The sequence below is a fragment of the Carassius gibelio genome, chromosome A23 (assembly GCF_023724105.1).
Source record: "Carassius gibelio isolate Cgi1373 ecotype wild population from Czech Republic chromosome A23, carGib1.2-hapl.c, whole genome shotgun sequence".
NCBI lineage: Eukaryota > Metazoa > Chordata > Actinopteri > Cypriniformes > Cyprinidae > Carassius > Carassius gibelio.
Genome location: NC_068393.1, coordinates 21,553,564 through 21,841,921, shown reverse-complemented (window position 1 = coordinate 21,841,921; position 288,358 = coordinate 21,553,564). Strand labels below are relative to the sequence as shown.

Genomic DNA, 288,358 nt, shown 5'->3' with positions numbered 1-288,358 from the left:
CACATGACGTGGATATTAAGAATTTGTTCCCTCATTTTATTCATTTGTTCCATTGTTTTATTAAATTGTGGCATTGTTGCTCTGATTCATTACCTTGATTTGAATTAATTCAAACTAGGGAACAAATTAGTTCAAGGTGATTTACTAACAGGGTTTAAGTCTTAATTCATTCTTCCACACATTAAGATCAAAAAAGGTCTTAAAGCTGCAGTAGGGAACTTTTGACGCTCTAGCGGTTAATAAACAGAACTGCTTGCGTCTTGCGGAAGAACATCGTAGCCGGAACTACTTCTCTCTGTTTATGTCTTTGAAGAATCACAAAGGTACTGGGTTACTCCGCAGCGGAACACAAACAAAGTTACGGAACGCAGCTCTGATTGGTTGTTTCTTAATGGGAGCGATGCATTTCTGCAAATGGCAATAGGACCACTGGGAGGAGCCAGAGGAGCTTGATTTTTTAACAGATTATCTGTCTCATATTCTACAGTCATAATGACATAAGGACATAATGACAGGTTTAACAAATATGTAAAAAATATATATTTACAAAAGTTCCCTACTGTACCTTTAAATCAGAGCAGAAATCAATAAATTCAAAGTCATTTCATGTTGTGTACTCTACAAAAATATTAATGTTTTGCTTAGTATTTTTTTGTTTTCCAAAACAAATATTTAAACATCCTAAACGTCTTGTTTTCTGAAAACAATTAAGACAAAATTAAGTGACTTTATGCTGAAAACAATAATAAACATCTGTCAATATGGAAAGTTGATTTAATTCATTTTTTTCTAAGCCTGTTGGCAGATATTTGTTCTTGTTTTAATCATAAACATTTTACTTCTCAAGTAAATCTGTTGATTTAAGAATCCTTATTCATTTGTACTAGAAAACAAACAAAATTACTGATGAAGAACATCACTTTTTTGTGATCAAGTTTGATCAAAGGGTACAGTGAAACAGATCTATTCAAGTCTTATGTATTTATTTTTTTGGTTTGTTTATAAGGTCAATTAAGAAATGTAATGTTTGTCAAATGAATTAAATGTAATGGAGATGTGTTGGAAGTTGATTTTTCAAACTTTGAAGCATTTCTAATTTAAGACATGTTGATTTCAAAAACATATTGATGTAATGTGTTCCATGTAATTTATCCCTTAAATTTTTAAAAACGTAAAACGTTTTGAATTTACCATTATAAAATCTGCAAACTCAAACTAAAATGAAGGAACAGATTCTACAATATTGACGATTTTTTTGCCTGTTGAAATTAGCTGAAATATCTTCAATATGAACACACAGTACTGTTCGATAACATTATTCTCAGGTATTTTGTGAAGAATGAAACAAACTTTGGCGTACAAAGGTGTAAATCTGTGCTCATCTCTGTCTCTTTCTCTCTTTCTGCACCATGTCGTCCTTTCCCGATGTATCCTGGACTTCCTCCATCCTCTGCTCAGTTTGTGAGTACATCATTTATCCATCGCTCTTCTTTAAAAGCCGCAGTGAATATGTCTCTGTTGTGCTGCAATGGTAGTCGTCCCAAAGGTGCTATTTGGTTAGTGAGAGCTGAGGGTTCCCCGCCAGGCCAAAACAGGAACCAGAGGAACAAGGGTAAGAGACGTCACATCCTGTTGGCCGTCATCCATCACGCCGAGCCTCCATGAGACCTGTCGTGCTGTCAGTCAAGCATGTGTGCCAGCCAATCCATCTCAAGGGTGCGACAGCCCAAACAATAGAGCGGCTGATAGGGAAACCAGACTTCATCGATCACAATATGTCCCGTGGGCAGGACTGGAAACACCTACAGGAGACAGGACCCTCCCGTAGTACAGAACACATGCTTAAGAGGACACTGTAGTGTTTACAGATGAAATAGTATGCAGTATGCATGTGTAGATTTCAGACTGGAGAATATTGTTGGCATGTGACTTTAGTTATCGAGTTGGGTCTAGTTATTAAAAAGTGTAATTTGACATTTTTATGACATTTGTCAGAATTAAGGTAGAGTTACTAAAATTATAGCATTCTGTAATTATATATTATTCTAAGAAATTAATGTTTCTTGAGCAGCAAATCATCATATTAGGATGATTTCTGAAGAATCATGTGACACTGAAGACTGGAGTAGTGATGCTGAAAATACAGCTCTGATCACACAGGAATACAGGAAAATATATATTCAAATAAATAGCTATCATATTTCTAATATTTCACAATAAAACTGCATTTTTACAAATAAATGCAGCCTTGGTGAGCAGAAGAGACTTCTTTCAAAAACATTCTAAATCAAGTTATTAATTTTGAGCCCGTTGCATTGGGGGATGCAATATTTGGAAATTCTATTCCAAACATAGCCATGTTATGCCACTAAAAGCATTCTAGTATGCCATATTGTTGTCACATGACCTCATTTTGTTTGTTTTAAGGAGTGGCATCCTATTCTTGCAATCATCTCAGGATTTTTTTTTGTGTGTGTTTTTAGTGTAGTTTTGTGTAGAAATGTCTTAACTCTAATCAGTCTGAATTAGTAATTGACAAATTGATGCAAAACATTATTTATTAATTGAAATCCTATCAGCTGATAAACTTTCACAATGCATTCAAATGAGTGAAATAAATTAAATAATGTAGATCAGAACTGTATTTTATTCTTTGATGCATATGAATTTCTCTACAAAACAAAAAAAAAATCAATTTAATTTATGCATTCATTCATTACGTTTTTTTTTTTTTCATTTACTACTTTCAGTCGTTTTTAAGAGTATTGAAAGGTTTGGTTTAACATTCCAGGAACAGAAAAATTCTGTGTTAAATAATGTTGTTCAGAAAGGCATTTTATTCATCGTGAAAATTGAGATGTGATTTAGTATTTAGTTTTTTCCCCCTCACTCGCATGACCCTTCTTGAAACAGTTCAAATGAGGATAAGTCTTATTTGGTCTTTCTTTTCTCTTTAGAATAACATGCACTAAAAAGTTTGCAGAGTACATCCACATAAAGTGGCTTGATCCAGTGCCGTCTTGAAGAGTCCTGTCGCTCAGGCTGGGGTCAATAGCTTTCCCTTCTTCTCTGTTTTTCGTGTTTGAGCGCAGGGCATTGAGAAGCTCCAGCATCCATGTGCATATCTGAGCTAGTGTGTGGTGCATGGCCACTTTTCCTCTTGACAGGCCTTGTCAACAGGCTGATTCCTGGGTGGGTCCTTCATCAGAGGGTCATACCAACATCATCAATCTTGCACCTCGTGACAGGCCTGCGCTCCCCCGGTAGTGCGTGCACTGGTTTGTTGTTTTGTAATTAGAGCGCTATTAGATGGCAGGAAACCGTCCCCTCCACACCCTCTGTGCACAGCTGGCAGCCTATGGGACCCACGGGCCGCTCCACAGCGTGGCGTTAGGGGGGTGGGGATCTCGCTAGTGGGAGAGAATGAGCACGCAGTGTGTAAATGATGTATTACAAGATGAATCAGATGGCTTGACGATTGTGTACTAGCTCAGACAAGCTGCTCAAACAAGCAATATGAGGATTCAGATCAACTGTGCTGCCCAAAAGTCTGAGACCACACTCTTTGGATTTAGACAGGAAATTATAAGTTTAAGATTCAAGTTTTGCAATTGTGAAAAAATGTATAACAGTTTGATGAATTATTTTTAAAAATGCTTAAATACATTTTCAAAAAAATTTTCAAAATGAAATTAAAACTATGAAATAACATGAATGCAAGTGTGATAATTACGTTGTGACCAACAAAAATGTTCAACCAAACATCTCAAACAATTTTGTTGTATAAAAAAAGTATGAATAAAGTCTAATAAAAATATTAAAATAAAATAATAAATAAATACATATTATAATAAAGATAATAAATGTTATAATGAATATAATATTTGAAGGAGTACTTAAGATTCTGCACAATTGTTTGATTAAATATAATAAATGATAAAAAACATTTGTGAGTTAATGAATGTAATAAGATAAATAAATATAATAAAATAAAGTAAATAATACATATAATGGAAATGCAAGTACAAATATTAAGTATTCTGCACAGTTTCTAGGTTAAATGTATTAAAAACATTTAATAATAATTAAATGAAAGAATGGATAAATTAATAAAGTAAAAATAAATAAATATGCAAATAAAATTATATTGTAATTAAAAATGTTATCTGAAGAATTAATGTTAAGTGTTCTGCACAATTTCTAGGTCAAATGAATTAAAAGCATTTAAACAAATTAATAAAAGAATGAATGTATAAATAAAGTTAAGACTATTCAAATACATTTAAGAATAAGTATGAAAATAAAATAAAAAATACAATTTGAAGAATAAATATTAATGTATAAATGTAATAAAAATAAAGAACTTTTTTTAAAAAATAGTTCATGGCTCATACTTTGTACAGGAGGATGCTATTTCAATGATGTTATTTTAATGTAAATGTGTCTATATATTGTGTATATTTACTTTTATATATATTTTAGTATTGGAATGTTTCAATCTCTTCCAGACAGCGCTGCACTGGGCTGCCAAACACGGTAAAGAAGACATGACCACAATGTTGGCAGAAGCAGGGGCTGACGTCAATACAAAAGCAGTACGCACTTCATAAATCAATTATTTCTTTTGTCAAATCCATATATGCCTAAACTCAAATGCATTTACTAATCATATTTTGGTGTCTCTTTTTCTCTCACAGCATGTAAGTACTCCTCACCTTCCATTCACTCTGGATGTGACAGCATGCCTGGGTTAATGTTTCTCACCCGAAAGTGTCCGCTTCTGACATAACTCCTGTGAAAGGGTATGCGGGTGCCCAGCTGTGCAAATGAAGCCGGGCACTGTTTGAGAATGTCTGTTCATAAATCAAACTCTGTCATGTTAACAGCGTCCCTTAAACAATGTCTTCATGTATTCCAACAGCAGGCTCAGAGCAAAGCAATTTCACTCAATTACCAGCCAATTATGATTCTGTCATTAGATTTTGTTGCTGTAACCTCAGTTCATTTGTGTCCCGTCTTTCTCTCCCCCTCTTCTCTTCTTTCTGTCACTCTCTGTTTCGTTGTGTTATGTTTTTATGATTGGGACACTAGGGGGTGAGTGTCAAACTTTCCTTCCCCCAGTCAGTATTTTTTTTTTTTTAAATGTTTATTTTTTTTAGTGGTGAAATTGAAGATATTTAAAATAGAGAAGCTATTTTGTTTGGGTGAATCTCACAAATAACATTTTCACCCCAAAACCAAACGAAAATAAATAAAAATGTATTTAGCAGTGGAGAAACTTTCAAATTTTCAGTATTGTAGTTTGTGCATTACTTTCGTACTTATTTATTAATTTCATAATTTTTTCACTTTCTATATATATATATATATATGTGTGTGTGTGTGTGTGTGTGTGTGTGTGTGTGTGTGCGCGTGCTCTTGTTTTTGTGACATATCAGGACTCAACTCTGTATAATGACATGGGTATGACTCAGGTATTAAAAGGAAAGGGTGTCTCATGAGGACATAACCCATGTCCCTATTTTTCAAAACGCTTATAAATCATACAGAATGAGTTTTTTTGAGAAAGTAAAAATGCACAAAGTTTCCTGTGAGGGTTAGGGTTAGGTGTAGGGCCATAGAATATACAGTTCGTACAGTATAACAACCATTACGCCTATGAGATTTCCCCACTTTTCACAAAAACAAACGTGTGTGTGTGAGAATAATGTCATGCAAAAAAATTAAAATATATTTTCAGATATGTAAAATTTGTGAATGTATAATATATATTTGTATTTAAGTTAAATATTTAATTAATTTATATTTAATTAAATAGTTTTGTTTAATGCGATGTATTTATATATTTGTGTGTATATATGTACATATTACGGAAATGATCATTTTTAAATAGGTTTAATTGTCATGACAATAGTGTCACAAAAAAATCTAAAATACATTTTAGCATGACTAATTTTATGTAAAATATTTGTTAATGTAAAATGTATTTTGTATTTAATTTTATACAACATATGCATGTATTTATATATGCGTGTGTAGTGTGTGTATATGTATGTGTAACAGTAACGACAATTATTAAATGGGCTTAATAGTCATAAATAATGTCACAGTGCAAAATATGTAAAATATATTTTAACATACATAACAATTTTACTACATGTAAAATATTTGTAAATGTAAAATATTATGTATTAAATTAAATATTTTTGTAGAATTAAATTTAATAAAATTTTAAATATTTTTTATTTGATTCTTTTGATTATTGGATGAATTATTATCTGCTTTTGACACTTTTTGTGATATTCTGTATTTTATTCTCACAGGGGTACACACCTTTACACATAGCAGCGCTGCACAGGCATCGACATATATTTGACCTGCTGGTCAGGACATATGGTTAGCATTCATTGTTTTATTTTATTTTATTTTAAACTATTAAGTTGGTTAATTTAATATTGCTGAAATTTGAACATGTTCACAGGAGCAAATGAGCATTTGCGGGACTACAGCGGCCACATAGCATATCATTACCTCAGTGTACGGGAAACACAATTAGAAGACCATGAGCTATGTGAGTAAAACTCAATTCTTGTTTTTTGTGCATAAATGCAATATAGCATGCGTGTGTTTAGTCCATTCAGACATGTGGCACATGTGGAAAGAGCAGCACTGAAGATTAGGGCTGCATGATTAATCGAATGTGATCATCATGCACATTTTGCTAGTAAAGCCGGTTCTGTAATCAGCAGTAAATCATCATCACATGCTTTCAGATGGAGCAGCATTTAGTACAAAGAGCCATAGTTCACTGACAAGCTACGGAAAGAAATTGTAGATGATTTTATTGCATGATTATGAAATCAATCGCGATAATGACAGCTGTTAGCGTAGCTTCTCAGTGAAGTACGGCTCTGTGTAGTAAAAGCTGCTCCATCTGAAAGCACATGAAAATACTACATTTTATAACGTTTTTACTCTAATGACGTTTTTAAATCTGAAGTATCCCTGTACATTCTTACAATGCAAACACCCTTAGGCATGTAAACGGTTATTTTTTTTTTATGTCAGGAATTTCCCCTACTCCCCGCTACTTCTCCTGCTTTGAATACCTTTATTTACCTTGTACAGTTTTTCGTTGTTTATATAATTTTGCTATAGTGTTTTTATTCGTAATTCGGCGCTAAGTCCAAATGTTTCAGCAATGATTTCATTAACAGCATTCATTGTAAAACAGATAATGATTTAAAAGGTGGTTAAATTGATTATTATTTTAGCATACAATATTTTACATGGAAATGGTAATGCTAATAAATGTATTTTCGGGATCTTGGAGAGTCTGAAATAGATGTTCTCAATCAGGACATTAAAAATATACACATCATAATTTATTCAGAGTAATAACTTACTGTATACAGAACGGATTTAAAGACATTTAAAGGCTTTATTTCCAAGATAGTAAGTTAAGCTTATCATTTCAGTATATAGAAATATTAACAGATGCTATTGTATTATTCACTGTAATATATTCAAATCCCTTTCTGATAATAATACGTTCATGTTTAATAATTCCTTAATAATTATGTTAATAAAGAAATAAGGTATATGTTTGTGTTGGATCAGTTACCTGTATCGTCAGTGCGCAGCAGACACACCCACCTAAATAGTTTAAATATATCTCTTATCCTGCCCACCTGAAGTAAAAATTAATTTATATACAACATAAAAAACTAGTCCCGTTTAACTGATTTGCTTCAAATCGGGTGATTATAGGTCAGCGGTGTGCATGTGACTCAATGGTGCTCTCTGCTGGTGGGTATAAGTAAGATCGAACTCTTCCGTTGGCTTTAATTCCTGTTGGCAGTTTAGAATGAGTTGAGTGATCCAGTCATATATAGATCAGTGCACGCAACATATTTCATAGTATTCTTAGTGGTGATAACGGCACTGTATTATAAATATAATTTATTTTATTATAAAATCATAATAAGAAGAACTCCAATAAACATATATTGTCATAGTCATCTATTTATTAGTCACGTTGAATCAATGAAAGCAGTTAAATTGTATTTTTATCATAGACAGTAAAAGAAATGGACACAGCGACCCTATTGGAACTCAACTGAGACAAGTGAAGCCTATTTTTAGCACTTCCGTTTCTGACGCGCAGACTAAAACGAAGCTTGACGACGTCAGCAACCTGTCTGACAGATGTAAATCTTCTAGTAGCTGTGCGTGAAAACTGCCATTGTTAATCTTGCAGAGACGGCGAGCTTGAGTGGGGAGTTCTTTGGCGTGAGTGAGCAGGAGTAAGTATAATAAGTATATAAGTATTCTTATTAATTATTTTGTATAGTATTTTAAAATGTAACGCCAGTACGCCATATTAAATTAATTGCCCGTGAGCTTCTCCTCCTGTCTGTACGGTAATGCGACAGAGAGTCGAGTGGTTATGACGCAATCATTAGCCTATTTTTACAAAAACTGTTTCTACAGGGCCATAATGTAACATAGAAGGTAATGGAGCCCTTTATACATTGTCGTGTATCCTTAGAAATAAATAATGGACAAATTGAGTCTTTAAACGCCTCAGATGTAAAGTTATACACTGTCAAAGTGACGCCAAAATGAATGCAAAGTCAATGGGATGCTAACGCAAGTGAAGTTCTGCTACAAGCCGACTTCAACTTCCGGTCGACTTCCTTGCCGCCTGATTTTTATTCATCTGCAGCGGCAGGCATTTCCTGGGTTTCTTCTTCTGGGCATATTTGTATGTTCAGCGTGAGAGCGCCCTCTTGTCTTCGGATTGAGATTTACTGCTGATCACAGAACCGTGCTTCACTGAAAGATATGCATGAAAATCACAGGTTCTGTCGAACCATGATTACGATTTCATTTAAGTTAATCGTGCAGCCCTACTGAAGATGATTTCCATATTAGCCAAGCATGTTATTTCTCTGAATCTACACGGGGTGCTTCATGGATAAATTTGGGACGGTTTGCCTTCACCCTATTCGTCCTTCCAGCGTGTTATTTCATGCACAGTGTGGTCTTCTTCTAAACACTGATTTGATGTTTGTTCTCCAAGCTGAAGTCAGTGAGTGCCACAGTCTAACCCAGGCTGGCGAGCGCAGGAACAGGAAGATCACCTCAATATTTCACTCCATGAAGAAGTGGGGTTCAGCAGAGGAGCTGGCGGCCGTACCGGAGGAGAGGACTGTTGCTCATCAGCTCATGCTGCCTGCGTTTAGGCCCAGAAAGTTCTCACGGTAGACTATGTGAAGTCCAAAGATCTTCAGTATCGCTTTAGTGCCACGTGAATAGTTTACAGATGAAAATGCACTTTGCTGCTTTTTTCACACAAATAGTATGATGTAGTTGTATTCACATTTAAGTAGCTTCTTAGCTCAATAATTAGCATTTGTAATGTTATGCCACAGCAGTGTGTGTGATGTCTTTTTTCTCTGCTAAAGGTTTACAGTTTTTTATTAAGCAATGAAAAGGCATTTTAAAATACCTGTACATCATATGATCCCAAGATTTTACAAGAACTCAGTTTCACTAAATATGTCAATGCTAAAAGTATATCTTGAATAGAGACCAACTTCAGCTTTTATTTGCCTTATATTCACCCTACATAAGATGCCTACATATATATATATATATATATATATATATATATATATATATATATATATATATATATATATATAATTTTTTTTTGTTGTTGTTGTTTTTTGTTTTTTGTCCACACACGAACACATATGTAACAGCCAACAATATCGAAAATGTATGATAAAATTCCTTTGAAACAATCTGCCCTATTCTCCATTATTTCACTTTGAAATATTCAAATATAATTTTATGGAATTTAAATGCTCTGCACAAGCCTTTACTTTTATTCTTTTCTTTTCCATTAATGTCTTTGTATGTTTTTAGCAAATGTCTGTTGCATTCCAAAGGATGGCGTTGAGTAAATCTTCTAGTTTGTGCCTTACACCAAAATTCTTTCCTGTTACCTGAGTGTTTATTTTCAAAATGTAATTTATGTTAAATATATAATAAACTGTACTGTGTGTAAAGAGTGTAAAGATCCTTTTTTTACCTATATTTTACCTTTCCTCCAGGCGCTCACTCTTTCATCACTCTTCTGGATCACCCTAACAAGATCACACTCTATCAGATCTTCCACCTCCACCTCACTGTCCCCTGGCTTACACCTTCACAGCGAAGCTCCTTGGTTCTTTCTCCTCTCCTTTGATGCCGCTTGTCAATGAGTTCCCCAGATGGAGCAAATATGGGCCCTAGCGACCCTCCGTAATGTCCTGAGCCCTTAATTCCAGTTTAGTTGCAAAAGGCCAGTGCTTGCTTTCAGGTTTTGGGTATCACAGGAGAAGACAGGCAAGTGGTTTTGTGCCTCATTTCTGAAGGGCATGGGAGTGTTTGAAGGATAAGAGGGCCTTGCTGTAATAGATACTTATCTGACTGCCCTGCAGTCCTCAAACACGCTGCTTCTCTGAAGAGATTAGAACCCAGGGAGGGCACATTAGCTCTAATCCCATGCTTTGAGGGCTCTGCCCCACCCCACGCTCCACTTATTCTTGCCCCTTCTGTTGCAGGGGGATACCTTGTATCTGGTCCATGTGTAAGGAGAGCCTGTGGCTAAACAGGAGGGGGGTTTGAGGGTGTGTGCGTGTCTGCGTTTGTGGGGGGGAGGCCGCTGAAAAGCACGGAGAGACCTCTACTGCTGTGTAACTGATTCCTGGCTCTCTGAAGAGATTAGGCACTACATTGTTGGTTTGGTTGCTCATTTCCATCTGAGGGCCGCTCCCCCTGCGGTTACGGGCCGCCATTGTGCCTGGGAGGGGGAACTGAAACCAGCCACTCGAGGCCTCCAGCTTCCTTGTAGCCTTTGTTTTACAAATGACCCAAAATGTAGATGTCTTGTCACAGATGTCTTACAAGCACACCAGGTATTGATTGTGAGGAGAAAACAGTCGCATGAGGAGTGCATTTAAGCGCTTCATGCAAGTCTGACTTAAAGTTTCCACCCATTTCTGATCACATAGATCTATCTATCTATCTATCTATCTATCTATCTATCTATCTATCTATCTATCTATCTATCTATCTATCTCTCTCTCTCTCTCTCTCTCTCTCTCTATCTATCTATCTCTCTCTCTCTGTCTAATGCATCTTCTGTCTGTTTCTGTTGAATGCATTGTCTGTCTGTCTTTCTCTTTAATGCATAAATATCTGCCAGTCTGTTTCAATCTAATCCATATCTGTCTGTCTTTCTGTCTGTCTGTCTGTTAAATGCATATTTGTCTGTCTAATGCATATCTACCTATTTATCTGTCTGTCTGTTTTTGTCTAATGCATTGTCTATCTGTCTGTCTAATGCATGTCTATCTGTTTCTGTCTAATGCATTATCTATTTATCTGTCTGACTGTCTGTGTGTTTGCATCTGTCTGTTTCTGCCCAATGCATATCTATCTATCTATCTATCTATCTATCTATCTATCTATCTATCTATCTATCTATCTATCTATCTATCTATCTATCTATCTATCTATCTATCTATCTATCTATCTCTCCATCTTTCAAAATAACTGAGGTGTTCTCTCGTTGCACTCTTGTTCTCTAGGTTTATTTTTTCAGCATCCCAGTCTGTCATTCAAGCAGCAGAACACGTAGTAGAAATCTGGATTCTGTATGGATGCTCTGCACTTTATTGTCAACCATACATAAGCATCCTCAGGTGGATGGGCCCCAATCTACAGCACAAACTCCAACCACCATGCTGCCTGTCACAGACTAACAAACACCACCTGTCACTCGCCCCATGCGGGGGCTGTCAATCAAATCACACCCCAAAAGAGAAAGAGGAGTGGGCAGGACCAGTCTAGACCCCTAACAAAGGCATCCTCCCATTGGTGAGTACTTGCAATGTCACTTCTCTGTAAAGAGGAGTGATAGAGCAGGCCTGATAACACAAATGACAAAAGATAGATGGATAGTGGAGGGGGCGATTGATAAAGGGGAGGTGGGAAAGACTGATAACATTCATGTTCAGCTAACTTCCCTCTGTTTGGGCCTGTGGACCTGGCATAGCTCATTAGCTCTCAAAATGAGGGTTTTGAACACAAAAAACAAACAGCATTGTTTTAGGCCAACACTTTTATTAGGTCACGCCATTTAAAATAAACCTGTCATGTGATGAAATGGCCCATATAAAAATAAACTTCTTTTTAAAAGGTGATTTTGAAAGAATTAAGAGCCTAAATATATGTGCCTGTAGTGTTAACATTAAAATAACTCGTAACCTTATTTTATTCAAGTTAATATTAGAATGTCTGTTATAACCATGTATAAAACAGGTTATAACACAAAAGCCAATGAAAGTCTTTTTTAAAGGTCAGATTAGGTGGGAAAAACCCTCAAAGTAGCAGATTGATAGAATTATTTTTAAGAATTTATGTATTTATTTTCCTGACTACATTTCTTTATATTATGCTAGTTTATAGTAAAAAAAAAAAAATAATTACAACAATTGATTTGTCACTAACAAATTTGATAGACAGTGTTTAATTTTATTTTACTAGGTCAGATTTTTAACATGTATCTCTTCTCACCTCGGAATGGCTTAAAAAAGGAACTACTTCCAGAAAGAAAAACTAACATGTAGAAGGTGTGAAACACACTCTGTGGATTCCCTTCATGCTTTTGTTAACAGATCTTATTGACACCTGACTTGGCCATTCTAATGACATGTTGAAGCCTTTTGTCTGCTCAGTGGAATGTGATGAGCGCTAAATGAAGTCACACCTCTGCCCATCGGCATTATCAACTCATTAGGACACACATACTGCGCTCAATGGTTGATCCTCCCATTTGCAAAGAATTCCATTTGGGTAAAATCCAGATATTTAATTTTCAGTGTCGGAGTAGACAGACCGGTCTTGTTTTGCCTTGACATGTTTAACAGTTATATTTCATCACCAGTAGAAACTATAGGTTTTTTTAATTCAAGCTTAATTTGTATCTAGATTAATTACAAATTTCTTATTTTACATAATTACATAATACTATATGTGATTATTTTTATTTACCATTTGTATGGTCTATTTTTGTATGTATGGTTTAATTTTAGCAGCCAATTTATAGTTTAAAACCAGGTTTTGTGCATATACATTATTGATTTATGATTAATTCGTTTTATTCAGTATATTAAATTTTCCATGCATGTGTATGGTTATTTTTATTTATATATTTTTTATTTAAACTGCTATTCTTAGGGTATGTCTTAAAGCCAAATTTATTTTATTTATCTATGACCTTTTTATTTACCATATATTTGTATTTTAACAGCCATTTTTGAGTATATCATAGTAAAAAAAATCAAGTTTTGTGCTTATGTATTTCTGAGTTTATTACTATTATTTACCATGCATATATAATGTATGATTTTTTTTTTTTTTTTTTAGTTTTTTTTTGTGGTGCATTTCTCTGTCTCTATTTAAATGTCTGTTCTGTATCCATTTCGGTTATATAGAAAAAGTATATAATATTAATATAACAGTGAATTTATTATTCTACTTATTTATTGTCTGTATGATTAATTATGACCTACGAAAACATCTTTTCAGTACACCTACAGATTTTCTGTGATGTTACTGAGGATTTCAGTTGACCTTGATGTGCAGAAGCAGCACTAAGCTGGTAAGAACTGGCACCTTTTTCTCTGATCCTGCAGTTGTTGATTTGTATCGATTAATCTGGTTGTGATCTGTTTGGTTAACCACAACACAAACAATTAGGATTCTGACACGAGTAGTTCCAGTAGAGTGAAACAAAATTGAATTCAGCTCTCAGGAGAAATCTCCGCTCATGCAGATCTTGATTTCTTTGCTTTCTCTGTGGTGAAGTACTGGAAAAGCTCATCTTTTATCTGAAATATATCAGTCTACTATCTCACACTGTTCTCCTCTCTGCAAATGACTGACATCCCATGAGCAAACAGTCTTAACTGGACCTGTCAGGACATGAGTACACCTGTATTGTGTGTGAGAAGAGAGGAAAGAGAGGAGAAAGCTGAGTGTGTGAGAAACACAATAATCACAGCCCTGAGCTGCTTATCTCCAAAGATGCAGCATAAGCTTTGCTCTTTGCTCTCCGTTTTGACCATTGTGCTAGCTGGGTAAATTTGCTCTTGGCCCGAAGGGATCTTAACCTCGCCCGCTTCCAAACTTATCTGTCTAGCTCTCAGTCCTTCAAATGTCTCTCTCACCTTCACAACTTCAACATACAAAAATTTAATAAACATTTCCAAAGAAAAGGGGATGAACCTTTGGAAAAGATCAAGGTTTACACACTTCTTTTCATCAGATACCATACTGAAATAATACATGAAATGCCACTAAACTTATTTCTGTGAGACTCTATCAGAGTTTTAGGAAACAATGCATGCCAGCATTGTTTACTAGATAACAGATTCAAGAGCGAGTTTCAACAAAAAAACTTGTATTTCCAATGTCAGAGGGCCTGCACCCCCTGCTATCGGGTTGTTTGCTGTGCTTTTCTTTCCAGGGCATTGGTATGTATGTTTAGGAATTCTAATCTTATCTGAGTATCTCTCTACATTAACATCTGTTATGCTGCAATTACCATATACATTAGTCGACACCTGTTTCGCTTAACCCTATTTAATTACGCCAATTGTGCTGGTTTGTTGTGGGCGAAAACAAAGTCATCCCCATTTAAGAGAGGTTTGATGTTCGTTCACAATAAAGCCAAATAATTCATAGTCCAGGGTCGTTTGGAACCGAAAGAAAACCACAATTTGCAACCGTGCGGAATTGCTTTACACAAATGAAATAATAATAATAAATCAATACGATTTTTGACTAGTTAATTTGATTAGAAAAACGGCGTGTATAACGAGATCGTTTTTTTATATCTGTAAAAATTATTAAAAGACGACATCAAGTTTTCAAATTTTCTAAATTCAAATTATTTAATAACTTTAACGAAAATTCCTTAAGAAATTAAAATACATAATATATTAAACTTGCTAAATGTTAATACTATTAATGAAAGCTAATCTACTTCTATACCAACGAATCGAACGTGCAACACAAGTTAAATAGCCCTACATCTGCAATAGCCTGGTTATTTTACACTTCATGTAATGTGAAATCAAAGCAACTTAACTTTCCACTTTTTTTCAAGCTCCTCAGACACATATTGCACCGTGTTTCTAATCCAGTTCGGATAATTGCTTGTCATGTCGTGTCTTGTAGGCTATCGGTTTGCTCAGACAAAAAGAATAGATGGTCCCAGCAAAATGGAAAAAAAAAGTTTATTCTGAGACGTTAATGTGCGACATTTGAAGGTGTTCCGATGGCTTTCAATCGATCCTCTCAGCTGAGCTTCATTCAATTTAAAGTGTTGCATTTCATGCTATCAAGATTAAATAAAACATATAAAACGAAACTAAAATAAATAAAATGTGAAATGTCATTTTAATAATATTTTTTAAATGTAAATAAGAAAATGTATAGGCTATTATATATATATATATATATATATATATATATATATATATATATATATATATTAAATTAAGAACTTTAAAAAGATTATGTAACCTACCATTTATCATATAAAGCAAAACGGATTCTACAACACTTTTTTTTTCATTGTTATAATAATTAGGTTATATATTTCAGATCGATGTACAAATCAAACACCAAATTCCATTTAGGAATCTTCAAAAAAAAAAAAAAAAAAAAAAAAAAAAAAACAATCAAATGGAGCCCTACTTTTTCTACTCTTCAGTAAGGATGAGTTTAAAGACTTTTAGAGGCCATTGAAAGGAACAACCGAAATTCTCGTTTGATGGGATTTATCCCCTTTGGATGCCAGCTGTCAATCAACCACCATGGCACCGCCCACTGGTACGGCTCCGCTTATAAAGAGCGCCAGTGACCTCGAGAGACTGTCATTCAAACAACCAGAGCTCAGGGAGTAAGGATGCCTGCTTTACCAACGGGGTTTGGAAACTTCTTCATGGACAGAAACATCAGCATGCCCGCTGGATATCATTTATTGGGCTGCCCGCCAGGAATGCAGCAGCCACCGCCTCATCTTGTGGGAATGGCTGGGGTTCCCTTACCCTTCTCAGGAATACCGGGATACTGTTTCATCCCTTATCCTCATGCGGGACACCTTGCACACATTGTAAGTATTCTGAAACATTTTTAGATAGCATAATATTACAGTTCAATGCAAATCTATCGTAAATTAAATGTTTAGATTTTATTTTGCATTACAAAAGGTGTAATTAATCTAGAAATAAACATCACAAACTTTAAAAAAAACGTTATTATTGTATTGTAACATGCATATTGTTCATTTTCTAAAACCGACTATTTTGCTTACTTTCAGTCAAATTCCTATGACCTCAAGGCTGCATCTCCGTATCACCCAGCTCTTCTCGGACGTGGAGGACCCTATTACACCCCATATCGTCCCATGCCAGCTGATGACCCGAGTAGAGTCACCAAAGTGGCCACTAGAGAGAGCACCAGCGCTTTGAAGGTGTGGCTCAGCGAACACCTGAAAAACCCATATCCCACCAAAGGTGAGAAGATCATGCTCGCCATCGTCACCAAGATGAGCCTCACGCAGGTGTCCACGTGGTTCGCCAACGCCCGGCGCCGCCTGAAGAAGGAGAACCGGGTCAGCTGGGCCTCCAAAGGAAAATCCGACGATGAGGATGATGATGGTGAGAGCGAAGAGGAGGGGTCTTTGAGAAAAGGCAGTGATGATGAAGATGAAATCGATCCTCAAACGGTTGAGGAGGAGGAGGATGTTGCGGGGTCAAAGTCGGTCGAGGACCGTTTAGCGGAAGGACTGGATGAGCAAAAGGGAAGTGACAAGTCTGACACGTCGTTTGAGAGCAAAAAAGAGGTGTGTAAACAAAACGTGGAGGTCCAGAAACCTAAAATCTGGTCTCTCGCCGAAACCGCGACTTCAGATATCGTCAAGAAACCCAGCGATCTGAAACATCTCCACATTCCAGGCAAGTGGTGGGCTGGGTGGCCTTCACGGGACACCTCACCCGTGAACCTCTCCACACATGACCTTCTCAAACAAAGGCAATGAAACCGTTCATTCAAGACATCATAGACTGAATTTTGCACTTTGTAATCCATTGGGAACGTTTTGTTGTGGAAGTTTGCATTCAAGATTGAATCCAATGCCTGGTTTAAAAACCAAAGGACTGTGTAAATAATGTACAGTTATTTTGTTTAAATTATAAATGCATTTACCTGCTGACTTATTTTTGCTAAAATAAAACATTTAAATATTGAAAGGTTCTGGTCATGGTCAATGGTAGGAATTCTGTTGAAATTATTTAAATGCGTGTTGCACTGAAATAATTGTAAAAAAAAAAAAAAAAAAGTTACGCTGCTTTGCATTTAGTTTTAGTTCTTTGGTACTTTCGATATCCAGTTGTAATGCTGTAGTTTATTAAAGTCCTAAAGAACCATTAATGAATGGCAAGAAATGTCACAAAAACTTCAGTGAATTAACTCTCGTAAGTGTTCATAGCCGCACAACAGCTAAAGCAATAGGAACCTTATTAAATGTCATAATCGAAAATAAAAAAATAAGAAGAAGATACTTATGTTTTTTACACAAGCAAAGCATCAACATAATGGAACCTGTATAGGCCTACTGCTTCAGATACGTCTCATCCCATTAAAACTGGCACAAAAGTTATAAAATGCACAAAGTATAATAGTTAATCATATTCGACAATAATTGGAATGGATTCAACATAACAGCATAGCCTATATAGCTTAACTGTTCGCTGGCTGACAAATTCTTATTAGCCATGTTCGAACGTGTCTCATCCAATCAGATAATTATCTGTTTTAGTTTATTTTTAATTATCTGAACATCTTTATGATCACACTCTCAGAGATGATGATGCACGGGGAAACTTTCTGAGCAGTGTTGCTGGACAAAGTTGGCGTTAACCCATGTAAGACATTTGTTGCCTAACATTGTTAAAAAAAGTTGCCCTGGGTATCATCACCTTAAACCCTTTTAAAGTAGGTGCTCACAATAGAACTTTATATATGATAATTGACGGCGTTCAAGAGGAGTTCTCAGATTTTGGAGATTGCAGATCAAGACGCGTTCAAAGCGTTTCACTTCAAGGCTAGATTTAGGCTTCATGTTATCAGCGAGGACACTACAATTAAGGGATTTGCATATCTGCCTCTGATCTGTTAAAACAATTCAAAGCAGCGCGGATTAAGGACATTAATTGTTCTGTTTTAAAGGGTGATAATTAGGATTATTCAGTTTAGTCATGACTTGACAGAAAAAAAGTGCCAGAGGCTTCTACCTTTACCCATTAATGCTTAAATGTGCTATCAAACATGAACAAAGTGTCTTGTTACAAAATAAATGGTACAGGCCTACTGACACTAAAAGTCAAGTGCAAAAAGTTAAAACTTAAAGTAAAGCCAGCTTGAAGTAGAATGATTTTATAATATTCAAATAATATTAGGCTATAATATGTTATAAAACAACAACAACAACAACAAAAGGTCCAAATGGTTCAATAAATAAATAGGCTATAATTAATTAATAAAGAAAAGAAGTAGTAGTAGTAATAATAAATTATTGAAGATGGTGCTCACAGTTAAATATAGAATAAAAAACCTAAGCAAATAAAATAAAAATAAATACAAATTCCAAAATAATATGAATAAATAAATGTAGCAATTTATTATGACACAAGAAACATGGTACTGGCAATTAAAATATCCTGTGCATATTTCACCATCCATATAACTTTTAACTGCTACTGGTTAAGAAATGGCAAAAAAAAAAAAAAAAATTTTGTAAAATAACCTGATCTTTCAGGTGATGGGACATCAAAAATCGTGCATCCTTTGGTTTCTTTTATAAAGCTCTCTGACACAAACACACCAATGGGATTAGGCCTTGGGACGATATTCTGTTTTTGTGGCCTCCCCTCTGCAGAGGGAATGATAAAAGGAAGCTCTTCCTTGCCAATCACTTTGGCCTCCATGTAAATTCAAAGGCCTGTGGCCTGCTAATCCAAGGATAATGAGAAAACCCCTGGGTACAAAAAAGGAGCACCCCCCACCCGCCCCCCAAGCACATATTCACAGCTAACACACACTGGGCACAACAATCTCCTCCATGCCCCCCACTTTCCGTGGCCCAAATGATGTGTAATCCCAGTCTAAACATGACAGGCAAAAGGCTGTGATATTGAGATAAGGATTGAGGCGTTGAACAATGGCGTGAGAAACAATGCCTAAATCGGCCATCAATGGGCTCCTCCATCCGAGCATATGGTCAAATGCTTTGGATACTACAGCCTAATTTATAGTTCAACAAGCTACTTTTGGATTTGTTTGTTTAGATATATAAATAAATATGAGTTCTGTGAGTCAAAAATCTAAACATCACTAAAACAACACTTTACATTTTTTTAAAAAAAATGAAGGGAGTTGGTTTAAGAAAAATCATGTTTTGATTTTAATGTGAGGCAAAAGTGAAATTGGATGTTGGAACTGTTTTTTTGCCAAAATACCTTAAATATGGAAATGGCAACCTCTTGTGGACATTTAGAGTATCCCACAATGCACGAGCAAGTCATCAAAACTTAAGCTACTATCAATAGTAGCAGATGAATATATTACAGTGGCCAATGGGTTAGTATTCAGGGAGAATCAAGAAATATTTAATATATACAGAGAATTACAAATCATTTCACAGTACAACACAACATTCACAACAATGCTTATGTACAAAAGAAATATTTACACAAAATACAAAGCAACCGAGCTTCCACAACATTTAACAGTTGAAATGTCATTGTTATCTTGATCTCAGACAAAACATTTAAAACATAATATACATGAATACATGATCTCACACTTCTGCAGCACATTATTTTCAATCCTTACGGACACGTCATTTTTAAGTTATACAAGCATTTAGGAAAACATTAACTGAATAACCTTCAAAGTGTGCCATCCTGAATATAAAGTGCCAAGCATCGAGATGCATGTGTGTATCACATTGGTGTTGCTGTGAGACTTTTTCTTATCATACTGAGGGAATGTTCACTTCTTTTCTTTCTTGCTCTTCTATTCAGCACTAGTGTTGAATGCATGGAGGGTATGCAGCATTTCGTAGCAATCGCAGGATGCAAGTAACGATACAACGGCAAAGGTTTTCAGCAGCAATAATTATTTTCTATTTATATGTTTAAAAAAAAACAAAGCTCAAGATGTATAGCTACTGTTTCAGTCATAACTGTGTAAGAGAAATGCTGCTTTTGGGAAACTTAAGGCTGGTTCACACGGCAGGATAATTAGACCGATTTTAGCCCCGATTCACCCCTTCCGACAATTTTAGGATGCTCCGATTATCGTAAAATAATCTGATCAAATATTCCTGCCGTGTGTGGTGTGTTAAGACTGCTCTCCTCTGCTCGGAAGAATGTCGGGACCGCTCCGATCTCAAATCGGGGATATCCAACATGTTGGATTTATTTGGCCCGATTTCTTCTCGTTTGTGGTGTCCCCCGAGGACAAACAATCACGCAGCCTGTGGACTGTGGGTGTAGCCAATCAGAAAGCGAGGTGACGAGGCAGTGATAGTACCGGGAAACAAAATCAAAACAGCCGGCGTATATAATATAACAAATACAAATAAAGTCGATGGGCATAACTACATCCACAACTGCAGTCCACCAGAGTACATGGAAACGAATATATGAACGTTTATTTCAACGGTTATTAATCTGTGTAGTACGTAACAACATTTCTATGAGATAAAACAACAACTTATCTCCATATTATGATATAGCAAGTATAGTCCATGCTCGCGTTGTCTCCACCTCTTTGACCATCGCCTTTTCTTGTTTTTCTTATGTTTTTTCCCGTTAAAAACAAAGCACAAACTATGACCACTGCATCCTCTTCGTCCGCCATGATTGTTTACTCTAAAGTCACGTTTGATCTCGAGGGATTTTGCGAGATTTCCAGTCTGACCTGGGAATGCTCGGGAGTCAAATCGGTTCGTGTGTGATGTGTTGATTTTGCCGTGTGGCTGCACACCACACACGGAACGACCAAAACTGTTAGATCCGTGATTTTTTATCGCTGTGTGTGGGGTCTCTCATATTTGGAAAATCGGCCGACAATTTTAAAATCGTCCCGTGTGAACCAGGCCTTAGAGTAAAGCAGTGCTTCCCAATGTAATGCTCTATATGTTGATGGTTGTAACATGATGGGAGGACAGCTATCTGTACTTTGTAGAAGACTTTGCTCTATGAATATGAATATGAATATGAATTTGATTCAGCACTTGGATAGACAGGTTCTTTGCCCCTCTCTTGTTCTACAACATTTCCATTTTCAGTCACGTTACTTGGTGAGGGGCTCACGGGTTCATCGACCTCCACAGGCTGTTGATAGATTGGTTTCTCAACATCTAGATGTTCATGCGATCTTCCTTTATTGAAGTGTTTGTGGAGCTAAAAACAAATCAATCATTATTATTAATCGAAACACATGAGAATGACTATTCCATGCGATTAATCTCAGAAAGACAGTGCATGTCTTTGCATTACAGTATGTTGCATTCGTATGAATAGTTAATAGACTTTTACCTCTTTCCAGCATTTATTTCCTAGAGGAAATTAAGAGAGCAATTATTGGTAAACTCTTTTGATTTATCAAAGCTATAAAATGATATGAGCACTTGATTAAGGATAGTTCACTCCGAAATAAAAATTCTGTCATTTTTTACACATCCTGAACTTGTTTGAATCATGTATGAGTTTCTTTCTTCTATGGAACCATTCAGTTGTTGGTCCCCATTTACTTGAATAGTATGGAAAATATATTATGGGGACAAGAAAGTGTTTGGTTAACCACATTCTTCAAAATATCCACTTTTGTGTTCAGAAAATGTAAGAAATCCATAGAGTATGGGTTGAGTAAATGATAACAGAATTTTCATTTTCGGGTGAAGTATTCCTTTAGATAAATGCAGTAAATAATTACTAGGACGCAGTACATACCTTTTGTGAAGTATAATGTTGCAGCAATTCCAATTAAGATGAGCAGAAGTGCTACAACTCCAACCACAACTGCACCTCTGTGAGCGCGTCTATCATCCACTGAAATGTGACAAACACAACACAACTCGGATGACAATCTTTTAATAGTACTGGGGATCAAAACATTACTACTGACAGCATTGTAAAACGTTTTAGGGTAGGCTTTATTGCAACCATGCAAACACGTCACAGTCTTTTTTTCAAATAAGCATGATTTTTTTATTCTGGTGGAGTGATCAGGAACTGGACTCCACCCACACAGCTCTATAGTTTCACTACTGTACTCTCAACACCCACATGAACTCTTTTAGGAACTAACATATGAACAACAGTATCAGCTTTACTGACAATTACACTGTCATATTGAGTCACTAAACACATTTTACAGAGTACTCACCACAGATTCGGTCTGAGGTTGAACTGCCAGGAGCGTTTTTATCAAATCCATGTTCACATCTACACAGAGGAGAAAAAAACAACAACTCATTTAACCAGACAGTAAATAAATGAACTATTTATTAACTACCTATTTTGCATGCTGGTCAAACTCCCAGACAAAGAAAACAATTCTGACATAAACCATAAACTGAATCACCAAATTAAAACCAAAAACATACACTACTGTTCAAAAATTGGGTGAAAGAAGACTTTTTTGCTCACTAAGGCTGCATTTGTTGATCAAAAATACAATAATGACAGTTATATTGGAATTGAAAATTATTTAAAACTATTTTCATTTAAATATATTTTCAAATGTCCTTTGTCCTGCGACGCAGGAATTTTCTGCATCATAACTGCAGTCTTCAGTGTCTCATGATCCTTCAGAAATATGCTTAATTGTATTATCAATTATTATTGGTGCTTAATTATTAATAAGGGCTCATATGAATGTTGAAATCAGTTTTTGCCGCTTAATATTTGGAAATTAGTTTTTTCAAGATTCTTTAATAAATAGAAAGTTCAAAACAGCATTTATTTAAAATTGGAATCTTTTGTAAGAAAATGTATTTTCTGTCACATCTGATCAATTTAATGCATCCTTACTGAAAAAAAAAGAAAAAAAAGAATTCCCTTAAAAAAATCATACTCTAAACTTTTTAAATTGTATTGCATGTTTTTTTGGTACCGTTCTATCAAATTATTTAAGTAATTTCTTTTAAAATTACTCAGTTAACCAGACTTCATTAGGTTACACAAACATAAGTCATTTTAAAGGGCTAGATCAAGTAGAAATACAAATTTTATGAAACACTTGCATGCTACTGTGTAGATTAAACTCAAAATGACACTAGAAACAAAAGGGCCTATTTCCTTCTTTTAGTACAGTATCTAACAACAGACACCAAAAAAAAAGAGAAAAAAGTTTTCATACATTGTCCATTCCTTGCAAGTGACAGCTGACTCATGGGTGGAGAATGTTCCATTTTTACATGGCTCACACACAGTATCGCCAAACTGTGAACCTGTGAAAAAGAAGCTATATTTAACCACATTGATTATAAAATCTCTGAATTACACCCAAAAATATGGTCTAAGTGATGTGACAAATTATTGTTCAGGAGTAGAGTCAACATAAACCAGTGACTCTGTATATGAATATTATCTTAAAACTGAGTCTTTCTTCAGACCGCACAAACCTTCTATGAGGATTTTCTCTCCTGCCTTGCAAACTGTGCGTTTCCTACAAGTGTCACAGTCGTCTTCTTGCGTACAGTAGTATCCAGCTTCACACTGACATTTGCTTAAACTGGTCTTACTGGGATTCATTTGTGGCTGAAAATGTAAATCTGAATTAAACAGAAAAACAAAAATGTTATTAGTATGCTATAGTATCACCCGAGAATGCTTAAAACGTGTAACTGTCCAAAATCGTAGACTCTTTTATCTAAACAAATATACATTTTAGAGATTAAACGTGACCTCCATTAGACTTTCTCTCTCTCTAATATTTGAGCAGTATTACTTTAACCAGTGGACACTCACTGGGGTCACAGCTGGGCTGGCGTTCACATTTGGTGTCGCTGGTGAAGCCGCTCTGATACTCTCCGTCCAGGCAGTCCTGACAGCGTGGGTCGTCACAGTTGTCATCCTTCAGCATCCTCTTACCTGTGACACATCCTCTGATTAGACCCGTATATTAAAAGAAGACTAAGATTAAACAAAACGTAAGAGTACCGATGGGTTTATTTCAAGGCAACATGTGAAACAATATCACTTAGTTACAGTAAGTCAAAACAAGCCGGTACTGTGTAACAGGGTAGACTGCTCTTGCGTAATGGAAACAGACTGCATGCTGACACTTCCTCTACGTTATGCCAGTTTAATATCGCGCCACATTGAATTACAGTTAGTCCACATACCTGGTCCACACTTCTTGCAGCATTTATCTTGCTTCCAGTAATGTGTGTCCTCATCACAACACGACACAAGGTACAGCAATGTGACCTGTCAAAGGTAAATGCAGGGAACATTCAATCATTCATTCTTGTGCTGAAAATCCTTTACCTAATTGTGTCCCACATATTGCTTGTAAATCTTGGACTCAGTTTTTAGTAAACTTGATTTCTGTCAGTTAGGACAGAACTGATTGGTCCTAGGCCTTATTGATCTTAGTTAATGCACCTCTGTTCTTGAGTGAAAGCGAGCAATATTTGTGGAGCATTTAGGCAATATTTAAAAACTGAGGAGCTCAGATCAGTGAGACCCAACAAGATGACAAAACAATTGAATCCAATATTTGGTTATAATGTCAAGACAGACTGTCAACCAGGTTTTTATTTTGTTTTATTTTTTGGTAGGCTAGTCATTTTTGGCTCGGATCAATTGTACCAAAAAAGTATAAATGTTATCCATTTTATATGTTATACACCGTTTGTCAGTAGGTTTGAGACCAATGCTACAAGATTAACTAGCATATTGGTAAAAAAAAAAAAAAAAAAAACCCTCTATGGGTCGAAATGACCAGAACACAACATGGGCGTTGGCAAATTGATCACAGGATATGTGACGCCAACATATCAATAAATACTATATTTCAATGTTAAGCATGTTTTTGAGCTATTTAACGCATATGAGGTTCGTTAGACCCCAAAACAGATCATGGTGGAGTTGGAACCGAAACGACCTTCGTGGCAACACGGAAAGTCCCCGAGAACCCCATTCACCACCAGCTTTTCAATACAGAAGAATGCAACCTTACACTAACACGTTAAATAACTGCTTAACAACAGATAATGCAGATATTCCGTATGTCAGTTAGATACATATGTTTTAAATGCTTCTCCAATATCATTGCGCAGTCATATCGAAAGTGAAAGTAATAAGTCATTCGATAACGGCGACTTTCTAAACGTTCTAAATGCGGCACATGAAAAATATAAATGGATTCATTGTTACAATTCAAATAATAACCACCATGAATGTATATTGCCAAGTTCTCATGCACGCGCAAAGCGTTAAGCACATCACTTACCAGAAAACAGATAAAGACAACTGTTTGCATGATGAAAATATCCACAGAAACGGATCCTTGTAACCAGATGTTAACGCCTCACAGTCACATAAGACACTGCCCTGTCAGCTGCAGACCTTAAACTAACGCTTGGCACTCGCGAGAGGGGATTTCTTCCTAAACACACGCCCACATGTGACATGTGACCATTTCCCTTTTCCCTGTGCTGTTCCCAGAAGTGCGAGTGGACAAAGTAGGCTGTTGATAGTCTAATGCGTGATAAAACTGGTCAAGTTATGACACTTCTTATATTATTGTAATAATTATTTTGCCTTTTAGAGATCCGGAAAGCTGTAAAAGAAGCATTAAGATATTTTAAATGAATAGCCTATAATATAAACAATTATTTTATTAATAAAAAAAAAAGCCCAGGATATAACATGAAGCTGGTTTATCTGTCAGGCTAACTCCACGACAGTGTTGCTTAACCAGGCAGAACTTCCCAGCTTGACTTTCACTTCCTCCAGACCAAAAATACGATATTATTGAGTCCCGTCAGCAGTGTCAAAACGTATCGTTTACGTGGAAGTGACCTTTTTTAAAAAGAAATATTTACTTAGTTACCTGATTTAATGTCACATGGTATCTTCTTAAGCAAAACAGAAGATCATAGTTAATTTACTACACTCTGTGACTAAAACAGAAAAATACTGAGCACTGCTGCCAACCATTGCATTTAGTTTTTTACTAAAAATTACTAAAACAACAGAAACTGGAGAAGTTATTTTTGGAGGATGTAAACATTTATTGTTCTGTCAGTGCAGTGACCTTACATGACTTTAACAAACTTCAACATGTAACCTAATTTTGCTATTGACTAGCTTAATGTGCTTTAATAAAAATAAAAATAAATAAAAATTATATATATATATATATATATATATATATATATATATATATATATATATATATATTAAATTAAAAAAATTAAAAATATACTCAAATTTAAAAATATAAAGCAACAATTATATGTGTTGTCTTGGCAAATAACTGAAAAAATAGTTTACATTTATAAATATAATTATTAAATTGCTAAAAAAATAAAAATAAAAATAAATAACAGAAATCAGTAGATACAAGTACAGTAGTAGATACAAGAAATGTTGATACAATGGCAGCAGGATTTGACACAACTGACACATTTTGCTACTGTGAGAAAAGAAGAGTCAAACAGTATGTAGCGTGAGAGTTTTACAGGCCCGGGTAAATCCTTCCCCTGCTGCAGGGCTCTCTTAAAAGAAAAAAACCCAAGTCTGGATTCAGCAGACACCAGGAGGAAGTCCCCATCTTACAAGGAAGTTGTTTTGGAATATACATGCATGAGTTGTTTAAGGGACATACCATGGAAGACGAGAAATACTCTGAGATCAGTGATCTAATCAGTCAGATCCCAGCACAATGATGTCTGAACCCAGGAAGTTCACACAAACAAGTTTTTCATAACATAAGGCTGATTGTCTCACTTCCTCACCAGGTATACAATCTGAGAATGATCTGATGCATGGCATACTGTAACTAAAGTTCTAGTGAAAAACCCTCAAGTCCCATGAGAAACAATTCAGGGAATGTGGACGTCACATTTTCTACGTCAGTTTTCAAAAAAAAAAATTTATCTTTCAAGACACTGCACAGTCAGGGGGCTTGTTGTATAAAACTTGTCTACAAATTACAATGTGTATGTGTGTGTGTTCAGAGTGCAGCGATTGACAAGTATGCAAAAGATACAGATATACAGTATGACAGTATGACAGATCTACTGTACATGTGCGTAGAGTGACCTTCTATAGTTAAACTACACTAATTACTAGACAGCAAATGAAATAGGATGTAAACACTTCCTTTTCTCAGTCAGTCACCTTGATGCACAGGCTATTTTAAGTATGTGTGAATTGACAGCTATGAATATGTTTGGGAGTTTTTACAGTTTGCTTGCTACATAAGAACACAACCTTTAAACTTTGTTTAACTCTTAATGTGAAAGTTTATTACACATATAATTTATTTGTGAAATTAAAATACCAATTCGTTTATAGTTCAATATATCTAGTTTGCACCAGTGATTTAAGTGGCCCAAAAGAGGTGCCGGTACTCTATTATAGCCAAAAAAAAAACATTTCTTTCCTGTTTTTTATTTTTATTTTTTTGATGACTCCCCTCATCCCCTGAGGTAACAACAACTATATTGAAGGGCTTTTATATACAGCAGTCAACAGGCGACCTTAATAATAAATCCTTTTATTAGTTTGTGGATTTGCTTGAGCTAAAAAGAACTACTGAACATAAATAAAATGTGCAAAAGGATTTTGAAAAAATACCCTTAGAAAGAGCTACTGCATTCAAACTTCCAAACTGACTCAAATGATTCGCGAACCAGCTCCGAACTCCCGAACTGACTCAAATGAATCACACTCCGAACTCCCAAACTGACTCAAATGATCCGCGAACCTGCTATGAACTCCCGAACTGATTCAAATGATTCGCGATCCCCAAACTGACTCAAATGATTCGCGAACCCGGTTTGAACTCCCGAACTGACTCAAATGATTCGCGAACCCGCTACGAACTCCCGAAATGATTCAAATGATTCGTGATCACCAAACTGACTCAAATGATTCGCGAACCCGCTTTGGACTCCCGAACTGACTCAAATGATTCGCAAACCTGCTACGAACTCCCGAACTGATTCAAAAGATTCGCGATCCCGCTCCGAACTTCCGAATTGACTCAAATGATTCGCGAACCCGGACTCTTGAATTGATTCAAATGATCCGCGAAGCCGCTCCGAACTCCCGAACTGATTCAAATGATTTGCGATGCCCAAACTGACTCAAATGATTCGCGAACCCGCTTTGAACTCCCGAACTGATTCAAATGATTTGCGATCCCCAAATTGACTCAGTGGTTCGTGAACCCGCTCCGAACTCCCGAACTAACTCAAATGATTCGCGATCCTGCTCCGAACTCCTAAACTGACTCAAACGATTCGCGAACCCGCTCCGAACTCTCGAATTGATTCAAATGATCCGCGAAGCCGCTCCGATCTCCCAAAATGATTCAAATGATTCGCGATCTCCAAACTGACTCAAATGATTCGGGAACCCGCTACGAACTCCCGAACTGACTCAAATGATTCGCGAACCCGCTCCGGACTCCCGAACTGGTTCAAATGATTCACGCTCCATACTTCGAACTAGGAAGAATTAGGAAGCGTGCATTGTGATGGGTGCTCTGAAAAGCGGCAGCGCAGGCAAAGGATTAAAACCTCTATTAAAACAGATGTCCAAATGAACATATCTGTATGCTAAAAGCATGTTCTGGGCACATGGAGAGGTGGCAGTACGCTCAAGAGCTATATTTGGAAGTGGTGGTATTGAGTACCAGTGCATACCGGCCCACTTAAAGCACTGGTTTGCACTTTATTTAAAGTCCAGTTGGTCTTTACAGCGTCATAGTGATTTGTTTGCATCGACTGTGCGCCATCTAGCGGTCGAACCACTGTAGTACATCTTTTAGACATATTTATGTAATTGCATATTTGGATAGGCTATCAGTGTTTTATTCTACTCGTCGTATTTGAGAGTGCAAGTTACAACCATCTATATATCAAATCAACAGCACTGAAAGACAAAGTAGATATGTCATATGTGTTTAATAACTTTAAAACCGAGAGAAATATTAGAAGTCATATTCATATTAAGGAAATTGCCTTGTAATAAATACACATACCACATAAGGTTTCTGTCACACAACACAGCTCTTTTCCTCTTTTCAGATGTCTGCAAAGCTCGAGTCTAAATCAGTTTACTATTTTGCAGCATTTGATGGGTGATGTGACATATGTTTTGATCTCCTGAAGTCCGATGAAGAAACGTGGATCACATAAAGACAGTGGGCTACATAATATCATTAGAGGTAATACGATTATTTATTTATTTAATTATGTTTTTTAATTGTGAGTAAGATGTTTTACTTTTGGTCGAGTCCAGTATTACAGAAGTAATGTAATATTCTTTAGATCATGTATGCACATATTTATTCCTGCACCAATAAACATTAAATATGTCAATCTTTGACCAGAAATGACTGTTAGCACACATCTAGGCACCAAAATAATTATATTACTGTTTTTGGAACAATTTCTTGCTTGAATATTGAAATTATGAACCAGAAATGACTATTTCTGCACACTGCAGCACCAAAAGTAACCGCTGATTGTTGACTGATGAAAAGATTACCTGCAGAAAGTGAGGGGGATGTTACTGTCATGAAAGAAACCTGACAAGAAATGTCCAGGTTTAAAATCTAAAGGAAAATAAGAAATACTTTTTTGCTTTTTTGAGAATTATTTATTAGGACCATTTATTTATTTAGGATATGATTAATTTAGGATTAAGTATCTTTATACAATATATTATACCAAGAAAAAATAAAATAAAATCATCGTATTTTTTTCCTTTACATTTTTGGCCAAAACATAACTTGTATATGTTTAAATGAGATTTGCTCATTTTTCCATGTTGTAAAAATCTCATTTAAAAGGCTTTTTAACAGGGTCATTGTTTCCCAGACAGAGCATTTAATGGAGATGATTGCAATGCTGTATCATTTGCACAGATTTAAGTGAAAGGTAAAGAGGAGTATAGTTCCTTCAACTGCTGCAGAGTCGAGGTGAGGTGAACTTTGACCTCTCGCTGAGTGTTACATGTGACCTCGCTGATCTTCAGTGGACTCATATTGAAAGCATTTCATTGTACTAAACTTTGTTATTGATTTTAGTCTATCGTTTTCTATGAGTCACAGTGTTTTAAATCACTTTATAATGTGCTTCAGGCCGACTGTATTTGTATGATGGGTTTTATACCTGTGTTTCTGGTGTCACACATTTGTAAGGGCATCTCCATCTTCTGGAACTCCTGAAGCCATGTCCCTATTTGTTCTGCATTTCTGTCACTCACTGATTCCAGGTCAGTACTGGCCACTGACGCATCCCAGATCTCTGCCTGAGGATCATGGTCAAAAACATCCCTCAAAATGTGTTTCTCTATTTCAGAAAGCTGCAGACAGTATTAAATTATAATATTCTAGTTAGTTTTGTCAGGCTTATTGAAAGACCTCAACATTTGTTTTGTCTTGCACACCTTTTTCTATCAACTGCAGCAAATCTTGATAGTGCACCTGCAAAGCAGCATGACAAACTTTCATGAAAATAATTCATATATACAAAAACATATATGCGTAAAAGCACTTTAACTATAATTTGAAATAGTATAAATTGATCTTAAAATTTATATTTACATTTAATTGTGTAAATGTGTGTAAATTACTCATTTAATAAAAGTAACATTAAATGTATCAAATATTATTAATTAAATATTATTTATAATAACTTTCTCAGAAATTAAACTAAACCATACAAAAAAAAATTCACTCGTCTATTTTATAGATTTTGAGATTTAAGGATCTCATAAAAATCCCATACAAGTCATATTTCATACCAAAACAAAGGAATAATATATATATATATATATATAATATTGCAAAAAGAAAATAAACATATTTTTATTACCTATATGTTTAATTGTCATAAAACATTTTTTGTACAAAATTGAAACCAGGTCAATCTAATAAAAACACATAATTCATGTTTCATCTCAAAATCAAAAGAAAAACAAAATGATATTTTGCAACAAGAAAATCAAACAGATTTTTTACTTCACATGAAAATAATTTCACAATGATAGATAAATAAATAAATAAATAAAGATTTTTTTACAAAATGGAAATGAATACATTTCATCTCAAAATCTAATCTATTCTAATCTATTTTCATTACCAGTATGCTTAATTGTCTTTAAAAATAATGTCACATAATAAAGTAAAAACATAAACAGGTTAATAATGAAAACAGTTATTAATATGTAGTGTAATATGTAACTTTGTCATGGTCTTGTCATGATCCTGTTTCTATCTCTCTCTTTTTCTCTCTCTGTCTCCCCCTGCTGGTTTCTCCCCTCCTGTCTCCCTCGCTCTTCGCTTCTGTGTCACAGCTGTCTTCACTTCTCATTAAGATAATTTCCCCTCCACCTGGTTCTCATCCTGCCTCGTTACTTGGGCTACTTCTACCCTCTCGTTCTCGTGTCTCTTTGTCAGATTGTTACTTCCGTATGAAGCTGTTGTCTTTGGCGTCTTCACTAGAAGTTGGTCCTGTCCTGTCCTGTCCTGTCCTGTCCTGTCCTGTCCTGTCCTGTCCTGTCCTGTATAGTCGGGGTTGGGTTAGTTTACTGCTATCACTGCCCGTACCTCTTTGTGCTCACCATTTGCACCCCACAGAACCTTACCTGCTGTCCAACGCCGCGGCCTCCCCGCTCTGCGAGCTCTGATCTCCGGTTCACCCCTGAGCCCCGTCAAGCCTCCGCCTCGCCAGCCTGCTGGTCGTTCCAGCCACAGAGGTTACCTGTGTTATTTATACCCAGCCTTCGGGTCTTCCTCGGTTTTCATCTTTTGTACTCCTTGGTTGGATTTACCTGTGGCTTTCCCTTGTTTAATTAAAGACTGTCATTTTGCCCTCGCATTTGAGTCCTCTCTCTTCAATAACCATCACAAACTTGTCTTTGAAATGAGAACCATTAATTAATTCAACAAGTTTATTTCTTATTTAATCAGCAAGTTGATTTCTGTTTCATTTTAGCTGAGCCTGAGTGCTTATGCCACCAAAATTGTATAATGACATTTAATAATATTTCTATACAAATAATAATATTTGTTGTAATTCCCAAAGGTTCTGCTTGTGCCAGTACTTGCTCCTAAAGGATCTGAACATGCAGGCCAGTGTGGTGAGCTTCAGAGGGAGTTTCAGTCAGCGTTCTGACTGATGGAGGATTCCTGATCAGGACATTGAGTGATGTCACTTCCTCCTCGATGATCTGGAATGTTTGTGGTTCCAAATCGTGCAGTTCCTCCGAGACAGATGAAAGGAGGCAGAACTTTGGACTGGATTTAACTGGCCACATGGCGCTGTCACACAACGTCTGTCTGGGACCTGAATCATTAGCAAACTATAAGCATCCAGTCATCTTCTGCACGGGCTTCAGATATAGCACATTTATTCCTTCTAGTAAATCATGGGAAGTGGATTTCAGCCCAATTGGTTAACACCAGGCTTCAGCACCACGGACAGTGCAATCATTTGACCTCTAAAGTCATCTGAAAACTGGCCAGTGACTATCACACAATAGTAATCAATACTAAATTACTGAGTTTGCGAGACATTAGGTTTAACATTCAGTGTAGTTTATGCTGTAGATGATTTTTTAGTACCTGTCTGAGGGCATCTATCTGTATGCTCAACTGGTCTCAGATGCTCCAGGTCAAGAGAAGGTGATTTTCTGCTTAAATCTCCATCCGTCACTCTGATAGTGGACTGTGTCTGTCCTCTGAGCAGTTTGTTACCTCAAGATGATCTGTAGCACTATAAATGTTTTTGCATATTTGTATTATTGTTCATATTAAATATATAATATTAAATGTAATGACAGGTGTAAATGGCATTTTATTTTTTGTCCTGCACCATTTGCATATTGCCTAAGCAGTACATTTCAATTTAATAAATGTTTCAAGTTTATTGATTGGTTAGTATTATTATTATTAATTAATTAATTAATTAATCTGCCAACAATTAACTCTAATTTAACAATACTAAATACAAAAATACAGATATATTTAAAAATATCAAATATATAATTTTTTTTAAAATAAATTAAATTTTATAATTTTAGATTTTTTTTTTTTTTACAATAAATTATAACATTATATTTTTCTTAAATTAAGAATAAAGCTACTTCTTTTTTTCTTTTTTCTTTTTTTTTTAACCTTTTTGTCCCATCAGTGAAATACTTAATTTGTTCCCGCCCAACAATCTTCACCACCAGCTGTGGCATGATGGTCTTTCCTGTGGTTTTCCATCCATCCATGATGTGGAAAGCTCCTACAGAAAAATGAGACACAAATGAGTGATTATTCACACACATGCTTATGTTCAGTGGTGTCAAAAGTACTGACATTCATTACTCAAGTAGAAGTATAGATACTAGGGTTTAAAAAGACTTTTGTAGAAGTTGAAGTATCAACTCAAGCTTTTTACTCAAGTAAAAGTGTAAAAGTACTGGTTTAAAAAACTACTTAAAGTATACAAGTAAAAGTAATGTAAGGGGGAAAAAATGCCATTAAGAACAAAAGCTTAGGCCGCACCACAGGGGCCTATTGTACACTACCCCACCTCCTCAAAAAAACATTTTTCTAAAGGCCATAGGCCATAATGACTATAATGTTATATTAAAATGTTCATGTTGAAAAATTTGGGATGCACTAGGCTTCCTGTTTCAGCCGCATATATGAAAATACAAAAATGGTGTGCACATCCCAAACATCCAATTAGGACGCAGGTGCAAGACAACTGAATGATATAGACAAATAAAGAAATGAAGTCTGAACACTGAAAACTATTGCTCCAGAGGAATTTAATCAAGCAACGTTTCGACCTTCAGGTCTTCATCAGCCGCATATATGCCCATTTAAAATGAACGCACTTTAGTACAATGCAAATACATTAAAGGACTAGAGATATGATGACTAGTTGCCAATAAGTATTGTTATGGTGCAAAAAGTCAAACTTTAGAGGTATGTCATCAATAACCCTTAATGGAATGTAAATGTACATCCAAACTTAGCTGCAGGAATCTGCGAGGGCAATGGACAAGAACATTGGTGCAGGCTTAGTAACAATTACACTTGTATGGCTGTCTATTTACAATAAACATTATAGTGCTGTCAAAATGAATGATTATTCCAAGTGATTAATCAAAAACTAAAACTGAAAAATAAGTCATAATCCTGATACCTTCTTGATTGATAGCTTCTTGTATTCGTTACATACGTCTGCTATGTCCAGTGTTCGGGGGGGGGGACGAGTTACAAAGTTGGTAAAGCCTATCACAACATTGTCAATCACATCGTCAATCGAAAATGCTAATTTATTCAAACGTCTCGCTACCAAACTACCTACAGTAGCTTAATTTGTGGAGGACGAAGAAAAAGCACTCATTTGGTAAATGAGCCAGTGAGAAATAATAACTTTTAAGTAGGGTCCAGTGCCTTTTCGATACTTTTAAAACGGTACTCCTAAACAGTGCCTGAACCGATACTTTAAAGGGGGGGTGAAATGCTCGTTTTCACTCAATATCCTGTTAATCTTGAGTACCTATAGAGTAGTACTGCATCCTTCATAACTCCAAAAAGTCTGTAGTTTTATTATATTCATAAGAGAAAGATAGTCTATACCGATTTTTCCCGGAAAAACACAAGCGGCTGGAGGCGTGATGTGTGGGCGGAGCTAAAGAATCACGAGCGCCAGTAGGCTTTTGTGTTGAGAGCATGTGGAAGCTGTGACATTACCTTGAGGAAAAAAACATCATCCAAAACAATCTATGGCTTACAGTCAGATTCAGCCGTTTATTTATGATCCAGAATCAGATCCCGAGGCTGAAACTGAACGAGAGCAGCAGCAGCAACGACTCGCTCCGAGCGGGGCTCGAACCCGGTCTCCGGCATGGGAGGGGACGCACTAACAAGGAGGCAGAGATATTTGAAGCAGTTTTACTCACCGCCTGCGGTTCCAACACACGATCGTGACCCTTTTTCGTTGGGATTGCATCATCCTTAAGAAATAAACGATACGCAAATCCGGCGTCAAACTGGGCCTTGTTTGTAAAACAAGCATCTTCGAAATGCAGGGAACAAACAAAAACACTTGCACAATTCCGTTGATGGTCTGTAAAAATAAACTCCATCCACTGGTCCCTTAATGCCGTTTTTTCTTTGGTAATCTGTGCAGGGTTGTCTTGCCCTGGCAACCAAAAACACACTTCTTTTGTGACTTTTCGCGACGCTCTCGCTCTGATCAGTGATCAGTGTCTGTTCTCAGCCTCTCAGTGCTCTGCTATACGGGAGCGCGCGCTCTTCCGGCAGAGGTGCCCTTAGGACCCATATAAGGAAATTCCGCTCCATCTAACGTCACACAGAGCCATACTCGAAAAAAAACTTTCCGAAACTTGTGACAAACCGTAAGGAGTATTTTGGGAACAAAAATACTCCTTCAAACGTACAACTTAATTTTTGAAACTTTGTCCATGTTTAGCATGGGAATCCAACTCTTTAACAGTGTAAAAAACTCAGTACGCATGAAATAGCATTTCACCCCCCCTTTAAAAAAAAGAACCACAAAAAAAAACTATGGATAACTTTAAAGAACATTACAAATATTTAAAATAAATCCATAGCTTTCACCTTGAATTCTCTCATTTCCCAAGTTGTGCTTCCCTTAATCTAAGGCTAATAAACGTATTTCACAATCTGGGTCATTATTTAATACAAAACCACACATAATATTTCTGCTGTATCTCTGTCAATCACTCTGATATTTAGTTAAGATGAGTGCTGTCTGTCACTGTCTTTTATCAGTTCTGTGAATTACTGTATGCTCATTCTTTATAAAGTAGCAAAAATTTCGTTTTTAAAATACAGTACTGTGCAAAAGTCTTATGGAAAAATTTGTATTTTCACCCCAAAAAGGGTTTTAAGCCAGTTATTTATATCTTTTGCTGCAGTGTGTCAGTAGGAAATATCAGTTTGCCATTAATTTTAATAATAATCTAGTGCGATTTTGAATGCACAAGCAGCTTGACAACAGCAAAATGAATGTTTGGAAATGTAAACTGATATTTTATACTGACACACTACAGCAATATATATAAATTACTGTCCGAACACCATTCTTTTAAGTGAAAATACTAACGTGTCTAAGACTTTTGCACAGTAGTGTATGTATAAAGTACGTATGATTAAATTAAGTATATTTAAATAAGTGTAATTAAAGTATGTGTTCGTTCATATGTGTTAAGGGCTAGATTTTCGCTGGAGGAAACAGCTGTGGTGTGATGAGCGAAAACTTTACAGATGAGAAACCGAGTGATTGTTTATTAAACACATACCTTGTGTCCTCTGTTTATTTAAGTGCGCATACGCTGCTCCATTCGCGGTCTTCGCCTCTGTGGATTGAAGAGCGCGCTGAAAGACGGGAGGAGACCGGTCTGACGCTGGTTTCATGTGAAATTTAAGGGGACTGACTCTGAGGCGATCGGATACCGGTTCCAAACCCAACCCTACTTTTAAGAAATATATATTTTTTGATAAACGAGCCCAAAACTGGCTATGTCCTTGCTGGAGTGTGATGTGATTTGTGTCATGTGCAGGTGCGATGGATCACGTACAAACCAATAGGGTGTCAGAATGGTATATGTTTATACTTCTCATCCAACCACAATCAAATTCACTGCTTCCGGATGGCGCGATTTATCTGGATACTATAGTTTTTTTTTTTTTTTTTTTTTTTTTTTTGAATGATGACACCCGGAATGAAAACAAGCCAAAATGAAATAGCAGTAACGAAGCTATTTTTAAAATGTAAGGAGTAGAAAGTACAGATACTTGCCTGAAAATGTAAGGAGTAGAAGTAAAAAGTCGGCTGAAAAATAATTACTCAAGTAAAGTATAGATACCCCAAATTTCTACTTAAGTACAGTAACGAAGTATTTGTACTTCGTTACTTGACACCTCTGCTTATGTTATGCAAAAGGATTTGAAAAAGAAGTGCCACTGCATTAGATAACAAGATATCAAACCTCAGAACTGACCTCACTTTCCTGAGGCATTTTCTCAGTGACTTTAAATATATTAAATCTATCAGATACTTTAATGTTGTAACTCTCGTTGATATTTTAATGCTGAAAGTAAGCAAAAGAAAACATTTACTTACCCACTTACACTGAAGCCCTGCTTTTTTGTGTGTGTCTTTCAGGTCTATATGTGTGTCTGAGATACAAGCATGGGTCAGGTTAGGAGCAGCAATATCCACAAATAAGAGCACAGCCTGTTCTCTCTAGGGTTCTCTGGACTCCAGGGGTATAATCTCAACTGTGCCATGGTTACCCGAACAGCCCAACTACTCTGCCACAGCCACTTCCAGTACATACACAGATAATAGTGATTTTTTCAGTCTGCTTCTGCCTGACTATGACAATGATAAGGTAAGTAAATGGGTTTTAAAAGCCTAAAATGGTCGTCTACCCCAATGAATAGCTACAGTAAATGACAATTTATATCATTATTATTGTTTTTTTTATTATTTTATTTATTTTTATTTTTATTATATTTTATTATATTCTGCAAAAATACAAATAAAATGAGAATTATAATAATAAATTAATATTATTGTATGATGAAATGTATTTTATATTTTGAATAAGCTTATTTTAAATTATATTTTATTTTATTTTCTGGTATTTTTTTTTTTTTTTTTTGTCTGACCATACAATTATAAGGTAAGTGAATGTAAAATCAAATCAAAACAAAAACAACAACAACAACAACAATAATAATAATTATAATATAGTAATAATTTTTATTTTATTTTATGTTATTTGTTTTGCCTGACTACACAATGATAAGGTAAGTAAATGTTTTTAAAGCCTAAAGATAGTTCTAGGCTTTAAGATAGTCAAATGGCTTTTATTTTATTACATTTATATTTTACATTTTATTTTTTACCCTGCACCATTTGTGGTGTGGACAATAATAATAAATAAAACAATACAAATATTTGTTATATCTAAATTTGAATATGATACATGTTTACAAGTCCCTTCATTAAGTAGTCTGACAATATGCTAACTCTAACTCAATAAATAAATATGTAATATACTTGTAAAATGTCAATTCATTTAGGCCTTTATGATTCAGTTGTTTAGTTGTCAAGGCCAGTGATATGAACCCCCACCTCTAGGGGGCGACTTAACACAGGAAATAGACATTTCAGTCCCAATCTTGTGAGCACTGACATACTTTCAGGACAGGTCAAGATGAGATTAGTAATTAACAGCACATTCCTCATACTTGAAGATTTATTAATTGTTTTATAATTACATGGCAGATAAGGTCTTCCAGCCAGTGTTCCCCTGATCCTTTCAGATCCATTCAGTCATGGTTTGATTATTTTATCTATCAGGATAATTACTAGTCTGTAGTTTATTTGATGGAAGTAAAGTTGCTAATAGAATCAGCACAACTCTTGATTAGTTACAGGGACATATAGACGGGTAGAATTGGGTTAATTACGCATGGAAGTCCTCAAACCGATTGATCTGCTGTCTCGGATTGACAATTAAGGGCAGAATATTTTTCTGATTGGACTTTCAGTGGTCAAATAAAAGGCCAGCACATGGTGGATGAAGAACTCAAGTCTAATAAGCACCTCATGTTGTTTGACTTGTGCAAATTAAGGTGTGAAAGTGGCTCTTAATGGATGCGGAAATAACCGGTTTTAGGGAGCATCAGTAGTCATGGCACATCCCAGTGTTTCTGCTTCTCTAAACGGCTTAACACGGCTGAAGTGTGAAAGTCAGACGTCTAATTCTGATCCCAATGATCAAAATGTGATCCAGCCAGCGGAGGCTCGGATTCCCTCCACGAGGCAGATTGTACAGCCCCGAAACCTCAAAGGAGCGTAAAATCACAGCGCTAACACACTGAGTTCACTCCAACTTCAGAGGCAGGCACAGACAGCGAAAAAAAGCCAACAGAAAGATGAAAGAGAGTGAGAGTTGGTTAGAGATCTGGGGTGGCAACTGAAAGACTGCAGGTTCAAACCTCACAAGGGGTGATTTAGGAACTCTGCTGAGGCTCTATGGTTAAGATCCTAAATGAATGTGTAAAGATTCTGATTAGAATTCTGTCCAAATTTTGAATAAGTCCTGATGGGATCAGATAATAAATTCTCTTAGATTTAAATAAGGTGGAACTGGATTAATAGAGGATTTTTCCAGTAAATAGTTTTTATCAGAGCCTTGCTTGTTGTATTTGAATAATGTACTTTTGTTATATTGGAATGCTCTTAGAAAATTCACTTTCCTTCTGGATTGCTTCCAAATTATAAAAAAAAGTAAAATCTGACTAAAAATAGTAGAAGTGGTGTCAGGATTGCTATTGCTCATCGTGCACAACACCCTACCACCGATGTGGTGAGATTTGCACAGGTCAGAAATATGTAATTTTTATAAATTGTCTGCTCAATGCATTTAAGTCGGTAAAAAAATAAAAATAAATTGACTTTGGACTCAGGAGCACAAGATGAATATATATAAGTTTATTTGTTTATTTATTTTTTGCTCATGAATTCCAATATATTAATAAAATAAGTGTATTATTTTGTTTAAAATTGATACTATATTAAAAACAATGGGTTTGCTCAAGTTTTATACTACTGCAGCAAAAATAAAAAATAAAATAAATAAATAAATAAATAAACAAAAATAAATCTACTAGGAGAAATTTTATTCTAGGAGAAATCTACTGTTTATTTGTCTGAAGCAGGAATTATAAAAGCGGAACTATAAATAAATATTAATAAAATAAACATATTATTTTATATATCTTAAAAAACATACATTTTATTTATCATTTTTATTCATAATTTATTTGTCCTACAACAGTGTTTCTATATTTCCATTGATACTTGTAGGCCTTACAAATGCAATGTCATCTTGGTTTTGTTTGTGTGGAATGATGAATCTTTGGAGATTCTGTTTAATGTGTTTCTATCAGGCTGAAATCTTAATGATGTGTCTAATTGTGTCCTGATAAGGTTGGTTGAGCATTAGTGAGATGGGATTTCTCTGTGGTTTGACACATTCCTGTGCTGTATTCTCATATCAAGATTTCAAGTCTTCTCATTTCAAAAGCAGACACAGGCTGCTCTGTCTTACATAAAACTTTAGTGTTTATTTAGCTGTGAGGACAGCCAGTGTTCATTATTCAAAGCATTTATGATTACAGCCTCTTTTGTGACATTAATTTTTGTGAGAGATCTTGTCATGAGTAAGTTCTACATTTCCGATGGTCAAACAAACTCATAACCTTTAACCAAATACAGAGTTACGGCACTCCAGATGGCGCCATCCCATATAGTTCTAACTCAATCTGACCTAATGACATCATCACACGGCACAGCTGATTGGTTCTCTCCTGTATCGGTAGCCAATGAGCTCACTGCTCAACATTAAAATATATGACTAGTGCTTTCTGTAGCAGTTGTGGCTTACCTCAGAAACCTCCACCTTCCCCAGCTCCACCTGTATAGAGGTGATTCATGTACGCTATATGGGGGTTATTTCATATATGTTATATTTGCAGCAGCAATAATTTTTTTTACATGCTCACAGCAGCATGTTGTGGATGTACTGGCTGTAGCAATTCTCTGTACTTGCTCTGCCGCAGCAGTAGAGTAGCAGATCTATTCCGCCAAGAGCAAATACAGTAACATTGTCATGTGCATTACCATGGCAGAACTAAAATTTGTGTTTATATCTTGCACTTTATAACACGCAATTCCGACTTTATATCCTGTAATTCTGATTTTATAACTAGCAATTTTGTGATTTATATTTCACAATTCTGGAAAAAAAAATCTGAATTAGGAGTTTATATCACACAATGCATAGATGTTAAAAAGAAAAAGTGTTAATCAAATTTTACTACATTACAAAAAGTTACAGTAAAAATCTAGTTCCATTTTGATGCACAGTATGCAGTGCACCGATGCATGTTATGTTATTGTGTATTTTAGCATAACTGTAATTCTTCATTAAATCAGTTAGCATCCGAACTCAGATCTGTTTTGTACTCGCTCATTAATACACGTGGATAATGAATGATTCTGGGCATATGTGTTTCCCAATGTCTCTATCAGTGTAATGTATTCAGCGCAGCAGACTTTTTCCCACCATAATCTCCTTGTGTTTGTCACTCTTATTAAAGAGTTTTGTTGCTGCGATCTGCGAGACAGTCTCCAGTTGATCAGCTTTACAATTAAACACAGAACAAGCCCTGTCTCTCTGTCTCTCTGTCTCTCTCTCTCTCTCTCTCTCTCACTGTCTGTCTGTCTGTCTTTGTATGTCTGGCAGAGTCAGGTTATCCTCTGACAGATAATGGATGTAGCCTGTATCTAAGCGTGCTCCCCAAAGCCATCTCAGTTCCTCCAACAAGATAAAGCAGACAAATTGTGACCCAAAAAATAAAATAAAAAATAAACTGTCAGGAGAAGAGCCAGAGAAAGAGGTGAGGATGTAAAGAGAGAGGAAACAGGTGAAAGAACAAATGTGCTCAGAGATTAAATAATCATTTGGTGTGCGATTCTCTCATCATTAACCTTTAGAGCAGCTCAAATGACGCGTCACTCCATTTAAACAATGAGGTTGTCCTGCGCGGCCGGTTGTGTATCTGCTGTCAGGAGGAGCATTGATCAAGAGCTCCACATCAGACTAAATGTGCTCCATTCATTCATCACCTGACCCTCCTCCTGCTCGCGTCCATCCTTATTAATGTCCTCTATAATTGTCAGCACCTCCCTCATAAGTACGGCCAGGGGAGAGTGTCGCACATCCTTCATACTTCCTCAAGGTCTTCAGGAGTTTTAGGGAAACTGCCAATCTGAAACTGAAAGTTTTCCAAGGGGTCTTTAAAGGGACAGTTCACCCATAAATTAAACTGGTCATTATTTCATGCCCGTTCAGACCAAAGATGATCACCATAAAGCTTTAATAGTCATTCTAATTCTATCAGAATAGGGAAGTCTATACACAATAACGACTCTGAGGTGAGAAATGATATAATTGGAATCACTCTCTTTTTTTTTTCTGCTGATGAACAATAAAGGCACTGGTATCAGCTGAAAATCTCAAATAACATTCTTTACCTCATTTTATAATCATTCTCCATTTTCAACACACTGAACGAGAATCTGAACATGGATGAGAACTTGGAGCTTCAAAGCAGAATGATTATCAGTAACTGGGTTTCTGTTCACATATTTGAACGTGAATGCTGGGTAACGCTTTAAAACACAGTGCATGGAAACACCAAAAATTTGCATTAAAATGTATTGCTTGAGGAGTTTTGTTCATTTAGAGGACATGCACCACACTATACACAACAACTATAATGATAAAAACATTTTAAAATATAAATGTTGGTGTGAATGTTAAAATGGTTATAGTTATAGTTATCTTTACCATTCTTTATGTGAACGGGCCTTTACTCCAATCCTGTTGTTTAAATATTTTGTTATTTTTAAGAATTATGAAGCCATTCTTCCCCAAACAACAACATGGCCATGAATAACAAAAATGACCCAAAATAGTGTTTTTATTCAAATAAGATCTCAACTGAAGCTCTCAAATCTCATTCTTTTCCAAATTTTTTTTTTTTCATTGTCCTTATTCAAACAGTGGACTGCATTTCTTTTCCACACAAGTGAGATACACTAAATGTGTGTCTGAACATAAATTAGACTTCGGAACTTCAGTGGGTTTCTATCTACATATTTCTATGCAAAGGTTGGATATCACATTAAAGATGGTGCATGGAAAATTGCACAAAATTAACAAAATTGCTTATGTTGGATACATCTTTTTATTCATTTGGAAAGTATGAGCATAAACCAAAAAAAAAAAAAAAAAAGATGAAGAAGAAAATACAGTAATGTTTTAGTGGATTACTTTAATGATTGTTAATGGCATTGTTAGATTTGTCAGCTATGATCACTGTACATCATCTTTGTATGAAAAACAGTTGTGTGAACATTCTTCTAATTTTCTCCTCATATGGGTTGGAATGACATGAGGTTTAGTGAATGATGAAAAAAGTTTCAATTTGGAGTAAATTGCCCTTTTAATGTCACCTTGGAAGATTTTCTCTACTTTTAGTTTAAGATTTCAGCCCCCTGGTATGTCTTTACAAAAAAACCAAAGACATGCTGGCCTGATTTAAAAGTTACCTGAAATTGTCTGGACATCAGTTGTTTTTTGTCATGCAATAGAGGATTGTTGCTGGAAATATCTGGAGCAGGTCCGCTGTGACATAATTATTCAAGGAGCATTTTGTCTAACCTTCACAAACGGCTCCGTTCATCCATCCAGAGTCTTGCGTTTGGGTGGGAAATGTAGCAGGACCAGGGTTCAGTGTGGGACCTCAGGAGGCAATGAAGCAATATGTTTCCATTTTTCTGAAGGTCACTTGACCTACATATGCTGCAGGAAGTTGGAATCATTTTTTTACTGCCTGTTTGTACAGATTTATCAGTGTCACTCCTTAAAATGTGAGTAAATGCACATAATTAGTTCCATTTATAACATTTGTCATGGCTGTTTTGTAAGGCGTGAAATCAAAACGGACCCTATTTGCGTACTAATACATGTACCAGGAGTTTTTGTACATCTTTTATTAGTACATGCTATTTTAAACGAAAACATGACTTACTCTAGCTCTGAATGGTGAATGGTGACAATGATTTTGGTTGGAATCATTGTACATCGAATCATTGTACAATCCGTGCTAGTGAGGTTTTGTGTTCTGAGATATTTTGCTGAGATATTTGAGTTGTTGTAGATATGGTGATAAATAATATAGGAGAGCACTCACGCATCAGTCCTGGAGATGCGGCTGACCTAGAAAGACAGAAAAAACACAAGAGGGAAATAGACAAAGGGTCACTCAGTCAGTTCAGCTGCTTTATCTTCAGCCCTGAACCCTGTGGAGTTCAAAGCCACCTAAGACCATTTGGAAACATCTCCCTTAGTTGAACAAGTTCATAAATATTCAATGCATTAGAATAATAATATACAAGCTGAGGAACGTTCATCCACTTAGACACACTGATTAACAGGTGAAGTGACTAATGCTGCATTCTAGTCCTCTTGAAATCATAATTACAACACAATGGTTTTCTAACTCTATGGCAGTTGTTAATAAAAGGTATGGTAAATGTGTACAAAAAAACTGTTATCTCAAGATTCAGAAAAAGGATTCTGCCTCTGAAGAACATTCCCAAATGACTTGAATGCAGCTACAGATTGATTTGTTACATGACATCTTAAAGTGTTGGAAATGTTTGCAGATATAACTTATATTGTAGATTTAGTTTATTAATCTTATATTCTCTACCGTTCAAATGTCTGGGGTCATTAAGGTCTATTTTTTGAAAGAAATCAATCGTTTTATTTAGCAAGAATGCCTTAAATTGATCAAAAGTGACAAAAAAATTATTTATTATATTTCAAAATATTTCTATTTTAAATAATTGCTGTTCTTTGAATAATTTTTGATCATAGAATAATTCTGAGAAAAAGTATTTTTTCCGAAAAGTATCTAACACAACAGTATTTTCATAAAAACAGATTTCATCATTGATAATAATAAGAAACGTTTCTAGAGCAGCAAATCAGCATATTAGAATAATTGCTGAAGGGTCATGTGACACTGAAGACTGGAGTTGCTAAAAATTCAGCTTCGCATCAGAGGAATAAAATTACATTTTAAAACGTATTCAAAACAGCTGTTTAAGATTGCAATACTATTTTCACAATATTACTGATTTTTTTTTTTTTTACAGATCAATCTTGTGACTGTATTTGATTAAATTCTTTACACAAAGTTTTTCTAAAAAAAGAAAGAAATTCTATATATCTGACATTGTTAATTTTCATACAAAAGTATGTTTTAATTAAAATAGTTATGAATTTAAATGAACTGTCTGTAGCTCTGCTGTCTGAGCTGACACTATATCTGAAATAATTCAAAGGTAGAAATTAAGTTTGATTTGAAACTGAATGAGACCTGAATGAAACCTCTTTTTTCCATGTATTTTCCATGAGTAAATGCTGCGGCTCCCGTATGATTGCCTCCCCACCTCTTTGTCATTTCACGACAGTGTGTGAATCCGCCGCTGATAAGGAAGCTTTACTGACAGAGAGACTGATGGTCTGTCATGGGCTCACTGCACATTGTCTCTTGATCGGGTTTAATTCACTACTAAAAGGAGTCAGCGCTAAATTTTCCCCAGGTGCTCATGCGTTTATTTATTTGCTAACCAATGCAAATAGCCTCACTGTTATCTCTCAATTATGCCATATTATTTTAATCCAGCAATACTTTAGATCCGTAATGTGTGCTGGGAATGATGGATGCCAGTTTTTTTTAACTCAGACAATGCCTGTTTGAGCTGAAGCATTGGTGGCTTCTCTTTGCAATAGTGCTCCAGCTCACACAGGGGACAAGATGGATAATGGAAGTTCAGAGCCGAAAAGCTTGAAGGTTTGCTGGGTACACCACGTGCCTTTCCCCTCTGGATTCACCTGAAGAGAACCTGAGGGATTCATGCGAACGGCAAAGAAAGGCATAAAATGAAACGGGAAAGGCAGCTTTGCAGTTTTGACATGATTGAAATATGTTGCATGGTTTAGTGTTTCTGTATTCAGCCAGTTTAACCAACTTGCACCAGTAGTAGACCACTAATGCCCCTTTAAAACCAGTTTTGGATTTTAAAAATCATATTTCTCAAATAAAACTCATATGACTTCAGAAGATATGGAAACAGTACACTACATGTGACCGTGGACCACAAAACCAGTCATAAGGGTCAGTTTTTCAAAACTGATGAATAGATAAGCTTTCCATTGGTGTATGGTTTATTAGGATCGGACAATATTTGTTAGATACAACTATTTGAAAATCTGGAATCTGAGGGTGAAAAAAAAAATCTAAATATTGAGAAAATCGCCTTTAAAGTTGTCAAAATTAAATTCTTAGCAATGCATATTCCTAATCAAAAATTAAGTTTTGATATATTTACAGTATAGGAAATTTACTAAATATCTTCAAGGAGCATGATCTTGACGTAATGTCCTAATGATTTTTGGCATAAAAGAAAAATCAACAAACCATCAGCCTGTTAAAGCTTTATAGTTATTGTTCTTAGTGTGAATGAGCCTTTACTATTTCTCATACTTAAAGTCAGTGATTTGATCAAATCTCTACCCCCTTAATAAACTCTGGAGCTTAATTTGAATGAAATATTCAGGATAGGTATGCTTTTACTTTAGTAAGCGATGACAGAACCAAAACAGGTGCAAAAAATCCCATAGGATTACAATGGAGAAGGGACCAAAGCTACATTTAGCTGAGCCTAATTGTCCAGCAAAACAAACAAAAATGTACTTAGTGCACCTTTAACGACATAATAAAATGACAAATGTGTACATATACATATTTATTTTATGGAAAACAAGGGGAACATGCAAATAAAAAGCCATCCAAATCATTCATTAGGTTAATATGTAGGTCGACTATCTAGACACGAAGCGTCTGCTCTCATTGTGCTTGAAAAGAAACTTGCTGGAAATTTATGACAAAACTCAGACACACTGTATGATTTTAAAGGGACATATTTATACTGTTAACTTTTCATAACTCATGAATTTGCCTAGGGGAAGTAATGCATGAATAATTAAACATTATGTGTACATATAGCTCACTCATGATGAGTGACTGATTTGGAACGTTCCACCGGAAGCAACTCTGAATGTCTGTCAGTACGCTCACTTGACAAAACAAATGGAAAATGCTATTAAGTTAACAGATGATGCCATAAATGCTATCTTTGTTGGGTTTTGAATACAGTTATACAGCACTACCTTCTCAGCGGTGCTGGTTTCGGAAGTATTATATTACCATTCAAAAAATATGCAGCTGTGAGTCTGAAGGATCTGGAGAGATTCTGAATGAAGGAATGTTCTCCGATCTCTTGTCAGGTGATCTCCAAACTCATCAGGAATTATAGGTGAAAACGCAGAGCTGTTATCTTGGGAAATATGACGTTGCAATAATTGAGTGTCAGTAATTGTGGCCAACGTTAACTACAGAAAAACGATTATTTCATAATGAGATTTTCCCTCTACTTTCCATTGTTTTATTTCAGTGATAGGTTAGAATTTTGTTAATTGTTGAATGAAAGATCAAAATGTTCAACGATGCAGATTTATTTTCACAGCCAACTTTGCTCATATTTACTAAGGGTTCCAATAGTAGTAGAAGGCATTGTGTGTATGTACGTATATGTGTGTATAAATAAATAAATATATATATATATATATATATATATATATATACACAGTACAGACCAAAAGTTTGGAAGCATTACTATTTTTAATGTTTTTGAAAGAGGTTTCTTCTGCTCATCAAGCCTGCATTTATTTGACCAAAAATACAGAAAAAAATCTAATACTGTGATATACTATTACAATTTAAAATAATTGTTTTTAAATTTATTATACTTTAAATTATCATTTATTTCTGTGATGCAAAGCTGAATTTTTAGGATCATTATCACATGATCCTTTAGAAATCATTCTAATATGATGATTTATTATCAAAGTTGGAAACAGTTCTGCTGCTTAATATTTTTTCAGAACATGTGATACTTTTTTAGGATACTTTGATGAATAAAAAGTAAAAAAAAAAAAGTAAAAAAAGAAGCTATGTTTTTAAAATATAAATATTTTGTAATAACAATATACACTACTGGTCAGTAATTTGGGCTCAGTAATTTTTATTCTTTTTTTTTTTTATAAAATCAATAATTTTATTCAGCAATGATGTGTTAAATTGATTAAAAGTGATAGTAAAGAAAATATATTAGATTTCTTTTTGAATATATGCAGTTCTTTTTAACCTTTTATTGATCAAATATATTAGACAGCAGAACGGTTTCTAACACTCATAATAAATCAGAATATTAGAATGATTTCTAAATGATCATGTGATCGACTGGAGTAATGATGCTGAAAATTCAGCTTTGCATCACAGGAATAATTTTTTTTAAGTATATTCAAATAAAAAACTATTATTTTAAGTTGTAATAATATTTCACAATATTACTGTTTTTTTCTGTGTTTTTGATCAAATAAATGCAGGCTTTATGAGCAGATGAAACTTCTTTCAAAAACATTAAAAATAGTAATGTTTCCAAACTTTTGGTCTGTACTATATATATATATATATATATATATATATATATATAGAACATCCCACTGTTTTCGTGTTTGAAATACTTTGGCGAATGCCCAAAACATGCAGTTCGTTTACAAATCTTTGCACTCATTTTTGTTGGCTTTGAAGTGCATGTGTGTTTTAAGAAATGAATGCATGTGTCCGTGTCTGTGTGTATGTGGATGTGTTTGGCTGTGTGTCTGCTGTAATAAAGGTTAATAAGGATGTCTTTTCACTGACACACAGAGAGAGCTGTCAGTCCGACCCAGAACACGACTCCAACAGGTCTCTGTCACATGCCACGGTAGGAGATTGTAGAATATTAATTGCCTACTTGGTATGCTGTTGTCATATGGCTTTTATTAGTATTCTATTAAGCCAATGAGGTGTGAGACCACCAGATGTAGCTCAAATGTCTCTCACTGGGGGAGTTCCACTATGTGTCGAGCTTGTAGTGTCAGATCGGCGCTCCACACCTCCTGTTCGTAATGTTAGTGAGATGATGAACAAGGATGGGTTTATAAATGCTGTGGGCAAACACCGAGGGCCCTATAATACACCCGGTGCAATGCAACGCAAGGTGCAGCGCAAGTGTGTTTGCTAGTTTCAGTCTGGCGCCGTTCACATTTTCCAATCCAGCGTCACGTCGTTTATTTAGCAAATGCATTTGCATTTTTAGATATTTACTTCATATCTAAATTATAATATTAATTACCAATAATTTATATTTACTTTGTATGTATTATCAAATATTACTATTTTAATTAATACTTTTGCTTATATGTCAAATTCAAAATATATCAAATTATTACACTAAATTTGGTTCAAATGGTGTTTCTTTTTTTCCTCATCTGGCCGACCATTAAAATGAAAATGTATTTTGCCAATTTGTGAGAAGATTGTGGTTTATGGTGGTGAAATATTATAGACTTGTAAATAATATAGTGATTTTGTGTTTAAATGGTTTGTAAGTTTGTATTTGGTATATGATTTAATTTTGTCTTAATGACTGTAAGGTTTGGGTAATGATGTTATAGATATGTTATGGTTATATTATTGATAAAGTAGAGTTGTTGTTGACATACAGATGAAAGCCAAGTTCTGAAATGTGTTTGTTCCTCTAATCATATTTATTAAATCAAAAGCAACTTACATCTTTTGTATGTGGACCGTCATCATCATCTCTTTGTGACTTATTTTAATACAGAACTGCATACCTATTCTAATTTTTTCTAATCTTTTCAGTTCTTTTTTGTCTTAATTGGTGCAGTTATTTTAAAGACCAAATCTGTGCAATATTCATATGCAAACCGTAGTGATGACTGAGACAGAAAGAGACACATCTTGGGGCTACAGTGACTCGTGACACTGAACGCGCTCAATAAATTAAGATGACAGAGAATGTGTGTGTGTGTGTGTGAAACAGAATCGGCGTGAGAGATTGTGTGAGAGAGAGTGTGTGTTTCTGCTCTCCTCTCGTCTCAGGCAGCAGAGGTCAGTGCTCTTGACCTGCTTAAATGCCACAGTCACTGAGCACTTTATCTGCACCACACAAATGATCAGCCCCTCATCTGTATTCAGCAGCCGATCACACACACACACACACACACACACTGTCTGTTTACCACATAACCACTCAAGCACAGGAACTGTATTATCTCACACTATCACTCGCAGTCGTTTACTCCGGGAAAGTTTGATATGCAGGTCCAACAAATATGGAGCAGTTGTGACCTGTTTGTCTGGTGTTTTATATGCAGCTTTTTGGAGCGGGATTTTGAACCAATAAGATTTAACTGTGGGCGGGGCTAGCCTGTTTCTCCTTCCAAGTTTCCAGTTGAAAAAGCTTGAAACCAAAATACATTTTCTTGAAAAGGAGCACTTCTTAAAAGGCTTGTTTTCAGAAGAATGCACCTTTAATACTGCACTAGCAGAATTCTTCACTTATTTTAAATAGAAATACATTGATGGGTCTTTCTCTGAACTGAACTGTAACATTCATAAAATTTTAAGTAACCATGAAAAGAGTTTCTCTATGGACAAAACAGTTTAAGCTTGTAAAATTTTGTCTTGTTAATCACGGAATTGAAACTATGTAAAGTAACAGATCACCCATGAATTGAAATCCTGTCATGTACTCAGGGGCGGATCTAGAAAAATATAGATGGGGTGGCGAGAAGGGGGCAGGAATTTTTGAGGGGTGGCAACATATGGCAGACGAATACGTACTGAATTTAGTCACAGTTATCACAGTTTGATGATAAATATATGTGCACACTACAAAAGGACACAGGCTATCATTTACTAACTTAATCTCATGTAATCAATGTCTTGTATTTGAAACAGTTCATATAAGGAATAAGTGACCATACCCCATAAGCACCACCACACTCACTAATGCATACAGTATGCATCGACATGTAATTAAGAGCATTATAAAAGATTCAGTGTTATCAATGTCAATTTATTATAAGAAACTCAAGATTTTAACAGCCAATGACATTTCCAGCTTGAGAGACTCAACTGATTTTCTACTGTTTAGTGTTAATCATCATCTAACTCAACCAGTCAAGAGCTACATTTAGACTTAGATGTTATATGAATATGGTCCCTGAAGCATAGATTTTATTAGCTGACAATAATAATAAATAAATAAACATTATAGGCACATACAATGTACAAATGTACATTTAGAAATTGTTTCTGAAAAACATGGTGTTATTGTTTTGGCAAGCTTGAATTAAAACTTCTATGAAACCTTCAGTGACATTCCTTTAAAATAATGTTTTAGTATATATTTTTTTAAGTATATTTTACAAAGCAATTTCTTACATAATTTCTTTGAGTTAGACCAAACTTTTGTTTTGGTGGGTTGTAGACAGAGTTTCTGTGTTTTTTTAATTAACTATTATTATGAGCTAATAGGAAGTATAGCATATCAAGTATCTACTCTACTGTGCAGTACTATATTTCTGTTTGAATTTCTTCAAGTTATACCAAAATTTTATTTTGACAGGTTGTCATAAAGACATTGCTGTTTCTGTCAGTCTGTGTATACGATACAAATGAATGACGATAGTTTTATCAAATGAAATGGTGAAATCCTCTCATAGCGTACATCATGCATTAATATAGTGAAGAGCTGAAAACACCACGCGTGCTTCAGTGTGTGTGTGTGTGTGTGTGTGTGTGTGTGTGTGTGTGTGTGTGTGTAGTAGAGCACACATTCCCAGAGATGTGTACAACAACACCTTAAGGGTTCCCATAAGCAGGATTTATTGTTGTGCCCCCCTTCCTCAATTATGATGATGGAAAAAAAATCCTACTATAGGGGTGAAAAATAACTTTAATCAAATAAAAAACTAAATTAATAAATTGTATTATTTACAAATCACAATTGTAGCTCTCAACATTTACCTGTGGCTAAAACTTTATTATGACTCTAATTTTTTTATAGTCTCAAGCATTCAGAAATCATGCAAAATGAAACTAAGCAGTTTTACAATGATAAAACCAATCATTTGAGTCAGTTTGGGGTTCGCAAATCATTTGAATCAGTTCGGGAGTTCGGAGCGGGATCACGAATCATTTGAATCAGTTCGGGAGTTCGTAGCGGGTTAGCGAATCATATGAGTCAGTTCGGGAGTTCAAAGCGGGTTCACGAATCATTTGAGTCAGTTATGGGGATCGCGAATCATTTGAGTCCATTTGGGAGTTCGGAGCGGGATCGCGAATCATTTGATTTAGTTTGTGAGATCGGAGCATAGACATCATATGTCTATGGATCGGAGCGGGTTCGCGAATCATTTGAATCAGTTCGAGAGTTCGGAGCGGCTTCGCGGATCATTTGAATCAATTCGAGAGTTCGGAGCGGGTTCGCGAATCATTTGAATCAGTTCGGGAGTAGTGAGTTCGCAAATCATTTGAGTCAGTTCTGGAGTTCAAAGCGGGTTCGCAAATCATTTGAGTCAGTTTGGGGATTGCAAATCATTTGAATCAGTTCGGGAGTTCGTAGGTGGTTCGCGAATCACGAAAGATTCGCGCTTGTAAATTTTCCAATTGGCCATAACCTTTAATTAGTTGCTGCCAACTGGGGTCCGCCCCTGCATGTACTGTTTTTGACTATATTTCTTCCATGCAGGTGAACTTCAGGATCCTCTTGCACAGAGAGAACAAAAGAACTTGGGGTTGGATGAATACATTATGAAATTATTAATTTGCTATTTAAATTTATATTAATGTATGATGGAGTAAATGTTATTATATAAATACAAATATAAAATTAACATTTTAAATAAATCAAATTATTTAAATATATTGTATATTATATAGTTTTTTATTTAATTATATTTAAATTAACATTTAACTCATTTAAATATATTTTAATTAATATTTAAATAATTGCATGTACTATTATATTTAAATATGCTATTATTTATCTGTGGACAAAACATTTAAATAAATAAATAAATAATAAATGAATAAATAAATATGTTATTTATTCATTTTCAAAAAGTTTTTTTTTTTTTTTTGTATGATACCACTGCATTTAAATCATTTAAAAGAACAGTTTTTTATTTCTTTATTTCTTATGCAGGTGAATTTCAGAATTTACAATAAGGGTAAGTAAATGATGACAGAATGCTTATTTTGGGGTAAATTACCTGCATGCTCTCCCTAAACCAGCTGCTTTAATATCAACAGACGTCTCTTTACATTCGACAGGAGGAACGTCATGAAGAGCAAAGTTGTGTGTGTGTGTGTGTAAAATTGCATGTGATTTAAACGCATTGACTGGAATCCCTGCGCAGGTGTTTGTGTAATATGATCGAGCAGCTGTGATTGAGGAGAGAAAGCGGTGTTTGTGTAATCAGTACTTCCTTTTGGAAGCATGCACCTGATGAACTGATAACAAGGGTCATTATAACTCAGCCATCAAATTACACAACAACCAATCAAAACACAGAAAGAGGGCATGGAATTTAGCGCATTCTCACTATCATTGTCGCTCTCTCAATTTGTCCATCCTCGCTGCTGATCTCTTTAGAGAGATGTGTGTGTCTGTGTGTGTGTGTCTGTGTTTCCTCATTTCAGAAGGAAGCTGGCATTACAGTGAGGGGCCTGACCCTGATATCATGAATATTCATGAGCGTATACAATCTGTCAGCCAGTGGCTCATCATTGTGTCGTCTTTATCAGTGTGTGTGTGTATCATTTCTCTGGCACTGGTTTGGAGAGGTCTGATTTGTAATTATGTCGTTCGAAGCCAAGAGGCTTCGCTCTGAGACACATGAGGTTGGTAAGAACTAGATGGAGACTTTTCGCTAAATTATATGAAACCTGGTTGTATTCCTGAAAATGTCAAACTCAAAGTTATTACATAAGTTTTAAGGGGTCATATTACATCAAGTAACTTTTTTTCTTGAAAGTAAAGAAAAATAATATATATTTTCTTATATATATATCTTCTTTTTTTATATATTATACACTATTCACTAATATAAATTAACCTCAAGGAAATTTTTTATATTATATTATAATACACACACCCAAACACACACACACACACACACACATTTTTAATATACATTCAAATTTTATTCCTGTGATCAGAGCTGTATTTTCAGCATCATTCCTCCAGTCTTCAGTGTCACATGATCCTTCAGAAATCATTCTAATATGCTGATTTATTATCAGTGCTGGAAACTGTGTGTTGTGCTGCTTTATATATATAATTTTGGAACCTGTAACAATATACACTACCATTCAAAAGTTTGGGGTCAGTAAATTTCTTTCTTTTTTTGAAAGAAATTAAAACTTTTATTTTGCAAGGATGTGTTAAATTAGATAAATTAAATAAGAAGTGACAACAAATATTTATATTGCTAGAAAATATTTATATTTTGAATGAATGCTTTTATTTATTTATTTATTTTTTTATTAATCAAAGAATCCTTAAAAAAAGTATCGCTGTTTGCAAACAATAAATAAATAAATATTTGGCAGCACAACTGTTGCCAACATTGATAAATCTAATAATAAATCAACATATTATAATTATTTCTTAAAGACTATGTGATACTGTATACTGGAGTAATGGCTGATGGAGATTCAGCTTTGCATCACAGAAATAAAGTATATTTGAAAGGATATTTAAACAGAAACCATTATTTTATTTTGTAATGACATTTGAAAATATTATATATATATATATATATATATATATATATATATATATATATATTAGGGGTGTAACGATACGCGTATTCGTATTGAACCGTTCGGTACGACGCTTTCGGTTCGGTACGCGGTACGCATTATGTATACCGAACGGTTCGTTGGAGTAATTAATTATATTTGAAAAAAAAAATATATATATATATTTTTTTATATATATTAAATATATAAAAATATAATGATATGCGTTCAACAAGGTAGCCCAATAACCCAAACAACGTAACAGGCAACGCCCCTGACACTCCCGAAGAAGAAAAAAAACACCATCTTATATGTTTATGTTAGGCTACTCAGCAGGCGCTCGCTCACTCAGTACACGCTGAAGGCTCGTTGCAAAATAGCCAATGCGTTTAACAGACTAGAAATGAGAAGATCCCCCAATAACCAACAGGTCTGGTGTTTGGGTGCACTTTGGATTCCCTTTAAGCTATAATGGTGATGGCAAGAGAGTGGTGGATAAAAAAACAACGGTATGTCGCATCTGCAACATGACAGGGTACACCAGCGGGATTAAAAAAAAAAAACAAAAAAAAACCAGCGGGAATATCTGGGATATATGCGTCAGTACTATCTGGGAAAAGACGAAAAAAAGGAGAAACATGCACGCAGCAAACTATCCCTGCAGCATTTAGACACTATAGCTTACAGGGAATCCAACCCAAACACCAGACCTGTTGGTTATTTTAGGATCTTATATTTCTGGTCTGTTAAATGCATTAGACATTTTGCAACGAGCCTTCAGCGCGTGCTGAGTGAGCGAGCGCCTTAGGGGCCGTTCACATATCGTGCCTAAAAACGCATGGAAAACGCTAAGCGCGTCTTTCTCCTCCTTTCCAAAGCGCTCGGGCAGAAGCGCTCATGAGGCGTCTGTCTTTGCTAAGCAACAATGACGTGCTCTCTCCATGAGACGCGGAAATTTCAGCGAAGGATAAATGGATTTGCAGCTCTAAAAATCGCTTGCAGTAGCTATGCTACTGAATTTATTTCAAAATTGCAATCCATATTCAACTATGATCAGCTGTTCCTTCATCTTGGCTGAGCTCTCAACGTTGTTACGGGAAAGGATGAAGCTGATTGGTTAGTTCTTGTCACATGACCCGCGGTGCGCTTGCGGCATTCTGAAAAGTTGAGATGTTTTTACATTTTGCTGTATCTAAAACGTATCGAACCGAACCGAACCGAACCGTGACATCAGTGTATCGTATCGAACCGAACCGTGAATTTTGTGAACCGTTACACCCCTAATATATATATATATATATACATATATATATATATATATATATATATTGTATGTATATCTCATATAAATATATTTAAATATATTATATATTTAAATGCAAGTGGGTCAAAGACGAAAAAGTGTTTAACCATAAAAGAAAAGTGTAATACTATTTTAAACTGTTGTAGTCCCCCCCCCCCCCCCCAAAAAAATGTAAAAAGTTCATTTTAAGTTCTGTTTTATTTAATTGCAATTTTGTTTTTGTTTTTCTGAGTAAAACATAAATATCATACATTTTGCCCTGATTTACAGAAGACTCCCAGTAAAATGTCATTCAGTGTAACAATCTTGTCAGGCATATTTAACACAAAAATCTATTTATGACATATTAAAAGACTAATTACTTTCACCCCAAATACTAATGAGTTGTAATTTTACATTTTTTAAATTTGCCACTATCCTAGGTTTTGCCCATTTGTCAGTAAGAATTTTGTACTAATTTAAAACGCAATAAAATTTAGTATGCTCCATTATTCATTTAGTTATTTTAATATGTACACGTCAGAATAAGCATGTTGTTTGAATTTTTGCATAAATATTGTGTTACACTGAATGACAATGTAACATTATTTCAACCAAATTTTGACATTTTAGTCTCTAAAAACTTATTTAAAACCTTAAAAGTACACATTTTACTTACATTTAATTTGCTTTCTATTGACACAAAATCACTTTTGTACATTTTTCTTGATGTGGACATCTTAACGTCTTTGACCCAAGTACAAATAAATATACTATATTTAATTAAAAAAATAAGTAAAAATATATTAAAATAAATAATTAAATGTAGTATATCATATTTAACTGTTTAAATACATTTAATAAATATAATATATAGATATATTTTAATATTTCTAATTAATATTTCACTAATTTAATTTAAAATGTAAATTATTTATATATTTGATATAGTACATTTAATGATATAGTGTGTATATATGTTTATTATATCATATGTAAGTACAATTAAATATACTATATTTAATTACATGTTACTATTTAACATTTTTTATAATGTTTATATTCATATTTTAATATATTATTTAAATGAATTTACATATGATCTAGTGGCTTTAATTATTGAAATATTATACAATTGTTTTAAAATGTTTTTATAGAATTATTATAATTCTATTACATTTAAATATAGTATAGTACATTAATTTATTACATTTTATTACAATATTATATTACAATTATTTTCAAATAGGTTATTTAAATTTAAATCAAATATAACAAATGTAATTATTCATAATTAAATGGTCAGTACATTTTAATTAAATTTAAATACAGTATAGTACATTTAATTAATTAAATATGACCTGTTATTACAGTTACTATTGTTCCATATTATAATTATTATATTAAAATAAATTTTCATTTTAATAAAATGTAGTACCTTTCATGATTAATTAATAGTAGGAAAAAAGGCATAGAGAGACTAGGAAAAGAAGAAGATTTATTGTCTCTATATCTCATTCTCTGTATATCCTATCTTTTTTCTTGCTGACCATACAGTACAACATGGTACACACAAGCACTGTCCATCCATATCTTCAGATGTAGATACATTGCTGCTGTACCTGGCTCGTGAATATGTTTGTGAGAGTGTACAGAGAGGTCGTTCTGCTCTGTGTCCCTGCAGTATTGCTGACAGTCACTTTACTTCAGCCATCACATATTTCCCATCTCTTCAGCAGCTCAGCAAGGATTCCCCATGCAGAGCTCATTACCTCGTCTGACAATTCATTAATAATAGTGTTGTGTGACTGGGCTTCATCCACGAGGATCACGCTCACACAGGGACGGGGGTCTTGGGTTGTGAAAAGGGGTTCAGGTCATTGATGTGTTTTTGTTTGGGAACAGGGCTTTGATAATAATGACGACTAACTGGAAATAATTCACGCTTGGTTTATTTGAGATTAATCTGAGAGCATGATTTATTTAATCAGAAAGAGTTTTAGTGCCAAGTATGCAATAAAATCATTTTATTTATTTGTCTTCATTTGGGTGTTGTTGTATGGTTGCAAGGCCAACCTGAGAACATCAGTATAAGGCATATCGACATATTTTTTTTTTCCGAATCAGCCAATGCTGATGTTTAAATTTAAAGCCTTCATCGGCCAATTCCGATAACATTCTGATAAAGATGTGCATCCCAAAAGTGTTTGCTGTGATTATACACTTATCAAACAGACTGGTGGGTTCTTACAATCACACTATGTCTTGTTGCAGGCAGCTGAGTCGCAGCATGTTTTAATGATGGAAGTAGGCCACAGACGAGGAGTGTTGCATTAGCCAGTATTCGTGACACACACAGTTTGTGTAGCCACAGATCCTCAGTAATTACATTTCCCAGAATGAGCAGTGGCTCTGTGACACAGGGGTAACACCTAGAATATCCCCCTCTCTCTCCTTCTCTCCATCTCTGGAGGAACAGATAGAGGCCGGGTGAAACAAATGCGTTTCATCAGGGGACCGCATGATGCTGCTGCTGCTGCAAAAAAAAAAAAATAAATAAATCCTATTTGTTCCGAGTTGCTCTTTATCAGCTCTGGAGCTGAGATACGGGTGGCACTGGACTCTCATGAATGACCTAATGAATCCTGTCCGAACTGCATGAAGGGAAGGCGAGACCTGCTTTTAGGCAGATATCGCAGAGAAAGAATTTTGTCCAATATTTCTTTCTTTTTTTCTTCTTCAGGACATTTTCATTCCGGAAATTATTTCCTGGAAGCTCCGGCTCTTGCGCTTCTCATCTTTCCGTATTAAAATCCAATGTGGATGATTCAATTTTCTCCTGCTAATTTACTGCGGCCCAACTTTAATATTCTTTAACCTTTGGTGATTAAAGTTTTCTCGGTGGGTGGACAGTGAACAGCTAAATCAAAGAGTATTAATCTTCATTCTTAAGTTATTATTTCCTGTCTCACGCAGCATAGCGGGTGTTCAGCCGTCACGCTGTCACACACCTGACCTGATCGCTTCACATAAAACCATGTGTGTTTGACATGTCTGTGATTGACAGCCTGAATGGAGACTCTCAATGATTATACATACTTTATTATGTTTTTAAGTTCATATTTTTAAGTTCATGTTTATAATCATAGCGAACAGCAGCTCAAGATTTTGGAATGTGCATTTTATATATATATATATATATATATATATATATATATATATATATATATATATATATATATATATATATATATATATATATATATATATATATATATATATATTAACAGCAATAATAAGCCAAATAAATTAAGCAATAACAGAATTGGTAATTCATCTTTTAGTGCACTGTTGTTGTTTCTTCTTTCTTTCTTTGTACATAGTCTATGTTAAGTATGAATTTAATTTGGTTCACAAGAAATGAATTTTACCATGTAGCAATCACTGATTTCTTTTCCGTCTTCAGGTTTTATTTTGTGGCACTTGGCCGCATGGAGTTATATGCAATATTTAAGGCGAGTGCAGATGAAATGCTTCATTATTAGTGCTGTGTCAGAGCGAGGAGGAAATCTCTGTAGATGGATACAGGGACAAAGAGCCTTAGGAGAGAGAGACAGAAGAGCAGTGTGGGAAATGCATTATGGAGGTATTGATTACAGTGACATGACTATCAGCTGTGACTTCCACAGAAAAGGTCACACGGCTTGAGCCTGTCCCCCAGATTCGGAGAGAAAAAAAAAGAGAATAATACAGAAAAAAAGAACAAGTGGTTGAACACAAAAACAGATATTTTGATGAATGTTGGGAAACAAAAAGTCTACTTCAGTGTACTTGAATATATACATACATATATATATATATAGTGTTCAACAGAAGAAAGAACTTTAGGCTGAGGAAATGATGACTGATGATGAAATTTCCTTATATTTTTTTTAAGACTTGAAGTCATAAAATAGCTTTGTCTCAAGAACAGACTGAAATTTAAAATGAACATCTTCCCCTTTTCAAACTTATGGAAAATTGTGAGATAAAGTTTAAAGGGGGGGTGAAATGCTATTACATGCATACTGAGTTTTAACACTTTTTAAAGAGTCACAAAAGAAGTGTGTTTTTGGTTGTGAGGGCAAGACAACCCTGCACAGATTACCAAAAAAAAAAAAAACAGCATTAAGGGACCAGTGGATGGAGTTTATTTTTACAGAGCATCAACGGAGTTGTGCAAGTGTTTGTATTTGTTCCCTGCATTTCGAAGATGCTTGTTTTACAAACATGGCCCAGTTTGACGCCGGATTTGCACATCGTTTATTTCTTAAGAATAATGCAGTCCCAATGAAAAAGGGTCACGATCGTTTGTTGGAACCGCAGGTGGTGAGAAAAACTGCTTCAAATATCTCTGTGTTGTTAACTTAGCTATCGGCGCGTAAGCACATCAAGTAAACAACATGCAATGTTGTCATCAAACTGCACTTTCCACATGTAACGTTACAGCTTAAAAAAAAAAGAAAAAAAAAGACGACATAATGTGGAACTTAGTCATTTTACAAAACCGCTAAGCAAATATATACAGTTTCAGTACATACCACATAGAGACGTTCTGCTGTAGTCGTTGCTGATGCTGCTCTTGTTAAATTTCAGCCTCTGGATCTGTGTCACAGCTTCCAAACGCTCTCAACGCAAAAGCCTACTCGCGCTCGTGATTCTTTAGCTCCGCCCACACGTCACGCCTCCAGCGGCTCAGGTTTTTCCGGGAAAAATCGGTAAAGACTATCTTTCTCTTATGAATATAATAAAACTAAAGACTTTTTGGAGTTATGAAGGATGCAGTACTACTCTATAGGTACTCAAGATTAACAGGATATTGAGTGAAAACTAGCATTTCACCCCCCCTTTAAAATAAGAAATGGGCACATTGTGACATATAGAGTTGCAGTTCTGAAAAAAAGTTGCAATTGTGACATAAAATATATAAAGTTGCAATTATAAGATATAAAGTGTGACATGTAAAGTCAGATATTGCAGTCATGAGATGTAGTGTCACACTGTTATATTCTGTATGCAGTTCTGAAGTCACATTATGAGAAAGTTGCAATTGTGAAATAAAAAGTCACATTCTGACTGTCCAGTTGCAATTAAAAAAAAAAAAAGTTTATATTTGAATAATTAATTAATTACTCTGTGGGGAAACAGACTCCCATACACTTATCATATAAGTGCATATATTTGTTTATATGAAGAATAATGTTTTATTTTTTCATTAGCATTCATCCTCATTCAGTAAATGGAAAATAGCATTTTTAATATTACTTAATATCTCCTGCATTATATAAAAGAAAAAAAATCATACAGTAAAACATGACAGTAAAAGAATTGATGACAGAACTTTGCAATTTGGTTGAACTATTCATGCAAAAACAGTGTTGCATGAAAACAGTGGTTTTACAAGTAAAAACAGTGGTTTTAACAAGTAAAAATAAGCTGTTAGTCTTTAACTGAAGATATTTTTGGTGAGACGCACGCAGACTGCACTCTGATCCTCTATGTGAGTCAGTGATCTGATTCTAATTTCCTGAGAGAGCAAGTGTGCATGTGCACGTGAGAGAGTTTTTCACCTCTAACATTGCTCTGTGATCACAATGTTACAAATCAAAGCAGACAGCAATGCCTGCACCTATTACAGTCCCCTCATTCACCGTAATCGTGACTCATCTCATTTTCCTGTAATTCTTTGTCCTCGGGTTTATGTAGTGCAGTTTAAATCTCTGAAACCCTCTGGGTTAAACTGATGAATCTGCTTTTCATGACGGATTGGTGAAGCCTTATCGGAGCAGCTGAGACATGCATGTCAGGCCCGGATGTGTTGGGATTCACTTCTCAAGGGGAATGTTTTGTTCTGCAGAGCCAAAACCTGAACCAAAGTGAACACAATCAATAAAAAAAAAAAAACCTTACATATATTTGAAATACAGTCCATATTTCATGTGCATTATTTTCCAACTTATCTGAAGCCGTACAGTACTGGACAAAAAGTTAGAATAATTACGTTTTTGAAAAAAGTCTCTTCTGCTTTCAAATATACAGTCAAAACTACGGTGGCCGGTGGCTTCAGAAAACACATCCAAATAGAAAAAGCACAAGAAAAATAAAGTTAACATCTTCATCAGTTTGACAGCAGGTGCTTCAAATGCTTACAACAAAACCAAATAAAGAAGTTTATTTGCAGCGCGTTTCGTTGTTTGGTTGTTTTGTGTGTTTTGTGTGTTTTTGCAGCACGTGTGTTGTCAAATAGATGAAGTTGTTTTCTTAATTTGCGTGTGTTTTTATTTTCTATTTGCAGTGCATTTCTTTGTTTGGTTGTGTTGTGAGCATTTGCAGCACGCATGGTGTCAAATAGATTAAGTTGTTTTCTTAATTTATAGGTGTTTTTTTATTTTTATTTGCAGCGCATTGAGCTCTCTCAGCCACCGTAAAACAGTAATACTGTGAAATATTACAATTTAAAATAACTATTTTCTATTTGAATTTTTGTCTAAATTAAATTTATTACCATGATGCAAAGCTGAATTTTCAGCATCATTACTCCAGTGTCACATGATCCTTTAAAAATCATTCTAATATTCTGATTGGCTGCTCAACAAACATTTCTTTATATTATCAGTGTTGAAAACATTTGTGCTGCTTAATATTTTTGAGGAAACTATGATGTACTACCATCTGAATAATACTTTTAATATAATAATATAATATAATATTTTAATATAATATAATATTCAAACAATTCTGAACACTGATAAAAAAAAATTTATTGGCAAATTAACAGCCTATTAGAATGCTTCCTGAAGGATCATGTGACACTGAAGACTGGCGTAATGATGATGCAAATTCAGCTTTGCATCAGGAATATTTTATCATATAAATGCAGCCTTGATGAGTAGAAGAGACTTATTTTAAAAACATTTCAAAAAATCGTATTACACGGTTCTGTGGAATACTTGATTCTGATTGTTCAGTTGCAACATTCCGAGGTATGTTATTCCTTGATAACAACCGGTAAAAGCTGATAGCACAGGCAGAAGCTTTGCAATTGTTTAGCAGCAGCTAAAAAAAATATTAAAACTTGATAAAAAAATGATATATTGTTTTGTACACTGTAAGGGATTATAAAATAACTAACAATTTGGTACGATTTTAAAACAGTTTCGTTTAGTATAATTATTTATGTGGTGAAATATTGTGTAATAAATTGTATGACTGCAGGGGCGGATCTACCGGGGTGGCATAGGGTGGCAAATGCCACCCTAAAAGAAAGCCTTGCCACCCCTGCTGCCACCCCAGTTGGTAGCAATTTGAAAATTTACGAGCGTGAATCTTTCGAGATTCGTGATCCCGCTCCGAACTCCCGAACTGATTCAACTGAGATCCCCAAACTGACTCAAATGATTCGCGAATCCGGTTTGAACTCCCGAACTGACTCAAATGATTCGCGAACCCGGTATTATCTCCCGAATTGATTCAAATGATCCGCGAAGCCGCTCCTAACTCCCGAACTGACTCAAATGATTTGCGATCCCCAAACTGACTCAAATGATTCGCGAACCCGCTCCGAACTCCCGAACTGACTCAAATGATTCGCGATCCCCATAACTGACTCAAATGATTCGCGATCCCGCTCCGAACTCTCGAATTGATTCAAATGATTCGCGAACCCGCTCCGAACTCCCGAACTGACTCAAATGATTCGCGATCCCCATAACTGACTCAAATGATTCGCGATCCCGCTCCGAACTCTCGAATTGATTCAAATGATTCGCGAACCCGCTCCGAACTCCCGAACTGACTCAAATGATTCGCGATCCCCATATCTGACTCAAATGATTCGCGATCCCGCTACGAACTCCCGAACTAATTCAAATGATTCGCGATCCCCAAACTGACTCAAATGATTCGCGATCCCGCTCCGAACCCCTGAACTGACTCAAACTGGGGCACCAACTCCCAGAGGGGACACCATCCCAGTTGCTCAAAAAAAAAAACAAAAAAAAAACTTCCTCCTTTCTCCCATCCGCGCACGCGACTGCTCGTACCATGTTTCCAGCTGAATGTTCATAACTGATGGATGAATCCAATCCAGCGAAGAGAAAAGAAAACTAAAAGTAAAAACAAAAAAACAAAAACAAAACACAGACATAAAGTCAGGGCCGTGCACAGACCTTTTGAGGGGCATGTGCTGAAACTGAAAAAGGGCACCCCCTTCCCTTTTTTATATCAATTATATATATTCTCTTTTTTAGCTATTCTGTTTGGTTTTATAAGCTTATTTGTATTATTTGGTTAACATGATTATGAATGACATTGAAGAGGGGAAGGTGAGCAATGAGTCAAGTATTTTTGACAAACTTTTTTGAAATATAATTTAAGTAATTATGTCCAACTCAATTCCAGATTATAAGAAACTATAGCCATACCGTTACTATAACATATCCAACATGTATCCGCCTACCTGGCAAAAATTTGATACTGTGGTGGACCAGGGATGTTGGTCTCTTGAAGGTCTCTTATTCACTACACTTTCCCTAAAATAAGCCAGCAATGAAAAAATAAAAAATAATAAAAATAGTGTGAAAAGTACAGTTGCAGTGAAAAGCATTTCTGAAGGATCATGTGACACTGAAGAGTACTAACTGCAGTAATGATGCTGAAAATTCAGCTTTGATCACAAAAATAAATTACATTTTTAAATATGTTCAAATAGAAAACAGTTATTTAAAAAAAAATTGTAAAAAATATTACACAATATTACTGTTTTTGCTGTATTTTGGATCAAATAAATGAAGCCTTGGAATGAATCATGAATTACATTCTGCATGATAAAGATTTCAGTGATCTTCTGTAATTTTATTTTAGTTACTACTACATTACTGTAGTAAAACCATGTTTTACTACATTTTATACATGTGAGGACGAGCGGAGAGTATACCATACATGATTAGCCTAAATGTTAATAAATTAATTGTATCAGCAATCATAAATCAAAGAAGAAATTTCTTAGAAATATGTTATCTAGGTGACGAGGATCACTCGTCGCTGTGTAAGTTCCAGTACGAAACAGCGCGGGGGCGCACCTGTTATGATTTTCCGATGGTAAAAACAAATTATATGTTGTTGTATTACTTATCAATATACAGTTTTTGACCAGCGAATGTGTGCAAATGTGATTTTTTTTTTGTCCGTCATTAAAACGGCGACGTCGCCTGCCGCTGCCGGCATCACATTACATTTTCATCTAGTTTACAAACTTACAAACGTAAAGGGTGACCAATAGCGTTGATAAAAAAAAAATAAAATAAAATAAAAAATAAACCACCAAAAAAAGGGCACTTCGGAGTGTAAGGGATTAAAAGGGCATGTGTTCTGCACAGGTTGCGCCCTACCTGTGCACGTGCCTGCATAAAGTTGGCTTGAAGTTGGACGAGTCTCTAATTTAGGGGCCTTCTCTAAAGTTACATGCGATATTGGTATACACTTTTCTAACGTCAGTAGCATTTGAGGAGAATGACTTATAGTCATAAAAACAACATAATTGTTCATGTAGGTGTCAGCTATAAAGCACAATTGAATTAAATGTTTGATATTTCTTAAAATAATCTGTAAATCATGTAAATTATGCTACTCTTTCACATGGGCTCAAACGCAAATTTAAAGCTAAATAGCATTTGAGGAGAAAGACTTGCAGTCATAAAACAATTGTAATGTGTTCATTTAGGTGTCAGCTACAATGCACACCTTATACATTTTTAATATATATTAAAATAAAGTATAAATCATTTAGGTAAAAATGAGGCCTGTTTATCACTTTCAGGCACATTCCTGTGAAAGTTTTTTTTTTTTTTTCAGGTTCCCTTATGAAAATTACCCATGGTTTTAACTATAACACCACAAATCATTGTTCTTGTAGCATGGTAACTGCAAATTAACCATGGTTTTGTTAATTCAAATAATAATTTACAAAGTATTAATATACTGTAATATTTTTTTGTTGTTGTTGCTATAAAAACAGACCTAAGCCAACAATAGCCTTTAGAATGACTTAAAATGCATTATATAAAAAAATAATGATGCAATAATGATTGGTTGATAATAACACTGTTAAAATACATAATGTAGGCAAATACAAAATAAACTATTTATGTACATTTTATTACAAATGCCATGTGATTGCTGCTGTTACACGTACAGGACAATCAAATCCTTGTTTAGGCTACTGACCAAACATTTCATTCAAACATTCACTTCATCTTTCATTTTTGGACACCTTTTTGCTATAGATGGCACAGGCTTTATAATTTCTTCAACAAAAAACGTGCATATCACAACCCTTACAAAAATAAACCATGGTTTTATCATAGTAAAACTGCTTAGTTTCATTTTGCATGATTTCTGAATGCTTGAGACTATAAAATAAATTAAAGTCATAATAAAGTTAAAGCCACAGGTAAATGTCGAGACCTACAATTGTGATTTGTAAATAATGCAATTTATTCATTTAGTTTTTTTTTTTTTTTGATTAAAGTTCTTTTTTCAGCCCTATAGTAGGATTTTTTTTCCATCATCATATTTGAGGAAGGGGGCACAACAATACAGTCCTGCTTAGGGCACACATTTGGCCAGCAGCGGCCCTGAAGGTGTTGATATACACGTCTCTGGGAATGTGTGCTCTACTACACACACACACACACACACACACACACACACTGAAGCACGCGTGGTGTTTTCAGCTCTTCACTATATTAATGCATGATGTACGCTATGAGAGGATTTCACCATTTCATTTGATAAAACTATCATCATTCATTCGTATCGTATACACAGACTGACAGAAACAGCTATGTCTTTATGACAACCTGTCAAAATAAAATCTCGGTATAACTTGAAGAAATTCAAACAGAAATATAGTACTATTGCACAGTAAAGTATGCTATACTTCAAGTATTAGCATACTTGTTAGGCTATACTTCCTATTAGCTAATAATAATAGTTAATTAAAAAACACAGAAACTCTGTCTACAACTCGCCAAAATAAAAGTTTGGTCTAACTCAAAGAAATTATGTAAGAAATTGCTTTGTAAAATATACTTAAAAAAATATCTACTAAACCGTTCTTTTAAAGGAATATCACAGAAGTTTTCATAGAAGTTTTAATTTAAACTTGCCAAAACAATAACACCATATTTGTCAAAAACAATTTCTAAAAGTACATTTCTATTTGTGCCTATAATGCTTATTTATTTATTATTATTGTCAGCTAATAAAACCTATGCTTCAGGGACCATATTCATATAACATCTAAGGTTAAATGTAGCTCTTGACTGCTTGAGTTAGATGATGATTAACACTAAACAGTAGAAAATCAGTTGAGTTTCCCCAGCTGGAAATGTCATTGGCTGTTAAAGTCTTGTGTTTCTTATAATAATTTGACATATTGATAACACTGAAACTTTTATAATGCTCTTAATTACATGTCGATGCATACTGTATGCATTTGTGAGTGTGGTTGTGCTTATGGGGTATGGTCACTTATTCCTTATATGAACTGTTTCAAATACAAGACATTGATTGCATGAGACTAAGTTAGTAAATGATAGCCTGTGTCCTTTTGTAGTGTGCACATATATTTATCATCAAACTGTGATAACTGTGACTAAATTCAGTATATATACGTCTGCCATATGTTACCACCCCTCAAAAATTCCTGCCCTCTTCTCGCCACCCCATCAATATTTTTCTAGATCCACCCCTGTTTGACTGCACCATATCCCTTAAATGTGAAACTGCTGTATTCACGTAACCTTCAAATATTTCAACACAAAATCAATATTTTATATGTAATGTTTTACTTATGTGGCAAGTAGCAGTGGGTATCTTGGTGTCAGGGTTCTAATCACCCTGTCAGGGGTTATTCTGTGATAACACCCTTCTGGATGTACATTATCCCTTACTTATACTACGTGGCTGTTGAATGCTTGAATCCGATTTGTTGACGAACATTCTAAGGTGTAATTATTTTCAGGGAAATGCAGCCAAAGTAGTTTCAGGTAGGTCTTGACCACATTATTGTACATGTCCATATCACTAATAATTCAACGCCATGTCGACAATTATTCCTATATTAAATGACAGATATTTTTTGTTATTGCCATTTTTATAAACTATTCCTTTAACATATTAAGCATCGTTGCTGTGTATGTGTGTGAAACTGAAATCTGGTTGGTGTGCATTAGATTTTTTTCCCGTCTGAAGAGATCTCTGTGCTGTTTCAGTTCCCCCTCACGTCAGCGTGACACGTGGCTCTGAGTCATGCAGGCTGGGACGGCTCCGCACTTCTGCAGCATCACTGCAGACTGTCTCACGCACCACTGTTACTCTGCTAGTGTGTGAATGCTTTTCTCTTCCAATTTATTTCCAATTACATTTTTCATGTTCTTGACATCATCCATAGAAAAGAAAAAGAAAACTACCAACAAAAAGCCATTTTCAACTTCAATAAATATAATTATCACACACCCTTGAGCTCTGTTCCAAAATCTCATCAGCTGCCTACACAGGCTGTTGACCTCTAAGGCAGCGTCATTCCAAACATGATGTCAGTACAGAGAATGTTGTTTATTTTTATTCATTTGCTGCAATTATTTGATCAAAAATACAGTCAAAACAGTAATATTGTGTAAAGGGATATATGCTTTGGAGAATATAGAAAAATAAGTTCTAAATGTTTCTAAATGGTTCACAAACTTTCAAGCAGCACTATATATGTATCTATCTATCTATCTATCTATCTATACAGTTTATACAGTATATACAGCAGAGCTGTTGGATCTGCTGTTGGATACACTTTTGTTGTTGATATGTAATTAGCACTTCATTTAAGGCCACAGCACACTAAGTGAGCACTAAACAAGCCCCAGTGCACGAGGACAGAACTACCCTACTGTCACTTCATAAGCACATTAGAGACAAGAGAGCCAGAGCTAATTAATATCTAATTAATATGCACGACAGCACTTCAGCAGCCCTTATCGAATGAGAATGCACTGTTTAATGCTTTCACTGAAGGGTTTTTATTTCAGGACTTTGTAACGTTTTTATTGAAACCCACGCTCTCAAGTATCAGCTCACATGCATTGTCCTAGTGTCGATAGTACTGCTCAAAAACAGTTATCTATATTAAAATGAATCAATAATCAGACTGTTTGCTGTAGGAATATGTCATGCACTCAATTATGCCATTTAACTGGACGAGTAGACTGAAAACATAATTGTTGGTAGAAAATGTACGCTCAGAAATTGCTAGTGAATTTCAAAAATATGAATAATAATTATAAAAAAAACCTGAAAGTAGCACACTGAATTAAATGTTTTTTTTTTGTTTTTTGTTTTAGTAGAAAATCTTGCTAATTCTGCTAGTCTACATGTGCACTAGATGGATGTCTTGATGTTAAAGCATGTCTTGCAATGTTTTTGCCATCTCACGTTATGAGTGCTGTCTTTTAAGTTCAGAGAACAACTTAAATACTTTCTTGCATTGCTACAACAAGCTTCAGTATTAAAGAGGGAGATAGTTCACTTTGAACATCTGTCATTAATCCAGATGTCATTATTCCAAAAAAACAATTGCGACATTTAAATTCAGAATTTTCTGAAAACTTGCAGCTTCCAATTCTGGGAAAAAATGTAAACTTATAATTAGATGTTTTCTAACACAATTGTGAGACAAAAAATTACAATTAACTTTTTTTTTAAACATGATTCCATGAGAATCTATTCTTTTTTGCTCTCTTTTATTATGTTTTTACTAGAATTTTACTGAACTTTTTTGTTTATTTAAAGACTCATTGTTTATTTTATTCATGAATGTAGTAGATTATATTCTGAACCAGCATTCTTTACTTATACCCTTACTCAAGTCATTTTTTTTACTGTATACATCATATGTAACTTTAGCATGAAAATCCTTATGAGAAACATCTAGTTGCTTTTAGTATGTATGTGCATGTGCTTGTGAAATTGCTTGATCGTGCTTTATTTTGGTTGCATTGTAAAACTGCAAACAGCAAACTGCAGTGTTTCAAACATGTTGAAGTTTTCCACATGGCTGATATAACCCTATTTTAAGTGCACTCCATCCTCCACAAAAAAATATGATCTATCACACTATTTCTGGCTAAACTGACTATCTGCTAGCTGCCTCACGTCACAGAAGTCAGATAATTCTTAGCACATATAGACTCTTTAACCTAGATATTATTCTATATAAGTAGACTGATCTAGCAAGTACAAATAACGTCCAAACAAATTTAAGGATAACAATTTATTTGATGTTCAACTACAAGCTCGATTCAAAAGCATAAAAAAAAATAATGTCATTTCGGACTTCATGTAATGGTGTTGCAATAGAAAACATAATTCCGAGTCAGAAGACATGAAGTGCTCTGAATGGAACGTCACATGTTATCATCTCAAAATAATGGTAATTACCATATGGCGTGAATGCAGCATGGGTTTGAGTTATAATAATCTTCATTTAACCAGGTAAAAAATATTTATTTAATGTTATCTGTGTTATGTTTCATATACAGCAACAATGTAAACTTCTATAAACATCTGTTTGTTCGTTAACTTTTAAATGCATCATTATACAAAAAATATGAGCAGAGTTCTCCACATGAAGTCCCACGGATTGCAGATTAATGTGCTACTTCATTTCTCTCCGATATGGTAGGAAGTTAAATGAAATGAAATGAAATGTGAAGGATATAAACTGTGACAAGATGATTGACAGGCCAGTTTACAATGTGACAGAGTGGTCCATTAAAGACGAAGCTGTATTCCATAATAGTATGTCCCAAAGCTTGCCTACTCTTCTACTACACACTCAAAAGTGTGTACATATTCTTCACCAAAAAAAGTACATACTTTAAGGGTGTAGTGTACATAGGCACATTGGGATGCAGCAACCATGTAGCTTTCAAATAAGCCTGAAGGACTTGATTAGTTGGATAAGGTGTGTTTAATAAGGGTTGAATCTAAACTCTGCAGGGCTCAGGACCTCCAGCAATGAGTTTGACACCCCTGATCTAAACCAGTACCATGTGTGTTAGATTCTATACCATCTAAGCTACTAAAATAGGTGCTTCCAGAAGTCATAGATCCTCTTCTGAATATCATTAGGATATGTCATTAGGATATGTCTCAGAAACCTTAAAACTGGCTGTTTTAAGTCTCTCATTAACTTGATCCTGGAGAATTAGTTAATGTATATAAATAATTAGTTATGTTCAACAACTATGTTCTTTCTTAAAGAAAAATGGTATTTGAGGATTTCTAGTGATGATTTATTCTGTATCATAGTGCAGAGACTGCTCTCATCAGAGAAATCCCAGCAACATAGTGTTGGCCCAGATCCGGCCCACATCTGGCCCGCATGAAATCCATATCTGACAAGACTAAAGTCTCAAACCCAAAGAGATATTCTTTATAAAAGTTAAGACACCATCTTAAAACACCTAATTTAAACACGCCCCCACAATGTCTACGACACAATGTGGGAAGATTTGCATATCACAGCCCAAATGTTAATGCAAAGAAAGAAGGCGTAACTTTGATTCTCACTGTTGCCGTCGGCGCCATGTCGTAGAGATGCTGTTTTATTGTGAAAGTGAAAATACTTTGTTTGGCCTTCCAAAAAAGGATACAACTATAAATCAGTGGTTAAGTTGTATTTACAACACTGTTCCAGAACAGTTTAACCCAAATATTCAGATGTGTGCACCACATTTTATGGAGGACTGTTTGCTACTCCTGGGAGAGAAGACTACAATGCTGGCTGTTCTGACTCTCTGTATGTCTGTAAGTATGTTTACATTATGTAAAGGATTTGAAACTGATGATTCAAATGCAAGTTTTGAAAAGTTTTGTCACTCTAGGAGCAAGGAGACACTGGATTTCTTCAACATGGACTTTTAATTCAAAGACGTGGAAAACACAGGAACTCACAGAAGACATCCCACTGCTCTGCACATTTTGTATTTTCTCTTATGGCTTCAGACATTTGTTCTATTCAAAGGTAAGTGCCACAGTTAGTGGACATCACAGGAAATTCCGCCATGATTCCAGTTTGAAGTGAACATATATGTTCCATTCAAAGTACATTGAAGTGTGCAAGACGTGAATTGAAATTGTATTTATTAACCGAGGTATATGATGCCACACTTGTCTGTGTGTGTGAAGAAGTTGCGCAGCGCAAATCCGTAAATGAATGTTCTGAAGTGAAGTAAACTTCAACAGATTTCTCCTGCTCAGGGAGTAGGGAGCAATGAACACCATGTGGGGACCATGTCAATGTGAACAGTACATGCACGAAGCTCACTTCTAACGAGCTGATTATCTGAATCAGGTGTGTTAACAAAGAGAGCCATGCAAAATACGCAGAGCTAGGGGGCACAAGGACTAGAATTGAGGACCGCTGGTGTAGAGTAGCAATTGTTGTTTGTTATTACTCCGATCACAAATGCAGACATGATTTTATGTTTATGCGGGGCAATGCAACACAACGTGAAAAAACACAGTACAAGCCATTATAATCCGAAATTATGTTCCCACTGGATGCAACAAATGCCTTGTTTGTGATAGGTTTTATTGTTATTTTCTTGTCACATTGGTGTTCTGACTGGGACACACATCGTAGTATGGCACATGACCACAAGAACCAGACGAGTCCTCTGCTCAGTCTGGAATTAAACCACACCATGCCGGTTTCGTCTGTCCAGAGGAGAACTGTTCCCTCGACTGAGCCTGAGTAGTAGATATACTATAGCTTCTGTCAAGATGATTTATGACTTTGACCTTTGACCTTTTGACAGGTTGAACTTCCGGTGACCTTATGATGGATGGGCGGGACAAATGAGATCAAGGGTTAACCTATGACCTTCCCACGCATCGATCATGCGGTTTTGACAGAAAGTTTTACCCTATTGACCTGTTAGTTCTAAATTATATTTTTTGACGGCTAGTTTAAACGGAACATGAAAGACTCCCCACGCATCGATCATGCGGTTTTGACAGAAGCTGTTTGAACTTTGTGTTAGTTAGGTTGTTTGATCTTTGTGTCAGTTAGTTTGTTTGAAGTTTGTGTTAGTTAGGTTGTTTGAAGTTTGTGTCAGTTAGGTTGTTTGAAGTTTGTGCCAGATAACTTGTTTGAAGTTTTTTGTCAGTTAGCTTGTTTGAAGTCTGTGCCAGATAACTTGTTTGAAGTTTGTGTCAGTTAGCTTGTTTGAAGTTTATCACAGTTATACGGTTATGTGTGTGGTTATACGGCTCTTCCCCCTCCCATTACATTTATGAGCGGTGTATAAATGGGGTCGGTGTGTTCTACATTTTATATATATATATATATATATATATATATATATATATATATATATATATATATATATATATATACATTCTATATTTTCTATAATTCTAAAAAATAATTAAAGGTTGAAAACACATTTTAATTATTTCACATTTATATATATAAAACATTATATAATTTATATAATCTAAAACACATTTTAATTATTTCACATTTATATATATATAAAACATTATATAATTTATATAATCTAAAACACATTTTAGTTATTTCACATTTATATATAAAACATTTTATAATTTATATAATCTAAAACACATTTTAGTTATTTCACATTTATATATAAAACATTCTATAATTTATATAATATACATAATGTAAAGCGATTTAACCAAGGTTGAAAAAACATTCTGTTCTTTTAAAAAAAGGTTATAAATTAAACTGTATAAAAAATATACTGAAACCAGATAAACAAGATCCAATGTTTTTTTGTTTTTTTTTAGAGAGCAGGAAAGAGATGTTTTCACACACCTTTGATCCTGACCCTCTGTGTCCCCACTGTCTGTGTTTGCACGCCACAGTGCACACTCGTCGGAATTTACTAACTAATCATAATATCTTCAAAGCCATTTTTTATTAAAACTAACGTATCTCACGCGGGAGTACCATGTTTTTGACAGTTTTCTGACCGGTGCATCTATGAATTACGGTGGGCGAGTGGCTAGCATCTCTTGTACCCCTCTCTCTCTCCCTCTCTCTCCCTCTAATGCCTGTGTACACACATTCGTCTCCAAGTCTTATTTTCTTCTTTTAATGAATATAAACACATTATACATTCACAAACAATATAAAACAAAACATTTACATTAGTTTTGTTCATCACTAAAAATATACATTTTACCAGGATCGGGGAAAAAATATATAATTGAACAGAATGAAGAATATGGTCTATTGAGGAACCCGGACGTGTCATTGACACAATTCAGTTAAATTCATTTCACATTATTTGTTGCAAGACATTTCTATATTATATTTAAAACCTTTTATATCCATCTTTATATCATATCTTTTTCAAAAAGCTGTTTAATTATTTATTTTAACCGTACACCTACAGTACCACCATACAATAAAATGCTGCATGCACGTACACTTTTAAGCGATCTGAATTATGACTAGCCTATAAATTTCATCATAAGCCACACTTACCTTGTTATATCACTATAATATCCACGGCGCTATACAAATTTGTATTCTGATAAACCATATAAACAAGCGGACATAAGCGTGGACATATCAAGTTAAAAAGAGACTTATCTCTATTTTAAACAATATTAAATTATATATGACGGCATGTTACTAAACCGGAACATACATTTTAAACAAGTATTCATCGTTTTTATAAAACACATCGCAGTAACAGACATGTTACTAAACCAAAACAAATAATTTTATCATAAATTTTTTTTAATCATGTGTTCAATCAATATTTATACAACATATACAAACACATTTTAAACATATTTTAAACAAAAACTAATCATAAACGCAGCCTTCTCAAAATTACAGACATGTACAATCATGCTGATCACATATTATGGATATTCAGACTTTTAGCCATTAATACGTTTTAGACTAATGAAAAACACCAACGTCTGAGGGGTGTCAAAATATCTTCAGTCCCCAAAACCCACTCAGACTCCAGGGGTTAAAGAATATGGAAATAAATAATTATATAATGACATCATCATCCTAAAGCAACTCATTAAACAAAAAAGTATTCAACATTTAAGTTAATCAAACTTATAAAACACACCATACTCATCTTTTTAAAAAAAGATAACTTATTTTAAATGTGATAGCATAGTATATACAATAAACAGTTCTGATGATACATATAAAAAATTACCCCTTACATTTTTAGACCGGTGAGAGATGTCCAAACATGAATGAAATATCCCCAAAATAAAATTTACGACTTAAAAAATAAAATAAAAAATGATTAAATCATAAACAGAATCTCACAGGTCCTCGTAGTGAAATGTATGTGAGACCTGAGGGGCTGCTTCACACACACCCCGCGCAGGCGAGGGTGGAGTTTCAGACCGCATGATCTAAGTCAATGGTGTACATTATTTCAAAGCTAACATTAATGTAATTTTTTTAATAATCAGTACCCCCAGTACATCTGATGTCCGTTGATTCTTAATTCATGATATGTATTACCTAAAATATTTTATATTTTTATATAATATTATATAATAAAAAATTATTTATATCATATTATATCATATCATATATATATGATTATATTATATTAGATGCATCATGCATTAATCACTTTAGATTCTTTAAAGTTCTTATTTTTAGCACCATCTTCAAAGTTTTCATACCATCTCTCTCTCTCTCTCTCTCTCTCTCTCTCTCTCTCTCTCTCTACCCCTCACACACACACAGACACACACACACACTCTCTCTCTCTCTCTCTCTCTCTCTCTCTCTCTCTCTCTCTCTCTCACACACACACCCAGACAATATGAAACATGATGCCAAAGTCTTTCTGTAGGTTTTAAAAATAAAAAATAAAAAATATTGATTTAGCTTTAAATCTATACTGAGGAGCTTGTTTGTTTGTCACATTATAGCCTGTAAAGTTTAGATGAAGTTGTTTTATCTTTTAGAAGAAAGACCCTCGATGGTATTCAACCATTAAAGATGGTTCAGGAAAGACCCACGCGTCCTAGAGATGTAATTTATGTGTGTTGCTACGGTCGTAAACCTTTCACATATCCACGGTACTTTCAGACACAGAGCAGGAAAGACATTTGCAGGCCCTCTGCTTAGCCGTCCCAAAATACCTCCATTTAAAAGCAAAAATATTAAAATGACCGCCTGTACATCTAACAGGCTGTAGTTCTATTTTATATATTTTATAAAACCATAATATTTAACCCGACAGTATCCCCCCATCCCAACGTGTGTTTTCCATCAGTTGTTTGCCCTTCAGCCTTATTACGTAGTGCTTTTCATTTAGCCTACTGTAAGATCCCTTTACACTAGTGTAATGAAAGTTAACTTTTCTTAAAGTTTATAGTTGTATTTTACTGTATCCCCATCCTTCTATCCTATAGATTGTATGCGTACTGTAAAATAACAAATATACATCTTGCTTAAAGTCACTAAAATAATTACACCTACAATTTGAAACGTGTTTAAACACGTTGTGTGTCACTAAAGCAAGGCACACCGTCTATCGTCTTATTTTTTTTAATAACCCGATGACCGGCATCGTCTCTTCATATAATTTATGCACCCGAGTGCTTTTCTCTCCAGAGAGGAAAACCCTTTCTCTTTGGATATGTTTGGCAGAAACATAATTTCTACATCAGAAATTTTTTTAAATGTACGACTGAACTTTTCTCATTCGACAGAAATACTATTTTCAAATTATTTACCCGGCCTATAACACTCGGTGTAAATGTTCTTACCTAGAACAGAAAACATACGCTTTGACTATTTTGTAGGCATCGTGTAATGTTAAATGGTTTACTAAAAAACAGTAATCACCAGCAGCTGTGATTTTTCAAAAGGAAAGAAATGTACGAGCTAAGGATGTTTCAACTATTATCATCATTTCCCTTTGACCCGGATAAAGCGGTAATTAATTTTCTATGCGAGTGAAACAATATACAGTTCTCATACTATTTGTGTAAATAGCTGTGCTAAAACATTTATGACTATTTTTTGCGCAGGCCAGCAGATCGTGTCAAGGGTGTTTCACATCTAAGAATCCCAATGTTTTGTAAATGACATTTTTCTTACACTTTGAGATTTAGCCGTATCAAGATTTTGGACGGACGTTCGCAATTTGTTTGTCGGACCGTACGTTTTTATGCGATCTTTGTGCGGCGTCATCGTAATAGGAATAAATGAAAATTAAGAAATTAAGTTACAGTTTTTCTCTTTGAGATATTTATTTTAGCTCAACTTTGTGTCTGTCCAAAAGTGTGATCGGATGAAGCATCGACGCAAAAATGAAGTCTAGCTGTTTTACCCTTAAAACTATTTCAACCTAAACAAATCAAACGGTACACTCGTTTAAGTTTGAGTGTGTTACAGTTTCCACACTCTTGTGATATACATTTTATCCATAACCTTTCGTGTATTCGAGCGACCAAATCACTAAGAAAGAGAGTATAGTGAGAAATGCGTTTACAACGCATATAGAATTCAGAATACAATTGTTAAAGTATTTTTAATTTTTTTTGTTAAATGTTGGTTTGTAAATGATATTTTTATTACTCCGTTAGATTTAGTCATCGTGTTCGGATAGCCGATGACACAATTCACATTTTTTATTTTAAAGACTCCTGTAAGTCCATGCTAACTCTCGCGTGGGAAAGAAAGCGGGGTGAGTGTATTCTATTCATTTAAGAAAAATTATTAAACATTTCCCCCGAACATTTTTAATTATTTTGACAAAACACGACACGACGACATTAAAGAATGTTATCAGTTCCTACGGCCATCTTCTTCGATTCAAATAAAGCAAAATCTCTAGTGTACGTGTGTATGTGCTAAACATCTTTGCTTCTCCACTTCTCCAGATTTGTTAGATGGGCTACCGTTGTAATACAAACACATTTGAGAACTACGACGTTCTCACTTTTGTAACGGTTATAGAAAAATGCCGTACACACTTTTGCATTTCATATTTCGGTGATTTTAGCTGTAATGAGCACATAAGACAAAAATTGTCAACGTGTGACTCGTAAACATGTATCATTTTATTTATTCATTTATTTTTACCAGAGATAGTCGACCGATCTGTTGACACGTTGTTTTGCAGTTTTCCCTGACTGCGGTCAAACATACACTGCCTGTTCATAGGAATTTTACATCTAGAGCTCTTGTTCATATAGCCGATGACCGTATTCGCATTGTTTCAGCATTTGCCGCTTGACATTAAAGAGCAGGCCTATGCGTACTCCCCTTCGGTCGTAAGCATAATCATCTACCATGCGCTGAGATTTTTCTGATTTGTCCACTTTTGACGGATTTGCTAGAGGGACTATGTCACCTCGTTGTAACGTGATTACGTTTAAGATCCATAAGACTGAACTACATTCACCTGAAAAGGTTATAGATATAGACTTTTATACAGGAAATGTGTATCAGAATAACAATTACCTAATAGTGAAATCCACTCTTCTAAACTATTGTGAAAACTTTTAATGTTGATCCGGCCCACCAGCCGTGTATCTTTTTCATTGTTTTTTAGATAAAGAATATTCTCAGAGTATGTTCAGTATTTTCATCGTATGCATCTCTAAACAGTAATTCAATAAATAAACCGCTGTTGATAAGTCGTTCATTTAAGTGAGAGGCGGGATGATTTTGACCGTTTTAGTCATTGATCGTGCTTAAGGTCTGATCCGGAAAACGCGCTACAACTGTAACTGCGCTGTCACGTCTACATAACCCGCTCTTCTTTAAGAAAACCGCGAGGCGAGCAGTTTCTGACATCTATTAATTCACTTCATTTTTTTCACCACCGCAAATGTTTTGTTTAGCATACATGTTAGTTTTAGTCATTTACATAGGTGTCACGCATGAAGTTTATAGTTATTTTAAATAATTATGATAGAGTTACAGGTTTAGGTAAGTGGGGTGCCTGTAAGCGGTGACAACTTCGAGCATCGGAGTCGACGGTGCTACTCAAACAGCCCATATCTTTTAACAAAAACTATTGTATTCCATGTTACTAAGACAAAATCTGTAACAGCGTTCATCAATATGTTGAAATGAAAATAAACATACAAAACTTTATAATGACCGTGAGTTCAATATAGCCTAACACCGCATAGACAAATGTTTGTTCTAACGCTTTCGCCCTAAAATTGCGAGATTTCTTTACTTCGCCGTGTTTAACGGACGCTAGAGCGAACTGTAAACCACACACTTCCTCATCGCATTACGCTAAGAAACTGCACATGGTTAAAGCTATTACACCATAAACTGTCTAAAGTTGTTAATGTACAAGCACAGTAAACTATTTCTACAAAAAATATCATTGCACTACTGTTTTTGCATATAATACATCGTTCAACAATACTTTTGCACACTCATTCGACTTTATTTATTACCGCCGTTCTCACGTTCCTGCTGTTCATAATGTATATATAATCCTTCATTGCTCGGTTCATCATGTACATACGATTCCTACATTGCATTCATATTTATATTCTGTATATACTCTGATCAATATCGTATATAGCAACTACACTGTATATTCTGTATAGCTTTACTTACTCTGCACTTTTATGTATATAAAACACTATATTCTTGCACTTCTGGTTAGATGCTAACTGCATTTCATTAGCTCTGTACTTGTACTCTGCATAATGACAATAAAGTTGAATCTAATCTAAACAAGTACAATCGTACGCTTCCAGGACTCTGCTCATTCTTTCTGTTTCAATTTGTTTAAACGGACTTTCGCATTCTTATCTTATTTTCACCAACTAAGCGTTATTCCTAGGCCTCGCGGATTGTTTTCTAGTTTTGGCCTTCAACCTCTTTGTTCATACGTCGCTATATCTCTGTGAATTTGCTCGATTTCATAAAATATCTTTTACGTTATATCATTATACTATCCTAGTTTATATCAGATACAAGTTTGTTTCTTCATATTTCTCGCAAGTCAAACCCCTAACCACGGCCCTTCACCCTCCTCCGCTTTTTGAGCGCAACACCCACAACCTATTTTTTGGTAGAATGTACAGAAGATCCACCGCTACTTCCTCGTGACTACGGCTAGTCTTTATCCCCTGTGAGCGGCTGACCTCATAAACTCTGCAGTTATCGCAGGTTTTCTTATGATCCGCGAACAAGGGTTTTACAGCGCGGTCGATGGAGTATCTGTCAGTATCTACGTGGACTGACAGAATCGGCTTCAACGATCAAATTTGTCTGAAACTGACGCACTCTCAAATTTTCAAATAATAAGGCTTCGACGGATCTGAACGCTTTGAAAAAAAAAAAAAAACACTGGATCGTCTTGGATTTAAAAAAAAACACTGGATCGTAGTGGATTTTAAAGCGCTCGGTTTACGTCTTGGAACAAATTCTGAAAAGGATGTCCGCCACTACCAGCGCTGCTGCGGATGGTCGAGTGGAGTGCGGCTGTGCCGAAGGAAAGATGTGTCCTGTAAAAGCCAACATAGACTCTATGTTTAAACAATGTTACAGAGAGCAAATGATTGATCTGATGCGTAAAATCATAGACGATGCGTCTGATCCGAATCTTGATTGTACGACGGATTCCAAGCGCGTAACAAATCTCAAGAAAGAAATGAACGTTGTAAGAAGACTGAAAAATAATCCGTGGCCCGATTTGACGAGCTTGTATACGACCAGCAAGGCGCCGATTTGTGTAACGACCAGAAAAATTCTGTATGTGACGGCCGAATGTAGCGGCGAGATGTACATTAACGAGACTCTCTGTCTGTGTACGTGCATAACGGATTTGTGTGTGATGTTAGTCGCTAAACATTATGGTTTCGCCATACCTGAAATTATTGAAACCGTTGTTGATTTCATAGTAGAACAAAACTTGAGGGCCTGCCGAGATTTTCTTTTCTGGCTAGATAACTTGTGATGTCATGTCATCCCTATTGTTTGTAATAACAATTTGATCACTTTCTTCATTACTTCATTGTAAATTCAACACTGTTTTGTTGAAATAAAAGTTTGAATCCTCTCATCGGATATTCTTTCTCAGAGTTCATTTTTTGGATTTTAATGATTTAGCACATTACAATGAGTATACTGTCGCGGATACTCTAACGGGAGTAGATGTAAGAGAAATATGAAGAAACAAACTTGTATCTGATATAAACTAGGATAGTATAATGATATAACGTAAAAGATATTTTATGAAATCGAGCAAATTCACAGAGATATAGCGACGTATGAACAAAGAGGTTGAAGGCCAAAACTAGAAAACAATCCGCGAGGCCTAGGAATAACGCTTAGTTGGTGAAAATAAGATAAGAATGCGAAAGTCCGTTTAAACAAATTGAAACAGAAAGAATGAGCAGAGTCCTGGAAGCGTACGATTGTACTTGTTTAGATTAGATTCAACTTTATTGTCATTATGCAGAGTACAAGTACAGAGCTAATGAAATGCAGTTAGCATCTAACCAGAAGTGCAAGAATATAGTGTTTTATATACATAAAAGTGCAGAGTAAGTAAAGCTATACAGAATATACAGTGTAGTTGCTATATACGATATTGATCAGAGTATATACAGAATATAAATATGAATGCAATGTAGGAATCGTATGTACATGATGAACCGAGCAATGAAGGATTATATATACATTATGAACAGCAGGAACGTGAGAACGGCGGTAATAAATAAAGTCGAATGAGTGTGCAAAAGTATTGTTGAACGATGTATTATATGCAAAAACAGTAGTGCAATGATATTTTTTGTAGAAATAGTTTACTGTGCTTGTACATTAACAACTTTAGACAGTTTATGGTGTAATAGCTTTAACCATGTGCAGTTTCTTAGCGTAATGCGATGAGGAAGTGTGTGGTTTACAGTTCGCTCTAGCGTCCGTTAAACACGGCGAAGTAAAGAAATCTCGCAATTTTAGGGCGAAAGCGTTAGAACAAACATTTGTCTATGCGGTGTTAGGCTATATTGAACTCACGGTCATTATAAAGTTTTGTATGTTTATTTTAATTTCAACATATTGATGAACGCTGTTACAGATTTTGTCTTAGTAACATGGAATACAATAGTTTTTGTTAAAAGATATGGGCTGTTTGAGTAGCACCGTCGACTCCGATGCTCGAAGTTGTCACCGCTTACAGGCACCCCACTTACCTAAACCTGTAACTCTATCATAATTATTTAAAATAACTATAAACTTCATGCGTGACACCTATGTAAATGACTAAAACTAACATGTATGCTAAACAAAACATTTGCGGTGGTGAAAAAAATGAAGTGAATTAATAGATGTCAGAAACTGCTCGCCTCGCGGTTTTCTTAAAGAAGAGCGGGTTATGTAGACGTGACAGCGCAGTTACAGTTGTAGCGCGTTTTCCGGATCAGACCTTAAGCACGATCAATGACTAAAACGGTCAAAATCATCCCGCCTCTCACTTAAATGAACGACTTATCAACAGCGGTTTATTTATTGAATTACTGTTTAGAGATGCATACGATGAAAATACTGAACATACTCTGAGAATATTCTTTATCTAAAAAACAATGAAAAAGATACACGGCTGGTGGGCCGGATCAACATTAAAAGTTTTCACAATAGTTTAGAAGAGTGGATTTCACTATTAGGTAATTGTTATTCTGATACACATTTCCTGTATAAAAGTCTATATCTATAACCTTTTCAGGTGAATGTAGTTCAGTCTTATGGATCTTAAACGTAATCACGTTACAACGAGGTGACATAGTCCCTCTAGCAAATCCGTCAAAAGTGGACAAATCAGAAAAATCTCAGCGCATGGTAGATGATTATGCTTACGACCGAAGGGGAGTACGCATAGGCCTGCTCTTTAATGTCAAGCGGCAAATGCTGAAACAATGCGAATACGGTCATCGGCTATATGAACAAGAGCTCTAGATGTAAAATTCCTATGAACAGGCAGTGTATGTTTGACCGCAGTCAGGGAAAACTGCAAAACAACGTGTCAACAGATCGGTCGACTATCTCTGGTAAAAATAAATGAATAAATAAAATGATACATGTTTACGAGTCACACGTTGACAATTTTTGTCTTATGTGCTCATTACAGCTAAAATCACCGAAATATGAAATGCAAAAGTGTGTACGGCATTTTTCTATAACCGTTACAAAAGTGAGAACGTCGTAGTTCTCAAATGTGTTTGTATTACAACGGTAGCCCATCTAACAAATCTGGAGAAGTGGAGAAGCAAAGATGTTTAGCACATACACACGTACACTAGAGATTTTGCTTTATTTGAATCGAAGAAGATGGCCGTAGGAACTGATAACATTCTTTAATGTCGTCGTGTCGTGTTTTGTCAAAATAATTAAAAATGTTCGGGGGAAATGTTTAATAATTTTTCTTAAATGAATAGAATACACTCACCCCGCTTTCTTTCCCACGCGAGAGTTAGCATGGACTTACAGGAGTCTTTAAAATAAAAAATGTGAATTGTGTCATCGGCTATCCGAACACGATGACTAAATCTAACGGAGTAATAAAAATATCATTTACAAACCAACATTTAACAAAAAAAATTAAAAATACTTTAACAATTGTATTCTGAATTCTATATGCGTTGTAAACGCATTTCTCACTATACTCTCTTTCTTAGTGATTTGGTCGCTCGAATACACGAAAGGTTATGGATAAAATGTATATCACAAGAGTGTGGAAACTGTAACACACTCAAACTTAAACGAGTGTACCGTTTGATTTGTTTAGGTTGAAATAGTTTTAAGGGTAAAACAGCTAGACTTCATTTTTGCGTCGATGCTTCATCCGATCACACTTTTGGACAGACACAAAGTTGAGCTAAAATAAATATCTCAAAGAGAAAAACTGTAACTTAATTTCTTAATTTTCATTTATTCCTATTACGATGACGCCGCACAAAGATCGCATAAAAACGTACGGTCCGACAAACAAATTGCGAACGTCCGTCCAAAATCTTGATACGGCTAAATCTCAAAGTGTAAGAAAAATGTCATTTACAAAACATTGGGATTCTTAGATGTGAAACACCCTTGACACGATCTGCTGGCCTGCGCAAAAAATAGTCATAAATGTTTTAGCACAGCTATTTACACAAATAGTATGAGAACTGTATATTGTTTCACTCGCATAGAAAATTAATTACCGCTTTATCCGGGTCAAAGGGAAATGATGATAATAGTTGAAACATCCTTAGCTCGTACATTTCTTTCCTTTTGAAAAATCACAGCTGCTGGTGATTACTGTTTTTTAGTAAACCATTTAACATTACACGATGCCTACAAAATAGTCAAAGCGTATGTTTTCTGTTCTAGGTAAGAACATTTACACCGAGTGTTATAGGCCGGGTAAATAATTTGAAAATAGTATTTCTGTCGAATGAGAAAAGTTCAGTCGTACATTTAAAAAAATTTCTGATGTAGAAATTATGTTTCTGCCAAACATATCCAAAGAGAAAGGGTTTTCCTCTCTGGAGAGAAAAGCACTCGGGTGCATAAATTATATGAAGAGACGATGCCGGTCATCGGGTTATTAAAAAAAATAAGACGATAGACGGTGTGCCTTGCTTTAGTGACACACAACGTGTTTAAACACGTTTCAAATTGTAGGTGTAATTATTTTAGTGACTTTAAGCAAGATGTATATTTGTTATTTTACAGTACGCATACAATCTATAGGATAGAAGGATGGGGATACAGTAAAATACAACTATAAACTTTAAGAAAAGTTAACTTTCATTACACTAGTGTAAAGGGATCTTACAGTAGGCTAAATGAAAAGCACTACGTAATAAGGCTGAAGGGCAAACAACTGATGGAAAACACACGTTGGGATGGGGGGATACTGTCGGGTTAAATATTATGGTTTTATAAAATATATAAAATAGAACTACAGCCTGTTAGATGTACAGGCGGTCATTTTAATATTTTTGCTTTTAAATGGAGGTATTTTGGGACGGCTAAGCAGAGGGCCTGCAAATGTCTTTCCTGCTCTGTGTCTGAAAGTACCGTGGATATGTGAAAGGTTTACGACCGTAGCAACACACATAAATTACATCTCTAGGACGCGTGGGTCTTTCCTGAACCATCTTTAATGGTTGAATACCATCGAGGGTCTTTCTTCTAAAAGATAAAACAACTTCATCTAAACTTTACAGGCTATAATGTGACAAACAAACAAGCTCCTCAGTATAGATTTAAAGCTAAATCAATATTTTTTATTTTTTATTTTTAAAACCTACAGAAAGACTTTGGCATCATGTTTCATATTGTCTGGGTGTGTGTGTGAGAGAGAGAGAGAGAGAGAGAGAGAGAGAGAGAGAGAGAGAGAGTGTGTGTGTGTGTGTCTGTGTGTGTGTGAGGGGTAGAGAGAGAGAGAGAGAGAGAGAGAGAGAGAGAGAGAGATGGTATGAAAACTTTGAAGATGGTGCTAAAAATAAGAACTTTAAAGAATCTAAAGTGATTAATGCATGATGCATCTAATATAATATAATCATATATATATGATATGATATAATATGATATAAATAATTTTTTATTATATAATATTATATAAAAATATAAAATATTTTAGGTAATACATATCATGAATTAAGAATCAACGGACATCAGATGTACTGGGGGTACTGATTATTAAAAAAATTACATTAATGTTAGCTTTGAAATAATGTACACCATTGACTTAGATCATGCGGTCTGAAACTCCACCCTCGCCTGCGCGGGGTGTGTGTGAAGCAGCCCCTCAGGTCTCACATACATTTCACTACGAGGACCTGTGAGATTCTGTTTATGATTTAATCATTTTTTATTTTATTTTTTAAGTCGTAAATTTTATTTTGGGGATATTTCATTCATGTTTGGACATCTCTCACCGGTCTAAAAATGTAAGGGGTAATTTTTTATATGTATCATCAGAACTGTTTATTGTATATACTATGCTATCACATTTAAAATAAGTTATCTTTTTTTAAAAAGATGAGTATGGTGTGTTTTATAAGTTTGATTAACTTAAATGTTGAATACTTTTTTGTTTAATGAGTTGCTTTAGGATGATGATGTCATTATATAATTATTTATTTCCATATTCTTTAACCCCTGGAGTCTGAGTGGGTTTTGGGGACTGAAGATATTTTGACACCCCTCAGACGTTGGTGTTTTTCATTAGTCTAAAACGTATTAATGGCTAAAAGTCTGAATATCCATAATATGTGATCAGCATGATTGTACATGTCTGTAATTTTGAGAAGGCTGCGTTTATGATTAGTTTTTGTTTAAAATATGTTTAAAATGTGTTTGTATATGTTGTATAAATATTGATTGAACACATGATTAAAAAAAATTTATGATAAAATTATTTGTTTTGGTTTAGTAACATGTCTGTTACTGCGATGTGTTTTATAAAAACGATGAATACTTGTTTAAAATGTATGTTCCGGTTTAGTAACATGCCGTCATATATAATTTAATATTGTTTAAAATAGAGATAAGTCTCTTTTTAACTTGATATGTCCACGCTTATGTCCGCTTGTTTATATGGTTTATCAGAATACAAATTTGTATAGCGCCGTGGATATTATAGTGATATAACAAGGTAAGTGTGGCTTATGATGAAATTTATAGGCTAGTCATAATTCAGATCGCTTAAAAGTGTATGTGCATGCAGCATTTTATTGTATGGTGGTACTGTAGGTGTACGGTTAAAATAAATAATTAAACAGCTTTTTGAAAAAGATATGATATAAAGATGGATATAAAAGGTTTTAAATATAATATAGAAATGTCTTGCAACAAATAATGTGAAATGAATTTAACTGAATTGTGTCAATGACACGTCCGGGTTCCTCAATAGACCATATTCTTCATTCTGTTCAATTATATATTTTTTCCCCGATCCTGGTAAAATGTATATTTTTAGTGATGAACAAAACTAATGTAAATGTTTTGTTTTATATTGTTTGTGAATGAATAATGTGTTTATATTCATTAAAAGAAGAAAATAAGACTTGGAGACGAATGTGTGTACACAGGCATTAGAGGGAGAGAGAGGGAGAGAGAGAGGGGTACAAGAGATGCTAGCCACTCGCCCACCGTAATTCATAGATGCACCGGTCAGAAAACTGTCAAAAACATGGTACTCCCGCGTGAGATACGTTAGTTTTAATAAAAAATGGCTTTGAAGATATTATGATTAGTTAGTAAATTCCGACGAGTGTGCACTGTGGCGTGCAAACACAGACAGTGGGGACACAGAGGGTCAGGATCAAAGGTGTGTGAAAACATCTCTTTCCTGCTCTCTAAAAAAAAACAAAAAAACATTGGATCTTGTTTATCTGGTTTCAGTATATTTTTTATACAGTTTAATTTATAACCTTTTTTTAAAAGAACAGAATGTTTTTTCAACCTTGGTTAAATCGCTTTACATTATGTATATTATATAAATTATAGAATGTTTTATATATAAATGTGAAATAACTAAAATGTGTTTTAGATTATATAAATTATAAAATGTTTTATATATAAATGTGAAATAACTAAAATGTGTTTTAGATTATATAAATTATATAATGTTTTATATATATATAAATGTGAAATAATTAAAATGTGTTTTAGATTATATAAATTATATAATGTTTTATATATATAAATGTGAAATAATTAAAATGTGTTTTCAACCTTTAATTATTTTTTAGAATTATAGAAAATATAGAATGTATATATATATATATATATATATATATATATATATATATATATATATATATATATATATATATATATATAAAATGTAGAACACACCGACCCCATTTATACACCGCTCATAAATGTAATGGGAGGGGGAAGAGCCGTATAACCACACACATAACCGTATAACTGTGATAAACTTCAAACAAGCTAACTGACACAAACTTCAAACAAGTTATCTGGCACAGACTTCAAACAAGCTAACTGACAAAAAACTTCAAACAAGTTATCTGGCACAAACTTCAAACAACCTAACTGACACAAACTTCAAACAACCTAACTAACACAAACTTCAAACAAACTAACTGACACAAAGATCAAACAACCTAACTAACACAAAGTTCAAACAGCTTCTGTCAAAACCGCATGATCGATGCGTGGGGAGTCTTTCATGTTCCGTTTAAACTAGCCGTCAAAAAATATAATTTAGAACTAACAGGTCAATAGGGTAAAACTTTCTGTCAAAACCGCATGATCGATGCGTGGGAAGGTCATAGGTTAACCCTTGATCTCATTTGTCCCGCCCATCCATCATAAGGTCACCGGAAGTTCAACCTGTCAAAAGGTCAAAGGTCAAAGTCATAAATCATCTTGACAGAAGCTATAGTATATCTACTACTACTAGCCTGGTTTCTCCCAAGGTTTTTTTTTTCTCCATTTCTGTCACAGATGGAGTTTTGGTTCCTTGCCACTGTCACCTTTGGCTTGTTTAGTTGGGGACACAATATCTGACAACGCTGTTGACTTGACTGCACAAACACTATTGGAAGAGAACTGAACTGAGCTGGAAGATGACATCACTGAATCAACAATGGACTGACTGATAAACTGACTGTTTTCTATTGACCTCTTGCATTATCAGCACACGTCTTTCCTGCTTAAGACTGTAAAGCTGCTATTTTACACAATTTGTATTGTATATAGTGCTATATACATAAAGGTGACTTGACTTGACATTTCTTCCATCCTGCTTTTCTCTCTGGAGAACACCGCATTTGTCTGATTGATTGAATGTCTTGGTGAGACGCATTTCACACGAGGCCGATACATCAAAAAGGTAAATGTTTGCTCTCTGATGTTTACAGCCAAGCAAATATTTAATCTCTCTTTCCTTTATATATATATATAAACATAGCGTGCATAATACATCAAATATTTCAGAGTGACTATTTACACCCAGGAAAATTTACGCTAGCCATACAACTACATGCAGCCCCACGGATGCTAAGCTCTGACAACAATTTTTTTTTTTGATGCTGTTGATCATGTGGCCTGAAGGGTATTGCACATATTTTGACATTAGCATCCCAAGTTGTATATGCTGAATGTAAGAAAAAATTAAGGAAGTTAAAAGAAAAAAAAAAATTGGCATGAGCAATAATAAGTAATCTAACCTGAACTTTGCTAATGTAAATCTTAGGAAATTCAAGAAAACCCCTGCCTTCATTCACTTGTCTTCTAATAATGGAAGTCTGATTCTTCCACCTGAAAAAAAAAGCTAATTCTGAGTGTATATTTCAAGATTTTGACTTTATTGCTTGCAATGTGAATTTATTTTAAACTGGAATGCTAAAACCAAGATCAAATTAAATATTAAAAGTGACAGTCAACATATTTATAAGATTTTTATTTTAAATACATTTTGTTTTCTATTCATCAAAGAATTCTGAAAAAAAAGAATAAAATGTGTTTTTCAACATTAATATTTTAAACCAAATTAGCACATTAGAATGATTTCTGAAAACTCACATTTATTGACATCACAGATTTAAAAGTATATTAAAATATAAAAAAGTTATATTCTGATAATGTCATTTTTATTTGGATATATAAAAAAAAACGAATTTGAGATTCTAGGGCAATGAATGTAAGAGTTGTGTGTGTGTGTGTGTGTGTGTGTGTGTAAGTGTGTGTGTGTTTTAATGATGACCAGTGGGAGTCTGAGACCTGTAGAACCGGGGAAAATTCCCTCCAAGGCGTCTGGCCGGACTCTCCTGTCATCAGGGCTGTGATAGCACTTTCCTCTCTTTCTTTTCCCCGAGAGAGCGAGTGACAGAAGGGGATGAGAGAAGCCGACTAAAATGTGTGAAAGAAATGTGCAGCGGACTCGAGGCTGCATCCCTTCAGCAACAGATGGGCTCCTAATGAACAATCCTCCGGCCAACAATGTGGAATGAGTCAAGAGCAGCACGCGGAGACAGCAGGACCACCCAATGAGTCAGCGGGCCACCAGACTCCCGTTTCAGTCGTGGGTTGTTTATCCAAAGAGGACAGAGGAGATGTCACTACAGGTGAACACAGGAGGTTACCTAAACCACCTCTCCACTGGTTTGTATCCTAGAGGCCACCTGTTTCCTCTGCAACAAATTGTTGATGGGTGTAATCTCAAAGGTTTCCGTAAAATGATTGAACAAAATTTACAACTGCCTGTTGTAAACTGTCTTTTTCAAACTCACAACTTTTGGTAAACATGTCAAATTTGCAGGACCAACTGAACGATACCAAATCTTAATTCCCTCACATGAATTCCTTTTTTTTTAACCACAGTATTTCTCCCAAGATAATTCGCAGAACAAACATAACAGTATCTTCATTCTCACGTTGTTGGACTTGCAAGGATATATCTATAAAGTTGTATAAGTTAATAATTGTTCTAATTCTATCTAGGACGTAGGTTTGATTTTGACATAGGTGGGATAACAGCAGACATCCCCCCTTCTCCCCATCCAACTACCCCAACCTTTTTGTTTTTATGATAGACTTTTGACCATGGCTTCATGTCATCTAAAGTCTTTATTCATAGCTATATGGTAGCTAACATAGGCCTACTCAATATTCATAAAGAGAGCTTTTTTTGTTAGCATATTCATCAGACAAAAATGACACAATTTTGATTATATGAAACCAACAACATTACAGCAGCAGTTTTAAATATGTTTTCTTTGGATTGTTTAGAGAAAATAGCCTAGAGATGGTTTAGCAAAATAGCCTATAACTTTATCAATTAGTGTTTCCATTAACAGATTTTGCATGTAAACACCTTGTCTCTAGTATTGGGATTGACTGATATCATGTTGACATGATATCAGTTGTGTGTTTCTCTCTTCACAGCTTTCACTGTAAGAGCATTATAATGCGTCGTATTTTTGGACTTTGAATGTCTCAGTGCAGAAGCATGAATAAAACATCTCATGCACATACCATAAGTGAATCTGGACCATAAGACCTGCACTGTTTAAGGTGGGCCAACTGACCCTTAGATTGCATTGAAGACTGCTGAATTATAACTACATGACATTTGATCTTTAATTTTGTGCTGTGGTGTAGCAGTTAAAGCTCAGGACGGTTTTAGAAACAGCACTCAAGTCAATTTACTTCTGTAGCTTATTTCTGAGCAAAACAATTCAGCATAGGAGCAGGTGATTTCTAGGTGCAAATTTGAGAAACTGATACATAAGACATTGTAAAATCAGCCACAATAAGATCTGTAATGTATATTAGTGAAGTAGATAGGGCCAATTTTGATTTAACAGTTTACTTATTTGGCAGTTCAAGGTTTTTTAATTCCATAGATATTGTTTTAAAATGATAGCATGCGTCATGATCTTTATTTTATATCATGTAGTAACTATAAAAAGCATTTTACATCAGAATAAGACCCTGTTAATCAGCAATGGATGTTTCTTGCGGTGTGGTAATTTTAGCAGGATGAGTTTAAAGGGGGGGGGGGGGGGGTGAAATGCTCGTTTTCACGCAATATCCTGTTAATCTTGAGTACCTATAGAGTAGTACTGCATCCTTCATAACTCCAAAAAGTCTTTAGTTATATTATATTAATAAGAGAAAAAACACGAGTGTCTGGAGGCGTGACGTGTGGGCGGAGCTAAAGAATCACGAGCGCTAGTAGGCTTTTGAGTTGAGAGCGTTTGGAAGCTGTGACACAGTGAGGACAAAACCAACCAAAACAAACCATGGCTAACAGTCAGATTCAGCCGTTTATTTATGATCCAGAATCAGATCCAGAGGCTGAAATTTAACAAGAGCAGCATCAGCAACAACGTCTCTATGTGGTATGTACTGAAACTGTATATATTTGCTTAGCGGTTTTGGAAAATGACTAAGTTCCACTTTGTCGTCTTTTTTTTTATTTATTTTTTTTAAGCTGTACATGTGGAAAGTGCAGTTTGATGACAACATCGCATGTTGTTTACTTGATGTGCTTACGCGCCGATAGCTAAGTTAACAACATAGAGATATTTGAAGCAGTTTTACTCACCGCCTGCGGTTCCAACACACGATCGGCTTGCTTAGTTGGGGTCACTTCATCTACAGCGATATCATTGACTTGATTGCAAATTAAAACAGACACTATTTCAACTGAACAGAGATGACATAACTGAATTCAATGATGAACTGCCTTTAACTATCATTTTGCATTATTGAGACACTGTTTTCCAAATGAATGTTGTTCAGTGCTTTGGCGCAATGTATTTTGTTTAAAGCACTATATAAATAAAGGTGATTGATTGATTGATTGATCGTGACCCTTTTTCGTTGGGATTGCATCATCCTTAAGAAATAAACGATACGCAAATCCGGCGTCAAACTGGACCTTGTTTGTAAAACAAGCATCTTCGAAATGCAGGGAACAAACAAAAACACTTGCACAACTCCGTTGATGCTCTGTAAAAATAAACTCCATCCACTGGTCCCTTAATGCTGTTTCTCTTTTGGTAATCTGTGCAGGGTTGTCTTGCCCTGGCAACCAAAAGCACATTTCTTTTGTGACTTTTCGCGACGCTCTCGCTCTGATCAGTGAATGTCTGTGCTGCTCAGCCTCGCTGTACGGGAACGCGCGCTCTTCCGGCAGAAGTGCTCTTAGGACCCATATAAGGAAATTCCGCTCCATCTAACGTCACACAGAGCCATACTCGGAAAAAACTTTCCGAAACTTGTGACAAACCGGAAGAGGTATTTTGGGAACAGAAATACTCCTTCAAACGTACAACTTCATTTTTGAAACTTTGTCCATGTTTAGCATGGGAATCCAACGTTTTAACAGTGTAAAAAACTCAGTATGCATGAAATAGCATTTCACCCCCCCCCTTTAAACAACTTTTGGTTGTATGACGTAAGACCTCTCTCCCGTTTTCAAATTAATCTTCTTAAAACGAGGCTCTCTGATTTGATATGCTTTACTATATAGAGATGAGGCTCTAGTGTCATTAGTGCTCATTAGTGAAGAGGATAATGATAACCACTCATGCTCTCATACAGAGACAGTTTCTCAAAGCATGTGTGTGTGTGTGTGTGTGTGTCTGTTTAAATCTGTGTGTGTTCTATCTTTGACCTAAAGAGACTGTGATGTCTTGTTCTAATCAGCTCTACCTTCACAGATTTAATGACTAAAAATGAACTCCATCACAGTCTGTTTTAATTTCTATGGTGAGGATATTAAACTGAGCTTAATTCACAGAGTTCAGATCAAAAGTTTATTATTAACAGATGTAGAAATAACAATACTGACCACCAAGTTAGGTCTGTTTGTTCATGTATATTCATGTATAGCGTGACTGTGTTGGGTGAATTTCATTAAAAGAAATGTCCAGGCAATATTATCCATATATATTATTATTATTATTTTATTTTTTAATGTATAAAATAATATTATAAAAAATACTTTTCTATCAAAAAAAAAAAGAAAAAACACTGACAAGTCATGGAAATTCATTGGTCAAAAGGTGAACAATAATGACCCATGTATATACCAAAACACTGTATTATTTTAAATATTTATTTATGAGAATGAGAGATTTTTCTGAGCAAATTGCCATGAAAATAATATCACAGTGCAAAACATTTTAATGGTCTTTAAAATGGAATTAAAATAGCTTTTGATATGGTGAATTATAACGCACCTTCTGCTGATGCAAGGAGGAAAGAAAACTTTAATGGTGAGTTTTACAATTATTCCTGCAGTGACTTTCTGCTTCCTTAAGCTTACCACCGCCTTCAATCCCATGATTCATAGTGCCATAAAAAACAAACTGCTAATGAGTTAATCCCTGTAGTGGTCTGCCCTTTCAAACTTCACTCCCTCAGTAGTTAACACTAATCCAGCACCACAGAAACTTTAGGATTTACAGCCATGTCCCATAAGATGCATATCCTAAATATATAACAGATGCAGTTCACCTTCTGTCCCACTGTAAACTCAAGGGGTCAGTCAGGACCTCCTGCTAAACCCAGAGGAGGTGCTGATGAAAACTGCTACCAATTTAAAGCTTTCAATTTCTATAGTTAGCGAGGCAGTTCACTGTCGACTGCTCATTTTTTTACCATTACTTTATTTCCCAAATATCTTATTAATCACTTGTTTCACCTTCACTAGTCTGTATTGAGCCTCACATTGTGGCTACTGTTGATTCTGACTGTTAGGGACAAGACAGACTAATTTGATTTTTAAATCATATAAATATTTATTTGTGTGTGAGTGTGTCAGAAACTTTAAAGATAATAAAAACTACATTTATTTATATATTACTCCATATTTGTTTTTGTAATCTTTTTTTCAACATGTAATAACTTTCCATTTCTGAAACGACTTTCTTTTTTAGATGCTGCCACAAATCCTTTTTATTTTCAACTCCTCCCCTTTCACCACACACATCGATTGGATCATTTTTTATTATCCTTACAATTCCCGATTTTAATCATTCAGTGACCGGTGTCACTCTGAAATACATCAGATTACAGAAGTAAAATGTGTTGTGAACAACTTTTCATGTTTATAAGTCGAATTCAGTGAGTTTTTTTTAAAACAATAAACCTGTCTGGAAGAGATCAGCTGCACTCATCTGGACTCTCATGTATTCAGGAGCTCTGTCAGTGTGGCAGAAGCCATTACTGAGCTGCGTGGAATAGGAAGTGCATCTTTGCTGAAGGTGAAGGATTTCTGCAGAATTTCACCCCATCCAAATGAAGCGGGACAGAATGGAGTGAAGAGGAGCAGACGCTGATTGAAGAGAGAGTGCTTGTGTTACTTGTGTGAGGTCAGTTTCATTTCACCCCAAAGAGACAAAAAAAAAAAAAAACACGGTAGTCTTCTTTAAACCTCCAAATAATAGCTTATGAGGGGAGGATGTCAACCTCCTTCACATCAGAATTCACGTTGCTTACTTTATGACACAATTAAACATGAAACATAGACATATTTTTTTTTATGACAATGCACAAAACAAATAGATTTAATGTGAGTGGTTGCCAGGGTGTTGCTATGTGGTTGCCATCATTTGAATGGTTGCTAGGGGATTTTACAAATGAACATTTCTCTTAAATATATATATTTATATATATATATATATATATATATTTTTTTTTTTTTATTCCAACATTTTCCTATCTACTCTCTCTTCCCTCATGGGGATTGCCAGGGGATTTAATGGTTGTTACTAGGGTGTTCTGTTTGGCTGCCAGGTTATTGTTCTGATGTTGGTATCATATTCTAAATGTGGTTCCCATTGCATGGTTGATAAGCTTTCTATATGTACAGTAGTTGCTAGGGTGTGCTGAGTGGTTACCAGGGAATTCCTATGGTTGCTACATTATTCTAAGGTGTTGACTGTGGAGTGTTCTAAATGGTTGCCAGGGCGCTATAGAAAATAAAGTTTATTATTAGTAACACAAGCTGGTATACGGATAGTGAAGACACATTGGAAAGTGAAGATGGAGAAAACTGCTTGTGGAAGTTTTGTAATAACAACAATATCTGTATAAGGTGTCGAAAACGGGATCTTCAAGGGTTGTGTGTGAAAGCACGCACATATCCCGGGTCATCACTGGCAGAGTGAAAGTGCAAAATCTAGCAACCCGGGAACAATTGTAGGAACACTTTACCTGTGTATTTGCCGGAATGGCAGTGTGAAAGGGGCTATAGAGACTACAGCTGTTACAACAGGAGCAACTTCATTTACATGAAGGGTAGTAAACTGAAAATGTATGAAATGTTTGAACTTAGAATGTTCTGGGTTCATTCCCACTCCATTGAACTCAAGCTACTACATGTACTTTGTCACTGCTATGCTGCAATAAACACCTTCATCAAGATCTTCAACATCCTCATCACTTTTTCTTACACCTTAGTTTACCTCTAACTTTAATAGAATAAATAGTAAATACAGTAACACAGATCTCTTACAGTATGAAGAGAATCCACAGCTGTCATCCCTGAAGGACAGGATGCTGGCCTTGTTTAGAAAGGAAGACTTAAATCAAGTTTAGGAGATCCCTTACCATTTCTGACAGCTGCTGTGATGGATCTGAAACTTACACTGCACATAACCTTGAGAGGAACAGCAGCCAGAGCGGCGACAGGCTGTACAATACAGCAGCAATAAATTGAGCAATTAAAAGACAGCGGTATTAGAGCAGAACTGATAAATAGATGTGAATAGAGCAGATCACTTGTGTTTTTTTCCTTAAACTGATCTCTGTCCCAGAATAGAAGATGAATAGAAAATCTAAATGCAGCTTGAGTTCTTTTGTTCCTCATAAGGTTATAAAATAATGTACATTTTAGAGATAGTTTGCACAAATATTGCATTAGAATGCTATTTTATGATAATACAATTATACATAATACTTAAATCTTACATATGTAAATAGTACACAAACCTTTTAAAAAAATATCTGTTTTATACAAATTTTACATCTTTTTTTCTTGGTGATATTATTTTCATGACAGTTAAGCAGATTTTCTCCCATATTAATATTTCACATATTCTGTATTATTCATATAATATAAATTATATAATTGTATAATAATAAATGTTTATGGTAGTATTTATTGCACCACCTTTAATTTATCAAGTAATTATTAAATTAATAAAATATTATTAATAATCTGTTTTACTATAATACAGTAAAACAAAAAAGTAGTGAGGTTGTAAGGTGAATAATGTTACAACATTATTGTTTGTTTTGATTTAGGAATGCTTAATTAATGCACACATTTGGTCAGAAAAGTGCTTTTATTGAAGAGACGAACCTGTTTTAATTCAATTGGGGTGTTTCTCAAACGCTTTGATATTGAAATAGAAATGTTTTAGAAGTGCATAGGCTATATTAATAATGTAGCCTATATAGCTCTTTAGACCTTTGATGTTTTGTGTTGAAGCCAGTTGTCTTTTGCAATCAAGGTTGATGGTTTAGTAATAATACAACAGTAAAAACTCTTTTATTCTCTGTGAAATGAAGGTGCTTTGAAATGTGAATGTTGTAAGTGGTGAATCAATTAATGGTGAATCACGATGGCTGTTAACAAATAATAGCTCTGATCATCGTGACATAATTAGACTTGAATGTTTTGAATGTCAATTTTCTTCTTTGATTATCATAGTTTAAGTTGTCTTTTTAATAAGCAAACACTCAAGCAACCGAATCACTAGATGTTGATAGTTGGTTCTAGTGCACTTGAACATAAAAGAAACCTGAATATGTTTCCTCTCAATAGGGCTCCAGACTGTGACCGTTTTTTTTTTCTGCCAGTGCGACTAAATTTTGTAAGCGGTCGCTAGCAACCACTGCGTAGTCCAAAACATCAAACATCAGATAGCAAACGAAACCATCGTCTATCAGACTAATAATTGAGTGCAGCGCAAACAAACTGGTCTGAGCTCAGAACAGGTTACTCAGGAAACAGTGTTGATCTCGCGGTGCGTTACAGCACAACGTTGCGAGATCCAGTGAGAAGCGTTTGAAGTATTTTCAGAATTCTCTGAGATCAAACAGCGTTGACATAGAAAAACAAAAATAGTAGCAATAACTATAACCATTGTTTTGTGGCAGAAATGGTCTAATGTTATTAAATTATTCATTTCAGGGTTTGTACAAAGGAGGGTAATGCAAGCACTTTCATGATATTCAAGGTTTTCACACAACTATTTTCAGAACTTTAAAGCAAAAAACAAAACAAAAAATATCCACTTTAAATGTTATTTTAATGGAATGAACAAAATATACTTTGTGGAAAACAAAGATTTTGGCTTATATATATATATATATATATATATATATATATATATATATATATATATATATATATATATATATATATATATTAATTTCTACTTTTTGCTTTATATTTTGAAATTATAAAATAACCAAATCAAATCATCAAGAAATCTAATTTTGTAAACCTTTTGCACTTTATTGTATATAAAGTAAGAAAAGTCACAAAGTGCCTTGAAAAAAAAAACTGAATCACAAAGAGTGTTCCTTTTATAATCACTTAAGTTATCAGTCAGTTCTGTATAATGCTAAAGAACAATAATGGTACATTGAATATATTATTTTTTATATAAAAATTAGATTTTTCACATAACTGTTGTTAATAAAAGTACATTTTTGTAAGCTTCCCAACACAAGCAGAGTGCTTTACTGTCAAATGTGTATTACCAATAAATAAACGTGTAATATTATTAGAAACTACACGTATTAAAGCAAAACATTAATAATTTTATGATTAAATTATCGTTCTTTTTAATATGCCCACACACCACCACCCCAGCGCAACCAAATCTCCTCCTGGTGCCATCATCTGTAGAACTGCTCTCAGATGTTAGTCCGGAGCCCTGTTTACTTCCTGTCCTTCCACACCAAACAGATGAGTTAAAGTCTTCAGGGCTAAATGACACCACTTCAGCATGTTCCCAAAGTCTTAATCCCCATCAGACATTAATGCTATTTTTAGAGCCCATGGGGTCATCGTGAAATGAACGTCATAAATGGTGTCTAACAGAGATGCAGTGAGACAGCGGCGCTGAAATTGAATCTGCTTTAATGCTGAGCTCACCTGAGGACTCACAGAATTAAACAGAGACATTACACGAGAGGAAAAACAAGCTCTCCGTCTGACTGTGTTTACACTGCACAGCAATGAGCTCACTTTCAGCTATTGCAGATGGAGACATGGAAAAATGCAAACAGATTTGCATTTCAGAAAAGCAATAACAGTGCTTGCAAAGGCAGGAGCTCAATAACATTTAAGTTTTAGCTGAGTTTAGGCTTTAGGTTTAGGTTCACCATAAATGAAATGCCACACTTGAACACATTAAATCACATACCCACCAATGGATCCTTTGCAGTGAATGGGTGCCATCAGAATGAGAGTCCAAACAGATGATTGAACATCATGATATTCCACAATCAATCCATATTACTCCAGTCCATCAATTAACATCTGGTGAAAAAAAGTCATTTTGTCTGAAGGCTCTAAGAAATCTTTGTGTTTTGCTTCAAGAGAGCAACCATACATTTGAGTTGTGTTTTACTTTCTTTCTTTTATATTCATTTATTTATTCATTCATTCATCCATTTATAATAATTTATAATTTAATAATTGTATTATTCCATTTAAACATTCTTTACTCATTTCATTGATTTATTCAGTCATAAGTAGTTTATACTTTTTTTAATAATTTCATATTGTTATTTAGTCTTATGATTTGTGGTTTCGAGGGATATTTGCGTTCGTGAGTAAGAGATAAGAGAATATCTTCATTTCAAGGTTTTTAACATCACAGGTAAGTCATTTTCCATGGCTTGTGGTAGGCCTATAATAGGCTTGGCAATAAAGCTCTTTCTGATTCTGATAATAACACATGTTGGATTTGTGCTGATCAGATGAAGTCTAAGCATTGGAACAACTAAAACTATCTTTTCTCTTTTTTTTGCCATAATTATTTTGTCTCCTGGATCTGCTCTTCTGTTGAGACAGTTTTGGGTATCAGACAAGACTAATGTTTTTGGTATTAGACAACTTTGCTCACTAGTTGTTCTGCTAGATCAAGTACCGTTTAGAAGTGAAAACAGTTCAAAACAAATATGTCAGTGGATTTTGATGTTGAGAGGACAACAGAAAATGGTCTTTTTTATTTTATTGGGAGAAGCTCTATTATGGATTATGGCAAGAAACTCTTGAAATTTAAACTGTCTTGATGGTTTTGTTTAATACAAACATTTAGCCTTTCACTTCACAAGATGTTAACAGATGGACTGGAGTGGTGTGAATTAGCTACTTGTGGATTTTTGTGATGTTTTTATCAGCTGTTTGAACTCTCATTCTGACGGCACCCATTCACGACAGATGATCCATTGGTGACCAAGTTATGTGTTGCTGAAAATTCTCCAAATCTCTTCCCAAGAAGAAACAAACGTACAGTGTAGAGATTTAGAAAAAGCCCTAACCAGAATGTTTGAGGGACTTGGAAGCACTTTAATGAAATATGGAATTAATTTAGACCACTGGATGCACACACACACACACACACAGGAAGAGAAAAAAAGGACATGGAGAGAAAGAGAGAAACACACATGTGCTCACACAATATGCCATGTGCTACTCCATCCGAGGTCATACCTGATTTAAAGGACTGTAGTGAGTATGGAGCAATTTTCATTAGAGCATTTTGATCTGAGATAAGCAGCTCCGCACAACTGTGACTGTTTATTGCGTGTGTCGCTTTTGAGGACCACCCTCATATGAATCTGCGCTGATTAGCTCTGATTGGAGAATCACAAGCACCTATCAAATGCTTCACTTATACCTTTAATGAATCGCACAATCCACCTCATGCCAAATTCAAACCTACAGCACAGTTGATACACTCACACCTGGATATTACAGCACGCTGTATAAATATACAGTTGTGTAAGGGCTTAGATCATGCAAAAATGAAAAATATTCCATAATTTACTCAACATTGTGTTAGACAAGGAGAAATGTTGAAAGATCATCCTCAGTTTATCGTTTTCCAGTATCAATTCAGTTAAATTCAGTTCAAGTTTATTTGTGTAGCGCTTTTTACGATACAAATCATTACAAAGCAACTTTACAGAAAATTACCCAACATTTCTACAATATTTAGTAGTAGCTTATAAGTGGTGACTGTCAGTTTATGTGCACATGACAGGATTTTTCAGAAAAATGTATACAAGACGTAGTCAGCCAGACGATAAACATTATTAAAAGCAATTATTATATGATGCAGTGACACTTGTAGCAATATTTGTAAGTTTTGTATGTCTAGTTAGTTCTGTAGTATCAATATCTGAACATTGTATCAGAATGACACAAGTCTCTTTTTTTTCTGATAAATGCTTGAAAATTAAGTGACTGCATTTAAAACAAGAAAATATGTCTGCCGATAGGGAACAATTATGTTTTCCATTGAAATTATGCTACTTTCATACCCAACTGGCAGATTTTTTATTTATTTAGAATGTTAAGGTATTTGTACTCAAAAACAAGCCAGAAATACTGAGAAAGAAAAACCTTTTTTTGCAGTGTGAACATTGGTTTGAGTTTTTACATGCTCTGTAAATTTGCATCATCAGATCTTTTTATGGAGGTTTTTGGACATGCACTAATGTAATTTGATATTTACCTCTTCGTGACCTCAAGACCTTTTGTCTTGTCTTCTATCTGGATTCTACAGGCTCAGAGCGGAAAAACAGCAAAGCTGCACTCCTGTCCTTATGGGACTGTGACAATCATCTCCTCTGAGGACTTGGATGATGAAATGTCTGGCCTAGATCTACAAAACACCCAGATGTGCCATTCCAGGCTGGGACAAAAAGGTTATGAATGAAACATGATAAGAGCTAAAAGAACAACTGTCTGGAACAAACTCTTTCAAAGAATCAGACTTGGAAACTGTTGGATGAAGGTAAAACTCTAGAGGTCTTATGTGATTAAATTGCTATAAACATTTAAGGGTTTGCCTTTTTCCTGTATGTTCTTTAATTGACGTGTAGATCAGTCATGCAGGTAGGATAATAAAATTACAGCTCTGAAACTATGCTATATGATACTAAGATTTTGTGTTCCTCAGAAAGGAATAAATCATGGATTTAAATTTTAGTATACTAAATCTAATAGATAGATATTTCATTAGATTTGAGATATTTGTTGCACTATTGATAGTCACCCAATTTCAAATTTGTATTATTTTAGTAGGTCATGTCCAGGCACCAAATCTGCACATGCAGAACCAGTATTATTTTAGCTTTATGTTTTATTATTTAAATTTTAGATTTTGTTAAAAACTCAGTGTGGAACTCAGCAGAACTTCCTCTGAAATCTGGTTCTAGTGGCTACTCATTACTGGATATCGATCATCAATTTTATGTTCAGTACTGCTCCTCTGCCAAAATGACCAGTCATTCCAATGCTGAGTGAACAAATTCAGTTTAGTTTGCACATCTGGAGAACTGCACATCAAATGACATGGCAGCGCTTGAAATTAGCACACTTTTTAAGAGGATTAGAATGTTTTTTGAATAAGGCATTCAACTTTATTGATTATCCACCCGGAATATCTAAATTTCCTGTGCATGACTTTAAAATGATTGCTTTGAGAAGATGAGAAACCTTTAATCTACCCTGAGGTAGCTCACTGCATGATAGCAAAGAGAGAGAGTGTTTTATTCTTACAATGCAGTGGTTTCCATCTGACAGATTAATGTGAATATATTGTGTCAATGGAGAGATTTCAGTGTTACAGACCACTGTATTAAAACATTACAACTTTATGTTTAAACACAGAACACAAGCTTTATGTATATTGGAATGTTGAGTTATGATAAAGCTCAACACTAATGGAAGTGCTGCATATGTACAGTAGTGTCCAAAAAATGAGGTTCTTTCTGTTAGGATGCTGCCTTCATGTAAAGGCATCATTCTATACAGCAAGACATCTCACTAGATTTTACCTTTACTTTTAGTAAATCAAAGAGTAAAAAAATCCTCTCTTTTCATCACCATATTCTCTGAAGTGGTAACTGGTTAGCTCTAGTGTTCATTGAATACTGAATTAATGGAAAGTAATAATAAAAGTAATTCATTTATAAGACATATCTTGATGATGATAAGAAAATCAATTGGTGTGGTTAAAAAACCCAACTAAATATGCAGAAAAATGTAATAAAACATGTTTTTTTCTTCACTGTAGGATTTTAATCTCACCTGAAGACAAGAAGACTGCACTGCTCCATTCAGCCAAGCTAATAAATGTTTTTTTGATATTTATCATCAAACCCACAACCAGGAAATTCATCACGTCTTGCTCAGACTTCAGTCGCACACACCTCCACCACGTCAAAACCCTCTACCTGATTCTGTCCTTTACTGTGAGGTCACTGACTCCTGTCACTTCCTCTTCTTCTTCTCGTTGAAACCTCTGATATGCTCTTAATTGACTCCAGTCCAGTAGAGAGAGTAATACGACAAGGCCAGCAGACACAAAGGTCTGCAAAATTGACAAACGCAGACAGGATGGCCGCCTGCGGTTCAAAAAAAAGTAAAAGGGTTACAGATGTATTTGAACAAGGACTTGTGAGGGTCAGTGGCGTTGAACTCTTTAGCTAATGGTGGATGGTGTCCAACATCAGTCACAAGTTTTAAAGTTTTAAAATGGGATGTTTCCATTCCTGACTGGTCAATACAGATTTTCTGCTGTGCTAAAATAGAGTTAGAAAAACTATTAACCTTAGTTTAGATGTAAGAGACATGTGATTTAATAATATATTAAAGTAAATTTATGCTCCAGTACGAATGTCTAAACATTCATAAATTAAGATATATTTACTGGACTGGTAAAATTACTTAAGGATATTAAGTGTATTTTTCTGAAAAATAAAAATACAAATACTGAAATAGAATGTATGACTTTAACCTAAACTTTAAACCTAGGTCTTGACCTAAATACAAAACCATTACTGCATAATGGTGTTTTGGTCAAATAAATATGCCATTTGACTTTTGACCAAACGGTTGAAGGATTTCATACTAAAATAGGACAATGCAGTCATGCAGCAAGGGCATAGCTCTACCTCTTCATTCATGCATTACTCTTAAAAATAATGCTCTTTCATGAACTGGGTTGTTTCTAAAATGTGCTATAAATCTCTATCCATTACAAAATTTCTTTTGGGAAGTAAAAGGTGTGAGCATTTAGTGATGTCTTATTTGTCTTGGGGAAAAAAATCAATGTACAAATGGCCATTAAGGCTAATTAATCCAATTTATATTGTAGCATTGGCTATTTCAGGTGACATCACTAATGTGGGGAGTTTTGAGTTTTATTAACTCTGTTTGGTTACCTACATTCATCAAAATATAGTTTGTGTGTGTGTGTGTGCCAAAGAAGAAAGAAATTTACACAGGTTTGAAACAACTTTAAGGTGAGTAAATGATGACAATTTTTTATTTTTGGGTGAACTGTCCCTTTAATTTATTTAGGTTTATTCAATGATATTGCATAATATTTTGAGTAAATACCAGTTAATTTAGATATATTATATACAGTAGCCTATATGGGAATAAATTCAGATACTCTAGCTCACAACTCGCATGCAAACTTATGATGTTGCCTACTCAGGAAATGGCCTATTTATCTCTGTCTCTCCAGCTCTTGGAGTCGTAAGGCACAGGTCAACACACGATTGATGTTTTCGCTCAGTCTCCTCATCTCTTATCCGCAAAAGCTCACGACGTGATCAGAAAAAGGAACGTGACTTTTGGCGCGCACGGCTGGTTAGAGATGAGGGTAGTTCGGATGATATAATGACAGTGGTTTATCCTGGGGGTTTGAGGTCCTGGACCACCATTATTACCCTGCTGGTGCTGGCGATGGTTTAAATGTGATTATTGCTTTCACTTTGCATAGTCTCCTTCAACCTTGTCCTTCAACGAATAAATGGTTAATGGCTAAAAAGAGTCAAACCTATTAGTCTGCAAAGGAATTGTCTTTTCCTCTTGAACATTTCATCCATGACACCTTAAAGCTAATGTTTGAAGTGTTTTATGAAAGTTAAACCTTCGAGTAGCTTACAATAAGGATTCTATCCTCACCGCGCTCGCTTCAGGAATAGTCTGCGCGCGCTCTCATCAGAGGCGGGAAGCGCGAGCGAGTGTCGTGGCGTCCTTGTGCTACCTTGAGAAAAGGATGCGAAAACCCTACGAAACCCGTTTACAGGTCAAAAGGGGGTTAGATTCGCTGAAAACAACCCTCTTGAACGCGCTCGCTTTGAACACTCCACCCACAGGATACAAAATTGACGCGCTTGTTTGGAGCTTGTGAGGAAAATACCGACGCGTTGACGGTAGCCTACGTTTGATCAGTTTGTCAGCGCTTTTGAAGTGTAGACCGCTGAGGGATATAAATACTTTTTTATGGACTCAATTGTCTTGGTTGTCCAAACGCTTTTGGAGACCGACGTGAATTTGCTGTAGGTTACGACAGTAGTCTACTGATGGATTTTTTTTTATTACTCTTAACTACGTTTTATTGAAGCTAGTCTACGTGGAAATGGTCTACTTTTTTGTTGTTGTTGTTGTTGTTGTTTTTTTTGGGAAGGATATGAATTTGGGAATGTTCTTAATAGCTGCTAATTTAAACGCAGGTATGTTTATTAATTATTGTTAACTACTCAGAAATCACACTGCAACATTTTTAATTTAAATAACGTTTGTGTTTATTTTCTCATTTCTAATTTTTCTCATTAAACAAGATAAATATTGTGTTCATGTCCTAAATTTGAGAATAATGTTCTGAAATGTATCATTCTAAAGCTGCAGCTTTATTTCCAAATCATTTTAACGTTTGCAAGTTGCATCTTATTGAACCAGGAAATTCATTTCTGAGGAAACCGATATCCGCATTTGGATAAACTGAACGAGACTTGTTCAGCGCAACTACATCCACTGGTGATGCCGGAGGTCACGTCCACCAGAAGTGATAGGCTAACATCCAAAGGCATTATGTTTTTATGCAACACCACAGCCATCAAGGACTGGAGCTATTTCCTTTCTCAAATCTTGCCTCTTGTGAATAAATCGGCGGGATTTGTTCATCAGAGTATGGATCGGGTGGAGGCGGTGACGAGCACCATGGTGACGGCTCTGGAGCCTGACCTGAGCGGCATGAGCGCCAGTCACCCGCCGCTCAACTCCAACCACACGTCCGGTTTGGAGCACGTCTTTCAGTACTCGTACTCCGAGAGCGACCAGGAGTACACGGACGACAAGACGCCGCCGAGGGACTCGATACTGCTGCCCAAGGCGGTGCTGTACCTGGTCATGGCGGCGCTTGTGGTAGTGGCTGTGGCTTACGCTATAGTGGGGCACCTGTTGAAGGATCTCGTGCATGAGTTCGCGGGTAAGTGTATTTTCGAAATATAATGTGCATTTGATCAATTAAACATCACTGACAAATCACTGTGAATGTATTTTGGCTATGTGCAATTATAATTAAATACAGATGATTCGTTTTTTAAAAAAGCTGGTCAACCAACAAAAAGTGACCCCCACCATAACAAGCAAGATCAGCCTGACAATACCATTTATTACTTAAAGCTGCTATTTTTCAGCATGTCATGCTTACCTGCTCATTGAACTTTTTATTGTGGAATAGTTTTCTGTGTGTATTTGTGTGTTTTGGCTATGCAGTAACAACAGCGAGATGAAGTACAGAATGCAACTCTGTCTGCATCAGCTTTGCACATTGCATAAAAAAAATAAATAAATAAAAAAACAGCCGAAGGTCTTAACATGTTTAGACTTTTTTTCCAGCTGAAAATTGCTTAAAACCCCTCTAAAACCAGCTAACAGATAAGCCTGAGCATGCTAGACCAGTTAAGACTACCTAAGTTTAAGCTTTTTCTTTAACAGGTCATAGTCATTTACAGCTCATTCAATCATTCATTAATTGCAGTCATTAACAAACAGAATAACAATACAATGGTCTTTTTTTGTGGAAAAAAAAATCTTGTAAGTATATATTTGTGAGTTTTAGTATTTATTACAGTGAGATGAAATACAGAAATGCATCTTAGTCTGCATCAGTTTTGTACATTGCACTCATTAAAAAATAAAATAAACAGTCTGATCTGGTGCAGGCTGTTTTCCCATGCAGAGTGCTTAAAGCCCCTCTAAAACCAGCCAACAGATCAACCTGACCATGCTGGATGATCTAAGGTTGTTTTAAGCATTTATTGTTTTTCAGCAGGTCATGCAGAACGTTTTAATTCATTCATTGCAGCCATTAAGCTACACTTTAACAGTATATAATAATTTTAATGTGAAATGTTTTTCTGTTTGTGTGTTTTGTGCATTTTTTGTGTGTTTAAGCATTCATATTCATAAGAGATTAGTTTGGGTCAAGTGTGTTTTTGGAGGATTCTTCATATGTTTAATATCTACACATATGCATGTAAGTGTGAGGGACTCATAATATTCTGTTTTTAAGGATCTTGATGGAGTACACAAGTTTTGCGTCAGTTCCAACATGCATCTCTGAAATGCACCTGTGTTGACAGTCACAATGTACATTCACATTCACCTCCACAAGCATCGCAACCAATTCTCTTAAAGCTCAGAGTTGAGTATCCAGAAGTGAATGAATGGAAAGAAATACATGAAATTCCTTCAGAGACCCTCACTTCTGTTTTTCAAAGATCTTGACGTTTACCTGAAGCGATGAAGCAGGAAGGTCACACACACACACACACGCGCGCGCACACACGCACACACACACACAGAGAAGCAGAGAGGGGAGCACTCAACAATACCTGAGAGATTACTCCGAAAGCCCTGGTTACACCAAGTACTGTACTGTAGATTGTGCTCTGTGCATTTATGTTGGTCCTGAGAGGTGTAAATGTAAAGATCACTTGTTTGGTGAGATTCTCACTGTAGTATTTCTCTCTACAGGGTCAGACAAGGAGAAAGCTCACTTTTACCATTTTAGTAAAATACCATTTTGATTTACAAGTCAGATGTCCTCTTTAGTTTCCGTTTTGTCTGCTTGTCTGTTATGATCAGGCATTTGGAGTTTTCTTCAAAACTGACTTTTGATTCATTTATTTTATAAGCGACAGGAGTTGCATTTATCTTGGTGAGATTAAAGGGTTGAAATTAAATGAAACCACAATGACACCCTAGAACCCATCTAGCAATGACCCAGAAGTCCCTGGAATCCACCTAGCATCCACTCAGAACTGAATAGTGGCGTTTACTTTTGTATTCATCGAAAACTACTGTGCACTTAAAGTGCACTGGTCTAAGAGAAAATCATGTTTTTTATTATTTTTTTTATTTTTTTTGCATTTAAATGAAAGCAAAAAATAAAAATAAATAAATAAATATTTATCTGAAACAGTTAAGCCTAACTGGTATACATTCGTATGTTGGGCAATTGTCATGCCATCACATGGCTCTGGCTCTGCTTATCAGCCACTTATGTTTACTCACACACTTCAGACTGCTGCTGCTGTATTTATTCATCTTAATTCCAGGGTGCTTTTCTAAGTCGAAGGACAAATGCGTTTAATATACAGTCTATGGCTGTGTATATAGGCTGGTGGTTTCAGTTAGTGTTCAATTTGATGGAGCATTTAGACTGGATGATGCACATTAGAGTTGTTTGAATCATTAATCAAGTAGCACTTTAATTCGCAATAGGTGAACTGCAAAGTGTTTAATTAATGTGGTCAGACAGCAACCTGGGGCTCATGGATAATGTGTAGTGTGTATAGCATTACAGAAAGATGCTGTTGTTGCTTCCTAATTGGAATATCAGATTTGTTTTTTTTTTTAATTGTGATGTATGACCTGGACATATAGTTGACAGTTTTAGTGAGATTCATCCAGCTTGTTTCATAAAGAAGTCCTGCATATCATTTTAGTTCTATTGATTTTATTATAATTTTTTTTAATCACACCTGTTAATCAAGTCTTGGACTGTCCTTGAATAATAATGTGTGATGTTTAATAATGCGTTTCTGAAAGTGTGCATGGCTCACAAAAGTCTTGGTACATTACTGTCATCAGTAAATAAAATGTGTGCTTGAGTGCATTGCAATATGAATGTTTATCTCAAACTTGTGTGATTTCTTCACCACTTTCAATACAGATTACTATGGTTTACCCTCTCACTTCTGCTGCCAGAGGCTGTTTACTGCCATTTATTGTTTTGTGCTTCCTATCATGTTTTCATTACTATTTTTTTAATGAAAGTTCTTCATAAAAAGTTATTTTTATCAAAAATTGAGACTGAGAAAGCCTTGAATTTAAAAATATGAAATGTGCATGTGTACGAATCAGTGCAGTAGTTCATAGATCTAACTCCAAGGATCTTCATTGTCCAAAACTAATTCTGTGCAGGCTGTTATATGTTGTCTTGTGCTTCTGCTGCAATGATGTCAAAACATGGAGAGGATAAGGAACCATTAGTTTGAGAAGCACTATTAACATCCTTTAAAATCCGAGAAGACTTTTCCCAAATGTAAGCATATGTGGTGGTTAAGTTTTGCCATTTAGTGTTATGGAAGAAGAAAAAAACGGCTTTTGGTTTGTTGTACACTGCAAGTTAAAATTTTAAGGACAAAAAGTGTTATTGAAACATTATTTTAGCATATGTACACACTTCCGATTAAAAGTAGTGTTGTGAAATATTATAACAAGTTAATATAAACATAATTTATTCCTGTGAATCAACTGAGAAAGTTCAATTTTGCAGTATCATTGCACCAGTCTTCAGTGTCATTTGATCCTTGAGAAGCGCCAGGACGGGAAGCAGTTGCATTCTTTTTATAAAAAAGAACTATGCTAAATTTGCTGGCCAAATTCATTGGCCTTTTCTCAATTATGTCAGAGGTGTCTGGGCTCCCAAGTGGAACCCCTAGTGGCGTAAATTCAACACAACGTCAAAGTGACTGACTGAAAGGGAACAAGTGTTTTACATCAGAGCTGTTACTGTACAGGTATGTCTTTCAGCATGACTGGAATGCTTTATTGGCCAATGAGCATCCAGAATAATACCTATCAATTTTTATGTGGACCCATATTGCCTGTCTCAAAGTGAATGTTCCATCTGGATCCATGTGAGTCTCAGTGTGACTGATAATCATCTGTAATCTGTGTCTCTCATCAGAGTGGGTGTTTGGGCCCCGTTCAGACAACCGCAGGAGCAAGAGTGAGGTGAACTGCATCAGCAGCAGCATGAATGAAATGAGGGAACTCTCACATCCAGTGGACATGCGCTGCATTGCGTACAATCACTCCGACTGCCAAAGCGCCATTAAGCCTGAAGAACTGGTGGTCACCATCGATGAGACCTCGCAGCTACCTTGTGAAGCTTCCAGTGGGACCTAACTGAGAACAAACCACCTCCATTTGATACACCCTTTATTATGAGGAGAAAAGCATGTTTGCATCTGTGATGTTGAAAGCTGGCACTTAGAAGTCACATGGCAGAAGTCTTGTCCTAGGATGAGGAAAACTGAAGAGTCTGGGAGACTTTAGAAGGACAGGAATCACTAAAGTAAATTAAATGTTCCGTATTGGATTGCTGTGAATAGCAAATCGAATAGAGAAAGAGGAAAGACACTCCTTTATCATTCACATCAGTCTTATCACACAATATTTTGGTTTATTTTGTTTTGTTTTGTGGCGTCATCCACTGTTAATCTAGAATAGTGTTCTGCTGTTATACATTTCCTCTGCTATCTACAAGCTGCTATGGTTTTATTTTCCCACTTTTTGCAAATATTTATGGGTGAGTATTTAAAGTATTTGCAAATACTATCAGGTTTTCTGCATTCAAATATGCTGCTTGAAAACAGAGATCTTCTCCCTACAGGTTACATGAAAAGTCAAGTAATGAAGATGGTTTGAATATACAGCCCTTGATGAAAACAAATATCAGTATTTAATCCACAATGGCTAAACAAAACTACCAATGTGTTTTATTTTCATCTAAGGCAGTGTTACCAAAAATATGTTTTATAATGGAGAAATACACTGAACGTCTCGCTGAAAATATATATTTAAATGATAGAAAACAGCAGTTAATAGACTTTTGATAATATATTTGATTTATATGTTGGGCGATTATCTAAAAAGACTAATATCTATGTACTTCACAACTAAGGGCTATAATTTCAGGTTTCAGATAGTCGTCATAACAAAGCTTGAGGACAGCTCATCACATTTTAAATAGATTTTTAAAGTCAGTATTTACAAACAAAAATAAATAATTGGCTAAATTTATCCCTCACAATTGTCTCAAACTGGAAAAAGAGAAAAATGTTTCAGAAATAAGATTGAGATGTCAGATTAAAGGTTTCTTCCATTTCTGCTGTCCTACATTTTTAACAATAAATGTGAAAAACAAACAAAAACTCTATTTTACCTGGTTACTTTTGCCATATCAACAGCTTGCTTTGTCTGTTGCTACCAAAGTGTATTTATGTCAGATGTCACATTTTACAAAAAAACAACACAAACAAATTGTTGTAATCCATGTCCAGTCATGCAATGTAACAATAATCAAAATATGTTAAGTTTTAGAAAAACACAGAAAACATGTTTTTGTCATGTCAAGTCCTGCATTTTACACAGATGTCACAAGTCACCTTAATAAATGTGTGACATTGTCAAATTTGTCTAAAACAACTAACTTGACATTCATTTTAACATTTATTGTTGTAAACATTTATTTGTTTCTGTTACTTTGTAAAAAAAAGAAAAAAAAAGATTTTATATATAAATATATATATATATATATATATATATATATATATATATATATATATTCACCTTTTTCAGTTTTAGCACAGCATAAGTTTGAGTATTTTAATACAATTTTAATATTCTGTTCTGTATATATATATATATGTACACACTAATTGTTTTTATATTTTTGACAGTTCATTGTTTGATTAATAAACAGCATTCTCATAAATATAGATATCTTCAGATATGGGTTCTGTTTGTACTTGATGATTTGGCTTTATAAAGTAGTTCAAATGTTTTTGTATTTTACATAAGGATGAAGAATATTAAAAGGGAAATTTATCTTAAAACTGCTAACAATAATATGGTAAACATTAGTAAGAAACTAGGCCTTCATTGCCATATCATACATATCAGGTGCAACAGAAGTATTTGATAAAAATTCATAACTGACAGCAGTTGTTTTTGAAAGGTCAACAGTATTATATACTGGCTTGTGTGAACTGATTTCTCATATCTGAGTTCCTCGATGGGATCTGTGTGATAAGTAGCATTATTTTGTTTCTGACATGTTTCATACTCCGTGTCTAAGTTCTGCAGGCAGCGTTTGAAAGTTCAGGAATATTAGCCAGAAACTCACTGTTTCTTCAGATGAGACACAAGTCCCAGTGTAAGGTTTATGCCACAGCTAAACTAACTGTATTGGTTACCAACAACATTTTTTATGTTTCTGTAATGGCTTATCCACCAGTATTTATAAGCTCTTTAGTCACAGTATATATAACTGTTGTTGGAATTTAATGGTTTCAAAGAAAGATCACACAAAAGTTTAATCAAAAGCAAGGCTTTTGGAACGACTAGACATTATATACTCTTGAGTTTACCGATGCAGACCCTGATTTCCAGGTAAGAGGATGTGTCCAGGTGAGCAGCTCGCTCGTATGGAGCTCTTCCTCTTCTTCACATCTCTGATTCAGTGTTGCACCTTCCTGCCTCTTGAAGGACGAATGTTGAGTCTGAAAGGAACTATAGGTGTTCAACTGTTCAAAAGTTTGGGGTCTGGAAACGGGTATGTCGCATTTGTTTTTCCCTGTCTTTTGTTCTCCTTTGGCTCTTCCCCCTCCTCATGCCAATGCTTCCCATTTAAGTTGTTATTATCATTTAAAAATATTTAATACATCTTGATTTTCTTGTTTGTGGTCTCAGACAAGTGCTCTTTTTAATCCTTAATATTGTTGCGTCCACTTGAAACCCATAGATGTGTGTAGGATGTAACAACTGATTTTATTTTTCAACTGAATTTTTTGATAAACATTATGCATGTGTTAGAATTATGAAATTTAGTATTGTCTTTTTCTGTTACGTCTGCCTGTTCCTGATTTTCCTTATATGGTTTTGTTGCTGTTCTGTTTAAGGTCATTAGTTAGTTTGCTCGTTAGTCATCATTAGGTAACTCCCATCACCTTTTTGGCCCTCGTCAGCTGCCCTCTTTAAAGCCTCATTTCTGTTCAGTATACTGTCAGGAATTGATTATTACACGTCAGGCTGCTATCCTGCGTTATTGCGATTCATGTGGATTAAAGTTAAAGATTATACTTTGGATTATTTTTGTCTTCGTCTTCCTTGGAGTTCCGTAACAGCATGGTTTTACTGCGACTCAATTTATTGTGTCCTTGCTGAATAAAGCATTAACTTAAAGAAATTATTTACGTAACATTGCTCAGATTTGCAATGCATTATCTAGAGACTTTCATGACAAAAGTTATCAAAGAACCATGTGTAGCAGTCAATAATTCTTTCAAGCATGATAAATCAGTCAGTAGTTTATTAGGACCAGGACAATTTAAGAACTAAATTATATATATAAATATATAAATATATATATATATAAAAGTTTTTTTCTGGACGGGCCGTAACCGGACACCCCGTGACGTCATCACAACACTTTTTCATAACACCACGTTTCATAACAGCATTCCGACGCCTGCCGTTTTTGTATGAGCAGCCGTACATTTATATTTCCACGACAGTTCATTGTTTGATCAATAAACGGCGTTCTCGTAAGTATTTTTATCTTGACCGACATCTATGCACTGTAGCGATCGTTTGCCATTAATGATGCTGCTCCTGTTAGTTGTGTTTGTTTAGTAACTCCGGAGAGTCCGACTTTTACTTAACATCAACTTAAGTTGTATTTTGTCAGATTCCCTGTCATACTTTACTAACGTTACCTCCCATTAAAACAGATGGAAGCATAATTCGATAATGAAAAGTGCTAAATTAACTATCAGGTTTAGCTTTCAGCGTGATATTGATAAGGTGTGAAGCTTTATTGACATGTAGACCTACCCAACCCTATACCTAGCCTTACAGTAGGATAAATACATTGTTGGTAGATCAGTATTATTATTTGTCAGAACACCGGAGGCAAAAGTCACTTTTAGCCGCTGATAATGATAAAAGTTATTAAAGAATAAGTTCCAGAATGAATATTCTGTTATCATTTACTCACCTTCCACTTGTCCCAAACATGTAAGAGTTTCTTTCTTTCTTCTGTGAAACACAAAAGAAGAATTTTTGAAAAAAATGTTAGTATCCGAACTACTATGGAAGTCAATGGTTTAATATAACAGTTTAATAAATAAAATAATTTTAATGTGTTATATATTTTAGAAGCATGTCTGTCTTGTTCCAATGCAGATATTAAAGCAACACTCCAAGCAACACACAATTTTGATGAATGAATTTCCATATTAATAAAAAATAAAACTTGATAATAAAATTAAGTAATCCATATGAATAAAAAACTAATTAAAGTGATAGTTCACCCAAAAAAAAAAAAAGCTTTTTGTAATGTTTATTTGATATTTGTCTAATTTAATACAATAATGCACATTAATTATTGTTTGGGGGTGATTTCTCAGCTACATTTGATGAATAAATTGTGATTCATTGCAACATTATCTAATTAATTAGATAAAAAAAAATGTATCACTTGACAGCCCTTTTATTTATATATATATATATATATATATATATATATATATATAAATTCGTTTTAATTAATATTTTTCCTTTTTCATTGTCATTTTCGTTTTAGTATTTTAGTAAGTTTTAGTAACTGTTTTACTATTAATTGCCTCCCTTTTTTAGTTGTTTATAAACATTTATTGATAGTTTTAATAAATGAAACTATATAAGTGTACACGTACTGTTTGGGGTTGGTAAGATGTCTGTATTAAGGTTTTTAAAAAAACTCTCTTCTGCTCACTAATGCTGCATATATTTCTGAAAAATACAGTAATAAAGTGAAACACTATTACAATTTCAAATAACAATAATAATAATGTTTTGTATTGGCATAGATTTTAAAATGTAATTTATTCCTGTGATACAAATCTGAATTTTCATCATCATTCCTCGAGTCTTCAGTGTCACATGATCCTTCCGAAATCATTCTAATATGATGATTTGCTCAAGAAACATTTCTTATTACTATCAACATTGAAAACATTTGAGCTGCTTTATATGTGTGCTGTCTTTTTAAGCTGTGAAAAAACCCGTGTCTTGTCTCAGTAAGCATGGCGTCAGTGCTGTCACAGCTAATGGGGCAGTGGATGGATGTTCAGGGTCTCCTGATATTTCTGTGTGTGCTTCTGCTGGTGAAACACCTGCGAGATGTTCTTACAAACAACATGCCACCAGGACCTTTCCCTCTGCCTTTGATTGGAAATTTACTGAATGTAGGCTTTAGTGATCCAATGGGCTCCTTTCAGAGGGTAATTCACATCCTGTATGGCAAAAACAAATATGTCTAATGATTTTGTGTGAATGTATAATGTGTACGGATCATGTTTAGATTGCTGAGAGGTATGGAGATGTGAGCACATTGTATCTGGGAAACAAACCGTGCATCCTGCTCACTGGATACGAGAGTTTCAAAGAGGCGTTTGTGGAGCAGGCGGACATTTTCCCAGACCGGCCGTACTTCCCTGTGAATGACAGGATAAGTAAAGGGAAAGGTACAGATGCAGAAAGAGCTATATTGCAGCAATCAGATTCAATTCTGGCAAAATCATAAACATAACATGTCATTTTCATTGTAAATTGATCTTTTGCCCACTTCATTCTGCTCATGTAGGTCTGTTTATGTCCAGTGGGCACATGTGGCGTCATCAGAGGCGTTTTGCTCTGGCAACACTTAAATACTTTGGTGTGGGGAAGAAAACTCTAGAAAACTTCATCCTGCAGGAGTGTCGCTTTCTCTGTGACTCTATACAGACTGAACGAGGTCAGAGAGCAACATTTTAGCACCAAACATCCTTTCTTCTCCTTCTCAAACAAGATTTGTTGTCATTCTTTTACCAAAACTCCAGAAAATCTAAATAAAATGACAATGAAATGTGTCAAAACCAGAATACAGTTTTCATAATCTTTTCATATCTTGAAGGGATAAATGTTTGTACTGTCGTGTACAGGCCACCGTCTGCAAGTGCAAGTGTCTTTTGAAGGTCATACTGTACATCTAGGAAACCACACCAGAGCTCATCTTTCCTAATTAAATGTTTATGCATTTATTTATTTATTTATTTAAATAAACAGAACATTTCAGTATTTTAATGTTTGAATAATGATAAATAAACAAAAAGTGTAGTGATCATAAAATGAATAAAAACGCAATAATGTAATAATAATTATTAAAATAAAAAACGTAATCTTAAATAAATTAATAAGTAATAATTTAAGAATAATAAATGAACAAAAAACAAAATGTAATGACGATAAATAAATGAATAAATAAGTAATTTATTAGTAGTAAATAAAAATTAAAATGTAATCATCTTTAATTAATGAATAAACAATAATTGAATAATAAAAAATATATGAAAATGTTATAATAAATAAAGAAAATATATAAACAATTTAGTAGTGAAAAATAAGTGTGTACAAATCTGCAATAATTTTTTGAGCAAATATATGGCAGCATTTGAATAAAAGCATATTTCCGTCTTAACATCGTTTTTATTTTTTATTTTTTTTCTTGTTTTTCTAGGTTTGCCCTTCGACCCTCAGCATTTTGTGACCGATGCAGTGGCTAATATAATCTGTGGGTTGGTGTTTGGTCACAGGTTTGAGTATGATGACCATAAATTTCATCTGATGCAGAAGTATTTAGATGACTTATTACAGCTTCCCATCTCAAACTGGGGTCGGGTACGAAATCAGCCTGCTATCACAAGACTAATAAATAAAAAAACTAACTAAAAAGTTAAATAAAACTAGTTAAACTGAAATGAATTTGGCTTTATTGACCAGTGCTTTGCTAAAACATCAGTTTCATTCATGTAACTATAGTTATTAAAAGCACTGCATTGTTTGAACATATGTTTGTCCTTTATTTGTCTCTTTCCAGTTGTATAATCAGTTTCCCACCCTCATGTCGATGCTGCCAGGAAAACATCAGACGGCATTCGCCAGCATACCTAAGCTTCAGCCCTTCCTGCAGGAGGAAATCAGAAAACACAAGGAAGATAGAGACCCGTCCAACCCCAGAGACTACATCGACTGTTATCTGGAGGAGATTGAGAAGGTAGCGTTGTCCTAAGATGCCCTTGTGTACTTATATTTCTTTAAGAATATACCCATTATTGGTAGTCTAGTCGGGATTTGGGACATGCGTTAGCATATCCCATGTAAATATTCATGTCTGTCCTAGAGAGAAAGATGCTTTTTTTCCCCCTGTAATGGTGTAGTTACAGCATTCATATGTGGCTTAGTGGAACATAACTAGCAGAAACCTAGTTTGGTCACTATTTCCAAATTCTGCTTTTTTTTCATCTTCAAAACACAATTTGAGATATTTTGGATGAAAACCAGGATGCTTTTTACAGAGATGTGGAGAGAAACAGAGGAGACGGATTGTTGAATAAAGTCGTTATTTTTGTTTTCTTTGTGTACAAGAAGTACTCTCGTCATTTCATAATGTTACGGTTGAACACTGATGGCAGATGGACTATTCTGACGACGTCTTCCATACTTTTCTGGACTTTGACCGCGTAACTTACTTGGCAGTCTATGGGACAGTAAAAAGCCTCCCGGTTTTCATCCCAAAAATCTTAAATTGTGTTCCGAAGGCAAACAAAGCTTTTACGTAGCTTGCGCATTAATCATTGGCCAATATATCTTGTGTACCCCTACTTTTACGGTTTTAGAACGACATGGGAGTAAGTGATTAATGACAAATTTTTCATTTTTCATTTTGGGGTGGAGTATCCCTTTAAAACATCACCACTCGTTTACGAGAGTAACATTACATGCGCGTGTGTAGCTGCCAACACAGGAGCCGACTGTACATAAAACAATCTTCATAAACATGTCTGAAGATTTTGACCGAAATTTCTAGAATATACCAAAAAATCCTGGAAAGTCCAAAATTTCTGGAATATTTCCTACAGAAAACGCTGTACTTATTGAAAAAACTAGTTCGTTATTTACCCTTGTAAGATCACCATTTACGTTTAGCTGTGTTTTTTGTAACCCCAAAAATCCACTCAAAACACTTTCTCGTCAGATATTTGCAGATCTAGTCGTAGGTGACCTATTTTGATCTAAAAAAAGTTCATTTTTAAAGAAAGGTGAAAAGTTTGCATCTATGTATGTATATATATATATTTCTTTATATTTTGAAATGTTCAGATATATCTGAAAATTACGTTTTTTTCTGTATGTGAATTGTTTCCTGTATTTCATCCATTCCAGTGTAAGGACATTGAGGCGGAGTTCACTGAGGAAAACCTGATGTTTTGTGTGGTGGATCTGTTTGGAGCAGGAACAGAAACCACCGCTAACACACTCCGATGGGCTTTACTCTTCATGGTCAAGTACCCAGAAGTACAAGGTGGGAATGTCAGTCAATCAAACATGTCACTTCTGTTGGTTGTCTTTAAAAAACTGCTGTCAGCATGTTCTTGTTGGATATTTTCTGTCAGAGAAAGTCCAGTCTGAGATTGATCAGGTGATTGGACAGACACGCCAACCAATGATGGATGACCGGACGAATCTACCGTACACCTACGCAGTGATCCATGAAATTCAGAGGTTCGCTAACATTGTTACCTTTACGCCTCCCAGAGTGGCCAACAAGGACACAACAGTAGGAGGACGTCTCATCCCGAAGGTCATTTTATTTTTGTATTATGTACCATACAGCATTTACGTGAATGAATCTATAACTTCTGTTTGATTGTTACAGGGTGTGTTAGTGTTGCCGTTGCTTAAGTCGATCCTGCAGGATAAGAATGAGTACAGCACCCCCCATGAATTCAATCCTGCTCACTTTCTGGATGAAAATGGCAAATTTTTGAAGAAAGACAGTTTCATCCCTTTTTCAATAGGTAGGTCATGTCCATACAGCTGTAGTACGGTGAGTTTACTCTGAGTTTACTGATGCAGACCCTGATTTCCAGGTAAGAGGATGTGTCCAGGTGAGCAGCTCGCTCGTATGGAGCTCTTCCTCTTCTTCACGTCTCTGATGCAGTGTTTCACCTTCCTGCCTCTTGAAGGACGAATGTTGAGTCTGAAAGGAACTATAGGCGTCTTGGCTTGTCCTGAACCCTTCCAGATACGTGCTGTGCCTCGACAGTGTAGATTCTAATCACTCAAAATTTAGCTCTGCTCCAGAATCATGTTCAAACACCAGTGTTCATTATATAGCTTTACAGTCACTTTGAATAAAATAACCCACCCCCCCCAAAAGATTCTTTCCTCTTACAGAATTTTTGCAGGAAATTTGACAATGTCATTTAGAGCCACTCCTAACAATTTAGGATTTTAATTAATCAGAATGTTTTGCAGACAAACTAAATCTTTTGCATATCGATCACTGATCCTCTAAACTCAAACGTTCTTAGAGATTATGATTAAGGAAATTGACATTTATCTTAATTCTATTTTGTACAGTCTTTGGATATTAAGCAAAAACACTCTAAATTTAATCAATATTAAATGTATGGCTTTAGCAGACGCTTTTATCCAAATGAACTTACAGTGCATTCAGGCTATCAATTTTTACCTATCATGTGTTCCCAGGGAATCCATCCCCCAATCTTGGGCTTGATAGTGCAATGCTCTACCAATTGAGCTACAGGAACACTATCAAGACCAACTCAAAGACAACATAACAATACTTAATAAATATATATATATCTGTTACGTCCCATGTTTGAGATATCACGTGATATACATGTGCTACACTGAGTTATCAATTGTGTCTAGAACACTAGTTTAGTGACCTGTGCCACTGTTTGTATTTTTCGTTTTGTTAGTAAGAGTAGTTTATTGGGGGCGTCTTGGACGCTGAAGATCTTTTGTTTTTTGTCTCTTTTGTAAATTTAGTCAGTTTATATATTGTTCAGATTTTTTCTAGTAAGATTGGTTTTTGGTTTTACTTCTTTCTTTGATTTGGCACGGTCTAGTTCTTTTCTCTTTACCCTTGTTTCTTTTGTGAACCTTTTTCTTTGGTTTGCCAAAATGGTGTATATAATGACTTTGAGGTGTCGTTGTCATATTGATTCTCATTGTAATAAACTATCATCTTTCTTAAACTAGATTTGTTTGTGTGTGTGTGTGTGTGTGTGTGTGTGTGTTTGTGTGTGAGGTCAGGTGTTCCAGTACGTGTTCAATGTTTTAGTGTTGCACGCCTTATTTCCTCTAAAAGACTAAAAAGGGTTTGTAACATATCTCAGATTTTTTAATGAATAAAATATTAATTACATTCAATAGACATGACTAAGAAGCATATCTGGACGATATTGTAAGTTCTGACTGGAGTAGTCATTTGGATCAAGGGATTGTCAGCAGGCATTTGATAATGCAATGGCTCTGTTGATGAATGTTTTGACAGCCCCAAATTTTCAGACTCTGTTAGGGGCCAGTCGTGGCCTAATAGGGCGCAATCGTAGCCTTGTTAGGGGGCAGTTGTGACCTAATTAGGGGACAGTGGTGGCCCAATGGTTAGAGAGTTGAAGGATGATGAAAGAGACATTGAACATCCAGTCTTTTCTCAAAGAAGTTTAATTACCATCAAAGAGAATCTACTAAGCGTTGAGCTTGATTTTGGCAATTTGTTTTTTTTTGGAGTAGTGGCCATTCGATTAACTGACCACAATCCTTGAGTGTTTTTTACAGCAGAGTACAGCATCCCTTTTTGTGAGTAGGTATATTGTCTTTATTCTATAATATTACTAAACTGACAGTACGTTTACAGGCCCACACAACTCATAAGTATCTTCACAGGATGATAATACTGCAGTTCTGTGGCTCATGAATATTAACTAGGTTACATGACGTTCTAGGAAGGGCCCATGATCATTAAATAAGATCAGTTCACAAGTAATTGTCTGATTACCACTCTGTGACTTTTGACAAAACCAACAAACCATTGAAAGTCAAGTAAACATTGGCAGCGATCTAGGCCATTACCTCTGCATATGTCTCTGGTGATGAACAAACACTTGGGCATAAAAATTCATCACTGACAGAACGAGGTGAAGGGTGTAATTTCACTTCTTGGTGCTAATGGCTTTTTCAGACACAGACCCCACAGTGAGACCTCAATGTATTTTCTGACATGGTGCATGATCTCTGAAAATGTGAAATTGGCTTTGAGTTTAAAGCAATAAAAAATACAATTTGTTAAGAATTCACTCCGCTTCAGGCCATAGATGCAGATGAGTTTGGTTATTCATGAGAACAGATTTGGAGAAAATTAGCATTACATCACTTGCTCACCAATGGATCCTCTGCAGTGAATGGGTGCCGTCAGAGTGAGAGTCCAAACAGCTGATAAAAGCATCACATTAATCCACAAGTAATCCACAGCACTCCAGTCCATCATTTAATGTTTAATGAAGCAAGAAAACAAAAAAACACGCATGTTTGTAAGAAACAAACCCATTATCAAGAAATTATAACTTTAAGATGTCACTTCTGGTCAAAGTAAATGGTGCTTGATGTGTGCATATTTTTCTCCTTATTCACATGAGAAGACTTTTTCACTGGAGAAAGCTATATTATGGATAGAGAAGATGCATTTGTTATAAACGAAGCTTTTCAGGATCAATACATTTCACAAGACATTAATTGATAGACTGGAGTTGTGTGAATTACTTTTAGATTTTTGTGTTGTATTTAACAGCTGTTTAGACTCTCATTCTGATGGCACCCATTCACTAGTATCCATTGGTGAGCAAGAGATGCAATGCTAAATTTCTCCAAACATATTTCGGTACCTGATGGCGAGTTAATATTGAGCAAATTAAAAATTTAGGTTGAACTATTCCTTTAAGAACTGATGGTGCACATTTCTAATGTAATGGTCTATTTTGTTTTCAATAAGTATTGCATTGTTGCTAATATAAAATAATCCAAGATGCTTAAATGTGGCTTAATTATGTTGATGGCATGTATCGCTTATAGTTCTTAATATATCATCAAATTTGTTTTTGATCATAAAATCTGACCTTGTGCAGTGGCCACATCAACAGATATGTTTTGCTTTGTCAACTACTTTAGTTTTGGGAATAAAACTCTGGAAAACTTCATCCTGAAGTAGTTGCTTTCTCTGTGACTCTCTACAGACTGAATAAGGTTAATGAGCATCAGAAGACTTATTTACAGTGTTGGGGGTAACGCATTACAAGTCACGCAAATTACGTAATCAGAATACCGTACTTTTTTCAAGTTAAAGTAACGCATTACTTTTTAATTTACAAGAAAATATCTAAGTTACTTTTTTCATTCACTGTTTTTCAGAATTCATTGATTATATAAAATCAGTGGATAATATAATAAAACATAATAACAGTGAAGGTTGATTTAACTTTTAACTATATAGTTATCTGCATGTCTCATCCATGAGTATGCAATGATGGAGAACAAGCTTTTGGGGGTGTTGTAGATCCCCAAAGATCAGAAAAAAGTCTTACAGATTTGGAACAACATGGGTGAGTAAATTATGACAGATTTTTGATTTTTGGGTGGACTGTCCCTTTCAGTGGACTAAACAAAAACATCTGTTGAGCTAGTAGCACCACCTAGTGGATAAGATGATTACAGAAAAAAAAAACAGTTTCAAATGGTCACAATGTTTTGGCAATATTACACATTTACTTTAAGAGTGTCTTCAAAAAGTGATTTGTTGAAAATAAATAAAAAAGAAAGCCTGTACAAATAATTTAATTCAAATTTTTAATTATGCATTTTAATCTGAAATTGCTGCCAGTTTCAATACATTTACTGTAGCTATTTTAACATATTAAACCTGAAAATTAAAGTATTACCCACTTATTTTCTACCCATGCAAAATAAATGTTGTTACTTCATTACACTAAGATGAAAGGAAACACTGGGATTTTTTTAAACACTCAGGCATTAGTGTAATTATCACAGTAGGCCTATGTTTCTGTTTATATATACTGTATATATATATATATATATATATATATATATATATATATATATATATATATATATATATATATTTTTTTTTTTTTTTTTTTTTTTTGAATAATAGAATTAGAATAGAGAGTGCAAAAGTTAGAGCATCAAATAATACTACTATTTGATGCATTTTTTTTGATTCATATAGTGTGATATAATGAAAATAAGAGGTGTAGATTACTAATCTAACAACACTGACCACACATCTGCTGTTCCACCTCAAACCAAAGTTGAGATCTCATGACTGTGGAGGTCATTGCAATACAATCAACACTTTGTGAAAGCAGTCTGAGATTATGTATAATTTCAGACATGTTGCTTGGCCATCAGAACATGGCTAGTCTGTTACCATTAAGTATTGTTGTGCTGATGCAATTTACGCAAATGGTATTAAATGGCCTAATCTGTAAAGAAAACATTCATTACACTATCAGTATCCATGTTCTTTGCCATAAACGTGACCCATATATTAAATGTTGATGTTGCTGATGTTGAATGAATAACTTGTGATATGTAAATATTTCTAAATTCCGTGAGAATCGTTAGAACGGTCTGCTGTTATTGTAGTAGCTAGGCCTAACCAACGCGACTTCTTGTCTGGAGCGTCAGATTGCCATCAGGAAATGTGAAAACCAGAACCATTCGAAAAAAAACCCAAACATTTTTGTTGTGTGAATTTAAATTTGTGATATGTAAATATTCATTAATTCCGCGGGAAATGTTCGAGCCCGAGGTCTGTTGTTTTACAGTAGGATAACCAACGCGACTTCTTTATTGGCGTCAATGTCGTCAGGTGAAAATTAGAAAAATATGTTTTTTTATATATATAAAAAGCTATTTTTTTAAGAGTTCTCATCTTTATTTCTTTTTATTGATGAATTGGTTGAACATTATAATAAACTTTAACAATTTAGTTAACATATAAAAGTCCGTTAAAAAAATTCAAGCTCACCTCAGACGTCATAGATCACACGTGTATACCAAAACGAATCAAAGTAGCGAAGCGATTTGGCGCTTAAAAGTGAATTGTGTTGATTGAGAAGCTTTGGTTCAGTAAAATCCGAAGAAGAAGAAGAAGAAGAAGAAGAAGAGAAGAAGCTTTGGCGTTGTTAATATTTCTGGGTATCAGACACTGCAGAGCATCTACAATGCATATGCACTAAATTGCCATGTTTTCTTCAGGTTTACTGATGAAATTCGGACACAAAAAAGTCTGGTTTGAACTCTGGGTAAGTAGCACAACATTTCCCCTTCATTTAATATTTTGCATTTCCTTTGCAATAGCATATTGTGGAGTATAAAACAATACAACACTTTTAAACATTAGTGGTTATGCCCAGCCAATGTGTATATATTACTAGTTAATGAGCCTAAACTCGAATTAAAGGTTGTGAAATGCTAGTGAAAAATATTAAAGTGTGTTTTACAGAACAATTGAGAAGTGCATGCTGCATTTGAACACAGATGATTTCTATCTGATTTATTGACATTCAGACATGTGTGGTCACAGATGAATTGTGAATTGTCTAAACTGTGTATATAAGTACTCTTTCTGTATCCGTAAGCATGGCGTCAGTGCTGTCACAGCTGATGGGGCAGTGGATGAATGTTCAGGGTCTCCTGATATTTCTCTGTCTTCTTCTGCTGGTGAAACACCTGCGAGATGTTCTTACAAACAACATGCCGCCAGGACCTTTCCCTCTGCCTTTGTTTGGAAATTTACTGAATATAGGCTTTAGTGATCCAATGGAATTTTTTCTGAAGGTAAGTTACATGAAGAGCAGAAATGATTTGCCTACTACAGTTGTGTACGTTACAAGATAACATCTTGGTAGACTGCTGAGAGGTATGGAGATGTGAGCATACTGTATCTGGGAAACAAACCGTGCATCCTGCTCACTGGATACGAGAGTTTCAAAGAGGCGTTTGTGGAGCAGGCGGACATCTTCACAGACCGGCCGTACTTCCCTGTGAATGACAGGATCTGTAAAGGGAAAGGTAGAGGAACACAGTACATGCACCAAAAACATCGCTATGAATAACACCATTTACACTTTAAAATGGTCATAAGTATAACATTGTTAAAACCGTTGCCAACTCAAACTGTGCATCAGTTCAGCTTTTTGTAGAACATCAAGAAACCTTTCTTAATTCTGCTTTCATTCAAGATGTTAATATGGATTCACATTTCAGACAATGTTTGTTTTGCTCCATTAATAAAATAGGTTGGACATAAGCTGTTAACTGCTCCAGTCCTGTCAGTAAAATCACCTTTTGCAGTGGCTACAATAACAAGCAACATCAATAACTATCTGTAAATTGTTACAGTGATTCTGGATTTCTAATTTGACATGAGAAATTGAATTTTCTCGTCTTTTCACAATTCGAAGCTCCCTGTATTGAAACTATGTGCTTTAAAATGTTTCACTTAGAAATGCTTGGAAGACACCCACATTTATCAACACAACTGACCACATTTACATGCCGACATTTGGTGTTCATACACTTGGTGTAGGATCTTTAAGGTTTGTTTGACCAAATGTTTGTATGACGGATTTCAGCACAGATTGATTTGTCTCTGTCAGAGTGTAATGCAGCTTTGCAAAGCTATGCAAAAATATCAGACCCAACAGCAAATTTGCAGGCCATGAGTAATCGTTGTTACCAATTTCTTTTCTAAAAAGGGTGGTACACTTTAGTTGTCATTTTTATCCTTTTATATGTAGGTCTGATCTTCTCTAGTGGACACATGTGGCATCATCAGAGGCGTTTTGCTCTGGCAACACTTAAGTACTTTGGTGTTGGCAAGAAAACTCTAGAATATTCCATCCTGCAAGAGTGTGGCTTTGTCTGTAGTGCTTTGCAAGCCAAGCAAGGTTAGTGAGCACCAATTCTGCTTCACTTCATCCATCTCAGCAGGCTATGAGTTCATAATGCGCTCTACAGGCAATGATTTGAAAGTAGTACAAAGTAGATTGCAGCCTTAACTATTCTTTCTCTCATTTGCTTTCCAAGGTTTGCCATTCAACCCTCATCACCTCTTGACCTACGCAGTGGGCAATATAATATGCAGCCTGGTTTTTTGGCTACAAGTTTGAGTATAACAACCTTCATTTTCATGAGCTGTTGCAGTATTCAGATGAAATCTTTAAGCTGCCCGTCAATATCTGGGGTCGGGTATGGGACCAAATTTACTGTAATTCTCCATTTTCACTGTAATGATAATGCATTCCCACAGTTATTGAAGGGATAGTTTACCCAAGAAAATGAAAATTTTGATATTTACTTATCCTCAAGTTTCTTTCTTCTCTTGAACACAGGATATTTTGAAGAATGTGGGTAACCAAACAGTTTCTGGGCCCCAGTGACTTCCATAGGATTTTATTTTTCCAAACTATGGATATCAATTGGACCAACAACTGTTTGGTTGCACACTTTTTAAAAATATCTAATTTATTTAACAGAAGAATTTATTTAAACTAAAATAACACTGTATTTCATAACTTTGTGTTAGTGTTCATAATACAACTGAAGAAGCAACGACAAATTTGACATCTTTCTCACTTCTGACCAAAGTAATTGATCTCTTGACATTTTTTTCCTTAATTTGGTTAAGACATAGAAACACAGTTGGTGTTTTTTCTGTTGGTGTTGAGAAAATGGGAATGCAAAAAAAAAAAAAAAAATGCATTTTGCAAAGGCATATCTTGTTTGTTTGTCCCTAAACAGTTCTATAACTCCTGTCCCGCTCTGATGTCCCTGCTGCCAGGAAAGCACCAGACTGCATTTGCCAACCTGTCCAAGCTTAAGCTCTTTTTTAAGGAGGAAGTCAGGAAGCACAAAGAGGACAGAAACCCATCCAATCCTAGAGACTACATTGACTGTTATCTGGATGAAATTGAAAAGGTATTTGATTTGAGCAGATCCTTGCAGAATGATAATGCGAACATTTTAAGCCTTTTTTTTTTTTTGTACACATGATTTGCAGCACGCTCTACTGTAGGAAGCCTTGTTTAACCCTTCTTTCTGTCAACGGTTGCATCCTATTGCTCATCTTTCCATTGTTCCCAGTGTAAGGACAGTGAGGCTGAATTCACAGAAGAAAATCTGATATACTGTGTGTTGGATCTGTTTGGAGCAGGAACAGAAAGTACTGCTAAATCTCTTTGCTGGGCTGTGCTCTACATGGCCAAGTATCCAGAAGTGCAAGGTGGGCCGCTCCACTCCTATTACTGTCTGCTTGTTAGGCAAATGTGTATATGCATGTCCACCTACTCTGCACATTTCCTTTACATAGAGAGAGTCCAGTCTGAGATTGATCAGGTGATTGGACGGACTCGTCAGCCATTGATGGAAGACAGGGCACATCTGCCGTACACCTACGCAGTGATCCATGAGATTCAGAGGTTCGCAAATGTTCTTGCTTTTATTCCACCAAGAGTTGCCAGCAAAGACACCACAGTAGCAGGATGTCTCATACCAAAGGTAAGTAGTGTTCGTGTGGTTTTGTGTGTGTGTGTGTGTATATATATATATATATATATATATATATATATATATATATATATATATATATATATATATAGGGAGAGAGAGAGAGAGAGAGATTAGAGGTGGGCATAGATAAATTAGATTAAAATGGCTCATTCGAATTCTGCCGTCGGCATTCAGAATATGGACTGCATACACACTGCAGACGGATTATGTGTGAAACAGGCGTAGCTGGGGTCAGCGGGGACCCGGTGAAGGTTGTACCAGTGGGCCCTGTTTGAAATTGTCTAATTTGTATGTTTATTTTTATTTATTTGTGCTATTTACACAATGTTTAAGTTTTTTTTTCAAGTTTGTAGGTGTCAAGGTACAGAAACTAAATAATTAAATGTAAAAAAAGCACTGGATAGTATTCAATGTAAAAATGAAATATACAATCAAACCTACATTTATTCAGACACCTTCAACATTTCTCACATTACAGTTTTGCTATATATATATATATATATATATATATATATATATTATATCAAAAAATATATCTGGTGTCTGAATAATTTTTGGTTTGACTGATAAAACTACAAAGTAGTCAAGAGCAGTAAGTGATTTTCATTTTCTTGGATTAACATTACAGCAGCCAGTAGCTAAATTAGGCGCGGTTCCTTTAAGAGACCATGAACGCATCCAGTATAATACACATCCATTCCATTTTTCCCTCAACTGTTTACTTTCACTTAAGAAATAACAGACAGTTTTTTCGAGCATAATTTCCAAGGTGGATATTTTGACATGTTTCGTATGTATTTGTCGGCACAAGAGCAAAAATAACCAAATTCGATGTTCAAGCGTTTTGATCAAAAAACTTGAAAACGCTTATTTTTAGCGTCTCGAGCACTGATCTATAATATAGAACTGGATTGCTCATGACGTCATTAAAGTGAAGCCGCCGCGCCGCCATATTGGTAATCCCTAGTGTGCGAAAACGTTCCATTGAATTAATAGGAATTTGTATGATTTTAATGAGAAAACATCACCTAACAAGTCAGGGTTTATAAATATGAAGTATCACTGTACGTTATTACAATGCGAACACCCTAGGCATGTAAACGGTTATTTTTTAAATGTCGGGAATTTCCCCTAATTATTAAAAAGCTATGTTCATTACAGTAGTGAGCATCATGAACATGATAACCATCAGACGGACACGACCTCAACACATATAACAAACTACAAAGTGTTAGTTGTGAAATCTGAATTTATTCAGAGAAATAACTGACTATATACAGTACGGATTTAAGAAATAAATACAAAGCTTTATTTCCCAGATAGTAAATTAAATGTTAATTTTTTTCATTATAGAGAAATATCAACAACATAATTGTATAATTTATTGTAATATATTAAAATCCATTTCTGATACGAATACGTTCGTTTAATAATTCCTGAATAACTTTGTTCATTAAGAAATAAGCCATTTTTGTGTTTGATCAGTTAACGTTACCTGTGTCATCAGCGCGCAGCAGACACACCCACCTACACGATTTAAATATGTCGCTTATCCTGTCCCAAAAGACCGTAAACACTGCAGATAACATCTGAAGTAAACATTACTTAATTATACATAACATAAAAACGAGTCCCGTTTGACTAATCAGCTTCAAATCCAGTTATTTTAGGACAGCGGTTTGAATGTAACTCAATGGTGCTGGTTCAGTGTCGCTGTCCGTTAGGCTGGCCTCAACCAGTCGGTTATATAAAATATCAAGGTGAAAGTCATCATAGCTTGACCCAGCTCCCAACCCAACATTGAGAATAGATTAACGGCGATATTTTTTTTTTTCGCCCGATAAGAGTCTCGCGTTAACGCAGCACGTTAACGGCGATAACGGCCCACCACTAATAGATAAATAGATATATCTATCTTTCTGTAAACCAACCTTTTAATTCTTATGTTTTGTACTATGACAGGGTGTGATGGTGCTGCCAATGCTGAAGCCAATCCTGGAGGACAAGAATGAATATTGCACTCCATATGAATTCAATCCTGCTCACTTTCTGGATGAAAATGGCAAATTTTTGAAGAGAGAAAATTTAATTCCCTTTTCAATAGGTAGGTAATGATGAGGAACTAAAACAAATATATTCACACAAACACTACACAAAAGGTTTTGTTTGGTAATTGTTTCCCATTAGGTCTCTTATGCTCCACTAAGACTGCATTTATTTCACAGTTATATTGTGAAATATTGTTACAATTTAAAATAGCTGGGGTTTTTTATTTGAATACATTTTCTGCATCTTTCCTCCAGTCTTCAGTGTCCCATGATCCTTCAGAAATCATTCTAACATGCTGATTTGCTGCTTAAAATACCTTTATTATTATTATCAATAGTTGTGCTACTTAATATTTTTGTGGAAACTGATAAAAAAAATTTTCCTACTTTGGTATCGAACAGCATTTATTTGAATAAGACCTCTTGTCACATTTATAGTTGTTTTTACTATCATTTTTGATCAATTTCATGCATTCTTGATGAATGGAAGTGTTATTTCAATGTATTAATCAACCCAAACTTTTGAATAGTAGTGTGTATATAAATGACTTAGTCTAATTTTAGCATACACCGTATACCTAATCAATCTAGTAGAGAACAGGTTTACTGATGCAGACCCTGATTTCCAGGTAAGAGGATGTGTCCAGGTGAGCAGCTCGCTTGTATGGAGCTCTTCCTCTTCTTTATCTCTCTGATGCAGCATTTTACATTCCTGCCACCTGAGGGAGAAACCCTGAGTCTCAAAAGGACAGTTGCCATTGCTTCTGCTCCTGAACCCTTCCAAATTCGTGCTATGCCTCGATAGTGCCACACGATTGCTATCTAAAATAAAATAAAAAATCTGCTCAATAAAGCACACTGCTGAAGCACAAATACAGTAAGCATTTGTTACGTTTTGCTAACATAAAACACAGTTCAATTCAAGTTTATTTGTATAGCGCTTTTTACAATACGAATCGTTACAAAGCAACTTTACAGAAAATTGTTTCTACAATATTTAGTAGTAGCTTATGGTGGTGACTGTCAGTTTGTGCACGTTTGACAGGATTTTTAGAAAAAATTAATACAAGACGTAGTCAGCCAGACGATGAACACTATTAATATTATTAATTAATAATTGTTATATGATGCAGTCACACTTGTACCAATAATTGTTAGTTCTGTTTGTTGATTCAGGGTTAGCATCCTCTAGGGTCCTCTGAGGGTCAGCATCATCTCTTCTCAGGGGTTCTGGATCCAGACTGGAGCTTGTGTAAATCCTAGTTAAAACATAGAAACAAAATAGAGACATCATTAGCATAGCTGCTGATCCAACAAACTAAAATTAGTTTAACCCAAGCTAATGAATAAAAATGCACATTTGATCAGATGCAACTACACTCACAATTTAAGAGATGCGTTATTCGAATGCTTTGCGAAAGAGATGCGTTTTTAATCTAGATTTAAACCGAGAGAGTGTGTCTGAACCCCGAACATTATCTGGAAGGCTATTCCAGAGTTTGGGAGCCAAATGTGAGAAAGCTCTACCTCCTTTAGTGGACTTTGCTATCCTAGGAACTACCAAAAGTCCAGCGTTTTGTGACCTTAGGGTGCGTGATGGGTTGTAGCGTGGTAGAAGGCTAGTTAGGTACACAGGAGCTAAACCATTTTGTTTTTTTTTTAGGTAAGTAATGATAATTTGTAACTGATACGGAACTTAATAGGTAGCCAGTGCAGAGACTGTAAAATTAGGGTAATATGATCATATTTTCTTGACCTCGTAAGGACTCTAGCTGCTGCATTTTGGACTACCTGTAGCTTGTTTATTGACGAAGCAGGACAACCACCTAGAAGTGCATTACAATAGTCCAGTCTAGAGGTCATGAATGCATGAACTAGCTTTTCTGCATCAGAAACAGATAATATGTTTCGTAGCTTGGCAATGTTTCTAAGATGGAAGAATGCAGTTTTTGTAACATTGGAAATTTGATTTTCAAAAGACAAATTGCTGTCTAATATGACACCCAGATTTCTGACTGTTGAAGAAGTAATAGTACATCCGTCTAGTTGCAAATTGTAATCTACAAGATTCTTTGTAGTGTTTTTTGGTTCAATAATTAATATCTCTGTCTTATCCGAATTTAATTGGACAAAATTATTTGTCATCCAAAACACACACAGTGTGAAAGTCATGGCAATGGCATTCTGTTTAGTTTTAATATATATACAAGGTTTATTTTCTTTGCCTGTGATGTTTGATCATATATCCTGCATAATTAATTTGGAGAATGTTAGTTGTCTGAAATTAAAGGCAGCTGATTTGCTGCACAATCAATCAGTCAGCCAGTCAAATGGTTGTTTAGGATGTAAAGCATGTTCTTGCCTTGATGGCATCCAAAAATTCTATTTTCTGCTGCTTTTGGCTTCACAGCTCAGAATAATTGTTTGTGAAGGGTTTAAGTGTTTGTATGTTGTGGTGCCACTAGCTTTGTCATGACATCGTTTCCCTATGACTGCTGTGTCATTGGTCACATGGCATTTATGACTCAGCTGGTTGGTTATAAACATCCTTTCTGGCCAGCTGAGAAACTGCCATTAAAATGAGGCAGTCAGCCTCTGCTTTATGGAGTCAGATACCTTTGTTTTAATGGACTTTTTATTTATGATTTTTTTTTTTCCCAAAATGATTCATTCATATTCTTACAACCGCTGCTCTAGTTTCACATTTACTGCACTCTGCGGTTGTCTCAGATAATGAAATAACCCTCACATAAATCATTATTTTATGTCTGTTTATTTATTTGACAATCGTCATTGTCCTGCTTATTGCAAGGCTTGAGGTCAGAGTGATACAAGAGCCTGTTTGGTGTTTAATATTGGGTCATTTTAACAGGTTGGTTGACCTTTTTATCTCCTTTATAAATAAGTAATTTTATGCAACACACTGATTGTTTTCCACTTAGTTTGACAAAATAAAATGCATCAGAATAACTGAAGTGGAATGTTTTGCTCTTTCTGGTCAGATTTTTATCTTGATACAAGTTCAGGTCCGTTTCATATGGGAAAAACGAATTAATTGATGGAAAATATCTTACTTTTCTGACTTTTGATTTTGCAATTCTGAGAAAAAAAGATCTAAACTTGTAACTGAATTTTTTTTTTATTAATTTTAAAAAAAGGAAAAAGGAAAAAAAAGCTGCATTTACCTTTCTGTGGTGGAAAAATCAATTGAAGAAATCCATTAGAATTTGTATCATTCTGAGAGAAAATAATTCTTATTGGTGAAATGTAAACTGAGAATTCCAAAATCAGAATTGTGAGAAAGTTGCACTAAAATGTACCTTTTTTTTTCATGATGGAAATATGTTTCCATACTTTGACATATATTGGGGTAAAATATAATTGTCTGGTTGATTATCTCTTGAAGATTCATTTTGAGTTTGAACCTACCTTTTCCTTGGAGCTTTTGTAGAATATTATACAGATATGGACAAATTTATTTGTGCATTTTTGTCCAGACTAGTGCTATCGGAGTACCACACTCTTTCAGAGAAGTCTTTCATCTTTCTGCAGAAATAAATCTTTCAGTCATGTTTTTCTTTTTAATGCTGTTATTTTCTATTTGAGATTTCTTAATACTTCTAGTTTCAGTTTCCAGCTTCATTAAATGGTCAAAGTCAACAAAACAGAAGAACCTGAGGACTGTAACTCACAGTCCAGCATAATCACATCTTTCTGTCAGTCAGTTGTAATGGCTGTTGATCACAGCCCGGTGTGCAGCACACACACTTCCACTTATTGACAGGGAATGAGACAAACTCTTCATCTCCACAACATCTCCAGGATCCACAGTAATCCTGCATGACGGTCTTGACCGCATGACCACGGCATGATGTCAGGTTTCTGCAAGCGTTGTGCTGACAAACCGGCTTGATGCAGCCGTACACCTGCTTTCCACACGCTCCGCTGTATCTAGTCATCCTGGACGACAACAGCCTCATGACCACAGCATGTCACACAGCTGCAAGGCTTCTTGAGAACAGGTACAGAGCACTTCACCTTGCTGCAGTCGTTTGACTTCACTCTTAAAGATGGGAAACAGCCGACTTTACAGCAGTTGTTGATGGAAGACTTAGTACAAGATATGGTGTGAACTGAAGCAATAGAAAAGAGAGATTGAGAGAGGATAAAGGGCAAGAAAAAACAAGTTTTTTGAATGCACTGATTATCTTGAGTGGAGTTGAATACTTACATGTTTTAATTCCTTTTTTCCTGATGGAGTTTGAATTATGATTTGCGTCTGTGTATTTTTGTACTCCAGAGTCTTGCTGGAAGCCACTCTTCTTTTCCTCTGATGTTTCTCTCCTCAGCAGCCTGGTATATATTCACATCTTCATCTCCACCATCCACAGCTCCGAGCTGAAGAATATTTCATGAGAGGACAGGTTCAGAGTTTCATCTCGTTTTTATGACTAATCTGACAATGATGATATAAAGCATATGTCATCATTACTAACAATGCCAAACTCAGCAGCTCTTATAAAACCCATTTATGATGACACAAACAAAAACAAGAGAGATGCAACATTGCAGTAAAGCAGTATCTGTTGAATAAAGATAGAAAATGAACATGAACTGTCCTTTTGAACATGAATTAAACATCAACCGTATAAGAAAAAAGATTAATGTATGGAATTAACTGCGACTTTTTATCTCACAATTAGGACTTTGTTTCTCGCAATTGCAATATAAACAAAATTATGAGATATAAACGCAGAATTCATTTTTTTTTGTAGTTTTTGTTTTCATATATACTATGAAAACATGCAATAAATTAAGTGATTACTGTATTGCATTGCATAAGATGAAGATTCCACATGTGCCATTCATAGTTTTTAATTACTTCTCATTAAACATCCTTTCCCATTGTGAGCAATAATGACACATTCCTCTCTTTAATGAAGTACTGAAAATTAAAACAGTGAGACTCATGATAAAGTCTCCCTCCCATCGAATGAAGAATTGCTCACATTCTCCTGCTATGAGCTGTGGACTGGTGGAGATGAAGAGGTGAATATATACCAGGCTGCTGAGGAGAGAAACATCAGAGTGAGAGAAGAGCTGTTACTAGCAAGACTTACTTAGAGTACAATAAATCAAGACTGAAAAGGACTGAACACATGTAAGTCAGACGACTGCAGCAAGGTGAAGTGCTCTGTACCTGTTCTCAAGAAGCCTTGCAGCTGTGTGACATGCTGTGGTCATGAGGCTGTTGTCGTCCAGGATGACTAGATACAGCGGAGCGTGTGGAAAGCAGGTGTACGGCTGCATCAAGCCGGTTTGTCAGCACAACCCTTGTAGCAACCTGACATCATGTCATGATCATGCAGTCAAGACCGTCATCCAGGATGATTCTGAATCCTGGAGACGTTGTGGAAATGAAGAGTTTGTCTAATTCCCTGTCAATAAGTGGAAGTGTGTGTGCTGCACACCGGGCTGTGATCAACAGCCATTACAACTGACTGACAGAAAGATGTGATTATGCTGGACTGTGAGTTACTCATCAAGCCTGCATTTATTTGATCAAAAATACAGAAAAAAACAGTAATATTGTGATATATTATTACAACTTAAAATAATAGTTTTCTATTTGAATATACTTAAAAAAAATAATTTATTCCTGTGATGCAAAGCTGAATTTTGGGCATCATTACTCCAGCCTTCAGTGTCACATGTAACGTCCAGTCTATCACATGATCATTTAGAAATCATTCTAATATTCTGATTTATTATGAGTGTTGGAAACAGTTCTGCTGGCTAATATATTTGATCAATAAAAGGTTCAAAAGAACTGCATTTATTCAAAATATTTTTTTTAATAATAATATATATTCAAATAATAGATTTTCTTTAATATCACTTTTTATCATTTTAACACATCCTTGCTGAATAAAAATATTGATTTTATTTAAAAAAAAAGAACAAAAAAAATTACTGACCCCAAATTACTGACCAGTAGTGTATTGTTATTACAAAATATTTATATTTTAAAAACAGCTTTTTTTTATTGTTTTACTTTTTATTCATCAAAGTATCCTAAAAAAGTATCACATGTTCTGAAAAAATATTAGAGAGAGAGAGAAAAATAAATAAAAAAACTTAGAAAATAAGACCAATTTATTTATATTTTAATTTAATCCAATTCAATAACAGAGATGACACTTGTTCTATAGTCCAGTCTCTGGAGTGGACGCTGCAGTATATGAGGACATCTGCTGGGTTTTGTGGCACTGATGCTCACTCTCTCTGGACGGGTCACTGCGACTAAACAAACAGCTTCAGACTGCACACACCAGACCTCATCATCACTGTGAGTTCACATGACTCGCTATATATCGAGACTCTACCTGCTGTGTGTTATTTTCTCTCTCAGCCTGTATGTGATGCTGTGTTGTGCTGGGCAGAGATCTGAAAGTCAAAATCAAGTTCCAGAACCCACTGCCCCGTGTGCCCCAAAGTACAAAACCATTGACTTTGGGTAAGACATTCCTATGCAATGACTGAGTCAAAATGTTGTGTTATGCTTGAGTGATACGCAGTACACGTGTGATGCTTTTCAAGGTACTTATCCCAATTTGCATGTGCTTGTAGATCTATGCCAATCAATAAATGTTCATATAAATCAATAATCAAAAAAACATTGGTGGCTCTCAGTTTTCTAAATAACCAAATAACCACAACGTTTAGTTTCAAAACTAAAAACTATGAAAGGATCTGTCAAAGTGGAGCAGGTACTTGTGTTCATATTCTAGTTTACACATTACACATATTCCACTGCAACATCTCAAACTCTACTAAAACCATTGCATCCTTGAGCTTTATATTTCATATAATGTTATGACTTAAGATGTGGGACTTCACCGAGTTCAGCATTATCACCTATCTTTATAAATGAACATTTACACACACACACACACAGATGTTTATGTGTTTAAAGCAGTCACATTTATTGGCCTCTTCTATGCACATTTACTAAACTGGCAAACGGTTTCAGAGACATTTTACAATGGGACTTTCCACAAAATTTACTAAAAAATAAATACAAGACTCAAAGTGTTGAACAGATCAAAAATATACAAAAGCTTAATGTAAACTTTGAAAACATTTTACATAAGAAACACCCTGGAAACGATTTTAAAAGGTATTCTATTTACACATTCGTACAAAAAACAATGAAAAACTCAAATCATTTTAGTTGCTTGAAGCCTTTAGTCTAGTACCAGAAGAGACGTCACGTAACTGTGTGTGTTCAGTACAGCAAGTGTTTGTCCAACTCTGAAATCCTTTGAAAGACAATGTGAAACCCTTCACAACATACTAAACATCAGTGCAACTTTTAAGGTTAGACTTTACAATGTTAGAATGGTAGCTTAGAAAATCATTTACCTCTGTCTTGGAGATGGATAGTGAAAGTCTTCACCTCCTTTTAGATTCGCAACAAATTAAGATCGCACAGGTTTGTAAATGTGTGTTTTCCCCTTTGTTGAACATCAAAGCTAGTTAGTTGTTAGGACAGCTCAAATACCTGGTCTAGTAAATAATCCAAAGACTAAATCTCACCAAGCAAGGTAAATTGCAAATACACCAGAAGGTCAATGGTAAAAAAGGAGAAAAATGCCAAATACGTCACTGGACACCATTAGGTTTCAAGGGATTGTTAACAGAGTAGCTTATGCAATTAATGTATGTTATATTATTTATAAGTGGTTTTATTTTCTGCATTAAATTCATCTGTCTTTTAAAACCAGTGTTTTCCCGCTAAAGCTTTACCTCTGAAAAGAAAAAAACATAAGTCCATAAATAAATCTGCAGTCATTAATTTATCAAAGCCCAATATTTCATAAAAGCCAGCAAGATACTAATAATTATTTTCGCTTTAGTACCAAAATGAAAAACATGAGGTGGCTCTTGGAAACACATTTTAAAAAAGAAGCTGAGAAAAACGATAACCAAAGGAGTAGTGCAAGTCCTTGTTTTTTCATCTGTCCTTTGCAACCTTTTCTACAACCTCTTTTCTTTGATTTGCATCCGTTTCAGCACATCCTCGCACACACAGATGTATTTGTTACTCCAGCAAAAGAAAGTCTTTATATATCTATCATGACGTAAACCCTCTTACTTCAGACTTGCTCTGTCTCTCAATCTGACGTGACTCTACACCCCTGTAGTCTTTCTTTGGATATTGTACTGTCTGTGCAACAAACAGCAACAGCATTGAGAAAAGAATATGTTCTCCATCAGTTTCAAGGACTATACCCAACTTTAAGTCCTTCTCAAAACTTTCCTCATTGCCCTATCAACATCACAAATTCAAACCCAAAGCAACACAAACTGCAAAAGCCTCCTGACCAAAAGCACTTCCACGACACCCTTCTAAAAACTTCTACTTATCCTTCTACAATATTATTCTGCCATAGTCTGTTTACTAAATATACATGTTTTGAAAAAGTTTGTCAAGAGTGTTTTAATCAGATTTTTGACCAAAAACACAAATCTGTCATCTTGGTGAAGCAAATTCCTTGACACGCTTAAGAAAATGGTGTACCAATATTGGCTTCTCTCTAAACTTTTATTGCATGCAGTTCATTTGATCTATTACAGTGAAATATATAAAAGCTACAACTACTGCGGTAGAGGCATAATTTCAAGTTGGCTGCAAAATGCTTGCACAGTTATTAAACCTGCTGTGTGAGTCAGTGATCAATAACAAAAAATCACTTCACAAATGAGCAGAATCATTAATATATCAGAAATTACTGGTACAGTATTCACAGAATACATTTAGTGCACGTGTCGTAGCTGTTGTTGTTTTTCTAAATATTTTGATATAGAAACAATGGGTTGATTTTTTTTTTAAGAAATGTGATTTAAAAAAGCTAATTATTGAATGAAAGGGCTGTGATGAATTGCAGCATTGCTTTACGATTATTAGACGTTGCATTAAAAAGCTCAATATCTTAAAAATTCCAAATAAGGACACAATTTGCCAGAGTCTATTACTTTATTCTCATTAAAAATACATTTTCTTTTTAAATAATAGTCTATATATAGATTTTTTTTTTCACGTCACTTTTTCTTTTGTGGCATTTTTGTACGAATTCTTTAAAATGTCTGACATTTTACCAAAAGGAGTGCAAAATAGTGGTTGGCCATCAGAATATTCCAACAAAGCTACATTTCTTGCCCAGTAAGATCCAGTTACAGGCTAACTCAAAAGTTCTTAGCCCATTTATGCTACAGCTAACTATACAAAAGGCCACTCTTTGATTGTCCCAAGCTGTCTGCCATGAAAAGTTTGTGTTTAAGGTACAATAAGGATTTTCCCTTCTTTTAAAACCATCTGGACCCATTTTCACATTTACTGTAGTACAGTACTGTTTTTATCTTTCTAGACAATGCTAAATGTGTGTGACAAACAACATCTGCAATTGATTCACTGTGAATAATTACAAAGTGATGGGTTTTTTTTATGTAGTTTTCTCCACACTCATTCTAAAATGAAAGATACACAAAGTGTTCAAATAAAATAAATATGCTCATGGACGTTATTGGAACACCACTACTGAAAATTATCAGAATGTTTTGTTCTTCTTGATACAAAAGAGTAGAGACACTACGTAGTTTGTTTACAGTCTTAGGAACAGAATTGAGTATGCCAAAATTATTGACTTAATGTCAAGAATGTGTATAGACTGATGCTAAAAGTCAAAGATTCATTTTTCAGGAGGAACGGTCATCGTGTGGGCTTCCATCAGAGTTTTCTGTTTCCCCTTCTGATATAGCCTGCATGGGGGCAGTGTACAGCCGACTGCGTGTACTGTAGCGGCTGCTATTTGCAGCTGGTGGCATCCTTGACCGGCCTTGTCTAGTTGAGGCAGATGTGGGAAAAGCTTTTGTGGAAAAGCCCTCAGCATAAGATTTTGGAAAGGGGCTGGGAATTTGCTCGGGAGTTCCTTCTGGAAGTTGCTGTTGTAAAGGAGAGAGTGGCTCCTCAAATGGTCTAGAACCCTCCATCAGGAGCTCACCGGGGCTTTTGGTTGCAATGGGACTCTTTAAGATCTCTATAGCTGACATGCGATAACTGGAGTCGGAGCGACTTCCCTTTTTCAGCAGCAGCAATTTGAACTCTTCATTCGAGGTACTGGACTTTTTGGCACTCCTATAAATTGGACCTGGGGTTCTCTGAGCCACAGTTTGAGTAGATGGGCTAACAGACATGTTTGGGGTGCTTGGCGAGGTTGCAGGATTAGTAGCAGAGCCATTCCCAGAAACAATGGCTGAACGGTTCCGCACTGACATTTCTCCAGAATCTTTCCTGCCCAGCATTTTTCGTTTTGACCTGAGATTGCAAAACACAAAACAAGAGACAATAAGCATTTTGTGATTTTCAGTACTTTTTCAGATGATCAATATATCAAAATATATATACCATATAGATACCATAATAATAAAAAATATACCAGATAAACTTGAAACACACCTGTGAATCATGGCAAAGAGATCCTCTGTTGTGCGACTTTTACTTGGTGAAAGAAAAACGCTATCGTCCTCGGTTTTGGATTCATCTGTTAGCGGGGACAGAGTCGGATCGCTTGGTGTGGACTCTGAAATAGAAACTTTGAAACTCATTCTAATTCAACATTTCTAAATCATTACACAACATGGAAGCTAGTTTACATAGTAAAAGAAATATTACACAAATATACCTTTGCTAAAATAGTCCTCCGTGTCTGGTGTTGACCCTTCCTCTGCATATTCCTGTGAGGCACTTCTGGTTGGAACATCTGATGTTACAGATTCTTCTCCAGCACCACTGATTGGATAAGCTTGCAATGTCTCTGATCTTTGCTTGACAATATCAGGCACTTGGTCAAGACTCTCTGACCTTTTTGCTAGACCATTTTGACCAGGGCTTCCCTCATTTGGCTGAGATTTCAATGGACGAATTTGCTCCACTTCCAGACCACTCTGGGCAAATAAATTATTTGAGGTGCTCACCTCTTCCGCAACTTCTCGAGAATTCTCAAATGTCCCTTCATCCATATTCAACTGCTCGGATTGGGCCTTAAAAGCAGTCATGCTCCAAAGAGGTGATGGGGCTAATCGGTCATATCTATTTCTTGCACCAAAATGGCTTGCTAGTCCATCTACTGGGGTAAACAGTGATTCACAATCATCCTGAGAGGAGGTTTCTGTGAGAAGGGGTCTATAGGGTGGAGGCTTCCTAGTTTCATTGGGTTTATTCTGAGTAGGTGGGGTAATGATAGTCACAGTGGGACACTTAGGTCTAGTGGAAATATCAGTTATAGGTTGATCATGGCTCCCTTCTCCAGATTTGACAACTGAACGTAGCTGAACTGAACGAAGCACCGTAGGAGTGATGGCCAATGGACCAGTGACTGCCAGCTCATCACTTGAAACCGAAGTTGCCAGATTCTCACTCTTGGTTTCTGCTTTTTTGCTCTGCTGGAGGATGTGCATATGTTTATTGTGAATTGAAGGCTTGCTGACATTGGAAAGGGCACTTAGGTCAAGGTGGGAGGGGGGTGTGATAGGTAATTCCAAGTCCCTTTTGGATGAGTTTTGCTGTAAAGAAGCAAGTGAGGACTTCCTCTCTGGGACTTTGGGTTTCCTTTTCCCAACATTAGGGGACTTTGGGTGAGTGTTTGGGAAGAAAGCCAGTGGAAGAGATGATGTTGGTGTCTCTGACTGGCTTGAGTAGCCACTGGAAGGTGATGCTAGACCTACCAGCTTTTCTGGTGAAGGCAATCTAAATTCACTTTCCATTGATGGTAGTGAAGGAGTGGTGGCCCTAGATCCTGACTGGGAAGTCTGGGATTCAGAGCTCTCATGTGACTTGATGCATTCGATGACAGTGGTACCCGTAGCTGTGCTGGAATTTGACAATGATCTGTAAGGATCATTGGATTTCAATTCATTAAGAAGCCAGAGATCTGCATAGTCTGACTGGACAGCTCCCTCTTCCTTGAAGGAATGTGTTTCTGTGGAGCCAAACAAAACAACTTCTGGTATCTTTGTAGAACTGTTAACACCCCAAGCACCCAGTGGATCCTCACTCTCCAGCTGACTCGAGGAGCCTCCATCTAACCCCACATGCTGCGTTCTATCACCGGAAGACATAGATTTGTTCAGACCACCAGCAATCTTTGGTTCATTCTTGTCAGATGCAGGTCCAACATGGCTGCTTATTTTCTTCAAGGATGAGTTGCGTTTTGGTGGGAATGGCTTCACCTTTGGTTTCCTTAGAGAGAGACTGCGTCTCCCAAGTGTGTTTGTTTGATATCCATATTCTGCCTGCTGCTGGTCTACAGATGCATAGTTATATGTGAAGCTTTTGCTACCTTTAAGACCACAGTCAAAGTGCATGGAGGTAAAGTAGCCCTCGGCATCTACAGAAAAGTGTGAGGTGGTGTCAGCTTTTTCAGAAGGTGGCCTATCTATTAAACTTTCAAAAGTGGCTATGCTGGCAAAACTGGGACATTCTAGGATATTATCTGCCCTAGAGTGCTCAGGACTGAAGTCAGGGCGGCAAGGCATGTTGTGCCTGTATTGTGGATAGCTCCACTCACCCTCACTAGCAGTGGAAGTGAATGAACCTGTCCTATGGCTATGGAGGCCTTGTGATCGGTCTCCAGGATATGGATCAATAATGAAGCCTGTAGAATCATCATTAGTATTGGTAGCTGCATTCAATGATAGTTCTGAATCACAGTGGGATGATCCGGTGAGGGGGGGTGAGGCTGCAGGTGGAATGGTCTCTGATGTCTGGGAGGGACATGTAGAACTACTGCCACTCCAATTGCCACTTGACGACTGGTGATCCTCTTTGTGGTCCATCTGACTAGTCAGCATGCCAGCATTTGAAACGGAGTGAATGGGGCTACTGAATGTATCAGAACTGGAAGAAATCTCACAGCTACCCATGTCAGCTTTCCGAGGCAGATGGGATTGACCCCTCTCCATCCAGTCATGCTCTGTATTTCTAGCATGCTGCTTGAATTTCAAACTGTTATGCTGACCCTCTGGGATTGCCTGGTCATCAGTGCTTTCTTCATCATCTTTTAGAATATGTTCCCCTGGGACTGGAAGGAAGTCCTCTGACTCAAACGGGGACAGTTCTTCCTCATCCTCCTCCTCATCATCCTCATCACTGAGATCATGACCTTCATCCAACAGTCGCCCTCCCTCACGCGGTAGACTCCGGGAACGCAGACGGGAGCCTACTGAAGCGGTGAACATTGTGTCAGAGTTGTCAGGCAGAGAAGATATGTTGCCCGTGGAATGGGACAGTGACACAGTCACGCCCTGTCCCCTTTGTGCTCTGATCCGTCTACATGAGGGTGCAGCCCCAACAATCAGGAATTCTTCTGTCTGGCAACCAGAGTCCTTGGTGAGTCGAGAAAGCGTGAGATCCTCTTGGAAAATTTCAGGGCTGGTGTGGACTATCAAGGTACGTTCTCTGGCCACTGGAGACTCGTCAGAATCTAAAAAGTGATGAAAGATTAATAAATTTATGTTTTCTACATGCCATTTACTCTTATTATATGCCTTGTTCTATACTGTAAATAAACAAGTAATGAAAACCTAAAGTGTAATAGGAGAATTTTACAGCTTCACACACCAAAATCCTGCTGCACTCGTCTGGGAATGCCAGTGATCGTTTTCCGTCTCCTTAGCTTCCTTCGCCGTTGTAGCACTGATTGCGAATGGACTAGTGAGCAGCGCACACTGGCCTCTCTGTCGAACCCAACCCCTGCAAAGAGCACCAGACATGTGAGAGGCTGTTGGGTGCAAGCCAATTTTTTCTACTTATCCCTCCCGTTTCTCACTCATAAACCACTGATATTTTCATGCTAAATATGATATTTTAGTCATAATAATTATAAGCTCTTTTAATGAAAATGTTTCTGAATAAAATGTGTTTTAATATTATTTAACAATATTATATATATAGTATTTAAAACTATTTAAAATGTTATATATTTACTATAATATCTTATAATGTATAACAGTACTTTCACATACTGCATCACATATAAAAAAAAGTCTGACTTTTTACACAAGTTATGCATCATTATACAAGGTTAACAACACATCTCAGAAGAGAAAAAAAGAGCATTAAAAAATAATAAATGCAACACAAAAAGATGGTTTCCAGTCATGGTAAAATATTTAAACAGACACAAAAATACATCAGACAGTATGCAATTTCATGCAAGGTGAAAGGAGCAACAGATTCAGGACATCAGAACGGATAAAAACAGGGTTGAAAATGGGAGTATAACTATCCTACCCGACCCCAGCCTTAATCGCTATACTGCAGTCTGCTCTAGTTGTTTTGATGTTTGTCCAGTGTCATGCATCATGACTCTCATGTGATTGCAGGCTTGGCCCTTTGAGCACCAATTATACCACTGTGCCCATGATGTGCAATTTCCAGTCAACACTGTCTTTGACTCAATCCTTGCTGACACCCACCTCAAAAATCCCGTTCCAGTCAAGCCTGGAGTAGATATAGTTGGCCTCTTTGTAATTCTAATGCAACTGATTAGCATGCACAAAACGCTTTCTTGACTCTTTGCATTTCTTGGCACAAAGTAAGTTCCCACGACAACTAAGAGCTTTTTTGTTTCAAATTTCATGACTTGAAGATTTAACCTACTTTCCAGTGTTTCTAATGCTGTTATTATTCTAATGGCTGATTCTTGTGTGTGTGATTCATGTTTCATCTATGTTCAAACATTAATCACATGTCATGTAATAAAGAGGATCTGATCATGGCCTTATTCAACCTTCAACTAACAGCAATAAACAGTGGAGCAACCCATGCTCTTTTTTTATTGCCTTGAAACGCTTTGTCTTTCAAGCATTTTGCTGACATGTTTTGTGGAAATTAGAGAAAGGTCTAAAAGTCTAAAATCGCAATTATAATTTGCCTTTTAAAACTACTTACTACTTACTACTTTTTTAAATACAAAAAAAAAAAACATTTACTTTAGCCTCATATGTTTCAGGATTACTAACTGTTCATTTTTTAAGTTTGTAACCACTTAGTGCTAACTTATAGTAGCATGGGCTAGTAATGTGAATATCAAAACTGCTTTTTTCATTAAATTAGAAAGCTACAAAAGCCAAAATAAAAGAGTTAATATGGCTGAGATGGCAACCCCTTCTCTCTCTCTCTCTCTCTCTCTCTCTCTTTCTCTCTCCGCACATTATTCTAGATGGAGATGGTTAGGAATGAAGTGGCACTGATACTGAAGGGGAAAACTTAATGGACATGTAAAAAGATCTCTCACTTAGGAAAGCTGATATCGCTGAGGGGGAAGTAGCATTGGCGCCCTCCTCTGAAAACAATACACGCAAAATTCAGCGTTCTCACAAGGTAATCTCTCTGTTCACTGATGCCAGAGGAGAACTTTGGTGAAGATGCTGATGCTCTCAGTTAGATTTGCATGGTATGCAACATACAACATAGACTGTTCGGTAACATTTTATAATAACTTTCATTAATAAATCCTTAACAAACATTATAGAATGCTTAACATGTCATTAGTTAATATATATTAACATAGCTAGAAATATGAGATAATGTGCTTGCTAATCTAATGCATGTAATCTAAAATGATATGGTGCTATGAACTACCATTTAAGTGTCATAGTACTGACTCAGCATGCATTATCAACAGCAAACACTAGGGGGCTTTTACCTGTTACGTTAATGGGAACGATGCATGAGGTGATGACTTGAGAGTCCGTCTTCATCTTCTCTTCTGGCGTGGGCAGTGGTAAGATTCCAGCCCAGTTGGTCTGTTTGTCCAGCGTTGAGGGCACGTTTGGGATTGGGCACTTCGGCCAGTGGCCCAGAGCCACCACCTCTGAATCTGAATCCACTGGAGGAACAACCTAGAAGAACATGATTACGGTGAAGAATATGAGGTTAGTGAGGTTGGGAAAACTCTTATAGATGTATCTAACAAATCAATGATGGTTTCACTTGCTTTAATCTTTAAAACTCTATGAATTCACTTGATAATTGCTTCTAAGTTTATTTATTTACAATTGAAACAGGAAGTTGGGCCTTTTTTTGTATAAATAGTCACAGTCATGATTTGACTTCAGTGGTTACAGAAAATGGACTAAAATTTGAGAATGTCAATATTGCTTTTGGCACATTTTATCCTGAAAAAGAAGACTAAATTTTCAACGCGTATGTATACTTAAATTTAGCTTTTAGCAGTGTGCTTGCATACATTATACTGTTGATGACTTCAGTGTTAAGAGATATAGAATAAAACCTGGTCTGTGGAAATACTGGAATAACATAATTAATTTTTTAGTTGTGAAAGCTACATGCACATGCATAAAGAAGCATTGAAACATGCGAAGCAAATGCCAATGGAGATGCATTAATGTACAGTTTCACAAAAAAAGTTAGAAATGAAACAATAGCATATCTACATGACGCAAACAACACAATGCAAGTTCAATTCCTACTTTTCAGCTGCCATCCACTGCACCAGTTTGTTACACTTGCAAAATCCTGTCAGATAGTTAGCAGTTAATCTAATCAGTTAACTTACCTTATGGAGTTTAAAGAGTGTTAACTAAAGAGGTTTGGAGTGTTTAGTGGCTGTCACCCAGACATATATGAACATGCACAGTGTTAAAGCGAGCTGTGATATTGAGTCTTTTTTGTGTGTCCCTTTACCTGTCAGCCAATGAGGATCCCACAAAAACAGCAGCCAAAAAAAAAAATTGTTACCACGGAAACTTCTCTAAAAACCAGAGGAGGACGAAAGGAAAGACTGAAGCACCACAAAAACAGACGGACAGAATCAAAGGGAGTTTATGACCGTTTTGTTTGCCCGTGCTGAAATGAGGGGCAAGGGGTGAAGTGGATTTTGGAAAACACAGGATCAAAGCAGAAAAAAGAAAAGAAAAAAAGGAGTGTATGGGGCAAAAATGAGCAGGAGAGGAGGGGGCTGGGACAGAGCCAAATGTGACGGTTTGATTTCTCCATCTGGCTCATGTTCAAAAACTATTTTGATTAGCAAAGAAAAAGACATCAGAGGAAGGAAAGAATGCCATTCATGAAGTTCTACACCAGAAAGAGAGAAACGTAGAGTGTAAAGGAGCACGAGGAAACCAGGGCAAGTGAAACTTATAGTATGTCTACAAGACCTGTGTCTACAGTCAAAAACAGAACTTTTGGCAATCTTGCAATAGCCAATAAAAAAAATACAAATAAATAAATAATTATAAAATATAATAATAATAATAGCACTTCATATATTAAGATTTAATTTGTTAACATCACTTAATTTAACATGGACATTAATGTACTATGAACTATGATAACATAATACAAATAATATATTTATAAAAGATTAACAAATGCTATATATATATATATATATATATATATATATATATATATATATATATATATATATATATACGGGACAAGACAATATTTATCATAAAATTGCACAAAAATATGATTTTGTTCCTCATATTTTCATTTCTATGGCTTAATGTGAGGAATATCCAATCTATTCAATTATAATGTGTCATTAAATTAATTTCTGGAAGAAAATAAACCATCTGATTACAAAAGTGTATGCACAACAGTTGGTAACTTTTAAAGAAACAAAGCTAATTTTTGTTTTACACTAATTGTGGACCTTGTATATGCCCTAAAATGAATCAGAGAAGACAGACAACAGCAAGTGTGAGTTTGAGAGAATATTTAGACTACAGAGTGTCTCTGTCCGTATGTTCACTCTCTAAAGCATCTATCGTGGAGCCAGGCACTCAGGGAGGGGTTTGTGAGTAATGCCAGGAGTTGATGGTCAATTCTTTTTTTCTGACACACACACACACACACACACACAGTCAGACAGCAGCTCTACCCTTGAAACCCTGTCATTAGGAAACCTCAGCCTTGCGCACTTCCGTGAGTGTAAGTTTCCCGTAGACATTCCTCACATAGTCTTTGAGGAGTTTAATTCTGGAGAGGCTATGAGAAGGGCAGTGTTTTATTAGATTGTCCAAGTGCTGATTTTTACAGCATTACCGGTGTCAGAAACGAGGCAAAAGATAATGAAGATAACTGGATTTGCTAAATCATGGAAACAACTTTATAGATGTTATTAACAAAATAGTTCAAATTTAGACATTTTATTTGACATATATGGATGACAGGCTGCATGCTTTTATCTGCATATTTTTTTTTTTTTTATGTTTCTAAAAGAAGTCTCTTATGTTCACCAAGGTGACATTTATTTGACCAAAAATAAAGTAAAGCTAATAGCATCAGAAGAAAAGTTTCAAAGAATTCTTGATGTTAGACAAACACAAAAGAGCCCTGTTAAGATTTGGTTTACTTTCAGAATCTGATTAAACATTTATAATAAAACAACTTTAACACTGTCATATCTTGAAGATTCTACCAAACCAAATCTGATTTATGAAAGACTTTTGATAATGCACTGATCTGGAAACCGTTTTGGCCTCATCCCATAATTACGATTTGATTAGGGATGTAAAACTGTTTCCAAATCAGCGTGAATGTAGGATTTAGGAGATGTTTGGGGGGTAAAATACCTTTCTGCTCCACGGGGAAAAATGACAACACTCGGTAGGGGAGGAGGACCGGGTGCTTTGGAACTACAACACATACAAACACAAGGATGGACATATGAATATGAGGATGAATATGAACACAGATATGAACACAATGAGGGTGCATTTGCTTGCTTAAAGAACAGACGTGATTCATTTATTACATAGAATTAGGACATAGATTTAGGTGATTATATATAATTAAGAAGTTGTCCTCAATTCTGCATGGCAGGAACATTTACAACACCCAATTCACATACAGAGTTATTATTATGGATTCTGAACTGACAGTTTGACCAGAAGTGACAATTTGAAGTTAGAATGCTTTAATGTAGGATTTTTTTTCTTACAAATAAACGGTTTTTCTAAAGATGTTAACTGACAGACTGGAGTTTTTAACAGCTGTTTGGACTCTTGTTCTGATGCCACACATTCAGATCCAACGGTGAGCAAGTTATGTAATGCTAAATTCCGGTTTTCTAATGAAGAAAAAAAAAACTCATCTACATCTTGGACGACCTGGGGGTGAGTACACTTCCAGCGAATGTTCATTTTTGGCTGAACTATTCCTTTAAGTCACGGTGTACTGTAAAGATTTAGAATCCAATGCAACTGAATGAACTCTTGTCAGCAACCCATGAACATCCTGAAATAAATCATGTTATTATAGGAGGTTTAACAAAAAAATTTACGTTGTTTGTCCACATGGCTGCATGGTTGGCTGCAAAAGAGGAGTTATTTTCATAATGACTGGCCTGGCACAAATAAATGCTTAATGTCCTTAAAGGAAGACATCCAGAGAGACACTCCCCGTTTTCTTTTAGATCAGCTGGATCAAAACAATCATTAAATAATCATTTGACTGAAATGATTACTTTTGCAAGGGTAAAGCAACTAAAAAAAGAGAGAGAAACTGGTAACTTGGCTAATATAGTTGTTTACCTGCATCTACTTTATTCACAATGAATCATATTCACAGACTATGAGACTGAAAGTGAATAAATCTCAATCTAAAACATCATGATTTTATGAACATCAGTGCAAAGAAAAGTAAAAATCATCTCTAAATTACTGTTAAGTACATGCATGTTGATAACATGTTTTGCAAGGAAGCAAAGAAGTGTGCTTAATTGTATTGAATGTGCACTTGTAGTCTAAAATCCTAAAAGTATATTTCTAAGCAGCCGTACTTGCAGAAAATATAATATTAATGAAGTAAAAGTGTACTTATAATAAGTTTACTTAAAGACTACACTTTCATATATTTCTTATAACACTTGAGTACTTTTAAAAAGGGAACCTTCTAATAGCAAGTGAAAATATTTAATTAAAAGTACTTTTTAAATCTTCATGTTTTAATAATCTTTTTATGGTAACACTGATTAGGGACCAATTTGCATTACTATCTAGTTGCTTATTAGCATGCAATATACTAGTATATTGGCAGCTTTTTTGCATCCCTAATCCTACCCAATACCTAAGCCTAACAACTACCTTATGAACTATTTAACTATAAGCAGTAATAAGGACTTTATTGAGGCAAAAGTTGTAGTTAATAGTTAATTAATAGTGAGAACTGGACCTTAAAATAAAGTGGGACCCTTTTTATTGTGCATTTATGAAGTGCACATTTTAATGTGTTGACTAACGTAGTAAAGCACAGGTAATGTACTTTATTATAATTTTAACTGTAGTGTGTTATTCAGTATTACATTTAATCTGTTAACTGTCTGGGGCTCTTTTTTATTACCTTTTATTCCTATCACATATTTTAGTAATCATTCTAAATTAGTTACCATTCAAATCTTAAAGACTCAAAATTATCATGTGAAACCATGTTGAAATTGAACATTGGATTACCATGAAAATAGTACATTAGAATATTTTAGTAGGCCCCTCCCCCTAGTGGGTAGTGTCAAGTATTACAATATTTACTGGAGTATTTTATAAACAAAACAAAATAATATTGGGACAGAAATGTAAAAAAGTAAGGTTTGTGACAGTAAAATGCATTTTAAAAGTTTAGTTTAGTTTGGGTGCCACCTGGTGACTATTTTTGGTATAGTGCCTAAACAAAATCTCAAAGGACCCTCAATTTTGGAGAGATCAACTTCAAATTTGGAACATAAATTAATTAGAACTTCTGCCTTTGATTTTTTAAAAATATTTTGTTAAATATTTATTTTATAAAAAAAAAATAAACATTTTTAGTACAGTACATTTTCTTTACAGTAAACTTACATTTATTTTACACTTTCATTTTTTTGAAATGCCAACCTTAGGTCTGTCTTCCAAAGCATTTATGAATTACAACCATTTAAGTTTGTGCATTTTCATGTCTATGTTCAGAAAGGGGGGTGACTCTTAGGAGGTTTATATAATAATTCAAATTAAATGTACTAAATTGCAATTTCATCATTACAAATGTGACCATGGATCATAAAACAGACTTAAGTCGCTGGGGTATATTTTTAGCAATAGCCAAGAAAACATTGTATGTGTCAATATTATCGATTTTTCTTTTATACCAAAAATCATTAGGATATTAAGTAAAGATCATGTTCCATGAAGATATTTAGGAAATTTCCTGCTGTAAATATATCAAAACGTAATATCTGATTACTAATATGCATTGCTAAGAACTTAATTTGGTCAACTTTAAAGGCAATTTTTTCAGTATTTAGATTTATCCAGATTTTCATAGTTGTATCTCAGCCAAATATTGTCCTATCCTAATATACCATACATAAATGGAAAGCTTGTTTATGATATCTCAACTTCAAAATCTGAATTTTCATGGTTTTGTGGTCCAGTGTTACAAATATGTATTTATATATAAGTGTCTAAAACATTACATTCAGTTTGCATTCAATTATATGCTTTTAACGAATATTATTTGTGTAATAAGTACCTCTTGAAAAGCATGCTAAGTGTACTACTTTTTCACAAGACAAAAATATAAAAATAAAGGAAAACAAGGATGGATTCATTCAGCTAAAGTCAAAGATGTCCATGCAGTGCAGCGGGTCAGACGAGGTTTAGTTTGACACACAGTGTGTTTACCTGTGCTTGTGTTGTCTGAGTTTCTATGTCTCTCTCTGTCCTTTCCTAAACACATAGACACACTCTGTCACAACACTCCGTCTACAGGAAATGTCTCTAGATCAGAGCTCCAGTAATACACATAGGATGTTTACCGTGCTGAGGTGTCTCTCTCTCTGCTGGCGTCTGCAGTGCATGCTGGGCGATGGGTAGGTGGGCATGGGTGGAGCCATGGAGATGGAAATGGTCACCCTGCGCTCTCTCTCGCTGACCTCCTGCCTCTGCTGCTGGTCTGATGAGTAGAGAAATCCGTCAGTTCTTTCTATCAGTTAGACACAGGTTTTTAGGAATAAATAATGTCTGGAGCTGGACGAGTTACACTGACGTTGCATACTTTCAGTTGGGGTTAGTTCAAATCACTAACCATAACTGAGAGCAATATAATAACAGTGATGCCTGCAAGCACCACTAGCATTTAGAAATAGCATATTGTGAGTTATATGAAATCATCATCATAAAAAATCATAATAATGATGTTTATCTTTGTCCTTTTTTCATTTGGTTTACTTTTGGTTCTTTTTGGTTTTTATATTTTCATATTTTTAATTGATGTGTAAAGTGGAGATTTAAAGACTGAATTATTTAATGTATCATAGCTTCTGTATCATAGCTTTTTTTTTGTCATTTGACATTGTTTTGCTGTTTTTCTCACTTTGCTTATGTGCATTACACATACATTCTGTTTTAAGAATTTACATTTTCATATTATTATTATAGTTTTAATAGTTCTATCCTGTCATTGACAGTGTTATTGTTAACTTAAATTAAAATGAAATCTAAAACTATTATATAACTTACATAAAATATAAAACTGAAATGAAAGAAAAATATATTAATTTTTTATCAAAACTAACTGAAATAAAATGCTATATATGTGTGTATATAATATATATTATATATACATATACATATATAGCATTTTATTTCAGTTAGTTTTGATAAAAAATTTATATATTTTTCTTTCATTTCAGTTTTATATTTTATGTAAGTTATATAATAGTTTTAGATTTCATTTTAATTTAAGTTAACAATATAGAATTTTACTTTTGTATATATATATATTAAATTGTGATAAAAAGCACTTAAAATTACAAAAGTAAAATTCTATATGATATTATAATTATAGCTATATATAATTATATGAACATAATACCTTGTCAGTTATAGTGTTGTTATTGTTGACTAAAACTGTTAAATATATATATATATATATATATATATATATATATATATATATATATATATATATATATATATATATATATATATATATATATTTAAATAAAGATTAAATAAAATAAAATATAAATATTAGATTAAAGAAACTTAATCTTAAAGGTCTTAAAAGATAAAAATGTGAAATATTGCTGTAGTAAACAACTGAAATAAAATAAGATTAAGCACTGAAATTACTAAAATTAAAACTGAAATTAAAATAAACTAAAGCCATGTATAACTATTAAAAAACTACACTAATAAAAATGAAAAACAAAGCACTTGACAAAATTACTTGTCATTTACATTGTTGTTATTGTTAACAAATTAAAACTAATAAAAAATACTTCCCTTAAATGAAAACTTTGAAATTAAATTAAGTTAAAATAAAAATAAATATCTGATTAAAAAAATAGTATTGTTTCCTTTGCAGCTTATTGAAATAAAGCTGCAAACACAACTAAAACAGAAAAAAGGCAAACTTAACAACATTACTAAAACTTTACATTTAAAATAAACATATGAAAAAAATATATTTCTTTTTTTTTAAGAAATACTATAACAGTATGTAAACAATACTAAAATAACACGCGTCTTTTAGTTTAGAACAAATCAGATTATTTAGATTTGATGTTTCCATCTTCCTCCTCTAGAGGGCAGTGTTCACTGCCAATGAATGGAGGATCTTGGCTCGCGCGAACAACTTTACAGTGATGACCACAGAAGGTGTTCGTTCACTGATTGATAACTGATCAGTTTTGATGTGTACACGTGTCTAACCTCTGTACAGCGCCCGCAGGCTCTGTTTGGCGTTTCGATGCAGCTCTTCCACGCACGCGGGCCGAGTGGACGGCAGGAACACATTCCTCTGCAGGTGCCATGGAGCCTGATAATGTCCACTCAGCTTGCTCTCTATGTCCAGATTAGATAACGCTGCAGATAAAATACAAAAAGATAATGTTTAAATCAGCATCTATATATTTTATCACTTATGTTGACATCTTTAAGACACAAACTGTTTTCCAGAAAAAAAATTAAACCTACATTTTTAGTCCAGAAAACATATTTTAGTACAAACCTCACTAAATTTTGTTAGATATATGTTTCATCACACCTCCTCTTGGTTGTATAAGCTTTACCAAGATAATCTGTGAAACAATATTCTCTGGTTAAGAATGTGGACCAAGTCTCTCAGAATGAGACCTTTAACCTAAACCCAGTAGCCAAAAACTAAACGTGCTCTAATGACTTCCTCAAATGCTCAGAGAAGCTGCAACTGGTGTGAAAAGCAAATCAACTCAGTGGATGATCCAGTAGCCCAACATTCGCAAAACAATGCTGCTATCTGTCAGCAGCTAATGCATCACTGTGTGAGAGACAAAAGGTGTTAATGGAGCCAAACACCTGATTCATGAGCCTTAACCAAACACTTCTACACCCCAGCACAGTCACTGACGGAGTCAGTCAATAAAATAAAAAAACACACACACACTCACTCATTCATGTCTCAGTTATGAATAGATATAGAGTATCTGTGTGTCTAGCTGGGATGCTGCAGGCACTTTTCACTATGTGAATGCGAGTCAATAGACTTATAGCTTCTCTTCCCTTGCCGTCATTAGCACACACAGGTTTAATGAAGAGCAATCTAGGTCACAAACTCAATAGAGCACAACTCTGTGTCCGTGTTATCTCTGTGTGTGCCCCTCTAAGACTAACACACACACACACACACACACACACACACACTTCAATATTTTGCACACTTTACAGCAAAGTAATCTTTTATGATGCAAATAATAAAGAAATGTTTTCTATGAAGTCTATAAATGTTCAATAAAGTAAAACAATTTGCCAATGTGAGAATTTACATTTAGATGTAAATATCCAATGCTTTCATCCAAAAGTAATTGAACTGGATTTTAGCTTAATAATTCACGAACAATTTTGAAAGTTTGGTGTATATTTTTAAATAAATGAATTCTTGTATTAATCAAGGACATGTTAAATTGATCAAAATTGATGGTAGGGACATTTGTAATGTTACAAAGATTTATATTTCAAATAAATGCTGTTTATATTTTTAATTTCTATTCATTAAACAATCCTGAAAAAAACACACACAATTGTTGTCAACATTGATAATAAACAGAAATGTGTCTTGAGCAGCAAATATGCACATTAAAATCATTTCTGAAGGATGGTGTGACACTGAAGACTGGAGGAATGATGCTGAAAATACAGCTTAGCATCACAGGAATAAAATAGAAAACAGTTATTTTACAATATTTCACAATATTACTGTTTTACTATATTTTTTTGTAATAATGTAAAATAAATGCAGTCTTGGTGAGCAGGAAAGTCTTCTTTTAAAACATAAAAAATTACTAAATAAATCTTACTGACTCCAAACTACAATACATTTTGTTTTTCAGTATTTAAAAATTTTGAGACCAAATGAATTACTTATTATCCCAAAAACCACAACCATCACATTTAAAGATGATCCATTGACTGCAGACCGCTCTTCTCCTCACCTCAACATCATGACATCACAAAACCTATTTGACAGACCTCTTCTGAGATAATGCATCATGGACCTTGTTTACAGCAGACGAGTGGCGTCTGCTAAGCATTTCCTCCGGTACCTGCTCTGTGTCGTCCTGGATTCATTCAGCCTCTTCTGCACACCAACCCTGCTTTCCTTTGTAACTTTGCCAGATTATTCCTCTCATTTTTGCCATGTGAGGATTTCACCCATCTGGGACTAGATTCAAAGGTTTCATTTAGGGGGAATATCTATCTGGAAGCGAGCTGGACTTGAGTCCTGGACCAGCTCTGGGTCTTGATCAAAGGCGCCTAACTGTGAAGATGAACCATCTCTCAGATGTATTCGCTGCCTTTAACTGAGAAACATAAAGCTTCCAGAAACTAGTTCACATGTGATAGGAGAACCTGGTTCAGAGAAAAACCTGCTTCAAGGAACCCGGGTGGGCCAGACTAGTCCTCTAGAACCAATACAGCTATATGAAGAACATAACATCAAGAACCTTCCTCCATATAGCAACTAAAGAATTAAATATAAAGGTTTCAAATGGGGGTTTTCTAAGCAAAACTATAAAGGAACTATTTTTGGTCTCTCCAAAGATCCTTTCAGTGATCAGTTCTTAAAAGAACCATTTTTTTTTTACCTCATTGTGAAGCAGATTTAATAATCTGAAGAACCTTAATAATTTGAAGAACCTTTCCCCAGTATAAAGAACCTTTTGTGGAATGGAAAGCTTCCATGGATGTTAAAGTCCATAGCTTGGTAAGAGTTTTTGTATGTTTTTTAAAATCATTTCGGCTCACCCAAGCTGCAGTTATGGCATTAAAAATACAGTAAAAACTGTAATATTGTAAAATATTATTATAATTTAAAAGCATTGTTTTCTCTGTGAAAATACGTTAAAATGTAATTAATTTCTGTGATGCAAAGCTGAATTTTCAGCATCATTACTCCAGTCTTCAGTGTCTCGTAATCCTTCAAGAATCATTCTAAAATGCTGATTTGCGGCTCAAGAAACATTTATTATTATTATCAGTGTTGAAAAGTGTTCACTGCTTCATATTCTTGCGAAAACCACGATGCATTTTGTTTACAGGACACTTTGATGAATAGAAAATTTAAACGAGCAGCATTTAGTGGAAACAGAAATCTTTTGAAACATTATAACCATGTTTGCTGACACTTTTGATCAATTTCATTGCTAAATCAAAGCAGTAATTTATTAAACAAAAAACAAAAACAAAAAAAATAATAGATCTTACTGATCCCACAGACTGACTGCACATTAGTATATTCTGTGTATACTCTACATTTCTTCCAAATCTGTCACAATCTCGTTCACCATGAAATGAATCAAACTCGACTAGTCTCTGAGGGATCACAAGTCAAGTCAAAAGATCTAACCTCTGATCTCAAGCGTCATTATGCCAAACATCCTCAGTGACCTTGAAAAGATGCTTAAGTGACCACTGTTTGAGGGACTAATCTGACAATACTCCAAGAGCATGTCAGTTTCCAGTGTTTAACTCCACTTGCCAGTATAGATGAGGTGAAAATTGTAGCTTGTTTTACTGGAATTCACCCTAGTTGGATGTTTATTTACAGTGGCGCCCTTCTAATCTTGGGATGAAATGCTCCCATCTATTTGTCCGAGCTGACTCTGTGAAGACTCTGAATGGTAAGTAGGGTGAAGGGATGGAAACTGGGCACTCAGTGTGATGGAAAACATGGGGTTTCAAGTATGCTCCCCGAGGTGAGATCCCCCACTGAGGACTGAACTAATGCCCTTCATCCAGACAGACATGGCTCCAGTCAACCATGGTGATCATGGTAGCATCTCAGTATCTCAGCTCTTAAGCCCCTGCAGCTCTTCAACTCACCATCAACAAGAAAACCACCATTGATGTCCTAGACCGTACCAAAAAAATCATACCATGCAACTAAACACCATGCAATGCCAAATTTTCATCAGTGTCTGAGAAAATCTTTTATCCCTGATAAAGATTTTTATTACTGTAAGCCCTTTCCACACTGAGCGCGATGTGAAAAAGCGAGGTGAATCGCTGACGAACGGTGCATTCACACCGAGTGCAAAACGATTGTTCACCTTCTGCTAATTCATGCCTGCACGCTAGGTGGCGCCAACCAAGAATGTATTAACCACAGATATGTATCTCGTATATGGATTTAACATATAAGGCTCTACACCAGAACCACAAACTATATATGAAGCTTACAAGAATAGGCTACATCTTAAAATATAAATAGTAGTACAATTAGCATCAAGCTATACGTGAAAATATATTTGCTTACCCACTTTAAACCTTCACTGAGTGCATGATATAACTTCCGATTTTGAATTTATAATAATCAGACACATGCACTATTTGCATGTTTAATAAAGCTACAATGCTAATATTTGTCATAAACATCCTTTACTGCTATAAAAAATACCACGAGCTGCATACAAAACACATTCTGAAAATGTCATTATAACCATGTCTATTTTCTTTTATATTTCAAGTGTAGAAAAAGAGTTAACGCGTTCTGACTCATAACAGGTGCTCTGCTGTGACTACATAATTCAGTGGAGAAATATTCGAAATGTTATTCTGTATAAAGATAACAGGCAGCGATATCAAGATGTCAGCATCCACTCTTCTCTTATCCTGGATACTCTTCTTCGATGTTTGTTTACGCTGGTTTTCAAAACAGCGCCACCACTCGCACCCTTTTAAGCAACATCAGCTGCTCCTGTCATGTGATCCTAGCTCAAATCTTATTGGATGGCCCGTGTTTTTGATTTGCGAAACTGAAAGGATTTGGATTGGTGCAAAAAACAAAAACAAAAAAACATTATGTTTCGGTGTGGGAATGTTTACGTCTATTTGAAAGCATCCATAGAAATGTATTGTTTTATTCCAGCGTGTCATTGCATCCGATATTCGTTTCGTATCGATTCTCATGTTGAGATGTATAGGTCCTACTTGCAGAATTTTTTCAGTTTCATTCTTTTGTGTATTACACTGAAAATATATCATATAAATTGAATTTTTCTGCCAAGCAATGTTAGATCATGCAGAATTTCTCAAGTTCAGTCAGTCAGCTAATCTAGGACGGGGTAGATGTGCTGGAAAAGGGGGCTGGGAGCTCTCTTCCTAATAGAGCTGTTTGGTTGTTAGTTGTTTAGCAGCATGGGGTAAAGAGTAACCCAGCAGTGATCTGTAACTAGAATAACAGATCTGTCTTTTTGTCCCTCCACAGCTCAAGCACCTCATGCAGGCGTTTGCCCATGTGGGTCTTTTCAGCAGCTGTTGCACCTAATTGATAAACACCAAAAGTGTTTCCATTCTAAACTGAGAAAAAGAAACAAGAGGGGTACATATTACTACTTGGGAACACAGCATTTCAGTACAAAAAAGGTTGCACTTTTTCCAGGTGATCATGGCAGCAGTTTTTCATAGAATTATAATTACATATTAGATATTGAGCTTTAGAAATGGCCATAAATCCAATATTTTTTTAGAGAACCAATCATTTAACAACAAAGATAACATACAAAAAAGCATTGCTATCAACAAACAAAATTAATTCTTAGTGAATTCCCCCTTCTCAAAGGTGACCAATACAGGCCATCTACAATGCCTCTATCTGCTCTCTAAAGACATCAGTAAACAGCTCCTAAAAACAATAGAAATGGTTCATGGAGACCACTTGTCTACTGATGGTATCATCTGAGATAAGCCAACAGGCTTATTTTGGCATGAAAAGTGGATATGGTAAACAGAACAGGCTTAATCACTAAACCTTTTCCTTTCCTGATCCTTTTCCCTGTTTTCTCTGCTATCTTTACAAATTCAGTGCTATTCTTCCATCATGTTATCCATAGATTGAACATGCAAAACGTCAATTTTTAACACCACAGATGGAAAGCTAAGTAGAAGTTGGAGGCATTGGCATAGACTCATGCCAGACATTCCAAAACATCAACTGATTTTCATATTGGAAATTTAATATATACTTCAACTACAACAGAACATTTTTTCTGAACATTTTATATAATTACAACGTTGGATTTCATAGCGTTCTCAGCAACATCTTAATCTCAGCTCCTTTCCTGTAGATATCAAGGGTGCAGAATCTAAACTTTATAACCTTTAACCAAATCAATTATTTTGTTGACAAATAAAATGGGACATACAAAGCTTGTTGAAAATCAGCAAAGCTGACACAGTAGGGATGCACTTATATTTTTAATTGTGCAATAATTATTTAAAAATAAATAAAATAAATTTGATGAAAAAAAGAATATATATATATTCATTAATTTGAAATTGTGCATGTTTTGTGCTGAAAAATCTTTTTATTACACACACTCAGATTTTTTGATGAATAAATAAAAAAAAAATTAATGAAATTCAATAATGGATGATATTAAATGGTTGATGCACAATTAATTATCCAATTTCACCCAAACCAATATATCACGCATCCTTATTACAGCCTACTTGCAAGCAAATATATAGCAATTTGGTCACTGGCAGTGATTTTAACCAGCCTACAATCATCCTCTAATCATCATCCACTGGTTGAGACATGAACCCTGAGCCAAGCCCAGACCGCTGACATTCCCCAATCCAAACACCTACACCTTCTTACGTGGGAAAGTCTAGCCCTCCAAATGTTAGCCATTAATTTCAATGACACCACACCTTGCGGAAGACCACCTTCCCGCCCCTCCTCTTGGGTCAGAGCACATTTTGTATAACCACTAATCAATGTTTGGGTTTACTTGCAGAAGTGCATTAAGAACTAAAGAGTGCCAATTCAGCAAATCTTCAAGGTACACATCATCACAACCATACATTGCAGTTAATAAGTTCATTGAGCCCCCAAAGATGAAAAGTAATGCATATTTTACATAGTAAATATGATGCAAAAGTATATTTTGCAACATTCAAAGGACATGAATTCACCTAAGTCATAGTTTCTAGGCTATAAATCAAACTACGTCCAGGCAAAAGATTGCAAAACAAGGTTTGACAGTTATGGATTAACTCTAAAACATAAGAAGCTACAAAGAGCAATTTAAGAGGTCACTATGACAGGAAACATCTACTGTACCTTTAGACCTCAATGGCATACAGCATCCAAGAGCCATGACTATAATACAGCGTCTCAACCAAGCTGGTCAGCAAGGGATGAGCATGTCTCTATCTTTCCTCTCATTTTTTTCTTGTGTTTTCATTTGACTTTCTTCAGCCCCCTGAGGCTTGTTCATCACCCCCATGGAATCACAGCACTCTCTCTCTCTCTCTTTCTCTGACTGACTGACTGACTGTGACCTCAGGCTACTTTCAGCTTAACTTTGCTGCAACATCTGCAACACCCCACCCCCCTCAGTCTCCACCTTGTTATGTCCTTTACCCCCCATAGACAGTGCACATGGTTCAGTCCAGCCACAACTTGGGCTGCTATAATCCCTTTATGCTTCACTGGAGCGATCCAAAGGGAGGAAGCACAAGGTCATTAATCCACATTGCTGCCAGTGGGACGCTGCACAGTTAATGCTGTTAGTTGCACAGGCTTATGTATGCGTGTTTGGTTCACAATTAATGGCAATCCAAAGCAACTACGAATCAATATAAAAGAAATGTAATACGCAGAGAAATGATTACCAAGTTGACATTCCAATGCTTGCAAGCACTGGGGCTCTTTTAAAACTCTCTGTTTGATTGTACAATGTAACATTTCAACTTATTGCTTAACCAGTGGTCCAAGTTAAAAGGCAAGACTACCTGTTTGTCCAAATTATTGTGGACAGAGGTGTTCGGGATATAGTCTTTTCATCAGGATACCCCCATTCACAACATTTTCCCGAAACAAAGCAATTGCATCTTTGTGACTTTTTCCTGGGCACCAGACTAAAGAAACTGTATCCTGTCTACTGACAATACTTTAAAGAGCCACCTGTGAAACGACCCATAAAACAAGGACTCAATCTTCTAAATGGTTTGAAGGAACCAGTATGCAATTTACAACCTATTGTTTTCAGACAAAAATCAAGCTGGAAATCGCTGTTACTATTGTAAATGGGTGGTATTTACTAATTGTGGCTAGTGTATTAACAGACTCATATACGGCCTGTGTGTTATGTTAGCTGGTACACCAATCACTGGCTTGTGATGGTGGTGTAGAAGATTCAGCGAGGAGGCAGATGGTAAACTGCTACAAACCAGATCTTTAATCTAGAACATATGACAGAACAAATATAAATAACATCACCTTAGTGTCTCCTCCTTTCTCCTAGATAGCAGTAAGATTAATTCAAGATCAAATGGACACTTCTGGTTTCCTTGAGCAAAAGACCCCAGTAATCTTACATGTGTGTTTCAGAAGAGATCAATAATGTGTGAAAGTTGAGGGCCTTCTAGATCTCAAACTGTATTTAGGTTTGTCAAGACACCAAAATCTGCAATCAAACGTTGAAGATTTCAATATGAATTCAAATATACTTTAAAAATATTTCAATATGATTTTTTTTCACATAAAAAAAAAATCTAAACTGTGCAATCCACATTAATTTTATGATTACTAACACATAACATTTCTGAAGAAACATCTAAAAACCAAGTTAATACATTTCTCCTGAGCTATAAAAGTGCAATGAGATTTTCCTCCGGAGGGTCTCAATTGCAAAAGTGTTGCTGACTAAATGAGAGGAGACTTCATATACAAGGCACTGATACGTTTCTCAAAAAGACAAGGACACTTATTCTGTGCTGACGACACACACAATTATAGAGAAAGAGAGCGACAGAGAGATAGAAATACAAGCCTTCGTCTTAATCTCCTCTAATCCGACTCACTCTCAGCCTTTGCCGACCTTGGCGCCATCATGACCAAACGCTGGAGTAAGACCACAAGAACAGTGTTTAAACTCACAAAAACCTTACAGAGCAGTTTACACCTGGGACAAAAGAGGCGGTATTTGTAAAGAAGGAAGTGGATGCATGTGTGTTTAGAAGTCCAAAGTTCCTTGCATCAGCAACGATTGTACAATGCAGAGAAATAAAAAAATTTGTAACAATTTTTAAGGTGGCCTTGTTACACGTTACATGTACTTACTATTATAATAACAACTGATTATTCACAACTAACCCTAAACCAAACCCCAAACTTTCTAAAATAATTCTATTACTCCAGTCTTCACTGACACACGATCCTTCAGATAACTTTCTAATATGCTGATTTGCTGCTTAAGAAACATTTCTTAATAATATCAATGTTACCCAATCATGTTAACCAGTCATGCTGCTTAATTTTTGTGTGGAAACCATTATATATATTTTTTCTTTCAAAAGAAAGTTCAAAGTTAAAAAGAAAAGCAAATGTTGTTGATGGTGAATATATGACCTGGTTTGAAGTATAATATTGTTTATAAATTATTATAGGGATTTGCTAACAATGTCAAAACAATGTACCATTGTTACATACCTCTGTCAAATTAAGTATGCAGAATAAAAGTTTTTGCACAAAATTTGTATTACAATATAGTTGTGTTAGCTGGGTACTAAATGTAGTTTTCCTTTCCAGGATGGCCATAAATGATTCCTCTAAACCACATACACGGACACACTGAAGAAAAAAGTAAGACTGAATGAATGTGAAGGAGGAAAGGGAGGAGTTTTAGTCTCAGACAGCAGGCAGACGTCCAAAAATAACACATCTAATGAGTCAGCTAAAATTTTGCTGAGTTACCTTCATTCTTAAATTAAGTACTGAGGTTTGTTAATGCACACCTGTACTTTAAATTTAAGCACTTGCATTATATAGCCATAGTTTCTATCTCTTTTATTGAATATCTCCACCATGATCTCAGCACAGGAAGAAAAGCTTCCCCTGTAATTCCCTCTGTCTTTCTCCTGATCTTTTGCTCCTTCCTCTGTGATGAAGCTCTTTGATCTGGTCCAAGTAGGTGGAGCTCAAAGATCATCCTGGAATGTGATTGTAGGTTTTATAAAGCCTGAGTCTGTCAGCTGCGTCCATGAAAATTATATATATAAAAATATATATATATATTTGTACCATACAATATAATGCATGCCATGAATACTACAATGCATAAAAGTTTAAAGCAGTATTTTAGGTAGATTCTTTTCAAAATATTACTGAAGCAAAGTTGATTAAATTTCCCATCTGTGATTGAAATCTCCCAAAGGGGAAGCACAGGATGTCTTTTCTCCACTGTCTTAAACTAACACTGGATCAGCGGACCTGGTTCTCCTATCCAGCGCTGAATTGCAGTGGTTTAGCTAAAGCCAAGAGCACACATGGATGGTATTTGTGTGCTCCGTAGGAATGAATTAGACCAAAACTATGCGTAGCACTGACTGGATTAAACTATACAGTATATCCACAACGTCTTGTTTACATTAGCGGGACGCCCATACCGAATCATTAAAAACCAAGTGATGTGGTTCACAAGACATTTACTCTCCAAACCAGAGCCTGTAAGACTGCAAACCGAACTCTGGCAGAAATTAACTTCATTAGACGTTTCGGTCAGAAGGGTCAAAGTGCATTAGCATCAACTTGCCTTAAAATGTGTGTGCTTTGCCACCATGAAAAGTATACGAATTTGGTATTTTACAAAAGTGTGTAAAGAATTTTGCTTTTACCACCACAGTTATTTTAGAATTGCTGAGATAGTCATTTTTTTAAATTACTATTATTAGTTTTTTTTTTTTTTCAGTTTTAGTTTTAATATTTTACTACATCAAGTTAAACCAAATGAAAATGAATGAGAATTTTCGAAAAAAATAGAAATGATGCCTTTACTACTAGTTATTTTATTTCAAGAAAAGTATTTTTAATGGCTTTAGTTGAAGTTTTAGCAAACTGCACTGCAAAAAAATTATAATAATACAAAAATAAAAAACACGGATAAAATAAGATTATTGGAAAAAAATAAATTTTCAATGATTGTACTTCAAAATGTAATGTTAAATTCAATGTTACTAGTCATTTCTGTGTATTTATTTGTGAAATTTACGAGCATTTTCTGAGTGAAGTGTATAATAACCCTGTACCAGAGTGTTGTTATGTGGTTGCTAAGGTGGTCTGGGTGGTTGTTAGGTGGTTGCTTACTGGCAACCATCAAATCTCTGTGATATTTTGATCTCTACATGTGGCTCAGGCCCCACCTATAATGTAATTTCATAACATTTTCTCCACCCTTTCTTTTGTCTGACAGGCAAAATTCAGTCTGATCATTTGACAGGGTCTGGTATCCGTAACCGTAAAAGCCTGGCAGATGGCCATTTTAAAGTTGCTCTCTTTCTCTCTCTCTCACACACACACACACACACACACACTCTCTCTCACACACACACAGCAGAGCCGGATCTGAAGAACACAAACTCAAACTCAGCCCCTGAGGAAACTTTACAAAACTCAGAGATCCATTCACAGTCTTCAAAACTCACCAGACCCCCTGAAAAGAACAGGTCTGCTGGACACTTTCACATTCTCAAAAAAAACAAAAAACCCAACAACAACAACATCAAAAAAAAACAATAGTTTTTTTTTAAAAAAAAGCCATAAATCAGTAGAAAGTGGTGCAGACCCTCAGAGCAGCTGTCTAGTTTCCGAAGTGAACCCAAACCCCAGAGTCCCTGAGAAAAACACTCTTCAAAGGCTGACAGAAGGAGTCGAACGAGCAGCGTTCGCTAAAGTTCAGACGCAGAACTCTTGTTTATCCAGCTGTGATGTATTGCTCCGTGCTGCGGTTTACTCATGAATATTTTCCATCTTCAGCGTTCATGACCAGAGTTTGCTGGTACTATTGCTCACACTTACAGTTAGTGATGTGATCAAACCCCTAACATGAATTAAACTTAGGCATGTAACATGTATCATACGGTTTGATCTCTCATGAGATATAATGCCCTCTAGTGCTGTATAGATTAATACCTATTTACAGGTAAATCAAATTCATAGAATCTCCACAGCCAGGTTAAGAACAATATCTCAGACTACTGTATATCTGAAAATAAATATTTTAGTGAATTTAGATGCCTCATTCTATAACTGGGTACATTTCACATCAACAAACCTTGACAATTCAACAATGAACAATTAATATCTAATTTGCAATCGGGGTCACACTTTAGTCTGAGGACAAATTCTCACTATTAACTAACTGTTAACTATGACTTTTGCCTCGGTAAACTTCTAATTTGCTTATTATTAGTAATAAGGTTGTAAGTTTAAGGGATCTAAAATATGGTCATGCAGAATAAGGTATTAATATATGCTTTAAAAAAATGAATGATATGCATGCTTATAGGCAACTAGCTAACAGTGAGAACTGGTCCCTAAACTAAAGTGTTACCACTATAGGTTATTGTAGACAAAACATAGAAAAAATTAGAGGACACGTACAATGTACAAAAAGTCCACCACAGAAAAGTATAATAACGTCATACGATGCTGGTTGCGTGGTGTTTAGTTTTTTTTTTATAATACTTTTGCTTTATTTGTATTTTTAATTATTATTATTATTTAGATTTTAGAAAAATAGATAATGTTGACTTTAAACATTTTAATTAATTTATTTAGTGTCCATTTTTGAAGTGTATGTGGGAATATATATATATATATATATATATATATATATATATTATATATATATTTGGATGGGTTAAATGCAGAGCACAAATTTCGAGTATGGGTTACCACACTTGGGCACACATCGCATCACTTCACTTCACTACAGTCACAGACTCGACCTTTGACCCCCAGCCACCTCATTACAGCACTCCTAACAGAGGCATAGCTCTCTGATCTGAGGCAGACTGACCCGGGGGGAAAGGTCAGTGACTGGCCATGCTGATTTTTCTGTAATTAGGCTCAATGCTGGAGACCCCCTTTTGAATTCAGCTAAGCAGAGGTCGAGTTTCATCCAATCACCATTAAGCTCGTCACCATCTGAATACCTCATTCAGCCAGACCAGGGTGCAAATGACTGGGGGTTTGGGGGTCTAACTACCCAAAAAGGATGTGAAAACAAAATGTTCAGCACATTACTTAAAAGAATACGTTATTAAATATCACGCTGCTAGACTTACATATCACAACTTAACTCAACAAAATGTTGCAGAATATAGTTATCTAACTGTGTTTTCTTACAGTTCAGATTCAGAAAAACGACCCGCATCTGGATTTTGAGAGGCCTTTGAGTCAAAGTAGCAGAAGTTAGAGACGCTGACGGAGATCCATTTGGCTGGAGGTCTGGTGGAGTTGTTTTGGAGAGAGAGAGAGATGTTATTGAGAGCAGACCTCCGTCATTGCTTCACATCCATTCATGCAGACTGTCTGCCAATCCTGTAACTGCTGTGTTGTGTGAGCGATGCAGGTTTGGCGGGATCATGGGCCTTTTAGATCAGAGCGAAGCTTTTCTTAGTGTGTGTTCTCTGCAAAAAAAAGTTCATTTTAAAAAAGATTTTTATGACCCATGAAATGTTGAACAGGCCATGAGAAAGGAACCCATTTGGTCTTACAAGCTCCAAGAACAACTTGCTAATCTCAGTGTAGTCGTACCAACACAATGGACATGAAAAACTAATTCAGCCCTCGTGAATGAATAAAGCATTAGCTTTGGCTTGAAACAACATAAACATTCTGTTCTGAACGCAGAAACGCATTAATGAATCATCAAAAAACGTAAAAAAGAAAGACAACAAGACATTACATAAAATTTGGTGGGCTAAGCAAGTAGTGCTGAATTATGTCAGAGTAATTAGCAATGCTGGCTATTGGCTAAAAACACTAAATATTAAACTTTAGCAAGTTGGCTATCCTGCTAGCATGTGCTACGGACATGAAAGATACCCGAAAACAGTGATGCGGCAGAGTATTTTCATACTGATATCATGTTTTTGGATATGCTATCATGGTAATGCCATGTTTTTTTTAGACACGCCACAAAAAGTACCATAGTATAATTGGTACCATGGATAAATAAATACCATGGAACAATAATTATGGCATTCCAAGGTACTTTCAAGAATCCCACATTATTAACATTATTTTAAAATTATTATATTATACGTTTACATTTTCTTTTAATATTTTGAATGACTTTTTCTTTTATTACATATTGATTTTAGTTTTAATAGTGTTATGCTTTTGTCATTTAATTATTATTATATTATTAAATATATAGTTTTAATACATTTTATTTCATTTTAAAAAGTACCATGGTATAATTGGTCATACCAATAAATATCATACCAATACCAATAAATATCATCATGGGACATGAATTATACAGAAAGTTTGTACCCTATGAATTTACATGTTATTCCAAGGTTTTACTATGGTATTAACAGTGTTATTTTAGTAATATTTATATACTATTATAATGTTTATTAATATTTTATTTTATATATAACTTTTTTGTATTTTAATTTTTTATTTTATTATTATATTTAATAGTATAGTTTAAATATTATAGTTTTATTATTATTATTATTTATTTTTTTAAGTTTTAGTTTTAGTAATTTTAGTACTTCAACTTAAATTAATTTCAGCTAGTCACACAAAAAAAATGTTTTTCATAATTTTTTTAATATTTTAATAATTGAAAATTAAGTTTAATACTATTTGGTTTGCTTTTTTTATGCATTATAGATATAATAACAACATTTGTTATTACCATGAGAAGATAAGGTAATAAACATGGTAGAACTATGGTACTTTACCTCCATGATGGTGAGCCAGACGAGCAGTATATTACTCTAAATTTGAGAGGGGGGTTGTGAATTTGGGGAGTCCCCGTATCACCCAGTTGGGGGTTTCTCATCCCTGAAAATTCACGGTCAAACAAAGACACTGCTTTTACAAAGAGAATAAGAGAGATCCCGGAAACAACATCACGATTGAGACTTCCCCATCCCGAGCTGGGAAAGTTTCTGCTCGACTGAACAAACCCAACCTGAGACCCTCACACTGACCACAACAGGAACAAAATCACTGGTCTCAGAGCAGATCAAACATGCTCATCCTGGAAACAGGGAGGAGGAAAGAGGAGAAGGTTCACTCTCACGAGCGACCTGCCAACTAAAACAAGGAGGAGAATAATACTATGAATCTTTCATCAGACGCTTCGAGTGCCAAACTAGCCCAACTCACAAAGCCTGTTCTGTTCTCTGATGTCATCTGTGATGATTTATCGGAAAGATGTGCTTCATGCCAGAGTTTAATGAAAGAACAACCTGCATGACTGAAAAAATGTGCTAGGTTATAGTTCTTACTGTAAGTTCAGATCGGATGGGCTGCGTTCAAACTGCTGTAAATGCAAATAAATTTGCTTTGCACATTCTGTATTAATAGACCATATTGCTATATCACTTAGCAACTGTGAACAGCAATATAAGCAACATATGACAACTTTGTGGAAGATCTGTTCATTCTGATCATTAAAATGAATATTATGTAAATAATTTTGAACTTTTTTCACCAATGCATACCAGAGGAGTTTGCTAACCAGCTAAACATCAGTAATAAATAAATGAATAAATAAATCTGCAAGCAATATTATTAAATGCAAACAAACAATTAATAAATAGTTGCATAATTTAGTTAATTATTTACAAGCAATGTTATTTAATAGGGACAAAAACATAAATGAATGCAATATTATTTAACAGGGACAAAAGCATAAATAAATAATGGCCAGTTTGCTTGCTTGCTTATTTATTTATTTATTTATTTATTTATTTATTTATTTATTTCTAGCAATACTACTAATATTCATATTTAACATGGTCAATAAACAAAATATAGTTACATAAATATTAACCATAAAAAGGAAAAACAATTACATAAATAAATATTTTAATTGAGGTTAATATATTACAAGCAATATTATTAAAAAAAGACAAAATTACATTATAGCAATGTTATATATAACATGTATTGCTGAATATAGGCAAAATAAATACATAAATAAATAATCATTATTTAGATATTTATTTTTCACGAGCAATTTTATTAAATGTGGACAAAAACAAATGTATAAATAAATTATTTACAATAAATATTATTAAATAGGGTCAACATTATATTGTAATAATAATAATATAAAATTTTTTTATTTGCAAGCAATATTAATAAATAAATAAAGCATCTACACTTACAGTTCACGAGTTTAGCTTTAGTGTGATCATCACATATTCCTATTTAGCTGTGAATGTACAATGTTCTCTCTTTTTTTCTCATCTAGCCAAACGAATGCTCTCCAGTCAACAGATCAGCATTAAAATGAACTGATCGTATCAATAAACAGACAATTATTGAGGTTCGGCAAAGCATCTAATAAGGGCACGTTAAACTTCTAACAGTTCCTTCTTCCAAAAATGTATCAATACTCTCCTCTGAGCTCACAAAATCATTCATCTCCCTCATACGGCGTCATCTTGTGTTCTCCACGTGCAGCACGGGTCGCCTGGAAAACACGGCCTGTGATTCTCCCTCCAAAACTAGCGCAGGCAAACTGAGCACTCTCTCCCCTTTACGAGCCTCATTCTGCAACCCACAAATCATTCAGCACGAAAGAGTTTATGTACACACCACAGCGTTCAGACGTAACTTTAGTTAACTGCATTAAAAGCAGCCGAGTTGACAGAAGAAAAGAACAGCTTTCGGCGTGGGTTTGTGTGAGAAACACGTGATGTTCATTCAGGCTCTTCAGACAGCAGACCGACGGCCAAAATCAGCTCGCATGAAGGTGCCTGTTACGTAACCATCTCACTAGTGTGATCATACGAGCCCTGTGTAAACACACACACACACACACACACACATACAGAGAAGTGCGTCCAGTTTCAACAATTCCCACAGCTGTCACTCAACAGCTCTCTGCACGCCCACAAACACGGGGCTCGCGCAGGTACAAGGTTTGAGGGAAGGTGAAAAGCAGTTGAGATATGAGGATGTGAGGGGAAAGAGACTCGATTAACACATTCCAGTGGGCTTTTACATCTCTGTTTCATCATATTCATCATACTTCTGTATCGACACAATCCAGACATTCCCGTCTACGTCTGAGGACATGTCAGTATTCCCGACTCTCACCAACGGCACAAAGTCAGAGGAGGCACAACACATGCTCAAGCCATCGTCTGGCAGTCCGAGAAATGAGCCAAGCGTGGAGAAGTGCTCAGAACAACAAATCAGTTGCAACAAATGTTTCACAATCCAAAACAAATAATGTGAAATAGTCTAGACCAGTGGTTCTCATTTCCATTCATATGCTACATTCCATACATATTTTGCGTGCCTCTCTTATTTAAAATGAACCTGATTCAGAGAACCAGCTCATTAGAAGAGAGTTGCATGCATTAACTGTGTCCTGATTGACATGGTCCCTACACAGTGTTCTCCGCTCTCTACATACATAATATATATGATTATACACTCTAAAATCTAAAAGCCACACGACTTCAACAATTCTTCATTTTCTCTCCGGAAACTGAAAAGAGTTCAAGCCGTGATGTCTGTGTGGAATGCACGTTTTGAGTGGTTCTCCACAGTCCTAAATCAGAAAATGTGGTCAGACATTTTCGCAGACAGCTGGGTTTAAAAATACACTCACTGAACCCTCCTGTGTTCATCACCCCACACTACGTCACAGCGTGTGTGTGTTACGTCCTCCGAGCGCTTCATAACATTCTGTGGGAACGCTGCCAGCAAATGGCACGGGAAAGCCGTCTCTGCCGTTATTTTTAACTCGTTGTCTCCATGGAAACTGCCACATACGGGAAGACCCGCACACTCCTGCCAACTTGCATGGGAGTGTGTAAAGAGTGTCTGATTTCAGGCCACATCTGTACAGGTCTGTATTCAAAACTGTGTATTTAAAAAACCTGTAGATATAATATTCATCATGGTTCTTTGCAGAGTATTTTGAGCCAGGTTTTGCAGGAATTGGTACGAAAGTGCAAAAGTTTCCCTGTGTATGAGCAGCTGAAGGACCATGACCAACATTGTGGCGCAAAACACTGTGTACTATAAGCAAAAATCACTTGTATTTTTCACTTTAGACACAAAAATAAAATAAGATTTGAATCATAAAAATGATTACTTACCTAGAGAAGATGACAAGACAGGATTGATGGAGAGACAACATGGAAGAGAAAAAGAGACAGAAAGTTAGTCAATGATCATGAACGTGTGTGTATACACTGTACATTACTACTGAAAATTAAGATTTAAGATTTTTTTTTAAAAGAAATTAATACTTTTATTCGGTGAGGATACAGTTAATTGATCAAAAGTTCCAGTAAAGACAGGTATGATGTTATAAAATATTTCTAACTTAAATAAATGCTGTTTTTTTAACTTTATATTCATCCTTTCTATTAAAAAAAGTGTCAGTTTCCACAAAAAAACAACAACAAAAAAACAAAAAAACAATATGATAATAATAAGAAATCATTTCTGAAATAATTTCTGAAGGATCGTGTGACACTGAAAACTGAAGTGATGTAATTTCAAATATATTAAAATAGAAAATAGATTGTAATAATATTTTATATTGTAATAACATTATTACTGTGTGATCAAATCAATGCAGCCTTGGTAAGCATTAGAAATCTTTTTACATTAATCTTATTTTTTGTAGCAAAAATCAAATTGTGCACTTTAAATTATTTAACCATCACTGTGGTATGGACATAAAAAAAATTCCTCAAATGCATTCAGTTTAAGTAACCTCTAAAAAAGCTGCTCCAGGCGAATGAAACATGCACTTATGCCCAATTTATGCGAGCAGTGCACTATAGTATTTGCCCTCAGCGTCTTTATGTCCTAACAATGCATGAGGACAAAGTTTCCATTTTGTAGCCCATAAAGGGATACCCTCCGCTGGAGTCTCTAATGTGAGGTTATTCATTTCAGGTCAACTGCACTTCACTGCGTGTGACAGAATTTATGTGAGAAACTCAATATGTGCTCATATTTTTTATAAGATACTAAAGTGTGCACAAGGGGTTTTTAAAAAACAGCCTTGCTGCGAGAGTATCAAAGTTTGATTTGGGTTCTTTCAAACTTGATTCATATACACACACACACACACACGCACACACACACACACACTTACATATGTGGTTTACAAGGACTCTCCATAGGCGTAATGGTTTTTATACTGTACAAACTGAATTTTCTATCGCCATACACCTATACCCTTACAGAAAAACTATTGCCAATTTTTGAGCTTCATAAAACACTGTTTTGCTTTTTTTTTTAGGCCTTAGGGACACAGGAAGTGTCGTCATAAACTATATATACCAGTACACACACACACACATACACACAACTGATCTAAGCTCTTATATTAACAACTGTCTGTTTTTATTTCACCTAAGTAGTTTCAAGAGAAACATCTGATATTACCTAAATGCAACACGAGAAGACAAACATAAAGTCGTCTAATTCCTAAATGCAACACAACTAAGAGCTCCATTAAGTCTCCTGAGACCCTCTGAGACCCTTCATTAAAAAATTATCTGATGTGCTGAGAGTATGAAGACTGTCTCTTTCTCTCTCTCTCTCTCTCTCTCTCACACACACACACACAGTCAAAGACACTCGTTCGTAAGCAGCCTCATTACTCGTCCAGGTTTCACAGGCTCTGATTGGCCTAGAGGAAATGGATGGGTAGCAACAATGCAGACTGGCACACGGTGGATGACACACTCACACACACTTTTTTTCTCTTTGCAGGCAAACACGAAAAACATTCATCCTCCCTGTCTTCAGCAAAACACTCATTCACTGCTCCATTTCTGTTTCTCTGTCTCCATCAATCTCCGTGTTGTAATGCTGTTGGAGAGAATTAGCAGGAACAACCAATGGGACGGCCCGTTATTCATATACACACACACACACACTGACCAACCTCATGCTACTCTAAGCCTATGAGAATATAGGTCATTTTGTTTTCCTCTTGGTAATAAAGAAAGATATTTTCTCTGTTAGAGACACACTACAGTGTTCAACCAGCATGTGTAGCATTACAATGAGCGGCTGAGGATTATTTTACAGGGATAGTTCATCCCAAAATAAAAAATTGTGTCTGCTTATTAACCCTCATGTCATTCAAAACATGACTTTCTTTCTATTGTGGAGCTCAAAAGAAGATGTTTTGAAGAATGTTCAAGCTGCTCTTTCTACACAGCAAAAGTCAATGGGAAACATGGAAATTCAAGATCCACAAAAGGAAATCCATAAAATACTGATATGATGCCACATTGTATAGTTTTCAGTCAAAGGGCAACAAGAGAAGCTCCACTTTAGCCCTGATGCCTCTGAGGCTTGTAGTAGACCACAGCTACTGAAAGAGGTTACAAACAGCAGAGACAAAAAACGCTAGATGCCATCCTGGCTGGATGCCGACGCTTGTCATGACACTGCAGCCCCTGAAGGAGTTACTCTGCGGATCTCACTCGATATCCTGGGGTGTTTAGACTCCTTGTGGGGAAAAACTGATGGTACAGCATTTGGTTTAAGCCTACTCTTACATCCATCACTACCTGTGAGTAGCTGTGGTCTACTAAAAGCCTCAAAGTCATTAGGGCTAAAGTGGAGAGAACAAAGACACAGGTTTTTATGAAGTGTTATTCAATGAATAAAACTAATTAAGAAATATTATATCCATTATATTACACAATACAAGTCTTAATACCCGGAGTTGCCCCTTAAGCTTTATCATAAATTAGTTTAGATGAAAGCCACTTGAAACCGACTAGAGTGAGTATTACCACCTAACTAGAATTCCTTCATTGGGAATGTTGACATGACAGTAACAATCATAACATAATGGTGAGAAAAACAAAACAGAGAAAGGTGTGAGATGTCGATGTCTTGATTCTCACGGTATTGATTTGTAGCCACAGGGAAGAAAGTAATCCTAAACAATCCACCTGCAGGAAACGGCTCGAGAATGTGAGAACGTGACACCAAAACATCTTTTAATCACCTTATGCAAATGTACTGCCTATTTAAGATCGACACATTTTATGAGTTCTAGTCAAACGCGTGATTAAATACATGCATGTTCATAATATGACGGATTTCAGATGTGCAATGTTTTTAGCACTAAACTACTAAACATCTGACTCTTAAATACAGATGAACTACTCCATCCTTTTACCTCTTTTTTATTTTATTTTAGGAAAATCATGAAAATGTGAACGTTGTGTTTTTAGTGGAAGCAGGTCAACATAACACAGCCCTCTTCTGCATGCAGTCATTACAGACCTGAAGAGATATACTAACAGTCCTGCACATCATCAGTGACCCCGCCCGCCCACACACACAGAGTCAGGATCATACCGGACCACCATGATGATATCACATTTCTCAATCCCAATATCAGAAGAATTCCCCCCACATTTTTATATCAGGGCTGTTTATGTGATATTCAACAGAAAGTTAAGCCCTGACTATGAGATGAACAATATTTTTAAAGGGGTAGTTTATGCAGGACAGAAAAAGTTTTCAGTGTAAGTAAGTACATTAAAATTTAAATTAATGTAGCAGTAATTTTTAAAGAGAAAACAGAACCAATGCATAGTGAGATCAATCATTCCATCCATCTGTATTCATCCAGAGTCTCCTGCTCTTCTTTGAAATGCATCCAGTGCTCTAAACCACAGCACAGATTAAAAACCACTGTTTGAGGGGCGCAAGACCTCATTACCAATTCTAAATGTCCCTGAGCGCATTCTACAGAAACAAAGTTTCCAACAAACGCTTCCTTGAGGTTTTACATCAGCTTTGGAGCTAGAGAGCAAACAAAAAACGAGTCATTTTCAGGAAGTTCAGGTTTGGATGCTTGACAGGTCCACGAGTCAAGTTCTCCAAGAGGCACCTGTGGGACAATAAAAACACAGCAAGCCACTAAATCTGCTCTCCATTAGTTCCCGATAGTTCCCTGACCCCTGAACACAAGAATGCAAGTGGCTACATCTGCATGCCGAGACCTGTGGCCTTTGAGTGACCCTCCCTCAAGGTCAGATCGCCTTTTGCCTGTAAATCGTGGGTGGAAAAGATGGTGTACAACCCCCTCATTCCAAACCTCATCAGTCCACCCTGAAGATCCTTTATTTCCCAGCTAAGAAAACATTCGGAGCGTGCTGGATTGACTCTGGGTGAGGGTGTGTCAGTAAACGTGTGTGTTTTATTGGCATTTTATCAGGCGTACCCCATTTAACTGCATTCTTAAAAACACACGTGTACTTAGCAAATAAACATCCTGATTGTTCCCATATGTTTAATGTTTTTTTTTTTTTTGCTGGACGTACCATGAATATCGTCCGATTACAGTTTAAACCGACGTCCCAGAAGACTTCTTAAAAACAAGCACCTGCCTTGCCGCCCTGGTGAGGTAAGCGCTTCGATTCATAACTCAGATCTCAAAGATATTGGGCGACACTTTTGGATGAGGAAACACATCCGTAATCTGCTTTCAATTAGACTTCCCTCTTTCCTACAATATATTGTGATCCTGATGGTCTAAGAAATTGACCACATCATGTGTATTCCGTAGAAAAGCACAGTGCCGGGGAAGTACAGTCGCTGCACACGGAGGGAATTAGGGTGAGTCTGGTGCTTGTGGATCTACACGTGCTCCAGTTACAGTCTGGCATTTGGACAACAGCTAAAAGGAACCGTGTTCATCTAAAAGGGATGGAGGTATTTTTGCGAGCCCTAATGTTGAATATTGCTAAAACACGAGGACGGAAACGAATAACTAAATACATCTGCCGCCACTAGCATTTCTGGGGTCTGTGGAGGGGTTTGTCAAGGACTTTGGATGAGGTTTTGGCACACTGGTAAAACACTGGTACTCATCTAATGGGGGGATTTTTATTTAAAGGGAAAGTACACCCAAAATAATTACAAGTCCGTCATCATTCATTCACCCTGATGTAATATCAAACCCCGCTTTGTTCTATCCACCTAATTTATCAACAGAGAAATGTGTATGTGCATTTTTCTTGTGAAATACAAATATAATTTTCAATATCAAAAGCATAATGGGATATTTTTGTACAGCTAACAAAATTGCAACGACTGACAGCATCTTGCACATTTAAGTTTAAAATGGCTATGTCTGTTTTACATTTTATATGTGCTAAAAATAGATAGAGTTAGATAGAGTTAAAGTGAATAAAATAAACATATGCACCATGAAAACACAGTAAAAGTATCCCATATGGCTTGCACATTATATTTAGAGGTATAGATCACAAATAAACTAACTATACCTTCATGTAATTTATTTTTGCTCTGCCATAGCTCTTAAAAATAATATGTATTCAGTGTACATAATAAGATATGGTACATAAAGACATATTTGCAAGGAAGGGCAAGTATACAGTATATACAGAATATAGCACATTTAATTCACAATGATAATACGAAGTGTTTGCACAAACTATTATAACAGATTGGAACAACTTGAGGATGAATAAATGATGAGACAATTTTCATTTTTGGGTTAGCGATCTTGGATAGATTAGCATTAAACCACCAAAAACATTCAGCTTTAGGAAGTTCCTTCCAAAAGTATTCCCAGCATACTTTTGTTTATGAAGACCAGGATGTACGTTTCTTCACAGCAGGACTGAGGCAGAGAGCTTTGTCCCTGAGCGCAAGCAAATGACATTTCTCTCACAGTAAGGATGACATCATTTGTCACACCATGGGCCGCACACCAGCGCAGAGGCTCCTGGGAATCATTTCTACATCCGTGAGTCTCCACAGACATCACACACACACCGACCCAGTTAAAAGCCCCCTCACCACAGAGAAACAAAATGTAAGCTTCAACAAATTGCATAAAAACAAAGCCAAATCTTTGGCTTTTTATAGACTGCTGAATTGCTATAAACAACACATTTTGATGAGAAATCATTATTATATACAGGATGTGAACAGTCTCGTCTAGCCCCCAGGAAAAATACAGTATCGTCATGGAGACAATTGTTGTTATCTTACAGAGATGTGAGGCAGGCCTCTGATTTGATAGGCTAAGCAAATCCCACATTAACCAATGAGGATGCACATGAAAGTTTCTCATCTCGTCCCTTCTCAGCAGAAGACCACAGAAAAACATACTGTACTTCTAAGCATGGATGGTAGTCATGTGGAATTGAACATTTACATTTATGCATTTGGCAGATGCTTATCCACAGCAAATTACATTGCATTTAATGTACACATATTATCAGCTTATGCATTGGTTGGGAACTGAATAACACTGAAATGGTTAAGGTTTCAGTTCTATTTATAATTATGTTAGTACCAGATGAGTTATTGGAAGAACAGTTGGCATAATAAACAAAGTATTTGACATTAGCTATTAGTTCAAAATTTGTTTTCTCAATTACATATAGTTAAACTAGTGAGTGACATAATGCAGTCACAGTTCTCATTTCATTTCAAGTTAGACATAAAAAGTAAAGATGCAATATATTTTGGATTCAGTACAAAAACCTGCTTAATGAATCATATGGAATGATTCCCGAATCACTAAACCTTCAGGAATCATTCCATGTGAATCAGTTAGTAAATTTTTGGACTTATTTTGAGTCTTTTGTCCTATCAACGATTGGGGCCAGATGAGATTTCATTTAATTTCCTGTGTGAATAAAAAATTATATGTTGTGTTTCCCTGTGTTTTGATTTAGATTAGTCCAAAATCTCGCTAAACGAGTCAAACGAATCTCTAAAAATTAAGGAAACATTCCATATGATGAGTCTTTGGACTGATTCCATTCAACAATGAGCTTAAGAGTGATATTTTTTTAATGCTTTTGTCTTCATGTCGATGGGGGGGTCATTGGTACTGTTCACTTCATCTGTGAATAAAAATGTATTTAATTAATACATTTTTTATCATACATTTTATTGTCATATTTGTATTGTCAAAATATTCTCTTAACCCTTCAATTGCAAACTGCAAAAAGCTCATAAAGGTCCTCTTTGAGACAAAATGCACGCAATAAAAGAAACAAGGCTTCCCATTTATTTCTTTGTTTTGTTTCCCATGGCTCAGCTTAAACATAATGTATTTATTTTTCTAAAGTCCACACTAAAGTAAAAGAAATGGCCTGCAGGTTTGAACATCAAAGCTCAGCCTAGATACTTCACTTGTGTTTGTCTTTCATATTTCTCTACTTTTATCTTCAAATCACACCAATCCTTTTTACCTTATATAGATTACCGCTTTCTCTCTCAACCACTCCGATTCATTACCTACAGGTGGGCAAAATGTTGGACAAAACCTCAGTAAATCCTTCCAGCAGGCAGACAGCTGCAAAAAATCAGTCAAGAATCTAAACATATTTTTTTCATATATATTTGCAAAAGACTTAAAGAGTAGCTGCACACCAGATAGGTAAAGGTCTTTAAATAAAATGTGACAGGACTATAGTTAGTTATGGTGAATTTGTCTCCCAGTGTTTATGTAAGCTCACTAACCCTCTCATCATTCTTCTTCAGCATGTCAGATGTCGAGATCGGCCACGGCTTGTTTACTTGTTTTCTTTGATGCTTGCAAAGGGGGAAGCCATAGATAAAAACTCACGTCACTTTCATTTTACCATACAAGGTGAAGCAGCGAGGGCTGTTAAATCGCGCCCACGTTGTTATAAGTAACCCCACCTTTGCTTGGTTCAGTGCTAAACACTCTTTAGTCCTCAATGACCCTCTCAAAGTCAAAGTGCAAAGTCGTCTGGGATTTTAAATATACAAAGCAGGCTGTTACCATGGCAGTGTTTGCTAAGGAGCTTCTATGAGTTTCCCAGGGTGTTACAACAGCATCTCCCAGACTGTGGAATTTGGGAGTTTTAAAGGTGTTTTCACGCTTAGTCCATTTCACACTATACGAATTTTAGCTCAAAACGAATCTTAAGCAAATCATACTGCTCTATAACGAAACAAAAGTGTAATCTGAGCAGAGTTTCCTTCAGATTCGCTGTGCAGTTCACTTATAACTTTCATTAAGAATGCATATTCACTTATAATTTTCATTGTATACTTTCAAAAAACGTAAATTTAAAGCATAATGAAACCCAACCGATATAGGGAATAATCCAGCGAATCAAATTTCTCTAAAACAAAACACAAGTGTATTTGAAGTAAAAAAAAATATTTTTTAATAATAATTCTATTGTGCTGTTGCTTACAATGTTCATTGTTCAAAGCAGTTCATATTCACTTAATTTCATTGCATAATTGAAAAAAACACAGTATCCAATTGATGACAATCAGCACAAGACCACAAGAATGAGATGAGTCCTCTGCACAATCTGACCTGTGTCCTTTTGCATTATTGACACACTATTCTCCTGTTTGACACTGTAGAGCTGCTTTGACACAATCAGTATAAAGCGCTATATATAAAGGTGACTTGACTTGAAATAAAAGCATAATGACACCCTATTGAAACAAAAGTGGTGCAAAATTTGATCTAAATCCACTTTCAAGGCCATTGCCAGTGTGAATGCAAAAATACTAATTTTTTATTTTTTACTTTTTGGTTCATTCAAAAAGGTCTGAGATCCTTTCTTTCTTTAGAGAACACAAGAGTGAATTTTTTTATTTCTACATACAGTACATACTGTATTTGCATTTGAGATTATGTCTCAGTACTCTATAATTTATAATTTCCCACACAAAATGATGCATTCACATGAACAGACTGTTTTTCTCATACTGTCTCAACAAAATCTTTGAAGAGTGTTCAATAAAACACTAAATGCACACCTGCCTGGCTTTAGACCCTCTTAAAGGTCTTTCTGCTCAGCTCTGCACCTTAGACAAGAGCTGAGCTTGAGGAATTATCATGGAAACTATGTGCCAGTGAAAAAAGGATTTACATACCAAGGACCCAACAGAGAAACGAACAATGCTGCAGTGTGCACAACTACGGTTGAGAGATACCAGAAACGGTGCAGCATTTCAGTAAACATGCTGAAACACCCTTATTTACCAGTGATATCAGTTGCACCTGTGAGCTACATTAAGTTTTGTCAAAAGAGCTGGTTGTGAGGTTGGTAATGGAAGAAGAAAGAGGAAAAAACACTATAAATGTAGTGTTACGCAAGCTTTGACACCATGCTCAATATGAACGGCCCTCATATTCACGCACACATTTTTCCTTTGGAATAACTTTTGAAGAAATGGCACTGACAATTTGTCCAATTTCAGAAAATGACAAACTCAAACTGAGACTGTGACAATCATCAATGAATGTCTGGTTTGGCTAATATGTCTCTAGTAGGAGATGAATGTGCTAAAATTACAGATGTCCTTCGCCCCAATCCATTAAACCAAATTAAAACCAGATGAGCATGAGCGTAACACGTGTGCTACATGTGTCTGTGAAAGCCTATCTCGACAATCTGACAATGTGCAATCAAAGTCAGATGAGAACAGACATTAGTTTACATTTGAATGCAAGAGTAAACATAGAAAAATGCAATCATTTTATATATCATGCTTTATCAATACTGCTTGGATATGCATTTGATATGATTTTTATCTATATAAAAAAGAAACCTCTCATGTTTTGTTTAACTTGGAGATCATACAGAACTGTAAACTAAGACATAATGTTTTAATAATATTTCCAGCTATCATTTGATGAAAACCTTTATAATTTTTTATTGATGTGTGTGAGACAGATGACATATGATTATCATTTCAGAAATAAGCTCTCCCAAGTCTCCAGGCCTGGCTTCTGTTCATTAACACTGCCTTAAAAACTGCAAATGTGATTATTATTACACGCTCTGAATAAACAGGTCTGACATACTTCAGGGACCCCAAGGTCTGCCAAGTGTTTAATAGCTTAATAAGAAATTCCTGTGATCTTAATGGCTTAATGGGAGAAAAACAGAGACGACAAAGAGTTCTGAGAGAATGAAAGATTGTAAAGGCTGACATAAAAAGAGTTTCACTATTGTTAAAAGTTATTTTTATGCAACAAAATATTTCCTTTTCATGTAAATGCGGTCATGTTTTCAGTAAAACTAAAGCAGCACAACTGTTTTCAACACTGTTAATAATAAAAATAATACGTGTTTCCAGAAGAGCAGTATATTAGAATGATTTCTGATGGATCATGTGACACTGAAGACTGGAGTAATATTGCTGAAAATTTAGCTTTGTTCACAGAAATAAATTAAATTTTAAAATAGATTGAAGAAGAATGCAGTTTGCTTAAACTGTAATATTTCACTGTATTTAAATTGTAATAAAATTTCACTGTATTTTGATCAAATAAATGAAGCTTCGGTGAGCCAAAGAGATTTTCAAACACATTCAAAAATCTCACCAAACCTCAAACCTTTGAAAAGTAGTGCATATACAGAAAAGTCTTCTGAAAAGAGAATTAATTTGTGAGTCACTGATACCATTACAGCTTTGCTCAGTTCTTGGATTTTACGAATGGACGTGAAGGAAAAATGAGGTAAAAGATGACGACCAGAGAAACATCTGTAAATAAAACAGCACAACTGACTCTTTAAGGTCAACATGACTTCAGAACTTTCAGAACTACTTTCTTAAAGGGACAGTTCACTCAAAATGGCACATAATGGAATTAAAATGAATTTTTAAAAGCGGATCATGTTGACTTTAACAATTTAGAACTTAACAAAGAATCTTGAAATATAAATTAGGTTTTATAACACAGACGTTCAAACAGATGCAAGACAACCCAGTCGAATCAAAACAACACAAAAGGAGGATTACGCAGATGGAGCATGTGCATTGTAATTCAAATCAAAACAGGCTGTGATTGGACGGGGAAGCATGTGCTGGCAGCCAATGGCCTGATTTTGCATTGTTTATCAGAGCTCAGATTATTCCAAACCTTCTGTTAACAGACACACAAAGTCTGTCAGGGACATCTCTCTCAATTCCAAACCAACTCTCACTGCCAGTGTTTCACTGTGTTCTGCATCTGACTGACTCTTTCTCTTTTTTAAAGAGGACAAGAGAGTTCTGAATGGACTGGGTCTGGAACATTCTGGGGGAACCTTCCGAGCAAAAAGATTTAAATGTTTAGTCCCAGCCACTCTGCCTATTAACCCTCACACACACACAATGAGATTTCTTATATATGTATAAAAATACATATATATATATATATATATATATATATATATATATATATTAAGTATACAGTAATGAAAATGTAATCTAATCACTAAGAATAAATAAAAATGAATAAAAAAATAATTATTATAATTTCAATAATAATTATAAGATTATTCCATTAATTATAATTTATTAAACAACAGCAACTACAATATAATCATCATCATCAAATGTCAAATGTCCAGATATATAACAGTGATGAGAATTTGGGATAAAACGTGACATAAAAATAATATCAGAATCTAAAAACTTAAATAATCTCTATTACCAAGGCAATATAATTCCATATTTCACTTCTTCGTCTCCTCTTACAGAATGAATAATTATATTTTACATATACAGCCTATAAATAGAGCTCATTTCTTTACAAGGTTAAAGATGTCAAGCAGGAGAAGTATTAAAGGATCAGCTGTTACTACAATCATCAGATACTGAAAAACTGGGTGATGCTTTTTTCAAAAGATGATTAGATTTCTATATCCCTGGCATATTTCAGTATTAAATGCTAGTGTGTTTTGTGATAAAAATCTCTCTCACTCTCTCTCGCCACTATGAAATGGGCAAAATGGGACTTGGCAGCCCAGGCACATCTTGCCTGGCAACACAGTAGACAGCGAATCCGCTCTGGCATCCCCGCACGTAGTTTGCGTCCTGCTTGGCTCGTGGCAGACCGTCTGACTCGGCAACAGTGTGAAGCTCCCAGACTAAACTGTGACAGGTTGAGACAAGGTAGCCAGCGGCCTACCACCTTCATCTGAAAATGAGCTGTTTTAACAAGGGCACTTATAATTTGGAAGAGCCTCCTACCTTCAAACGACCATCAACAAACAACTGTCCAGACCTTTAAAAAATACATTTTGAGGTTTAGTCAAATTAAAATCTGATTTCACTTTATTTGCCTGCACCCAGGCGGTTTATAGGTCTGCTTTTCTCCCTCATAACTTTCCAAATCTTTTTTCATCCAAACAAAAAATGTTGATTTATTATCAAAACAGAGACGTTTGAAGGAATTTTGAACCTCAGTCTGGTTTTAGTGTAATCTGGCACAATGATCTGCAAACGGACAATTTAGCATAAGGAAACTCGACGAACAAAGTCCTCGGACGCAGACGCCGGCTGACGCACAATAGTGTGATTATAACTGACTTGAATGACTTAAAAGCATTGAAAGGCAAGCTGTGGGGATCTACTGTTCCTTAAGAAGTTATCTGATAAGTCTAGATTAGTTTAAAAGTCTCAGGTTTGCTAAATTATCTTTGGGCCTAAGATAATTCAGCAGACTCACCGATTTAGATTCAGATAGAGAGAACTAGAGCTGGAAGGTGGGTGGTTTCAGTAGTAAACGTGTGCTCTAGCTTTCACTGGAGGCTAATGGAAGTCAAATATCTGGCTTCAGTGAGCGCTCAGGAGCATATCTGCCAAGAAAGAGGATTACAGATGAAACTGTGACGGACAAAAAGAACGGGAGAGAATCAGAGATTGTGTGAAGGAAATCCACTCATTATTTTTATGCACCAACACACTAAAAATACTTCCAAACATGCATTTGTCCTAAATACACACTACTATCAGAACACAAAAGAAAGTTTGCAGGTCTTAAAATCGCCTCATGTCACATGCTATAATATATATATATATATTAACATGATTATATATATACACAATTATGTACTTTTTTCTCAAGTTGCTCAAATTAAATACAATAATATTTGCTCCAAAAAGTATGTACATACAGTGTGCTGCAGCAAAAATGGCTGCCCACTGCTCCAGTGTGTACTTGGGTGTGATAAATGCAGAGCACAAAATCTAAGTATGGGATGCCACATGTAACGTTATTTTGCAGTATCTGCATAGTCATGCTGTTAATAGTCAAGCTAGTTACCAAGGAAGTATTGTTGGTTCACCCAAAACTCTGCTTTTGTGTTTCGCAAAAGAATCACAAATCATACAGGTTCATATCATGACGGTGAGTGAATGATTTTGAACGAACTGTTCCTTGCAAACATGCACACAGCAAACCACCTCTCAGAGCCACAGCGCTCCGCTCGAGGAGAATTCAGAGAAGGGTAAATATTGAATGCCTGCTTGTTACTTCCTTCTCTACGGGAACAGACTTCTTGTGTGGGCCACCATGAGTTCTCAGCAAAAATGGCACAGCCAGAAATGCTTTTAAACGGAGAGAGAGTGAGGAGGATGCACGTTTGTGAGTGATGGGTGTGTGTGGGTCTCTTCTAGAGTGAGCTGGGAAGATATTAATATATTAAAAGTGGCACGGTCAGGCTGGGCAAAGTTTAAAAATTTAATTCCAAGTAAAGAATTCAAGTAAAGAAAAGTCCCCCTATTTCTGGCAAAACAAGCATCATGGCCAAGTTCCACATAAGTGCTGGCTAGAGAGCGCCGGAGAGATTCTAGGCCTCAAATGAATGAGCTTCGGTCATGCTAAATTAGATTCTGCATACAGCAGAAATGCAGCTTGTTTTGTTTTCTTTCACTGTTGGAACTGAGTTCTGTGGGTAATACAACTCCACGGGCTACGAGATCAGAAATAAGAGATCCAGAGACAGAGAAAGACAGATATATCTGTGTATATATATATATATATATATATATATATATATATATATATATATATATCTGTGTATATATATATATATATATATATATATATATATATATATATTTATAGAGAGAGAGAAAGAGAGAGAGACAGAGAGGTTTACTGCAGAATACTTCTGTCATGTGAGTTACATTGAAAGTGAGTGTTGCGAGAGATAAAAGATGATGCCAAAAATGGAAAATACAGGAGAGAAAAAAGAGGCACAACAAAGGAGGTGATGGTTTTGAGGAATTTTTAGAGTTGACTGTTGTGTAGAAAGTGAAAAGAAAGCATGTATGACAGCACTGAAAGTGATGTAAGCAATGCTAATCTCATTAGCATGTAGCGAGGCCGATGACATCACAACGAGCCCCTCATCAATCACGTCCCACTGAACTCTAATGGAAATCTGATTAGATTGCATAATCAGCACGACCCCTGGGGCCCAATCAGCATCCAAGTAGGTAAACAAAACATCAAAATAACAAGTAATAAATCAATTATATTATTATAAAGAAAATGTTTTACATTGTAACACTATTTTCATATTCATTTTCATGATTTCCTCCCCCAATACTGTGAAAACCTGTATATATATATATATATATATATATATATATATATATATATATATATATATATATATATATATATATATATATATATATATATATATATATATATATATATGTGGTGTTTGTTTTGCATGACAATAATGGTACTGGAATATGGAGAGAAAGTATGTAACTGCCATGAAAATAATGTAAAAAAAAAAAAATAATAATAATAATGAAGGACTTAAAAAAAAAACTTTACGCAAAGGATATTTTCTTTTGGGGGGTGGGGGGGGGGGGGGTCAACAAGGGATCAGAGATGTTCTGTGAGATTCACTGTTCATATTCATGTGGGCCGTGACGTCCACTGCCAAAAAATGAAGACGAGTGTCATCAGAATGTGTCATCAGACCTGAAATAAACTGAAGTCTTTCAAAGTCTTTCCTGAGAGGATTTTCTGATACATCTCAAGAAGTTCAGCTTTGGTGGAGTGCATTAAATGAGAGTATTATGTTCAGCTCAGTAAAAAAAAAAGCAAAAGGACTGACCTCATCTAAGAAGTTTTACTGAAGTGCATAAGTTATGATGGCACTGATCTATAAAAGTTCCATTCTTATTCTTTTCACTCCGTCTCTTATTTTTTCAAACCCTTCGACGTTAAGAGGCTTATGACATTAAAATGAAATTTCCCCGAGCATGAATGTATAACAGCGAGTCACGGATTTTGACTTACTTTCTCAGAGAAGATCTGCAAGAAAGTTCAGCCAAACAGGATGAACCGTACACAGATTCGACAGCCCCTGATGTCATGTATGATTAAATTAACTTCACATTTCAGGGATTGACTTAAATGACTCGGGTAGGATTTTCACATCGAATTTAATCTTACTCTTTCTGTGGATTTGAGATCTAACATTTGATTTGATTTGATTTTAGGGTGAAATATGACCTGGACATATTCATGAGATTGACTGTTTAAAGATGCTTAGTCACATGTTGTGCCCCAAAATACAGTAAAGGCCATTGTGACCCAAAGCTAAGTGTGTGTGTGTGTGTGTGTGTGTGTGTGTGTGTTAATGAGACATGTTTGTCCGGATAAGCAAAGAAAACCAGAGCAGATTACAAGGATGTGACACAAAGAGATGGTGACCCCCAAAAAGAGATTACAGAGAGAATGGGATGACCGTTTTTTTTTTCCTTCTATGGTTTTAGTTTTAGCTAACTGTAATAACCCTGATTCTGAGCTATGACATTTGACCTCTGGCTGGTTTTGCAAGTTACAAAATGCATAGAAAGTTTCCGCAAACCGTTCACCTCATTCTCCATGTATGCGGTGTAAAAGCATCCCGTCTGCTTGTTGTCAGGCTCAAAGCGTCTCATTGAGAGATGCTCGCGGCAGGAGGCAGAGATTACAGCTCAGCACGGAGAGCCACGCGCACAAACAAGAGCTCATGCCGCCACATGAGGGGAGGAGTCATGAGTTCCCATGGAGACAGAGCAGGGAAAGTCAGGACCTCCAATGGGGGAACATGTGGAAAGTGAGGGGGAGAAACTCTCCCAAAATCTGCCATCAGCAATATTACACGCAGTGTAGTGTCTCGCTCCGAACAGCACAATTTCCCCTCTAAGCATCCGCGATTATGTTAAGCCACACTAACATGTGAGATCAAGACAAAGGCAATGTTTTGGCTGTCAGTGGTGAACATGTGGGATGCCGCTTTGTGAGCTCGCTGTCAGACTCCACAGAAATATTACGACATCCACTGATTTCAGAGTATATCCAGGCAAAACATTGTGCATGTAACAACAACAAAACATCATTTTGGGCAGTTGAACTCCACCCATCGTCCAATTCAGAGACGCGCAGAGACAATCCTCAAGACAGCATGTTTTCACAGGTTTTCCGGGTGGTGTTTGTCCATGCAAAACTCACAGATCACAGCAATTCTGGGTGCTTATTAATTGTAGATTAAGATTATATTCACGAGTTAATAAACATCACCACTAAGATGTAGTTATGAGTGGGAAAGTTGAGGAAAACATGGGGAAAGTTCGGGGCATGTCAGGATGCAATGATGCAGTCTCTGTATTAATAGTAAATTTGTTCAAATTAATGTTTTTTTTTTTTTTTATTTACAATGAAACCAAATTGCATTAACAATTACCATAATATTTTACAATTTGGATAGAATATATTATTCAATTAGTATCTTCATACACTGCATAACAACAAAAAAAGCTTAAATACACCTGATGCAGATTTTTTAAGCATTGTTGAGTTTTATACACAATTTTATCGCTATCTTCCTCCGACTAAAGTTATTTAAACACACCTGACATCATTATGACTTCCCAAATTATCAGTACGAACTTCCCATGAACTAACTTGAATGCACCATAAACCGGTATACTAACCGAATGCAGTAAAACAGGTTTCTTTGGTATTCTAGTCCACTGATGTGGCTTGGTTTTTTTTTACATCCATTAGGCAGTATTGCAAAATCTGATTGCATGTGAAAAATAACATACCATAAGTAGAGATGTAAAATATACAGAGACATTGTAATTAAGGTAAAGTACAGATAATATGTGAAAACATTTTTTTAATTAAAAGCCTAAATTCCTACTCCAAAAATGTATCTTAAAAAAGTAAATAAAAAAGGATCAAAATTTGACCCTATCAAAATTGAGATGTTCTTATTTTAGTATTTTTTGATGAAAAAATAAAAATTTTTTTATAAGAAACATCTAAAAAAAAATCACAATTTGAGACAATGTAAAACTCTAGGACACAGTTAAAGTAAACCCTTAAACTGTAACTGAACCTAAAATTGACTTAGCTGATGATTTTACAGTTGTTTGACCATTTTTAGGCAAATAAGCAAGACTAATCACAAAATATTTTCACATTTGACTCTAGTTGACTGCCTCATTTCAAACTCCTCCCTGGTTGATTTAACATGTAGTTTGCACATTAAAGTTCTTCTATCTCTCTCCTTCTCTAGCAGATGCTGGGTAAGCCATCAGTGCTGTAAAGACCACCAATAAAGTCATTAGGCCAGTTAGCTGACGAGTAACCTCTCTGGAAGAAGGTTATAAACACACCTCAAAACCAGCCCCACACCTCGCTAATGCAGACATAAACACAATCAGGTCAGTGATGTGTGGAAGTAATGAAGAGTGTAAGCTGTGTCTAAAGCACTTTTAACTGGTTTAGGGCTTTAGTAAATGACGGTTCAGGGAATGATATGCACTTGCAGGCATGGAAGAGGAATGTGAGTGGACGTGAGACATTAAGAAACGTCTGGGATGTTGTATGCAATTCTCAGGTGCTGACATCAGTCTTTTATTTATGCAGATGTCAACAGAAAAGATAATAAATAAACAATGATGATGAATGAACTTCTGTTCTCATAGTTCTTGTTAATGCTCTACTTAGCATGTGTTGCCATATGGATAATTAATTAGCAGTTCAGTTGAAGTCCATAGAGAAGCTCTCTCAGCTCGCTGAAGACCAAAAAAAAAAAATGTACATAATTATTAATTTATGAGTAAACCCATATTCTTTGTGCATACACAGTTTGCCAAGTGCCGCACTTTTCACACAAACGGTGTGGAGTAGTAAAAACAGGCTAGTTTATTTAGATGTGAGTATTCAAAGCTGAACAAACACTTGCTTGTGGAGAGTAACATGAATAACAGCACCTGCTAAAAACAACAATTTAAGCTTTAAACTATTCAAACATGTGCAAACAAATAAATACGTTCGAATCGACATATGCCGTCACTCAGTTTTTGAAAGGCAAGTTCTGTTTCAACACAAACACTCTCAGTGCACTATATGGTTGTGTTGTTACAGCTATTGTGACATTTGGAGCATCAGATTTGATAACGCCCAAATGATAGGCCACACTAGAGTCAGTTACTGTATGCGCCTTAAGGGAGGATCATGAATACAATGCATGCATCAATACACAGAATGCAACAGTATCATGGGAATGTGGCTCAAAACTAAGTAGAAACAAGCAACAGCATGATATGTGTGTGTGTGTGTGTGTGTGTGGTTGTCAATAATGGGATTTATTGATGGTGATGTCAAGACGGCAAGTCTAAAGCCTCTCTTGTTTTGGCCAAAATGATACAGATTCACACAAATTCAAGTCACACTGAGCTAGACACAAAGTTTTTCCTTAATTTTTTAACCCTGTTATGCCATGAAATCAAGTTTTCATAGCTTTTAGTGCATTTTCTTTGATTTTGACATTACTTATTTGCTTAAGTACTCCTAAATGTTGACCAAATTAACTTTTAAAATACACATGCATTTAAAACAGTCTTTGTTTTTCCTCCAATGGACCAAAATATTAATGATCCATTGCTTGCAGGGGAATATGAAAATGTTGCACTTTGGTTGAAGTAAGGTTGGGTTAACAACATTTTACAAACTGCACTTTAAAAAGTTTCTTTAAATGGTAAAAAAAAAAAAAATGTGCTGAGGACATTTCCAAAATGTCTGTTTACAACAAACAGACCCAGTCTGAACAGATAAAGCTCACTAATATCAATAGTTAGACTCAACGGACGAGAAAATTATCTGTCCATCAGTGATGCTGTATGTCATTAAAGGATCAGGACACAAGCAACACTAAGACGATCCAGCGAGAAAACATTGTTTAGGGAATTAAAAAGCCAAAATGACTAATCAAAATCAGTTCTACTGCACTCTGAGTTTCCAAAACATTCTGACAAGACAAGTGCATAACAAAATACTCTGTTGGTTGCCAAACAATGCAATGGAGTTTTGATTTCAAACCCAGCAGAGATTGTTGATTCACACACACACAGAGTTTGGCCGGGACAGTAAATCACAGTAGTTTTACCACACAGATTGTTCTCAGCCGATCAGAAACCCGAGCCTCCAAGGCCACTGTTCGGAGCCAGTCAGGCGATTCCTTCAGCACTTGTTGAATTACATCCAAGTGCTTGATAAGGAAGCGATTTCAGGAGAAAGGCATAATCAGGAAGAGATCTCTTATTGTATGTCACGCTCTGTCACAGATACCTTGAAATCCATGTTCAAGACAACTTGACGGCAGGGACCCTCACTTCTCAGAGAGTCCAGGAATCATTAACTTACATCAGTATTTCCCAGAAGGTATTATTTAGCTTATTAAGTAAAGGTCTGGCTAAAATGTCACCACTACCTGGCCGCCCATACCTGTATACTGCAGAGCCCATTAAAGACAGAAACGGCTGATTGACTGCTTCCTTCAAGCATAAACTCAATAGAAGAAGTCGACAAATAGTTCTCCAGCTGTTAACCATTGACAATGTGATTCCCCTGCAGGAAATTACTGGGACAGAAATGGTAACGGGATCAGGACATATCAAAACCTGGACCTGAACCTGCATCATCCACCTGTGCACCATAGTTTCAATGTGCAATAGCACTTGCTGAATCAGGGAAATGAAATAAGCATGTGGGGTTACAAAGCAAGGCAAGCATAAAACATAAATACAAAACAATAATTAAATAATTGGGTTTTATACTATCATTGCACAAAATCCAAATCATTAAATGATTGAAATGTGTTTAATATTATCACCCGGAAAATAGTATATAATATATTTTAATATGAGCAAACTTGAGCTTGGGAATGTGCTTTATATATAAAAAAATAAAAAAATAAAATAAAAAACATTATTATTATTATTATTATTGTTGTTGTTTCTTGTTTACCTTGAATTGATCAAATATTTATCTAGCATAATTCAAATGTATTTTTATAACCTATATTTTATACTAAACTAATATTTTTTACTTATGTATAATTTAATATATATTTTAATTAACTAAACATCAGTACTTAAATATTTAATCTATAAAATGTAAGATAATATTATATTTTATTTATTTTATTTTAAATATAATATATTTAATATTATATCACTGTACTAAATCCAAAAAATGCATATTCCATAATACCTGGCAAACATTTACCTTCAATTCATTAAATGTTTATTTTCTATATTAATTCTAATTTATTTGTATATCAAAACAACATTGAAAATGATATTGTGTAGTGTATATATATGTATTATCTTCATTTAAATATTAAATATTTATTTTCTATTAATTCAAATTAATTCATATATATTTTTATATTAAAGGGATAGTTCAGCTTCTTTATCTTTTATCCAAGCTTCCTCGTTTTGTTTAACACAAAAGAAGATATTTTTAAGAATATTGCTGATAATATTTGATATTTTGATCAAATATCTGTTGATAGACATTGACTTCCGTAGTATTTATATATATTTTTTCATTCTATAGAAGTTAATGGCTACCATCAACAGTTTGGTGAAATTATTGGGGGGTGAACTTTCCCTTTTCTATACATTATAAACACACATACACACACACACACACACACACACACACACACACACAAACTCCTTGTTGCCCCAATTTGAATTCTGCTCTATCATAATGGTGTCTATTGTGATTGAATGAGGTCATTTGTTCAAGCCCTCATCAAACTGTAAGGTACTTATTACCGTAATCCGCCTGCTCAGGGGGCCGAGAGGAGGTTATCTGGAGCAATGGTCTCAGGCACATCATTTTTTCGTGGGGGCAAGAATCCCCACCCTTTATCTGTTTATCTGTTTTACTTGCAGTTCATTCCTCAGCCTGTCTTTGTGTGTTTGGTGTCAAGGATTGTGCCGTTCAGTCATTGTTCTGGCCGGGCCCCAACATCAACAGCAGCATCAAGGAAGCTCCTGACAGGCGGTGAAATTTGTTTCGCTCCTCAGTCAAACAGCATTTTGAGTTATCGACGTGATGTGACTTGTTTCGCTCATTCAGTGGAAACATGCAAACAAAGCAAATGAACGTACAAATAAACAAGTAGTGAGGTCATGGGATTATGTCAAACTTGTGCTACACTTTCTCGAATCAAATTACTAGTTGTCAACAATTACCTCTCAAAGGTGTTTGGAAAAAATGTAGTTTATGCTCTCTAAGGCTGATAAAAAATATGGTAAAATCAGTAATATTGTCCAATGTTATTATATTTGAATATATTTTCAAATGTTATTTATTCCTGTGATGCAAAGTTGCATTTTCAGCATCATTACTCCAGTCTTCAGTGTCACATGATCCTCCAGAAATCATTGTAATATGCTGATTTGCTGCTCAAGAAACATTATCGATGTTGAAAAGCACTGTGCAGCTTAATATTTTTTGTAGTCTTTAATGTCTCTTTTGATTAACTAATACTAATAAAAGTATACTTAAAAAAAAAAAAGAAAAAAAAAATACTGAACCCAAAATTTGAACAGTGGTGCATTTAGCAAGACTACAGCTGACAGTCAGATTTGCTAAAAGGGCAAACATTGTATGCACAATGTGTAAAAGATCAGATGCTTTTTAGACTGGCATCATTCAGGCCTTCATAGATCAGATTAAACCCTTAGATTCCAGACCAGACCCAGTTTAGATCAGACATGATAGACGACCCAGAGACAGGCAGGTTGAACTGCTCTGCTAGCCCAACACATCGGCCATCTGTGCGGGACAGATGGGACCCCACGCCTTCCTTTAGCCCGAGGCTACTTTCGCTTGCATTCTCCCACACTTCCACTCACACACTCTCTGTTCTGAAAGGACGGCAGTTCTAGGAAGACAGAAACATGAGATGAGATGAAACGAGGTTTATTGGAAAAGGAGACAAAATCGGTAGCTATGAACAAAAGAGTCGTTTCACTTTAATACTTATCAAATTGCAAACTGACTTACGCTCTGCTTGAACTAAAAATCAGAATCGTTAGATTGATTAGATTAAGTGATAGATAATAAATACATACTATTATAATGAGAAGACCATTATACTAAAATGCTATGAATTTTTAGAGTTTAGCTCCCATGTTTCTCCACATTGTTTTGTGAATAACGCATCCACAAAAGGAGTTCACATTCAGAGCCCCACAGATATGTTCATGTGCATTCAGGGCCTTTTTTTGCAAATAGCCTAGAAGTCTTAATATTGACTGTATGTTGTATTAATAACGAAGCGTATTCTACATTAAATTATGAGTTGAATCCCATTGATTAAAAACTTGCTATCAAATGTGTCACTCTACTGGTCATCTTCAGCGCGCGCAGCTCAAAAGAGAAATGCAGAACTTTAACTGCTAACGTTTATGCTAACGGTATAATGAGAGCACTATTGTAAAAAAAATAAAAATATATATATTTTTAATTGTTATGGTTTCGCCGACGTTAAGTGTTCCATTATTTACCCTGTTTATATCTGCAAGGTGTTCATTACACATTTTCCCCTGTGTGTTAACATCAGTAATTATGTTAGTTGGATGTCTGACTTGACTCAATGTATTTTTCCCCGCCCCCAAACATATGATTCGACTATCAGTCGAATATCAGCAAGATTCGAAAATTCAGATTAGACTATGAAAATCCTTAGTCGGGGACACCCCTAGTATTTTGTCTTATAATTAATGATTTAAATGTTATTTTATGAGTTATATTTATGTTTTATTTCTTCACGAATCTTCACTCTCAGGTCAACTGTCATGGTCGAGCAACAGTTGGAGCCTTGGAATTATACTTCCGATGAACTGGCCAACATTTCCAAAGGGATTTTAATGTAGATCTGGCATGTTTTCTAAAAATATGTTTTTGGTCCACCAAAAATGATTAGAAAAACATATTTTTTAAATGTTCCATCAGCTAAGCAATCAAACAAATTGCATGAGTTCTGGTTTGTAAAAAAAAAAAAAAAAAAAACAGTGGTGGTTTCTAATCTTGATAAATCCCTTACACTGGATTAATGAATGTGTTCCTTTGGTATATAATTACACCTTTCAGCCCTGGGAATAAACAGCTGAAATCCCCTGAGACAGCCCAAACTTCACCGTCAAACTCACACGTCCTTCTCCTCGGGCTACCAGCTGCTCGACCTCTCGCCACCCCAAAAGAGAAAGAGAAGCCGGACACAGAACGAGAGGCCGCATGCGGCCGGTTGCAACATCAACCGCACAAAACCTGCTTTGAATTAAACTTGCATAACCACGAGCTCCTCTCTTTTGTTTAAGGATGCCTGTCCTGCCAACTCTCCTTCTAAACTCTCACTCCCACTTTCTGTCTCTCTCATTCCTGCGATTCTGTCTCTCACAACAGCACGAGCCGTCTGTGGCGCTGACAGTCGAGGGGTTTTCCTGCCGTCTGGCTAGTGCTGGAAACATGTTCAGAAATGTGTGAGAGTTTGCTGAGGAGTGAGTCTGTGGGTTTATTTAGCAGTAATTTGGGGTCAATATTATTCCCAGATGTTAAACATCTCGTTTTCATTTACTGTAAGTACTCATTTACTTTTAGAATTTACACCATAATTCCAGAGTATCTACAGTAACGTGTTACATTCTGTAAAAGAGCAACAATTAAAACTAAATGTGTTCCTTTTCATTAGAAGTTATATTAATTTCACATGTTATTGTTTGTATTTCCACATAACACCTGAGAATGTAACATGTTACTTCATGAAAAAACTAGCAAAGGCAAAATATTGTTACTTTTTAACAGGAGTAAAAAAAAAACCTGTAATGCCACATTTATTATTGTTATTGTCAGTATTTACACATGTAACATGTTAGTTCCTGAAAACTTCAACAATGGCACACATTTAGTTTAATAGGAGTCATAATAATGTAACTTGTAACTTTGCATATTCAAAATATACCACTTTAGTTACCCATTGTTTTTATACAAGAATGAAACTAACTTTACTTTTCATTAGATGTAACAGTAATACAGCATTTTTAGTATTTATACTTCAACGCCTGAGAATGCAATGAAATATCAATGGCAAAAATGCAGTTACTTTTTCACAGGAGTAACTAAAACATAATTAGTTTCTTTTCGAATTTACACTATACCATTTTACTTGTTTACTTGCCATTATTTGTATACAAAAGCATACATGAAACAAAATGCATTATTTTCCATTACAAGTAGCAGAATTGCAACATGCTATTTTCTGTATTTACGCCATAACACCAGAGAATGCAATGTTACTTCCTAAGAAAAATAAAATAAAATTAGTTACTTTTAATAGAAATAACAAGAAATGTAACTTTGTTACTTTTTACATTTACACCACACTACTTCAGTTACATAATATCACTAGTTATGCATTACTTCCCAGAAAAAGTTTTTTAAATTGATTAACAATTGATGTTAAATTGATGTAACAATAACGTCACTTACTTTTTAGATTTACTCAAGATAACTCAACTTACTGTTAGTCGCTAGTTTTAGTGCTACATAGTAAGTGCATGTACACATATTTTAAAATTTGATTCATTGATAATTCCCCATTTAAAATCTCACCAATTACTTACAATGCTTCAAGTATTTGTAAAATTTTATTTTAAAGGTAAAGTCACCCAACAGTGCATATCACCAACTGTTCCTAATCTAAAACAGACAACATAACCCCCTTTCAGCACAAACACATATTCACTGAATACATGTGATGTTGAGTCTGCTAGCAACAATGACTCTGGCCTGTGACATAACATGCGCACACACAGACAAAAGCATACACACACTCTCGCACATTTTCCCGAAAATGAGTCAGCAGGGTTTCACTGTTTCCAAGAACAATATCAGAGCCCCGAAAACAAAGGCAGGAGAAGCCACAAAACAGAGTCAGGTCACCAGCAGCTCAAACCGGACGTAACAGTGTGCCTAGTGCACTTATGTACAGGAAACAGAGAAGTTTTGGTGATACGTCTGGATGTACTGTGGCCATGTTTTTATTCAACTTTCCAGCAGAAATTGAGATTTCTTTCTGATGAGCAGCCAAGACACATTCAACTGGGATGCTATCACTGCCGGCTGTCTCTCGCAGACGCATATGTACGTTCATCTGTTTATCTGACTGTGGTGACTGCGTTTATCTTGGCCAAGAGCCATCAGAATGCTGCAATCCAGAAGGAAAATAACATTACTGTTAGTGCATGTCAATGCATCACTGTATGTTAATGGCTGCCTAGACATCATTGTGTCTACACTATTCATCCTTACATAACCAACCCATGAGCTCCATACCCTCGCATGACTAGAGGTGAAGTTCTCTTTCATTTCCATCTCTTTTGTGGCCGTGCACATGAATAGCACGCAGCTGTAAGCGTAACGTCATTCTCCTCTGACAGGTTTGCCTCTGTCTATAGAAGTTATTATCATTAAGCTAAACACCAACAATGCATGTCACGCCACTCGTGTCCTGTCACATCCTTCATAGCTGCCTTCTGAAAATATTTGCCAGGAACGGTCCTGGGTTAAATACACCATAAGCCACTGAATATTCCAAGAAAATTATTTGACATGCCTCAGTTTATACAAATAAAAAATGTGCTTACCATTAAGCACTAACAAAGGAAGTCAACAAACAATGTGTCATTTAAAAGATCTTAAATTCAAATTTTAAAATCTATTTTCTAATGGTTGTTTTAAATTCAGAATTGAACTGAATGTCATTGAATTGAATTGGCCGAGCCTCAAGGTGTTTGTCTCATTAGAAAGAGTCTAAAAACACTTTAATTATCTGCTTACTGGCGAGCACAAGCTACTAGGAAGGGCAAAAAATGCCTCAAGGTTTCATTCAGTCTTGTAATCGCTCTCCAGACAAGATGTAAATCCATAGGCAAGGATATACTGAGAATGAACACTGGCTCAGCCGAGCCAAAACCAAGACTTGCAGTATGTATTCATAACTGTATTGTGCACGTGTGAGTGTGTGTGTGTGTGTGAGAGAGAGAGAGGGGGGGGGGGGGGGTGGGGGGAGAGAACCACATGCTCTGATCCTCAGTGGAGCCCAAAGTCTTGTTTCTCATGCCAAACTGGCTCTGGGAAGTCATTTCCAACAATGTGGGAAAAGCTAAAGATTTCTCTGCCTCTGAGCTGCTTTTGAAGAATTAGTATTTAATGTAATTTTGTGCACACTTAATGCACGGGATAGTTCACCCAATAAATGAATGCTGTCATTATTTACTCACGTCGTTCCTAACCTGTATGACTTTCTTTCTTCTGTGGAACACAAAAAGAGACATTGGACCTCATTGAGTTTTATGGTATGATTTTTTTTTTTTTTTTTTTTTAATATCTAGAAAGATGCTCAAATGGCTTTGGAATCTTTTCCAAAGATGAGTCCATAAACCAAAATTACACCCATCCTCTGTTGTTCTGTCATATCAAAACCCACTGACATATTTGTTTAGAACAGTTTTGACTATTAATGTTGCTTTTCTGTGAATATTTCTCTCCTGAGACAAGACAAGACTTATTCACTAAGCAATATTACAGATAGAGAACTCTTATTACAGCCAGAAGCAGTGGTTTGAAGTTAAAAACATCTTAATGTTAGATTTATATTTTACAAACATGCAGCTTTTCACTTCTCAAGACATTAACTGATGTACTGGAGTCATGTGGATTATTGTGATGTCTTTACCAGCTGTTTGGACTGTCATTCTGATGGCACCCATTCACTGCAAAGGATCCATTGGTGAGCAAATGATGCTAAATCTGTTCCGATGAAGAAAAAGCTCCTCTACATCTGGCCTGTACATCCTGACGATTTTCAGCCGATTTTCATTTTTTTGGTGAGCTATTCCTTTAAGCCAGATATTTTAGCATTTAAGATCTTTATACTGTTGCTTCATCATGACAATGGGTGACTTGAAAGACAAAACTGATAGTTTACATTAATGCCCACTTTTGTTCAGCAAACCTGAGAATGTGACACCTTAAGTCGCATTATGCATTGCGAATTGAGAATATTTCAGCCTTTAAGATACACGCAGTTCAATTTGTTAAATGCTAGAGATTATATAAGCTTTGACTCTGGGAAATTTTCTTGAGGTACACCATCCATAACAGCTTCCTCCTGTCCTACAAGAGGAACCAAAGCAAATTAACTAGATTAATAAACATGGATGATCCAACGCATTTCAAAGCATTCTCTATATATTAAAAACTGATATCCAGCTGTCCTCCTCCGCTCAGATAAAATAGAATCCACATGTCTGCCCAATCAAATTTAAACGAAACTCTGCATCTTCCTTCATCTTGGATTATGACAGTGGTCTGTTTCTGTCCCTCTCTCACTATTAACACACACACACACACACACACACACACACATACTGTCCTTTATGTAGAACTCAGATTTTGGTTTCAAGAAACATATCCAAGTTACATTCCAAACTGTGTGCGCCTAAGTTTGAGAAACCAGGAAAATGAGAGAGAAAAAGAGAAGGAACAAAATTCCCGTTAACATCATGTTTTGTGGACAAACTCCCTGGGGTGCTGTACAACCACATTTGATGACTCTAATAGAGTATTAATGGTCTGGAATAAAAAGGACTACATGGTGGCTGGAGTCATTTTGTTTTCCCTCCCCTCTTCTCCTCTTCTCCTCTTCCTGTGATCTTTTCCTAATAGTGGAAAAAGAGTCGACTCAATACTGCCAGAGTCCTGAGGGTTTGCTTTCCAAGACCTGGGATACTCAGCAACAAACACAAAAATTTTTAAAGAAAAGCTAAAATGTATAGTTTGAATTTATACATATTCTAGCATTTATAACACAAAGCTTCCTTAAGTGGAATTCATATGAATTCCAAGGAAATAAATTGAACCACCCCAGTTTTGTTAATCATGCTCTGTAGAAATAGTGAGATAAAGTTTTATTCACTCAAAAAAAGGTAATCATTTACTGTACTTTACACAAAGCTATCATATAGCTACAGAGGATTTAGAATGAATTGTCATTTTGAGTAATTTATGACCATTTTATAATGTTTTAAAATAGTTTCTCCCTTAGTATGTTGGCTTTTTTTTTCAGTATAAATATTTAAACATTCTTAAATTATGACAGTTAACACAGGGTTACCATGTCAACAGTGCAATAACTCATTTATCATGTGATGAAATCAGAGAGATTAGACTTATTTTATGAAAAACTGATCAACATAAAGTGCTTAAAATGAGGAAAAACATCTGGGGTAAGAGAAATTAACTTGAATGAAAAATGAAAATTATGTAATTAATGATTAATGTTGTTTCAAACATGTAAGACCTCCGTTTATCTTCGGAACACAGTTTAAGATATTTTAGATTTAGTCCGAGACATTTCTGTCCCTCCATTGAAAATGTATGTACGGTATACTGTCCATGTCCAGAAAGGAAAGAGAAACATCATCAAAGTAGTCCCTGTGACATCAGTTAGAATTTGTTGAAGCATCGAAAATACATTTTAGTCCAAAAATAGCAAAAACTACGACTTTATTCAGCATTGTCTTCTCTTCCGGGTCTGTTGTGAGCGTGTTCACAACACTGCAGTGTAGTGATGTCCAGTTCAAGGACGAATCACTCGATGTAGCCGGATCTTCTTAGTGAACAGATTGAACCAGTTCACCAAATCGAACTGAATCGTTTGAAATGTTTTGCGTCTCCAATAAGCAGTAATCGAAAAATGACTTAAGCTGTAAACTTTTTTAATGTGGCTGACACTCCCTCTGAGTTCAAACAAACCAATATCCCGGAGTAATTCATTAACTCAAACAGTGCATTGACTGAACTGCTGTGAAGAGAGAACTGAAGATGAACACCGAGCCGAGCCAGAAAACGAACGAAAGATTGACTCGTTCTCAAGTCAAGAACCCGTTTTCAGATCAGCAGTACACTGAACCGAGAACCGTCAGATTAGAGAACCGAGGAGCTGGTGATACTGCGCATGTGTGATTCAGCGTGAAGCAGACCGACACACAGGAGTCTGAACCCAACGGATTCTTTTGGTGATTGATTCTGAACTGATTCTTTGCTAATGTTATGAGCCCAAGTAAACCAAAGGTTTGCATGAAGGGCAATCATCGCAAATGCCGTCATTACGTCGAGCACAAAAAAAATGTTGAAACGTTTTTTTCAACCAGTTTATTGACTCGAACTGTCTGAAAGAACGTCAGCAGCATCACTGCGTAGTCGTGAACGCGGATTGACAACAGACCCGGAAGAGAAGACAATGCTGAATAAAGTCGTAGTTTAAATATCTTAAATTGTGTTCCGGAGATGTTATCTTATGTAAGTTTGCTTCTCAAGTAATTGCATCTTGGTTTATGAAAGTTTAGATATTTCACTGAAAAACAAGACAAAAAAAGAGCAGCTTGAACATGCTTCAAATTATTTCTTTTTTGTGTTCTACAAAAGAAAGTTCTGAAAAGACACGAGTTGCTGAAGTTGATGACAGAATTGTTTTTTGGGGTTTATCTGTTCCTTCAATTCCAAATTTAACTGAAGATTAAACAATGAGGAAATGAACTTTGCAGTCAGTGGGTGTTGTGGGAAACTCAGAGGCCTTGAGGGAAACTTTGGGTAGTTACAGCACGTCATCACATCGGCCAACATGAGAACAAATAAAGCAACAAGAAACAAAATAAGACTGTGTGTATGTTTATGTGTGAGAGCGATCCATCATTACAGACTAAATTCCCCAACAGCTCCAGGAGGGTGTGAAAGTGAATGAGCCAGACAGACTGACAGAGAGAGAGAGAGAGAGACTGAAATCCTCAGTTTAGTTTTCACGGATGATCCGTGACATTATTGTGTGTCCCGGATATCTCTGGAAGTTCCTATATAATTACATATGTATGTGTATAAGCATCTGAGAAGCATTGCATGAACGTTCTCTAGTTTCATATCCAAAAATCATATCACCATATCACTGCATGGATCAAAGGATTCAACTGAAACGGTGCGTGTGCATGATTTCAACTCGCACATTGCTGAAATGCAAAAGTGGCACAAGTGGACACACAGACAGAGCCTAATAGGTTTATAATGAGGGGTTGCCCTGGAATGACAGATTTGGAAAAAGAGAAACGGAGCACTGAATGTACAGCTAAAGAGAGAGCAAATGTTTCTGAGAATGCACAAATAAATCTTAATATCTTACAGGAGTTGTGTCATGGAAAATAGTATATTTGAAAAAATAGTTAAGAAAAATAAAAGATATACTGTCTGATTGCATATTTCCAGTGTGCAGACTATTCCAGCTACCTGGTTCAAAATGTCATGAAAATGTCACAGTACAAATTTTTTTAATAACTTTAAAATAGAGGCTTCATATTTTATATTTGTTGTAACATATGAGACTGTAACAGGGTAAAGTAATCTAAGTGCATATGTGTTTATGGAAAGGCGAATCCACTCGTGTGGTCTGGCATCTGTTTGAGTGGAAACAAGGCAGTTTGAATCTCACAGTGGTGGAATCGTCTGGAAGGATCTCAGACATCCTGCACAGGAGCTTTTGAGACACACATTTAGCCTTCGGGCCGACTACAAACCCAAAACCAAAAAGAGCAAAACACCCAGTCCCAGAGTCCATCAGAAAAGAGTTCAATTCACCCCAGACAGGAACGTGGGTCAAAAATGGGCATTGCAGACACATGTTCACTCAACACACGGGGTCAAGAGGTGAAAGAAAGCGTGTCAGATCAAACAGGCTGAACAAACAGCGCTGCAGATAATCAGACTACATAGGAAAGACCGAAAGAGAAAAAACAGGAATGTTATTGTGGCTCAGACTAGCAGGCAGCCAGCGTTTATTCATATGAACTGATTCCTGAGAGCAGGCGTTCAGTCTCCAGCCGTCTGAGACACCACGGTCAAAAATTCACACTGCCTGTCAAAGCCGTGACTGACCGCAGACTGTCCAGTCGCTGATCTGCTGGGGTTTGAGGCATACCACAAATCTATGAGGAATTTTACATTTTCAACTAATCAGTAAACATTTGACCTTAATGTAAATGTACTCTGTCTAAAATGTTTCTGTTCTTTTTTCCCCCTTATTTTTTTGTTTTGTTTGCATTCAATATTGAAAGATAAAAAAATAAAAAATAGAAAAAAAAACGACTTGCAAACCAAAAGTGCACTGTCAGATTCTTCTCTTTATTTATCAGTGCAGTAAGACAATATATATGTATATTCTAGATACGATCTATGAAATAAGACTGATAAGAAGTCTTAATATCTTATGCAGTGCTGCTTCTCAAGAAATTTATCTTGTTTTATGGAATTTTTTTATATTTTACCTGGAGAACAGGAACAAGAAAAGAATAGGCATCCCGAATAAGTATTTATATAAAAAAAAAAATTCCGCAAGAAGTCACTTTAGGGGCTCTGTATTCCTTTATAATCCTAATATATTCGCGTCATTTATAGGGTGTAAAAACATATTTGAAATTTCGCTAAGATATAATAAAGGCATGAGGCTTTTCAGTCTCTTTCCCTCCCTTTCTTTTCTCCTCACTTCCAAAGGTGTTGTTTTTCGATCTCTGCACTGGTTTGCTCATAAAAATGATTTATGAAGATAAGCTTTTAACTCAGATTTTTTTTTTTTTTAAAGGAGTTTGCTTTATTCCAGAGACCCACTTACTGGCACCGTTGGCTGGTTTACAGGTAGTGAGGGCCCACTTGGTTTAGTGGGATTTGAGACCTATAATGGGGACATATTACACTCAAAATTCACCTAAAAACCTGCTTAGGTTGTTTATGTAAGGTTATCCCTCTACTGTAGAACTGAACAGTATTTAGATTCAAACCGTCATGGAACACAGTAAACACAGGGTTACCATGTCAACAGTTCAAGATCTCATTTATCAAGTGATGACATCAGAGAGATATTATGGGCTGGAAGTGTGGGTGTGTGTTTTATCAGATGCACTGCTAACACACACTTGTCTGCCAGTGCAGATCGCCCTCACCCAAGTACTCTGGAAATGGGAATTCCTTGCAGCTCTAAAATCCATCCCACGCTCTTTCCTGCTCTCTCGTTCCTGATGACAGGCCTCTCTGGCTGGGCTCTCCGGCACTTATTCTGAGGAAATGTAAAATGGAAAGTTTTATTGTGGCATTATGGGAGCGTTTTAGCTTTTAAAGTGTCTTCACTTCTGTCTATAACCAGCGAGCAGGGCAGGGTTATGACTAGCTGTGTTTTTGTAGGCTACATAACATCTCTCACAGTTATGGGAGGATTGTGAGAGGGGGACAAAGCCAAACTTTAGGGAGGAGCCGTTCGATTCTCATCTGGACTGGGCCAGAGTCACGGCGCTGTTTGAAGGTCCTTTGAAGATGAGAAGGAGAGAGACGGTGAGAAAGAGAGACGAGGGCAGGTGGGCCGGCTCCAGGGGTGCGTGAAGGTCAGGAGAGTCTGAGGGCTTTTATGGGAATAATCTGCTTTAGACATTTCTCAGCGCTGCCATGGAGAGACAGACTCCACTAAGAGAACAACCACAGAGATCGCTTACAGCATGAGACACCGTCCGGCCATTCACGAGACACTAGCAGTGAGAACTAAAGGAGATTTACGTCAAGTTAGGAATGTAACTTTAACGAGAAGACAAGACGCAAGAAGATGAAACAAGATATGATGCAAGAGAAGAGAAGAGAAGAGATGAGATGAGAGGAGAAGAGAAGAGAGATCACTGCAATAAGATAAATTGGAATGCGGTTAGATAAAATTAGATGAGATGAAATGAAATGAAACCAAATGAAATGCGACATCAGATGAGGCAAGATAAGATTAGAACCCTTGGCTAACATTTTAATTGGACTTAATATTGTCTGTGCCCAATGCTGTATCTGGAGATCTACCTTCGTGCAAAATAAAAACAGCTGAACCAGCTCATTAAGATCTTCAGTAATGCTTGGTAATTACACACAGGTGTGTTGGAGCAGAGTTGGAACTGAACTCTGCAGGTAGGTAGGTCTCCAGAAACATGGCCCCTTTAAAAGTCTTAATTCCCACTAAACTGTATTGAGGGGAGAGGAGAGGGTCCTGCTGTGAAGACATTAAACACATGTAGAGTAATTAGAGGTTTGCTGGAGGTCTCAGAGAGACACACGACCCGGTCTGAGTTATGAGCAGCAGTGTTCATAATGACACGTCTGCGAACGCACCCCTCATTTTCATCAATCTAATCATAGAGAAGAGCATGTGTGTGTGTAAGTGTGTGTTGGGCGGGCAGATCTAACAGCACGGTAAGACGGAGGAATGTCTTTAATGTCATGGATGGAGTATGCAGGCCAAAGTCATAACAGTCATTTTTCAGAGGGAAAATTACACATGGGCTCCATCGACATCAAGCCCTGAACAACAGCATGCAGTCGGTCCAAGAAGGCAGCTTTCTACAGTAAAACAAGCCCGGAGCGCTCAACTGCCAGGAGATGAGCTGTCATCATCACAAAAACACACACGGAAACAACACAAAGTGAGAAGACAGAGAGACAAAAATACCTGACAGCAATGAAAGGCATTCCAGAGCCTGGAGCGTCACTTCTAATTAACAGATATTTCACACTTGCGTGTGGCATGAAATCTCAAATATGCATACAAATACTGAGGAATGATTGCAACGCTCATGGATCATGTTACCTAACAATCACACAAAAACTTACAGAGGTGACTGTCTCTCACAATTATACATTGTCATACTTAATTTAAGTGATTAAAATAAACCTGTGTTAACTTTAGCATGCAACTCATCAACAGACACTCAAAACTGTATAACTGTACAGCAACATGCTAACAACTACTAAAAACAACCTAGGAATTGCTTAACTATATGCAAGATGTTAACGACCACTTAGAAAACTGTACAGTGACATGCACATTCAAAAATAGAAAAGTTAACAATTTAACAAGATGCACAATGTATGCAATGATATGTTAACAATCACTCAAAAACTTTCAAGCAACCACATAACTGTACAGTAGCATGCTAGCAACTACTTGAAAATGTAAGTATTTTCCTCACACAAAGATGTGATATGGCTTCATATGGAATATTAGTTTTACTTATTATATATATATGGAATATTACAAATTTACTTATTATTATTTTTATTTTTTTTGGACCCAGACAGTCCTGGTTAACAACTACTTTGTCTGTAAAGAACTGAGCTGGATGATGACATCACTGTATTTAATGATGAACTGCCTTTTACTGTCATTCTGTATTAGTTACACACTGTTTTCCTAATGAATGTTGTTCAGTTGCTTTGACACAATCTGTTTTGTTTAAAGCGCTATATGATTAAAGGTTACTTGACTTGACTACAGAAAAGAATACTCAGAACATCCTTTAAAACATCTGCTTTTGAAAGTCATATTGGTTTGGAATAACATGAGGGTGAGTAAACAATGAAAGATTTTGGTGCATTGTCCATTTAAAACATTTTAGCACCAGCAGTCTGTATGTGTGTATGAGGAGAGAAAGGCAAGGGTTGCACGGGCACCTGGGTGATCTCCTTTGAATTAAGAAACACACCCTTACGACAACAAACAGGTGTTGAGTTTCCGCCCTGCAGTGTCGGATCGCACAGGAAGAGGGTGTACATCCGCAGGTTCACTCTAAAACAGAGCATTCATGCTCAGGAGGGAGGACTCAGTGTTTATTACTTATTGAGATGTGCATTTATAGAGATTATGGGATTAGGGTGGACGTGTGTGTGTATGTGTGTGTGTGTAATGTATTAACACAGATCATGGGTGAGGGCAACCTGATTACTAATGTGACAAACATACACATATAAAAACAAACTCTAGCTGTGAGCTTCTGTCACGGAATTTCATGGGCAATTTCCATGAAAAAAAAAAGCCAATCTTTTTTGAAACACTACAGGACTCTCCATTTAATCTCACTGCTGTCGAGGGAAAAATGAGATCTCAACACATCTACTTTAAACAGACATACGTCTACATCTAACCAAACATCAACTCTAAACAAATCATGGACTAGCCTAAAAGGTTGTGGCCTTTTCCAAAATCTCGTCTCATCTTTTAAAAGTTCTCACTCCCCTTCACACTCCAACTTGCACAACTCATCTTTCTTCTTCATTCACAAAACTACAATGAATTTATTATAAAATTACATTAAATTACAGCTTAACCGTTATCTAAAAAGAAAACTTTTGCAAAGTAAAATCTGTACTGTATATATTGTATACTCACTATATATAAATAAGTAAATTAGCTTTCTAACGATACTAGATGAGCAATTAGGAGGCCAGTGATATTTCAAGTAAAGTCAGCAGGAACGTTGGTGGTAAGTGATGGGGTACCAATAATGATGATCTCAGTTTTATCCATATTAAGTTTCAGAAAATTAGAGTTAAGCAATGCTTTTATATCCTGCACACAAACAGAGATTGTGTCAATTTGGAATTGACGTATAGCTAATGCCATGATGCTGTAGTATCTGACCCAATTGTAAAATATAAATAGTAAACAACAAAGGCCAAAGAACGGAAGCCAGGAGGACGCGTTGTTTCGGGGGCAGTAGGGGATCGAAAGGTATGAAGAGAGCCAGGAGAGAGCAGTACAAGATACACCCACAGCCGAAAGATGAGAGATAAGCAAATCATGAGAGGTGGTGTCAAAGGCAGAGCTGAGGTCAAGTAACGCAAGTAAAGACAGAGCGCCGGTGTCACAAGAGAGTAATAAATCATTTACTACCTTTACAAGAGCAAAGTTGTAAACGGAAGCTGGACTGAAATGGGTCAAAGAAATGATTTGCCACTAGGAAAGACTGAAGCTGGGAAGCTACAGTACAATACTACAGTTCAAATAGTGTCCAATATCTGAAAAATGTCCAAAAATCGCCTAACCCTATGAAATATTTTGGAAGTTTCCTAAAGTACAAACCCTAAGTAGTTCTGAAATACCACACACACAAACTTTGTTCAAGCTCGAAAGACTCTCAAAGTGTAAACACTCCCAAAGCCTTTAACCTTTGACCTCTTTCCCTGTCATACCTCTCATGACTTTAGATTTGGAAATGGATTCAGCTTCCCCGAGGTGTAAAAAGTGTTTCCTGTAAGTCAGCTGGTTTTAAAATGCTTGATATGACTGAACAACCCACTGAAACCACATCAAACAGAAAGTGGCTTCCCTTAAAAGACCAAAACCATCCTACCGGAGACCGCCTATGGCTCTGGGTTCACCCATAGTGCGTGTGTGTAACACAAAGCCAATAACCGCCAGTCTATGATTCACCTCTTACCAAAGTACCTTTGGATTGTTTTACCACTTAATTTCAGTGCAATTAAACCAACTAAGGAAAAACAAGACGTACTTATAATTTTCAAACACATTTCCACCTGTCTTTCTGAAGCAGACATGAAGTGTCTTTTTGACACCTGCATTTAGCTGAACCTTGGAGGTGTCTCCTGAGGCCCCAGGGCCCTAAACTCAGTGGTTTGACCTGAACCCTGAGAGACATGAACGGAAAAACCAGCAGCGGTACATCAGACCTGTCTGCAGACACATACTCAATACTCATAAAAGAGACGAGTCTTTGATATCCAGCTATAATTAACAACCGTATTTTATCAGCTCACAGTCATTCAGACCTGCATGAGGCTTTTAACCGAAAGATAAAGAGACACTGAGATAATGTGCATTAGAGTTCTGAGTTGATATTTAAAAGTAAGAGGCTAGATAACATTGTATCTTCTGGATAAAGTCAAACCGTAGTTGGCAGGACTGTTTTAGTAGAGCTCAATTCTAGAAGAATGCTGCAAATGGACTTTTATGGGAATGGTGCAAGGACATTGCCAAAGTTACACTCTGTCATGTGACCAAAACCTGAGACTGAACTGTTGCATTTACCAAATTACAATTCATTGTGCCTTTGGAAATCCCAATTCAACTCCCTGACTTTTAAAAAAGAGATCATTCCTATCCATGAAATGCTCAGTGAGGTCTTGACAACCTCAACAGAAATACCCTTGAGACAATATTTATTCACATTAATGAGCCCATATACAACACCCTGTGACCTAACCCACTCAGATCTGACCAGTACTGATACATTTTTAAGAACAAATCCAACCCAAATCTGACTTTTTTATTATTATTATTGAATACTGACTTAAATTTGGGTCTGTTTGTCAAAGCTATTGAATGGTTTCAGAAGAGTTGGAATATAATGAAAGATCTGCCAGAACATTCTTCAGAAATTCACAGATTGTGTACCACAGAGTAAAGAAAGTCAGACGGGTTTGTAAGTAAATATTGACCATTTTAACTTCCTTTTGCATGCTTTATGAGGATTAAAGGTCGAAGAAGATGAGGTGCAGAAGAAAGCTGCTGTGGATGGAGAAGAGAAACAGGCAAGTGCAGCTGCAGTCTGAGACCTCAACGAGAAGGTTAGACAAGATTCACCTCTGGGCTGTTACTATGCAGACTCTGCAGTAGAGAGAGAGAGAGAGAGAGAGAGAGAGAGAGAGAGAGTTGCCTGCAGCCCGCTGGCCTACTCTAAATGTTGCATAACAAATTTGCTAGCTGTGTTCCTTGTTTAGCTTGTTAGCCCAGAGACGCGTGACAACACAGCGAATACTGCCTCCCGCCCTCCACCTCCTGAAAAGAGTCGAGGTCCAATAACAGTTGGATGAGGCAGAGAGGAAAACAGAATGATGCAAACGAAGGAGAACAAGGTGTTTGTTAACATCCTTCCCTGTCAGGTGATTCAGCCCCCCAAAAAAACAGTTCAATGGGTGTGTGTGTGATCGGGGGAGAATCTGGAGGTGTGTAAGGAAGCATGCGATGCATAATGTATGTGGAGTCTCCAGTCACACCCTACATGAGAGCTGCATTAAACCGCCACGTGCTCCAGCCACACGCCGTCATATATAATTCAACAAAACTGAGGTCCAAAACACACTGGAGCGCAGCAGGGATTTGCTCGCTGTGTCTTCGACATAAGTGCCAGAGAGCTGAAAGGTGACTGTGGTAGGGAATAGACTTCTAGATTTTATTTATATACATGTTTTTGACATTTATTGATGGGCAAAGTGGGTAGATGACATCAAATGATGAGGAGAAGACATGGGAATGGCATGAAGAAGCTAGAAGTTGGGTATGGATGTCCAGACAGACAAACGATAGATAAAGAGATGGAAAAATGGACAGAAGAATAGACAGAGAGATATGCAGTACATATATACATGATAGAGCCGTCTGTCTAGATAGAGATATATAAATGGATATTAGACAGACAGATGGATAGGCGAACATAAACATAAGTAAAAACACAGACAGATAATTAGTAGATCTTTCTGTCTAGATATCTAGATATCTGTCCATGGGACAGACAGATGGACAGACAGACTGACAGACAGACAGACAGACAGACAGACAGATAGACAGATAGACAGATAGACAGATAGATAGATAGATAGATAGATAGATAGATAGATAGATAGATAGATAGATAGCTCACACCCAACTCAAAAATAATCCACTTCAGACACACTGTACATGTACATCTGTACATCTCGATATCAATTCATTCAACAAAGAATCCACCTGCACATTCCTCCACTCATAGCATTTTGTTGATGTTCACTGTTCCTCTCAGTATGAATCTCTTCAACACACACAAACAGTGAAAGCTTCTAGAGCTCAATGTCCAGTAATAAGGCATGACTGCCTGCCCTGCAGTATACCATGATCAACACACCTAGAAAATGATCAAGGTCCACAGCGCAGTCGCTCAAGCCGGAGCCAGTGTCCTCAGAGACTGTGTGGTAGTGTAAAATACTATTTTCCTAAAACAGATTTTCCTCAGAACTTCGCACACTTCACAAACCAAACCATAAGACTCCACTGGAAAGAAATAGAAAAACATGACAGGCAGAACTGGAACATGGCTCACGGCCAACCACGTGTGTTCCCAGACCGCAAAGACCAGGCCTCTTCTCTACACCTTAGATGTAGCAGCAGACATGGGATAGATTGGGAAGCATGGAACACGAGCATGCTTCTTACCAGTGCTTTAAGTGGCCCAAAAGAGGTGTCGGTACTCTATTATAGCCACAAAAAAAAAAAAAAAAAAAAAAAAAAACATTTCTTTCCTGTTTTTTTTTTTTGTTTTTTTTTTGATGACTCCCCTCATCCTCGGAGGTAACAACAACTATATTGAAGGGCTTTTTATATACAGCAGTCAACAGGCCACCTTAATAATAAATCCTGTTATTAGTTTGTGGATTTGCTTGAGCTAGAAAGAACTACTGAACATAAATAAAATGTGCAAAAGGATTTTGAAAAAATACCCTTAGAAAGAGCTACTGCATTACTGCATTCAAACTTCCAAACTGACTCAAATGATTCGCGAACCAGCTCCGAACTCCCAAACTGACTCAAATGAATCACGCTCCGAACTCCCAAACTGACTCAAATGATTCGCAAACCCGCTATGAACTCCCGAACTGATTCAAATGATTTGCGATCCCCAAACTGACTCAAATGATTCGCGAACCCGCTTTGAACTCCCGAACTGACTCAAATCATTCGCAAACCCGCTACAAACTCCCGAACTGATTCAAAATATTCGCGATCCAGCTCCGAACTCCCGAACTGACTCAAATGATTCGCGAACCCAAACTCTCGAATTGATTCAAATGATCCGCGAAGCCGCTCCGAACTCCCGAACTGATTCAAATGATTCGCGATCCCCAAACTGCCTCAATGATTCGCGAACCCGCTCCGAAGTCCCGAACTGACTCAAATTATTCGCGACCCCGCTCCTCAGTCCCAAAATGACTCAAATGATTCGTAAACCCGCTACGAACTATCGAATTGAGTCAAATGATCCGCGAAGTCGCTCCGAACTCCCGAACTGATTCAAATGATTTGCGATCCCCAAATTGACTCAATGATTCGCGAACCCGCTCAGAACTCCCGAACTGACTCAAATGATTTGAGATCCTGCTCCGAACTCCCAAACTGCTTCAAATGATTCACGCTCCATACTCCGAACTAGGAAGATTTAGGAAGCGTGCATTGTGATGGGTGCTCTGAAAAACGGCAGCGCAGGCAAAGGATTAAAACCTCTATTAAAACAGATGTGCAAATGAACGTACCGGACGCTAAAAGCACGCTATAGGCACATGGAGAGGTGGCCATACGCTCAAGAGCTATATTTGGAAGTGGTGGTACTGAGTACTGATGCGTACCAGCCCACTTAAAACACTGCTTCTCACTACATACTGTATCTGCATACTGTTTACTATTTTTAAAGCAGAATGCAATACTGTCTTCTCACTTTCTTCCTCTCTTTATATGTTCTCTTATCTCTAGCTATGAGGGTAACACATTACTTTCAGCCCTTGCTCTAATCAACGAAAATGGACGCATCTTAAAGCATGTGTAGGCTGCATGAAAGAGAAGAACTGAATTATTGACATATGTACATTATCAAAATAAACCACCGTTCTGTTTTAAGTCCCAAAGATTCCTAAGCTGTATATGAAAAAATATACTTAAATACTACCAATACTACTACTACTGTTTAATGATATATTTAATCATTATTCATATTTAATTGCATTAAATTAAGTTCTTCTCTCACAATCAAGTCAACATGACATCAAAACCAACCACATTTACTTACATAAAAGTTACTTACATAAAATAAATGTTTGTCACAGTAAAATAAAACATAAAAAATTAAACATCTAAAAAACGATGTTTGTTATAATCTGTCAAACATTTTCACATCTCTGATGTTTCTATTCAGCTGATGTCATCAAGGCATTGAATTAATAATAAAAATAATAATAAAACATTGTTTATTAATATTATTAAAGAAATAAAGTACTGAAAATACTATAACATATATATATATATATATATATATATATATATATATATATATATATATATATATATATATATATATATATATATATATATATATATATTACAAATAACATAAGTGATAATTTTATAAAATATACTACAAATAAGAGTATGAAGAGCTGCTAGGCTCTCAGCAAGGTCCATTGTCAGACCCCAAACAGCACATCAAGGTTAAAGACATGCACCCTATGAACAGCTAGCCCTGAAATCAAACTGATTAGGAGTTTTAGCTGTCCTGAGGAGGTTTTAGTGAACTGAGAAGTGAACAGTCATGGATGAGCTGCCACATTCAGAGTTTTTGTCTGGTTACTACGGAAATGATAATCTGAAAGAGCCAGACACACTTCAGTGCCTCACAGTCATGCATCTTTCTATTACGCTAACAGACATTCTCTCTCTCTGTCTCTCTCTCTCTCTCACACACACACACACACACACACACACATACACTTCAAACATTTTTACAGCCATTCCTCCAAAAAACTGTGTATCACTTGCTCTGTGGCTTTAGGAGCTAAAAAGACAATCAGAAAATGAATTCAGACAGACGTTTTCCTCTGACCAGAAACCCACAATTTTCTTTCTTAACTAAAACGCTCTCTGATTTATCTGATTTACAAGTTTCATGTTAACCACTTTGAAATTTTTCAAATACTGGACCATTATTGGCATTTAGACAATATAAGCGGAAACCATGAGAGCATGTTTACGTTTCTGAGAAAGAGTGTGTTGAACAGGAATGGCGCTTAGAGAGAATGTGCAATACACTGTTTACAGTGTTAGACCTAATTGTGTCAGAATCATGCCTGATATCACAGAGATGAACACACACACACACACAAACATGTTTGTGTGCGCGTGCATGGCATGTGCAGCAGAAGCAACGTAAACAGGTCCTAATGTGGCCATGCTGATTCTCAATAGTAGCACAAGCCCTTCCAAAGCCCCACCCCTCCACCCACACACTCACATTTGCACTGATTCAGATTCATATTAGCTGCTCTGTTGTTAAAGCACACAAGAGACAATCACTATGAAAGGGTTGATGGAGGGTAATTATGGTGCTGGGAGAGAGGGTGTACATAAATCTATTCAATATATCATTACCACAACAATAAGACCGACTTCAAAAGCTCCTCTGATATGAGAAACCAACATCATACTCACAATACCAGCTGTTAGCGCAGAAACCAGTTTGACATTTTCTGAAGAAAATATGAGCTGAGACTGCCAACATAAAACATTGCCACAATGCTAGACTGTTTGGATGGATCACAGGACGTTGCTAAGGTCAGAGTTATTTAGGGTTTTTTAGGACGATCTGGGCGGCTGCTTACAGGCTCAAGTTAAACACTAAAGCTGAATACTTAGGATTTAAACAGAGCTCCAACCTTGAGCATGAGCAATGATAAATCAATATAATAAATACACATCAAGGTGCACCAAGTACAAAGAAATCAAATAAGAATAATTTAAAAAAGTGCAGGGTTTTTTTTAAATGCAGGTTTGTAGGGCTGCACAATTTGGCTAACATTTTGTGATGATGTATCAATCATTATGGCTAAACAATAATTCTAATAATAATATAAAAATACTAAAAAAAAAACAAAATAAGAATACTATTGTAATATTTCTAAGTAAAATAAAATAGTATTTAATAATATTAATGATTATTATTATTTTGATTTCAACTTTAAAATTACAATACTAATAGTTATGTCTTATTTATTTATTTATTTATTCATTCATTTTTTATTTTAAAAACTTAAACCAAAACATCCAACTTTTATTTTGATGAATAACTGCAGCCAAGTCCTTAAAGTTTCTCTTCAGTGCCACCTTTTACTCTGAAACACGCAGCCATATATTTATTTAACTAAATTTGAATATGATTTGATAATCACACCAAACCATATTGTGATTTTGGTTTTATTTTGACTGAACGTGCACCTACTGAATACTATTCACTTCAGTTTGATAATCGCATATTTTGCACATTTTTGATTGATAATGCATGACAAATGTGTCTGGATTATTATTATTATTTTTTATTCTTTGAAATGGCATTGCAACTAAAACTTTTGCACGATTCTGTCTCCTCTCTGCTCATGTCTGTTGTAACTGCTGGCAAAAATGACAGCTTACTTTCAAGACAAAAATCTTTATGGGGTTGGTTTGATGATTAACCATAATTATGATGTCATGTTTAAACAGACTGACACAAACAAAAGATCCCAATCTATTTGATTAATGACAGAATCCATCTTTCTGACCCCTAATGACCCGCAGGTACCACAGACTAGTGCTGGACGAAGTGCATTAGTGACCTTTGACCTCCAAATGACAGGTTAAACAGGAACGAGAGGCTGAAAACAGGCACTTATTCAGTTATTTAAGCAGACTGCTGGAGACGAGATTCCAGCCTTATGGATTGTCTAAAGGGAGCTGGATTACACAAGATGAAGTGTTGTGAACTTTGCTCAGTATCCTCTCAGAGTCTCAGTTGGGCCAGACTTCCCTGAATGAGTCAAAAACAGAGACGGATCTCATGAGGAAAGTGTTTAAAGAGACCTCCCAGAGCAAAACAAACTATTAGTGGCTAAAGAAAGACGGGACGGGGAAGGAAGGAGGGCTGGAAGGACACGCCAGGTTGGGTGTTATTCCATAAACACCACATTCCCCGAAAATGACCCTGAAGATCAGGAGATTTAGACAGCATGAGACAGAACATCCGTAACAAATGTCCATTACCATTACATTTATCTTGAACACTAAATAAATAAACAGATAATACAATAACAATAACAACAATAATTTGATAGAATCTTTCAGTTCTTCTGAAATATTTCTTTCAATCCTGTCAACTAAAAAAATCAGGTGTCTCTTCAAGAGAACATTATGGACTTTTCTACAGTGCCAGATGTTTTGACCACAACAACAAAAAAAAAACATCAATTTTATTTTGGTTTATATTTTGCATTATCTTAGTTATATATTTTGTTTAATATGGTTTTCATATTTTACAAAATATTTACTATTATTATTGTTGTTATTGCTGCTCCTGTTATTATTATAAAAAAACATACTTAAGCAAAATATAAATTAATTAATACAAAATATAAATATATTATCATATAAAATATTTAAAATTAATATGAAACAAAAAATATAATTGTAAGAATAAGAAGATTATTATAATTATAATTATAAGTAGTATCTAATTTTATTGTTTTAGATTTTCTATTATTTCATTAATATTTCATTATTTCAGATTTTTGGTTTTATATTTTAATGATAAATATTGCATACTTATTAGTAGTAGTAGTAGTAATATTTTTAAATTGTTATTTATTATAAATAAATAAGAAATAATAACATATAAATAAAATTACACAAAACTTAAAACATAATAATTAATTATTATTATAATTAAATATTATGAAAACACTATCATGATTAATACTAATAATAAATATTATTATTATAATAAATCCAAAAGGCCAGAGATTTTAAAAAAAGTCTCTAAACAAAACAAAACAAAAAGACTTTCTCTTTCACTTTTGCAGGTCCATTTGAAATCAGCAAATACACAAAACATCCTAACCTTACTAATCTCATCATATCACACCAAACTAAGCACAGCTTCCAACAGAAACACACGCTCTGCCTCGAGTCATCACAGATCACAGACATCATGCTTGTTTCACTTTTGAATGACAGAATCTGTTCTTATGCAACATGGAAATGATGTTCCCTGTAACAAGAATCATGTTTTCCCAGTGTCATCTGGTGTGAAGAGCACACACCCCTTCTGCTGTCCTTCACTATAAACCAACTTTCACCACATTCTCCGCAGTGACTCACAGCCCTACAGTAGCTGTGTTTTGCAACTTGTTTGCTGGTCAAGGATCTAAGAAAACAGCTTGATCAAGATGGTCTACCTAGAAACCATATATAACCACATGCTCCCTTTAGCATGCGTGTTTTGAGACTTTTGATCAAGTGAATAGTCCATGAATCAAGTCCAGATCTTTAACCATCTTTAGACCATCAGTCGCGCGCGCTGGAGGAGACAAGAGCGCGCAAAGGTAAACAACTACTTGCATTACATAACTTTTTAAGGGCTGTTTGTGTGAGGTATCCGATTGGTAAAACATCTGGACTGGTGGCCCAAAGATCGCAAGTGCAATCGATCACCATTGAGCATGACTAAACCTTGAGAAACAAGACACTCCAGGAGCGGGGTACTCACGCACTGCCTCCTGTTTGGGGTCGAGCGCGCCGGTGCTCTCCTGGATCCTGCTCATCTTCTCCCGGAGCGCACAGACGCGCCGGTTCGTGGCGAGCAGCTCGTGCTCCAGCTCCTGGAAGAGCGAGCAGGCGTGTTTGGCCAGATCCGACAGCTGGCGCAGGGTCCGGGACAGAGCCACATTACTGAAGGCGCACAGGTCCTGGAGCAGGAGACCCTCATCATCCGCGTCCGTGCGTCTGCACAGCCACTGGGGCTCCACGATCCGCTTGGCAAATGGCATTCTGTCATGTAGTGTTTAGGTATAATATCCACCTTTGGAGAAAAACGCAAACAGGTTCCATGTAAAAAGCAAGACCCCCTCCTCCTCCTCCGTCAGTCCAGGGTCTCTCGCGGCTCGTCCTCCATCCTCCGTTCGGCCGGACACACACTCACACACCCGCTGAACCGCACTGAGATCCGCCTCTGCCGCTCTGATCCCGCTTCCACTCACTGGCGTGCTTTTCTCTGCTTTAAACTCCGAATGCTTTTAAGGAAAGACGGAGCGAAAACCTGGAGTGGAGTGCGGTGACAACTGGATCCGGAACAACCGCTTTTCATTCACGAGACAGACAGACATACATACAGATGTTTTTCAAAGTCAGATAAGAGGTCCTCAACTTTTCTTTCTTTCTTTTTTTTAATCCCTTGCTGGATAAAGAAACAGAACATTTAAAAAATATATGTTAATTATTATTATTATAAAAATTAAAATTAGTATTGTATTATTAGTATTGATGAGAAGTGTTAGTGTATTTATGTCATATTATTTATTAATTATAAAAATTAAACATACGTTTTAGCCATTTTTACTAGTTTTAATTCCATATACAAAATAATATAGGTTATAAGCTTTTTTAATGTGTTAGCATGTAATCTTATATGAATATTTAAATTTATTTCATCTTAATTCCATTTAATGTTATACATTTATTAAATGTACAACATTTATTACATTTTAATTTTACTTTTTAATTTTAATTACATTTTAATATGGAAGGGACACTGATGTTTAAAATAGATTTTGGTTAAAGTTCTAAACTTAATATTGTATTTTTCTTTAATGCATATTTTCATTTTGCAAACGAGATCAAACCATAATTGCTGGGCCCCCTGTTGATTTAAAGTCTGGCTTATATTATAATGCATTTTAGCAAAATTTAAACAGTAAAACAAATATGAATAACAAATGAACCAATAAACAAAACTATAATCCAAAGAAATTTGTAAAAGCAAGAACAAACATATTAAAACATAATTCTGGTTAATGGAAACTGTCATTAATTGTATAACATCACAACTTGACATACCTAGACTTTAGACACCCCCATGACAACTTCACATTTGATGACTTTCCGTTTTTATTTTCTTGTAGAAAATGCATTTTGATGCTTGTGGTAAATATTAGCTTGTTTAATAACCTTTGTAACGTAGCAAACAATAACTGACCTTTTAGTGGACAAATGCTGTTCTTTGTAGATTGTGGGTGAGTGAAACATCAGTGATGTGTTTCCACACTTCAGTCCATGTAGGTTAGTGTGTGTGTGTGTGTGTGTGTGTGTGTGAGAGAGAGAGAGATTCCTGTGAGGACGCGTCACTGAGAGTGTCTCATTCACATTTGCTGAGTGAGGAATTTCACTAAAGCCTGATAAGAACTGAAGAGCTCATGTCCCTTCACACTGGAGTCTCACACACAGCTGCCATCACTGCAAAGCAAAAACACACACTCACACACTGAATGAATGAAGGGCAGTGCGGAGCCTCAGCGTACTGGCTGGAAATCTTTGAAATCAGAGTGATGTATTTTATCAATTCATTTGTATTATTACATCCTTCACTGTCAGCAGTGCTGTTTCTTCAGACGCTGCAGATCCCTCTAGTGGCAGATCCATCACAGTAATGACCACAACTTCACTTTCAGCTAGAGAAGAAGAGACTCTTGTGTTGTATCGGGATGGATCAGTGGTTCTCAATCAGGGGCCGGCGTCAATATGCATCCAAAATTACTTAAAATAAGTTTTAATAAAATCATCCAACTTAATTAAAACACAGTGCAGAGGCTTGCACAGTTCATTTCATTCTACATGCTTCCACTCTGAATTGGACTCTGTTTAATCTAGATTCAGTTACTGCCAGTTCAAAGAACTGATAATACAAAAAAAAAGAAAGTTAATAAAATATATATTTATAAATTAACATAACTCTAGATTAATAATAATAAAAATATAATTATTAAAATATACTAACAAAAATACTAGAATTGTATTAGAATTAGCAATGAACAACAGTATATTTATAAATGAACATTACTGTAAATGAAAATATTTTATTAAAATATACATTTTTAATATACACACGCAATATAAACAATAAATTGAAAAGTGTAATGTTATTATAAAAATGTATAAAATATCACCTTAAAAACATTATATCAAAATAATATTAATAAAATATAATATATTTAGAAATAAACACACATCTAGATTAAGAACTAATCATAATAATAGATAACTAATAATAAAACAATAATATTTTATTATTAAAATATAAATAATAATATATATGATTAATAAAAATAATACAACTGTGAATTAAATTAGCAATAAACAACAGTTTATTTAGAAATGACTCTTATTTTAATTATTATTTTAAACATTATTGTAAATAAATAAAACTAAATATTTTATTAAAATATCAATATTTTAAAAAATAACAATAAATACACAAACACACAAAATTGCAGAACTGTGAATTTATAAATTAAAACTATAGTAAATAATATATATATATATATATATATATATATATATATATATATATATATATATTATATTAATAATTAACAATATAGGAATAAATGAATGATACATCTATGAATTTACTGAGAACAGCAGTGTATTTAATATTTTTAAATTAACATGATCTAGATTAATAAATGTTGTAAAAAATGATTCCAATTATGTATCCAATGTATTAACTAATGTTAATGATTTTAACTTACCATTAATTCTTCTAGTTCTGGATGGGCTTCAAATGTTGTCTTAAATAACTTCAATAACACCTAAAATCAGTGGAAGTCCTTAAAGGGGGGGGGGGGGGGGGGGGTGAAATGCTATTTCATGCATACTGAGTATTTTACACTGTTAAAGAGTTGGATTCCCATGCTAAACATGGACAAAGTTTCAAAAATTAAGTTGTACGTTTGAAGGAGTGTTTCTGTTCCAAAAAAACCACACAAAAAGTGTGTTTTTGGTTGCGAGGGCAAGACAACCCTGCACAGATTACCAAAAAAAAAACAGCATTAAGGGACCAGTGGATGGAGTTTATTTTTACAGAGCATCAACGGAGTTGTGCAAGTGTTTGTGTTTGTTCCCTGCATTTTGAAGATGCTTGTTTTACAAACAAGGTCCAGTTTGACGACGGATTTGCGTTTTGTTTATTTCTTAAGGATGATGCAATCCCAACGAAAAAGGGTCACGATTGTGTGTTGGAACCCCAGGCGGTGAGTAAAACGGCTTCAAATATCTCTGCCTCCTTGTTAGTGCGTCCGCCTCCCATTGGAGACCCAGGTTCGAGCCCCGCTCGGAGTGAGTCGTTGCTGCTGCTGCCCTCGTTCAGTTTCAGCCTCGGGATCTGATTCTGGATCATAAATAAATGGCTGAATCTGACTGTTAGCCATGGTTTGTTTTGGATGATGGATTTTCCCTCACGATAATGTCACAGCTTCCAAACGCTCTCAACGCAAAAGCCTACTGGCGCTCGTGATTCTTTAGCTCCGCCCACATGTTTTTCCAGGAAAATTTAGTACAGACTATCTTTCTCTTATGAATATAATAAAACTAAAGACTTTTTGGAGTTATGAAGGATGCAGTACTACTCTATAGGTACTCAAGATAAACAGGATATTGAGTGAAAACGAGCATTTCACCGCCCTGAAAGCAAATGACCTTTATTTTAAAGGAAGAAAAAAGGATGGCAAAAGTGTTGTTCTGTGAACTGCTGAGCTGCACCTGTGACTGAACACCTGTGAACTTGAGCTGATTTGACTTCATACATCCATGGGAGAGAGATTCTTTCGGTTATTTTGGGGACATGGAGAGAGTGGGAGTCTAAGTCGGTTGACCTCTGACCTCTACAATGCTTGTGTCTTTGTGAAACCAGCACAGCTGCCACGAGTGTGTTTCTGTACCTGTCTGTTAATGTGTGTGTTCTTCTTCATACGTCTCTCTGCTGAAACGACAATCTCATCTGTGACTCCAACAGCTTGAGACACTTAACCCTGTGTTCTCGCTGGGAGAAAACTCATTCTACACTGTTCACACAAAAACAAGCATCAATAATGAATGACAAAAGCAGAGAGAGAAAATACAGAGACAGATCTAGAAAGAAAAACAGAGCTGAACTGGATTTGAACTCATTTAAGGGCTGTTTATGGATTTGTAATCTGACAGAATGAAGCCAAACGCTCACGTGACCTACATCTGTCTGTATTACTGGCCTCTGCATGGTTAGATATTAAATATGAATGTGTAATCTAGAAAAAAAAAAGTCAGCTAAAGTTCACCTTAATGATATACGATATAATGTAATCTTAGGACATATGTGACCCTGGTCCACAAAACCAGTCTTCAGTTGCTGAGTATATTTTTAGCAATAGCCAAAAAAACATTGCATGGGTCAAAATTATACATTTTACATATTATTAATCAAAATATGGTAGGAAATTTACAAAATATCTTCATGGAAAATTACTTTACTTAAATATCCTAATGATTTTGGCATAAAAAAAATTATAATTTTGACCCATGCAATGTTTTTTTGCCTGAAAAGTGTGCCTGTGAGGTCTCCTTTGTAAAATGCATGCCCTTACTTTGCCACTCTCTTATCTAATGCAATGACATTCATACATTAAGAGTGACTGAAGTGTTAAATTCATTGTGGACTCTTCCAGACTGGCTGTGGATGTGAGGCCCAGGTTTATGTCATATGTTTTTATTAGCATGTCACTCTCTATTGTCCTATTGTTTGGCCTCTATTGCACAGCCGATCTGCTGCGGCGCGTGACGGACAGAACAATGATGCTATCAGGCACTGAGGTCAGACTCAATGGTCCCAAGATTATCCACTCAACAGCATCTGACCCCAACATTTACAGGTACATATGCATTCACATTTAAACCACTAGAAGGAATATTTCACGAAATCAATAGCTGTTGTTTATCTGGATTGATGTATGAAAATTATATTATTGTTATCAGGCTCATTTAGAATCTGAACCAATCATAATTCAGTATCAATCCTAAAGGAATCAAATAAGTATCTGACAGTAGGATTTTGATCGATTCCATTAGCATTCCTTTAGGATTTTTTGACTAGGGACAAATCCCTCACTGCATTAGACACTTGTTTATACAGTCTTTTGGCAAATTTTATGATGTTTTCAAATGTCTGTACATTATGCATCCAACTAAAAAAAAAAAAATGTTTTCCTTTTTTTGTATGTTAAAATTGTAATATTTTACCAAAAATTGGCAATAAAAAAAATAAAAAAGTTTGGAATAATTAGGATATTTAATCCTTTTTTTTCCGGTTTTGATAAAAGTGTAAAATACAAAAAATAAATAAATAAATAAAATAAAAAACGTAATATTGTGAGATATTATTGCAATTTTTTCACCAAATGAATATATCATCATTTAAATGCCATGAAAACATATGGAAATGTTTTAAAAATGTACAAATTGTGAACATTTATAGTGACATCAAAATAGAAATAAACCAGTATTCCCCAACTTTATACTCACATGCAGGTGTTGACTGTTCCCTCATGTTGCTTCATGTTCTTGGTGTTATCTGGTCCATTGTGAAGGAACCTATCCATTCCCAACACAAACAATCTGAAACACATGAGATCAGGCAGTGAAACAAGCTCATCAGAGGGTCATCAGAGGTCACAACCTATTGCTCCACTTACCAAACCTGCTCAATTGATTCTCTACGGTCCTCATGCCCGAAGACCAGAGACATGAACTGACAGGGAAAGCGTCAAAGGCGTCAGCTTCCATTCATGTTAACTATGATATGCATTCCTCAACTACAGAAAATCATTACAACAACAACTACATATCAGGAACATTTAAAAACGAACAAACTACAAACATGCGAGGCAAGACACACCACATCCATTATAATCTCCCATAATTCCACTGGTTTATTGACACATTCATGGACAGAACATTCCTGAACACTCCTGCATCAGAACACAGTGCATGAGAAATTCAGTCCGTATCAAAAACACACAACATGGCCCACAACAAGCTCGACCTGCTAAACCACCAATATATTTTGCATAGGAAAGGATTTAGCACACTTTTGAACAAAAATACAGACATGTATCATTTTTTTTAATGTATTTTTTTTTTTTTTGCAGTTGCTGGTTTTCATTTAAATAATCAACCTTTTCTGACATTTCATGTTTACCCCCCAAAATTATTTTTCAGACTGTAATAAATGCTTAAGAAATCATGGAAAAGTTAGAAATAATAGTTAATGATATGGAAAGCAATAAAATAAAATGTTAAAAAAAAAAAAAAAATGAAATAATTATAATAATAATGGATTTTTTTTTTAAATGCATTACAAGTACGATCACTGGATCGCTGATCTGAGGTTAATGTGGCATTCTACAGGTACATCTACATATTCTAACATTCCAGTCTTTAACAGTCCTTTACTGTCAAACTACTCACATACAACATGCCGTCAGAACTACCTGTGTAAAAATAAATGCCTCTTCAGTGCAAACGTTCATCTTCATGCATGAACACAAACACACTCAACAACACATCCATGTTTATGAACTTTTTGTCCCGGCACACAAAGTCATGATTATTCTACATTTTATTTAATTTACAACAGTGTTCATCATGGGTAAATCATATGAAAATTATCAAGAGACATTTTTACCCCAAAACCACAAAAAAAAAAAAAAAAAGTTATATATAATTTTTATATTTATTTTTGGTTACTATTTGCAATTTTATTCTATTTACAATTTTATTTTATTTTTTTGCATCACAAACTGCTTGAGAAAGCTGTAAACTAATCCCACATTGCAGAAGGTGCAAACAACCTTACGCCTGTTTCACACATACTCCGTCTGCCGTGCGTATGGGTTTCGTATTTTTTTACGCACCCATGTTAACGGATTCCAGTTGCGTTCCAGGAGCGGTGCGTCTGCAGCAGTGCAGAGATCGTTCACGAACTGAGTAGCGGACTGCAAACGCGTCCTGTGTGAAAGCACAATGTGTATGAGTCTGTGCTGCTTCTGCACCACATACGTAACGCACACGGACTGCAATGCACTGCAGACGAATTATGTGTGAAACAGGCATGAGTCTTGTCGAGGTTACCATTGGGAAGCTTCTTTTAAAAAAATTCCCTGAAACAAACCCGGCAGCTTCAGCTGCATCCATGTTAGCACGTCACGTTTGATGTGGTAATTTCACAGTAGGCATACACACAGGTTTAAAGACTCGTTCTCACCCCCTACAGATTCGGCTAGGTATACATCTGCGCTAAAATATCAAGGTGAAAGTCATCATTGCTCGCCTCGTATAGACCCAGCTATCATTCCAACTTTGAGAATAGATTAATCGCCCGATAAGAGTCTCACACCGATAACGGCCCACCACTAATATATATTGTGTGAATTTATATATATATATATATATATATATATATATATATATATATATATTAGGGGTGTAACGGTTCACAAAATTCACGGTTCGGTTCGATACGATTCACTGGTGTCTCGGTTCGGTTCGGTACGGTTCGGTACGTTTTAGATACAGCAAAAAGAAAAAATTGGCAGATACATTTCCTTGATTTAAAAAAATATATTTATTAAAACTAACAAAGTATGTTTTTTTTACATTGAACAATGATGGAGCTATTCTTTACCCATCTTCTATGGTGTTTTCTTAGTAGCATACTGTATAAAACAAAAACAGCTCCTTATAAAAAAAAAATGAAAATTTTATATTATTGTTGTAGTAGTTATGAACAAATACAAAGATGTAACTTTTTATATGGAACTCTATAACTCTTTATATTGAGTGTGTTTTTACTCAATTAGTTCTCTATAGGGCTTTTGTTTTTTGGCACAAAGCAGGAATTACGGTCTGGCTGAAATGAGCTCGTGAAGGAATATTGTAACGGGGCTCAATTACATTAAGCATATTCTTAAAACCTGCGTTTTCCACTATAGGCGCTCGCTCACTCAGTACGCACGGCGCTGGACCCTGGGCTCAGCGTTGCCCTTCAGATACAACGCAATTTGCGCTGCACTATGCCAAGAGCAAAGTAGGTGGAGTTTTCAAAACTGCCCGTGAATACGTTCTATTTATAACAGTTGTTCTATCTAATAACGTGCAGGCCTGTTAATTGTATCGTACTGCTCAGGAAATTCCGATACAGTACAGTACTAGTCCATTTTGATTTCCGTGCTTGCTCGGATGCCCCGATCGATTGGTAAAGTGCACCCAAACACCAGACCTGTTGGTTATTGGAGGATCTTATATTTCTGGTCTGTTAAACGCATTGGCCATTTTGCAACGAGCCTTCAGCGCGTACTGAGTGAGCGAGCGCCTGCTGAGTAGCCTAACATAAACATATAAGATGGTGTTTTTTTTCCTCTTCGGGGGTGTCAGGGGCGTTGCCTGTTACGTCGTTTGGGTTATTGAGCTACCTTGTTGAACGCATATCATTATATTTCACAATTTTTTATTTATTTTGCAAATATAATTAATTAGTCCAACGAACCGTTCGGTACATAATGCGTACCGCGTACCGAACCGAAAGCCTCGTACCGAACGGTTCAATACGAATACGCGTATCATTACACCCCTAATATATATATATATATATATATATATATATATATATATATATATATATATATATATATATATATATATTATTATTTTATTTTTATTTTTATTTATTTTTATTTATTATCACTTTTTCAGGATATTGACCCTCATAAGCTTATTCTTGGTAGAACATGATCAGCCTCAAACAAATTAATGTTTACTAAATTATGGTAGCTAAAACACAAAAAAAGCAGTTTCAATCATTAGTCGGTGTGTTTGTGCAGTTATAGAACCGGATCCATTGCATAAACCATAAACCGATATCCAGTTTCCTGGAATGAAGGGAAATAATGAAGCTTTTGCTTTTTATTGACATTTGTATCTAGCGGTTAGCTGTGTTAGCATGATTCTAAAACAGGCAGGAACACACAAACACAAACCCGAAACCAACAAAACAAATAGCTTTTTGACCAAACAAACTTCCTAGCATTCTTCACGTTCTCCCGTGGAGGTAAATCCTCTTCCTGTGCTTCTGACACGGTGTTTGTGGCGTCCCAAATGTTTGGTCACTTAAAGTGCGTATCCTGTCATGTGACTGAGTTACAGCTCACAGTATTAGACACTAGAATGATGGAGAGCGAGGGAAAGCGAGCGTGTGTTGGTCAGATTGACGCCACGGGCCGCAGCAACTCCAGCTGGGACTCCAGAGTGACTCGCTCCCGATGCACAACCTTATGAAGAAACAGAGGAAGAAGAGAAAGAAACACAGCTGTGATTATCTGAGATAAGCTAAGCTGACTCTATTAAATTAAACAATTTCTTTTCACGATTTCCTTCAGGCCTCCGTGATTTCCTCCACTCTTTCACAATATAAAAACCTGTGGCCAAAAACGTAAGTGATCTGATCCAGATACATCCAAATCCACATCTCCTCAAGCTTTTCTGAAAGAAAGAACTTGATAATAACATGCTTTGAGTGTTGACAAGGTGTTGATGTGTTCCTAGACTGCCCTAAAAGGATTTAGAGTGTTGCAACAGTTTATGGGGGTGGTTTTAGTGTGTTTCTTAGAGTAAATTTACAGTTACTGTGCAGTTTTTAAGGTGTTCTGAGTGGATTTATTGGCTGCCAGGGAGTTTTGAGTAGTTGCTAACATAAAAAAACAAGCAATAATAATAGTGATGCTTGATTTAACACTAATAAGTTGATCCCCATTTGACGAATGTTTTGAGCAAACAGACAGTTGTAGGAAGGCTACCGAGGTCACGACCATCAAAAGACATCAAACAGAAAGGATGAAAGCTGTCGTTCTGACACTCAGATGTCTCTGGAACTATTACTGCTAGCTGTCTTCATTTGTCATTAACGTCTTGTGTATCACGTATCTTCTAGAACAATCCAGACACCACAGTCACAGTCATCTGACACCCACCAGGAACATCTTCTCAAATATCTACACTCGTCTGACAGCTTTTTTAAATATATGTCGGATTCTTGTTGTATTAGTGTATCAATGCTCAATCTCACCAGACTTCATGCATTGCCACTCTGGAAGTTATAGGCAATATTGGATATTTTATTGCACATGCTCATTTCTCCTGTTTTAACATTTATATTGGCCATCATGTAATACTCACTTAAAATTCATATTTAAAACACAAGTAACTGAATAAAATTGTTACATGTAATACTTATATACTTATATACAAATCTCAACATCAATATGCATTTTTCATACTGTACATTATGTTGTGTTTACATTTTTATAAAAAAAAAATCTCTCTAATCAAGTCCATCTACACCTTCATGCATTCACAGAAATTTCATATTTTTGTTGTACTATATACTTTATTTTCACCTTACAACTGAAATAAAATAATTATATTTTGTCAGTTATGATAAAATAATGTCCAAACTTTAAAGCAAAGCAAACGTTGATGACATAAAGATGCTACATAAAATAAAAAAGCTTTCTTTGTATTTACATTAAATTTTTTATATGCATATTAATATTTTCATTTAATGATTTACTGTATGCTGAATAAATAAATTTTATATACATATATATATATATTCATATATATATATATATATATATATATATATATATATATATATATATATATATATATATATATATATACACACACACACACACACACACACACACACACACACACACACACACATATATATATATATATATATATATATATATATATATATATATAGAAAAAAAAATTGAATAAAGCAAGAATGTTCTCAAAACTAGGAGTAAGCCTAGAAAACAAGCACTTCGTAATGTGAGAGTTGTAACGTAGCGTGCAGTGGTCCACAGGTTAACAGTTCCCAGCATGCAGTGCAACCTGATCTGCACTTGGGCGTTTATGAGCAGCAGTCTAGCATCTTTTGTTTGTCCTTTCCCTCACTTTCTTTCATTCTCTCTTTCTACTCTCATTATTGGTGACAAAATGCATTTCCAAGCCCATTCTGGTGCTCATTAGAAATATCTCAGCCTCATTTCAAACACACATGACAGCTGCTGCAGGATGCACTATTTTAAAAAAGACAACTGCTTGAGTCCAAGCTTGCATTTTCAGAAAGCTAGCATGTGTGTGAATGTGTGTTCATTGAGCGGATCTCTGAATGATTTGAGGACTGCAACTTTACACCATCTCCAGTCGCTCAATAACTCTTCAGGATAACACAAGCTGTCTGTGTTTATATAGAAAAGCAGCATGCATCTGATACCAGACTAGAAGAGATATTTGATTGGTCTGGCTAGAGGTGTCGGAAATAGTATGTGCTGTCCATCTAAAAAACTAACCATGTGTAAACAGATTTCAGCTTCAATGTGTAGTTATGTCCATTATTACATGGTTATTATATTGAAATAAGTGTACGGTTGGTGCACCTTTAGCTGTTGCTGTAGTTCACTGTTGAGACGTGTCAGGACTGCGTTGGTTTCTCGGTTCTTCCGTATGGCCATCTGGATCTCTCTCTTCTGTTTGGGTGGAGGCCTGGAACACAACAGCAGATAATCATCTCCTGTGTCTATGTGTAGAAAAGCTTTCAATGGTGTTTAATTCATGACCCCACTTGCTTAGCATTTATAAATCACTGATACATACTGTTTGCTCCCTGATGTGTGCTGTAAGAGGGATGTTTATTGATATATGCATTTTAGGATTTATATTAAATATCTCATTTTTCACGAACGTTTTATTATGTTCATCATTGTATTTTTTCTTATGGAAATACATATTTTAAAGATTACTTATTTATGTTTTTGTAAAAAGTTACTATAAACACTGCCATTATTGTCTATTTAATATTATATATTTATTACATTTTATATTATTATTAATATTGTATCTTATTTCTTTCTTAATTTTTTTTATAAGTAACCACTTAAGCTATAAAACTCTGCCATTTTATATTATTACTATGTCTACTACTACTGTATTTTTTTATTTCTTATAATTAACGTTTTTATTTTCCTATATAATCTTTAATATATAATGTTATGGTAAATAATATTATATATATATATATATATATATATATATATATATATATATATATATATATATATATATATATATATATATTATATATGTGTGTGTGTGTGTGTGTGTGTGTGTGTGTGTATATACACACACACACACACACACAATTAATATTTTTATTTTTTAATTTCCTTAAATTTTTTATTTATATTACAAGTATTCTTTATTACACTGTCAATCATTATTTTAAATACTTTTATTCTTGTTTATTTAATATTTAATAGTATATATTTTATTTACATTTTAAATAATAATAATAATACAATTAAACCGCAAATTACTATTTTCAAATTTACATATTTGTACAAAATTTCATTTACTTTTATACTTAATCTTTAAGCAATTATAAGTTATTGTCAATAGTTACTGTAAATATTTATATTCTCTATATTTTATATTATATAATTAATGCATTTAAAATTATAATCATTATTGCATTTTTTCATCTGCTCACCTTTTTTTAAAAAAATTATAAGGAATGTTCCTGCTATAATATCTTATTGTAAACATGGCCATTAAAAAATGTATACAAATATATGGACCTCTGGGTAGATTTGGTCAATGTTGCAGCAGAGTAGGGCGTGGCCAAGGGGGGCGTGGCACTCTGGCTTTCAGGGTGGAGCTTTCTTCGCACTGGCTTCTGAGGGGCGTGGCCTTGGTGTAACACTGTAGAATCCTGGGAAGAGATTTAAATATTAAATATAGGTTTTGAGAGAAACTCATCAAACATGCCAATACACTGAAGATGAGCAAAATATGCTCATGTTGATGAGGGGTTTGAGCATCTATTATGGGACGGGGTCAACTCTTACCGATTTGGGAGGCGTCAGGTCCTCTGTGCTCAGACCTCCTCTCACGCTGCTCTCCTGCTGTAAAATAATGAGCAGTTTGGGATCAGGGGGTCTTCAGGTGTTAGTTTACAAGCTTTACAAGAACATTTTTGTTTTACAAATGCATGCATCAAGACTTCTACATTTGCAGTAAAAATGTTGAGAATAAGGAAGATTGAAACTGAATAAAAAATGAAAATTCTGTCAGCAGTTACCCACCCTCAAGTTGTTCCAAACCTCTATTAATTTCTTTCTTCTGTTGAACATAAAAAATATATTTTAAAGAACGTTGGTGACCAAACAGCTGCTGGTCCTTATTGACTTCCATGGCTACCGACAACTGTTTGATTGCAAACATTATTTAAAATATCCTCAGAACAACTTGCTGGTATGTTAATAGAATGTTGATTTTTGGGTGAACTACCCCTTTAAGTCTGCATTTTCCTTTAGTTGTCTCTTTCCACAAGCCAAAATTTCTAAGTCTCTCACACAGAGGAAATGGGCAAAGAAAAAGAGATGTAGAAGTGAAGGCCGCATTAAATTATTCCTTGGCTCTTTAAAGTGAATTACACAGCTCTCTCTCTATGATGCGCCGTGTGTTCATGGATCACTGAGGGTGGATCATACCATCAGTCTTGATGACTTACAACATCCAATTTACACTGCATTTCACACAAATGCGACTGCTGTTCATTTAAACCTGTGTCACTGGAAAGGCAATATTTACATGCTATCGCACTCTATGAGTGTTGTGTAAACATTCAATCAATTCTTAAAAAAGCAATGCGTTGTTTAACTTAAACAGCGCATACCATCCAGGACTGTGGTCGCTGTGGCACAGGGAATCTGTTCTTTATAGCACAATGAAAAGTAATAGCAGAAACAGGCCGATTGCAAGGCTATACATTTGCCTGGAAAGTCATAAAATGGTTTGATTTGCTGTGGCACGCAACAAGTTATTTAACCCAGCCAGCCGTACAATCGGGAAAACATGCAAGAGTTATGAGCGTAATACATCCGCGTGAAGGTAACGGTGCCCATCGCCGCCTATAAAAACTCAGAAGGACTATTGTACAGAAAAGAAGTATTAAAAAAAAAAGTGCTTCCTTCAAACAGTACAAAACCTTGAAAAAACTTAAGCAAGCTGAAAACATTTCTAGCATATGATCTGTAAGAGAAAAATAGGATAAAATGAAATTTGATTAGATTCATAGGGTCAAATATTCTAAACTGGTCAGTTAAAGCTGTTTAGTCATATACAACAGTGCCACGTGAATTCATTTTCATATAATAATTTGTCAAAAAATACAGAGGAATTAGCATGCAGAATTAATTCTATTTACTAATGTAATGCAGAGTGGACTGCTGGATTTTACTATTATTATCTCACAATCTTTATTTTAATAACTGCCAGTGCTTTAAGTGGCCCAAAAGAGGTGCCGGTACTCTATTATAGCCAAAAAAAAAATAATCTTTCCTGGTTTTTTTTTTTTTTTTCTTTTTTTGATGACAACAACTATATTGAAGGGCTTTTATATACAGCAGTCAACAGGCAACCTTAATAATAAATCCTTTTATTAGTTTGTGGATTTGGTTGAGCTAGAAAGAACTACGGAACATAAATAAAATGTGCAAAAGGATTTTGAAAAAATACCCTTAGAAAGAGCTACTGCATTACTGCATTCAAACTTCCAAACTGACTCAAATGATTCGCGAACCAGCTCCGAACTCCCGAACTGACTCAAATGATTCGCGAACGCTACAAACTCCCGAACTGATTCAAATGATTTGTGATCACCAAACTGACTCAAATGATTCGCGAACCCTCTTTGAACTCCCTAACTGACTCAAATGATTCGCAAACCCGCTACGAACTCCCGAACTGATTCAAATGATTCGCGATCCCGCTCCGAACTCCCGAACTGACTCAAATGATTCGCGAACCCGAACTCTCGAATTGATTCAAATGATCCGCGAAGCCGCTCCGAACTCCCAAACTGATTCAAATGATTTGCGATCCCCAAATTGACTCAATGATTCGCGAACCCGCTCCGAACTCCCAATTGACTCAAATGATTCGCGATCTCGGTCCGAACTCCCAAAATGACTCATATGATTCGCGAACCCGCTACGAACTCTCGAATTGATTCAAATGATCCGCGTAGCCGCTCCGAACTCCCGAACTGATTCAAATGATTTGCGATCCCCAAACTGACTCAAATGATTCGCGAACCCGCTCCGAACTACCGAACTGACTCAAATGATTCGCGATCCCGCTCCGAACTCCCGAACTGATTTCAATGATTCGCGATCTCCAAACTGACTCAAATGATTCGCGAACCCGCTACGAACTCCCAAACTGACTCAAATGATTCGCGAACCCGCTCCGAACTCCCGAACTGCTTCAAATGATTCATGCTCCATACTCCGAACTAGGAAGAATTAGGAAGCGTGCATATTGTGATGGGTGCTCTGAAAAGCGGCAGCGCAGGCAAAGGATTAAAACCTCTATTAAAACAGATGTCCAAATGAACATACTAGTACGCTAAAAGCACTTTTTGAGCACATGGAGAGTTGGTGGTACGCTCAAGAGCTATATTTGGAAGTGGTGGTACTGAGTACCAGTGCGTACGGGCCCACTTAAAGCACTGATAACTGCAATAAAATAAAATAAAAAATAGAGATAAAATGATCTCAGAGACTTTCAAAAGTACATAATTTTTTTTCATTATATATATATATATATATATATATATATATATATAAACCTAATTTTCTCTCACAATCTTGAATGCATTTTAATAAGTATAAAAGCATCCCGAAATTTGAAGGTAAAACAAGTCCATTATTATTACATTATTATTATCATTATTATAAAATAATACTTTAGGGATGCATGAAATATCAGCGCCAAATAATTTACTGGCCATTATTATTAGAGATTTTGTAGAGATTAGTGGAAGCTATGTGCCTTCAAAATGCAGTCTAGAAAGGCAGATTGCTGGGTTTATAAACTTTTCAGTTCGTGCCTGATTAAGACACTGTGTTTCTCTGTCCAACAATGACCTCATAACACATTACTCACACAACTATGACAAATGAATTCCACACAGCGATCACATTCCCTCTCATCACATTACAGAAGCCAAAAGTTAAAAGCATGAAGGGGTAAAAAGGCCATAAAGATGAAGGAAGGCTCGTGGTAGGAGACGGTTAAAGGCTTTTGAGGACTTCAGCTGAGTTATGAGTATTTGATCAGACCAGAAACCCTTCATATCGAGTCTACAGTCATATCTTCATATCTTATGTAAGTATTAGCTTTCATCGTCAAAGCTTGAGCAGATATTTGCAGGTGCATGTGCTGTCAAAACAGTGTGTGTGTAACGTAAGCTGAGGTAAGAACGGCTCGCAGCGGTGAGCGTATGAACTTGTGTAACGCTGATGTGTGTGTGTGTGTTTTCATTGGGCTCCTGTGGCTTTATACTTTTATTAAACTGTGGGAAACTGCCGTCTCTTCCCAGCCTGCAGCCACAGAAACAAGAACACACAAATCATGGACAGTAACACGGCTGAAGTGGTGAAGACATGTTCACACATGCCAAAAAGAGGAAGTTCAGACTCTTCAAACGGGGATGCATAATTAATAACAGAGAGAGAGAAGCGATGACAGACAGCAGTAAGAGTGTGTGTGCAGAATTTCAATGAATCTAACTTTATTAAACAGGCAGATTTGACTTCAAAGATAGAAGTGTATATATATATATATATATATATATATATATATATATATATATTTTTTTTTTTAATGGAACATAACGTTGATAGAGCTATATATTATATGACTAGTTAAATAAGTTATTTAATAATAATAATAATAATAATAACAATAATAAAAAATAATAAATTATTCATCCTCACGGCACACTATTTTAAAAATACAAGTAATTTGAAAATAATTGTAATAATTCTTATAATTCTCACACAACCTTTGATTTACAAATTAAATATTATAAATGAAAATCAATTAAAATGTCCTCATTCTTACTTATTCTTTAATTTCTTTAATTTTTATTAATGCAAAATTAAATCAAAACAATCACAATTCTCTCACCTCATTCTTACTGTATACAATCAATTTATTATGAAGTAAAATTTACTGTTTAAAAAAATAATAATTATAATTTAAAATTAATTTAAATCAGAAGTTACATTCGGTTCATGTCAATAAAATTTCAGTTTAGAGATCCCACATCTGGAGTTATTAAATTGTATGTGTTTTAGTAGCACTAGTTATGCCATATTTGTAAGTAGGATCAAACCCTAACATCTACTCACCTCCACCCTAAACTTGCTAAAATCTGCAAAGTTTGGCTGCTGAACGGCCTTCTGGGAACTCTTCTCTGAGCCAGGGAGGAAGCTGAAGATCTGAAACATTGAATTATAACACAAGTTATTACACAATACAGTTACAGAATGGTACGAATGAATAAATAAATAAATAAAAATTATTTGAAAAAATAAAATGAAACAGACTTGTCATCTAATTGGATGAACTACTGTAAAACAGATGACAAAAAACTGCATATCAATTAAATTCTATATTAATGCACAAAAAAGATATACTGTAGATCATCTTTGACCAGTAACAAACCAGCTTAATGTCAAGTTGGGTTTTGGAACATGGAAGCTGGAAGAGCTAAGAGCAAGCTAGAAACCACAAAGATACCAGGTTAAACTGGACAACGAGGAGATGATGAGCGGTTCACCTGTGTAGCTGGGGGTCGTGGAGGGAGAGCTGGAGGAGGAGGCAACCAGCCACTTTTAGCACCTGAGAGAGGAAAAGCTATTCAGAAAAACGTCCCCGCCACTCTTAAACTACTACTACTACTGAAGCTGATTACATATGTTCAGCACAACTGTAAATTACTTCACATCCACCATGTACTGCAATAATCAGCAATTATTTTGCACAGCTTATTTACTAAAATATTACAAGTATCGTATTTTTCGGACTACAAGTCGCACCTGAGTATAAGTCGCATCAGTCCAAAAATATCTCATGACGATGAAAATAACATATATAACTCACACTGGACTAGTCACATTTATTTAGAACCAAGAACCAAGAGAAATCATTACCGTCTAAAACCGCGAGAGGGCGCTCTATGTCTTCAGTGTCGACTACAGGAGCAATGAGCAGCATCTCTGGCAGCATAGAGCGCCCTCTGGTGACTGTAGACAGTAATGTTTTCTCTTGGTTCACTTCTCTTAGTTCATTTCTCTCGGTTCATGTCAAATTAATTCGGATAAATAAGTCGCACTGGACTATAAGTCGCAGGACAAGCCAAACTATGAAAAAATTTAGACTTATAGTCCAGAAAATACGGTACAGATAATTGAGAAAGAAATCACAGACACTGCTGTAGTAAGAACAAAAAAAATCACTGTCACTTCAGAACATGCCAATATCGCATCAAAACACCAGTCAAATATTTACTTCAGTTAACATGAACGCAATAAATGTAATATATATCGAAATGGCAGTGCCTTGTATTCTCAGTATATGAAAGTCTGTACGTGTATACGGTTTAATACTCAAAGACTGCTGAGATGAGTGTGAACCTTGGGCGCTCTGTTGGAAGAGCTTGTTGAGGTCGAGAGAGGAGGCGCGGGAGTGAGTCTTCTGGGGTCGAGGAGGAGGAGTGGGAGGCTCCTCCACCTTCTTCATGGCATCATCTATGGAGGTGCTGGAGTATGACCTGAGGGGTAAAACACGCAGACCTCTTTAACACGTACATAATGTAGTGTTATCATGGGTATACAGGTGTCAGGTCCAGGTGTAATACCACAGTAGCATAGAATGACTGCCATGTACAGTACCATGACATTTACATGGTACTTTAAGTATTTTAAAGAACTCATTGGTACTACCACGGTAAAATCCGCAAACAGATTTTCTGTTAAGTAAAATAAATAAATAAATAATAATGCATTTTTTTTTTTTACAAGATTAAGATATTATGCTCACCAAGGGTAAATTTATTTAACCAAAAATACAGAACAAAATGTAAAATTGTGAAATATTATAATAGTTTAAAATATTTGTTTTCTATTTGAATATATTTTAAAATTTAATTTATTTCTGTGATCAAAGCTGAGTTTTCAGCATCATTACTCCAGTCTTCAGTGTCACACGATCCTTAAGAAATATTTCTAATAAACTGGTTTTCTTCTAAAAAAAAACAAAAAAAAAAACAATGAATTAATAATAATAATAATAATAATATTATCAATCTTGAAAACAGTTGTCAGCTATTTTTATGGAAACCATGAGGATTTTTTGATGAATAAATGTATGATTTTCTTTTTTTTTTTTTTTTACCACAACAACAGAGGTAAAAAACATTTGAATGGTAATGTAGCAGTAGTGCGAGTTTAAAAGATTTTACCTGGGCCGTGTTCTTGACTTCATGTTTGTATCAAGTTCTTGTGGTGAATCTGTAATACAATTTTACGTAAAGAACTCAGTTACACAGTAATTTCTGCAATAAAACTGAATCCTAAAAAGAAACATTACTAATTTCATTTAAAAGCCAAACAAAAGCATCAGACTTCACCAAGAACACCCCCAAAAAATTAACAAATTGTTCTTTTATTTACCTGTCATCTAGAGAAGTTCTAAGCCGGTCCTAAACTGAACTGCTCTCTCTAGCCAAAAGATTTCACTTCTCAGCAGAAACACTGAATCGTAACACTAAAACATCAAACACTCGGGTGAATCGATACTATCCAACAACACCATCTGAAACAGGCCTTGAACACCTACAGCTCCAGTTAACTCCTCAAACGGGCCTGTCTCCTATCCCATCATGCACTGGGGCATTGACGAAGACTCAATGTCAACTTTGATTCTCTTTTCTTCCAACACTAGTGAAAAAAAGCATTTCATAAGAACTATATTGGAAGCAGCACGGCATTCAAATTGAAGTAATAAAGTCCAGGATTATTTTTGAACGCCCAAGGGATCTGGGCACTTTAATAAATATGAGATGTTATTGGATCAGAGCAGACTGCATGAAATATTAAAAACAAAAGGTCAGCGCTGTTGATATGACAGACTTTGGGTCCACACCCAGAGGCGCTGAGGAGGTTTACTTCATAAAATCACACCCATCATGAGAGATGATAACAAACAGGCCTCTTCTAGAGTGATATACCGTATTTTCAGGACTAAAGTCACTCTTTTTGTTATAGTTTGGCTGGTCCTGCGACTTATAGTCAGGTGCGACTTATTTATCCAAATTAATTTGACATGAATCAAGAGAAAACATTACCGTCTACAGTGGTGAGAGGGCGCTCTATGCTGCTCAGTATTTTTGGTCTGATGCGACTTATACTTATGTGCGACTTATAGTCCGAAAAATACGGTACTACTCGCGAAAAATGACTTCAACCTGATCTGAAGACCACAAGTGCTGATTTGCCAAGACAGAACAGTGATTGGTCTGTTTTTAATCATGAACCATCTGACCATTGGTCTCTTAAAGGATATATTCTGTCATTATTTACTTGTGTTGCGGCAAGCACAAATGAGACAAAAGTAGACGTTTTGCAGATTGTTCATGCTGCCCTTTTCCATACATTGGGAACAAGCACACTAAGTAGACTAATAAACTTAGTTGGAAGCCTTTTGAAGTCATATGATATGTCAGGTGGAGAAACAGACCAAAATTACCCTCTATAGTTCTCAAATTAGCATTCGTTCATATAGCAGACTTATAAATAAGGAAGAAGCTGACTTATAAATAAGGAAGATGACAAGCTATTCAGCTGTCCCTGTTTTCAGATGGTATTATTTGGATGGAATTGATGTTTTTGACTGGAGGAAGCATTATTATGGAACATGGAGTCATATTTTGCAATTTAAAAGTTAAAACGTCTTAATGATGTTTTTTTCTCTTACAAACATGCAGCTGTTTTTTAAAAGCTGTTTGGGCTCTCATTCTGACGGCACCCATTCACTACGAGGATACACTGGTGAGCAAGTGATGTAATGCTACATTTCTCCAAATTTGTTCCCATGAAGAAACAAACTTATCTACATCTTTCATGGACTGAGGGAGAGTACATTTTCAGTAATTTACATTTTTGGGTGAACTACTCCTTTAAGGAAGCATAAGTTGAAATACTAAAATAATTAAAATTAAAACTTAAGTAAAATAAATTAATGCTCAACAGAAATATTAAAAACCTTAAATATAAAACAAACAATGATTTAAAATAAAACTGGAACTAAAAAAAAGGGAATTTAAAATATTAACAAATACTAATATAGTATATACATAACACTAAAATAAAACATGTAATAAGTTAAAGCAGTCTTGTTTATTTATTTGTTTGTTTGTATTGTTGTATTCCTGCAGGTCTAGAATTCTCTATCAGGCTCAATTCTGCTGTGGCCCCCAAAATATTTGTAGACTGGAGAGATTGAAGAAACTTGCACTGGATAATAAAATACCAAAGCAAGTGGAGTTTTTCACTGATTTCAAACCTGGTGCATCTTCATGTGTTAAATTAGAAAATATGTGATCTTGTGCTTCAGAGGTTTGGAAGATTTAGTTTTTGACACAAAACTGCCTGATGGCATGAGAAGACCTGGAATCTAGTGCATATGTCATATGCTACCTTTATGTAGCTTTTAATGCGTAATTTTTGTGAGCTAGACAGGATCCATTTGCTTGCATTATATTGAAAAGAGCACCTGGAACATTCTGATAAACATCTCCCTTTGTGTTTCACAAAAGAAACGTCATACAGGTTGAACAAAATGAGGGTGAATTAAAAGACCACAGTATTTTCATCATTGCCTGAACACAGACGGTAAAGCATAGGTAAATTAGAGGCTTCGGTTGATTTGGTGTGGGTCAGGGGTGTGTGCGTGGCCCGCTGCGCCTGCGGACAGTGACTCACCTGACTTTAAAGTGCTGATATGCTGTATTGGCTTTTCATGTGGCTCTGGAATTCTCTTTAGGATGAATTCTGCTGACACAGCAATAAAAACACACAATCTACATAAGAAAATCAGTATGTTAACAGGTTTTCCTTCTTAAGTCTGGAAGAATGGCTTCAAAAATATCTGCACACTTAAGAAACTGAAAAAACTGGAGAGAACAAAATTATCATTGCATTAAATTCTAAAATATCAAAGCAAGTCTATTTTAAAGTATTTAGACATTATTTAGACATTTTAACTTTTTTGGCCACTGTATAAAAAACATTAGATATATTTTTTTCCTTTAATCATGTTTATGTTTTTTGACGTCTGGCTCCGAAGTCATACCCCGTTTCCTGCTTTCATCTCTCACTTCCTGCTTAGCGGTCACACCTGGTCTAGAGGTCATCTGCAGGTCAACAGAACCTATAATCTGTTTGGGAAAATGAAAAGCAGCCATAAAATGAGGTTTATTCAGAGATAAGGGCAGGACTAGCTGGATTTTTGGCTCATTGAGATATCATTTGAAACTCATTAGCACCCTCTGCCTTCAGCCAAATAAACATGCTCAGAGAAACATGCTCTTTCTTTACTCTGTGTGTGTGTGTGTGTGTGTTTGCGCGTGTGTGCGTGTATATATATATATATATATTATGCATGTTGTTTTGTACTATTCTTGTTTAGAGTTTTTTCTATATGGAGGTAAATGTACAAAACTGATACATTTTTACAATCATTACAGGGACTATCAATGATGAAGCCACAGGTAAATGTTTGTGAATGAATTAATAAAAATCTAAATCAACCAGTGATGTTATTCTTAACTAAAACATTTGAGTAAACATTGTTTTAACTTAAAAAGCGGTTAATTGACAGCTGAAATTAAATAACATAAATATTAATTTAACTTAAACTGAAAAAAAAAAATAGAAATGTCATTGGCAACTCAAAATGATATAAAAATGAAATAAAATAAAATAAATATATATAGATATATACAATAAAAAACTTTAAATTGATGACAATATGTATGTGAGTAGATATCTGTGTATGTTTGTATGTGTGTGTGTGTGTGTGTGTTTGGGCAGTGTGTGTGTGTGTGTGTGCCAATCAAAAGAGAGAGAGAAGAAAAGAACAGAATGAAAATGTACAAAACATTGTGATCTTGGCATAAATGTAAAATTTTCTCTTTTATGAGCTTATTGGCTCCAGGCATCATATTGTCATCGTAATTTGTCATTGTGAAACAATTGCAATTGGAGTTCAGTTAAATGTTCTGAAATTTCTCATAACTGCAAAACATGATACAGAATAAGAACCACTGGACATCATTAAATACTCCAGGTGCAAATACTGTAGACATTTAGTGAGTTTTAGATCTCATACCTCAGATGGTGGCGCTGTAAGCACACCTGCTTCCACAAAGCCCGGTCTCAACGTGGCAGGGAGCGTTTCAGGAAGAGGGTAACCATTTTTCCGGGCCACGATCAGATGGAAGGCAGTGCAGAACTCCGGGAACGTGAGAGCGCCGTCCTTGTCAACATCGCTCAGCTCCCTGAAGATCAAACAAGACTGTTTTAATGCAAAGAGGCCCTTCACTGCATGTTTAAGAGGAACTGAGGTTTTGTGTTCACCATATATGAGACAGCTCTGGAATCGGAAGTTTCGACTTGGTGAAGAAGTTTTTTGCAACAGTTCCTGAAAAAGAACAAAAAACAAAGCAAACTTCAAAACATGCCCACATAAAGCCATAAATCCAACAGTATGAGATGATCTGAGATGTGTTTGTGGTGCAGATCTCTCTTACCCATGATGAGAGCGCTCAGGTCAGGCTGGAGACTCCTGAACTGGTTGGTATAGTATTCACGCTGCTCTTCTGTGATCCTCCAGGGGTCGTCCGAGTAATCGACCTCCACGCGCTCCACAGACGCAACCTGAAAGAGAAAAACTACAGTTTGAGGAGACCTGAAAAGCCTAAAGATGAAAATATTTTCCAATTATGTATGCCTTTCATTGAAGTCAAGGAAGCAGCAGGCTCTTTTTGATCAGTCAATAATGGAAAAATAGCTTTTTATATAAAAGGAAATGAAGTAGGACTGTTCTTTTTAAAAGCCATGTGTGGCCTTTGCATTGCAGTATACAATGAATTATAATTAAAGCTTAACATTTCTGAAATAGCATCTATAAAAAATGCCATCTATCCTTATTTTCATTTTATTTCTCAGCATATCTTACTATTAAACTACAGGTTATGCCCTTCGTAGGTTTATTCTACCGAAAATTTTGTTTTATATTTGCAAAGAAAGAAAATGATTTTTTTTTTTTAGATGAAGCTGGCGAACACAATATAATTCATATTTTTTATTCAGTATATTACTATTAACGTGTCAGTCATGTGATCTTCATCAAACATTGTGAAATTCTGAAATGTTTGACAAAGTTTATAAGCTATGGTGTCGTGTGTTGCATTCTTTAAAATCATTTTCTCTTCCCTTTATATTAAACTGATATCTTAAGCTCATGTCTGTAATCAATTTGGAGGTGATTTGTCTTAATATTATTTGTAAGCACGTCTATACAAATACGGGCCCTGGTGTGCATGTGGCCTGACTTGAAATGACCAATATTCTAGCAAACAAATACACTTTTAAAAAGCAGTGTCATGACCAAAATCCTGATTTAGAGCCTTAATATGTTTCCTCATTTAAGACTATTCTATTTGATCGTCCAATCAGATGCAAAAAGAGGAGGTGTGAGGAAACCTCCACGCGTGTGACGACAGGCTGCTCCGGCTGCAGTCTGAGAGAATAATGACTGGGAGAGGAGTTTTCCTGAGGAACGCCGGGAAGACCTGGCCCTTTAGCCTCATATGCTGTGAACAACAACAAGAGAGAGTCAACATTTCAGGATGAAGACAGACAAAATGACTTAACAGTAGATGGCATTTCCTTACTGTGATCACTGTTTCAGACACTTTCAGACTTAAAGTAAAAGTTTTCAGCTTCGACTTAACAGAATAATAAATGTAAAATACTGAACAAGCATCAATTATTCAGGATGAGGCCAGTGATGGCCATGATCTTTGATATGACTACAATCTGTAAGAATCAAACAGGCCTGACTAGGTTTTGATCTCTTGAGCGTTCTTTACATCTGAAGGCCTGAGCGTCATTTCTTTTATGTGTGATTTTTAAATGAAATATTAATGGTCCCTGCTGACTAATGAAGAAAGTTGAGCTGCATTCCATAATGCTGGTGTTTCTCTGTTCACAGTCGGAGTTAACAATGAGATAAAAGCTCTTTCTTAATGCTGAATAACACCAGAGTATACCATCACAGTATTCCTCTCTCAGTGGGAAAATCTAAACTGGATATTCACAATCATTTGCTCATTAGTTGGGATGATTAAATATTTGTATATTTGAACACATGATGTGGACAAACAGATAGATTTACCTATTTCTAGACAGGTAAAATGTACAGTTATTCTCTATTGAGTTTGTCTTCATGCACTACCTCCTACTGTACTGAAGGGGGCGTGCATGTGAAAATACCGCACATTAATTTATAACCTTGCTTTCTTTACAAATATTTAGCTTTTTTTTTATTAATTTACACTTCATTTTAACAGCCAGCCTTGTCATTTTGACGACATTTACAAGAAGCAGTATATCTGCTTTCTGACAAGTACATAATAAAATAAGTTGATGTGCATAATTGCTTCACACATCAACATCTTTGAAATTTTAGGTGCGATGTGTCAAGAGGGACAATCAGCAATAAATGAAGCACACTAGCATAAATTATTACATAAAATAATATCCTGGCTTAAGGCATTTTCTCAGGAAAGCACGTGTGTGTGTGTGTGTGTGTGTGTGTGTGTTTCATCAGAACTGCTGTCTGTTGAGTGTGTTGTGCTGCCTGTGGATAAGCTGAAGTCTTGTGAGTCAACAGGTGTGTGATTAGACGAGTGCGATATTGATACGCCACAGGAGAGCAGCAATTAGCCAACTGCTTTCTGAGGGCAGACAGCAGCTCAAGGCTGAACACTCACACACACACACACACACACACATGCACACAGCTGTCTGACAGCATAAGGGTACAGAGCCACTTCTACACTCATAATGTGAGAAACACAGCAGTGTGACATGTGCTTGTGTTATCTAATAAAAGCATCACTGCGTGTGGGAATCTGGAAATCTACTTTCACATTCCCATAGGAATTGCTGGAAAAAAACCTCCTGGTCCTTGATGCTTAACGTTTTTGAAAGAAGTCTCTTCTGCTCACCAAGGATGCATTTATTTGATTAAAACTATAATAAAGCAACAGTAATATTCTGAAATATTAATACATTTAAAACAACTGTTTTCTATTTGAATCTATTTTAAAATGTCATTTATTCCTGTGATGCAAATCTGTATTTTCAGCATCATTACTCCAGTCTTCAGTGTCACATGATCCTCCAGAAATCATTGTAATATGATGATTTGCTGTGCAGGAAACATTTCTTATTATAATGTTGAAAACAGTTGTGCTACTTCATATTTTTGTGGAAAACATAATTTTCATGCCCATTCAAAAGCTCAGTATTATTAAAACTTTTAATTATTCAGAAAGGATGCATTTAACTGGAAAAGTGATGCTTTTATCAGGCTCCTATATATTTATGTTGAGTTATTTCACTTTAATAGCCTAGAAAAGGACCTGCACGTTGCCATTAAAGTAAAATGACTTAACCTAAGCATAGGAGCTTGATAAAAATCTAAGTTTTAGTTGAAAATTTCAGATAGCACTTAGAGGCTTTTGTATCTGAACTCTTCATATATATATATATACAATTATTTACATTTTGATGTTTAGGTTCATTTGAATGCAGAATGACTGACAGAGACTCTCACCCAATAGTGTGTCTGTTCCGTTTCTCTGTGCACCATATGAATAGCAGCGATAGGCTGATGGTGAACGGGGCGGGGAGATGCCAGGTGACTGTGGTGGAGACCACGCCTCCTGTCACACACAAGTGTAAAACACAGTCATTAATTAGAGGAAAAGCATCGAGCTACTGCTGCATGTCATCTTTGATAAACCGACCTGCTTGTCCATGCTGGTGTCAGGGTGTCTGAGTACAGGTCTGTCTGCGGGGGGACGAGGGGCGGAGCCTGTCACCAAGCCCAGGATGTGAGACTGGCTCTCATTGGTCAACGGTTGATTGGGATAACCCATCTCAAGCTCGTTCGTTATCCCGACAAACACAGGAAGAGGAAGTTCTGTAGAGAAGGATACATGTCAGTGTGTTCATAACGGCATACTACTCATACTATTATCTGTATACAGTGGATTAAACAGTATATAATTTATTATAAATAATGTGTATTTTCTTGCCTTCATTTCGCTTGTTTAATTTTACGTCTTACCAAATTATGACAGAACTTTTAAACAAGATGTACAACGGTCATACACAATAGCAAAAAAAAACAAACAAACAGAAAGCTTGTTTATTTTTCTGTCTTATCAAATTCTCACACATACGTGTTAAACAAGGTATTAATTAATAATGAATAATCATTAATAAAAAGTAAGTAAAAATGTTACAATATATAATTATTTGTGATCAAAATTATTTTGTGGCTGTAAATGATATCACATATGACACTAGATGTACAATAGTCATATGACAGATTGTATTTATATATAATGAGACTAATTTGTGGGTTAAACGGCGAATTATGCAGGATTGCAAAAAAAAAAAAAGAAAAAAGAAGAAGAATATTTGCATTGTTTTGTGATCACTGAATTGCAAAACACTGGAGGGACTGATTTAAACAGCAAACAGAAGCCCAACCATCTTATTGGCTGGTTTAGCAAGAAAAATCTTCTTTAAAAAGTAAACATTACCCAGCCAATCTTTCTCAAAGGTATACTTCTGTCTTTCCTGTTTACAGACAGACTGTCTTTCTCCTTGTGTTTCCGCAGTAAAAGGGCCAACAGGTTTAACAGTCTGTACCAGGATTAAAGACTAATCCAGGCGCCGATCGCCACATTTGAGCCCGCCGGGGTGGCCTGAGCTGTGCTGAGCTCTGGATCAGCCTAGTGCTCAACATCGCCCTGTTTAAGTAAATACATTTAGGAAATGTTTTGCTCTGCTGAGTTAATATTTGAATTCTTTTCTGAACTCAGGCCCAACAGTTTGGGATAATGTTACTGGAACTTGGAACTACTTGGAACTGCTGTGGAGTTATTAAGGTGTTCAACAGGAAACAATGATGATCACAAATACAAATTATTTGCTTATTTAACAAATGCTGAGGACTTACCACCTGCGATGCTCTCCAGCCGTACTGGCAAACCTGCCTGCGCCGCGGCTATCAGCTTCAGAGCCACGTAAAACTGTCCACAGCTGAAATAGCCAAGCCGCTTAGCACCACACACTTCTGTTACCTGTTATGAAGAGAGAAAGAGAGAGAGATTTATTAATGGAGACTTTAAAGTCACAGAATGCATAGCTAAGTCAATTAAGCTACAATATTTCAAAAGCACTATTTTAGTTGCAATCATTGCTTAAAGCTGCGGTAGGTAACTTTTGACGCTCTAGCGGTTGATAAACAGAACTGCTTGCGTCTTGCGGAAGAACATCGTAGCCGGAACTACTTCTCTCTGTTTATGTCTCTGAAGAATCACAAAGGTACTGGGTTACTCCGCCGCGGTGCCCCCGAAGCAATCTAAAATAGTCCGAATATAAACACTTATTATAGGTGCACCCTAGTGATTCAGGACAAGCTAAAAACACGGTTTGGAAAATGGATTCATGGGGTACTCGCTTATTATATACATTTTTCTACATTTTGAACACAAACAAAGTTACGGACCGCAGCTCTGATTGGTTATTTTTTACCGGGAGCGATGGAGTTTCTGCAAATGGCAATAGGACACTGGGAGGAGCCAGAGGAGCTGTTTTTTTTTAAAAATCAAAAGATAACAGCTACTGTAAATCCTCATTATTGGCCCTACAATGGAAAGAAAGCCGAATGAAGATAAACCGCAGTCTGAACAGGCTGAAATTCACATTCATCTGTGCTTCTGCAATTGAAAACTCGTATTGTAATGACAGTTAAGAAACCACACGTCCTGCAGGAAGTGTTTAACCACAAACACAGACCTTCAGATTAACAATGGAACACACTTTGGACAGACGCAGATGTTAAAACGATCTACCCCTGATAAAAACACATGCTGGTATTAGCTGGTTTAAGATGGCCTTCCGGTTTGGCCTCATGAAAAGTGCCCAGTACTGCTCTAAAAGCATTTAACAGACCAACCACAACAGGCTCAGACCAGTGAAACTGCCTTAAGATGCTTTAAGACGTCATCCATCCTGAAAAGACGTCTCTGAGAACCTAAATGAGAAATCCAAACACTTCAAAACGATATAAAATACCATTTATTTTTCCATAATATGACAAACTTCAAATTAAAAGTTTGGGGTCAGTATTTTTCTATCAATATTTTTGAGCATAAGAGACTTCTTTTTCAAAATATCAAAACTCTTACAGAACAAAAATATTTTTAAAGTATTAGCAGTAGTGTGTTTCTGAATGAAACAAGATACTAAAGTGCTAAATGTAGGACAGGAGTTTATGCATTTGAAATTGATTGGATGTTGAAACGTTGCAAAATAAAAGGGCTCGATGATGTCAGCAGAAAAGAAAAGGCATTTCAAAGGTGGAGCAAATTTGATTAGAAGCAAATTGGAACAAAATTCAATAACACCACAAACATGCATTAAAAAAGTAAACAGCATGAATTTGTATTCCTGTGAATTTCAATACTAAAATACAAACTCTAAAGTGTAAATCATCGCTGTATCACTTTCCTAAAGTTCTATGAGACATAAACTACAAATTCCTCCTGGGAAAAAGCACACAGTAGCACCAGAGTCATTGTTGTATCACTCCACACAACTGAAATCCATCCTTCCGTATAGACATAATCAATAGAGTTGAGCTCTGCGATTCATTGTAAACGACTTCTCACACACAGGAAAAGATCTGTGCGCTTTAAATAGCAGCACATTGTGCGGTGTGCTGTTAAATATAACAAAAGAGAAAAACAGCCTGTTGTGCTGCTCAAGCCAGACTAGTTTCTGAATTTCTATGAACTTCTCTTCAAAGAAAAGTTGCACTTCAAGACTCTTCAGAAGCAGCACTACTGAGCACATACAGCTAATAGAAAAGAAGAAAAAATACAAGTAAAGTCATGCGTGTTCTTGAAACTCGAATCTCACCTACGGTGTTCCCTCTGCCTTTCCAAACATTATCTGAAGAACTTCTCAAACTCTGACTCAGCGTTCCTGTTCCACCATTGATCGCGTTCTCCTCCGATCCCTGCAGTGCTGATGGTTTATTACTGAAGGTGAACTTCAGCCAAATATGACTCAAACAAAAAGCCTGCCGCAAAACTCTCACCGAATCAAATGCAGAGGTCCAGCAGATCAGGCTTCAGATGGACTTTTGTCTCCAAAACACAGTCATATTCATTTCTAAAGCCTGGGACATTTTGACCTCCCTGCAAGAGGTCAAAGAAGAGAGCATATTTCCAGAGAAATGATGAAATAATATACGAACATCATGACAATAATATATTGACATCATTTCACATCTAGTAATTATATATGGTCATCAGCAAGATCTCCAGAATGCCATCCTGTTTAATTAAATTCAAAAATAAATTGTTCAATTGGTAGATTTATTTAATCATTTTAGAATATTCCCTGAAGTTCTTAAAAAAGAAATGTGTGTGTGTTTGCCTATGTGTGTGTATATACAATATATATGCATTACATTTAATAAAAAAATATATAAAAATGCATAGATTTAAATTTCAATTTTGAAATAATATAAAATTAAAATATATATACACACACTGTAAAATTAGTAAATGAGATCATGCTATATGGATAAGCACAGCAAACTTACATCAAATATTACAATACTTACTGTAGGACCCCTATGTATTTATGAACAAATGAAAGCTTTGGTAATAAGCAAACCTTATCCCATTGTATACTGTATGTGGACAAGCTGCAAGGGATTCTGGGATGTGTTTAAACCCTCGCTTTCATACTGAGCTAAAGGACTACATTCATTAGTTTTGAAAAATATTCGAAGGAATCTTCATTTTGGTGGAGAAAGCAGGAACTGGAGGTTAAGTTTTATCATGTGTGAGGAACAACAGTTTCAATACTTCATGCAAATGCTCTGATGAAGAGCAGCTCTGTGCTTCTAGCCGCTGAAGTCAGCTGTTACTGTGACTGATGGAAATAACAAGCTTTTGACAAGAGCTTCACACACTCTAAGGGTGACCCAACAACTCTTTTGGAGTTCAAGACTGTGTGTGTGTGTGTGTGTGTGTGTGTGTGGCGGCTTAAACTCAGTTTAATCATCTGACCTTCAGCATTACTTAAGCGTGACCTGCATTCTCCTGATCCACACAGAGAACAGATAATCTTACTCCATAAATGTGCATGTTGGGGGAGGATGCTAAAATCAGTTAGAATTAAACCTCCCCACCGAACCCTCCTCATGACAGCTTATGGGATGCTGGGATACAGGAGGCCAGCCGATTGCAGATCCTCTCATATAATAATGAAATAAAGATACAATTACAAATGTGAAATTAAGATACATTTCTACAGGGATTTGTCTTAGTGAAAGATTCAATCTATATGCTGAAATCTATATATTTAAAAAAAATAATATTAATTTAATAATAATAATAATAATTTAATTGCAACTTTTTATTTTACAATTTTATTTTATTTTATTTATTTACTTAGCAATTCTGAGTTTATATCTTGCAAATCGTGCAATTCTGACTCCCTGATCCTGTTCTCACAGTTGCAAGTAATAAACGCAGAATTGCAAGAAAGAAAGCCCGTTTATAACTTTCCATTCCGTTCTGGAAAGAAAACTGCAAGAATTGTGAGGGGAAAAAAGTCAGAATCGTATCAGTTTTACTGTTTTATTCTGTGTCAGAAATGGGCTTCCATAAAAATCCACTAAAACATCTTTTAGATGAGAAATGTACCTGAGAATAAATATTTCTTTAGATATTAAGAAAATAATATCTAGAATGATATCCATAATGATACTGAAGTGTTTTGTCTTTGATCCAACAAATTACTAAATAATAAAAAATAAAATACACAAATAACAAAAATTATAAGATTAAGAAAATAAACGAAAACTTAAAAAGCATGTCTATGTAAATTCACAACGATGCTGATTTATAATCAGCTGATCATAATTAAATTTCAAATTAACCTTGAGCTTCTGTAGAAGCACTACGTAATACTAATAATAATAAAATAAAAAATAAATTAAATGTAATTAATAAAACATTATAAATCACTACTTTTATAATATATTTGTATTATGTCATTGTAATTTACTATAAAAAATTATCAAAAATTCAGCTGCTGTATCACCCAACCATTGATTAAATAAGTCTGTGTGGACAGGAAGCAGCATTAAATCCATTCCTGTTCAACCGGATCAAACTCAGCTCATGTACCGTCTGTTTCCTCCATCTGGGGCTGAGAAGGGATTTCACAGCATCACAACACAAACGTGCAGGTGCCAAAACAGTTTTAAAGCCCATGGCAACAGAGATCACTTCACATGACACGCCCCATACAATTATTATTTCTGACGCAAAAAGGTGTTTATTATGTTAGCCTGTTAAATAAAGCTCCAGTGTGTAATTCCTGCAACAGCAGCCATGGTGTGAACCATTCAGAACTGAACTGAATCAAATCACTTTTAAATGCCAAATCAATCCCTGAATTTGAGTTGAATTTGAATTTAACAACAATAATAATTGCAATATAATTACAACTGCTATTCAAAATGTAATTTTAATAAACTAACTTACAAATATAGAAGCTCACAAAAAATTTACTTGAACATTTTGATACTATGGAAGATTCAATGATAAACAGATGCCCCAGGGGATTGTGGGAAGCACCACTTGATCTACAGATGACAATGACTTTGGTTGCTGCATGTATAATATTCCACCTCTTGTTGCATTCTTATTTTATTCTTATTTTTTTTTATGTATTTACTTTTGTTCTGTACTTGTTGTAGTGCTTTGTGTATAAGAAAACCGAGTAAAATGTTGATCCAGGAAGTGGTATATATCTGTGCAAGCTTTGGAAGTATTGATGGAAGCGATTTACTGGATTAATGCTTTTGATAATCGTACTGAATATTATCCAGATGTAATTTTTGACAAAAATGCAATTTTCTCAGCTTTCTGCTTAAAATTACACATTTTTATGATACCTACCTACATTCAAGTGTTTTTTTTTTTTTTAAGTAGTCTGATCTTTATTTTGGTTTATTGCATAATCAAATATTCATACGGCAAAATATACTGGAATCCATCCAATTTTAGTGAAAAACTTCAAAATCGCTGGCGGTGGCTGGGAACGTTTTTTAAAAATGCTGACGGGGAAAGAGTTAATAAGACATGCTTTTTAATTACTAAAATTTAATTTAAAATCCCCTGGAAACCATCAAGAACACCCTAGCAACCACACAGGAATATGCTAAAAAAACATTTAGAAATTTTTAGCAATGCCCTATAGTAACAAAAAAGCAACACCCACACAGAACAGCCCTGCATCATGTTGCCGAGTTTTGCATTCTTCAGAAAACATAAATATCTAGCTGTGGTTGAAGCAAAACTGTGTCACTCCACATAACCAAAAGACTGAAGATCTTTGATTGTCATTCATGAAAAGCAACACATCAACCCCTTCCTTTGACAAATAGCCAGGGACTGTCATCTTCATACAGCTGAAGATCACTCAGAGCTCAGCACTCGCTCACAGCAGGGTCAGAGCGGATGAGAGCAGTCCAGAGCATGCTGACAGACCTCCAGACACACAATCACTTGTTTATTCTCCTTTGGACACACATTTCTCTCTCCCTTTTAGCTGTGTATTGCTTAAATTACCTCACCATTAACTTGACTGACTTTAAATGAGGGTCTGAGGAGACCCTGGAGATGACCGAAACGCAGAGGCCACGTATAATGATCATTTGTTGACCATGAGACAGGGTTGTTATTGTTAACAAAAAACTCAAGTTAAAAACATAAAAACAGACTGCTTCTTTTTCACTGTGTTTTAAACCAGAGATTTTTTTTTTATTTCATAAGATGCGTAATAGCACAGAAAACACAGGGAAAGCCAGAAAATTCTGTCAATAGCAGGAAAGCATTGTCTCTTTCCCTAAACGGTGAAAGAGTTAAGTGAAATAAAATATACATACATTTTTTATGTCACATTTTCGCTTTAATTTAGTATCAATGAGATGATAATATTTTGAATAAATGTTTATTTGCTGTTTCCAATTACATTTTAGTTTATTTTATTTCAAGTGACGAAATTCATTTTTATGGTTTTAATTTTAGTTTCAGTTTTGGCTACTATAATAACCCTGACTTTAGGGCTGCACATTTCATCGAATTTCTAATCGCGATTGCCATTATGGATGCCACAATTACGGAATCGTTAAAAGTGGCAGTTAATCATTCAAAGTTCACTAATGTTATTCTGCGTGCTTAAGATGCATTTTTTTCTTTCTACATGTTATCTTAAGGGTTTTTCCCATTATTTACATTTTAGTTTTAGTATAACATTATAATACCGTTCATATTTTTACTTTTTTACAATTTAAAGGAACAAACCCGATGTATAGTTGACATTTGAGGCTTAATACTATAGGGGCACTAAAGGTTTTTATAAACTGCGGTGCTCTTGTAAAATATACGGTATAAAACCGGCAGCTGTGGTAGCCAGAATTATACCGTAAAAAATACGGTAAAACTTTTTTTTTGTTTAACGGTTTTATACCGTAAAAATAAAGTTACACTGTTGTAAGCTTAACGGTTTTACTTTATATTTACAGTTTAATACCATAAACCATTTAACTGATATAATATTAATATTAAAATTTATATTAATATACATACTTAATTGAAGCACTGAAATCTGTTTTGTACCTTTGTATTACAATGGTAACCACCAAAAGCAGGTGGTGATGAGAGAGTCACGTGGTGAAACAAAGCCCATCACAAGCAGCTTTTAAATTATAATATACATAGAAGGTGCACGGTGTCATTCACACAAGCACTAAACACCATCATGGTGAGACTCATTAAACTGAAATATGCAATAAACATTAATTTAACAACATTTTATGTAACATACAAACCTAATAAACATAACAGATGAGAAAAAAATAAGAAAAAACATAGTTATTTCAAAGAAAACACATCCAAATTCAAACAAAATTTGAAATGCAACGCAGAGAATTCTGGGAATGTAAGTTTACGGTTTTTCCCTGTAAAGTTTACAGGAAATTACCGTTAACCAGTAAACGGGTAGGTACTGTAGCATTTCCACAGTTCTATACCGTTAAAATCACAGTAATTTTTTACAGTGAGACATGCAGTTGCATCAAACAATGGTATAAACATTATTCAATGTAAATTTTGATAATCATAATTAATGATCGCAATTACAATTTCAAGGGAATAATCGACAATTATGATTTTTGTCATAATCAGGCAGCCCTACCTGACTTTAAGTACTAAAATAAAATAAAAATGGAATAAACTAAACTAAAAATAAATTTAAACAATGATATAGACAAAAACTGTAATAGTATATAAACTGTATTAAAACAACACTGCCATGAGCTGCTTTGCCCATGAACAATAATTCATAACCTAGTTTATATTTTTCAGAAATGTAAAGTCTAGGATTCAGTATAATTTATTCAACATGTATATGTCAAGCCATAATACAAACTACTTCATATTGTGTTTATTGTGCTTTCATATGTAAAAAACAGCCATTTTTACAAAACAAAAGAAAGAAAATGAAATTGAGCATGTGACCTATGTTTTTGTACAAGTGTTTGAGTAAACTCATACAAAAACATAGGTCACATGCTCAATTAATTTTTTTTTTTTTTTTTTTACTGGCCTGTGCTATATAGGACACTTTAAAAACCGTAAACCTGCTTTCTAAGATGTTGCACTTCTAAATTCATCCCCTTTTAAAGGGAAATAGAAAACGCATTTTAGAAGTGTTTTCATAATCTTTCATCAAACTGGTCTTCTACAAAATAACATGAACTAATGCATCTTGCAAAATAAGACCAGAAACGAAGGAAACAATAAAAAAAGTCCCTACCTTGACTTTGTGTTGTCTTTTAGTGGAGTATTTGACAAAATAGCAGAACAACATCACACAGTTAAAGAGAAAAATGACATCTAAAAACCACTCTAATGACTATGAAATTCATCAAAGAAAAGCGACATGGCTGTGTGTGATGCTTCCTGCTAATGTGGCCTTCTCAGATATGTTTGTGCGTGTGGGTGTGTGTTCTGCTGTTGTTTTTTAGGGGTTAAGTGAGTATGGGTTGCCAAGCCAGGGCAAACAGACAGGAAACAGAGCAGAAGGACAAGCTGGACTTCCTGTCTGTGCAGGAACACAATGAGATGATTCTCAGCGTACACTGCAGCAGCGCTCCACGCCAAAGCCTGCTGAGACACACTTCATCTAATCGCCTGTGTTTGATTTTGTTTACATTAGATTACTTGTGCCTGAAAGACCATGAAATATGAGCCAGAAAGCAATGATCTTAAAAATCATCTTCTGTAGGTTATGAGATCATACAGTACTGTTCAAAATTGTGGTGTTTATAAAATTTTAATTACTGTTATCTATTGAAAAATATTTCACTATTTCTGTGATTTCAAAGCAGATTTTTCAGCATCATTCTTCCAATCTTCAGTGTCACACGATCCTTCAGAAATCATTTTAATATACTGATTTGCTGCTTAAGAAACTTTTCTGATTATTATCAAAGTTGAAAACTGTGTGCTGTTGAATATTTTTGTGGAAACAGTGTTACATTTGTTTTCTGGATTATTTGATGAATAGAAAGCTCAAATGAACAGCATTTATGTGAAATAATTTTTTTTTTTTTACATTAAACGTCTTTACTGTCCATTTAGATCAAATTATGCATCAATGCTGAATAAACATATTAATTTCTTTAAAAAAATAAAGGGTTGGCCCCAAGCAATGGTAGTGTATTACTTTGAGAAATTGTATTTATTATTTTATTCATTCATTCATTTAATTTTTTTAATAACGAGCATTGACTATGAAAATAGTTTAAGAGCTTCCCCAGCCTGAAAAGACTAAGGTGCAAAATCTTCTGGTGTCATATTTATATATTAAATCTTAACACATGACTGTCCAATTTAACACATCAACAATGCCAGCTGGGAGTTCAGAAACGTGACCCATTCAGTCACAGTGAGGTAAGTAGGACAGATAGGCTACTACTAATCCTAAACACCCAAAGTGAAATGCAAAATGAGCAAAGCACAAGGCAAAGCACATGCAAAGTAGCTATATACAGTACGTACAAATCTTAAAGATAAAGTAGCAACAAAACAAAAAAAAACATGCTCTGTAATTCAAAGTGTCAGGTGATGATGATTATTATTTTTTATTATTTTATGACTGTTTTTGAAGCAAAATTAATACAATTATAAAGTTGTATGATATAACAGTAGAGAAAACATCCTAAATTATTTACTACTGTAAAGAAAAGACTTTTAATTTTCATTTTGTTTGATTTAAATTAAATAAACATGAAAGTAAAACAAATATAAAAATAACAACACATATTAAAAAATAATAATAAAATTGACAAAAATGCAACAAAATTACGAAAACATTAAAAAAACATCTGTTAATAAAAGCTATATCAGTAATACGAAGAAAAAGAAACCCCTGTTGCACATGTACTTTTTTTTGTGAGTTCCTGTAGCTCAATTGGTATCGCATTGCGATATCAAGCGCAAGGTTGGGGGTTCGATTCCCCGGGAACACATGATATTTAAAAGTTGATAGCCTGAATGCACTGTAAGTCGTTTGGATAAAAGGGTCTGCTAAATGCATAAATTTAATTTAATTTAATTTAATTTAATTTAAATGTGCACGCTAGCTGAACACTACACCAATACTAATAGATCAAAGTAAAACTAATATGGTTAATGTAAACTTCTTGCTGCTTATTTAGCCATATTCTGTAAACCAGAGCAACATGCAAACTTTTTCATGGATTACTGAAATAAAAAGAGGTATTATTTTAGGTCCCACCTATAACAACCAGTTGTGTGAGCCAGTCCAGCCCAGTGTTATCTGTGTGTGAATGAGGCAGCACCCTTCCTCTCATCAGATTTCACACACTCACACAGCTATTCACACTCATTGACAACACACACACAACTGTGGAGTTGAGTATTTGAACACCACCTACAAAGCCTGACCGAATGAACACGGTAAACACCTTTCACTTGACTCATGATATATCAAAAGACACATGACACATCCTAGTGTTTACAACTGTAAAATAAATAAAAAATAAAAATGCCTGGTAATGCAAATGTCAGCAGAAAATCCTATCTTATGATGCTTCATTTGTTACAGCTGATATATTATTTGCTTATAGATGCTTATATTCTGACTTATTGTTATTGTTTGAGAAATACTATGATTTATCTTACTAGTAATATATACATATATATATATATATATATATATATATATATATATATATATATATATATATATATATATATATAGCATACACTGCATCTAGTACATCATGTATGGTATAAATACTATTGTATAGAGTACAGTTACAATATAAGCTACATAGCAGGCTACACTTTCAAGTGCAAAAAAGTACCATAGTACTATCATGTGTTTCTGGACATGGTACCATGGCTATACTGTGAAAATCTTTAAGAACTATGTCAATGCAATGGTATATAAACATGGCCCTCACTCATAGGTCAATTTCTTTTACATATCAGAGAACTTAGTAGTAGTATTACCATCTGATACCATCACTGTACCACAAACGCCTGCAGGTCCCTCAACTTTACTCTCTCCTGACCACACAGTCACATACTGTACATCCAGACACAGCAGATATCTGATCCTCGAGAAGCCCCCCAGGGCGTCCCCGACACGCTCTTTGAAGGACGGCGGTGGGATCCGCGTAAACTCACCTGGTGCAGCGTCTCGGCCGGCAGCTGCGACGCCCGGAAAAGCTCCGCCACTTTCCCCGCCGCCAGTTTGCCGCTACTGTCGGGCTGACAGAGCGCGTACAGCCCGGAGTAACATCTCTGCTCGCTGTCGCTCAGGGAAATGAAGGTCCCTCCGGTGCCCGCGGCGGATCCCTGATCCATCCCTGAGCGTGAGCCGCAGACGCCGGGTGACCAGATGTACGGCCTCGCAGTGTCCCAGCCTGTGGCGGAGGGAGGAGCGTCCGCTCTGCGGTGCTCTAGTACAGGAGCGCGCACACACACACTCACTCACTCACTCACTCACACACACACACACACTCATTCTCTCTCTCTCTCTCTCTCTCTCTCTCTCTCTCTCTCTCTCTCTCTCTCTCTCTCTCTCACACACACACACACTCACACAATCCAGATTCTCGCTCAGGACCACATCCGACCGCAGAGAGGCGCCACGAGCCCACATAAACTCTCACTGCACACACCAGACTAAATATTTAGAGGTACAATTAGCATTTTGATTAAATATTTACATTGGTATTTTAGTTTTCTAATAAAGATGTCAATGAATAGATTTAGCATATATATTTAGATTTTAAATGTAGCCTAAATGTTTACATTTATATAGTGTGCCATCCATTTGCTTTAAAGTTGTTTTAAGATATATTTCAAATTATACTGATGTACTATTTACATTAGTTTTAAAGATTCATATTTATTTAGACTTGTATATATATATATATATATATATGCAATATTAACATTTAAAGATGTTACCTTTGCATTTGTATTTAAATTATTACATTTATTAATGATTACATATATTAAAATATTATTTAAAATGTATGTTGAAGATTTAAAAACGTCGACATTGTATTTAAAATTTTACATTTATTATAAATATGTATATAAACATTTTATTTTCAAAATTTAAAGACTTGGAATTTACATTTGCATTTAATTTACAGGCCTGTTCCTCATGTACATTTTATAATTAAAATAACTGTAATGACTAGGGACCCTGAACCTACCCCTGAACCTACCCCTAAACACATAGTTGCCTTTATTACCAAAACTTTCTTAGATAAATACACTGTAAGTACATGTATGTACAGTACACGTACTGTTAAATAAAGTGCAACCAAAATGTTACATTATATTTACTATTTACATTTGCATTTAATTAAAAAATGATTATTTCATATTAAAAGTATGAAATAATAATGACATTTTATAACTGCATGAAAACAGAGACTTTTTTACTTATGTTTTAATTATGTTTAGAACTTGAAAGTGTGCAATATAAAAAAAGAAAACTATATTATTTTTTTTATGCATTTGATGTGAATCACTGACACAATCAATAATGAACATGTCACGAATATGTAGAATACTAACTATGAGGTCTGTTAATGATTTCCCTTTGCCGAAAGTCTGAAAGAGAATGCATTAGATCTTTACTGCCATCTTGTGTTGGGCAAAAGATCCTGGGCGGGGCGGTGGGTGGAAGTGATGTAGCTAATGTAGCTAACGATCTTTTCTGATAAGAAAAATGTTGCAGGTTTGAGCTCCATAAGAGCTGATTTATGAACTATGATCTCTGTGACACATCACAGATAACACCACATGAACTGAATCTGCAATTACTGGCCAATCAGCCACATTTTTATTTCTAGTAACTCATATATCTCTCTCTACCTCAGGTCATGTTGGACTTGGCTTGAGTTAATGCATCCTGTCTACTTCATGTTACAGTGATAAAACCTTCAGGAAGATTGATCTCTCCCACTATACAGTAAATGAGGAGTTGATGAAGGTACTGTAGTTCTGGGGTGTTGCCTGTCTCATGTGAACATCCGTTCACTCAGGTAGCAAAGCATTTTTTGACATTTATATGTGACAGACAACAGTGTCATTCTTCTAAAGTGAGAGTCGCATTTGATTTAACATCCTGTGTGGAATTTACTGAAGTTGAAAAAGTACTTGAAACAGCACTAAAATCATATACGCATCGCATTTGGTAACTTTTTTTTTTTTTTTTTTTTTTAAATATGAACTGCAAAATATCTTATTAAACCTCATGAAAACAAGACACAAATTAAACAGAATTTAGTGAAGTCTATGCATAGAAAATTGCCAAGGGATAAGAAACACCTCATTTAGGATATATTCTCTGAAAACTTAATATCTGATGATATTTTGCTTCTCAAATACATTTATCTTTTCATAAGGATGTTTATGTTTACTGGAAAACATGACAAAATACTGAGTAGGCAATTTTTCGGTGTTCTTACAGCAAGTTATAATATTTGCTTTTATCTCATATTAAAATATTTAATATTTATACTTGTGTGTGTGGAAATATTATGCATATTACACACACACATGCATGCACACACACACGCACACACATACACACACACAAATGAGTTTGAAAAAAGTGAAATCTTATTCAAATTCAAATAGTTTTCTATTGTAAACAATTTATAAAATGTAATTTATTCCTGTGATCGATAGCATAATTACTTGAGTCTTCAGTGTCACATGATCCTTCAGAAATCATTCTGATATGCTGATTTGCTGCTCAAGAAACATTTCTTATTATTATCAATGTTAAAACAATTGATGCACTTTTTTCAGGATTCTTTGATGTATAGAAACTTCAAAAGAACAATCTGCAAGTGCACACACAGCAGTGAGTAGTGATCAAACACACACACTGTGAACACACACCCAGAGCAGTGGGCAGTCATTTTTTCATTTTTTATTTAGATTTTTTGCTGCGGTGCCCAGGGAGCAGTTATGGGCCCGGTGCCTTGCTCAAGGGTCTCACCCTCAGTCATGATGTTGAGGGTGGAAGAGGGCTCTGGTTATTCACTCCACCCACCAACAATTCCTGCCAGACCTGAGACTCAAACCTGCCTTTGAGATACAAGTACAACTCTAATCAATAGGCCACGACTGCCACCAGGTATTAGGTAACAAATGAACCACACTGAATGTTTCCTCATCTTCTAGTGTCAGAAGATGGTTAACCATCAAACTTCATTGTTTTTGACTTTTTCTGGTCTTGCAGGAAAAGCTTTCATCTCAAGCAAAGGGAAGATGCAGAAGAAGCGGTTTGCTTCAATCATCAAGAGTTCACAGGAAGCACAGCCTTCATCTAAAAACTGATCTCCCTTGTACTTTTCAGAAACAACCCATGTCTGACCCACCTACATGAGTATGCCAACACTTTGAAGTGATCTTACCAACAACATATTCAGAAACACATCATTACAAATAAAAAATACAACTTTAAATAACAGAGTAAAGCCATAAGTCAAAATGACGTTCAGGTTCATATTGATATCACACATTGTACAGCTGTAAACACCTGGTGTTTGCTGTGTTTACATATTGAGACTAGGTGACAGGTTTTATTACAGAAGCAAAAAATAAAAACAAAGCTGGTCAGCGCAGCCACATCTGTTATTAATTCATTTTATATATTGTCGGCCCATATGCAGCCCACATCTGGCACATGTGGAATGAAGATCTGGCCGACATGAAGCGTGAAATGATGGCACTTGGGCAGACTGCTCCTGTTTGCCAGATCTGGGCCAAAAGCAGGCCATAGCAATAGCACATGTCAGCAAAGAGCAAAGAAATTAAACACAACTGGACATTATTTGAGTCACAAAATCTGTGTATATTAAATATGGAGTAATCTCAGCCTTAATAAGTCCATTAACAAGTAGAATCAGTGAAGGATAGAAGAGAACAGGAAAAAAAGAGATAAACAGAAGCACAATATCAGTTACTTCAGCCACAGCCTTAGATGAAATCATCTGAAAATAAAAGACATTCAATCTCTGAAGATCTCAGCAGAGGAGGATTAAACAACTCCACAAACAGCATTTCCAGCTTCACTTATTGCTAACCGGACTGACTTTATTTCTGTTAGAGGTTTACAGAATTTCTTATTGAGAATTAACAGGTGTTTAAATGTAACGTTTGTTTCAATTGAAGTCACCATAATGGTGATTAGTGTTCAATTTATTTGACTCATAGCTGTTATTATAATTGGTTCGTCTTCACTGGCTGTTATGATGGTGTGTTTATCAAACAAATCTTCAGTAGCAAAAAAAGAAAAAACAAGATCAGTTGATGATAGTCAGCTATATAGATGGTTCATCATCATAATGAAATATCTGATTTACTAATGTAATCTGATTCTAATGATTGTGTTGTGCCAATAATACATTTGCTGTATAAAACTGCTGCATAAGATCAGCAGAATTGCATAACACAAAAAGTTAAACTCCACTAACACACAAATTCATCATAAATCAACACATTAACATCAATGGTGACAATAAAAAGTGTAATGTTGCAATAAATGCTGGGTACTATAATACAAAACATCCCGGAATGCATCACAGCATGAATTATACAGTTGAATTGTCCTATTATCTTTCTTTAAATCTAACTTCGGTTCATCTATTGACTTTGTATTTTTGCAGTTTTTTTGTTATTGTTGTTGTTGTGTCTTATAGTAGTTTTTTGTGATGTGCAGAATTGATCTGATGATATTCATATGCTGATTGCTGATATCTGTGTGTGTCAGTGCTGTTCACTTATTTTTATATCTTTAAACTGATGTTGCAACTCAAGTTAACACATGGCTTGTAATGTGAAAGCATTAAACTACACAGCTTCAAGATTCAAATGACTTCAGTGAATTATGCCATTACACAATAATTGTGAAACCATCAACAGCAAACTACCATGTACTGCAAATGTGTCAAACACACTGTTATAGCAGCCAAAGAAGACAAAAGATTTATAATAAGAGTTAAGAACCCATCTAATGGAAACACCAATCACCATTATGGTGACATCAAATGAAACGAACATTAGATTTAAAACCCCTGTTAATTCTTGTTTAATCCTCCTCTGCTGAGATTTTCAGAGATTTAATGCATTTTTATCTTCAGCTGAATACATCTAAGGCTGTGGCTGCAGTCAGTTGTTGTTGTGTTTCTGTTCATCTCTTTTTTTCTGTTTTCTTTTTCTCATTTTGCTTCTTAATAAGCTTAGACAAGCTGAGAGGATAATATATTAAAATTTCGTGGCTCAGATAAGGTCCAGTGTGGTTTATTTCTTTGCTCTTGGCTGACGTGTGGCATTGCTATGGCCTGCTTTTGGCCCAGATCTGGTAAACAAGAGCAGTCCACCAAAGTGCCAAAATTCCACGCTTCATGTCGGCCAGATCATCATTCCACATGTCCCAGATGTAGGCCGCATCTGGGCCGACAATATGTTGCTATCTGGGACACCTTTACATTCATAGACCTGAGCACAAACTACAGAGCTGTTTACAGACTCCCACACTATTTCACTTTATCATTTCACAACAGAAACAATCAAAGGCAGCCAGGCACACAGCTCTCCTTTTACATTTACATTTGGATGGATGAATATGCTAGAAAATATGTTCAATCAGCTAGAATTGAGAATTTGCAGGTATTAATGTTCTTTCTCTTTCACATCAAGAAAATAAAATTAGGATATCACAGGACTTTCAGGACAGATTCTAGGTCATATTTAATTTTAAAATTAATAAAATGAATAAGAAAATACAGAAAATATGAAAAAAAGTATGACAATTATGAGCACTAATCTCCCAATTATCATTTTAAAATTCAGTTTATCATTACTTTATTGGAAAATAAATTCATTCTTACTATTGTATTGCATGTATACTGTATATATATATATATATATATATATATATATATATATATATATATATATATATATATATATATATATATATATATATATATATATATATATATATATATATATATATATATATATATATATATAATCAGTGTAATTTTAATATCACTGATATGCTATTAAAGTTTTTTAATTAATACTTTGAATTAGATTATTTTCTGTTTTCTGTTTAATTTTAGTTAATTTTAGCAATTTTGCTGTATGTTTAAAATTTTTATTATTTGTAATTTGTTTAAATGTCCATACAATTTGAATTAAATTTTATTTATTAGTTTTCTTTTAATACTTTTAGTACTTATGTTTTTTGTTGTTGTTGTTTGTTTGTTTGTTAAACCCTGCATAGATGCAAAAATCTCAATGGTGTTAAAATAGGCTTCACTTTCTTGCAGCTTTTTTTTTTTTTTTTCTCGAGATATTTGTCTGCCAGGGAAAAGGGAAGTCAATTCACAATAGTCAGATTACATTTAAAGGAAAGGAGAAAGTGAAAATGTTCAGAGGGAGTGTGAAATTACAGTGAATTGCAACTTCTAGAGAGTTTAAATAAGGACAAAATCATTGTTGAAGCGTCTAAACATCCCTAACTGGATTCTGCCACTTTATTGTCTGACCGAAGAGACAGGTTCAGTTTCTTGTTTGGCATCTTACCTTCTCTCATTCTGTTCAGTATCTTGAGAAATCACTGAGAAATAAAGTGACATCAATTCCCTAATGAGAATCTTTTTACGAGGATGGTAAAGGACACACTCAGCAAAAGTCTTATCAGCCCACAAAGAACAGGAAGTACCAGATCTACACAACAACAGCAAGCAATGATTTCTGTGAATAAATTAACTCTTTTTCTCTCTGTAGAAAGTAAAGATGGATTTAAAGTCAGACTCAGCATTGAAACAGCCCTCGGAGATGATGCCATAGTTTTTGTTTACTTCTTTTCATTTGGTTTGATGTCCATATTCATAATTTTATTCAGCCATATTGTGCAACTTAATTAAACCTTTTTTCTCTGTGTCTCACTATGAGTGGAATGAGAGCAAGATGTTCCTCTTCAAATCTACTCTGGCATTGCAATGAGGAAACAAACTAATCAAGACACCTATAAGTGAGTAGACCAATGCAAGCAGGTGCCACACTTAACAAAAGATAATCAACAGCCAATCTGTTCAGTCCAAGGCTGTTTTTGTGATGACCACATTGGTTGTGATTGAAAACGTGAGCAGAATGATTTGACCACAGCAGCTGAGTAAGAGCTGATGGCTTTCAGAGTCAAATCTTATTCGTGGGTCAGGTTTTGTCACCGCTGTCAGGACAAAATGTCCTCACAAGTCTAGTAAACCAGTCAATGGTTGAAACAGAATGTGTAACACAGTTTTTTTTAGCAACAGACAGCCATTCATATGCTTCCTCAATGATTGCTTCATTAAATATTAATATGCTTCTACAGTCATAGATACTTTCAGTTTCTCAGTTTTAGTAACTGATGGAAACAGGTGGTATGTTTCAGATGCCTTCAGACTAGTAAAGTTAATTATTTGGCAACATTTCTAGATGGAAATGCAGTTATTTAAAACTGGCCTGCTTGTTGAATGCTGTATTCAAATGTTGCATTGCTCTGCTTCGCATTGCTTTGTTGCGGCATTGCTTTGGGTTACATTATATTTCCTTATATTAACTTACCCAGCAAACAAAATATTCTAAAGAACATTTTGCTAATGTTAAGTTATGCAAACACTATTTCTTAATGTTCTCTGAATGTTCAAGACATCCAGTTTTAAAAATGTTTAAAAAAGTTTTTTTTCACTTCATAATCTTGAAACATATTGTTACTTTTGAATTTTACCTTAACATTTATCTTAACAACAAACAAGTAGAAACATTAAAAATGAACGATCGCCTAAAACATTTCAGAAGAAAAGAACAAATAAAACCAAGATTATTAAATTATATTGTTTAGCATTCCATTCCATGAGCGAGGTGTTAATAATTTAAGATTATTAAGAAGAAGCAAGGTTATATTAAGTTATATCATTTGCATTGGATGCTTTGCCTTTGTTGTTTCATTGTTCAAGATTATTTTGTTATATTGTTATGTGTAGCACTGTTTTGCTTTACATTTTTGTTTCTTTCTATAGTTTTATGTTGCAGCAGCTTTGTGTTAACCTACATGGCATTACATTATACACTCACCTAAAGGATTATTAGGAACCCCATACTAATACTTTGTTTGACCCCCTTTCGCCTTCAGAACTGCCTTAATTCTACATGGCATTGATTCAACAAGGTACTGAAAGGATTCTTTAGAAATGTTGGGGTTGGCCCATATTGATAGGATAGCATCTTGCAGTTGATGGAAATTTGTGGGATGCACATCCAGGGCACGAAGCTCCTGTTCCACCACATCCCAAAGATGCTCTATTGGGTTGAGATCAAGCTTTGTGACATGGTGCATTATCCTGCTGGAAGTAGCCATCAGAGGATGTGTACATGGTGGTCATAAAGGGATGGACATGGTCAGAAACAATGCTCAGGTAGGCTGTGGCATTTAAACGATGCCCAATTGGCACTAAGGGGCCTAAAGTGTGCCAAGAAAACATCCCCCACACCATTACACCACCACCAGCGTGGCTTCACAAATGCTTTGCTGCATACCTCGGTTGTAACGAGTGGTTATTTCAGTCAAAGTTGCTCTTCTATCAGCTTGAATCAGTCGGCCCATTCTCCTCTGACCTCTAGCATCAACAAGGCATTTTCTCCCAAAGGACTGCCACATACTGGATGTTTTTCCCTTCTCACAACATTCTTTGTAAACCCTAGAAATGGTTGTGTGTGAAAATCCCAGTAACTGAGCAGATTGTGAAATACTCAGACCGGCCCGTCTGGCTCCAACAACCATGCCACGCTCAAAATTGCTTAAATCACCTTTCTTTCCCATTCTGACGTTCAGTTTGGAGTTCAGGAGATTGTCTTGACCAGGACATACCCCTAGATGCATTGAAGCAACTGCCATGTGATTGGTTGATTAGATAATTGCATTAATGAGAAATTGAACAGGTGTTCCTAATAATCCTTTAGGTGAGTGTAATTACATTGCTTTACATTATGTTATGTTAACTGACAGAGAAATTAACAAATTCAGAGAGAAAAAGATTCTATTACACTATGTTTTTTTTTTTGCATTGCATTGTTTTGTGTTGCACTACTTTGCATTACATTACAGAGATGACAATTTCAGATAATTCAAGATTATGTAATATTGCTCTGCACTGCATTGCATTGTATTTGTTGACTTCCATTGCTTTGCTTTGCATTACGTTGTGTTGTTGCAGCATTCCTTTAAGCTATATTTGCAGTTTAAGATAAACTGAGATTGTTACATTATTTTTCTGTGTCTTGCATTGCGTTGTTGGAAATTGCATTGTCATGTGTTGCAATAGTTTGTGTTGCATTACACAGTTTTATATTACCTTAAAAATAACAGATGGGTTTGCAATTTTACGCGTTAAATCTTAATATCCAGCAGTTTTTGGAACTGTCTGCCATAATATTCTACTCACCGCTTATCAGCCTTTGGCATCATGGTAGAGTCTTCCTCTGGCTAATGTAATTTTTCAGTGCAAGTCAGTCATTTCTATTGAAGAACATAGATCATGTACTGTTCCAGTCTAACGCGGTGTGTCCCCCAAGGCTCCAATCACAGCCCTCTCCTCTTTCCAATTTATATGCCTCCCCCTCGGCAAATAATTTGACGGCACATTCTCAGATTCCATTGCTACACTGCTGACACACAAATCTATATCAGCTCCCAGGCCAGATCAGTGTTTTCACATCTTTTCTTATCTTCTTGACTTTTTTGTAGTTGTTTTTTTTCCCCGGTTTCTTTCCTTTTTTTTTTTACTGAGAAAGAACAAACTCATAACCCTAAGAAGCAAACTTTTGTCATGCATCTCCTTTCAGCTCCATTTGCCATAAGGATAATATATCAATGATGTGTGCTATTACTTTTCTAAGTGATCAAACTAATGATTTTCTCCTTGCAAACATAAAATTGGGGAAAACAACCACATTTGTACAAGCAAGTACTCCTCACACAGCTTAAATATATATATATATATATATATATATATATATATATATATATATATATATATATATATATATATATATATATTCATAAAGCTTCACAAAGCTTAGTGATTTACATTAACATATTATTCATTTGATGGATAATTTAAAGAAATGTCCATATGACAATCTGTGTTTAATAAGAAATGGCAGAGACAAAATACTATCAGACAACTGCTGCATCTAAATTATTTTTCTTCAAATGAGTTATGATGTGCAATAAATAGATATAATTTGTTTAATGACAGATTTTTATTAAAGTCCTATGATCTGCCAGTAATTTTACACATTCAATAATAACAGTGATCATCTACTCATCATCTTAGGACCATTTTTAGTGGATTAAATATGTATTTTTTTAATCAGTGGTTTCCCCCTAAATTATATTCATGCAATTGAGCTTCTCTCAGTTGTAGGGAAAGCGCGACTGATTAATTTAACCAGTGTAATTACGGGCCGATATAGATGCTAATGGGTCAAGGGAAATCAATGTGGTTAACCTTTCCCAGCCAGATATCGGCCCCTAACGATTGTGAAATCTCACAGCCGAAGTGTTGCAGAGATGCTTCAGGATTGTTTGTGAGAGAACCGCAGTATTGATTGATGCCGGTTTGCTGGAAAGGGAGCATGTGCTTCTTTTGCAGCATCATGTTACATTGATGAGATGCTGTTTATGCTTGATTCTCACTGGCTGCATCCAGTATATAACCATGAACCAAATAAATAAATAAATAAATAAAATACAAATATTTTATTTTTCTATGATGCCCTCTTAAAAAAGTACTGCAACCAAAATTCATCAGCCTGAAAAAGCCTAATATTTCTAATTTAAAAAATATTTTTTTTAAGCGTCGAAAACATACTGGTATGCAATGATACAAAAAGAGTGTCATTCGTGTTCGTGGTGACACCACCAAATGATCCAACCCAACTGATACCCAAAGAACAAGTAGAACAAGCAGTGAGGTGACTCAGCGCTCTGTGCCGAAGGTTTATAGGTTTAGACTTTATGTGCTGATGGCTTACTAGACGGTAACAGAACATGGTCAATAACATGTAAAAAAAAATTATGAACTGGCTGTTTCAAATCCTCTGTTTCAAAACCGGCTTGCTTGAATGCTGACTTATATAAGCAGCTACTTCAAAGTTTTCAAAGTGTATATATATATATATATATATATATATATATTTGAGCTATAAACTCAGAATTATGAGTTCACAACTTGCGATTACAAGATATAAACTTGCAGTTGTTGGGAAAAATGTCTGAATCGTGAGATAAAAACTCACAATTGTCAGGAAAAGAGTTGCAATTGTGAGATATAAACATGCTTTTGACAGGAAGAAAAGTCCGAAAATTTACACGATGCAACCTTTTTCATATTTAGATTTAGTCACAGAAATAAATTTAACTTATCCATTTCGCTCTCAGAGAAAGAGAGACCTGCCCACACACTCCTCTGATTGGCTGGAGATTTTTCTATTTATTTTGATGTATTTTGACTTATATTTGTATTTCATGTCTAGTCTCCAACTACTTATCGTTGGAATTTTGTCACATTGCATCCGGTTAGGTCGGGGAGTAACATCAATATACCAGTGTAGTAGTTAAAGCTGACAAAAATAGTTAGAAGCAGTAATTCTGTAGTTAATGTTTAGCTATTTCATAAAGCCCTTCAATATGTCCCGCCCCCAGCTTCCTGTTTAAATGGGAAATGTGTCAACTCGGGAAAGATAACTTTGCTTTTCAAACATTTCATGTTTTTCATTCAGCTGACAAGACAATCTGTAGTATATGCTGACATCTGAATTATGTTCTCAGGTGCCTGTTTATTCAGCAACAATGTTTAATTAATTATTAGATGGAATCAATAATTTATGAAAAGATGAGGCGCTTCTATATGCAGTAACATATAAGGCAATTTTCTAATGTCAAAAACAAGCAGTTTTTTTACCCATCATGAGATGTGGGTTTGTGCATCCATCACACTTCAACTGCCTTAATTGATTGGATCCTCCACTGAAAGGGAAAGAAGATTGAAGAATATTAAGAGAAGATCTCCCTGAAGAATATTAAATGGTGAACTTCTGAGAACATTTCTGTCATGAGATTTCCTGCACGCTCTTCTGCTTGGATCCTTCATCTTCAGGAGCCACACACAGGGCAACAGACACAGAGCGATGAAATACCAATATCACAAGAAAGCTTATTATTGTATTGATGTCTTTTAGAAATAGTGAGACCAATACAACAGATCATCACCAGGGACTTACGGCCAGGTTTAATAAGTTAATAACTCTCTCTCTCTCTTTTTAAGGGTCAGATTGGTCTCAATATTAGTTGGTCATAAAATCAGTGTGTTTCACTTTATACTTGTTGAACTTTGATAGAGATTAACTTCCACCATACAAATGAATTATAATACTTAATGAATTAATGTCTCAAGTTCAGAAGGAGAAGATTCAGAGGTAACATCAACAAAAAAGAAAAAAATCCCCCTCTGACTAAACCTCTCCATCACGTATGGATAAATGAGAATCTAACTATGTCTCTGTATTGCAGTGATGCTTTTGCAGGTTGAAGGCTTCAGCAATTCCCACCAGCCGTTTGATTTTTATGCATTTAGCAGATGCTTTCATCCAAAGTTTTTTACAATGCAAAGTATAAATTTTTATCAGCTCTTGCATTCCCTGGAAATTGAGCCTTGGGGTTGCTAGTAGCTCATTTGAGTGTAAACATTTGTACATCTCTAAGTTTGTTCATATCAAAACGTTTACATTTTAGAATGCGTCAGTACTTTGATGTTCATTTTCCCAAAGTTTCAAAAAATGCAGTTAACGTGCAGCTCATTCTGAATCTAGCAAATGCGAAGGAGATAAAACAGACTGCACAGACAAAATATAAACTCCCATTAGAGCAAATGACTGGCAATCACAACATCTGTTGTTTCTAAAGATTCATCGCTGGAACTTAAAGGAGCAGTTCGCCCAAAAATGAAAATGATTTGTTAAAAATGTACTCACCCTCAAACCATCCAAGATGTTAAGCGGTTTATTTCTTCATCAGAAAAGATTTTGAGAAATTATGCATTACATCAGTTGCTCACCAATGGATGCTCTGCAGTGAATGGGTGCCATCAGAATGAAAGTCCAGCATCTTATAAAAACATCTCAATAATCCTCAAATAATCCACACCACTCCAGTTCATCAGTTAATGTATTTAGTTTGTAAGAAACAAATGCATCAAGCTATTTTTTTTTTAACATTCAAACCATTGCTTCTGGTTGAAACGAGTCCTGTATCCATAATATTGCTTTCTTCAATGAAAAAGTCATCTCATCTGAATCAAGAGAGAAATATGTTCAGATCAAATACCGTTTACAAGCCAAAAACAGTTCTAAACAAATATGTGGATGGATTTTGATATGAGAGCACAGCAAGAGATTGACTTTTTCACTGGATTTTAAGTGTATTGTTGATTATTGTGATGTTTTTATCAGCTGTTTGGACTCTCGTTCTGACGGCACCCATTCACTCCAGAGGATCTGTTGAGCAAGTGATGAAATGCTAAATTGCTCAAACTCATCTACATCTTGAACGACAACATTTGATTTTGGGTTGAACTATTCCTTTCAGTTTTACATTTATGCGATTCACCTTTGATGTATTTGTATCACAATATCTATCTATCTATCTATCTATCTATCTATCTATATATATATATATATATATATATATATATATATATAGCTGAAATGACTTGTCAAGTCTTATGCCAGTTGTTGCTCTGATAAGGCTGAAAACATTCAAACAGAATTTTCTGGCATCCTAATGAATGATACCCCTTCATTGTTTTTCTTTTACAGCCATATTTAATGCATTCTTCAGATTGTGCGTCTGCCAGAAGGATTGTGCATTTGCATTATTAATAGCATTTAAAGCACATTTAAATGACTGTGTCTAATCTTAATGCCTAATCTTCTTTATGAAGCATATCTCTGCCTAAAGCTGCAAGTGTTTGACTTTTCCACCTCGGCTTTTATGATAAGAACAATAACCTGTAAAATTGCCATTTACTTCTCTATTTTATCAGGCAAATTAGTTTAGCTAAACTCATTTGGTGTAATTTACTGCATCAAACAGCATATTAAAATGAGATGAGAAAATGAATCAAAATAAGTTTGCATGATGATTGTGCTTATATTAAGCCAATACGAGAGTTTTCCTATCTACTTAAAAAAACAAGTGTCACAACCTTTTGTTTTTTGTTTTGATTGAGTTGAGAAATGATGGCATGCACATGTTAGTTCCACGGGGATGAGAACTAAACTTGGTTAAGAATAAACCTGCTGTTAAATCTTTTTATTTTTTTTTATTTATTTTTTTTATGAAACAACAACTGTCACACAGTAAGATTTCAAAGGTAACAGAGGTTACCATAAGATTTTAATGATGTAGCATCAAAGAAAAGTTAGGAAAATTGATGTCAAGTCATTTGAATATCTCCATGGAAACAGTCAACTCTAGATTTAATCACAGTGAAAAAAGAAGATATTTGAAGACATGGCTATAATCAGTTTATGCCAGTCACAGAACGTGTGTACAATGGTTTTTACCTCGAGAACAGCAGGGGACACAGTTCTGCAGTCATTACAACGCAAATAAGATTGGGAATATCAGTAATATTGTAAAATATTTTTTACAATTTAAATAACTTTTTCTATTTGAATATATTTTAAAATAATTTTTAATCATGTGATGCTAAGCTGAATTTTCAGCATCAATACTCCAGTCTTCAGTGTCACATGATCTTTCAGAAATCATTTTAATATGCTGATTTGCTGCCTCAAGAAACATTTCTTCTTATTATTATCAATGTACAAAACTGTTGTGCTTATCAATGCAACTGTGATGCACTACGATGCAATTATGTGAACTTTGCGTCATGGGAATAAATTACATTTTAAAATACAATAAAATAGAAAGCAGTTATTTTATTAATTTCTTACGATACATATTATAATGTATTCTCACACTGCAATATCTTTTAACTTAAATGATACATTATGGCACAATGCTTGAAACGTGGATTTTTAATTAAGAACAGGTAAGTGTTGTAATGTATTTTAGCTGTGTGTAACTAATGAAAAGGTCTCCTCAGATTCATCGCGCTCTTCTGTGATGAATGGGTCATGTTGGGCAATAGTATTGATTGTAATTAAAGTGCCATTATAGAGTCATTATATTCACTAGTGCTCTTTTTTATTTTCTCATAAACTAGATTTCTTTAGCTGCAAGATACTGCCAGTTATTTTATATTTTCATAATTTTTTAATTTCCCCAAGAAGCTAATGAAGTTTAATGGCAGCTGTATTGTAATGATATTACATTACAGCTGAGTTGTGAACATACTTTTTGTGGAATGTCTTAATCAATCTACAGTACTTCTGATTCACTAATTCAAGTTGGATTTTAGTTGTATATGCTGAAATGTTGTTGTAAATATGATTTATAAATGTGTAGTTTTCATATTTGGTGTAAAAATACACTACCATTCAAAAGTTTGCGGTCTGTAAGCAGAAGTCTCTTCTGCTCACAAAGCCTGCATTTATTTGATCAAAACTAGAGATAAAGATTAAAACTGTTAAATATTATTAAAATGTAAAATAACTGGTTTATTATTATTATATTTTAAAATATAATTTATATCTGTGATGCAAAGCTGAATTTTTAGCATCATTACTCGTATTACGTGATCTTTCAGAAATCATTCTAATATACTGATTTGAAGTACCCTAATAATATATACTATTTTTGTTGACTTTTATACTTTATTTCCAGGATTCTTTGATGAATAGAAAGTCCAAAAGAACAGAATTGAATGAAAATATAAATATTTTAAATATTTTAAATAAAACATTATAAATGTATTTTCCTTCATGTTCTGATACACTGAATGCATCCTTGCTGAATAAAATGATTAAAATATTTGTAAACAATATTACAGGCCCCAAATTTTTAAACGGAAGTGAATATGTTCAAGTTTAATGCTGTTATTTATTATTATCATTATTATTATTATTATTATTATTATTTGATCTTGTTAGTTCATTCAGACACCAGCTGGTCATTTCATATTTCAGTTCATCCAGTCAAAACTGTAAAACAGAAGTTTAGTTTAAAAAGAAGACAAACATTCACTGAATCAATTCATGCCTAAACAAATTGACTCACTAGACTCAATCGAACTTTACTGAACCCCAGAGAGAAATTTCATGCATAAACAGCAGCATTACTGTAAAGTTCTCAGTCGTCAACTACACAAACACTTGGCACAGAGACAGTGTCATTAATCGTGACTGGGGAAGCAGCCCAGACTGCTGTGAGGACAGTCGGTGCAGGAGGAAGATGAGGAGGCGATGTACAGTCTGATGACAGCAGGTAGAAAAGATTCCCAGTAGCACTTGGTAGAACACCTTGGTGAAATAAGCCAGTGGCTTGACATCATTTGACATCACTGAAAATCTTCAGTGCTGGCTGGGAGCTAGATACCCAAACCTGGCAAAACATTGTATTTGTGCACTTAGAAATGTTCCAAATTTGGCTGCGGTAATGAAAAACCTCCACATTCTTCATTCTTCAAACTTCGTGTCGTTTAGTTTGTTGTGTACATTTGAATAAAGAATTGCAACGGCATAAAGCCTCATGAAATGTGCTTCATACTCTTATATAATGACTCATTGCAACCTCACTATATAAAGTTCATGAGGTTTTGTGGAGCTAAAAAGCTTGTGATGTGACATTGATGGTTTATGGGTCTTGATAGGATATCGTTGAAACTTTGGAGCCCCCTACAGTTAAGTATTTTAATATTATAGACCCGTATTAAAGCTGTACAAGACCACATCAATACATCATAGTATGTGAACAGAGTATGTCCGAATTCACAATAGGCCTAATCTTAGTGCCAGGATGATCTATAGTTTCTAGCGAGATCTGATTAAGGGTTGTGTTCACATGACAAAACTGAAAAGATTTTCCTTTGCGGTTTTGAAAAGCTTTGCGTACATACAACACTGATAAAACAACAACAACAAAAAAACAATCCCATTTCACATTGATATACCAAGATGACTAAAATGCTGTGCAATGTATGCCAGGCCAGTAGGTGGCGATGTCAATTTGTAAAGAAACACTAGGCATTTATGCCTGGTTTGTACACATACAGTACCTATTGACTAAACACCAAATTTACACAGAAATTATAATAATTATAATTTTCCAAACCTTCACTTTGAATGTGTTTTGACACATTGACCCAAATGGCAAGGTGTCATGTAAATGCCCCCTAAATTGTAAGGCTTGTTTTGTTTGCTTTATACAGACAGAGGTCAGTTAATCAGGTCAATATGAGACTATTATCAACAATTCCTCCTTTTTGTTATGCAAAGGTTTCTACAAATTAATAAAATGTATTGGCTAAAAGAGATCGCCCCCTAGCAGTGAACCACTTAAATTTCAAAATGTTTCAAAACAGTTATGACATAAAGCTTTGTTTACTGAACTTACAGTATATGATTATGCCAGTTTTATACGCACTCTAAATTTATAGTTCGAAACAAATGATTCATGAAGCAGTATTTAGAAAGTGCCCATCACTAATTCTTCATTAAGGTCATTAAGTAGCTTATTTAAAAGAAGTACCTAAACTGAAGAACCGGTTGATGATGTTTTCTCAAAGATTAGAGCACAAAAAGTTATTTGTTATTATCTTTAAATTTGTTTCGTTCTTCCACAATTCCAGGTTTGGGGGCAGATAAGGTGAGCTACACTTCTCAATTATACAATTATAGATTGCTATCTTGATTGTGTCTTGGACATTTCTAATGTAATAAATCACAGCCATTGGTTGCCTCTTCTCCCTTTAATTACAGATTAAGGGTAATTGAAATCCACCATCCATCATGAAAATTAGTTGTGGACTTGCCGACTCCTTGCTGCCAGCGGACACAAGATAACTATTTAAATCATTAACAGATGATCATTTATCTTACTAGATTGTTGTTAAATCTTCAAGTCATATTCAATAATAGCTCCTATCTTAATTTTTTTTGTTATAATCTCAATGTTAAGATGGAGATAGATGGATTTTAGATCACAAAACGCCTTGTGGAGAATCACATCTTCTGAGAAAAAAACCTTCCCTGAACTGGAGAAGACTAAACTTTATTTTGATACTTTATTTTTTTTAGAAAAGCTGTAATGAGTGATTTTTGAGGTCAACTGCAATTATCCAGATGCTTATCTGTTAGGGGTTTTCACTAAAACAGCGGTATCCTTATTTTGAAAGAATAAACACTAAATAAATAAATGAAGCAAGTGGCTTAATTGGCAATTTAACAGTCTCTCTGTTGTTTTGGCACCTTTAGAAATAACTAGCAAATGCTGTGAAGGGCATCTTATCTTGCTAAATCTTCTCTCCAGTGAACAAACGTCTAAGAGCACGGTTAGTTTAAAATGAGAAAGGAATAGTTCACTCAAAAAATGAAAAATCTGTTATTTATATCAAAAGTGTATTCTATATTTCCATTGCATATTTTAAAAGAAACGTTTCATATATTAGAAACATATAGGCGATCACACTGTATATCTATGTATATCAAAGATTCACTTTGAGACAAAAGAGTTCAATGTAGGCTACCATAAAAACAAAACGTTTTACCTAAAACTTCCCCTGGACTTAAAACTAAATTGTTATTTAATTAATTAATTTCATATGTAATCTGAGGTGTCTGTCATCAGACAGATGAATCCATTAATGCATGAATAAATACAGCTTAAAAAGAGATAACTGAGGATTTTTTTCTTTCTTTTTTTTATGTTGCTCATACATAGCTCAGGGGACTAGTGAAGTTCTCAGTATATCATATTTCTTTGAAGTATCGACATCATCCCTGGTGTGCCTCCTACATGATTTTAATTCTAATCTACTGTGTCTATTAACCTCTTCTAACAATCAGAGAAGCACAGGAATACATTTCCTAGTTTGGATCTAAACACAAAAGTGAGTCACAATCTATGTTGGCCAAGAGTTAGCCGAAGTGTAATCAGTCTTGGTTTTTAGATTCATCTTAGACTAATCAATGTTTTATGTAACCACCTAAAAAGGTTATGACCAGAAAAAATTTGATGAAACATGTTGATCTTCAGAATCGTGACAGAATCATAATCATATTCTTACAAAAAGAAAATGTCATTCGCGATTTATCAAGAACAGTGCAGATCTAATAACAGCTCTAATACTATTAATAAAATGAATAATTTACCATATCTTAGTCTTGGAAGAATTTTATGAGTACATGTCAACTTTTCATGTAAAGTTATTAGGTCTTTCTCTCAGGAACAAAATGAAAGATTTCAGTGTAGAATTGCTGTTAAAGAAATGCTACAGAGATATCATTTGGGATTTATCTTTCCCTGAGGATTTGTTGGTTATTATTTGAATATGAATGCACACGGGTAAAACAAATTCCTCTTGTGAGACCATAAAGGTTCATGATGATACACTTGTCCTGTAAGTTTACAGTAACCATTGTTAGAGATGTCTCGTCAAGAGAGGATTTATCAGTGAGATTCGGTGTTGATTAGACTGACATTTGAGGCAAAAAAATTTTTTTAATTCTCAAATAAATGCTGCTTGCCCTAGGATTCACTTTTAAAGTTTTTCCTCCGCAGCAAGATTAACAGATAAGGTGTGTGCTGTTGGGGGAGTGAATTGGATTTGTACCCAAATCTGTTACATAAACCTACCCTGTGTCGGAAAACTTTGCAATGAGTTCTTTTGAATTTCCGTGTACTTTCTATACTCTACAGATGCAGATATCTTCAAAGTGAAGCTCGCAGAGGGACGGGGCGTTTAGTCGGCAACATATCTGAACTTAAGAGCCTGTCAGTCGAACCTCAGCAGGAGCAGGTGAATCCATCTGAAGAAAATGACTGTAAGAATTGGGAATTGCTGTGAAAGCATAGAGAAGGAGGACGTTATGTAGAAGCAGGGTGAAATGCAGCAACACTCAGTCTGACAGATCAAATGGGGAAAGTCAGAGTGAACTTATAGGGGAAATATATGACAAAAAGATGGAAATGAAAAGAGAGATTCACTTAACAAAGATCCATGAAGTGAGAATGAAGTGTACTTGTTTAAACCTGCAATGATGTTAGATTTTCATTATGATGAGCAGCACCTCAAATCAATCTATATCTGAAGCCTGAAATGAATGAGCAGTCGGTTTTGAATGTTCAAAAGATAAAACAAAATGATCCACACAAAAGGAACGTTTGAATGTCCATTTTGCAGTCCATCAATCAACAAAACAGCTTGAATGGCATACAGTTGTTCTGAAATTGCATTTGTAATTTGAAACACTGTTTGCAATGAAATAGCTACAGCTGATTTATTATGTAGCCTATTCTAAATACATATTGTATCACTTGTTCCAGAATTACACAAATGTACTGCTTGAGTCACTGGAAGCGATGCACAATCAAGTGCTGTTTGCTGTTTGCAAGTCAGATTTACCTTGGTTTTACGTTGTTTCTCATATTCCATCTCAGGCTCCACTACTGTCTCCTTAGAAACCAAGATCATTTATTAGAGTGAAATTTGTTTGTATTGCTGAAAATTACACCAAAACTGAAGTGGTAAATTGCATAAACAGTTCATATTTATTTGTGGAAATCTTACACAAGAAGAGGGCGCATGAAGGTAATCTGCATAATAAGCATTCTATAATAAGCAATTATTTTACTAAGTACACATCAGAAAAATATAAAGGTCCAGATCTCGGTCACCTCATAGCTGGCTACTCAGGCAACAATGATTAATATTGATTATTGACTTAAACAATAAACATGTTTCTTCTTTTTCTTATTATTATTACAAATAAGATTGTGATTATTTATAACATTTTTATTAAAGAAGATTTGGTGCCCTTCACTCGTGGGCACCCTTATGCACTACATATATTGCAACCCCCATTTTTGCACCCCTGGTCTGTCTCTTTTGATGGCTGTAGAGTGGTTTTATGCACTTGGCAAACTGAAGACACAGACTAAATCAGCAAATCACCCATCTGGTAAAAACGGGTCTTTTTAGCAGGGTACATGAGCTTACTAAAGCTCAGTGCATGAAACCCTGGACAGAAGGATATCCCTGAAGGGATTTCTTCAAGGGTGTTGCAAAAACATTCGTACTTTTAGGCCATTACAACAAGTCAAATTGAGGTTTATTGTCATTTGTAGCACATTTGAGTCCTTTAGGAAACTGTGGTGCAGAATGGCAAGTAGGAAGCACTGCATTAAATTACAGGCAAGAGATAGACTATTTACAGACCGTAATGGTAATAAATCAACCATTATGCCAAGCATTTAATGTCAAATCATTTCAAACCACAGCAACATGACATTTTGATTGTGCAACAATTGAGTGGTGCAACAAATTCATTCCATTATAAATTAAGGACAATATGTGCACACCTGCAGTGTGGGCACATTGTCACACTGTCATCTGAAAATAGCAGACAACCAATTAACAAACAAATCAGAGACAGAGAGTTTGATTTAAATTCATTTGTATTAATATTGGCTCAAAACTTGCTTGTTAGCAAATGAACACAAATTTGTAATCACCACACTTCTAATTATAAATACTTAACATAAAATATTATAATATTAAAACATATTTTACAAATACAGCCTCCTGACACCCAGCTGTGGAGATTTGTCCTCTGTAGAGGACATTATATTTTAGCAAATTTCTCTGTTTGATTTCTAGTTGAGAATCATCATCGTACAAAGTTTGGTATAAAAAATGAAAACTGAATGGTGAATAAAGATAAAATAAAAAAATCCCCCTCTATAGAAGAAATCATCTTGAAATATCACTTATAATATAAAAGTTATTCTTATGTTTACTTAATAAAAATTATCTTCACACCAAAAACCACGAGCTGAATCAGAATGTTCTTACAGTTATGGCTTTTATTTGCTAAAGAAATATAACCAGATGACTGAAGGCAGGTTATAGATTGCGTACAACAGGTTTTTCAGCAAAGTTTGATTTGGATGACTTATAAATGTGAGTATTGGATATGATACAGCAGGCTTTATAGGGCTAATAAAGACTCTTAACCTCAGGCAGCAGATTTGTGAAAGTCAGATTTGTGAAATTCACAAATCAGCTCATCACAGTGATATTGTATGATTGATTGAGAGAATAATAACTCATGACACATCAGAGTGGCTGGAAATGATTAGTGCTTCACTTTGTCATGTCTGTCCAGTTATCCCAGGAATGCATCAACAGCAGCTTCTACAAAGATGAGTCTGGTCTCCTAGCAACCGGCTCCTCTCAGCCTCCCTGTGGCTGATGGTTCTGATGGGCATAGTCCTCACAACCACAGGATTTTCCAGGATCTGGAACTGCCATCATATTTCATGTCATTTTATCTGAGCAGGAAATGAAAAAGGGCAGAGACATACTGTAGTTCACCTGAGCGAGTAAATTCAGGCACCGAGTGCCAGGGGTGTGTACAGGATTTTATCATTTTGATGGGAAATGGGGGCAAGAGCAGAATGAGAGGTGGTACTAGGTTTGTCATATAAACCAGTCAGGGGGCAGCTAATTATTCATGCAATTTCTGTTAATTGTGTGAATGAATAATTCAGTTTTCAGTTTAATTTTAATTGTAGATTAAATAAATACAATTAAATAAAGCAAGAAAAAAAAAAAAAAAAACAAGAAGCCATAGTTTACAGTGTATTTCTAACAGCTAAGGAGCATTGTAGGCACGATGTGGAGCTGCTATAAATGCACTATAAACCACAGCTTCAAGGGGTTTATTACTTTTATTAAATAGTTACCACCCAATAAAAAATGCTTATACCAAAAAATGCATATATCTTACGTTAAATTTTTGAAGTAAGTTCATTAAATGCTGTCCTTTCGCTAAAAAATAGTTCCTGACAGCCGTAAGGATGTCCTGATGTAACATGCCTCATCTGATGAAGCTCAAATCAAAACAGAGAATAGGAACTCTTCTCATCCGCTGGGTCTTTTACTTCTTAACACCATATGATGTTTTTTCACACGCATACATCTGCTTATCTCTCAGCATGAGAAAACATCAGATCTACCGCATGAAAAGAGTTTAATTGACGGAGGAAGGGTGTGGTCTTGAAACTAAAGGTGAATGATGCAACATAATGCCATACTTCATTTGATAAATAACAAATTTTGATGAAATAATACATGGAACAGTTTTGAGGCTGTATTTATGTTGCTAAGGGTGTTGCGCAGTGAACCGTCAGTTGAAGCGGTCATAGCCATGCTTTATTGTGAATAAGACACAGCTGTTGACCAATCAGAATTGAGGACTGGAACTAACTGTTTTATAATTCAATGTTTACAACCAAAATATGCATAATGGCAGTTGCATTTTCAAGATCAGCAGAATTAATGAGGCAGCAGCAGCTCAGGAGAAAGTTGAATAGCATTACTAGCTCAATCAGTAAAGTAAGGTGCTAGCAACACCAGGTTTATGTCAATGGCGCCTTCTACTGCACTGAAAGTTACTGGGCATCAGATGAGCAAGAGATTACCAGTGCCATCTATGAACATTTCAATTGCTATAAACCGGAAGACATATACATATGTGGAACTAGAGGTTGACATGAACGACACAGTCTCCTGTGAGGAGAAAGATGTGCAGGTGAAGGCTGAACCTCAAGGATGGTATCTCAGAGCCGGTGTAGCTGAAAACAATCCAGCAGGACCTTCTACAGAAGAGACAGGAAGCAGCAGTGAGATCAACCAGGATGGCATGAATGCTTCTCCTGAAACCTCTGAGGAGGACATCCAAACAGGTAACTGAGAAAAGAGCAATTGAAATCCAAAATTGCAATGAATTGCAAATAAAAAATGTCAGACCAAATGTTTAAATCACATAAGTGATATTTCAGCGACATTTCGCCGGCAAAAAAAGGTCCATTGTGAGCACAGCTGACTCAGAGCTCACTTTTAGCCTAGAGGTGTAAAGATGCACAAAAATGCAAACCGTCTGCCATTACTTCTAAAAGGCACTTTTGTTGCAGTTTGTTTTTGTTGTAAATGGAAAATTTAAGTGACCCATGTAAAAATGAGAGCAATCTGGGGAGGAAATTGCTTTGCTCTCACTTGATTTTGCTGAGCAACAGTCAATATGACAACATTTTTTTTTTTTTTTTTTTTTTTTTTTTTTTGTGGTTAGATGTGTTTGTAATAACATACTATTCTTCTTTTCCAGAATTTGCCAAAGTGAGGAAGACCATTAGTGAGTTCTTCCGGACTGGGATCTCAGCACAGGCTAAGACTGATCCAGCTGTTTCTGAGTCGGCAGGAAGCAGCAGTGAGATTGGTCTGGGTGACATGATGCTTCTCTTGAAATCTTTGATGAGGATATCTCAATAGGTAAATATCAACAGAGCATGTGAAATACAACATTGCATTGAGCTGCAAATAAAAATGTCGGACTTAAGGTGAACAACATGTACGTGCTGAACTTTTAACACCCATATTTTGAAACAAGCAGCTTTATATCGGTCAGTGCGCTGAATTTAACTGACCAACTTGAATGTAAATGTAATCTGCAAAGGGAATTTTTTGGCTGTCATTTGATTTTACTGAGCAACAGTAAATGTGAAATGTTTTACTTAATTATTATTATTATTATTATTATTTTAATATTCCAATTTGAGCAAGACAATTAGTGTTCTTCCAAAAACAGTGTTCGTCCAAAAGCGTTATGGGATCTCAGTGCAGCCAGATCCAGATGAGTCGCTGTGTGTCCCAGCTGTAAGTGCTCCTGAACAAACATCTGAACCTTTGACATCAACATCTGAATTTATGGAACCTGAACTGGATCCGGTCTAAACTGTGGAATGGTGTATCCCAGATCCATCACTTCTGAATAGGGACCTTTCATTTTCAGGAGGTTTAGTGGATGACATCGGCGATCTGACTGATCGAGCAGAGCCTTCGGCAGAAGTGAGAGGGAGCATCAGTGGGAACGATCAGAGAGGCACTGATGCTTCTCCTGAAACCCCTGAGGAGCACATCCTAACAGGTGAATGTCAACAAAGCATTTGAGTTGCAACATTACAATGACATTCAAATATTTTTCAAAATGTGCATGATTAATCTGTTGTTAGAGATGATTCTAATAACATACAATCTTCTTTTTCAGAATATGCCAAGGTAAGGACGATAAAAAAAAAAATTGTGCATTCTTCCAAAAGCTTTTTGGGATCTCAGCACAGCCTCAGAAGAATCCTACTCTTCCAGAGCCACCGTGTGTCCCTGGAGCAAGCGTTCCTGAGTAAGAACGTCAAGTGATGGAGCTTTCGGTGTCAGAGAACTATATTCCTCAAAACATTTCCCAGTTGAAAAAATGTTTGCCCAACGTCTTCTTGGGAAATGAGTAAGTCTGCAACTTATATAGATGAATATAAACCATGTGATAAAGCAATAATGTAATGCAGGAATCAAACACAGTTGTATTTCTACAATATTAATCCTCTTTACTGAAAGGCTAAATTAGGTTGTTGTGTTCTTGTGGTGAGAGACAGCAAGAGACCGAACCAAACTCAAAGAGATGGGTATTACCCACATCTTAAATGCTACAGCAGTGAAGAAGAAGCTGAGGGTCCTGATGGGAATGCCACGAGAGAAAGACCTGAAAGGAAAGATTAATACAGGGGCCAGATATTACAGAGGCATGAACATCAAATATTGTGGCCACAACACACAGAGATGGTTTCAACATGGACATATACTTCTTACCAGCTGCCAGATTCATCCACAAGGCCCTGAAGAACCCAGAAAGTAAGATCTTTTTATCAAGTGTTCTAAAGTTCAAAATTTTTTGGGGAATTTTTTTTTTTTTTAATTCTCTTTGTTTTATTTTTTACAGATAAGGTATGAATTAAATGCAGTGATGGTGTCAGACACTCTCCTACACTTTTGCTTGCATACCTGATGATCCACCATGACATGATGGTGGACGAAGCCATCGATCGCGTCATAAGCTACGCATCAAGCCCTCCATAAGCTTCCTGACACAGCTAATGTCCCTCAGCGCTGAACATGTGGAGCAGTGTAAACAACAGCTACAGGGCAACATAGTGCACAGACTACTTATAACTAACAGTTAAACTATTTTCACATGAATTTGAATTAAATTCCCTGGAAGTGTGTTTATTGTCAGTATATAAAATCAAAATACAACATGACTACCATTATGTAGGTATTTCTGTCCACTGTACATATATTCAGAAAATGTTTTTTTTCTACAAGAACACTTTAATCAAAAGTGACAGTAAAGACATTTCTAATGTTACAAAAGACTTCTATTTCAAACTTGAAATAGAACTTTCTAATATTCATCAATATATTATCAAAGTTTCCATGAAAATATTAAGCAGCCAAACTGTTGATTAATAAACAATAATAATATATGTTCCCTTTCAGTCGGTCACTCTCGACGCCACGTCGAGGACCGACGAATATGGGATATCGCTTCGATAGACCAATCTACTTTGAGTGTAACTAAACGAGCCAATGCACATTGGCATGCAATTATTGCATCCAGCTGCCGCTGATCACTGCGTGAGTATAAGAGAGCAGCAGGTGCAATGCATACCAGCTTTTCGCTTCAAAGCCGAGCGACAGTATCGTTCTGCTTACCTTGAACTGTGTCTACGGTGAACTGCGAGTTCAGCACGCTCTGGGAAGCTTCCTGTGTTGGCGGGACGGCGCTACAGCGGCGGTCGTTCCTGTGTCGAGTGGATTTGCACACTTCAGGTTGCACTACCCCTGTCGTGTTGCAAGCGGCCATCCCCCCTGTGCGCCTCAGCACTGAAAGAGCATTTCCTAAAAGAGCAAATTCTCTCTAAAAGAGCTTCACGGGTGCGTCTTTGTAAAGACGACGGATTGTCCTTATAAGGATGCCGTTTCACCCGTGCGTTTCTGGGTGCGGTCGTTACCTGGCACCGGGTGATGGTCACGATCGCTGCCTCACGTGTCTGGGCGTCGAGCACGCTGAGGTGGCTTTCGTGGATGAGTCATGTTCTCACTGCGGGAATATGACCATCTCGGAGCTGCAAACCAGGCTCCGCTTCCTTCAGGGGGGCGGAGTCCCGTTGCCGCGGCCGCGATCTGGGGCTCGTTCTGGCGGCCGACAGACGAGAACCACTTCCGGCAGTAGCGCGAGTGGTTTGAGGATCACAGTGGTGGCAAACCCCGCAGGGAACCAACCCTCTGGGGACCATCACTCCTCTAGCACCTCCGATCCAGTGGAGCAACCCACGGAACGCGCTGGGCCCTCTTCAAGGAGCGTACCAGCGGTATCCAGTGGGACTCCCCCCGACCAGATGTCGATCTCAGCATCGGAGGGAGAGCTGTCGGATCACGGTTCGGTTGCGCTACCGTCCTCTGGGATGGTGACAAAGCCTGATTCGGATCCCGAAGTGGCAGCTATGCTTTCCCGGGCCGCCGAGAGGGTAGGGCTCGAGTGGAATCCCCCACCGCGTCCCGAGCCCTCACGGCTGGATGATTGGTTTCTCGGGGTGGTGCGCGCTGGTTCTCAGCGCCCCACCCCAGTGCCTTTCTTTCCGGAAGTGCATGACGAGCTCACCAAGTCGTGGATGGCACCTTTTACTGCCAGAAACCAGCCGGTGGGCTCCTCCTCCCTCACCACCCTCGAGGGCGGTGCAGCGAAGGGGTATTCAGGAATCCCGTCGGTGGAGCGGGCGGGTAGCGATGCAATTGTGTCCTAAGTCCGCCGCCTCCTGGCGTGGAGACCCGGTGCTCCCTTCCCGGGCCTGTAGGCACTCGTCTGGTCTGACCGGCAGTGCCTATGTGGCTTGCGGGGAAGCTGCTTCCGCCTTACACGCTATGGTGTTACTGCAGGTGCACAAGGCTAAGGCACTGAAAGACCTGCACGAGGGTGGTCACGATCCAGCGCTTCTGGAAGAGCTCCGAACCGCCACTGACCTTGCGCTTCGAGCGACGAAGGTCACCGCGAGTTCGCTGGGTCGTGCGATGTCCACATTAGTGGTCCAGGAGCGCCATCTGTGGCTGGGTCTGGCAGACATGAGGGACACCGACAAGGTCCGGTTTCTCAATGCCCCTGTGTCCCAGACCGGCCTCTTCGGCGACGCAGTCGAGATTTTGGCCCAGCAATTCTCGGCTGCCCAGAAGCAGACTGAGGCGATCCGACACATCCTGCCCCGGCGGGCAGCTGCTGCTATCTCCACCCACCCGCCGGCTGCAGTGCCCCAGCCTGCTCGTCGCCGAGGGCAGCCCCCTGCATCCGCCCCTGCTCACGCGTCGCATCTGCAGCAGCCTCCAAGTGGTGCCGTTGAGCTGGGCACAGGCAGGCTGCCCCTCCCGTCCTGGCCCCCGTCAAACCTGACGGTAAGCAGAAGAGCAAGAGGCCCTGGGACGGGTGACCCAGAGAGAGGTAGCTGCTTTCTGGGGGATGGTGTAGGCACCTCTCCCTCCCCTGGAGGAGGGCCAGGCGGAGAATTTGGAAATCTCGACAGGAGAGTAGTTTCCTCCCTCTCTGGGTCCCAGGAGGGCACGGAGAGTTGCGGACGGCCAAGCACCGGACCTCACTCATCCTCCTCCTTCGCCAGATGGCAGCTGCGGGCGGTTCGAGAGCGTCAACAAAGGCCCTACTCACGCACCCTCTGCCAACCCGTGGAACCAGGTGAGCCCTGCACCCCACACTCGCACGACACTCCGGCCTGCTCACAAGCCGCCCGAGTTGGGCCCCTGTGTTCCACCTCGCTGCCCCACTGCGGGTACGGCTGTGGTTCTGCTGGTCCCGCTTGTACGGTTCTTAGGCGCCTGGTCAGCGCTACCCAGCCCGTCTCGCTGGCTTCTGCGAACCATCAGCCTCGGCTATGCGATTCAGATCGCCCGGCTTCCCCCCAAGCTCTGCGGTGTCCGCTTCACTACAGTGGAAGCGTCCGATGCCCCTGTCTTGCGGAAAGAGATGGCAGTCCTACTGGCGAAGGCCGCGATAGAGCCGGTCCCTCCAGCCGATATGAGGAAGGGGCTTTACAGCCTGTACCTCATTGTACCCAAGAAAAGCGGTGGGTTACGACCGGTCTTGGATCTGCGAGTTTTGAATCGGGCCCTCTATCGGCTACAGTTCAAAATGTTGACACAGAAACGCATTTTCAGGTGCGTCCGTCCCCAAGATTGGTTTGCAGCGATCGACCTGAAGGACGTGTACTTTCATGTGTCCATACTTCCGCGCCACAGACCTTTTCTGCGGCTTGCGTTCGAAGGACTAGCATATCAGTACAAGGTCCTGCCCTTCCGGCTGTCCCAGTCTCCCTGTGTCTTCACGGAAGTCACGGAGGCAGCTCTCGTTCCTCTCAGAGAGCAGAGTGTTCACATTCTCAATTGGCTGATAAAAGCACAGTCTCGAGATCAGTTGTGCGAGCACAGGGATGTGGTGCTCCGGCACCTGAGCCTGTTGGGCCTTCAGGTCAGCTGGGAAAAGAGCAAACTCTCACCATTGCAGAGGATCTCTTTTCTCGGTATGGAGTTGGATTCGGTCGAACAGACAGCACGCCTCACAGAGGAACGTGCGCGGTCGGTGCTAGCCTGCTTGAATACGTCCAAGAGCAGGACGGCGGTCCCACTGAAACTCTTTCAGAGGCTCCTGGGGCATATGGTGGCCACAGCGGCACTTACACCGCTCGGCCTATCACATATGAGACCGCTCCGGCACTGGCTTTATGGCCGAGTCCCGAGGTGGGCGTGGAAGCGCGGCACTCACCGGGTCCAAGTTACACCGGCCTGTCGCCAAACCCTCACTCCGTGGTCAGATCTGGCATTCCTATGGGCAGGGGTGCCCCTAGAGCAGATCTCCAGGCATGCTGTGGTTTACACGCATGCCTCCACCACCGCCGGGGGGGCCACGTACAACGGGCATGCAGTCTCAGGGGTTTGGACGGGCCCGCAGCTGCAGTGGCATATCAATTGCCTAGAGTTGTTAGCAACGCACCTTGCCTTGAACCGTCTCAAAGGTCTCTTACGAGGCAAGCCTGTGCTGGTCCGATTGGACAACACTGCGACTGTTGCGTACATCAACCACCAAGGTGGTCTGCGCTCTCGTCGCATCTTGCAACTCGCCCGCCACCTCCTCCTTTGGAGTCAGAAGGTTCTGAGGTCACTTCGTGCTGTTCACATTCCAGGCCTGCTCAGTCGTACAGCCGACGAGCTGTCTTGAGCAATGCTCCCGGGAGAATGGCGACTCCATCCCCTGACGGTCCAGCTGATTTGGAGGCGGTTCAGAGCCACTCAGGTAGACCTGTTTGCTGCTCCAGAGACCTCTCACTGCCAGGCTTTCTACTCCCTGACCGAGGGAACTCTCGGCACGGACGCACTGGCACACAGCTGGCCGCGGGACCTACGCAAGTATGCGTTTCCCCCAGTGAGCCTTCTCGCACAGACGTTGTGCAAAGTCCAGGAGGACGAGGAGCAAGTCTTACTAGTAGCGCCATATTGGCCTACTCGGACCTGGTTCCCCGAACTAGTGCTCCTCTCGACAGCCCCTCCTTGGCTGGTTCCTCTGAGGAGGGATTTACTGACTCAGAGACGGGGCACCATTTGGCACCCGCGTCCAGACCTTTGGAAACTCCATGTTTGGTCCCTGGACGGGACGCGGAGGTTCTAGGTGACCTACCCCAAGAGGTAGTTAACACCATCACTTCGGCAAGAGCACCGTCTACGAGACACGCCTATGCCTTGAAGTGGAACCTGTTCGTTGAGTGGTGTTCTTCTCGCCGAGAAGACCCCCGAAGATGCCCGATTGCGGCCGTGCTATCCTTTTTGCAGCAAGGGTTGGAGCGAAGGCTGTCTCCCTCCACCCTCAAAGTCCAGGTTGCTGCTATTGCTGCGTACCATGACCCTGTGAATGGGAAGTCTTTGGGTAAGCATGACCTCATCATCAGGTTCCTTAGAGGGGCCAGGAGGTTAAATCCATCCCGGCCCCCCTGTATACCCTCTTGGGACCTGTCTCTAGTGCTTAAATCACTACAGCAGGGCCCATTCGAGCCTTTGCATTCAGTTGAGCTAAAGTTTCTTTCATTGAAAACTGTGCTCCTGCTTGCACTGGCCTCCATCAAGAGGGTAGGGGACCTGCATGCATTTTCGGTCAACGATTCGTGCCTAGAGTTCGGGCCGGCTGACTCCCAGGTAATCCTGAGGCCCCGGCCTGGCTACGTGCCCAAGGTTCCCACTACACCCTTCAAAGACCAAGTGGTGAACCTGCAAGCGCTGCCCCTGGAGGAGGCAGACCCAGCCCTGGCTTTGCTTTGTCCTGTTCGAGCATTAAGGTGCTACGTGGACCGGACGCAAAGCTTCAGGACCTCAGACCAGCTCTTTGTCTGTTACGGAGGCCGGCAGAAGGGGAATGCCGTCTCTAAGCAGAGGATGGCCCACTGGATTGTGGATGCCATAACCCTGGCTTATCAGGCTCAGGGTGTGCCCTGCCCGTTCAGGTTACGAGCTCACTCAACTAGAAGTGTTGCATCCTCCTGGGCGCTGGCTCGTGGCGCCTCGCTGACAGATATTTGTAGAGCGGCAGGTTGGGCGACCCCTAACACGTTCGCTAGGTTCTATAGCCTTCGTGTAGAGCCGGTATCCTCCTGTGTTCTCACCTCAAACGGGTAGTGGCACTGAGAGGCCCCGGTTAGTGTCGGCTTGCTTAAACTACTCCAGAGTGTCCGTACTGTAGACCCTGTTGGGATCCTCCATCACCCTAAGCAGCTGGACGCGGCGGAACGTCCGGCGCCAGACCTTCATGATGAATCCGTGAGAACCATGGAAGGGCGGGTTCCATATTGAGACCTAAGCGGTACTCGTATGTGTATAGTCCACGGTATAGCCTTAGAGCCCGTGTTTCCCCGGCAGACTTCTGCCTTCCCAAGAGGGTTTTAATCACCTAAAATGTCTCCGTATACTCCTAAACGGATGCTATATGTGTATTTGCCTCCGAGACCTCCTTCGGGAAGGATGGGGCTTCCGCAGCGTCCCGGCTCCAAGCGGACCGGGTACGTTTTCCCAGTGTTATCCAATCTCACCCAGTGAGGTAGTGCTTTGACAATGGTGAGTGGAGCTACTTGTTCTGAGCCCCGGCCTACACCTAATAGGGGCGCAGGCGGCTCGCACAGGGCACTGGAAGGGGCAGC

At 36.0% G+C, this 288,358-nt stretch overlaps 6 protein-coding genes and 1 pseudogene across 10 annotated transcripts; 4 read left to right on the top strand and 3 right to left on the bottom strand.

Annotated features, from left to right (window-relative positions):
* Positions 1 to 15,690: 15,690 nt before the first annotated feature.
* On the top strand, positions 15,691 to 17,377 carry LOC127944778 (iroquois-class homeodomain protein IRX-1). Its single transcript, XM_052541024.1, has 2 exons — positions 15,691 to 16,240; positions 16,448 to 17,377. The coding sequence occupies exons 1-2, from the start codon at positions 16,034 to 16,036 to the stop codon at positions 17,165 to 17,167; spliced, it is 927 nt and encodes a 308-aa protein (XP_052396984.1). The 5' UTR covers positions 15,691 to 16,033; the 3' UTR covers positions 17,168 to 17,377.
* Positions 17,378 to 19,768: 2,391 nt separating this feature from the next.
* On the bottom strand, positions 19,769 to 25,826 carry LOC127944779 (tumor necrosis factor receptor superfamily member 5). Its single transcript, XM_052541025.1, has 9 exons — positions 25,660 to 25,826; positions 24,548 to 24,632; positions 24,171 to 24,293; positions 23,825 to 23,974; positions 23,560 to 23,650; positions 22,585 to 22,643; positions 22,149 to 22,247; positions 21,735 to 21,754; positions 19,769 to 21,599 (listed from the first exon to the last, which is right to left on the bottom strand). Exons 1-9 carry the CDS (start codon positions 25,687 to 25,689, stop codon positions 21,393 to 21,395), a joined length of 864 nt encoding a protein of 287 aa, XP_052396985.1. The 5' UTR covers positions 25,690 to 25,826; the 3' UTR covers positions 19,769 to 21,392.
* A 78,791-nt stretch (positions 25,827 to 104,617) lies between these two features.
* Positions 104,618 to 111,623, top strand: LOC127944781 (uncharacterized). The gene is made up of 3 exons (XM_052541028.1): positions 104,618 to 105,533; positions 105,760 to 106,288; positions 110,063 to 111,623. Exons 2-3 carry the CDS (start codon positions 105,841 to 105,843, stop codon positions 110,281 to 110,283), a joined length of 669 nt encoding a protein of 222 aa, XP_052396988.1. The 5' UTR covers positions 104,618 to 105,533; positions 105,760 to 105,840; the 3' UTR covers positions 110,284 to 111,623.
* A 1,941-nt stretch (positions 111,624 to 113,564) lies between these two features.
* Positions 113,565 to 120,248, top strand: LOC127944776 (cytochrome P450 2J4). 2 transcript variants are annotated; one of them, XM_052541021.1, is made up of 10 exons: positions 113,565 to 113,705; positions 115,222 to 115,424; positions 115,505 to 115,667; positions 115,787 to 115,936; positions 116,699 to 116,859; positions 117,059 to 117,235; positions 118,405 to 118,543; positions 118,635 to 118,822; positions 118,898 to 119,039; positions 119,112 to 120,248. In XM_052541021.1, the coding sequence occupies exons 2-10, from the start codon at positions 115,227 to 115,229 to the stop codon at positions 119,297 to 119,299; spliced, it is 1,506 nt and encodes a 501-aa protein (XP_052396981.1). In that variant the 5' UTR covers positions 113,565 to 113,705; positions 115,222 to 115,226; the 3' UTR covers positions 119,300 to 120,248. The 2 variants fall into 2 exon arrangements, with proteins under 2 accessions (XP_052396981.1, XP_052396983.1); XM_052541023.1 differs by having other exon boundaries at positions 113,630 to 113,705; positions 115,194 to 115,424.
* A 3,962-nt stretch (positions 120,249 to 124,210) lies between these two features.
* Positions 124,211 to 130,554, top strand: LOC127944777 (cytochrome P450 2J4-like; annotated as a pseudogene).
* A 6,096-nt stretch (positions 130,555 to 136,650) lies between these two features.
* LOC127944773 (actin remodeling regulator NHS-like) lies at positions 136,651 to 217,312 on the bottom strand. 3 transcript variants are annotated; one of them, XM_052541015.1, is made up of 10 exons: positions 216,664 to 217,312; positions 153,474 to 153,626; positions 151,574 to 151,710; positions 151,440 to 151,484; positions 148,359 to 148,421; positions 145,460 to 145,655; positions 143,371 to 143,502; positions 140,435 to 143,233; positions 140,209 to 140,332; positions 136,651 to 140,067 (listed from the first exon to the last, which is right to left on the bottom strand). In XM_052541015.1, exons 1-10 carry the CDS (start codon positions 216,941 to 216,943, stop codon positions 139,449 to 139,451), a joined length of 4,548 nt encoding a protein of 1,515 aa, XP_052396975.1. In that variant the 5' UTR covers positions 216,944 to 217,312; the 3' UTR covers positions 136,651 to 139,448. The 3 variants fall into 3 exon arrangements, with proteins under 3 accessions (XP_052396975.1, XP_052396977.1, XP_052396976.1); XM_052541017.1 differs by lacking the exon at positions 148,359 to 148,421; XM_052541016.1 differs by lacking the exon at positions 151,440 to 151,484.
* An 8,615-nt stretch (positions 217,313 to 225,927) lies between these two features.
* LOC127944775 (ralBP1-associated Eps domain-containing protein 2-like) lies at positions 225,928 to 256,510 on the bottom strand. Of its 2 annotated transcripts, none has more exons than XM_052541020.1 (18): positions 256,138 to 256,510; positions 245,283 to 245,406; positions 244,060 to 244,235; positions 243,867 to 243,975; positions 241,727 to 241,836; positions 240,772 to 240,898; positions 240,599 to 240,662; positions 240,351 to 240,519; positions 239,313 to 239,397; positions 238,943 to 239,011; positions 236,422 to 236,470; positions 235,595 to 235,731; positions 234,739 to 234,800; positions 234,308 to 234,397; positions 229,955 to 230,008; positions 229,685 to 229,818; positions 228,488 to 228,593; positions 225,928 to 226,306 (listed from the first exon to the last, which is right to left on the bottom strand). In XM_052541020.1, exons 1-18 carry the CDS (start codon positions 256,315 to 256,317, stop codon positions 226,238 to 226,240), a joined length of 1,914 nt encoding a protein of 637 aa, XP_052396980.1. In that variant the 5' UTR covers positions 256,318 to 256,510; the 3' UTR covers positions 225,928 to 226,237. The 2 variants fall into 2 exon arrangements, with proteins under 2 accessions (XP_052396980.1, XP_052396979.1); XM_052541019.1 differs by having other exon boundaries at positions 229,955 to 230,011; positions 256,138 to 256,509.
* Positions 256,511 to 288,358: the final 31,848 nt, after the last annotated feature.

Coding starts and splice junctions, on each gene's coding strand:
- LOC127944779 (XM_052541025.1), bottom strand. CDS start 25,689: ATGCAAACAGTTGTCTTTATCTGTTTTCTG. Junction 23,975..24,170: donor CCAGCCCAGCTGTGACCCCA/GTGAGTGTCCAC, acceptor TGTTTAATTCAG/ATTTACATTTTCAGCCACAA. Junction 21,755..22,148: donor AACATTATACTTCACAAAAG/GTATGTACTGCG, acceptor AATTTCCTCTAG/GAAATAAATGCTGGAAAGAG.
- LOC127944773 (XM_052541015.1), bottom strand. CDS start 216,943: ATGCCATTTGCCAAGCGGATCGTGGAGCCCCAGTGGCTGTGCAGACGC. Junction 151,711..153,473: donor CCTGCGGGCGCTGTACAGAG/GTTAGACACGTG, acceptor TCTACTCATCAG/ACCAGCAGCAGAGGCAGGAG. Junction 140,333..140,434: donor GGAGGACTATTTTAGCAAAG/GTATATTTGTGT, acceptor TTTCTATTTCAG/AGTCCACACCAAGCGATCCG.
- LOC127944781 (XM_052541028.1), top strand. CDS start 105,841: ATGCCGGAGGTCACGTCCACCAGAAGTGATAGGCTAACATCCAAAGGC. Junction 106,289..110,062: donor TCTCGTGCATGAGTTCGCGG/GTAAGTGTATTT, acceptor GTCTCTCATCAG/AGTGGGTGTTTGGGCCCCGT.
- LOC127944778 (XM_052541024.1), top strand. CDS start 16,034: ATGCCTGCTTTACCAACGGGGTTTGGAAACTTCTTCATGGACAGAAAC. Junction 16,241..16,447: donor CGGGACACCTTGCACACATT/GTAAGTATTCTG, acceptor GCTTACTTTCAG/TCAAATTCCTATGACCTCAA.
- LOC127944775 (XM_052541019.1), bottom strand. CDS start 256,317: ATGGATCAGGGATCCGCCGCGGGCACCGGAGGGACCTTCATTTCCCTG. Junction 240,663..240,771: donor CCTGAGCGCTCTCATCATGG/GTAAGAGAGATC, acceptor GTTCTTTTTCAG/GAACTGTTGCAAAAAACTTC. Junction 229,819..229,954: donor ACCTGACGCCTCCCAAATCG/GTAAGAGTTGAC, acceptor ATCTCTTCCCAG/GATTCTACAGTGTTACACCA.
- LOC127944776 (XM_052541021.1), top strand. CDS start 115,227: ATGGCGTCAGTGCTGTCACAGCTAATGGGGCAGTGGATGGATGTTCAG. Junction 116,860..117,058: donor CCATCTCAAACTGGGGTCGG/GTACGAAATCAG, acceptor GTCTCTTTCCAG/TTGTATAATCAGTTTCCCAC. Junction 117,236..118,404: donor ATCTGGAGGAGATTGAGAAG/GTAGCGTTGTCC, acceptor CATCCATTCCAG/TGTAAGGACATTGAGGCGGA.